We start from the raw sequence: 278,838 nt of genomic DNA, 5'->3' as shown, positions 1-278,838 counted from the left end.
GCCAAAAAGTAATGCAACTACCGGAAGGAAAAGCCTTTTTTACACAAAAGCTTCCCAAAGAGCAACAGCTGGCCAATTTTATAAAAAGCCCGCGAAATCCGAATCGGTTAACCTTTTCCAAAAGCTTATGTTTTCAACAAGCTTTCTTTCATTTCAGTTAAATTGGGCGTTGCCACCTATTTCTATATTTGAACAAAAATATATAAATTTGTATGACTCGTATAATATTATTTTCAGAATCATTGTGTTTACGTAAAGTCTGTTTGGCTATTTTTATTATTTATATAATACTTTTTGAATATTCATTATATTTATTTATAATGAATTGCAATTCTTGTCGTTATCTATTCAAATATTTGTATTGTTTCTTTTCCCTGTTTTGCCAAAATTTGATTGTGGTAAAAAAGAAAATATTACTAATAATATTCGAACTTCGTTGAACTTTGATTAAAGCTTATTTTAGAAGTGATATAGCTAATGAACTTTAAATACAAATAAGAGAAAAGACCAATGAATAATCACATTTAATTCTGTCCGTGGACTTGACAATGGTTTTGAAAGTACTTAGTACTTATTCGACCTTATCTTCACATTTTTGCAAATAATCGTCAGAACTAAATTATAATCTCTTCCCCTACATATTTCTAGACTAATTTGATAACACTAGGCAATTATTTAAATATTCTTGTCGAAGAAAGATTCGCGTTTTTTCCAAAAATGTACGCAATCACGCACACTTAGAATGATAACCTCTAATAGCTGAATTATATTCTGCCTTTTATTAGCAATGCTATTCTCAGGCTTTTTCTAACCCCCAAAAGATATTTAATATGGATACATCTAGTCCATGTAAACCTCAAAGTCAAAGTCAAATGTTTTAGCCCAGTTAAAGAGCTCGATCAGTTGCGACTTTGAATATTTTTGCGGTTATAAGTCATTACTTAACGTGATGATGCTGATCTTAACACTGAGTTGCTAGCATATTAGATTACCAAATCTTGTAAAAACCACACATCAAACTTGAACTCAATTGGAAATTATAAATGATCAATAACAATTGAATCGTGACGTCTTAAAAATTATTATTTGAAAATGTTTTCTTGTTGTTTTTACTTGAATAATATTTATGTTTTATACTGCGTAATTTCAACTATTTCCTCAGCTTTGCAATATTTTCTATTTATACAATACAATGTACAGAATTAGTGAACTGCGTTCTGTCTGGAATTCAATAAATGGGAAATTAAATAGTCTGAATAATTTCATCAGACCTTTAGTTTTGTAATAATTATTGATTAAACGTACTCACTACATGTAAAATTAAAATCATTCCCATGGTTCAAATAGTTCAAAAGCGTGGCATCATTTTCAAATCCATTCCAATTTCAAGTTCAAAGTTGTAGTGAGCGATAATATTGAAGTCATTATCTCTGTTCCCATTATACTGCTTCAAGAATTTAGAACAAACGTCAGAGGATTGACACAATTCGTGATTTTTGGCGAACTTAAAACGCATTTAAGTATTAAAAGTAAATAACTCCAGGCTATTAACCCAAAATATATTTTGATTGCCTTAATGACTGGCGATCAAACGGTTCGCGTAGACGTAATTGATTCGCCCGATGCACGTTTGACTTGTGCCAATAAATCAAATGTAATGCTGATAGGCGCGTTAAATGTCTCCCTTTAAATTATTGCTGGCCCATTAAATTTATAAGGTAGCAAGTAATTAGCTCATTGAGCAACCCGATTCACAGAGAAATATATAATTTATGCTCGTCTTTACGAGCATATTCAGAAATTGACTCATATGAGTGCGAGTGACCACAAAACATTATTGCACAATCTCGCAATCTCAGTGCAATGCCTAGCCCTCCCATGAACATATGTAGATGCAAACCAGTTCGGTTGAATATATATATATGTATTTATATATTATATAGAAACCGATCTATAGGAGCTTCGCTTCTCTGGGCCCGAAGTCTTATCACCGTGCTGTCGGCTCCATCGATCGACTCACGTGTTGTCATTTATAAAACGATTACAATCCAAGGCATGAATGACACTCCAGTACCGTTGGCTGCACACGAAAGACACTCAAGACCCCAAGTAAAACTGGAACTGAAGCCGACCAAGCAGAACTCAACTTGATTCGACTCCCGGCTGTCTGAAGTGATCGGGCGGCATTACAAATCGTTGTATCAGATATTAGTCAAAAGTGAAAGTAATTGCATACTTACAACATGTCATCCGCGTTGACGAACCTCTTGCAATCGCTGCGGATTGTGCCCTTGGGACATGGAAAGTCCAGCAACCAAGTGGTCGTTGTGCCGAGCAAAAAGGAACGTTTAAAGCTGGAAGATCTGCCGGAGATCGCTTTGGAGGAGGTGGCCCAGCACGACAGCTTCGACGATTGCTGGGTGGTAATCTACGATAGGGTCTACGATGTGACGCACTTTCTGAGGGATCATCCCGGCGGCGACGACGTCATTATGGATCACGCAGGACGAGATGCCACCATCGCATTCCATGGCACAGGACACTCGGGGGATGCCATCGAAATGATGAAGGATTTCTTGATCGGTCAACTGCCCACCAAGCAGCACATATTTCGCACTGGCAAAAACAAGGTTTTGTCCCTGGGCATACCGGAATAATATAATGCCAGCCGATTTTGCACCGATCGCCTTCGCCGCCGTCCTCCATGTCGTATATGTCTATATATATTTTTTTAGAGTATTCATCGACTAGTTTTCTAGTTGTAATCAGCTAATTTCGAATTCCGCTAAACGGCTTTTGCTTAATCATCAAAAACCATACAGCCAACTATGTATATTTATATTTTATATATTTTTGCCAAGACTTGAAACGGATCTAAGATTATATTATTTTAATTGTGAGTGTGCTCTTTGATGTTTGTTATCTGATGATTATAATTGGTTGGTTGGGTTGGGCGTGTTTGAGTGTTTGAAACGCTTATTTCGTTTGCATGATGATTCTGAAAAATGAAAAAACCATTTTCCAACTACATACTTTCTACTTCAATAATACTTTATTCGGTAATATTCATCTTACACATATTGGTTGACATTAGGTAAATGCATAAATAAGAAATGCTTATGACAAAAATAAATATCACTGAACAGATTTTCACTTGGCTGCTCTGATAAGAGGCTGCTTATCAACCTCCTTTCGTCTGACTAGTACACAAGTATTTGGCATTTTCTTTCCAATTGACTTAAAAGTATTGCTCATAAATGGATTGCTTATCAGTTTAACCATAGTTTATGGTGGCTCGCACTCTTATTTAACTGCTGCTAGTCGGTGGTTCGTTGTGAGGTCCTTGAAGAAGAGCCTGCAACTTGGCTGCCGCCGGAAAAGCACCCAAATCCAATGGCGCTGCTCCCGTGGTGCTTTGTATATAGGCCAGTAGTCTGAAATTATAAACATATATGTTAATATTCTAATTGAGTATAGTTAATGTGTTTCGTTACCTTCTCAACTCCTCGAGTGCATTTTGCTGCATCAGAATGTAGTTCTTAGCCAGCAACAAGGTGGCTATTTTCGACAGCTTTCGCACAGAAGGTGAATGCGCATAAGGAATCACACTTCTCAGCTCATCAAGGGCATCATTCAAATCGTGCATCCTACGTCGTTCCCGGGCATTTATGTTCAGCCTCACTGTCTTTCCTTGACGGTTTTTTTGCTTGCCACTGTTGGAGCCACTTCCGCTGGCGCCACCACTGGACACGGCCACGGTGGTGGTGCCACCACTGATGGCAATGGCTGCGATGGCGGCGGCCGTTGGACTCAATGGCTTTTCCGGAGCACTGGGCCCTGGTTTGTTCTCATCCGTCGGTGGCTGCTGGGTCATGCCCATTCCCTGGGCATAGAAACCACCCAGACCAACCGATCCAAGTGGCGTCCGACGGCCGGGGACGCTTTGTGGTGGACTGGCGGTGGGTGCTGGATGCTGGCCTCCAAGCATATTGGCGGTGGGAGGTATTGGCATGTGTCCGTGGTTGGGGAGTCCGGGAAACCCAAAAGCAAGATTCGAGGGATCCATTTTATTTATTTTATAGGGCTTTTCCAGCTGTGAAAAAAAAGGTTGAAGGGATGTGTAATCTTTTAGGGTAGTCCTTGCGACTCAATGTTATTTTGATGCAGGGTTGCATAAGAAAACGTATAAATAGGGGTGAATATTCTCAGCTGTTCGGTAGCGCCATCTGGCGGAATTTGATGTATGTAATAGGTTATCAAAGCTTTTCATAGGTGGAGCTCCTGTTTTGTGTTTTAACACGAAATGGTTTAACACATTTTAAAAGCCTGTCAGGTATTGCTTAAATTAAACTAAAGCCAAATAATGCTTAAGCCTTTCCAATGCCAACATATTACGCGGTAGTTAGATTAACAAGCTGAATATAAGCTTATCAAAGCTTTTCATAGGTGGCGCTGTGTAATAGACCAATTTTAAGGGATGGTTTATGGCGAATACAATTTTAGCGGTTTTAAATTTATTTAAGAGCTCAGCACTTAAGAAAGCAATAAACTTTAAAATTGTACGTAAATATATATAAATAATAAATTTGGCAATTATTAACCCGACGAAATGGATTATCAAATATGCAAAATCGACGTAGCACTTTATTTAACTTGCAGTTAATTCATGACACACTTAAAGGATTATTAATTTAAATTAACCACAAATCACAAGTTTGCCGGTGTACGAAGGGGACGAAGAGCACAGAGCACGGTGAAAGAAATTGCGGATTTAAACATTTTTAAAAATCGCACGCACCACAAACCAGGCAAAAAATTCAAATGCGGCTGCTGTGTCAGAGGATTCAGATCCTGAATCGCAATCGGAATCGATGCGCGAGTGTGAGGTGCCCGGCAACAACAGAGACGACCGCGATTTTGTGGTGGGTTATAGTAGTCGCATAACGATTTTCCGATTTTTCTCCGCTCGCTCTCTCTCTCTCCCTCCGTCTCTATTTGCCGTCTCTTTTGCTCTGTCAGCGCGGATGATTATAAACTTTTTGCCACCGACGCCACCGTCGCCGTTTGGTGTTAATCTCTTTCTGCACAAGGAATATTATGAGCCACTATACAAAATGTGGGTCGGGTGTCGACGCCGGTGGTTGACGTTTAGTGGTTGGGCTTCGCATAATGCAGCATCCACACCAATACATACAGCACGACTATTACCAATACTCACAAAGGTGAATGAGTCACAGTTTCAGCACTAAGAAAAATAAATGATTACTAAGGCCTTTTTGATATAAATATAACATATAGCACAAGATATACCCTACACAAAACAATAATAATGGGTAACATTTAAAAATTTAATCTGATATTGTAAAATAAACAATTTCATATTTGCATTAAAAAATGTTATAAAATCGTATAAATAATAATCAATTAATTAATTTAATAAATATAAATGTTATGTATATCATAACTTTGTATATTAAATTAAATTCTGCATTTTGAAATTGGTTTAGTAATAATTAACTATAAAGACACTTGCTTGTAACAAAATCCAAAAACCCAAATTTTCATTAAATTGTTGAATATTATTTAGTGCAGTCAAATTTTTTCCAAGTGTATGAAGTTTTTAATGCCTTTGCCCTGCCTGTCCGAAAATTCATTTTTCTTGTTGTTCAGGATTTTTATCGCTTCGCTCCTTTTCAACCCCGATGGCCCATCACCACCCCTCGCACCCTGAGTCCGCCGAGTCCGCTCCTTTGTCTGTGATTTCAATTTCCATTGAAACTGAATCTAATCACATGCTCACTGCCTGCTGATCCTGGGCCGCCTGGCCAGTCCTGGATTCCTGTCCTAGGGGGTTGAACAAGGACCAGGAATACAGCCATAGCCCGTGCATCCTAGTATTTCGCCTATATGCCCATATACAGCATAGCTCAGAGGATGCCGCATCTGCATGGCATTCTCTACGTGAGCGAGTTTGTGCGTTTGCGAGTTGCCTGGAAATTATGGTATCGCATTGTTCAAAGCTAGAACAATGCCATAAATGGCACATGCCAAATATTTTCGTTGGCAAAGGCGCATACGGTAGAAAAAGGTATGGAAAATGATCGGAAGTGCTAGGCAGATCTAGGCCAAATATTTATTTATTTGATTGTATTTATTAGTTTTAAACAATATTTTGTTGGGTATATTTTTATGATTTTTAAATATAAAAAAACACATTTTTCAATTACAAGTATATATGTATAATAAGAGTGTTTTTCAATTGAAATGTTTTTTTAAATATTTAGAAATCCGCTCTTAAAATGAGAACCAGAATTTATGATGTTTAAAATTAAACTTAGATAACTTTTGTTATAATAAAATTTAATCCAAAAATCTCTGCGCATTCATTTCTTTACTTTAAGCAAACATTGCTCTATTGGCTTATAAATTTTGTTGTTAATTAAAAACTTGAAATAATTGTTCGAAAAAGCTACTTTTAAAGCTATAAACTAGGTTCTTTAAAGCAGATGTTTATTATCCAGAGCCAGCATCTCTATCCTCCTGTCAACTGCAATGCCCACTAATGACTTGCCACACTTCAGGCCTCGCAGGACATTAATGTATTAGTGGCGGAGTGTGTGTGCGTGTGGAGCTGCCTGCAGTCGTTTAGTCCTTAGAATAAGTCAAACTACGAGCTCGGGCGACAGACCTAATGACTTCGCGCATGATAAATTTAATAATTTGCGCTGGCAACTTTTCCATTTGGCCTTTGTTTGCGCTTCCCTCGTTTCGTAGGGAAAATTATTGTGTCAGATGTTCGGGGCAGCAGTCACCGTATGCCATTATTTTCAATGAAATCCGGAATCTGGACAGCCCCTCTAGGCAATGCACCATTTGCTGCGTGATTGTGAGAGTTTTTTTTTTTTTCTTTGGGTTTCGGGATCGGGATTGGGATCGGGTATATTTGCAATCGCAGTGCACTCTCCCTTGTTGTAATTGTTCTGGGACTAATTCAGTTTATATATGCAGCATTTACATTGCAATTTACGGCGCTTCAGCTACGGCCAACACAATCATTTCGACTTTTCAACCCCGGGCCAGTCGAAATTTAAATTTTCGGTTTTTTCATTTTATGGCCACATTTTTATCAATCCATATACATATAGATGGGCATTTGTCGCTGGTCCGTATCCGGGTTCCCGGATCCCAGGTCCGGCAGAGGCAATGAGGAATTTCATTATAATTTGCATAATTTATGCGCGACCGTGATTTGCATAATTAAGATTTGTACATTTGTGCATGCCAGTCATCATTAGCTTAGGTTCCGCACTGCGGACCAATTGTAAATGGCCAGCCCAGGGATTTTTTGGCTCGTACCTCGTGATCCGTCAAGGGGTTGTCATGGGTTAATGGATGACCCTCGAACCAAGTCGCCGCGGGCATGGACATAAGTGGCTCTATTCATTTTGTGACGCTGTTAACTAAATTTAGGAAATTATTCAATTTTTTTTTTAACTATCATTAGATCACCCAGTTTAAAATATGAGTGTATATGTTTTAAAACTTTATTTTAAGGTATCTTTCATTCGAGTTGTAGACAACTTACAACGCTGACTTTTTCGTCAGGCAAAATTACAAATGCAAAAGCCCGAAAACCCCAATTTAATGTTCGGGTATGCGCAAATTAGACAAAACCATAGAATCCTTGGTTCTGTGGCGCTTGGCTCGAACTAACGGCACTCCATGGGGCAATGTGAATCAATCATTAGCATTTTATTGTTGAAAACCGAATTGGGCACATTTATGAAGAGGCTTTTCTGCCCTCCGCCCTGGCTAGTCCTCTCTTCGGAGATTCAGTTGATTCCTGGGTACACGAGCATGGCTTCCTAACCTTATTATCGATGTGCTTTCGTTATATTGGCAATATTTATGGCAGCCCATGACGGTTCGCCTAATGATTCCCCAGCGTATCGTTTTCAAGGTAGCACTTCCGATCCCCAGGCCACAGAAACACACACACACACACACGAACGCACTCCTGGCAGTGCCATCTTTTATTTTGTTACTTTTATTGGCAGACGTCAACGAAATACAAAAAATGTGCCAATTGTACGCTCGGGAAATCGCTGCCGACTTGCGTTCAAAATAAGAAGCGAATGAAGATATATTTATCGCTCATTTCCGGCTTGACAGGCTTGATGCGCTTCCGCCATTTGCCAGTTGTTCAAACCAAGATAAACTTGGCCCATTTTAGCTAACAAACGGAAAAAACAAAAAGCATTTGCAAGATTTTTTTATATTGGTTTGTCAGAAAAGAAAGATTTGATGGTGGCTTATTGAGCAAAACAAAATATATGTGTGGAAAAATAGATAACAGTCTTAACAGTCCTTGATTTTTCAACTACAGAGGTAACTTGCTTTAATTTTCATGTTTAATTGTTCATATTGATGCAAGTTAGCCAAAGTTTCTTGATATAGTTAGTACCTATATAAGTACACCGCTTTGAAGTAAGGCCCAAAATACTGTGCGATTCGCTTTGTTTTAATCTAACTCCCGCGAAAGCCATCACACTCTAAATAATTACCGATTTGCACACAAAACGTGGCTCGGAAAAAGGAAACTGTAACGCACAGAATTTGATTTCGCCACTTTGATAGGATTTCTCATCCATTAGCCGAACTGAATGGATTGCGTCGAGCTCTTATTGATTACATCTAATGCCCATCATATGCGCTCTGCGTACAACCAAAATAAAAAAAGCGAAATAATAATAATTTCAGACAAAGGGCGAAGCGTGCAATATTTTATCAAATTATGCGATGTATGCAACTTCCTCCGCTGCGCGAATCCTTAACACCCCGCTGCCCACCCAGGCGTACTTACAATTTATCAGCATCAAATGGAAACCAAACAGCGAGGGTGAACCTGAACCCAGGACTTTTCCAGAGGGGGGATTGGGGTGGTAAGCCAGCTACAAAACAACAATAACAGTGCCGGAGCAATACCAATTCGAATTAAAATGCTGCTGATGCTGGGGCGGAGGACGAGGCTGAGTCTGAGGATTCGGCACCACCCCCAAGGGTGGAAAAGGGGTTGTTTGTCGGTTTCCCTTCGGTTCTTTATTCTGCTCGATTTTTTTTTGTTTCGCGCGCGTTGTTGCAAATGGATATGGAATGTTACACAAACAAAAAGGGAGTAGGGTGGCCGTGTGGAAGTCGAAAAAGAAGAGCTCGAGTCCAAACCGAACACCAAAAGCAGAAACAGGATGGAACAAAAACACAAAAAAAATTGCAGGCCCGGACCACCACGCACAGGACACAGAAAGGACCACGCAACCGGGAACCAGGCGAAAACAAAGGGCACAACTTTGATGCGAGGGCCGAGGGCACAGGACGAAGGACGATGGTCCGTGGGTGGATCAGTAGGAGGAGACGCAGACTGGATGGACCCAACAATGCCCAAGTACAGCTCGATAAATGCCGGCTGAGTCACCTCTGGGTATCTGGACTACACAAATAGAAATCATAAATCATAAACATTAAAAAAAAACAAGTTATATGGGCCTACAAATCCATATTTTTGCGTGTTTTATACAAATTTATACTATTTAATAAAGTTATATGTTATTATATAAGGCTTTAAATAAACTTCGTTTATAAAATAATACATTTTACAAAAAAATGCAATTGCTTTAGAAAATACTTAAAAAATGACTTCTTTAACTTAACAAAAAAGTGTTTATACCAAAGTCACATATGCTATATCAGATTGAAAAGGAATACTATCTATTTCCGATACATTATAACGTGTATCTTCTGTATCGTTTAGTAGCTTCCTTCTTTTGCAAGAAGGACTTCAAGTTCCATTAGATTTATCAATTAATTTGAATTAATTAGCCAGCTGTTTTTCATAGTGTACTAAAGCCGATGTTGCTGATGCCCCTCGGTGCGATTTGGGATTATACGTCGTTCGGCCGAGTGGCGCACACGCATTTTTGATTATGCCCCTAACCAAAAGGCAGCCATGTCCTGCAATCGTAGTCCAGGTAACGGCAGAAGCCATTCGATATAGTACACTTATGTACACCCCCGGCACCATTTCCAACACCCCGTCCTTGGGAGAGTCAACTTTTGTTCGATTCCGTTCCTGTTGCTGATTTTGATGAATTATGCACTCCTCCCGGCTGTTGTCCTTGTTTGCTGGGTGGATGCTCGACTGCGGGATGACAGTCTGCAGCAAATGGCTGGGCCGGCTCTAATGATGTGTCCTTGTTCCTAATGCTTTCAGCACAGCACTGCGATTAGGCCAGACTTCCATTCGAAAGAGGTGTGCATCGCCGGCTGATTTCTGTGCCGAGATATTGAATAATGCACGGCCGGGGGAAATTCGATTCCCAGCTGAATTTCGAGCCTCCTGCTTTCCCATGGGAATATTTTCAAATGAGATCCTGCCGCCGGTCGAAACGTCTAATTGCACTTGAAATAAAAATCTGTCTTGCACTTGACATTGAGCTTAGAAGTCGTCCTTCAAATAACTAATTCAGTGTATATTTAGCTGATTTTATTATTTAAAATAAAAGATTTACGTTGAAATTCATAACCGCACTTGAATATACCGCAGTTAGGAATATATGGGAAGCTGTTCGAATTATAAGACATATTTGGCTGTATTGGTCAAAGCTAAATCTACTCCAAATTGCTTTTCGATACTGGCAGCTTCAATCTTCGATATCCTTTAATCAGGACGCCTGAGCATCAGACTGTGCTACACCCACGACATCCATTAATGGCCAGCGTGCAGCAGAGCGTCGATGTGACAGCGGCTGAGCCAGGGATTCATAACAAATTGTTGCGCTGACGTTGATTAGACGTGGGATGGAACTGGCCGGACGGAAGCTAGTAACCACCAGAGCTACTCAAACTGCCAGTGCCCAGTGGAGTCTTTACACTAAAAAAAATTGGAAAGATCACCAGAATGGTTCGGAATGAAAGTTCATTTAAAAGGATTCGAAGTAGTAAAGGCGCAATACGATTATAAATTAATCTAACATGACTTGAGTACTCAATCCCAAATACGCGTTTTCAAAAGTCAGCATTATTGGTGTCCTAAGTAGCTCAAATTTCATATTTCAGCCAATATTTCCAATAAGGCTGCATTTCCGCTCAGTGCAGCAAGTCCCCTCGGTTGTAGTCCAGCATCAGTCACATCTTCAATTGAATTGAATGTACGTGTGTTCCTGACGGACGGAGCCGCCTCAAATTTTGTTTAGTTTTCGCTTTTCTTTCTTGTTTTCTTGAAAGCGGAGGTGTGAAACACTGTTAATGACTGATTGTGCGTTTCTCGGCGCTTCGCCAAATGGAATTTTGATTGCATCCGCTTACGTGCCGCCTCCCTGGGAGATCATTAAGAGAATCCATCTTGGTCTAGTTAAATGTGTCACGTCAGCAATTATTTGGCCACATGAGGCACACAAGCATTGAGTCGCTTTGGCCCTCCATTTTATTTCATCAAAATAATTTCGGCATAAATGCGCAATTTCTTGGGTTCCATTTTTGCATTTTGAATGATTCTCATTTATTTTATTGTGCAGTCGAGCGCATAAAATGTGCAATAATAAATATAAATGCTGCCTGCCGACCGGCGACGACTTTGTGCTGCTCCTCGAATTTCCACTTCTCCCCGTTCCGCTCGGACTTAAAACTTTATGTGCATATAGCATTCTGTACACCCATACCATCATGCCATATTCGTGTCCCAGGACTCCGGACTTTCGGTCGGTTGGAGAGAGATGGACTTTTGGTCGCTGGCTGGCATCGTTAACATCATCAGTGAAGCAGTCAAATGCTAATAGCTGCCATTTCCTGCAGGTCCGGCATCGGAGAAAAGCCGAGAAAAGCGGAGCCGGGAGCGTTCAGGAAAATTATGCGCACAAGCGAAGTTGGGTTCTTCTCGGGGCTGAGCGTCTACTCTCTAGTCTTCTTTTTTTATGTACATTCTTCATCTGTATGCTTTCCCGGTTCACTCAGTTTGTTTGTAGCCCCTCCACTGATTATGCTTTGGAAAAATAGTAGTTGTAGTAGTGGAAAAAATGAAAGAGAAATAACTGCAGAAGTGGGAAAAAATACAATGAAAATGTTGCATTTCTGTTGTAAGTCCGCCCAACGCCATTTACAATTTAGAATATGCAGCAAATTAAAACAGGAAGCGACTTTAACGAGGGGTAGAATATTTTACAATTTCAAGTGAATTTTAAAATCTGAAGTGGGCTTTAAACGGGCTTAGATTGTACCACTTTCTTAACTTTTGATAGCAAGCCAAAAGTACATCATTTAAGTACATCAACGTTTTAGTCGTTTCAAATGGTTGCCGCCATCAAAAACAATGTCGATAATGACTTTTGCATCTAAGTAAAGCTCCAGTGCAGAAAGTTTTCTTCTATTTTGCATCCGCCAACATTTTGAACTTCATTTTGGCACTTTTTAGTTGGCAGCCAGGATGCGCCCAAATATGGTCCCTGATTTTTAGGGAATCGTCAGCCATGATGAGCATTAACAAGGCGCGCTTTTCCTTGGTCTCATCATCCTCTGTTGCCTGGTGATCGTCCTTGTGGGATTTGGTAACCACATCGCGAAGGATCGTCGAGATGACATTGGCAACCGCAGTCCTCCAGCATTGTCTTCATAGTGCCGGAGAACTTGACGATCTGGATGTCCGTATCAAAGATCTCCTCATTCGAAGACTGCAACTGTTCGGAATTTTCTGCTTGTCTGGTTTGAATTTCCTTACGGTGGTTGATGCCTTCGAATGTTGTCCAACCTTTTTCACAGATGAGGTTTATTAATCGACACGCCAAATCGACAATTCTGCTACAATAGAGTGACCGTATTCAAAAACCACCAAACATAATAATACCAATCTGGCTTTCCATGTAACTGATGGATATAACAAGACACAAAAGCCAAAGAGCCGGCGTGCAAAATATTCGTATAATAAAGAAATTCCACAAATCATTACGACACAACCGCAAAATATGAAAACCCTGTGGAAACTTTTTGACGTTCGAGTAAAAGAAACTCTGGAATGACGACATAATACCAACGTCAGAAAGAGAAAAGAAAAGAAAAATAAGTTTTGCAAAAGGACACCTCCGCGCACTTGAGACCTTTTTCCTTTGTCGCTCTTTGACAGGCCCAGATAAATTGAATCAAATGAGGAACGAGCGAAGATGTCGAGTAACGAAACTTTGCATGCGTCGAAATTCAATTCTAATTAACATAAATTTCCACAAATGAATGTCAACCGCAGGAGGCAGACTCGTGACAGAAAAAAAGAAAAGAATCCAATACTCATTTATGCGAGAAAATTATTCAAAAATAAAAAGGAGAGTTTTTAAAGCTTATTAAATAAAACACCCGCAAATAAAGTACAGTTTACTATAAGCAGCTTTTCAAACATTTTTTCAAATATGTCACTTTACGAACTCATGAATGTCGCTGCATAAACGTAATATCAGATCCACACGTCCTCACGGGCAACTTCTAATTTAATTTATGTAGCGAGGCAACTTTTTCAGCAGTCATAAGTTAAGCCGCCCCTTCAAACTCAAAGTCCCGAAGACTCACGCACAACAGGTGTGGAGTGGGCTGGGATTGGGCGCCCAGGAGAGCGCTTAATGCCAGGTCCCAACTTGATCCCGAGTTGCTCGCACGTGTGGGTGAAGTACAAAGTCTTTCCTGGATATCCTGGGCGTGGCATCTCGCCCACAGCTTCCGGCTGTTCCTTTGCCGCACTTGCACGCCCATAGATTTTAGTTGTCCTGTCTGTTCCTACCAGCTACTAATGAGCTCCACAACAATCGCAAATATTATTTGAGAGGAATTTATGTTTTGGAGCGAAAGGGTGGGGCTTAGTTTGAATGGAATTTTGGGGCGATATTTAGTAGGATTCCCCTGCTTTGAGTACGCCAACTATTTAGACTCCTACGTAAATGGATTAATTCAGTTTATTATTTGTGTATTTTCCAAATATTAATTTAAATGCTTGGGATTACAATAAATATGAAGAACTTAAAAATAATATACAATTAGCACAATTACATATGAACTAACCCATATTCATTGTGTTCATAATAAAAATATAAATTAATTATGTTATTATGCAAATTTAAATGAAAACTTTTTATGAAAGATAATATGTACATGAGCGAGTTTTGTTTAATCTATTCATCGCTATTATTTTAAAAAGCTTCATGTTTAAAAAACTAAATACAATGATATATGTCTATGGTTTTACACATATATTTAATTTACAGTTATATTACATTATAACATTACATTATTAAAAAATACATGTTCTGTCAGAGTATCAAACTCTCGTTTTATAACGTAGTCCCTGTAAAACATTTCTGACTCCGTCTTTGGCTTTGTTCTTGGGGCAAAAGTTACCGGAAACGGAAATGGCATTTTGTGTTCTTCTCCAATTCGAAGCGGGCCGCTGGGGCGCACCAAAAAGTTGACTTAACTTTTCGCTTGAAGTTGCCGAATAAACTTTAAATGAAGCAGTAAGAGCAGAAGGACGCGGTGCAGCGATGCAGATGCACATAGTACGGCGAGTCCTTTCGTAGGGCAACAAATTTCAGTGGAGGCTGTCAGGACGAGGGATGGCCCTTTTCCCAGGGACGTAGATAATGGCACGGCGGCGCATGTCAGGATCAGAATCAGGAAGCGCGGACGATATGCAAATTAGACACAAAATAATAGTGAAAAAATGAACAAGCGAACAAAGTGCCAGGCGAATGTAAATGGAAAACAAAGTAAATTTCTCTCGAATCCCTGCACGTAGCTCGCGGCCAAGGTGGTGCGTTCCATTTCCAATAATAAAGGGTGCATCTGGAGCAGCGGCGGCAGCCGCTCGTCCTTTGGCCATTCGATATGCACAGCGTCATAAATAATGTTCAGCGTTTAATTTCATTTCCATTTTACGATATGATATTTGCAGGCAAAGGACTTCGCCGGCTGCTGTCGCAGCTCTCCGCACAAACTGACAGAATGGAAAGTGTGTAATAAAATTTCCAAATTGTATTTTTCTTTCGCGAAAGTTGTGCCTCGATCGGGCAGCATTTGATTTTATGATTTTCTGACAACAAACAGTTGGCAAGAACTATTGGAGAGAAGTTTCTCCTTTATATTGGTATTAAATTGAAAAAGTTTTCGTAATTGGTAAATTTATATACATAATTGTTGCTGGAGGTTTGAACCACGCACATGTTTCTGACATATCCTTGGAGTAAAAATGCTTTTTTTAACAAATTTTCAGTTGTACATTTTGCCAGAAAAGTTCTACTTTGAAATTTGTTTTAGAGAATTTGCAAAGTCTTTAATCAAGTTAACTTTCGACAACTAGGCAGTTCTTTAAACTGCTGTAATAAACTTTGCTTATCTAAATAAACTCAGAAGAAATTGCTTTTGTTCTGCCTCTCAGAATTTGCAAATTTAGTTCGGCCAAATCCTATTGAGTCTCGTAACCAAGCAAAATCAATCAGGCTTTGTCCACGCATTCTAAAGCCAAGTTATTAAAAAGGGTATCCTTGCGTAACATACAAACAATGTGCGGCAGCTAAATGTGCCCAATATCCTGACGTCTAAGGCAACTAATTTACCTGAAACGCATTAACAGCAGAGGGATAAAATTGAGAAGTCCATCTAGCTGAGAGGCTTAGCCTTAATGCCATTTTACAATTGCCAACTTGGAGCAAAGCCTGTACAGCCTGAGGATTTGCATGTCTATGCTCGCATTTATTTATTGATTGATGTGGACGTGTGCGAGGATGTTCGCATACGAAGGACACAGCAGTTGGCCAAAAGCCGAGGAGGTGGCCACTACCGACCACACCTTCGCCTTGGCAATAAACGCAGCAAAAGCCTCGAGCTTAGCAGCAGTCACTCAACAAAGAGGACCGCCCATCTATCCATGAGCCGCATATGTATATCTTCCATCTTCTCAGTTGCCATGACGGCGATTTGGCTTTGAGTATGTAGCGTGCACTGGGAAAAAATGCAACTACTTTTGTTAATAATCTGCTTCCTATATTCTTGAAGTACAAGCAAAAACTGCTGAATATTGCAGTAACTAAATAAGGCAATAAGGCATTGTTTCATCAATTCGTATGTCTTTTTTTCTAAAAGGTTTAACTCTCCTTTTTTTAAATGCTCTTTTGTTGTGGGTGTGCGTAGAAGTAGTTGCTTAGCCATTGGTGATTTATGTCGCAGTACGGACTGCTGATGAAATGTGCCCTACCACCACCTATGTGTGTGCCACCTACCTGCTGTCAGTCTGTCCATCTATCCTGTGTATTTGTCTGTCGCTTTGGAATGCCTGCCATGGTAGCTCAAATTATTATTGCCAAGTGCACTCGGGCGTATACGCAATGCTTTTTTCCACTTGAGCATGCCAGTTGCAAAAACAATAACAATGCATGTCTATCAGTGAATAACTTCAATAGGGTATGGTGGTATTTTTGAAGCAGAATGCCAGATGGACAAATAGAGTAGCAATTGCTTCAAAATTCAATAAATTCTTAAATAAATATTAATACGCATTTCCAACCCATTGAATAAGATATCAATTGCAAATTTTTTCATTTAAGTACACATTAATTACGTAGATTCAAGTTCTTCTCAGAAGTTCTTCAAAGAATTTCTACGTTCTCTTCCAACTTTTAGAGTATTTTCATTTTCGACTTGTTTTTGCTCAACTCATGCAGATTCATTTCTTGACTGGCTGCAAGCAACAATAGCAATTTGTGCTCCGACACACAATTGTGGATTATTCATTTGCAAAGTTTTTCTCGACACATCCCACATATATTTCCCCAGCCATTGTTCTTGTTGTCGCTGTTGTCAACGTAGATGTTGCTGCTGCACCAGCAACAGTAGCAACAGCAGCAACAGCAGCAGCAGCAGCAGCAGCAGCAATAGCAGCAGATGATGATGATGGCGATGTGCCGATGCTGCAGATGGGATTCCTGGTCTTCGGGCTGTTGTGATTCAGCTCTGCCATTTTCTGCGAATTAAGCCAATTTATATGCAGTCAGAGTACAAAGCATCATTGAGAAACGATAGCCAAAAAAGAAGCAAAAGCAAGCTATGGAAATTAATAATTGTTTATGAAAATATTCTTTTTTAATTGCTGGGCTGAAATATTGGCGTATTGAAGGGGCGGCAGCCGCACTTCATTAGCGCGCAAAATTCGCAATGTTCGGAAATTGTTTTCCATTAGTAAAGGATGCAGCATGTGGGGTAAAAACTCCCGGCCGCTAAGCCTTTATGCATTTGATGGCTTTGTGACGTTGGGACGGCAGCCTTGCCACATGTGGGCTGGCTTATGGGCAAAACTTTTGGCCCGCACCAACTCGTTAGACAAATTGAAAATGTTGCCGTCAATTGGCGCTTTTAGTTCAGCACAAAAGTTTTTCGTGTTAAAGAGAGAACGTTTTCTAATTAGGTTCTGACTAGAGCTGCCAGATTCTCATTTTTCTGTATGAGTCCATAGCACTTTCAAGAGAATTATATAAAGTTATATAACGAGTGCTCAAAAATATACCATTGTCGAAATAGTTTGATATGTTATTGGTTATACATTAAAGAACTAAAGTAAAAATAGTTTGTTTCCATGAACAAGATAATTGCTTTTGGGGTATAATATTGAAGCTTTAATATATACCTTCACAATGCCCAACTACTAAGCCATTCTCTTTTTTCCCCCGTCGCATAAATCCTCAGAGCAAGCAAATTTGATATTCCTTGTATCTTTGCATCTCACAAACGCCAGCTGTCCGAGTCCTGCCTTGTTGCTCATAATTCAATATTTATTTGCGCATATTAAAAATACTTCTGCCATATAGTTCAAACGGCAAACAGCGAGCCAACAAATATACAGCCAACAGTAACTTACTGAATAAATATTTTTGCAATAAAGAGCATAAACTTACACAGCTGTGTGCGTGTTTGCATGTCCAATAAGGAGGGAAAAGTAGTCTGAGACTAGAACTCACTGCATGCACATGTCAGGGGAAAGATGTACTGGATGGAATCTTTTGTATTCTTGACCAGGCTTATTTATTCTGTTGCATGTTTGCCCTGCTTAAGCAAAGCACAAACAAATGAATCTCAATTTTAAAATAGATTCTATTTGCAGAGCCATTCAAGTGAAAATTGCACAGTGCAAATAAGCGCTTTCATGCTGTCGATTTAAATATTGGCTAAGCCACTCGAAGCTTTGGTAACCAGCTAACCTACAAAATTGTTACCTGACCGCATCTTGGCACCCAAGAAAATCTAATAAGCAAATGCCTGTCAACGGGCCTCCTATTCACGTACATACATAATGCTGATATATACTAAGCACATAAGAAGCCATCCCGCGGCAAAGAAAACTTTTTGGGCCCCAAAAAAATAAAAGGATGACAGGCACAAGCAAGCCAACCAGCCAGCAGAGCACTCATCGATCCATTAAAACCCAAAGTCTGCACACGAAAACGAAAAATGGCAAATGGCAGCAGGAGCAGCAGGAGCAACATCAGCGTCAGCAAAAGCATCCCAAAAAGGACTCAAGGACTCGTAGGTGGATGCGGCATATTTGCAGCTGCGACCGCAGACCGGAGCGACTGATGAGGTTAAGCTGCCGGGGCATGAGCACCAGGTAGTCAAGGTTGCCATGCCAACGAGAGCATTTGTGTGCGTTGCCCATACGCCATGTTGTGCGCAGACCGACAAGTGGGGTTTGGGCCGTGGCTGTGAGGGCTATAAAAGCCGTTGCCATGTACAGCCCGCCGCAGAGATGTCTCGCCGTTGCCGTTGCCAGGTACACCTCTACATCCAATCCTATACTATCCTATCCTTTCCATTATCCTGTCATGGGTCCTGGGCGACTCTCAAGTGGTTGCCGGCTTCAACATTGTTTGCCCTGCCCCGTGCAAGTTGGCAAAACTGTTGGAAAAAGTAACATTTTAGTCGACCTGGGAACTGGAGAGCTCAAGTGCCAAACAAGATTTAAAGTTTGATTAGTTGTAAAATAGAAGAAGAGGGATTGAAGAATTCTGATAAGACGAGTTTTATATAAATGTATATATGAAATAAAATGTATATTTTACTATTTATTCTCTTTATGAACGTATACAAGCATAAGGGAAAAATTAAATGTTTTATACATTAAAATATTTGTGGATGTAGTTTAAATTTTATTTTTGAATAAAAAATTAAGTTTATCTACTAGTGTTCATATTATAAAAATAATACAAATTTTATGATAAATGGAATTGGAAACTGAAATTACATTACATATCAATATACTACAAAGCACTTCTTAAAATTTCTGCCAGTGTATGCAATGGCGCCTGCGCCATTTGCCTTGCTGGAAAAAACATGGCTGCGCTCACGGCCAACGGACACACACACACACAGGCACTGGTGCAGGTCCCTCAGCACACCCACACATCCACACACCCGCACACACCAGCTGAAGACAGACAAAGGCCATTTCCCCTTAACAAATGAGCAAATACAGGCATACACTCACCCACACACACGTACACAGCGAGAGAGTAATTTCTTCTCCGACGTGTTTTGCTCACAGTCGTGCAAACGATTTTCAACACATTTACAATTATTGTAAATGTGTGCAAAATTTCCGACCCTACACACCCATACATCCACGGCGTCCTCTGTGAGTGAGCTTACATACATACATTGTGTGGGAGTGAGCCATTAGGGACTGGGTATCTGTGTGTCTGTGTGCAAAGTGAACATTCGATTTTACCGGTTGTTGCTTTTTGCCGGTTTTTTGCTACCACTGGGGAGTGGCGGGGGATGTGAATGCCAAAAAAAAAATGTGGGTCGGGGTGGCACAATGGAGGGGCAGCGAACCCCAGGGGTTTTGGGGTTCATACACCGCTCTCTGAGTGTTTCTTCTCGTCGTTTTGGGCATTTGAATTCTCTTCCTTTTTGGTTTTTATTTTTTTTTTTTCCACTTTTGCCTGATGTTTGCCTCTTGTCCTGTTTCGATTTCTCGGCAAAGCCACTTGGTCAAGTCGAACCATTGTTTGGACCGTTTCCACTCCAGAACTGCGATGGTCCATCACAGCCATCTATCTAACTGATGGTCAGGTCCGGGACATCCCCACGGAAATACGTTTGCAGCATGCTGATGCCGAGCGATTTATTATGGCCAAGATAATGATGCTTCTGCCAGCATGTTTCATTGCTGGTAAAAAAGAGCGAACACCAGTGTAAAAGTTGCAGTAAAGGGCTGTTGATTTTCTTTAAGTGTTAGCAACTATAAGATTATTAAATGAGGTCAAAGTAAAATTCAGCTAAATTGTTAAATCAGTAAATTTTTTGATTTCCATTTGTCGTGGAGCTTTAATTGCAATTCATCACCTTGCTATGTTTTTCATATTACGCTGCATATTTATTTGGGCAATCTATGAATGAGTAATAAAGTGAAGAATTATTTTCATGAATTTCGTAGTGTTGAAATCAGTAACACGCAGATTAGCTGTCTGTATATTTTCGTTGGAAATACAAAAAATGGAATATATATGTAATCAGATGGATTGATTCCCGATGAGCAATTAATAATTTAGAAGCATTCCGATTTATTTATAAATAATTTTCCACAGACATGTTGCTCCGCCAATCGATCTGTATCTCTGCCTATGTGTGTGTGTGTACCGTGGCTGTGAAGGTGTGAGACCCCCGCTCGATGTGGTCGTTGTTTCTGGCATACTAATGGCCGGCCAGACGCCATTGGAAACACCAACACAAAGGCACTTAAATCGCAACGCGATGGCCGCCATTGTTGTGGCCATTGCGCGTAACGTTTTCGCGTTGGTGTGGCGCGAAAACAAGAAAAGCGACGAAAAACAAGAAACAAATCTATACACTTTAAAAAAAAACCTCAGCCCAAAACACATATTAAATTCTATAGAACTAAAAAACATATTTATTACAAAATATTCGTTAGCAATGATTTATTTCTGCGCTATATGATTATTTTTTATATTTAATAATTCATCCCAAATTCTGAAAATGATACTCTTGAAGTAATAGCATCCATTTCTACAGTGTAGAATGCACATATAGTACGGCAAACAACAAATACTCAGACAGCCGAATGCAACGACAAAAAGCTGCATTGAGTCGACTAAATGAAATGAAATCAACAGGGCCACCACCCCAAGGATACGAAAATGGAAATGCAACGTTGCCAATTTTTCGCAGGAAAATTCGTTTTGCTTTTCAGCTGCTGTGCCTGCCATGTGATATTGGTAGTGAATCCATTCCAACAGCCTCATTAAGCTTCACTGAATTTAATTGCCATGTCTCTGTCTCTTTTTTTAATGATTTGTAAATGAAAAATAAATGTTTCATTGTTCACTCTTTAAATGCCATTTTCGTATGGTTTTATTGCTGGGCTTGGCCCTTTCATTAAATTAAATTATTTTTCCAATGGCTTTGCGTGTTTTTGAAAGGCAATTAATAAAATTGAAATTGTTGAATTTCCGCCGCAGCACTTTTAGAAAAAACGCAGCCTAGTTGTGGCAGTTAGTTGGCCAATTTTAATAAATTAAATTGTTGCCTGCAGAGCCAATTCTACAACTTTTGTTCAATTTATGGTTGTTGTAAAAGTTTTTCCTGAAATTTTGTGCTGCGCTCTCTGGCAAATTGATTGGAAAATATTTATGCGACGGGTAAGAGAACTTTAAAACAATTGTGTTCACTATTATAAAGCAAATTAGTTCGCCAACAGAGAACATAAACGAGGTACTTATTACTATAATGATGACAAATCCAACGAAGACAGAAATGAAGCTCGCTTTAAGTATTGATAATTGAGACTTAGTAGAAGTTCAAAATTATGTAAAGCTAATGAGTTTTCTGTTTCGGCACTAGCAATGATTGTATTTTGCAAAATCAATGAAGATGGCCAGTCTAGGTAATAAGAAAATTAACGTATTCATTAAATGATAATCATTATAACCATAAAGCTTTTCTGAACGAACATATGCATGTTTATAAATAAAACAATGATAAGCTATATGCCTTTTAAAATAACTTTTCTAAAAATTCAGTTGTTAACCTTTAAAAATGCACCGAAATTTACAGGTTTTGAATAACTTCATACTAAGCTAAAGAGTAGAGGAAATAAATGGCAAATTTTTGAAAAAAAAAACTTTTTGGTTATACTTCACTTACACATGCGGTCTATCAGTTTTTTATTTTTCCCAACGGACTTCCGCTGATAATAAAATAAAAATATATTTCGGTATGAACTTTAGAGCGCCCAAACCGAGGGAGCCAGTCACATGTGAAAGACGATGTCGGCGTTGGCGTCATTTCTTTAATTTATAGTAAAACTGTGAAAAATATTTCCACACTCCTCGGACTTTTCTTTTTCTATATATATTTTTAGCAGTCCGTGGCCAAGGCGTTGCCAACATTTTCTAGTATTTGCGCGCTCCAAAAACCACTTTTCATGCCCGTCAGTTGCAGCTGTTACTATAAAAGCGAACCGAGAGCCGACAGCCGGGGCCAATTCTTTTTGGCCCCCTTTTCAGCATTTTAGCCCCATTCGCTTTTCTCCGTGGCTGTCTTTCTATTTCCACTGAGTGGTAAAGAGGAAAATTTCCAACACCAAACTAAAGGCATTTTTCCAGTGGCTGCCTTTGTCTAGCAAGCATTGGATAGAATTTTGTGCCGAAAGAGGGAAAAGCTTGTTATCACTCGGTGCCCACATCTGTCACCTTCTATAAATCAGCCAAGCAAGCACACATCCACTGGCATATATAGACATTTTTATATGGAAGAAGAGCGAAGAAGCATCCTTTATTGGGTGTGTGCACGTTGTGGCATTCAAAGACTGTGTCCTGGCGGCTTTTATTATTTTGCAACTAATTCCCTTAATGGAAACTTGCACAATCGTGTTAAGAAGGAATTGTTGTTGCAAATAAAAGGAGTGGCATATGTGGCATACATACAGGAAATACTCCCATTGGGTTTTTAAAGAAGTTCTAGACTAGAAAGAAGGCAATACATAATCAAGCCACTGCTCTTAAGAATTAAGTTTGTTTTTATGATATTTAGGTACGACAAGTATATCTTATAATATACACAATAATTTTGTATTATATGACATCCGTCACGAATCAGGATCTCTAATGAAGCAGAAGCTGTAACAAATACTTATAAGTTCTAAATCTAAGTTATAAATTTGAAAGAATTGACTAAAAATAGCTCAAATTTGAACGTTTACATGCATATCCGCCTTGAGTATTTTGTTTTCCCGGAACCGCGTGGTTTTAATATGCAAATGTTAATGGATTGCAAATCCACAAGCAATCCAATGGAGAAGTAAAACAAGACGAATCTTGGGAAGAGTATGCCCGAGTGTTCCACATCCATTCGCTTATGGATGGAGAGCTGGCCGCGTCTGAATTGCTCTTACGCATAAAATATTAGATGCTGCATTGCAATTGTTGCCTTTCCATGTTGCGGGCGTTGCATTGTCAGCCTATATATTCCCAGCATTTTCCTATATTTTCCGCCATTGTAAGCCAGCCACCCGAAACCCATGCCAACACCGCCCGCCTGTTGTTCGTGCTGTCGCATTATTCTTCCGCATTTGCTGCCACTTTTCTTTATCTCTACGGCAGCAGGAGCAGCTCAGAGAGTCCTCTTTGCCCTTTGGCCCCCACTGCAGGATTCAATATCTCGTGTTACATTTCATTGCATGCGCAGATTTATTGTAGCGTAATGGGAAACGCAGCTTGTTACTCGGAAGATCTGTGCGAAATTCCTCTTATGCCCCCGTGTTATTAGATTTTTGCGAGGGGTTACTAGATACATTTTGGTGTTGCTTGTCTGACATTGGGCAGAACAAAGTCGTAAGCCTTTTTAGCTTAGCTTGCAGTTCTGCTTTTATTCGACTACTTTTAATGGCCAGGACGGAACTTTTATGATTTATTTTTCGGCAGGGGCTTTGCTGGGTTTATTGTTTTGAGCCGCACATGCCACACATGCATGGGGCTTAAATTTTGATTCGGCTTTCCTCTCAATTTGATTGCCTTGAATATATCTTATCCATTTATCCACGGCAGAATTCAATTAGTTTTAATTGGAATATCTACTTAGCCAAGAGCCATGAAAATTTATATTAATATGCCAAATTACTTTCTTTGAAGCTGCACATATACTTACATATGTGTTAAATTCACTCATCGCTTAATGGATGAAATTCAATCGTGTGTCAGAGACAGGCGGAAAATGGTAATTTTCTCTTATGCAAATATGCGATTTATTCTGTAAGGAAATTATTGAGCTACATCAAAGAAATCCACCCATTGCAATTTCCATTTTCATTTGATGCACGCTCTTTGGATTCAATAGAGAATTTATTTCAAAAATTCTTCATTATTCGGGCTGGGCTTGGCAGACATATCAAAAGGAATATCCGGCCGCTCCCACTCACTTGTAAGCCATCTTAATTATAGGCACGTCGAAATGGTATATTTTTCACAGCCAGAAAATGCAATATCCAGTGGCCTTTATGCGCCTGTGTGCAAAATTTATATATTTTCAATTTCCGCTCATATGAGTGTGCATTTTCATGCATGGCCAAATCAAATGGTCTCGGTATTCATAAACGGCAATAACTATGTGTACAGGGATACCAGGACTATGCAAACACTGCACACAGCACCACATATGCTCCAAAATGCCATTGGTTAGGGCACTCCAACCGCCGTGGAGGAAGTCAGATCCTAACCCATTTGGGGCCGCAATGGAAATGCATTGAACTGCTTATGCAAATGCCAATCAAAATGTGGTTGCCTTGGGGTGTGGGTGGGTTAAAGCATACATAACCAGCAGGCAGTAGGGAAAATTGGTTGGGAAATCCACCTCCATAGTTAGCTGTCGAAAATTTTCCATGAGTGCAACTTGCAAAGTTTGTGTGGAACAACTTATCGACGTGCAATTGTTCGCAATGTGATTTGACGCAACCAGAAGCCTTTCATTAAGATAAAGGAGAAAGGCTTCAAATTTCGTACGAAACTAGAGTTAAGCTAAAGGGTTTCAATAAAAATACAAATGTTTAAGGGAATTTAATCTCTCTATATGTATTCAAAACTAGGCGAATTCTTAATTTATTCTAGAATAATCTTTTTTTTTTACTTCCATTCGTTTCGATCGATGCCAGTATTTGAACTTATCTTGCATCGGGGATCCAGCGAGTAATCTACATTGAACGGTTATTACGTTTCCATAAACCAATAAAAAAAGAGAGCAACCCATGTGGATCAGCATAAGCTAAAGCTGCCACTGGATCCCAGAGACACAAAGGAGCCAGTCGAGTTGCCCGGGGCCAAAAAACAAACAGAAAACTCTGCAAACCCCCAAATGCTGGAGCATTTTATGCATATGCGAAATGGAACGCATACGCCCGAGTGCTCAGCGAGTCGTCCTGCCTCTGAAAAGGAGCGGAAGGAGCCAGGACTGGAATCTGTAAACTGAGAACTAAACCGGAGACCGGGGAGCCGAGAAGTGAAATACGAGTCAGCCTTCATTTCCATGCAAACAAATTTGCATGCCAAAGCGGTAGGGCCCAAGGAAAAGCAAAAACAGCAACGACTACTGCATAAATCCCTCAGGCAAGCAGTCACACACACACACATGTACACCTATTTTTGTGTGTTGCAGCATCTGTGTGGGTGGAAACACAAACACTACGAGAAATTCTTTAAGCTAAACCAGCAGACCAAATCCAAATTAATAATTTACAAATTTATGTGGCCAAATCCTAAACCTAAGTTTTCCAAGAAGAAAAAAGTACGAATTTAAATATATTTTTCAAAATAATTAATGTTGTAGTCTTGGGATTTCGAACCAATTTAAGCTCGGCTCATTATTTAAGCTCTTAAATTGTCTTATATATTTTCCTTTTTATAATTTTTGCCAGGTGTAATGCAACATTTGCAATTATAAATATTGTAGCTTAACTACAAAGAGAACCTTCTTTAATACCGAATTCCTTTATAAGTTAATCAAAATCGTGCCAAGACTGCGTTGTTGTATCAGTGTATTTAAGGAAGTATATGCGAATCTGAGAAGCGCGTAGAAAAGCGCAAGGAATGGAACAAATTGCACTGATGCGTGTGTGTGCATTAGTATCTATGCGTGTGGGTGTGGCCTCATATGTGTAACTAAGTAAAACTTTTGCAAGGCTCCCAATCCCATTTCACCTATCACTTCCTAATTCAGAGCACTTTAGATTGTTGTTTTTACTTTTTATACGCGTAACTCGTGAAGTAAAAGGGTATACCAGATTCGTTATAAAGTATGTAGCAGGTATAATGAAGTTTTCACTCTATAAAGTACATAATCTTGATCCGAAAAGCACTGATTTCTTTTTTATTAGTTTTATTATCTGTCTTGTTCGTTTCTATCGCTATGACAATACTTATTTCTATGAATATGAATCACTTGGTCTCTCCCATTCTTCACTTCCACCTTTCACTAGGTTATTAACGGGTATCCGATAGTCGATTACCTCCAATATTATTATCTCTATTTTTTAATCAGTTTTTTGCCGTGCTTTGAATTATTAACAAGAATTTTTATATTAAATATTTGTAGCGCTTTGTTGTTTGCACTTTAAGTACGAAACGCCGTGAAAGTTTGAAGAGCCCTTCCTACTTACCAACTGTGCTGCTCCTTCTTAGCTGCTCATTCCTTTGACAACTTAGAAGCTTGACAGCGTCATTCGTTCACTTTATGGGTGGCAGGTGGGCGCGAAAAAGAGCGGATGTGCCACGCCCTCTCCCACCTGGGGTTGTCCTTGCACGGTCGTAGATTCTCATCCCATCTCGTCGTCCTGCCAGCTGCACTAAGCCCCGTCTAATGCATATTTGTGCGACGGATTTTGCATGTAGCTGACGTTAAATTAATTTCCGCTAAAGAAATTTTAATTTCGCTTCGCTCGCTTGCTTGGCTGAGCTTACTCGAATTTTTTAGACGCCATCCTCTAAGTTATGCCAGCGATTTAATAATAAATCTACGGCAAGAAAAGCTCTTACCTTGGATGGGGCGTTTGGGATTTTAAGCCATCTAATTTATAACAACTGGAGTAGGAAAAAGGAAAAGTTATCCTTCTCCGTACTTTTATGGTTCGTATTTACATTATTTCTTATACTTAACTAACTTGTGACTTTCAGCAAAATCACCTTATGAAAGTTAATTCTGTTTTTAACCGACTGTTCATTAAAAATCTAACATTTATAAGTTAATAGCTATATTTTGTATTTTTTAATATTTTTAATATTTGTTAGCGTAATATTTGTTACGTAGTTTTTGAAAGCTTTTACATATTACATATTCTATCTATTACAAAAATATGTATTTTATGTTACAATGATTCCACATTACTAATTCTTCACACTTCTGGCAAATTTCTTTATTATTTTTAATTTGGCTATTATGATTTCGGGCTGTTAAACACTTTCGGTGTATCATTGGGTATGAGTAATTTGTAGAACTGCGTTCGCTCTTGGCATTCACCGCGTGCCTTATGGTGGAAATACATATAGGCCTACAGTGGATACCAGGAGAAAAACGTACCAAATGAAGAAGGACACTTGGGCTTTACTCATTGCATAACGTCGAAGCTCACTGAAGTTGCGGTAATATCCAATGGCGAGAATATCCTTGACCGAATCGAAACCGCATGAGGTCACCGAACGAAAGTGAAACCGAGAACGGAACCGGTTTGAACTCTCACGATCTACTGAGTTTATTGTCTTCCTTTTAAATGTTTTTTCTTTTCTTCTTTTATTTCAAACTTTAACATTTTAAATCACCCAGAATGGTGATCCGTGCGGCACCAAAGTCGCGATCGAACTGCCCGGATTGGCGAATGCGCTGCGATACAAGAACCCCGATACCGGCCATGTCCTTAAGTACTCACGTTCGGGATGGAAAGTGCCGGGCACATTTAGGGGATGAACGGTAACAGGATCACGCTCGCGATCCTTTTCCAGGGAGATCACAGGCTCACGTTCGCTCTCTTTCTCTCTCTGAGTTTAGGCCAGAAATCCGGTTTTGGCTCAGTTTGGGTTCTCGTCCTGGCGGGCCAGCTGCCAGTTTCATTCACCGATTGCCTGGCATATTTGTTATCCTTGCTGATTTTACGATTATGTTCATCTGTATGCGTATCTGAATGGGAGTCGTGTGTATCCTTTTGCGTTCTGTTTTTTCTTTTTATAGCGCTGCCAATGCACTTTTTATATCCTGTTTATGCGCCCGTCTCCTCATCGAATGCGAACCGTGATTTACCCCTCGCCACCAATGGTGGCAGCTGTACAGCGGCAGAGGTGATTGAGCCCGCGGATGCCGCGATGTCGTTATGTTTACAGTCTCATATTGTTGGGCTGCCGTTAAGTTGGTTTTGAGCTGATTGTGATACCTTGATAAAGCTAAATTGTTGGGTTGGATATTAAACAAAATATAAGCTTACTCTATTTTCTATCTCCTATGGTATATTCAGATAGTCCTTATGATAAGATAAGAAAATAACTTCTTTTAGTAATTTATAATAAAAATTAATATATAAATGTTCTAATGTAATATCATTGCCTAATAATTTAATATCTGCATCGAAATTCATTACTATACATTTAATGTAGTATATACATCTTTTATAGATGAAAGTTTGAGAATGAGTTTTGTGATCGCTAAAAAAAATGTATATACCCAGTTCTATCCTATCCCACTCCTTTTAAATATGAGTCCTTTAAAAATACTACTGTTTTTCTATTCTCAAACATTTTGCTGACATAATATATTTAGTTATTCAGACTTATTAGTCACATTTGTGAATAATTAATCAGCTATAAATCAAAGTGTAATCGCTTTTCCGATCGATATCCCTTTTTCAAACGCTCTCACACACACCGAAACGGCGAATCAGTCACACAGGCCGAAAGAAATCCCGGTTGCATCTGGAAAATGCACAACAGAGGAAAATCGCACAGGGGACCGAGGGCGGCTGGAGAGGAAAATGGGAATGGGGATGGAAAATAAAGCGGCATTGTGTGCATTGTTGTCTTGCAGCAGCTGATCGGCAAACAGCAAGCTGAATAGGCCGTAAAGAAAACGGTGGACCCCGTGGCCCGTGACACACATTCACATTGAAGGGACAATAGGGTTGAGGGAAAATCTGCCCCTGAGCGTTTTTCCTGCATCGCATTTGGCGCCCAAAGCGGCGACAATGAAAATTGCATGCAATCAGCTGTGGAAAGTGTCAGCCAGCTGCCTTCGTGGCGATGAATGGAAATTAAAACAGCTGACAAACTCCCAGCAGCCTTGGCTTCAAAGATTTTACCCTATGTCCTCGCTGTAGCTATTTAAGTTATTCGCTTCGTCTGTCAGCGGCATTTCATACTTTTTTGATGGCATTTATCGATTGCCAGCCGCCCTAGAATTCGCTTCATTGGGCAAGATACAAAAGATACAAAAATAAAATATGCATATGTAATATCCCAGCGACGCGAACGATGAGATCGTAGATTTCTCACAAGGGGTTTTTTATAGATTTATGCTATGTAAGAATTATACATTTATACGTATATTAATTTTATAAACCAGCTTAAAGTTATTATTAAATATTAACTAATAAATATTAATAAATATTAACTAAGCTATTTTATTTTTTAAATATTTTATAACTCGAAACATTTTAAAATTATTATCTAAGGTAGGTTCTGTTTTGACTTAAAAAATATAAAACCACGTTTCATTAATATTCCAAAAAAAAAAATCTATATGTTGAAGTTGGAATTCTGATTTACTCTTAATATTCGTTAGTGAAATATTAAAATAATTTTAAAAATACACATCCTTGAATATCTTGCTCTAAAAGTGTGTGTTCTATGTTTACTTTTTTAAACGTTGGCATAGAAAGGACTATTCTCTCAATGAGCTTTTATGACATTTTTTAAAGCGACCCCCCTTTCTCTTTCACTGTCTGCCCCACTGTCACTTTATTTCAATGCCTCGCAATTAGCCCCCTTTGTTGTAGTTCCTGGTGGCATCATCACTGTCGCATTGCCGCCATATGAGCACTTATGCATGATTTTAATGTCAATGGTTTCGCTTCTGCTTTGCGTCCTCTTCTGGCTTTTATTGCCTCAGACAGGCAGCAGGGCACCCAGAGGAGCAATGTCTAAAAGGAAAGGATGTTCACATGCCAGCCAGCTTGTTTGCCGAGCGAAAGGATGAAAGTGGTTAGAGGTCAAAGCGCTTTTCTTATGGATTTTTTCTTGGCCTTATTTTAGGCAATTCATTATATGTAAATATTTTCACGATTAATTTAATGATGCACAATCAGAGCTACTTTTTAAAAACGGTGATCGATTTTGTGAAAAAAGGTAAGGAAAACACAAATGGGCACAAAAGCAAATTTAGCGACTACTTAAGGTAAGACTTTTCTTATTATAGCCAAATTATTTGGAATATATTTATTAAGTAGTGATTTTATTATAACAAATATTCAATCTGAAATGTTAAAAAAACTAGAAATACTTTACAAGTTAGTTTTAAATACAAAATATTGTATGTATGTACCCAAAACTAATTTAGATCTTGTCATATTTTTTCAAACCGTATATTTTTTCACGTCTTTAAGCTTACAAAAATCCAAAACATGGAAGGACTTGAAAAACTTTTTGCTCAAAGCGAACTGAATAGAACTATTTTCCACCTGACAAAAAGTGCATGAAAGCCATTTGCTGTACACGCACAAAGCTAAGTCCTAACAAGTGCAGACAACCAAAAACGAATTGGACAAAAAAGCAGCGCGAATGAACCCGTGATGGCCAGGCACTCGTAAAAAAAAGCTTTCCCAGAAGAGTCGGAAAAACGAGCAAAAAAAGCAGATAGAACATATTTGTACGCAAGCCGAGCGTAAGAGATAACGAAGAGCCGGCTGAATAAAGTGTGCGCAGGATAATAAAACACGGGAATCTCGCATTTTATTCACTCTTATGTTTTTATGGAAAGAACAAAATTCCTTGGCTTCGCAGACGAAGGCTGTTAGACACATTAAAATGTTGTTTCCTTCCGCTAACTAACGTAACTTACCGAATAATACTCGCATATGCACTACAAAAATCGGGAATGTCCTTTCAAATTATTGACAGTAACTAGTCCTCCATATATAGTTAAAACCATTATTTAATTGACAGTAACTAGTTCTTCATATATAGTTAAAAACATGTAATTAAAATAGTTTTAGCATATCCTTGAAAAACACCAAGCATTGAAAAATTTCTTCAGAAACATTTGTTTAATGTAGAAATCTCTAAAAAATGATTTCTTTGTGGAACATAATTGTTGCTTCTTCGTCATAATATATTGCTAAAAATGATTGCACAATATAATTTTCTATTAATGAAGCTGTCTAAATCTTATATATGAAATCTTAAATAAAAATAATCAATTAATCACTTTCCTTTCATATTGAAATTCACAGAATTAGCCCACTTCCCATTTTGATAACTGCGTGTATATGAAGTTATATGTTTGAATACTTTTGAAAATCTGGAACCTTTCGACTTTGAACCTCAATTTCGCTCAGTGCACACTTCGCGAAAGGAGAAGCTGCTCCTACAAATCATCGGCAGTGGCGGCACCCAAAACCCATCCATCCGTCCATCAGAGCTCAGAGCTCGTCAGAAATTCGCGTTGCGAGAAAAAAGTTTTTTGGGTGCGGTCCTTGACATCGCGTACGACGCATGACACTCGCTTCAGTGTGTTGGTGTGTGAGTCGGTCTGTTGGTGTATGTGGGTGTGCTTGTGTGTGTGTGTGTGAGTGTTTGCAAGGATAGCCAGCATCCTGCGAGTGCTTGAGATTCGCAGGGTTGCCTGCCGTTTGTGGCTTCTCGTTTCGAATTCACGATGAACTCGATTTTACGACATGCTGCCCGCTCCCCACTGGCAACCTTTCATACCCTCGAAGCAGAAGGACTCGGCGTTGCCGATGTCCTGTGTACTGTGCGCTGTCCTTGCTGGCCCTGCTGTTGCCGTAGTTTCAACACACGCCCACACAGGCCCCGGCTAAGGAATATTTGATGAGTTGTACAAATTCAGCTCGTTGAAACTTTTCTGTTTGCACTTTTCCGTTTCTGGCTGTTTTCCCTTGGTTTTCCCTTGGACGTATACTTGATTTCTTTCCCAGCCGCTTGGACAACATTTGATTTGTAATTCCAGCAGCAAATTGCATTTGATCAAGAAACTTTTTTCTTTGGGTCATTAGAGATCTCCATTCCCAGAACCCTTATTATTATTACATAAGAATTATCTGAAGGTAGCTAAGTGACTACAAACAATACGAACGGTTAGATAATCTTGTTAGACCTTTGCGGAAACTTATTTTTATCACAAATATCGTGGGCTTTAAGACGAATAATAAATTGAGATTCATTTACAATTGAAATTAAGATTTAGTTAGTCAATAAAACTAAAACCTCTTAAAATTAAACTTAAAAACTTATCTTCTAGAACTTAAAAATAGTATAATTGTAATTGGCTTAAATAAAATATGGTTCATACTCACTCAATATCATCATTACTCTTTATCGTGGTCAAAGGCTCTGATATTTTTGTTGTTTTGCTTCGGACAATATTTAACAACGACAATAACGAAAATAACAACGACATTGACATCAAAGGACACATCAAAAATTTGCATTACATAGAAGACGTATATTCCATTACAACATCAAGTACATACCCATGGAAATATTTTATATAACGCGCACATTTTCGAAAAACGCATTAAAATCAATTACTGATTTAGTTATTTAGCAGAGCTCTTGGCCATTTCCATATTTTGGCATTGGGCCTCGACACTTTTATATCAATTTATTTTGAATTTTTGGCACACCATTATCACTTTTTGTATCGTTGAATTCTATAGATTATGTTAGGATCTTTTAAAAAATAGTGTGGCTGTCGAAATGCAAGTCTGTCACTTGAGAAATATGTATTTAATGGTCTTTGTTTAAATTAAGCTTTACTGGTGAGTGTGGGTCTCGACGTTTGGGTGTTAGTTGGTCGTTGTCGCCGTCGTCGTTGTTTAGTGGTGTAGGAGATCCTGGCAGGACTCAGTCTCAGCCTGGTCCTCTGAAGATTCAAATTCAGCGTTCTCCTCAGCAGAGCGTGCTTTACGTGTAAGCGCAGCACCAAGCGCACTAGTTGACGCCTAAACGTCTACTACGAAATGCGTTTGTTGTAGCGAACCCCAATTTCGAAAAATTCCAAATGGCGGCACACTCGCACTCACACCATTACCCACACGCACACACACAGATGTATCCTGTGAGCAGAGCAGAGCAGCAGCTGCGCAGCAGCATCCTGGCGTTCTCAGTCCGCAGCTCGCAGCCTCAGTTCGCTGCTGGTGATTTATGTACAAAATGGCAAAAGGCAAAAACAAAATAATACAAAATACGCTCACAGCATCCTGTTCACTCACACACACTCAAGCCCAAACTCACACACACACACACAAGCCCAGTGTACCGCTGCCGCCGTCGACTTAATCCCAATAGTGTCCTGTTTTCCGGAGGGGTGGTGGCACTGGCAAGCTCTGCCATCCTGGGCCTCATCCTGGGCCTGGTCCTCTTTATTACATAGATACTTATGTACTCCTCCTGATGCTGGCCAATGCTGTGTGTGTGTGTGCGTCTGTATCTGTGTGAGACGTGCATGTACATACACAAGCAGACTGTTGCTGCCGGCTTTCGATTTGAGTGGAAGCTTCCTTCAATCGAGACTGACTCAAATATTTCGAGTGTGTTATTTTAAAGGGAACTCGACAGAAGGGCACTTTTATAGTTTTTTTACGATTTTTGATAGTCGAATAAAATAGATTTATTGGGTTTTCGGGATACTGGCGAAATGGAAAAAAGCTTAATGGAATTCTAACAGACTTGTAGGATGAAGGGATTGCCCATTTTACGATCGAAAGTCATTTTTTCATAAATCATAATAAATGTGTAGGGGTTTCGATAATTTTAAAATTTTAAATTTTTTTTAACAATATTTAGGCTAGCTAATGTCTTTTTCTTTTTTTTATAAATTAATCTCACAAACATAACGATAAAACTTTCACACCCTTTACCTTTTATAATTTATTTTAAAAATCCCACTAAAGTGTATTTCAGCCTCTTCAAAAACCGCAGCTTAAACAACAAACTTAAACCAAACAAGCACTCAAAAAGTAGCGCTTTAACTATATGCACACATACTATACATACATACACTCGTGCGAAGCTGAAGGAAAGTTTCTCTGGTATCTCTGGCTTTTACCTACAAACACCAAGGTGAGAGAAAACTCTGCCAACAGAGATAACAGCAGCGGCAGCAGCAGCAAGAGCAACAGAAAAGCAAAAGCAAAAGCTACGGCAGCAGCATAATAAAAATCCCTTTTTATAGTCCCGACAGAAGCTGCGGCTGTGCCTCTGGGACGTACCACAGGAAAACCAACCCCACTTCTGGAAGCACAAAAAAATAAAACTGATTTTCTGGGAGGACGAAATGGAAGGGGGTGGGGTTTACGGGGTGGTGCTGTTGTTGCTTCAGCTGTGTGTGTGGTGGTTGTTCCCGAAAATGTATGAAAATTCACTGGCCTGTTAGCTTAGCTGTTGTTGTTGCTGCTGATGTCGCCGGCGTAGTTGTTGCTTTACATTGCTGACGTTGCTTCTGTTGCAGCTGTTATTGCTGCTGGTGTTCTTGCAAAAGTTGTAGCTGTTAAGAATTCTTAATTTCGATGTAGTTGCTGTATCAAATGTTTCTACTGATATAGCTTGTTTTTGGTTTTTCCAAAGATTTCCATTGAATTTCCTCTTTTGTCGCTCTTTTTCAGTAGTTTTTGCTGTTCTCTCTGATGTTTGCTTCGCTGTTATTGTCGCTGTTGTTTGTGTTGCTGCTAACATTGATGTTGTTGATGCTGCTTTTGGTATCTTCTTGTTGTTGATATTTGTTTATGATCATATAACATTCTATGCTGACGCTTTAGCTTTCTCTAATGTTACTTCGATGTTATTGCGGCTGCTAGCATTCATTGCTGTTATGCCTGCTGCTCTTGTTAAAGTTGTTGTTGATTTATTAAAGATTTGACTACTACTTCCTCTTTGTTGCACTTTGTCCGTTATTGTTGCTGCAGTTGCTGCTTTCCCCAAATGTTGCTCCGCTGTTGTTCCTGTTGCTGCTGCCACAGCTGTTGTTGCTGTTCCCGCTGTGCTTTTGATGTTGCTTTTGACGTTGCTGCTGCCGCTTCTGCTGCAGAGCGGCATTGAGTGAGCGCGTGGAATGTTGCCATATGCCGCCATCGCCATCTGTATGTATTGCACGTCTGTACATACCAAACTCTCTGCTCTCGGCGTCTGTGTGAGTGTTGTTTGCGTACTACGTTTGGTACAGTCGCTGCCAGCAGCAACAACCTCGAATGCTGCTACTGCGCCAACTGCGACAGCGACTGCGGCAGCGACGCGAGCAGCAGCAATAATGTCCGTCCAATCTGTCCAGACGAGCAGACTTTTGACTGTGCGGGGTAACCACTTTTTTGTGCTTCACATTGTTGTTGCTGCTGCTGCTGTTGTTGTTGGTGTTGCTGCTGCCCTTGTTTGATTGCTAGAAAACAGGGTGTTTTTCAGGCAGCACAAACATAAAAAAGGAAACCTTATAATTCAATGTATGGCTTTAAATTTATTAAACTTTTCATTTTAAAAAATACTAAGAATCAATACAACATATCGTATATATATTTATTATATTATTGTATAGAATAGAATATAGAATGTAGAATAATTTTAAGAAAATGTTTTATTACAATTAAAAATGGTTGCCTTGTAAAATGTTGAGTTGAAGAATGTTCGATGGATAACTGGGACACCCTGCACTAGGCTATATTTAAGTTGAACAAGTGTGTAAGCACATAAACAGAGAAATGGAATTAAGTTTGCATAGCAAAAGAAAATAAACTGCTAAAATTATAATAACACGACGAGCGGTGGACGGGCGACGACAAAAAATGGAAACTAGTGTAGAACGGCAACAACAGAAACAGCAACAATAACACACCAAATTACACACACCCACTAAACTCACACACACACGGATAGGCGACGAGGCCGAAAGAATAAAAAAAAAACAGTATAAAAAAGAGAAAACTTGGTATGTAATTTATAATATCCTTTGTCCTCAGCCGGCTTTTGTACACTACGTTTTGTGAAAAGTGAAAATGTGTCTGCGTATGTGTGAGTAGCTTCTGTAGTTCAATGTGTGTGTGTGTGTGTGAGCGAGCTTTGTTTGTGTGTGTCAAATACTTTGGCCCGAAACACACAGGCACAGTTACAGATGCAACGACATTGCTTTACTTTTGGCGTAGCTTTTTCGCCGTTTGTCCCGGGCAAATAGTTAAAACTAAAATAAATTTAGTTGTTGTTGTGAGCGTGAGCCAACGCACACAAAGACGCTCTCGCCAAAGAAGACGGACAAAAGATAGCGGGCGACGCCATCTTTGCGCTGCTGCCTGCGCTGATAAGTATGCTATGCTTTTCACCACTGCGAGAAATCGTTTATTATGCATTTTGTTCTGTTGTTGTACGATTTTATCAACTTAAAAATCAATTATCTTTAGAACGATAATTGAAATATGCTCATTAAATTATTGCATATTCATATAAATAAGTGTATTAAATTTTTAGCTTAAAACGAAATAAATAAATACAAATTAAATATAATTATCAATATTAATCACAATGATGCTTCTCTTTTTCACCGTTTTACCAATATTTTATAAAGTTTACATTTGTACTTCTTGCCTCTATAAACTATTTAAATTTGCTTATTTTATTTTTGCGAGTGCTATTTGGCTGCTGCTCTAGCCGGTGCACGAAATCTCATTATATTTGTTTTATTTTATTTGCTGCCACGTCTTCGTCGTTTGCAGCAGCTTCTTGGTACTTGTGCTGCTTCGTTTTGGCTTTTATGTCTATTTCCTACGTTTTTGGGCAAAAGCACTTTTGTGCGCACGTAACTAACTTCTTTGGCCATTCGGCCCAATCCTGTTTTACTCATCTTGCGCCAGAGTGAGCCACCCAGCCCACCACCAACTTGATGTTGTTGGTTCCAGGGCATTGTCATCTACTTACTTACTACTTAATGCGTGCTTAGTTATTGTTTTAGTGTGGCCTTTTGTCTTCAAAATTATTAACAATGGACGTTGCCAAGTGAAAGGTGCTTCTGCCTTTGAGGCGGAATGGGTTGGGAAGAGGAGCAGCGGTAATAGCATTTAATGCACCTGCCCAAACACATACACTCACACATACACACACAGCTGCATTTAAGTTGCTTTGTTCGGTCCGGGCATTGTCTTTACTCACACATACCCAAACCCACCCACACTACAACCACCAGAAGCACAAACACTTCAGAGACACCATCACCATCACCATCATCATCACCATCATCATCACCATCATCATCATCACCATCAGGATCATTATGTTGATTGTAAGCGGCTTTATAAATGCTTTATTTTGCGTGTGTTTGTTCATTGTTTATTTACTTTTAGTAGCGCTTAATTTTCACTCTCTGCCTGGACTCTTTACCATACTTCCATCTTTCTTTCTCTCCCCAGACTACTAAGCTAATGATCTAATTTCATATTTATATGCAGCTTAGTTCCATTAAAATAATGGCGCTTTTATATATTAAATTTTACATTACCACAATTCATAATTAATTTCCGACTTCAGCTGTTGATTTGATTTTTTGTAGGAAAATTGTTCGTTTAGTATAAGCAGTATATGTACTGAGTAAATTGTATTATTTATTCGTTATGTATATCTTTATCGACGGTAGAGATGGTCCAAATTCACTCAGATAGTAGCAAATATTTACACATTTAACAATGGTTGGGAATATATCTTTTTACCTGTTACTTAAATATTAAAGGGTATAATATATTTGAAACATATGTAGAACGAAGCGTTTCTTACCGTATACAATATATTATTCTTGCTCAGGATATAGCCGAGTAGGTCTATCCATGTGCGTCGGTCCATCCGTTTCTCTGTCCGTGTGAACATCGTGATCTCCGAAAAGTGGAGACTAAGCTGCAGATTGTAGATTCTTCAATGGTCAGAATGTTGTCATGCCCACTAATGTCATAGTCATCATTTGTAATGCCAACACTTTAAAAAAATGTTTTGATTTAATTATTTTCTGCCAAGCTGTATTCTTTCTCTCCTTATTTTTTTGTACTTTTATAAGTGTAGCTTTTACTATTTAGTCAGAGTGGCTGGATAAAATATCGAAGAGCAAATCTTGTCCAAGGCAGTAAAGTCACAAAATGCCTTAAATGTCAAAATCGTAGTACAGTTTTCAAAGAAAATTAATAAACATAAGTAAAAGTCAAGTCTCACAGGGCACAAAAGATACTTCAGAGAAGACATTGAGGCGAGAATCCGAAAGCCATAACAATGGCAAAACAAGAAACAACAAATGGGAAAGTTCGTAATGCATCTCTTCATCTGGAGAAGCTGTTGATCGGAGGAAAATATCGGCTGGTAAAGCCCATTGGGTCCGGGTCCTTCGGCGATATATATCTCGGAGTGAGCATCATGGATGGATCCGAGGTGGCCATCAAGGTGGAGAAGAACGATGCCAAGTATCCGCAGCTGATATACGAGGCGAAAGTGTACGAACAGCTGGCCCGCTGTCCGGGATTCCCTACTCTACTTCATTATGGATGCGAGAAGAACTACAATGCCATGGTTATGGACCTATTAGGTCCCTCGCTGGAGGAACTTTTTAACCTCTGCAAGCGCCGATTCTCCCTGAAGACCGTACTCATGTTGACAGACCAGCTTCTAATGCGAATAGAGTGTGTCCACGAACGTGGGTTCATCCATCGTGACATTAAACCAGATAACTTCCTAATGGGTCTGGAGCGCCAATGCAATAAGCTGTATCTCATCGATTTTGGCCTGTCCAAGAGATACAAGGACATCGAGTCGGAGATTCATATACCATACCGCACGGATCGGAATCTAACTGGTACTGTTCGCTATGCCTCTATAAATGCCCAGATAGGCGTCGAGCAATCCCGTCGGGATGACATGGAGTCCATGTCCTATTGCTTGATGTACTTCAATCTGGGAAAGTTACCCTGGCAGGGTATTACGGCCGCCAACAAGAAGCAAAAGTACGAGAAGATATTGGAGAAAAAGACAAGCGTCACCATCCCTCAGCTATGCAAAGGATTTCCCTCCGAGTTTTGCCTGCTTATGACCTATGTCAGGAATCTTGGTTTCAAGGAGCCGCCGGATCACACTTATCTTCGCCAGATATTCCGCATACTTTTCCGCTCCATGAATCATCATTACGACTATATATACGACTGGACTACCTTGCAGCAGCAAAAGGATCAAATCTGTCGCAGCAGAGAACAGGTTCAGGAACCGGAACGAGATGAGGTCCGCAAACGGGATGGAGAACGGGGTTATGAACCTCAGCGGGAAAAGGAGCGAAAAAAGGATTTGGAGCTGAATCGACTGCACAAGACTTCAACCCAACAGGCACATTGCTCTAATGGACATCTAACAAACCGATATGATCGCATTGGCGATGGAGGTATTAGCAAGCGAAAGTAACATATAACAAAATTATTTCCATTTTAAAGTTTACTACTTCACGTTGGAGTGGTTTTATTTCGCAAATAAATCTTTTAAAAACCGCACTTGTACTGGTTTTATTTTGGTTTATTTAAAACTCCTCTCCATTTCGGGTATTTTTTTAATAAATTACGATTACGTATTGAATGGGACTAACAATTTATATTTTTCACGACCAAACTTTTTTATTTCGTTACATGATTTGGCTTTTCCCAGATATAAAAATAGTCTTGCAGGTAAAAACCAATCAAGGAACACAAAGTTTTACAATCGCGCAACAATTTGCGACACTCCACTTATGGATTTTACTCTTGAACGTAATTATGTGGCAATCAACGCTCTACAAAATACTCCTTAGACACTCGAGTCAATTGAATAGTTTATGGCTTAGTTCGGTGACCTGGGAAAGCTCCACTCCATTCTAAGTTTTCCATTAGGAGAGAAAACCCTACCCTTTACCGCTGACAAGACTCTGGAAACTTAATAAACTGTCAAATTGTCATGTAAACGGGACAAAGCTGCCAACCGAAAGTTTTTTACCTCTCGAGAAAAGCTGGTCCAAAAGGAGGTGGGTTTATTTACGCTACTTATTTATTGAGTGGCGGACAGAAAAGTGGGGAAAAACATGCTCGAGTTATGCGAAAACAAAATAAATTTTATAGTAGTGGAAACCGCAAAGAAAAAAAAACATTTTATTAGTTTCCTCTCTTGTCCGTTTTTGTGGCAGCAAAAATAAGTGGAAAAGTTTCGTTTTATTTTCTATATATTCTTGCTACGATGGCTTTGCTTAAAGACGGGGTCGCGACTTGGCACCTGCTGCAAATTAAATTCCCAGCTGCAGGACTGAGACAGAGATGGAGATAGAGGAAACGAAAGAGAAGGCAGCTGGAAATGAAGAGGGACGGAAATATAACTACATGGCTATGACAGACTGGCAACTTCAATAATTTATGATGCAGCAGCCAAAGGAGAAAACAGCGCCGGAATCATTTTGCCATTTGGAGTAATTTTTCTTTTTGCTCTCATCCTCCGATTTTCTCATGTTGCGAAACTTTTCACAGAAACAGAAAACATAATTAAGTGTTGTCTTGAGTTGGGTGCATAGTTGACATGACAAACAGTAGATAAGAGAAAAATGGAAAGTTGCAAATACCAATGGGCAAAATAGTTGAAAATCCCGGACAACGTGGCTAATAAAGCCATTCGACAAGTGGCGAGTGGAGGACAAAATGCCAGACATTGTGGCTGGTTCCTTGACTATCCTCCGTCTCATTTCCGATACCTTTCGCGTATTCTGACAGTGACAGTTAAAATGTCAGCATATGATAAATTGCTTCACCGACAGGTGAAGCGAATGTTATGGAAATTTCAAAGCCAGGACCAGGCAGCTGCCACCCCTTTCCAGGACAAAACGATACTCCTAGTCGGTAATGTAATTGCACATTTCGTTGTGTGAATGCTAAAAGAGGTGTTTATTTAATTTGCCGAGTGAATGTGTCTACGTGAATGCCATTCGCCTGCTCAAAGTTTGTCCAATTCGATGTGACAATTTCCAGCGTTTTGCACTTGAAAGGCAAATAGTTGGGAATGGTATGCCGTCTATGGAATATAAATTGCCTTGACTCGAATGTAAATTGCCATAGTCATGCGAAATGTGAGCTGAAATGTTGGACACTGTAATGTGCCACTCTTTTCCTTGCTTCTCCTGAGTAAGAACTTAACATAGTCTCGGAGCTATTCTCTGATGATCCTCGTTTTCCTTCAAAAATCAGATGGCCAAACAGCCTGTTTCGTTAGAAATGTCCGTCTCGGTGAGCTAGAGGCAATATAGGAAATTCTTGCCTAATATTTTTTGTCCAAAACGTAAAAAATTCATGTTTAATTATTCGACTCGAATATGGTCAAATCCCGACGTCTGGCTTACGATTCTAAATGACCCTTTTGATAATTAAAAGCATTATAAGAGATATGTCCTTAGCCCGGTTTGCGAATACTTACGATAGCTGTCAAAATTCCAACTACCTCCCAACGTGGTAAGAATTAGGGTACGATTAAGGTAACCGCCAGTTGGGCGCTTAGTGAGATTACTTACGTTTTTACTGTATTAAGGTTACAAGACGATTTTTTGTAAATTTTGGCAGTCACAAGCAAATATAGGCAGCCTTTCACAAAATAGATTTTGACCAAAAAAAATGGGTCAATTTCCCCTAGTTAACCGGTCTCTACAATACATGCAAAAATCCAAGCTCCAATTCAATCCGTTGCATTATCAACAATTTAATAAACGTGGATACAGCAAACAAATTCAGCAAAATTAAATTGACTTCCATCCAAATACAAATTTAAAATCACAACATATTTAAGGAATAACCATTAATTTTACTTTATTGCTAGTCGCTTAATAAATATTTGACACCCCCACAAACGAGCTTATCAAGCCCGCAAAAATCCCCTTTAATATATATGCGAATTATGTCCGTTGTCGGTGAATGTCCATTAGAAATCAGTTGCTCGGCCATCATGGATGGCCTTGCCTCCCATGCCACTTAATCCGTCCAAAGTGTTGAGCTGAAAAATTGCAGCAACTAATCCATTTGACAAAGCCTCCGTCAACCGCATCCGCAAAGGTAAGCCATTAGCATCACCAGTGAACTGGTTAAATGCAAAGCCGTTGCTGTGCCAGCCCTACTTTAGCAGCACTTACTCCTATATTCAGCATTAACTAAATACACGAAACGCAACGAGAGATAATGCCTAGCCAAAAGTAAGCCAGTTGTTGGAGATGCTCTTAACTTTCAGCGGTAGCCCCGAAGTTTCCACTCAAATAATTGCTTTTACTGGCACTAATAGATGGCGATTTCAAAAAAGTGGGCGAAACTCCCACTCAGCCTGCCCCAAAAATGCTGCAGCATAATCCATTTGGCCTGATAAGTCCCAAGCACGAACCGAACTTCTGCGAATCAGGTTCTTTGTTGGGGATCTGAACTTACTGTGTTTCCTGTTTTTAGTTTCACATGCGCTCTGAATTATTTATCGGGTATTTTGCGAGCAAAAGCAAAGTAATTATGTGTAACGCGGCGTATGCGCAATGTTAAGACGTGGCCAAGACAAGAAAATTAATTGGTTTACCCATAGCGATTGTGTCGTTCTGTACTCAGGAGGTATTTGGGATATAATCGATTTCCGGGCTCACCTGCACACTGAAAACAAAAACTAGGTAAATTAGTTTTATAAATAAATACTCGTATTTATATTTATAAAGACCCTAGGTATACTCATTACTTTTGTCAATTTTGTATGCCAAATTATATCTAATGATATCCGTATCAGCTTAAAATACCTTGCTCCCCTCGATATTCAATACTGTTTCGCACTGAGCTACCCCCACGCAAAAACACCACTTGGCGTGCACCTTAAGCAGATTTCACCGTTGACTGGTCGAAAATTGTGCGAAATTAAACGAAAAGCCCATCAAAGTGGTCGTAAAGCAAAGGGGATTCCGAAACAGTCTCATGCTGTCTAAACAAAGAGCAGACTCAGCATGGTACACACGAATCGAATGTCATTAAACGATGGCCCAGGGAGATGAGGATGCGAATGCGGATGACTGACTGACTGTCTGTCTGAAAAATATAGAGACGTTGCGCCGAAGGGGGCATCATGTTGAGAGCTCATTAAAACGAATACGAATTTAATGGTACTTAAAGCGGAAATTGCCTGGCAAGTTTCCGCCACGACGAGCACACAAGCATGGTGAGCCGCCTCGCACAGATACTGATTCCGGATTCAGGAGCAGTGAGAAAACTAAACGGCAAAGCAAAGCCAAGCCGATTTCAGTTGCTAGCCAACTTAGATCGAAGTGCCGGGCCAAGACACAGCAGCAACAATGTTTTACGAGCTGCACAACTATTAGTGGCAGCTGCAACAACAGAAGGTAAACACTTTCCCATATGCACACAGAAAGGAAAATTCGTTGAATTCTTTCTTTTTCGAGGTAATACTTTTGAAAGCACAAGTTATATATTTAAGAAAAGTATATATTCTTTGATCATCATAAATGAATTTAGGTATAGTATGTACTGAGCCCAGTTTCTGGAAAGTATTTAGTATTATTAATCATTTACATTTATATTTTCATGATAAAAATGTTTAATTTGTATACCTACATTTTTAAGCTCCATTAGATTTTTTTTATAATTATACTTAATTATTTTACATTTTCTAAGTGCACAAAACACAAGATAATGCGCAAACGAACCCGACAAAGTCCTCACCTATGAGTGAGTATCCTATAATGCCCTACCGAATAAAAACTTATAGCTAATTCGAAACTAGAAAAACTCGTGTAGTATACTGGCACCGTTTCTTTCAAGGACTTACTTAAAATATTAAATAAACCAAAGCAAAGAAATGATAATTATTTTATGCACGAGCTGACATTGGGCTCTGAGCTTATCCATATCTTTTAAACTGGTTTTATAAGTTCTTCGCAGTAGTAAAATCGAAATATCAATTTGGTCATTCTATGCCAGTCAATATTATTTGCTTAGAATAATAGAATAAAAGAGTTACTACAAAACGTGAATTTATAGCGAGCGAGTTGTCTGTATAAAGCAAAGCGTGCACTATGGAACCAAAAGGCACATTCGCTGGTCGAAATGTTAATCAAAAATGTTATTTTAGAAGTTGTTAACAAAAGACCAGACCAAGGTTACAGGAACTATGGACAGGATATCAGTCGTTTTAAATTTGAACGTTTGGACTGCAGATTTAAAATAAATTTTATTTTCAAACCTATATTGATTTATAGACTATTCAATTTGTATTCAATTGTATGTTGGCAGAATTAAAAGAACTTAAAAAATGAAAAAAACAACTGCGGCTTGATTGACTTAATAATAATCACATTCTCACCTTATGAATCAGTAGTACATAGTAATTCCTACAGAATAATTTACAATTTTCGTTATAGTAGTAAATACTTAAGAAATATATTAAAAAGACCAAATTTGATAAGTTTATTCTGTATATTTTTGAAGCTGAGCTTGTTTATAATGTTGGCCAACGAAAGTGGTAGTTGTTTCCATGGTGCAGCGTGAAAAGCTGCGACGCCATTTTGTGGCGTTCAAAAGTATGCTTTAATTGAATGTTTGCTTGCCAGCCGAATATGGCATCCTTCTACTGCTCCGCTCTCCTCGCAAACGGGCAACAAAATGTTTGAACATTTTCCGCACATATGCATGTCAGTGGCGCCCATAATGGCAATACCATTCCATGTACTTTGAGTTTTCAATTTCAGCTTTTTGCCAGTCGAATAGCCGAAGGAGTGGGCGGTGGAAAACACACACAAATGGGGGCGATAGCAAATGGAGACCATGTCCTACGAGCTTTCTGTTCCCATCTGCCTGCACTTCTCGTGCAAACACACAGAGTATTTTTTGACAATTTGATGACCATATTGCACACGGGAAAGGAACAGGTGACTTCCAATTTACAAAGCCACAGAAACATTCCAAAAAAGTTAAAGACCTTTTACCTATATTTAAAATGAATATGTATAGAATTTCTAATAACATTTTTGTAATTTCCTAATTTACTTGAAATATTTAAGAATGTTATGACAGAAACAAAATATAAATTTCGTTAAAAATATTAAATTGTCATATGACAGTAAGGAAGTGATGTACCCTCTAATCTATAGATGAGTACCGAAACCGAAGCAAAGCAATCATCTGCCTTTTCAGTGAGCATTACATTTGAGGTTACCTGATGACTCAGGTAACTTTCTGCATAAGTCAGCCAAAAAGTTTCATCGATATGAGGCACGATTTTGGTTTTTGCAGCAGTAACGTTTTGCTTATGTAAGCATCTTTAAATGCCAGATGAACGTTATGAAATTTTTCGCTTGCCAAAGATTGATGGGAATAAAAACCAAAATTCATCACCCGTTAGCTTGATAGCTATTCCAATTTCATATTTTCGTTTCTAAAAGCAGATCACTTGCGTATTTAAAAAATATATACAATTTACCATTCTTTTGGCCAACCAAGAAACCAAAACACAAAGCTGTCGGCCCAAGGAGACGAAGTACACATGGCAACAGCCAGTTGGAAAAGTACCCACACACATACCCAGCAAAACAACCGACTTTCAAGTGCACTTGGTTGCCAAAAAGTTAATAAAAATAAGTGCCTCTTGGCCATTGCATAAGGGCCCTGGAGGAGATGAAGATGAAGATGGCGACCCAAACTCCGGCCGTTCCATATGAAGTGCCCAACCGACTTCGCTAGTTAGTGGCGTTAGTAATTTAGATTGCTGCCGAATAACTTTTGCCATTCCCGTCCAGCAGCAAGCATTTCGTCCCTCACTTTTGGGCCAGGATAAGAAAATACCACAAGCTGGTATGGAAGTAATAACAGCTACGAAACGGAAGCCCTCGAAGGCAGTCGAGTGGAAATTTTTTATGCTACGCAGGATGTTGGCCAGCCATTGACAATAATTGTTGTTGACTGTAAATATGGCAAAGAATTAACAGAAAAGTTGAAACTAGCCAAATGCGATGAAAAATCTCGTTAAAGTATGCAAATAAACATGAGTTTTAGACTAGGCTTGCGAACCCATTTGGGGAGCAGTTTCTTCGGGGCACATATTTTCACACTTAATAGTAGTTGGGCGGTACAATATGGTCAGTTAGAAAATGACAACATAAAATTAAAACAAAGAAAGAAAGCTAACTTTTGAATGTCCAATCATAGGATAGACTTTGCTGTAACAAACTATGCGCCGATCCTCTATATCTGTGGTTTTACGTATGGTACCACGGTTTTCGGGCTTCCATTCATATTTAATGGCATTGGATACCATTTTGGCAGAACATTCAAGGGTTTTTTGAATGTCCTTATATGTTTTTCCTTCCTTTCTAAGCTTAAAAATTAACATTCTTTTCTCCTGGGAGCAGTGGTGTCCTCTACCCACTAAAATAAAATTTTTTGAATTTTTTTTTAATTTATTGCCCTTTAAAATATACGAATTATCTTAACCAAACTCACTTTTTAGAAAATATTGATCATTTCGAGACTTTACGATGGACAAAACCAGAGACTGCTATTCTTATGAACAGCCTAAAAGTGGTGAATTTGCTCAAGAATGTAAATAAAAAAAGGATAACATGAAAAACTGACGGGATTTTCTTTTTTTCTATATCTATACATTCCATTTTACAAAAATAAGTGGAATAAAAAGTGGATTCCAAAAAGGGACATGGAGAAATACATTTGTGTTTCTTAGTTTCCATCGCACTGCTATTTTTTTGAACACAGCTGTATATACCCTTGAAATAATTATTTATTAAAAACAATAAATGTAAGTCTATGAAATAATAAAACTATTTATCATAGTAAAACAACGAAACTTTGATCGCTTTTCTATTATTTTCAATTATTTTTCCAACTGATACTTTGTCAGTTATATGTTTTAGATTTTCTGTTTTTAAATTAAAGTCAATTTTCTCTTGAAAAGTATTATTATATGAAAATATGCTTAAATACAAAGAACTTTATTATTTATAGATATAAGCTATTTTTGTTTCAAGTTTAACTGTTTTAAAAATGTTTAGCTTGCAACCTTATACTCTCTGGCTCAACTTTCTCAGTCAAAATAATGAAAACGTATTTATTTGTATATCGTCGTTAAATGCTAAACATAATAAACGGCTACTGCCAAACTTCTTGGCCCACAAAATTTATGTGCCCCAAATGGGGCGCAAGAATTTAATTTACTTAGAAAAAAAAGTGGCAACCGGGAAAGAGTGCAGAAGTCAGCTAAGACCCGGTAATCGCATTTCTAATTAAGTGCGAATTTCTAGCACACGCAGCACCCTCGTCTCGTTGGAAATTGTGTTGTCGCCTAGTTTATTTCTTTCTGCCCCACCGCTAATTCTATTTTTTTTTTTTTTTTGTCCTTCGCCAGCTGAATTTAATTAAATTTTCACACTTCAAAGCGCTGGCAATGTGTAAAATGTCCTCAAACCAGACCCAAAAACGAAATCGAGAAAAGCCAACTTAAGGAAGAAATAGAAACGCTATGCGTGCGAAGATGGAAATGGGGGCAACGGCAAAAATGGTTATAATAAAAAGGAAATCTTAATTTTTCGTCCTTCTAGTCAGTTTCCTTCAGGTTACAATTTGGTTGAAGCTTTCTGTGATTTTTTTCTATTTGTGGGTCCTTTGCTTGCTTTGTCGGTTTGCTTCAGCTTCTCTTACTAATTAATTTCGATTCATTGAGCACTTTTACAAGAAATTGCACAGCCACTAGAGGCGTCAATAGGTGGGTTGGGCATGCTGGCTGTACAGTAAAAAAACAGGCTATATTGATTTTAAAAATTCCTAAAAAATCCTACAATTAGAATATGTTAACAATTAGTCGGAAATAAAAAGGATTTGACCAAACACTTTATATTACATTTTTTAAAAATTCTTTTCTTTGTAATTCAACATTAGAAATTTGTCATTATTAAATAGTATTTATTATACAATTTTTTTTTCAGTGAGCAGCAATGTATTTGCTACGTGACTCATTCCGTTACACTTCCCACATCCAAACCCACACCCATTCGCATTCCGATTCCGATTGCCATTGCATTACGTTTCACTACGGCACGGCAGGTTCAGTTCTTCCATTTTCCATTTTCCCTTTTCCTTAGCTTTTCCCTGCTTTCACTTGCAGCAGCTTCAAAGGAGGTCTCTGAATGCCTCAGCAAATGAGCGTTTCAAATTGTTGGCAACAAATTTGCTGCCATTGAAGAAATTGCTTTCAACTTCCAGGAAAAATAGGATAAGAAGCAGGGAGCGCCGTCGATGTTAACAATGGTCCGCTGTAGGTGTTACTTGCCGCTTTTCTATATCGTCACGCCCCCATCGATGTGTCAATTAAATGGTTTTAATGTAATGCATGTGCTAGATGCTGGCATTAAGCTGAAAGTGTACATATCGCTAGCTGACAGCAATCTAACGAGCTTAGCACAATCGAGCGAGACATTCCCTATTCCTATTCCAGGCTGACATTTCAAAAGAAAAATGGAAAATTCAGGCGCCAATTGACAGGCAGATGAGAAATCGAACAAAAGAGCCGTGTAAATCAATTTAAGGCATGTGAAAAATCGTAGGAGTCATTTACAACTTAATTTTCTTGCATTTCGAGAGCTACAAATTTGAGGAGTACTTTATAATTAAATAACCTAATCTAACGAGCAAGTTTTAAGGGACTTAATTAAATTGACAATATATACCTACAACACTTACCTAACTACCTAATTCAGCTTTTCAAACTGAACACACTTTTACAATTAAATCTTCAAATATTTTCACTGAACTCCACGCACCTATCATCATTTTAAGTCACCTACAATTTCTGCTGCTAGTTTCATTAGCTGGATTCGTATTTGCAGTGTCAGAGACTCCAAACGAGTTACCCTAATATAATTACCATAAAGTTTACTCTTCTCCTCACAGAATATATAATTATGTTCGCCCCTGAAACACGCCCAATTCATATTTCCACACATTGTTTAATTCAAGTTTCTCGTGCAGACTTTAGTTTTTGGGGAATACCGGGCAAAAGAATATATATTTAAATAACTGACATGCCAGCGAACGAAAATTGCTGGGCCAAAACTTTACATTAACCAGAAACCCCAAAAACCTCGGTACCGAATCCACGCAGGCATCCATAGGAAAGTATGCAGGCAATACGAGAATGTAATAAAAATGCAAAACCCGAAAATACAAATTAAAATAAAGTAACACATCGCAATACTCGATCGTTAAATACCCTAGCTATAATAGTTTGTATATTAAGTGGTTTATTAGCCATGCTTTGTTTTTGGTTACAATAAAAAACGCAACGCTATAAGTTAGCATGTATTTTACTTTAGGCAAACGTATTGACTATTCCAGCATCCCTCAACTACCCTTTAGAATGTGAAGAAAGTGTAGCGGAACAGACGCCGCCTGTGCGAAAATGTATTAAATTTTTAGCATGCTCATTAAAAAAATATTAAATAAAATTTCTATGGTTACCGCTCCTCGAGCTCACACACACACACCCACTCGAAACCTGCTCTAGCGCACTCATAATGCCCACATGTATTGTAAAAAAAAGTGAAAAATAAAACGAAATAAAATGAAGTAAAATGTGAAATTGTCTGCCTGATGGCAAAAACATGAGTTGGCCGAGCCCCCGTCAGTTTTTGGACTGCGAAGGGTGAGCCCGAACCCGAGACCACATTAAAATTGGCATCACACAAACATCAGACACACATACACGCCCATATGCGCAGGCCCACACACACAAATGCAGCGGCATGTGCACATTAAAACAACGCTATGTTGTGCCACCACCACCACCCACAAAAAGGATATCACAAGGGTGCAGAGCGGGCTGAAGGTTGAAGGCTGAGGCAACGATATGTGAATATCAAGATTTAATTTAAAGTTAACTAAGTAAGATTAAGCCCTACCAACGCACACACACGCACACACACACAGCGACTGTGGCACAAACAGACAGCCATTTGCAGGGTGCAAATGTGTAAGAAGAGGCGGGCAGCTGACGGGCTGGCAAGGGGGGTAGCTGGGTGGATTTTGGGGTGGGGACGGGTTCCTTGTATCAAGTAGAGCAGAAACTCTTAATAAAGCAATTGCCTCTGGCAGTCAAAAAGTAAACGTCGACGTTGTGCAGCAACGTGATTACAGCGGAAGGAGCAGCGGGGGTGACTGAGTTGGAGGGTTGGGGGTTGTGGGTGGTGCTGGGCAGCGGGTGGCACCTTGCTTTCGGTCCAGGGCCACGACCCCCAGCAGGATGTGTGTGGGTGTGCCAGCCTGCATTTCCACTCGCTCCGTTAGCACGGCAAAAAATTATCTCAGCTTACTTTCAGGCAATACTTTCTCACAATGTTTGCAGTTCGTTGTTAAGTAAAAATGTATTAATAAATATAATCTGACAAAAAATGAGTTAAAGGAAACAAGAAACTACACTTTCTTAGCATTCAGAACTTCAGAAATTCGTACAATCAAATTTTGTGTTTATAAATTCTGAAAAAATATATATTTTATATAGAGTAAAAGGGTTTACTAGATTCTTTAAAAAAGGACACCCGGCGGGACAAGGCGGTACACAGTGGGACATAACGGAAATCGGCAGGACACGGATGGACATCCAGGGACACGACGGTACATGGAGATACGGCGGGAATAGCGTTCTCTCTAGTTATCTCTATGTTACTTTATTCAACAGCATGATTATAAGTGTGGCCTGCATGATTATAAGTGTGGCATACCTTTTAAAAATGTTCCATTTTCCTGCGCTTTTCCTCGCCATGACGAAGCCAGCTGAAGACCAAAGAGGACGGGATTGTGAGTTGGGTGCAGCAGCTGCATATGCAGCTTACTCACGCCCTGAAATATTAACTAACCAGAATACAAAATAATATATTGAATAGAGGAAAAGCACTAGAAGAAATATGAAACGACAGGCGAGGCGAAGCATAACGAGACTGTGAACTGAATTTAATTAGGTTTTGGAGTGTGGATTGCAGTCTACAGTGGCAAAAAAAACAACAGCTTTTTAAATGTATAATTACTATTTTTAAAATTTTCAAAATCACCTTGTGCCGACCAACTTGGAGGCTATATTAAATACTGTTTTACTTTTATAAATATAAGGTTTACTCAGAAATACTTATTGTACCCATTCGATCCATTATATCCGCCATTTGTTCCACTGTAAACAGAATCTCTGCAGCTAAAGGCAAATTACACAGCGAGCAGCATCATCGGAATCACCATATTATTTACAGCACCCAACCGGGACCACAAGTTGAGCATATAAAGCGTGTGGCACAGCACCATTATAACTACCCGGGTAACTTCGGGGCATTAAAGGGCCAGTCTTGGCCGTCGAAAAAAAAAACAAAAATTTAAATCCCGCTTTTGTTATTATCTCGAGCCGAGGGGGACTTAAATTTAAACATAAACATAAAAGCAAGTTTTCCAAATCTAGTTTTGCATTTCATAATCTGGCGGGGGTTGTGCAACCAGCACGGGTTGATAGACAACGAAAAAATCAAAAAGGGGTTGATGATGCTACTTTGGTTGGCAGGGGGTGGCGATGGCACGAATCGAACTGGTGACAGTTGTCAGATACATACATATAGTCGGTCACATCGCCGTGGGCCTTAATAGGGCTTGGATTACTCGATTGGGTCCGGGGATCAGGCTCATTCCTCGATTCTCTTCCGCAGCCCCTGGCCTTTTGTGCCGCGTCAAAGGGACACTTTTTATATGCATGTCAATGCTGCGCGCTTCATAAAACAGTTTCCTTGGAAACTGGGCAATTGGACATGGTCAAAGCTTTAAGAAGGGATATAATTTTTTTTTGTGTTCCAAGCTTTCCCCACCGCGCTGGCCTTTGATTAATGTGTCGCACAAAAGAATGATGAAAAGTCAATGTTGGTGGTGCCCAAAAAATTTACACGACAAAGTTATTTCATTGAAAGTTTTTGCATAAATTTAGATACAAACCTGGCACACAAAAAAAGAAGAATAAAGAGCACTACTTATGAAATAACAAAATTAATCATAATATTTTATATTTTTCTGTTACTATTTATATTTTTCTTTTTGAAAAGATTAAATGTATTTATAGCTGGTAACATTTATAGAACATCGTTAAATGAATACGCCGCAGAATTCAAACTCGTCGTTTTTTTTTTTGTACACCTACCATACGTAAAATATATTTTTAATGCTCTTGACTCAAATGTCTTTCCGCTTGCGTAGGCAAATCAAACTTCGCAAATGATTGCCGACATTATGGATAATATGTTTATGCATGGATGCACCCGAGTATTGGATAACTTTTAGGAAATGCAACGGAATGAATATTTAATCAAAATAAATTGCATTAATTTTCATATTTAATGAAGCAACACTTCATTTAAGCCAGTTCTTCGATGGCCGGATGGCTGGGCGGTGAAAATGCCCTTCTTAATCGGAGTGTGAGCGCAGTGCTCATTAATGCTGCATGGCAACCGGCTCATTATGAGTCCGAAATAAAAACACAAAGTACAAATCCAACAGCAACGAAACCAATTAAAAATAAAAATAAATTCGCTGAAAGCATAACACACGAATAAAATCCATATACGCCCGGGAGCAATAAACGCTTACGCAATTTAATTGCGCACAAAATGGCTGCCAGGACATGCCATACAAATGTGCATGAAATAAAAATAAAACACCAAAAATCCCGTCTTTCAATAAAGCGATAATTAATATAAAATAAAGTCCGGATGCTCGAAAATGGCGGGAAATGCTGGAAATGAGTGCGTACAGATCCAAATTGCATGTAATTGTTATGTTAAATTTCCCCGCATGGCTTTAAGGTCATCCTTAAGGTCTCTTGTTTCCGTTTCCGGCTGCCATATTTAGATAATCCTGTGCAAATTTAATATTCCCGCCTGGTCACCATGATACATGAGTCAACATTAAATTGGGGGGGCCCCGGCACAGATTTCAATTAAATAAATGCCTGGACTATTTAGTGCGCTCAATTCGCTTTTACAGGCGGCATTAGTCAGTGGCCCCAGGCTTTCGGATTATTAGGACATATCTTTCGCCGAGACCAGGACCTTTTTGTGCTGGAGGCCCGCGGCACCAGTGTGCACTGCTTTTCCTCATTTTCATATTGCTCTTTGCAGGCTCATCATAATATTGCCCCAGCCAGGAGTGGGAGCAGGAGGAGCCGGAGTCCCCCAAAGGCCATTCCTCAGTGTCAAATCCTTGGAACACCCTCGCCACACTGAGGGGCATACACTTTTAATGCGTGTCGCTCACATTTTATGAGCTGTCACAAAGCACAAGCAACCTGGGGAGGAAAGAAAAAAGCGGGGCGAAAAGGGCAAAAAATATTACCAAGGAAGTGCGCACTCACGCAGCTGTGACCAGCATGGCAAATAAATGAAAAAAGTTGAGCAAATAAACAAAAAGGGCCAACATGCTCCAAAATGTAGGTGGAAAAGTTATGCACTTACTCTTCCCGCGGCACCTCAAAATCTATATATATATATATTTGTATGTATATCCTCAATTCAACAGAACCAACTGCGATCCTTATTTAATTAAATGTCAAATGCTGGCCGACAGTCCGTTTGATTTGAACAGCATTCGGCGGCTCTGGTCGAGTGGACGATGGTCCATGGACATATTTGATTTATTCCATTTCGTTTGTCTGCTGGCATTAGAAACGAGCGAGGCATAGCTAAAAATTTTCATTTAATTTGATTTCATCCGTTGGTGTGAGGGCTTAATGGCCATGGTGAGCGGCTACAAATGGGTTCAATAGGTGGGAACCGAAACATATGACTTAATTTTCGGCATTTTCGGTTGACTACGTCAAGCGAATTAAATTCGATTTTTCCATCTATTCCATTTGGCTGCGCAATTTCATGCGTTGGAAAAACCACTAATCGAAATAGCTTAGTATTTAAACATAACTTTCATTTAACCGCCATAGGAATTAAGCCATTATGGCATTATTAGTTCGCAAATTGCTTGCTTAATTAGTAAATAATAATAAAAACTTACAACTTCTTTTAACTTCTTTGAACATAGCTATTATTGACATTCGATAGTGAGATAAGTTTATAAATTTGTTGTGCTTGTCAACATTTAAAACATTTCGGCACACTTATCACGCATACGCATCGTTGGCCACGAAAGCGTTTATTTTCAGTTCTAGTTTCGGTCGAATGTGTTGGTCAGGCACGGATTTAATTACCAACTAATTAATTTGGGCGCCGCTAACCATTGTTCATCCCGGCTAAATATTTCGCGAATTAGATTTCAATTTGTAATACATGTTCAACGACCACGCCCTCGGGCAAAAAGTACTCATATTCCGTACTGTCAGTAATTCATTTTGAAATGTGCGCAATTATCCCTTCCCCGTATTGAATTTTACGCTCCAACGCATCCACAATGTCCTTTGGAATGGCAAGCATTGAAATGCTTATGTTTTTCATTAATTTCATAAGTTTGAACAGAAGTATTTTTTCTGCGGGTATCTGTCACACTTTGTTTTCGCTGATATGAACTGTTTTAAATAATCCTGGTAACATGTGCGTACATTTAATTAACCACATTTGTCAAAGAACATTCCGCAAACATCAAAGACAAGCTGCAGAGACCCGCCCCCACAATTACGATCCCACATCCCCACATCCGCTAATTAGACATGCCTTGACATTCGGCAAATTATCAATAATGCACAGAAGCTCTGGTTCTCTTGGCTTTTCGGTTGATTAAACATGGGGCAAACTGGCGCCAAATGTTGCTTTAATTAACACTAAACACCAAAGTCACATTCGATCGGATCAAATCAATTCGATAGTTAACACAGCACTGTATGCTTGTCCTTTATTTCGCCATTTCGAGTCCTGTAATTAGTGTAATGCACTGGTGGAAATGTTGGAAATGTTGTTCTAAGGAATTTCATTCTGGCTAATAAGTTTAGTCAGTTTGGATGCACTTTGCTGGGGAGGAAACATGTGCTTTTCCAAAATTAATTTGAGCACATTAAAGGCATATCAAATTGGTATGTTTAATTAAATATATTTAATCACTAACAGAAACTAGTCCTTTCAGAAATTGTTCTATTCAATTTGCTCGAAGAAGCCAAAGCTTGTAATTATTTTGGTAATGGAATAGATCTGTAAAGTTGCAGAAACATTTATATGAACAGACTATAGCGTACCAATTGAAGTAGTAGTTGAAAGCGGCAATCAACTGTGAAAATGTAAAGCCAACTTTCATTTAATTGTTGAGTAAATAAAACTGTTTTTGCCGTTCCAAGGAAAAGCGCCTGTAATTGCATGGTATTTGTGTAACAGCTTTGACCACCAAAGAAAAACCCAGCAAGATGTTGCCTAGGCCTGCGGTGGTCAAAACAATTTTCCAAACTAATACCCCGCTGGGAAAAACCTGAGATCTGGTCGGAAAAGCGATGGAAAGGGCATACAGAAAGCAACGAACGAAGCGAAGCATGGCAAAAAACCGAAATCCCAAAAATCCCTTGATTTATTTCTAATACTTATACACACATGTACACATGGGGTGGTCAGAAAGGAAATGTCCTGGTAAATAGAGCAAGTGAAAAGTTCTCTTGCCCAAATGGAGAAAAACGAAACGCAACAGCAGGGGGAAAACTTCAGCTTTTCCCTGAGGAACTAAATTGTGCCACCGGCGGTTTGTTTGCTTCCTTTCAACTCCGCAACTTCACATCTCCACATCCTGCCGCCTTTGCCAAAAAGGCCTCCGAACCACTCAAGGATATGCGGCAATGAACCGACCATGCAAAGTGAAGCTAAACGAAAGTGCCTCAATTTAAGTTGTAAGCTGATTTGCTAGGGCGTGCACAGCCGCAAAAGCCCTATATATATATACATACATATATATGAACATATATGTTCATCCAGGATATTCGCAAATATGTGTGTGCCGCTTTTTCTGCCTTCGCTCATTGAAGTGGAAAAACTTTCTGGCTGGAGTAGCAACAGCAAATGCTTAAAATTAAGCCAAAACTTTGCCATGAAAATTCCCTTTTTCGGCGATGCCATTAGCGAGGGTCTCATACATTTCAAATGAAGTTGGATGAGTTGGCGAAAATAAGGAGAACGAACATGTTTTTTGTTGAAGCATTGATTAAAGGTTATTGCGACCTGGGAAAATCATCGTTAAAATCATCAGCTTAGTACAAATAATGCAGTTTAAAACAAGCCTTACTTAACAACACAAGATTTCCCAAATTAACTTACTATAGTTTTTAATACAACACAGCACTTTAGAAGTGAAGATTGGCAATCGAAAGTCAACAGCACGTTCTTACTTAAGTGTGTTAACAACTACTTTGTCAAATTATAAATTTCATTGGGACTATTACAATCTCAGGGGTATTTCAGTCCACTCTAAAATCTGCCAAGCCTCAAGAAGGGAATAGCGACTTCATCATAAATCCATGGGCACTCTTTTCTTATAGACAGCACTCCGGATAAGCGGAGTGAAGGCTTCTTGTCTTTGAGCTGGCTGTTTTGGTCTGATTTTGACACAAATCCCTTTGGTGCTAAAGCAATTTATGTGGTTTTCAGCCTTTGGGGTTGGGAAGTTGCCGCCAACTATTCTCCCCGGCCGAAAAACACACAAATACCCAACCAGCCAACCAACCAACCAAGCAACTCAAGATGTGCGCTCCGAATGCGAGAATAGTTTTTCTGCAAAAAGGACGAAAAAGGATCTGGGATTAGGGGGAGCAGCCCACATGCACTTGGCTGGGCTTTGGTTATGGCTGGTTGGTTATGGTTAGATTGGTTGCTTCGCTGCTGCTGCTGCTGCCTGCATGAGTGCAATTTTATGTTTGGCCCCAAAAAGTTGCCTGCGAAGCGAAGTAGTTGATAAATGGCACACCGACAATATGGCCGATGGAATACTCAAATCCAAATCCCTTCTATACCCAAAACAATTCAGAACAGCAGCACGAGCATAAAAAATGCAAATTTCTCTGCATAAATCTAAACAAATTTTCATATATAAATATGGTCGCTGTTTTTTATGCCCGTCCCATATCGGGAGTAAAATGCAAGAAAGGGGCTGGCCCCACCCACCAGATGCCACGCCTAACGAGACGCCCACCTTGCCGCAGATAAACCGCCCGAAAGTAATGCCAAAACATTTTGAGTCATAAATTTTACGACATACGCGCGAAGGGCAAAATACCACAAAAGCCAACATCCCAAAAAACCACAATATAAGGCAATATCTAGGGATTAACCGGATATGGGTCGAATATTGTATACCCTTAAGTTTGAATCACTTTCCTGGGATAACATAAAATGTGTTGTTTCAGAGTTTGACATTCAAACTTAGAACTAATTATGATATTATTTATTATAACATTTTCTTGCACATTTAAGTTCTTGGAATTTTCGTTTCTGTTTAATACAGCTTTTAATCGAAATACCCATTAAGCTGGGGGCATACACAAGCAACGGGCATTACAATAAATATTGATTTACAATTTTTTGCGCTAACATTAATTTAGGCAAAAACAGGGGTGTAGTCAGAACAAGTTTTACATTTTACCGTGCAAAAAGCTCGAATTAAATTGAAATTAATGAAGCTAAAACAGGATTCCAATCAATGCGCTGCAGGACTTTCATAAACATATACTAATCCACATCTAAGATCAGAAGTACCGCAGTAATTTTGATTGATATTTAAACTCCCATTGTTGCGCTTCTGATAAGAGGACCTTAGCAAAAGGAAATATATTGATATTTAGTCTTTTAAGGGCAGGCCGTTGAGCTATAAATTAATTTAAGTGCCTGAAAATATTTTTGATAACATAAAATGAAGCCAAGCGAATCCCTGAGATCCCTTTTCTTGTTGTTATTTCCCGACGAGGCCTGTAAATTTAAACGGCCTGGCCATTAAGCGAAACGAGTTGGATATAGTTTAATGGCTTCATTTTTTGGAAGGAGTTCACTGTTTCCTTGGTTCTGACTGGCGGTGGTGGTGGTTTCTGCCAGCATTTCCCAATATTCAGCCGCACTTTGGCCAATTCTATTTGTCTTCTGCCCGAAGATTTAATTAAAAAAGTCGAAAGCATGCAAACGAAGTTTTTTAAGGGAAAGCAAAATGTGGCTGGCATTAGCCCGAACTTTCCGGAGCCGCCACAAAGGATGCGCCAAAAGGAGGAGACGCCACAAACTTGGCAAACTTTAGCGGAGCATCTCGTTATCATCGCCCATCATCAGCGTCAGGATACGAAAATAACAGAAACAACAAAAAACAAAGTCGATGCCAAGCCACTCGTCTTCGATTCCTTCGTTAGCAATACTTTTAAAGTAAATTGCGGCAGACCCAGCAGCAAGGACACTGTGGGTGTGAGGGTGTGGGTGTGGGTGTGGCTGTGGCTGTGAGTGCGAGTGGTGGGTTGGAATTTTCCAGGATCCCGGAAAAGTGCGGCTCTCTGCACACGTTACGGCACTTTGCCCTCGCTCCATGCTTCGTTTGGTTTTGATTTTTCACTGCTCGCTCGTCATGGTTTATGACGGCTGGTGGGCATCCTGCTTATGCTGCTGCCGTCGAGGATGGGAAAATTAATTGCATGCAAATATTGACACAGCAAGAGTAAATATAATTTCATTGTTTACTCATAAATACGCATTATTTGGAAAATGAAAATAGAAAAGCTTCTCCTTTCCAGAAGCGAGCGAAAATGGAGTAAAGCAAGCGTAGAACTAATTTTAGTTAGCAAGAGATTGCAGGGTTTCTTTCCTCTTCGATTTTAATGAACTTTGAAAAAAAGTTTGACTAGCAAACGCTTCTAGCCAACAAAGGAAAGCGATGATAGACTGCTGCTCCTTGCATCAAAGGACCTGCAGATTAATTTTCAATAAGAAGAGTACTTCAAAGTGTAAGATATACGCATCATAAATATATCTTATACTTTACTAAAAATATAGCTTTCTCATTTTATAAAATTACCAAATAAATATCAGTATCAAATCAAAATGTCTTATCGTGTAACACGAAAGGATGGCTGGCAGATTCAAACATTTTCACTAATCGGCTCAAGTGTTTGCCGAAAAAGCTGATGTTGCCTAATTAGGATCATTACTTTTGATGGGGTCACGCAGGCGACGAAGAACGCCGTGATACCCTTTACCGAGCAGCAAAATCAGGACGTAGTCGAGTCTGATAAATGGGCCAAATGCTTAGTAAAGGTAATTAATGGCGAAGTGCAGGCGGACGGAGGACGAGGCCTTCTAGTCATAATAAATGTGCCTGCTAAGCTCGAACATGAGTTCGCAATTGCACCGCTGAGCGAACATCGGTTCCGAAGTTGATAAAAATTGATGCCAATTAAAAGTTGGCAATCTGCGAAGCTGTCAAAATGGGTCAAGTTTTCAATCGATTCCTCCCAAATATGTGCCTTTCAAGAAACTTTCGGCAAAACAAGAATACTCCTAAATTGCCCACAAAAGAACCCTCAATGTTTAAAGCCCTCGAGCTGGGACTAAAAAAACAGCAATTTACGCCTCACAACTTGCTCGAGTGTTGCGCTTAATCGTCAAAAGCACTTCTTATCGAAAAGCATTTTCTTCTACCCGAGCCCCGAGCAAACTTCGCTCATAAATTATTACACAAAATTAGTTGCGCCCTTGCCGGGGGAAAATCAGGCGATTCAAGAACCATTTTCAGTGACTTAAAAAATTTAAAGCCCGCAAAGAAAATGAGTTATAGCCGGGCCAAGACAAAAAGCTAAATAATCACAGACATGTCGGATAATAAATGATTAACGTCCTGTCGAGGTGGTGGGTCAGATTTTAAGGAAGGCAACCCATTTGGGGTCATTTGTATAAATCTCACCATTGCCCTCGCTTTCTAACCCGGAATATTTCTTCAGAACGAGGGGAAATTTTCGGACCATTTCAATGACTCAAATTGATATTGATGAGTTAATCCCATTAAGGAATAAGGCGAAATAAAATAAATAATTATATAGATTTCATAGCAATGACTTAATTTCTAACGAGACCTTTATCCAAGTAAGAAATTATGTTTATTTTATTGAACTGTTTAGCTTAAACACACATTTTAAAAATGTTTCATTTATAAAAGTTCCTTAAATAATACTTAAAAAAATTACAAGAATGCTCAAGAAGAACTAAGCATTCAAATTTTCAAATTAGCCACAGTATCACTCTTAATTTAAATTAACTAAACGAAGTATATTGACTGTGAGCAACAGTAGGCTATACAAACTACTCCTAAATGAAAAATCAATTTCGGATACTCAACTTTCAACAGAATATGCACTTTGAAAATGCGAAAACGCAAGCTGAGTAAAAAAAAGATAGCGGAGGAACGAACGGAAAGGATACTTAAGTTTCTTCAAGAAAATCGAGAATGCCAGCCTGTTGAAGTCCCAAAGAAAAAAACTCCTGCGATTCAAAAGAAACCTCCTCAAATTGAGACAGGATATACGAAAAAGAATCTCAAATCATGTATAATTGCAACTTCTTTGCAGGATCAGCGATTGCCAGCCGGTGAGTGGCTGTTGTTTTTAGTAACATTTATTTTATTTAAGCTGGAAAATTTGTATTTTTTAAGGCGAGAATAACCCTGTTGTCCGAAGAACTGGAAAGCAGCCACGCGACGATGAAGAATGCCAATTCAATGCACCGGGTGTATTTTTTCTAAAAGGACGAAATCTAAACATCAGCTGCCAGGAAGTTTTTCTAAAACCCACCAAGCCGAAAAGATTAGAATTGAAGAATAAATGCGATTACTTTCCGAAATATGTGGATCCGTCGCCATTCAAGGATGAAGCCACTCAGACGCTATATAGGTAAACATATTGAAGTATATATATAGGCGGGTATTACTCAAAGCTATCCCTAGAGAATCTTCCGCGCAGACCTTAGCCTATTTGCCAGAAATCTATGATGATGATGAAGTCCGTACCCTAGAATTGTTCACCCTGCCCTCGGTTCTGCCGGGCGATAAGCCTCCGGGTCTGTACGAGGCGGAAGTTTTCGAGCGAGCTCGTAGGCGTCATAAATTCTTGGATGCCCTGAAGTTGCAGATTAAACAGCAACGGCGTCATGGCCAGAAGCTTGACTTTAATCGGTACAAGATGATGGCGGAAGCTTTCGAATGGGAGCACTGGATGGAGCGGGAGGAGAGGATACAGGAGTGCCAGATGATGCGGCTTGAGATCGTGATCAAGATGTTCGATAAGAGGGAGAGGGAAATGCATGCCGCCTCCAAAACGCGCATTGAACAAGGATGCGAAAAGATCGAGAAGCGGCGTAAGGAGGCATTGCGTAAGAATGAAATCGAGTACCAGCGTGGCATGCGCCGCATTACCAAACAGTGGGCCAAAACCTCGATAAGGTGGCAGAAGCAGACACCCATGTACTCCCTGGGATCGCCTTGCTCCGATTTCTACGCGCCACCACTGAGATACGGAGTGGATCCAGAACGTCGAAACTTCAACTCGGTCACTAATACACGCGCTTTCAACATGAGAATTGACGAGCTAGAGAAGCAAATTAATATGCAAATAATGAAGTGTCCATTTGCCAAATTGAAGCAATGGTCGCAGCCCAAGCAACGGATCGCTGAGGTTGAGAATCGTTTCTGCAAGGAGGAGCATCTGAATGAGCTCTACCATTTGCTGAAGACACTAAGAGTCGGCGATGGAGGCCATCAGCCCAAGCCCGATTGTCTTAAGTTACTATTTAAACATACACAAAACCTACGTAGCAAGATGTCACTGATCCAACTTAAAAGCTATACCAATCTCTATGAGCGTAATGTGTACACCGCACGGCCAACGGAAAGGAACACACAAAAGAGAGCTGTTCACGAACATCTCAAGAGGCAGAAAGATCAGCTAAGTTCCGAGTACGCCCAAAAACTTGCCAGAGATGTGCAAAAGAACGACCTGAAAGGCATGATTTTGGCCTACGAAGGCAGTATGATTGGATACATGATGCAGTTCCTCACCGATGAAATGGATCGCCTGAAGGAGCAACGCCGCCTGCACTTCTTCTCCCTATTGGCGAATAAAAAACGCTGGCAACTTGAAGCAGCCGAGGCGGGCCTGAGGCAGAAGGAGAACAGCATTAGGCTGCTCTACGAGGAGATGTTCCAGTATACTAATGCGGTCAGCACCGATGTCAGTGATCAGTATGTGCACAGCATTCTGACCGACGATCTGGGTTATATGGCTGCCAACGAGGCGGCTGAAGCAGTCACGGAAATGGCCAAGCAAATTGATATGGACATCGAACGATGGCTCGAGAGTTTCAAGCTGATACAAAATCCCCTCAACTATATTCCACTTCGACTGATGCTGCACGACATGGTCTGTCCGGATCTGAATGCTGCTCTGGAGCGTCATGAGACCAGCATGATTGTGCAGTACATAGTGGAAGATGTGATCTTTGATAGAATTTGGAAGGCACTCGAACCCTTTGATATATCCAGCACACTGACTAGCGATCTAATCGATCGCCTCATCGACAACGATCTGTATCTATTCTCATCGGATAGTGAAGGTGAAACGCCACAAAAAACTGGCTGGTACGAAGTTCATGCGATAATTCGAAAACTTATTCGACAATCGGTGCCCGGCAGACGTTGGAAAGAAGAAACCGAACGCATAGTTTATGAAAACTACATTGATCTGCTGGACACTGTGTTTGATGAAATTTTGCAAAAATTCGAAGAGCCAGCAATAATCGAGCCAGTCGCGGTGCATCGAGCATATTCGCATGAAAACCTTACAAGCAGCGCCAATTTTCGATTGGAAAAAGGTGTTTTGCAAAAATTACCGCAAACTGAATCTGATTTCAGTAATGATCCCAGTACGAAGATAATTAAAAGACAATTGTTAAGCCTTGAAAGAAAAAATAGTAATAGCACAATTAGGGGTTTCTACACAGATGAAATCTACAAAGGAAGTCCACAAAATTCTTTGGCATCGAAGTTCATCGGAACGGAAACCGATGCCGAAGACGATCCTTGGCCATGGCTTCCAGAATGTAAGAGTAAAAGTTCATCACAGGAACAACTTGTGGACAACATGAAATATTCTGAATTTTAGAGAAGAAGCAAAGGAAAATAACGCACTGTAGCTTGCAATAAGAACTTTTATTTTTTGAAATTTGTATTAAAGCTATCTACTTTATGTATATTTTTAATAAATATCGCTGTCCAGACGTGCATCTTAGATTTAATTAGGGTTTTGATTCGATTTCCGATTTTGCAACTAGTTCTTATGAGCCGCCTATCGATTGGCCAACAAACAAAGTGGCTCCCTAGCAGCAAATTGGTTGCCTGGCGAATAATATTTGCTCCCGATGACCGACTTACCCACAATCCAATAGAGCAAGCTGGTTAGTTGCAAAGTTAACATAGCAAGCTACTTATATAACTGAAAAACTAAGCACTCTTCTTACAAAAACCCTAGGAACACCAAAAAAAAATATACAAAAAGATATTAAAGAGGTATTCAAACACAATATAAGGTAAAAATGCCCTCGGCAAAGGAAAAACGATTGCGCAGGGAAAGAATACTACAGTTCATACGCGAAAACAGGGAGCTCATGCCCATTAGTTCGACGACAGTACTAAAGCCACTTACGGTTAAAAAAGAGGACACTTTAAAGCAAAAAAAACGTGTCACATTTAACCATGGCAAACAGCGGAGTGTTGGGGAGTCGACCAGAAACAAGGATAGCGAGCAGAATATTGGTCAGGGCCTAACGTCCTGCTTGATCACCAGGTCCTCGGATACCCGATTAGCCAGCGGTAGGTACACCCGGATATAAAGTGGTGGTTTATTAGGCTTCAAAAATTGGTCTTTCGTTTTTCCAGGAGCCAACAACCCAACAGAGAATACGGCGGAAAAACTCCATCGAACAGACAGCAAATGCCATTTGAAGTCGTCATGCACAAAATGCCAAGATTCACGATTATCGGCTGGTGGGTTTATCCTGAATAAGATTATCTTTTTATTAGTAAATACGATTATATTTAAAAAATGTCCAGGTACCAATAATCCAGCGGAGCGAGATGTTGGCAAATTACCCCGAACCGACAGCGAGTGCAAGTTCAACGAGCCCGGAATCTTTTTTCTGCAGAAACCCCATTCAGATTTTACCACCCAGGAAGTCAAGCTGAACGCGAAGCCTCTAAGAAAGGAGTTGAAGAACAAGTGCGACTTCTTTCCGAAATATGTGGAAAATCGACCATTCAAGGATGAGGCCACACAAACCCTCTATAGGTAGCACAAAGAATGGAATGATCACTGAACCCATCTAACATCAACTTGTCGTATTTAGGGAATCATCTGCGCAGACGTTGGCCTTTTTACCTGAAATACTGAACAACGACAAGTCGGAAAGTCTGGAGCTTTATACTCTGGCCAAGTTGCTGCCAGGCGACAAGCCACCGGGATTGCATGAAGTGGAGTTTCTGGAGCGGGCCCGTAGACGATGGAAATTCAGCAAGGCCCTGGAGGATAACTTTAAACATCTTCTTTGTGAGGCAAGGGAGCTGTCTATCAAAACGCAGTACAAGGAGGTTCTGGAAGCCTTCGAATGGGAGCAGTGGATACAGCGCGAGGAGGACATACAGCAGTGCCAGATGATGCGACTGGAGATCGTGATCAAGATGTTTGACAAAAGAGAGAAGGCAATGCACAACGCCTCCAAGGCTCGAATTGAAAAGTCCGTACAGCAAATAGAAAAGCGGCGGCAGGATGGTCTGCGCAAGAATGAAATTGAGTATCAGCGTGGAATGCGACGCAACAACATTCAGTTGGCCAAAACCGCTCGAAAGTGGGAGAAACAGAGTCCCATGCAGGCTCTTGGATCACCGTGCTCCGAGTTCTACGGCCCACTGATAAGGCATGGTGTTGACCCAGCCCGAAGATGCTTCGAATCCAACACTGGACGCAAAGCATTCGACATGAGGATCGATGAACTGGAAAAGCGGGTGAACATGCGCAATGTGCAGTGCCCCTTCAGCAAACTGAAGGAGTGGTCCAAGCCGAAGGAGTACGATAGAGAGTATGAGCGCAACTTCTGCAATGATGGCAATCTCCAGAGGCTGTACGAGTCCTTGAAGACACTGAGAACGCAGGCAGACATGGCAAAGGAGCCACCGCAGTGCCTGAAAACACGATTGCGAATTGAGCATCGAACATCTAGTTCCAGTTCCGATTCATATCGCAACTACAATTGGCAAGCTCGCAAATCACGCTATGTGGAACTTTCCGAGGGATTGCGTAGCACCAAGACCATCAAAAAAATGGCCCCACCAAGGGCTGAGAAGGTTGTGAGGGGCTCTGTCATTAGGCGCGAGTGTTTGGAGACACTCATATGCTCATACGAAGGCAGTTATGTTGGCACCATCATGCAGTTCCTGGCGGACGAAATGCAACGATTGAAGGAGCAGCGCAAGCTGCACTTCTTCTGCATTCTGGCCCAAAAGGAACGCTGGCGCCGTGAGGCAGCGGAAGCGGGATTAAGGCAGAAGGAGAACTGCATGAGGATGCTCTACGAGGAGATGTTCCAGTTTACGAATTCAGTACACAGTGAGATTGCTGAGAAATATGCCGACACCATATTGACCACCGATGTGGGCAACATGGTGGAGGAGGAGACGGCCGAAACTATTACCGAGCTAGCTAAGCAAATTGATGCGGACATAGAGCGGTGGCTGGAGTCCTTCAAACTGATCCAGAATCCACTCAATTTCACACCACTGCGCCTCATGCTGCAGGACATGGTCTCGCCGGATATGGGCGCTACGCTACGGCGCTACGAGACATCCCTGATTGTCCAGTACATTGTAGAGGACGTGATCTTCTACAATATGTGGCAGGAACTCGAGCCATTCGATATTGCCAGCACTTTGACCAGTGATCTGATCGATCGCCTTATTGACAACGATCTGTTTTTGTTCTCATCGGACAGCGAAAGCGAGTCTGGACATGGAACCTCCTGGACAGAGTCCCATGCCATCATACGAAAGCTCATTCGCCAAGCCGTTCCGGGTAGACGCTGGAAGGAGGAAAACGAGAGGATTGTCAGCGAAACCTTTAGCAGCCTCTTCGACGAGGTGTTTGCCAATATCCTGTTTGGCATCGAAAATCCAGAACCAGTTCGGGGCACGGATCTTCTGCACCTTTGTGCAAGTAAATCGTTTGCCTTCTTCGCTCACGAGATTCCAAGTAGAGTGCCTGTGGAAAAGATGGAGTCGTCTCAATCGGAGTCATTGGAGAATACTAATATTCTACGAATGCAATTCCTATCTCTCATTAAAAAAATTAAAGAGGATAAGATAACCAAAAAGTTGGAGAGAACTGGGGAGAAAGTGAAGATGTCTGCAAATGAATACGAATTATTTGACGACTATATCAAAAACGAAGTGCTCCAAAACGCGGAATTCCTAAACAGTGCATCTCCGGTGCCAGAGCCTGAATTATATTCCATCATTAGTACTGTTGATATTGCCGAGTACGACCATAATCTAAAAGATCTGCGGGGTTCTTCGTTAATCCAGCGTACGCCTTCAGCGGAAGAGGAGGCCTTTGAAAGTAGAGACGAAGAAGTTAGATCGGACAATTTCGAGCAGGAAAAAGAACCCATTGACGTAGACCAGGAAAAAGTGGAGGAGGCAGAACCAGAACAAGAGAATGTATCTGAAAAATACGCAGGGGAGTCTGATGACCTAGAACCCATAATTGGCGAGGAATTTGAGGAAGAGCATACCGATGTGGGGGAAGAGGTCGTGGTTTACTCCACCAAAGAATCGCAGGTCTTTAAATTCAGATAAATTTTCAAATTCCATCTTTCAATTTCCTGGGCAACGGAGCTTTTCGTTACTTTCATACATACAAAAAAAAAATTATTATTGAAAATAATACGAAATAATAATAGTGGTAAAATATATTTATTTAGCTCGCATGTTTTTGCGGAACTGATTTTCAAGTGACACCTCTTCAAAATATTTCTTACTTAATGAGCCTCAAGCAGACCTTAAAAAATATATGTAGTTCAATCGAATAAATGTACAATCCCTAGAAACTCAGCTGGCACAACAAAGCCGTGCCGCGAATAATCCAGTGCGAGACTGGAGTATTCGGATTGCAGAGTAGCAACATGGCCACCACAAAGTTGGTACTATGACCAGTGGTGGACAATACTCCGCGACGTTCGGCAGTCTTGTACATGGGACACAGATAGTTATGACGCTCGGGTAGATCGACGCGCTTGAGCGGTTTCAGCCAAATCAATGGCATCGTATCAAACAGTTCCCTTGGCCGGGACTCGGCTAGATACTTTCCAGTGCGATCCCATCGTGCTCCCTCTAGGAATATGCCATACACAAAGACACCATCCTCGGGGCCCGATAATCCCTGCCTTTGCGTCTCTTCCACCGTGAGCACTTCGTAGTCGAAGGCCAAAAGATCTATGGATATGACATACTTTCGCGCGTAGTTCTGCTGGGCACCCGTTAAAAAGGCCTGAGTGAAAAAAAATCCAGATAGCCAAAAGGTGGCAGGAGCTCCATGATCATACCAGTGCTACAATACAAGTTAAAAACATATAATTTTGTATCGCTGCATAATTTCCATGTAACTCACCTGCAGAAACTCAAGGCGGCGCAAAAAATCGCTCACATAACTGCCCAGTGGCTTTAGACTTGGGTACGATTTTCCAGCCCACATCGCAGGTATTTTGGCAATCAGGACGGACTTGTAAACGGCCTCAACAGCGGGAGACATTACAACCAAACCTGTTGGTGAAAAGTTAATTTTTTAATAATACACAAAAATATAATAAACGTTCATACTAATACTAAATATGAATAAGTTAACTTAGTAGCCCATTAAAATTATAATTCAAAATTAATTAAATATGAAACCCATTTGCTGACACAATACTCATAAAAACCCACATAAAAACTACACTTATACAAAATATAAAAACCAAAAAAAAACACAATGTCCAAACACAATACACGACTCGATAGGCAGGTTAAGTTTAGGGTTCTTCAGGAGGACAGGTTACAATCACCGAGACAAAACGAGGACAATATCAAGCGGAAAAAGAGCACTTCCAAATCTAAAAATCTGACTGAACGTGGCCTATCATCTTGTCTGATCAACAGCTCGTTCGATCTGCGAATTACAGGAGGTAAATAGTGTTAAAAAATAAGTATTTCTTAAAAAGGTATAAAGCAAGTATTACTTTCAATAATTTTATGTTCCATTTTCCAGGTGAGAATGACCCAGCACAGCGCACTGCTGGAAAATTGCCTCGCACCGACAGCGAGTGTCAGTTCAAAGCTCCGGGATATCGATTTCTAACCGAACAAGATACTGCAGTGAACACCCATGAGGTCAAGATGAGTCCCAGGGTAGTGACGAAAAAGGATTTAAGGCACAAATGTGATTTCTTTGCCAAGAACAAGGACGCACGACCGTTTAAGAATAAAATCACGCAAACGCTTTACAGGTAAACTGCAAGACAATTAAATTTATAACTAATATATAATTTATTATGATTAAACGTATTTGTTAGGGAATCCTCTGCGCAGACAATGGCTTATTTGCCGGAGATTTTTGAAGCAAACAGCGTTGAAACCTTGGAACTGTTTTCCTTGCCATCTATATTCCCAGTAGCCAATCGACCAGGACTCCATGAAGTTGAGATTCTGGAACGCGCCAGGAAACGATGGGCCTTTAGTGATGCCCTAAAGGTTCACTTCAAAAACCTACTTCAAGACGCCAGGAAAGTGGCCATAAAAACCGAGCTCAAGGAGATTTTGGAAGCCATTGAGTGGGAGCAGTGGATACAGCGTGAGGAGGACATTCAAGAGTGCCAGATGATGCGTCTGCAGATCGTGATTAAAATGTTTGACAAGCGGGAGAAGGAGATACACGCCGCCTCAAAGACACGAATCGAAACCGCATGCGAGCGAATCGAGCAGCGACGTCAGGCGGGTCTGCGAAAGAACGAGATCGAGTTCCAACGGGGAATGCGTCGACTGGAGTTCCAACTAACGAAGAATCCGCGAAGATGGGAGAAACAAAGACCCATGTACGCGTTGGGATCTCCCTGCTCCGAGTTCTACGCTCCGCTTTCAAGATACGGCGTTGATCCGGCGCGTCGCAACTTTGTGTCAAAAACAGCACAGAAAGCCTTCGATATGAGAATCGATGACTTAGAGAAGCGCATCAACAATACCGACTTCAAGTGTCCGTTTAGAAAGCTTAAGGATTGGTCAAAACCCAAAAAGTATGACAAGGAGTACGAGCGGAACTTCTGCAAGGAAGACAATCTACAAAAGCTCTTCGAATGTCTGAAGGGCCTAAGAACACAGGCCAATGCGGAGAGAGAAGAACCAAAATGTCTAGTAAGGCGAAGAAAACCCGAATTGGGTAGAGCGGCATCCCAAATGACCCTGGCCTATCTAACTGACCTGTACGAAAGGTCCGGTTCTAATGAGGAAAATCGCAAATCCCGACCTTTCGGATCCTTTTTACCACACTCGAAGCCGGGGTTGAACAAAATCTCAGAGACCACGCTATTGCATTTGAAGAACGACAGGAAGCGCGAAGAAATGGAGCACATGTTGAACATTTATGAGGGCACCTACGTGGGATGGGTGATGCAGTTCCTCTCGGAGGAGATGACTCGTCTCTCGGAGCTGCGAAGGCTACACTTCTTCTCGATTATGGCCCAAAAGGAGCGCTGGAGACGCGAGGCCGCCGAAGCTGGCCTGCGGCAGAAGGAGAACGAATTGAGATTGTTGTACGAGGAGCTGTTCCAACATTGCAATGTGGTCAACAATGAGATCTCCAATAAGTATTTCGCCAACATTCTGAGCACTGATATGTACGGTATGGCCGATGGCCTTGCTGGCGAGACAGTGAGTGAATTGGCCAAGAAGATCGATGCGGATATATTGCGATGGCTAGAGAGCTTCAAGCTGATCCAGAACCCCCTCACCTATGTGCCACTGCGAATGATGCTGAATGACATGATTTCACCAAATATGAACGATGCTCTGCAGCGCTACGAGAAATCCCTGATCGCCCAGTACGTATTGGAGGATGTGATTTTCCCCAAGGTGTGGAATGAACTAGACCCGTTTGATATAGGAGGCACTTTAACGAGCGATCTTATAGATCGCCTAATCGACAACGATTTGTGTCTGATGTCCACTGACAGCGAAAGTGAAACGCCACAAAAAACTTCCTGGCGCGAAGCTCATGCCATCATAAGAAAGCTCATCCGACAGGCAGTTCCCGGCGATCGTTGGCTTCAAGAAAATGAGCGTGTTGTTCACGAAAACTATAACGATCTATTTGACGACGTGTTCGCAAACATATTTGACAAGTTGGAAAATCCTCCAGCCGTGAGGCCCTCACAATTAATCGAACTCTGCCACACTGTCTCTCACAATTACATCCAATATACGGACAATATACGCGAGATGGAAGACTTTCATATGGAAAATGCTACCTCACAGCCAGGATCAGAATTTGAAAAAAAACAGTTGTTGAACATATTAAGAAAACGCAAAGAAGACAATATCACAAGAAATTTACAAAACTTTGATAATCCCCTGGCGGGTGAAATGGCATCTGTCAGCGATATATTTCTAAGATCTCAAATATTCAATCCTATGCCTCTGCCAACGGCCACACCAAGTGATTTGTTCAGTCTTAGGAGCACTCTTGATGTTTCGCATGCCTCAAAATTGGGATCCTTTGTGGGCAGGGGCTACAGAGTAATGCTTCCCAATGAGCAAGAAAAAAATTCGAACATGGATGTATCAAACCTACCGATAGAAAATGACAAGGAAGACAAATTTGAATTGCCAGCTCCAGAGCTTTCTGAAATTACAGCGACTGATGTTGACTCGCCGAGGGCATCATTTCATAAAATTCTGTCGACAATGGAATTAAGGACGAGGATTTCAACAGCATCTGAATCGCAAGATAAGCAGTCGGAAGAAGACCATTCGAAACAATTGGATTCATCTCCATTAAAATTAGATAGCTTAACCAACCCACCTCCTGGTGATGCGAAAACTAGAGACTCCACTCTAGTTGAATTAAAGCCCGTTACTGAATTAGCTTCGGAGAATGTGATACCCATTTCCTTGGGTACTAGTAGTATAATAACCAACGATACAAACACCACAAACGGTTTAGACCAAGAAAAGGAAATGCGCTCGGTAGTCGAGTTCAATCTTGAGCCCATAAAGACACCAGATGCCGGACTTGATGCCGAACTCGGACCGGATCTCGATGACGAACCGGAATCCGAAATTCTGCTCTGGCCAGAACCGGATTCCTTTATCCCACCCGTACGTTCTTCGGGGGTCAGAAATTCAACAGTCGAACCGATGAAATCTGAGAAAGGATCGCATTCTTCTAAGAGGCCTAGGAATAAAACAATAACCGATCAATATGAAGTTGAGGAAAGGTATATTGGCTCCTTGGCCAAGGACCATACGCCAGTTAATGACAAAACCGCGGAGAACGTAGATAATATTGTACCAGAATCTGAATAAAAACTAAACATATGTGCTGCTAAAAAGAGAATCCTAGAAGTGAACCATGTAATAAACAAATTGGGAAAATAAATGTATATTTCGATTTATTTCGGTGTAATTGTATAATGATTATGTGAAATGGATAGGTAGCAAAGTGTTTAAGAAAATAAAAACAAGAAAACGCTATAGTCGAGTTCCTCGACTATCAGATACCTATTATATATTTTTGGCATATCGATAGAAAATGGCTTTTAAAAATCATTAAGGTATCTGCAAGGGTATCTTACTTACCCTTGATTCCCTTTCGCAGCGTGATAAGGCTGGTTCGGATCGTGTTCAGCAGGACATTAAAGCGCACCATCTCCTGGACGAGCACCGTGTTCATGCTTTGGTGGTAGAGAGTGGGATACTTGAGCAGGGCCGCATCTCGGTCGAATAGCTTTGGCAACTTGTCCAGAATATCGGTTGCCACATTTGTGACAACCTCTTCGGGGGTTAGTGCCTTGGAACCACCACTTTCATCTGAGGAGGCACTAGTATCCTTCAAGGACATTTGGTAGAGGGCAAGGAAGGGAGGACAGGTGGGATAAGTGGGTAGGGAAAGGTTTTCTGGAAAGCGTCTACTAAGCGTTTCTACATAGACCCTTTGTTTTTTCTCCAATTTCTAAAGCGCAGCGTGTCAAAACAAGAGGATATTAAAGTAGCTGTTCGAAATGTTAAAGCATTTAGGACTAGCCAGCACTTACGCGTCGATCATAGAGGTCCTGGGCAAAGTTTAACAACAAAAGCGTACCGATTATTCTATGTATTTCGTTTAAGACAACTCTAAAATGACTTACCCAACGTTCCTTTTAAAGCGAAGCAGGCAAATACAAAGCAAGAATATTCAACATTCAGAATAACAATTTGCAAAACTCTACACAAGCCAAAATTCTTTTTCTCCACCACCAAAATTGTTGTACTCACCTGCGTGAGCAGAGTGTGCGATAGTAACATGTCTGTCTCCTTTTGGTCCTTCATGATGTCCGCGTTGGCATGGAATCCGAAAATGGCAGGAGCCGAGATCTGTGGCAGGTCTCTCGTGAAGTTTAGATACAAGTCCACCTCCTTGAACACCGGCACATAGTACAGACCCGTTTCATCCAGATAGTAAGGTGTCTCTAAATCTATAACAGCGGGACAATAAAACTTATCTAGAATGGTTTTCAGAGTGCGTCGATCCCAGTCATCCGTAACTCGTCCTCCGTAATTGCACTCGCCCGTCAAATATCGCAACGCATCATAGTTAACAGTCTCGTATTGGTTGAGGAACATCCTCAGTTGCATCAGGGATATCCTGAGATCAGTTTCGTTAAACTCGTAGGGAATGTTCCAGCCGATCGGTCCAAAGTATCTCCTCTCCTGAATAACCGCATGGAAGAAGCACAGCGAGTAGATCAGCTGCTTGAAGATCCTTGGCTGTGTGCAGGACTCATACCACTCCGGATCGCTGATCGGATCACTAATCATCGAGCGCAGAATGTTGGATCGCAAGCCCTTTGGCGGTTCATTGGTCATCTTAATGCCATTCTGCAGGACCACAACCGGAAAATGATCCGCCGGATAAGAGGTGAGCCACAGCCTGAAGTCTGGATGCGTTGCATCTGGCAAGAGGTTCTCGCAGATCTTCTCCAGCAAGGGCATGAAACTAGCTGCCAGATGGCAATTTTGCAACACCACCCAATTACCCATTTTGACGCCTTCGTCTATCATCTTCATGGCAATGGGACCCTGACCCTGACCCAAGGACAGCGAGAACAATCGGTTCGTGCCGAAGCCCTGATCCTCGGCGAACTTTAGAAGTGTGGCCGTCGGATCCGAGCCAGGGGTCAATATAAATATCAAGGGCACACAGCAATGGGAGTCAGCAAACGAAGCCATCAAATCGAACTGAGGCGGGTCCACAAATCGCTCACCCAGTTCTCCACTTACAAAATTTAACACAGCCGGAACCAGCTTATCCGGCCGAAAGACGCGGAGTAGCAAAAGTTTCTGAAATACGCTCACTCGGTTCTCCCAGGACTTTGGTATGTCCTTATTATCCTGCGGCGACTTCGAATCAAAGAATGGTTTCCACTGAGCCGAATTGTCATTGAAGTCCTCGCGTAGGCCCTTAAAATTGGCCAAATTGGTCAGGCGACAGAGCTCATCCCAATTCTGGACGCCCAGCCAGGTGGTTGGATTCTTATACGGATTCTCCAAGCCAACGCCTCCAGTCAGCAGAAACATCCATTCGGCATTGTCAATCCGATTGTCGTGCTTCATCATGTTGATGTTCAATATGAGCGAAAACAGCAGCTTATCCTGTTCAAAGTGGAAAACATTTCGTTACACTCGGAAATTATTATTTTAATAATAACTAACTAATAATATTTCTATTGAAAGGAATGGAATTTCAAGGAAGTCAGAAGTACTAATAGTTTTCTCTGAATGTATAATTGGGTAAGGGACAAAAAGCGTTGTAATGTGATTGGGATCTTTCAGGGTCAGGGCTTAGAGGCTCAATTTCACATTAAATCGGTTACACGGAAAGGTTGCCCGCCAAAATCAAAGCATTTCCGGGACCAAGCTGCTGCGATGGCAATTCACTTGGTTTTTATTTTGTGCGCAAGAAAATTAAAAGCTGGGGATCAAAGGTTACCTGATGGAAGGTTCGCCACAGGAGGCGAGGGCAAAGGCTAAGGGGCGGGCAAAGGCCATGGCATAATTGACTGAAAACAGCATAAAGCTAGCTAGAACTTGTTTGGATTACTATTTCCCTTTGCCCTAGCTTCCTTTGGCTAGGCACATCCTTTGATTGCACCAGCAATGTAATAACATTATTCAAGCAGCTGCACAGTGGCCTTAAACGAATCGAAAAGAAACGTACACACATTGAAAACTGGTAATATCACTAGACAAAATTCCCACTCGATTCAATTTGATAGTGATAATTATTCATAAATATGTATATGTTCATATGTTTAAATATTTTTCCCTGAAAATTTTATGAAGGCTATACACAGTAACCACTCAGTTTTCAGCTACGACAACTACTTCAACTGCATTGTCCGCTCAAGTGGCATCTCAGTACCGTGTAGTTGTGGAGCAGTAATGCTTAAATATTATTTAAAAGCAGTCAAGTCAAGCCAAGTCAAGCTGAGCAGGATGCTCAGCCACAAAGCAAATGAAACGCAAAGGACCACGCTTCAAATGTCACATTATCAGATTATGCGCAATTACGGAACTAACGAGGCTAAAGGTCCAGGTAACTGGACAGCGGATGAATAATCGGACCTTCGTTTGCCGATAATTGCGTTAATCCAATGGGCACTCACACGCTCGAAGAGACTGCGACAAATGTTGACATAGAGGCTGTAGGTGAAGTGATTTCGCAGATCCAACAGGCGCGCCGCTATGTCGTCCACTTTCTCCGTATTATCGATGGATGACATGTACAGGTTGACGAACCAAACCAGACTGTACTGGTACATGGGATCGATGTTGGCCAGTTCCACTGTGAAAAAATATGGTTGAAATATATAAAATAAATAAATAAATAAAATGTCTCACCTATAGTAAAGAACAATATAGTTGAGTGCTCGGCTATAGGCACGTAACTCAATCGTGCTATATCGATCTGCTTTTCGGTGGCCTCTGTGATGACCTGCTTCTCACTAATATCATTCGCCAATGCCTTGGCTGAGCTCAGAATCTGAACGGCAGTCTCGTCCTCCAGAATATTCTCAGCCGATGAGAGCACTTCCAGAATCTGGTCTTCAGTCTCCTTCAGCATCCGTTTGTTATCGGCACCCTGGACTATGAGGTTGTTTTTCTCCGCCTCCAAATCAGGTCGTTCCCTGGCCACCGTGATGCCCAACAATTGATCCTGTAATCCCTGAGTGGTGATCATAAAGTTCAGCAGGGTAACCTTAACGGCCACCTCGGGCAGATAGTGTGGATTTCTCAGTTTAGTTGTCATGTAGAATCTGTAACAAGGCAATTTACTCGGGTAAAATTCTCAATTTCTTTCAACTAAGAATGGTACTGACCTAAAGCTATGATTATACTCAATAACAGAGTCGCCCAGTTTTATGCAGAGCGCTCCGCCCTGCTTGAAAAGCGTCTTTTGGAGCACCGACTCCAAGACGGGATCCAATTCCTCGCCAATGTTTTCCAAGAGCACGGGCAGACCAAACTGTATGGCATTCTCCATGACACGCGTGTAATCCGCTTGATTGAGCCGAATCACGCAGAGTTTGTTGTTCTTCTCATAGTTCTTAATCCATTTGTTGGCCTGTCCTTGTGGGTCAATCATCAGGGGCCAACGTCGAGCGTTTCTGCAAATCATTTCAATAAACTTGCTTATCATTCGAACTTTAAGCGACACAAAGCAAACAATTTGTCAGCAACGGGCCACCGCAACAAGCTCATCAGTTAGTTGGAGTTGGAATATTAAAAAAATAAAATACCGCAGAAATACACATTCAATATTTACGTCAATAATTCATAAGCGTAAATAATGCTAAAGAAATATGCATATATATTTTCTGCACGCATTACTCGGTAGTATATATGCGCTTTGTGGGTTTGAAATGGGAGCAAAACCTCTGGCTTCAATCATGCCAATACATCATGCAAACGTTAAGCCACAAACAGAACTATATCACAAAAGGACTTTGGGCAGAGTCCCTGGCAAAAGGGATCTCCTCTTTTCCACTTCTAAGGAAAATGTTATTTAAGCCAAAATGCTAAAATGCAAAATAATATTGTTGAATGGAGGAATTCACCTTCTAGCTCTAAAGATTTCAATAAGGGTTTCATATAAAGTGCATAAATTTCGCTGACTAAGCCCCTGTTTCATAAATATACATTTATGTATACTTCGATTGCGGCTGTTGGGTGTGCCGGTTACATACATATATATTTAACTGATGCGATAACTCACAGCCAGAGTGGAAAAATACATGGAAGTGGAAATCGGGACACAAGGAAAAATAGAGAAGAAGCGGGAAAAACAGGAAAAAGTTGCAGCAGGAGCAGCCAACACATGACAAATTCACACCGAATACAAATTGCTCGTGCGAATGAATGAACATTTTTGTAAATTGAAAACTTGATGAATGAAAAATATTTGATGGAAAAACAAAAGACCAATATGCCTGCGCCGTCGCCACAGTCGGCACATGTATCCAAAAATCCAAAAGCAAAAATAAAAGCCGCATTCCACGCGAAAACCCTGTGCGATGTGCCAGCCAGGACACGGAATACAATAGAAACGCCATGGAGTCTGGGAACTCGGTGGTAGTCGGTGGTAGTCCATGTGAATACCCGGTTAAAGTTCAAAGCGCATCGCCGGGGAGGAATAAAGAGCTGGGATTGGAACAGATACAAGTTTCTGTCCCAAAATAAAAGCGAAAATTTCCCGGCAAATAGTTGGAAAACTGTTAAAAATGCAACACAACTTGCATTGTAAGCCGGTTGAGAGTCTGGTGAATTGAGTTTGGGGATTTGGATAGATAGTTGGTGACAAAATGAAAAGCGCAAATCTTTTAGAGATCAACTGAATCGTTTATATGGTCTTATATTCATTCGTTTTCAGGCTGAAACCACTTATTATTAAGCTCAATTCGATTCATCTTATTTGCAACTATTTAACGTAAAACCTGACCGCCCCCAACTCCTTGCCACTACTTAAAATTCAAACCCCCAAAGGGGCTCAAAATGGACGTTCTACAAATGGTTTTGCCTTTTTCAAATTAACATTATTTAATCAAAGGCACGGCCCTCAAGTTTCACAGCATCCTAAAAACCCGCTGGCCAAAATGGAAAACATGCCTGATACACCTGATACCCAATATCCACAGCGCCATCGCATTTTACGATGCTGGAAAGGAGCGAGTATGGAGTATGGAGGTCACCATATGTGCTACGTGTCACCCGAAATATTAGGCAAATGAATGTTAATAGTAAGGACAACAGGATATTCCAGCCAGCAGGGTGGCTCTCCGGATATTTGCCAAGTGCAAATACAAATTCGTCTATATAGACAGACGGATAGACAAAGGCCCAGAAACTTAGAGAGCAAATCCCCAAGGATGTGCAATCGTTGAAAGCATCGTAGCTACCCCTCCGGCTGTATAGAAATTAAACCTAATCCGCTCTGGGCGCACATTAATCAATTGCTTATACAGGGCGATTCTAGATTCCAGATTCTGGATGCTGAATGCTGGAGTTACCCTCCTTACTGCCCGCATATGCCACTCCCTTCGAGAAAGGGACCCAGGGACCCTCAGGTATTTTCGGGCATGCTCCAAATTACTTTGAACACTTTCGTGGATAGCGGCCGGGAATTTCCTTTATTAAATCGACTTGGAGTGGCATGGAGCGTCGTGGAGTGGCATGTGGCCCGTTCCCTGACCTCCGAGAAACCCACCAGATGCGTAATACACGCATCAAACATGAAAATTCTGCCTGCCAGCCTCCCTGCCCCCTCTCCGCTGTACACGGAGAAAAAAACTATTAAAAACCAGATTTTGGAAATAAAAATAAGTACTAAATAAAGCCATTATAAAAGATAATTAAAGCTACAAATTATAAAAGTTAAGTTTTTGCCCTAATGTAATAAAATGAAAATAAATACGCATCTAGTACTTAAATGCTTCGTGTTTTGCAGTGCATTCCATCTCGGTTTATTGTGCCCTTTGTACCTTTGGCTGGCACAGCAGCCACCACCACCGAGATGGCGTGTCCTGGCAACGAGTCCTTTTAGCCACATGCGGGTACGCTGCTTAATGCGCGCATGCATCCCTCCCCCTTTTCCACCTAAACACCTACCCCCAGCTACTGTTTTCATACCCATTCCCGAATCCTCCACTCCCGAATCTCTCCCCCACACCCGATTCCGTTCCAGTTCGCGGTCCCGTGCAGCATCCGGTGCCGTTCTCACATCCTCCACCCGCGTCCGCACGAGGCGTATCTTTAATTTTCCTAATACGCGTGAATTCTAACGTTTCATGTTTTGTAATTAGAAAACGAAAAAGAAACACAGAAGCCGTTCGTGGACTCGGAACTTCCGTGTCGCTGACGGGCACGGGGGATTTTCCAAGGGGCCCCTGCCAGCTGTTGCCATAGCTTGTGGTTAAAGTGGCACTTGGATACAAATTTAGCTAAATATATATCCTAAAACCAAGCTCACCTTGAAAGTTAAGCCTTGTGATTGATGAGTGCAAATAAAAAGCTTTAAATTTAAATTATAAAAATTTGTATACTCACTTCATCATAATCGCACTCTCGATGGAGAACGCATCCGTCGGCAGACCGCATATGTTCCAGAATCGTATTTCGACAGGTTCGCCGAGGACGACGGCCAATTGGAAATCAGGTGTGCACGTTACGCCGAAATTAAGGCACTTGGTCACCCACTTGCGAATCTGATTCACCCGAAAGTCGATGGTGAAGGGTCCCAGATAGGAAACCACGCCAGATGAGATGAGAACGTCGCCGGTTACGCTCTTAAAGCTGGCCTGCAGCATTTTGGCCGTCTCAGACCATCGGGTCCTTTCGCCACCCAAGCCAGAGATGAGCTCCTGTGCGCGCTGGAGCTTTTTGGTGCAAGCCTCGTGCTCCGCCAGCAAAATGCTACAAGGAGTAGGTTAACCAGGGGCTTACACATAACTAGCATAACTAAATCCATGTTAGACTCACCCATATTGCCGCAGCTGCTCGTCGAGAATCTTCTGGATGGCGGCCAGGTTGGCCTCCACTTTGGCCAACATGGCCAGTTTTTCGTTGAGCGTCTTCATGGCCGCATTATAGGTGGCCTCGGCCTCGGCCAAAGCCAATTTCTTGGGCGCCACAATCTTGGCCACCACATCGTACTTGGTCAGCGCAATAACCCAACGGCACAGACCTTCGCAAGCCGTGGACGCGCTCTTAATCTTATCGGGATCGAAGGCCTCATTGCTGAGTATGCGTTGCGACAACTTCTTCATCACTTCGACCGGAATGTTATCCTTGTCGAAATTGAGCAGACTGTCCAGGAACTTCATGTCGCTGAGAACACGCTTCGAGGGACCCCAGTAATCCTCCACGGTGCCCAAGCCACTTGGATTCGGCACCTTATCGGGCTTCACGTCCTTTAGGATGCAAACCGCCTCCATGACAATCCTTACACCAATTGGTGGACTCTTCATGGTCTTGACCACCGCAATATCCGCTGTGGTTAGAGTATTTAAAGCGGCCAAAGCGGATTCCAGAATGGGCAGCGCTTCTCCCAGCTTGGCGTCGCATTCATCCTTGATCTCTTGGGCTACAGCCGCCTGCTCCTTGGCTGCGCTCTCATCGAGCTTCACGATTTCCCGCTGCTCCTCCGCCAGCTTGCTATCGGCCGTCACCTTGGCCACCTGTTCAGCCACGATCTCTGAGGCTTCCTTCAGTTTGGGCTCCAAGGCGATCAGTTGCTCCTGCATCACAGCCACTTGCTGGGCAGCAATGTCTAGCTGGGAAATGCCGGTCAAGTATCGATTCCGATTATTTGTAATGTTGCTAAAGTAAATAAAAATGTTATGAATAATATAAGATAAAACCCCTCCTCCACATTCGCACTCACTTTCTCTTTTGGCCGAGCAGTGCCTTAAAGGTCTGGATCAACTCCAGATACGAAGTGGGGGTCACGTAGTTGTACCGATGCAGCCTTGAGAAAAACTTTGCGGATAGCTCCTGAGTTGACGTATGGAATTCCATGCACATGTCAATGGCTGTGCGACGCTCCAGAGCGGTGAGATCCTCGCTGGCTAGGAAGCGTGTCGAGACGGCCAGAAGTGCATCCTCCGGCCAGGACTGGAACCAATCAATAGTACAGCAATTGACGATGGAGGGAAATTTTCGTATGCGGTTTCGCAACGCATCTCCAATGGGGGACATGGCCAATACAATATGTAGCTGATCCTTACAAGTCTGTATTAGCAGGGAAAATGATAACTTATTAGTCAATGTGAGTCACTATGTGAAAGAAGTGCGCAGTGAATATAACAAGCTACTTAATATTATGTTAGTTTTTGTTGCACCAATAAAGTATAACTTATTTTTGATAAAATAAGTAATGGGTGGAATAGAAAGGTTATGTAGATTTTGTCAGAGGACCCCACCGTGACAAAAAAGTTAAACAGGGCCACTGGACTGCCATCCGTCTGTACGGCCTTATCTCTCTGCTTGTCGATTTGGGCCATCTTCTCCTGCACCTCGATCTTCTCCTCGTTGGTGAAGAGATTGGGCACCTCACCGGAGTTCAGTAGATTGCTAATGTCCTCCAGGAAGGATTCGTCTTTGATCTGCAAGAGTCTAAAAGAGTTAGCGAGACCAAGGAAAGCCCAGGACACAGTCGGATTTGCCAATTGCGGTTCCCCACCTGAACGTCCGTAAAGAGGAAAACGCCGTGCATCTCGGATGCCCCAATTTTGCGTAGGATCGCCTTGATGTCCTCGTGGTACTCGTACGGCCCATACAATCGCGTGATTTCCACCTGGAACAGCTCATAGTCGCATATATGCGAAGCCAATCGAGTCAAGCTCTGGCGCCCGGAGCCACCAACCCCGATGAGTAGAGCATGACTCCTCGGCTGCTTTATGATGCGGCATATGCGCGACAAATGCTCGATGGCGAAACGGAAAAGCACCAGATTCATGGGCTTCTTCGACATGTTGTTGTACTCCACCAGATATGCCTCCACCACACGGCGCAACTCCTCCAGGTCCTGCACCTCCACATAGTTCTTGGTGTCCGCCTTGGGATTGGTAAAGTCACAGTAGATCAACTGACGGAAGTCGGACTCCTGCAGGGATTTGTCCTTCTCCACAAGACGACCGAAGAGGCGGGAGGGGTCCGTATTGAAGGACGATTTCACTGTGCTGCAGATATTCTCAAACAGCCAGGTGCGATCGGCATCTTCAACCAATCGATCCCCGTACACCCTCAACACCTCGTGCACCCACAGTCGCCTCATGGAGTTGACATCTTCAGTTGCCTCGGGAACGGACAGCAGGACACCCTGTATCACCCTCGAGAAGTCGCGCAGATTGAAGAGATAGTGGGATTTGGCCGGTGTGGGGAGCAGATTCAGTTTGGCGTCATTGTATATGGTCAGGGTGGCGCCTACGATCTCGTCAATACAAGGATCGAACTCCTTGGAAAAGCCCCTGGGTTGTTTGAGTTGAGGGAAAATGGATTAAAGGATATATTTTGAAACGAGAACTTCGGAGACCGAAGTTTGAAATTCATTTATCGGACAGACAATTGTTGTTCATACACCCATCTTACCTCGTGTCCAGATGCCACAGCACAATCTTACTGAAGATGGTATTCAATATATCATTGTTAAAATCATCAATGGATATCACGTTGAAGAAGCGTTGGAAACGAGGTGTCACCGTGTTTCCGGTCGATGGAGGTCCCATAGCCACGATCATCTGCAAGTCGATTAGCTTCATGGGCACGATGTTCTTGCGATCGTACCACATCATGTGATCGAGCATCATTCGCAGGAGTTCAATTGGTGGCTGGGCTCCGTAGTTCTCCTTTAGCGGCATCGACACATCGTCCACGAAGATCACAAAACGGCTGTTGAGAGGTGGACCAAAGACGCCTTTGCGACGCTTGTCCAGCTTGGACATGATGATGTCCTGCGTTTGATTAGCGGATGTCTGGGCAGAAAAGCTGATCAGCAGGGGTTTGTAAAAGGATAAGTCCATCTTCTTGAGCATATAATCGATCACATAGACACTTTTGCCAGTTCCGGTTGGACCCACCAACATAATGGGCTTTCCATGACGATTAAGCAAATCTAAAACAGCTCCGATGCGGACACTTTCGTTGGTCTGGATGATAATCTGATTGACAGGTATATCTCGAGGAATTGGTGGAGCGGAGTTAACATCATCCTGCCAGGGTTTCCATTTGCCTTTTCCCTCTTTTATGTACCTATAATCGAACACGGATCCTTGTTTGGGAATTGGGAATATAAATGGCTTTGCCAAGGACTCCACATAAAGATCCTCGGGTACTCCATACGTGTCGTATAGACTTTGTGGGAATGTCTTCTCCATCAATGCCCTAAATATTATATTGAACTTCTCCCTGCTGTCCGCATCCAATGAACCGCCGAGCGACCAAATACAAGAGAAAAGGAATATTCCCTCCGTTTGGGCTCGAAAATCCAAGTCGGAAACATTAGCCACATACTTCTCATCCCGAAAGTCATCTATAAAGCACTCAAAAAAGTTCATTAAGCTGACCATCAGATTAGCATCCGAGGTGGGCGCAATTTCCTTTAGACTTTTGCGCAGAATAAACAAGAGAATTGGGCAAAACCGAGAGATGAGCATCGATATCAGTTGCTTGCTGACCGTGTGGAAGGCAGCGGGAAGAGTATTCTTCCAAGAGGCCACCAAGGGCTCCCAGCCCAACGAACTGGGCTCCAGATAGATCATTCCACAGCGAGAGACCGTAGCTGGTGAGGCCACCTCCAAGTCCATGGGCTCAAACACCAAGTTTGTGGTATTCGATAGCTGGATAATCTCACCGGACATCAGACACAATTTCTTATTGTCATCCAGCACGGTATTCATGTTCTCGATCCAAATCGCGTCAACTGGACCATCGAAAATGAGCCACTTGCGATCTGGTGAATCTGATATAGCAAAGATACGATAGTTTACCGCCAGGATTCCGTCACTCCACTCGTGGGACACTGCATCAAATTGCCCGTACAGCTGACCCATTGTAATGGCCTTTGGGTTAATCACCGTGAAAATGGCTTTGTTTTCGGAACCATCCTTGTGACAGAAATGGAATTAATAAAGTTAATATTTCTCCAAATCAAATGTGAAGTACCAACGAACCGTTTTCTCCATACACTCCAAGGCCTCCGCTAGGACGCGATATGTGGTTGTCTTGCCCCCAAATGGATAACCCACCAACATAAGACCATGCCGCACTACTATCATCTCATACAACTTAAGGGATAACACCGATATAAGATATTAGATCATTAAAGTATAGCCAATGGACGGAACTACTCACCTGTTGCACCTTCTCCAGCACAAATGGAGTGCACTGCTTATTTTGCCTGTCACAAGCCATCTGTGTACATTTATTGAACAGTACGTAGTCCGCTTCCGGCAGAACTGTTCCAGGAAACAGATCAGAGGTGATGCCCTGGAACAGTGGAATGTCCTGGTTAAGAAACTTGGGCAAATTTACATCCTTGATGGAGCGCAAAACCAGGATATCCTCGTTCTCATCCCGATAGCGAAGTTTCAGGGCACCGGCTGCTTTCAGCACCGACTTTACGGCTCGCATGCCATAATCGTAGTGACACTGGGTGCTCAACTGCTCGGAACACAAGCGATAAGTGGCCACAATCTTAACGGACAGCGGTTTGGCGGTCAGGAAACCATAAGAGTACAGCTCAATCTCCGAGATCAGGGCATAATCCGGCACCATCATGGCAACCGAACGGAAGAGTGCCTAGAGTGCCACAATATGTTATTTATATAAAAGTGATAAGTTCAAATTTAAAGTCTTACCTTGAGGTTATCAGGCAACTCAGAGCGTCCGGCGTAACCAGGATTCATGGTAATGAACACAGCACAAGTAGGATCCAGTGTCAAAGTAGTGCCCTCGAAGACCAACGTGGGGCTGCCCGAGTTGATGCCACGCTGAATGGTCAGGATCTGCTGTGCCACCACCGAGAGCACCTCCAGATCGATTCGGTTGAACTCATCGAAGCAGGACCAAGCACCGCAAGAAGCCAATCCCTTAAAGAACTTACCCAAAGCGAGGTAATCTAAACCATCCGAACAATTAAATACCACACATTGTTTGGCAACAGCCTTGGCCAGATCCTTGGTGGTCTCCGTTTTGCCCGTGCCGGCAGGGCCTTCAGGAGCACCACCCAAATGCAGATTCAAGGCAGCGAACAGGGTACGATAGCAACGATCTGTGAGTGGAGTAACCACCAGACGCGTGGTGTTTCCCAAGTATTCATAGCCATACGGCAAGGAGCAGTTTATCATCCTCGTGTCCAGATTATTATCCTCCCAATAGTAGCGCAATTGGCATAGCCACTGGAAATCTTGCAGATCTTCCACTTGATTAGCCACAATTTCGGCCAGGACGTCACGAGCATGGACATCCAGCACCACCAGGGCGCCTAATGTGATACGATTCTGGGTATTAAGGTCGCCACGCACCAAATCCACAATCTTGTTGATCTGCAATACGCATTTCTGCAGATACTTGGCCAGATTCTCCTTAGGCTCCTCGCTCTCGAAACACTCCGTGATTTCCAGAGTCCAGTACGTAAGCGAGATGGACTGGACGCACTGGCCCGGCCAGGTCAGCACCCAAACATGCCGCAACATCTTCAAGTAGCTGTAGAAGGCTTCTGCCACCTTGTGGTGAACGCTCTTCTTCATATCGATCTCTAGCTCCAGCAGCCACTTCTCCACTTGTCCGCGCGCCTTGGAGGTCGAGATAACGTCCACCAAAGTGACTTCCTCACGCTCGGAAGATCTCATCGCAGTCACATCCAGCTCCTCGGTGAAGTTCAGCGTGGCAATGCCTTCGAAACACTTCTTCAAGTGTATTTGCACACGTGTCGGATCCTTTGTCTCCGACAGGATCTCCAGCAGTTCGTCGTTGGAGAGGAAGAAGAATCTTGGGAAGTAGAGACGTTTCTTCTCCAGGTAGGCGTTCAGACCCTTCTGGATGACCTCCAGCAGACTGTACGCCTTCTTCAGCTTGTCATTCATCTTGTCGATTTGCACCACAACCATAACTTTGGGATCCTGCGACACTTGCTTCATTAGTTCTTTCCAAATCTGTAAAATAAAGGGATGGTATTATTGCTTAAATATTATAATCTAACGAAAACAAAATTTAAAATTCACTCCTTCCCTTTTAAAGCAATGTCAAAGGATGTGAGTTGGGCAAACTCACCTTATCCACGGCACTGAATCGCCGGCCCTCCTCTGGCATCTGCTGCTGTATGTCAGGACTGCTGAAGATGGGCTCCAGATACATCCAGGTGGCCTGCACGCGCAGCCACTCGTCCAGGATCTCCTGGAGCAGCATGAGCTTGGCCTCCCACTTGCTGCAAAAGGACAACAAAGATTAGCGACGTGTGGCTCGTCTGCCGCTGACACTGACAGCCCAACAAAGAGGTAAAGAAAAAATACGTAACAAGACGAATCCTTATTACTCTACATGGTAAAAAAATGAATTTGAAGTCGTTTTTTGAGGAATAGCAAATATGAGTGAAAGGCAAATTTTGCTCTCTACCAGTTCTGAAAACGCATTGGACAAAAAAAGTATATAAACTTTCCTGGAACCCGTCAAAGCCTAGCATTCGGATGACTAACCAAATCGATTCACTTACATAATGTCCGCCTCGAACGGTTTGATGTAGGGTGAGCTCTTCATCGTCTGCGTCTTGATGATTTGATCGTCCAGCAGTATTTGGATGTCATCCACGGCAGCCAGCTTGAATGTGCCGGAATCCCTGCGGGAGGCATTTCAATTATAGGCCGTATTCCCCACCTGACGGAAAGGTGAATGCTACTCACCTGTATGGCGAAATGGAGAACTCTACACCTTCCCACTCGTTGACCATCTTGGCCATTGCCCTCTCCAAATTGTTCTCCTTGGTGGCGCTCTCCGAGATGGCCTCGAACTTGGGCACATACTCGTCCAGCTGGTACTCGATAATCTTCTCCAGCGTCAGTTCGGGCGACACTTTAATGGGGAAGCCAATAATCTCGGAGACCAGCTCCCAATGACGTGCCTTCATGCCAGGATTGCCCAGCGTATTTATTATGGGCATGTGCTCGCGGAAGGCTTCGATTTGGGCCTTGACATCCTGAATTAGCTGCATCGTAATGGGATGATCGCCCATCTGCTTATCTAGTTTCTGGATGACGCGATAGAAGTTGGACACATCGCCATCGATCTCATCGGGATCGAAGGAGCCCACTTGAGAATGCATCCACAGGTCCCACTTGTCCATGAAGTCCTGTCCTGCATCGAAAAGTGTTTTATACGGCTTCAGCTGGTCATGGGCTTTCTTTCTCATGGGATACTGGGATAGATCCCAGCCGTAGGACGTCTCCTCTTCATTAATTTGATCAATCGTTTCCATGGCCTGCACTAGTCTCTGATCCAGCACCCCAGCCCGCTTCTTGTACCTAGAAAGCTGCTTGATGTCGCCCCACGTGTCGTAGGTTTGCACTTGTTCGTAGTAGTTTTGCAGTTCGCGGCGGAAGAGCTCGATGCGTTTCTTGAGCAGCTCCTGGTACTCGATCACCTTCTCGGCAATAATCGCGCGATGTTGCTCGAAAATGGACGGAAGCTTCAGGTACCACTGGAAGGAGTTACTGTTGTTCTTGATCTCCAAGGGGGAGTACAAAGTATGATCCATTAGCCAGAGAATCTCGCTCATATTCACTTTCAATCTCGCCTCCATCTCGGGCACTAGATTCTCTTCGGCATGGACCACATAGGCCTTCAGTTGCATCAATTCGGCCGTGTCCTTGGGCACAGTTAGGGCCTTCTTGGCAATGGCATCGTACTCTTTGCCCAATCGAGTGATCCTAGCCTGCTGATCGGTCACCATCCGAGCCAGCAAATCCAACTGCAACTGCCTGCACAAGCTCTCCAGATGCGTGATAAACTTATCCCTGTGAAACTCGTAGAAACCCATCCGGATGACCGCCCACACCTCCCTGGCAATGCGATCCTCCTTTTCCTTGTACTCGTACACCATATCCGCATACTGTTCGAAGGTGGCATCACTTTCCATGAAGTTGCCCACCCGCTCTGCATCGCTTCCATTGATTAGATCAATGAAGGGATCAAAGTCCTGCAGTCGCAGCTCTGGACCGATGCGCTGCTCCTCCAGCATGGCGCATATCCGGTTCTTCGTCTCCTGAACAATGCTTTCGGGCACTGTGGGTGTGAGGAAGATCTTCTTCGAGACGACTAGATCGGTGTATAGCTTGCTCTCGATGCGGGGCAGCATTTGTATGCTCAGCATGATCGAATCTATGACACGGAGAAGTTCGCTCTGGACTTTCGAGAAGCTGGGATTGAACTGGATTGTGTCTTCGTCGGCCAGCATTACAGAAATCTCAAATCCGGGATTTGAGTGCTAGTAAAGATATTTCGATTATTATTTAACTTCTTAGTGTTTACCATTCACAATTCTCACCCCATAATCGCATATAAAGTCGGCATACTCCTTTAGACTCCTGATGCATATGTCCTCCAGTTGTTGAGTCATCAAAGCGGCCACGCAGTTGAAGAATCGTTTAACCAGAGTAAAACGCCGAATGTCCGGCAGCTGTCCTCGTTTGCTGGCCTTCAGCAAGGAGGAGTGAATCTCACCGTACCAGCTCTCCTCCAGCAGAGTCTTGCCATTATCGATATGGGAACCACACAGGTACTGATAAGGAGTAAAATACGCAGATATATAAAATATATTAATAACCGGAGAATTACTGGATAATCCCAACAAAATCATCTTACCACAAAGGTGAATAATGAAAAGGGGGTCTCGACTTTGGCCAACTCCTTGCCGTCGATGAGGGACTTATCCTTATATTTCATGCTCCACAGCTCCAAGATGCTGGCCACACTTCGATGTATGCAAAAGAGCGTCTTCATCAGGACATTGCGGTTCTCGTCGTAGCTGCGGGATAAATTGGATGCCATGGGTATGGGTGTGGGTATAAAGATGGAGATGAGGCGATGAGGCGATGGCGACCACAGATAGTACCGTCTTTTTATGCAAATTATCTCGAGACCAAGGGAAACTTTTCACTCCAGCTATTCCGTCACAGCCCATTAAACAGTGCAGGCAACCGCAACCGCCCAGCCACAGGAGCACCCAGCGGGCAACCACCCAGCCACCCAACCACCGAATCCCAGAATCACAAAAAGCATCCAAAGGCCCTTCTTAATGATGCCAAATGCTCGAAGGCAATAAATTAGCAAACCTCACGCGGACCTGTACATCGATGGTACTTCGACCCAGTTTGGAACCAAAAAAAAGTTGGTTTTCGGGATGAAGAAGGAAGATTGAAATAAGCCCCCCTTAAACTAAAACATTTTCAAAATGCGAACAGGAACGTATTCATTCCAATTAAGTTAATCATACTATAAAGTGATAACTTCCGTGATAAATTGGAGATCAATCATGCCCGCTAATGGGTCCATTGTTCAACTTTCCAGCAGGCAAGCTGATAACCCAAGTTGTTGGATGTTTCCACAATAGACATAGGAAGCTATCGCTGATGATGGCCCAACCCCTTGTTGCTGCCACAAACAAGTACAATTCATTTTTAAGCATATCCTTTTTGCAATTTATGTCGAGCCCCGCTGAATCTCCTCCAGCTGCTGGAGACGCTGTTGCTCATCAAATGTCAAACCAATACACAGGAGGACTTAACTTTCTGCAGCTTCCATTCCCACACAGCCTTTTCCACTTTTCCATTTCCGCGGCATTGTAGTTGAAAAAGTGCGGTTAAAAAGTTTTTGGCACGCCGCAAAGCGATTTCTCGCGTTTTCCCCCAATCGCAAGAAGCTTTTAATAATGTCGCACGACTTGCGTTATTTTCCTTATTTTCCCAACGCCTTTCGCAAGGCAACTTTGTCAGTTATTTTCATAAGATTTCGCGGCAATTCATTTCGTTTTTAATCCGCAATAAAGCCAAGGCATCCGTGAATATGAAAGTCCATATGTGTGTGGGGGCGTGATCCAGTTTGGTTGGGCGTAATTGCATGTCAATTGCACGCTTTTTTGCGCCAAATGCGATGCTGGCGGTTACAGGCAAGTTACACACAACACTCGCATTCAATTATGGCAACTTTTTCTTTTACCCATTTTTTTGCCTGCCTGCCTGCCTCCCTTTTTACAATGCGCACAATTTACTTGGCACTTGGTGCGGGTGTAATTTATTTTAATTAAAAAATTTGAATTTCCCACACGCCGGGAAGTTTCTAACTTTAAATTCGCCCCTCGCTTGCATTGGGTTTTTCAACTTTGTCGAACCAAACAACGCATGCATTTCAATATCAATTACGCTACTCAAAATCCATTTAGCTTAAGAGAAGTTTCAATTTCATCTGCATTGCAGTTTTTCTTTTTTTTTTGCATAGAAAAAGCTAACGAAAAATTTGAAAAATGTTTCTATATTCTGCCTAAATCATCAATTTTTTGAATAAAAATTGAAACCTTGTATAGAATCTGACTTTAGCTTAATAGAGACTCACCGATAGCGCCAAAAGTTCGTCATGGATTGCACCTCCCGCCGCTCGGCGGTGTCGAACTTGCCACCCACGCCCTCCTTGGTCAGGCGATCGAGGACCGTGTGCCGCAGGACGAAGTCCACCACGGCCTTCTTCATGGCGAACACGTAGTCCGCCCGGACTTCGGCTATGTTTTCATTGAGTGCCGTCTGCCACTTGTAGAGCAGCGGCGGCACAAGATCGGTTATCCTGCCAACGGAAAGAGGTTAGAAATAAAGCAGATGCATATTTGAAAGTGATCAGTGGCACGCACCTCTTGAGGATCTTCTTGCTCAACGGCGACACGTGAATGGTGTCAATGCCGTGCTTGATGTAGTAGTAGTATCGCAGTATTTCGCGCTCCTCCTGGTCGGGAAAGGGCACGGCGCACTGGGCGGCCAGCTCGGGATCCTGGTCGTCGTCCATGTGCAGAATGAGCTCCACCAGCTTGCGGCGGAAGTGCTCCCGCTCCAGTCGCATGGTCATGTAGTTGGCCTTGGCCACGCCGCTCTCCCGCTTCTTCTGGCGATTCTTCTGCTGTTTCTTTGCGCAGAGTATGTTGTCCGGCAGGTCGGATTTCATCTTGCCGTCCAGCAGGGAGCTGGCGCACTCCGGCATGTTCAGTTCGTACCACAGGCGACGCGACTTGTACTCCGGATTCGCCTTCGACTGCAGGATGCTCTGCAGCACATCCGGCTTGGGTCGCGTGTACAGCATCTTGGACTTCTCGCATAGGCGGCGACCGCCGCATATGGACGTGAAGCTGGGGATGCTGAACTCCCGATTCGGATTCTGTCTGCCCTGCATGTTGAAGCCTGCAATCGGTTCAACGTTCAAATCAAAATGTGACTACAGAAAACGAAAATTGTTTTCGATAATTGATTTTGAAACAAAATACGATTGTATCCTGCCCAAATATTAATCAAAGTACTATTTAAAGTAAAAAACAAACTATAATAATAATTAAGAAAAAAACTATCTTCGCCAGAATTTAAAAAAAAAAACAATTTATTCCGTTTAAGTTTTAAATATTTGGTTTCAATCCGTTTGAATCGGTTATAACCGGTAATAGGTTGTAGCATCCACTAAACGTCATCTGGCTACCGATAGCTTTGCTACTATCGATAGTCGCGTCGCAACAGCTGTTCTCCACACACGCGCCCTACCGGCTTATTTGCCATCCCTAACAGCCGAATTGTGCAACACGGAAAATTGTCAAAATTCTCAGTTTCCAAATAATTTTTGGAATTAAGCACACACAAATCCCGGAAATTAAACTAAACGACACTTACCAGTCGTTCACCTATCGAGGTAGCACACTCGGTTTGGATTAATTCGCGCCGCAACGCGATTAATTAAACTGATCCGAAGCGAACATACGAAGGAGTTGAAAACAAATGCAAATTCCACACAGGCTTTTCCGTTGTTTAGAATGAATTGATTTTCCGGGCAACTACTACATAGCGACAGGTCGGAAAACGGAAAAACAAACAAGCCGGCGAGTTGCCCTTGACAGCAGGCAAAGAGCAACAATTCAATTCGCACACAAATCTGTATAGAAACCCAAATCATTTTGGCCTCCCAGTAAATTTCGGTTGGAAAAATGCTGTTCCAAAGGATTTTCACACGTGCGCTTCACTCCACGCGGCAGCTTTATGCCGGCTCTGGCGGATCCGGTGGCCTGGAGAAGAGTGCCCTGGCGGCCCTGAGGAAGAAGACCGGATACACCTTCGCCAATTGCAAGAAGGCGCTGGAGAAGCACAACAATGACGTCGGATTGGTGGGTAGTTGGCTCATAGTTCTATTGTAAGCGGTGCAGCGAGACTTTCATTCCAAAGAGCACATAATAGGGATCTCTAATCTTGAAAAACTGCTGTTTGTCTATATTATTATGTAATATATAGCTGCACCGCATGCAAACTCCTTTGTACTAATCACTTTACCTTGCCAAATTCTCGCTCTTGCAGGCTGAGAAGTGGCTGCACGAGCAGGCCCAGACGCTCGGCTGGTCCAAGGCCACCAAAGTCGCAGATCGAGCCACTGCCCAAGGTCTGATTGGAGTGCTCATCCGCGGTAATCGGGGCGCCATGGTCGAGCTGAATTGCGAGACGGATTTCGTAGCCAGGAACGATACCTTCAAGCGGTTCGTTGACCACGTCGCCCGCATGTGTCTGCACTACACGGACTTGACGGACTTCGATGGAGATCTGTGGAAGGTGAGCGATCCGTTTACCTGGATCAGAACCGGTTATGCATGCATTCCTAAAGAAATGAACTTGCTAATGAACGAATTTGCATATCCTTGCAGCTTGGCTTCGATTCGGACGCCCTCAGAAACTTGCGCACGGAAGAGGGACGCACGCTGGGCGACCACCTGGCCCTGCTGATCGGCGCCATCGGGGAGAATGCCACCATCCGGCGGGCATTGTGCTTTAAGGCTAACAACGACCTGAGGCTGGTGGGCTACGCCCATCCGGCACCCACCAATGTGGGCTCCACGGAAGGCATCACCCAGGTGGGCAAGTACGGAGCAATCGTCGCCTACCGATCCACGCACACCCTGCTGGACTTTGAGTTTCACAAGAGCATTTGCCAGCAAATCGTTGGCATGAAGCCGACGAAGATCGGCGAGTATGACAAGGACAAGCCGGCGGAGAACAAGGACGATGAGACGTGCCTGATTCACCAGGAGTATCTGCTCGATGCGGACAAGACGGTGGGCGAGGTTTTGCAGGAGTACAACTGCGAGATCGTCGACTACCATCGCTTCGAGTGCGGAGAGCAGACGGAGCGCAGCCTGGAGGCGATCATTCGCTCCCAGCACCAGAGCAGCAATTAACTAGCCATTAAGCAGAGTCTAGATCACTAAATTGTTATTAGCACACCCGCTGAAAGATTGTTAAAACCGACATTCTGGACAATGTTCTGGTCAAAATTTGCATGTGAAACAAGTAAAACAACCACTACGATCAGATCTCCACCTCTGTTATTTGAATACTCCATGAGTCATGGCAAAAAATTGGGGTGACCAAGGAGAATGCGCCTGCGCAGAACGGGAAGCACGCTTGAGCGGCTTCCGGTGGCTGAAGCAGTGGAACCCGCGGGAAGAACGGGCGAATGGACAACGCCAGCAGAATGAACTGTTTACAAACGTGTTTTTTTGTTCTGCTGCCGGTAATTACCCACTTGGTCATGCGATAGCCCAAAAGAAAGAGCAAAAAGAAAGGTTTTAAGTGGGGGCAAAGGCAAAACGAGCATCAAAATACCAAGTGAGGGTACCCAGTACTCCTCTTACGCCTCTACCACCGGCTAAATGACTTAACCGAGCCACTTGCTTGGTGCTCAAGTTAAGGAAATAGAATCAGATTTGGCCAGGGAAGAAAATCAAAACAAAAGATTATTTTCCATCCCTAAAAAAGTTAGCAGCACTGAGCTGTCATGAAATATTAGCTACTAAGTAGGCCTGTCACAGAAATCCCTTTCATTATCAACCTTCGATCGTCGTGAGAGTTTCAAACGCCAACATGGACTACCTGGACATTGAATCCTTTCGCTCCAAGTACAGCGATATAACCGTCACGGCGGTGCCATCGCGCCCTAAGCCGAACGAGCAGTCAGCAATGGACACCGACCAGGAGCTGGCAATCAAGTCGCATGTGCCACAAGTGGAGATAACGCGGGTGAATGCAGCTGCTGCTCCTGCTGGCAGTAGCTCCACTGCGAATGCAGCGGTGATGCTGCGCAACAGGCAGCAGACAAACAGCGCCGCAATTGCCTACGCCACCGAGTACAAGGAGGTGATGGCCAAACTGGAGTACACCAAGTACATGCAGGCCCAGCTGCAAATGATGTCCGCGGCAAGCGGAGGAGGAGGCGGTTTTGGCATCGACTGCGATCTGTTTGGCACATCTATGAGTAAGGAAATTGCTCGATTACTAATTGTAACAAGTTCTATTCTTAAGATCCCACACTTTGCAGGTCTCGATGAGAACGCCAACATAGTGGACAAGTACTCCGATCTACTCAATGTCCTGGTGGAAATGCGCACCAATGTGCCGACCACGATGGTGGGTTTGAGGGCACCCAAGGAGCGCATGCAGCGCGACATAGCCCAAGCCAGGCTGAAGGTGCGCCAGTGTCTTCAGCTCCTGCAGCAGGCAGAGGAGGAGAGCGATCACACTGCCTTCCAGGGCGCCCCAGGCCAAGAGTGACGTCATGTACGTACGTACATCTCCAGCATTGTTAACGACACCTCTCCGGGATTGCGAGTGCCACGACAATAAAAGACTAGAATAACAAAAGCCATCGGGGAGTTCTGGGAAGCCTCGCTGTTTATGGGTACGACTATGATGGTGGGGCTATGGTTTTGGAATAGCCAAATACTATGGCCATGTGACGGCGATAGTAGCCGGCATTCTGACACAAGTGAGCAGCGGAGCGCGAAACTTGTCCACATGGATGTTGGGAATGCTAACCAACTGTTGATATCCTGTAATTGGATTATTCAATTATTGAACTCGCATACGAAGCGGGGTACTTACGAATGATTTGATGCACATTAGTACATCACTTTTTTGAATATCTATGTTCCTTCACTACATTGTATGTATGTAGATTTACTATGAAGTATTCTTATTGTTTTGTATTATAAGGTAATGAATGTGTTATACACACAAGTAAGTTAAAATTTTTTTTTTAATTTCAGTTGATTATTGAAATTCCTACCAATTCAAACCTATTATTTAGCGTTTATTATTTTACAGACATGCACTTTCCACATCTTGAATTTGCAACTAATGCCTGGCAACTGTAATTATCCAACTCTTTCTCATTCAGTTGGTGTACAAACACTTGTAATTGTTACCTACATATTTATCATTAAGCCGACCCAATGGTCGAGCATACCCTTTCAAAAGTTGGCCATGGTCAAAGTGGAACTCGAAAGGGTCACATTCACCGACGTCGGCAGAGCAGCATACAAACATAGCAAGTACATATACATGTGTATGTATGTATGTAACTGCGATCGGAGCGCTTCAATTGAAGTTTTTCACGTTCAGTCGCCAGTCGACTTTTCACGGGTTAAGTTACACGTTAATGCCACCGATCAGCGAGCGGATCGCACGACTATATCCTTTTGTTTGACTTCCGCTTGGCGTTAATTCGGGTTAATTTGTTTGGAAAGTGCGCAAAAAAAAGTTGCAGTGCCAAAAAACGCGTTATCACTTGTGTGACGCTCTCTTTTTTCCCACTAACGGTAAACTGTGCGAAGAAGCGCACGAAAGCGAATTGCAAAAAAAGGCGGCCAAACAAAGCGAATGCCAAAAAGGTGACAGCCATAAACACAACAAATAGTCCGCGAAGTGCGAAAAACTTAATTAGATTGTTTGGTTTTGGAGTTGCAACAACAATTACACCTGCCCCATTCGGTCTTTCCGCAAAAAGAAAAGCGAATACTCTAATTTGCATTGCAGCGCAGCCGCAAATTGGACCACAAAATGCCGCCGTTTAATTTCATCAAGCAGGTGAGTGCGAATTAATTAAATAGGTGTTGCCACATTTTATGGCGTGAAATAATTAATTAAGCGATTTGCGGCAAGAAATCTGCGCCGTCGAGATGCATACATATGTATGTATGTATGCAGCTAACGTTGAAATCGATAAAAGAGATAAGTTGGGTAATCGAATCTACATATGTATGTGCGAACTTGAAGTACAGTGGTAACTCAAAGGGCAAACCAGGATAAGAAAGGGAAATTTAAGCAAATTTGATAGCTTTATCGTGCTCAAATGAATTTATCCTTAAATCACTATCATTCGACAACCCATTACGCATAAAATTCGTCATAATTAGTGGTATGATTTTTCTTGAAAGTATAGTTGAGATCACCTAATTTCTTAGCATCAACATGCCACAAATGTTATCATGTCTATCAAGGTAGTGTCTCTGATAAGAGCTCAGCACTCCCGACCTTACATCTTCGAATCAATTAATTGCAGTATCGCTACTGTTCCAAGAATAAAAGTGAGCTGGGACAAACAGATGATTCAGAGCACACGATGTATCTTCACTTTCCGTTCAATCCGAGACGATCGATATTGGATACCAATTTACCATGTCTTCGGAAGACAAGCGGCGCACAAGAGACGTGTCTAAACGTCGGACTCCAAGCAAAGAAAATGTTATACGGGAAATGGTAAACCAATTTCAAATGGATTCGGACCACAACTAATGAAATGCACAACGAAAATGGATTCATCCGTGGCGCCCAGCTGGAGACCCCGAGCTGTGGTGACCCCAAAAGAGATTATGCGTAATTAAGCGGGCTTCTGGCGATGCTTGAAGATAGCTTCCGGTGATCAAATGTCAGAACAGAAACGAGATCTTGGGAGAACTACGCATTAGCACGAAACCGAAGAAGCAGCATCTACATATAAAGCCAAACAACCCATAAAGGTGGGAAGAATTTCTACGCAAGTGTTGGCCCAACCCGTCCGCAGCTTTCTTTATGTTTTTTATGGCTTTTCCCCCACTAATTTTGTTTGGATCTTGCTCTTGGCCGATGGACAGTGGTTCAGTGCTACAGATTATGATTATAGCCCGGCTATCTTTTAAGGGCCTGCCTAATGAATTTCCATGCAAACGCTTTTCCCAGTCGTCGTGTGATAATTAAGACGAATGACCCCTTAGTTAGAAAGTTATTGCAGCACATCTGCTGTGTTTGGGTTTCTGTTTCTTTGTGTGTTTTTTAATAGATTTTCTCAGCGCAGCTGAACCCGAACCGAATCTGGTTATATTTGCATTATTCAGTTTTTAACTGCGGGTTAATTGCATGTTAAGTAACAGTTAAGTAACCGTTAGGCCGGATTTATCTGCTTATGGCTCCCAAATGCTCAGCTTCCAGCGCAATTGTTGTCCAACTTTTCACTTCCTACGATTTCAATGAAGAAATTATTTTTGAACACTTCGTGCTTAATTCACCCACACTTTAACTTCTCGTTTTTTCTTTATTTTTTCTTTATTTATTATTTTTTTTTTTGGCGTGGGAAGCCTACAATACCAAATTGCGGCTTCGAGTGGCAAACTAAAAGGGGGGAAGCAAAAACGACAGATAAAACTGGAAAACAACATTTGCGGTAGCTACTTCGTGAAAAGCGCAGCATATCGAATGCGGCTGAGGAAAATCCAATTCGATTTTCAATCCAAAGATCGAACGCCTTTCAAAACCATTATGATTTGTGGTCTCCAGCTCTGTTCCCGCCTATCGCGGCTAATTAACCATTTATTAATGCTAAATCAAAAGCACTGCCAGCCAAAACACCTGTTATTGTTATTGATATTCGGATTTTGCCATAAAAGGCTACAGGTGGCAAGAAGTCCAATTAAAAGAGCGTTGTTGCAACGATTTTCTTTTTCTGGAAATATAAATCCTTAGGATTGCTAAACTTTAATTAAGTATATCTTTGCTTAAACATCTCGATTTACTTGTCTTTTATGTAGATAATATGCTAATATGTTTCAAAAATATTTTTAAAAATATATATTTTTTTAATCTTGTTAGAAATCTGTAATCATAATCATGTAATCATTTTATAGAGATAAAGAAATTCAAAGTTATGTATGGTTAATACAAGTTATTACTCTTAAGCTTCACTACAAGTATCTATTAAAATACAGAAAATGAATGCTGTAACTTGTATAGATACAACTTTAAATTGTTCAGCTGCAAGCAATCCCGTTATGTGTAAGTTATGTTAAGTTATACCGACAAAATATTTAAGTGTTTTATGTCTTTATCATCTGTCGGTTGGGTATATGTTTAAATGTCATGTAAAAATGGGTTTTCGTCAGTGATATATGGCATACTATTTCAAACCCACCTCTACTTAACAATACATCGATCATGGCTCCAACTGCCAGTGGAGCTTCCCATTGAGAGGAGTCAGTCTGGGACCTGAATCTAGACCAGAATCTGGATCTGGAGCAGCTGGCAATTAATGTGGTGGTCTGCTTTTAGCCCGAAGATCGAGTGGCCACTGACAGGCGGCGTGCTTGCCATTCCTTGGCCATCTTCAGAATTGGCTAATGAAAAGGCTGGAAAAGAGCAAAGATCCATTGGCACAATCACCGCTAGAGGAAAACAATGAGTGAAAAAAATAAGATTCAAAAGCGGTACTTTGCCGGCTGGCCGTTTCCCGTTGGCAGTTGCGGAAAATGAAAATGCCACAAGTCGATGTTGCATTATTGTGGCGCTTTTCAGACGCTTTTCCAGACTTTACGTAAATGTCGCGTGTGGCCACAAAATGGTCTTAATGTGTTTTTCCTCAACAATGAGAGGGGCATACAACAATCAAATGGTTTGCTGACTTTTTTTCGGCTTAAAAGGAAAAGTCAATTGGCCCGGTCGTTTGTCTTGTTGCGGGTTGACGTGTGTAATTATCATAAATCGTAAATTGCATTTTTCATCATCATGCTAAAAGTCGCACATTTTCAGCTGGATACAAAACAAAAATGCTTTGCATTTACAATTTACATTTTCATATACAATTGCTTTCATTTTTTAGTTATGTTTCTCGCCATTTCCCCAGTTCACGCCTCAACCGCAACGGTTGATTGAACTTGTCAGAGTTTTGAGTTGGCCAGAGTTGGGGAAAAACATCATGGAAACATGAAACAGGCTGGCAAAGAGAGTTGTGTTTTTGGTTTTTTGAAAGGCATCGCATTGTCTTGCCAAGATGCGGATACGTGGATACGCAGATACGCAGATACGAAGATACACAGATACACGGTTCTCTGGGCCAGACCCATTAGTGTCTTTCACGCTTTGGAACACACTGGAAAACCATTTCGACTCATTACCGAGTCATACACAAGACATTTTCGACTTAATTGAGTCGAAGCCCGGCTCTGAATTGCCAAACAAATCGCTGCCAAATTGTTCCCCCGAAATAATTTAACCACATTTCTCCAACGCAGTTGGTTCACCCCATCCTCGATGCCCAAAATCACCCTCCAGTCGTGTTAATGATGGCCATTAAATGCCCGTCTGCCAATCTCCAAACATAAATCATAAAAGTGAGTAGGACTCAAGCCAGTCGAGCGCGTCAGCTCGGTTGACAAAAGCCGTAGGAAACCCGAGAGATGCAAATCGATGGAGTGTACAACACCGATGTGGACATAAGCACCTTCCCCGCGAGCTTCACTGTTTGTGCTTGATTGCCTGCGGAGAATGTTGGTGCAGCAGAAAGTGTGGAGTCAACGGGGAACAAGTCGGTTTCTGGATGCAAAACGATGAAGTGGAGTCCATCGGGTAGAAGAATCAATGCTCTATTGATGGGGAACTGAACGTTACTAGGTCTAAATAGGTTTTTGACGCATTTAGTGCATATCTACAGATTGTTTAATACACTTTTTTTAAGTTTCCTTAAAGAACTTTAATGCTATAGTTTAAGCTTTAAAAGATGCCAACAAAAAAAGCCTTTAAATGCATGAATTGGCATTTTCACCTATGAGTTTTCAACACATTTCTGAATTGCCAAAAAAAAATATACCCTTTGATATCAAACTCCTGCAGTTAGCTGATGGAACCAGCGAAACTCCCTCACACAAGCAAATGTTAACCTGCAGAGAGCTAATAGAAGGAATTAGCAAACACCGCGTAAGAATTTGTTTAGACACTGTTGCCAGCACTTCCCCTTAGCCCTTAGCCCAGAGTTTCGTTGGCCCAAGACCAAGAGCATAAGCCAGGCCAAGTTAAAGAAACGGCCAAGAAACCGCAACAAAGTGCGCTGCGCTTTCTGCTTTTCTCAGCCCGTTCGGTTGGAAACTGAAAGGTTGTGGAGAGGAAAACCGACAATCTAACTGATAATTTTCATTCATTTCTGAGTCACACAGTCGCTGCTGGTGCTTCCCACTTGCTCTTTTGGCTCGGAGCCGTTGGTTGGCTCGATATACAGCGACACAGCGCTACTCCAAAGCTGGCCTGGCCATAAACTTGGAGCGCGGCATTTCGAGGCGGCCAGTCTGCAGTTGGCTTTCCGCTGGCAAAGACGCTTCGCAAGAGACTCGGGAAAATCTGCTGGTGAAGAAAAAAAGAACGCGAATCGCGAGTGTCTGGCAAATCGAAAACGAATCGAATTGAATCGAATCCAGGCTAGCATTTGGCTTAACTTTCAGTTTCGCCTCTATTTTGGCTACGTTTTTTGGGATATCAACACGCCCATTCAAAATCTTATGTATCGTGATTTTTTGATCCATCGGTTTGCTCTCAATCCGCGGCTGCGTGTGTGTTTGAAGTGACATTCGCTTTTCAAAAGCGCTGGGAAAACGAAAACTCGCAAGGATTTCACTTTGAGCCGCGCTGCTGCCGGCTTCCAACGGAATTTCCATCGGTTTTGAGGGAAAGAGAGAAAAATCATCAAAACTAGTTCAAGGCAGCTGTGCTGTATCTTTCAGATACAGATACATCCGCGCACATGGAGCTATCGCTGTCAGCAAAAGAAACGGTAACTACAGGCTTTTCATTATGCATATTTCGCGTCTCGAATCTCTCCCATCAGCACTCCTATATTCACCAGCCTCTTGGCCCGATATCGCCCGATACAAGTTTATTTAGCAAGTTTCAGCTGTTAATTACGAGCTGGCCATTATTTGTTTATCAATTACAATCAATTTTAGCGCCTGACGATGGTGTTTGCCCAGGTCTTGTAAGAGATTTGTTGACACCATTATTAGGGGGGAAATTAATAAAGTTTTTCGCAAGGAAATTGACAGTCTTTTATTTGATCAAATCAGCTGGGCAAATCACCTGCTGCAATTGAAAATTAATATATATTTCCTTGTAATCAATCCTTCTTACTCAAGTTAAGAAAAAAGGTTAGATTTCCATTTAAACTTTCAAATTTTCGTACCTTGTGCAGTAAAAGTAAGTGTGGTCCAAATTCTTTAAACGTTTAAAGCCATCGATGGCCAGCAATTAAACTTTTGGCCATCATCCATCAAGTTAATAGCTTTACCGCAAGGAAAGTAAAAATTTAACTCAATAGCTGTCTTTACTTAAGATAAATGGGTATCTGAAATTATTTTTAACATTCTATTCAGAACATTTTGGCGATCAGCTTTCGCTTAGATAAATATTCCTAATTGGCGGCTGTGAAAGTCTCAGCTAAAAAAATGTTATAATTTGCCAAGCACTTGTCAGAGAAAATTGACATTTTTCATACTTTTTGTGAGCATGACAAATGTAGTTTAGCTGTCGGCAGCGAAGATCAATCAATCATGGAGCCAGAGAGCTGGAAAACCTGGTTAACCCAAGCGCCCAGTTAAAGTAATCCGAGTTATTTCACCATTCGCGCAGGCGACAATTAAAATGCTTTTATGTTATGTGGTGTGTGGAGCGCATTTTATGCATTGCTTATTTATGAGCAGGCCCAGTAAAAGGCAGTCATTATTAGCATTGTGATTTCCATGAAATGTCATTTGGTGGGAGTAGCAAACGCTGCCAGGCGAAGCATGAACTCGTCTTTGGTCACTGAGCACGCCACCATGTAATCACAAATGAAACGCGGCACCAGACTCCGAAAGTCAAAACATTAATTAGCCAAAGAGGCAGCCTGCCTGCCTATTGACCCCAAACCGCTAGCCGAGATCACGATCGAAATGAAGATGAAGATGCAGTGCGTCTGTGTCTATTGTATGCGTATATGCAACCACTTTCCACTTTGCTGCGTTCCATAAATAAATAAAAACCTAATGTTCGACAAAAACTGGCTGCACCACCAACGTGATGTGGTTGGATGTGGTTCACAGCCCGCCCCTGTTCACTCTTGGTTTTCACTATCACTTGCGCCGGCTCCAATCGGATGCAGAGCACTTCTGCAGACGGGTTCGGGTTCGGGGTTTCTGGTTTTCATTTTTCTTTTGCTAGTTTTGAGCAATTTCTTTATCCTTGGGCTTGTGTCTCAAGTGTCTCATGACAGCAACAATTGGCGATCGTTTGAAAGGTGTTCAATGTCGTGGCAAGTGCTGTTGAAGCAACCTGATTGTGGCATTGTCACCAACTGGCAGAGAAAACGGGAGCACTGAATGGTAATTGCACATGAAATTTCGTTAAATAAACCTGACTTATTCGATTGGTTTCGAGTTGCGTGGCTTAGAGTATAATCTCAGGAAATTGGAGAAAAGTAGCCAAGAAAAGGAGTGTCTTTTTCAATGTTATTTTTAACTCAATTTTCGGACTAAATTAGTAAATTAAATCATCGTACATCTGTGTTCCCTGCATAACATTTTAAATAACACCATAAAATACCATTAAATAGCATTCAATCGAACGAACTGAAATCTTAAATATTTACTCATTTAAGGAGATCCGTCCCAACACCATTCCGGACCTCAAGGTGGATGCCACATTTCGGAAGGTGGCTAAACATGCGATTACCTTTGCGATTTGGAAGATAGACGAGGATCGGCTGGAGGCAGTACCAAGATCACATTATGGCACCTTCTACGACAGCTGCGCATACATTATCTATGCAGCAAGTTTGTCGGGGCATTATGCCAATCACGAAACCATCGTAAGTAGTTTAATTGGTTTGTGTGTTTCAGCAAGGTTTAAACAAATATTCATATTTACAGACACGCGAACAAAAGCCGAATGTGAGTCTTGAGCGATATATCCACTACTGGCTGGGCAAGAATGTCAGCGAGCAGAATCGATCCAATGTTGTTCATAAAATCCAGGAGCTGGACTCGTATCTGGGAAACATATCCTCTATTTACCGAGAGACACAGAATCTGGAGAGTGCGAGATTCCTTTCGTATTTCAAGAAGGGTTACGAGTGAGTTCAAGTTCTCTGTCCGCTGGGAATAGAAATAATACAGATTCCGTTTCAGTGTTCGATCGGGAGCACTAATAAGCGCGCCCAAGAGGCCACGCCTTTTTCAATTGTACGCCCGCAAATGGTTGCGATCCATTGAGGTGGCCACCATCGATTGGTCGCACTTTAACTCGGATTACGTAATGGTCCTGCAAACGGATACACTTACCTACGTATGGATAGGCCGCTCCAGTTCGGGAATCGAACGACGAAGTGCTCTCGACTGGGTCCAAAAGCACTGCAGCGGATCGCCAATCACTACAGTCGATGATGGATATGAGCAGGCCATGTCCCAGGAGCAGAAGGAGCTGTGGAACACCCTGCTGCCGCTCAAGAAACGCATGGTCTGCCAGGCCAGTCAGTTGGTCAGCGAATACGCCGACTACAACAGCAATAAATTCCGCATCTATAAGTGCAATCAACGGGGAAGGCTGCATCTGGATCAATTGGATGTGGGGATGCCAGCTAAAGATGATCTAAGCGATGCCCATGGAGTCTATTTACTGGACAACTACGGCCAGAGTATTTGGTTGTGGGTAGGAGCCCAGGCACCTCAGGCAGATGCCCTTTCTGCCATGGGAAATGGAAGAGCTTTTGTGAAAAAGAAGAAATATCCGGATAATACGTTGGTGGTGCGAGTCCTCGAGGGTCACGAGCCCGTGGAGTTTAAGCGTCTCTTTGCCAACTGGTTAAATGTTTGGCAGGAGAACACCAGGGGACATAAGCCAGTGTCCACAAAGTTTGGAAAGCTAGATGCCCATTCCCTATGCGAACGCCCTAAAATGGCTGCAGATACACAGCTCGTTGATGATGGCAGGGGTGAAAGAGTAATCTATCGTGTCTTGGGAGATCAGGTGCAAGAGGTGCCCATCTCAAAAACGGTTGTGTTCACCACCAATGCCAGTTTCGTGGTCAAGTACAGCGTGCAGGTAGGCTTATGAGCTTAAGTTCTGTGTACAATCCTTTAATTTACGTTTTATCTTCAGTGCGCCACTGTTGTTCCCGCGGATCTGGCCTCCGTTGGCATTAAAACAATCATCTACCAGTGGAATGGTTCGGAGGCCTCTGCGGATTCCATTTCCCGGGCGGACAAGTTCGCCAAGGCCAGTTTTGATGCGCTCAAGGAGCCTGGAATGTTTGTACAGCTCTATGAGTTCGATGAGCCGCCGCACTTCCTTCAGATCTTCGAGGGAAAACTTATTATCAGGCGAGGTCAGCGTAGCGAGATGCCTTACAACGGCAGCTCGGATGCATTGCTGGATACCTTTCTGCTGAAAGTTTACGGCGATGCTAGCTACAATGCCAAGGCTGTGGAGGAGACGCATCTGTCATCGATCAGCTCCAAAGATTGCTATGTGATCAAAACGAATCATGTTTGGGTGTGGTGCGGGCAAAGTAGCACGGGAGATGCCCGCGAGATGGCCAAAGCAGTGGGAGCTCTGATGGGGGAAAACTCTCTGGTCCTCGAAGGCAAGGAAAGCAAGGAGTTCTGGCAATCGGTGGCCATGTACTTCAACCAAACTCTAGTGATCAACGGAAATGGGAACTCGTGTTCCAGCAGCACCAGCAGCAGCAGTGGCGCCGGCAGCATGTGCAATGGAAGCTCCAATGGTGGTAACATTTCACCCACTCTCAGCAACAATTGTTACCTAAACACCAGTGTTCCGAGTAAACCGAGACCCCCTGTTCAACTATTTCTGGTCTGGTGGCAACAGAGTGCGCTGAGATACGAGGAGATTCTCGGATTCGATCAGCAGGATCTCAGTTCGGATTGCACCTATATTCTGGACACTGGCAGCCTCACCTACGTCTGGCTGGGATCGCAGGCACCAAACCAGGAACGCTACACATCTATTGCCCAAAGTTATGTCCAAAATGCTCCATTCGGACGCAGATCAGCGACAGCGTTGGCCGTGGTCAGGCAGTTTCAGGAGCCGAATGTTTTCAAGGGATTCTTCGAGTCCTGGCAGAATGATTACGGCAAGGTAAACCATAACAAAAGGTCTCCAAGATTTCAAATGTTAACCTACTTATTTTGTATAACTTTAGAACTTCCATTCCTACGAGGAAATGCGCAAGGATCTGGGCAATAAAGTGCCCAGCAATTGTAGCCTCGCAAGCGAAGGATCAGCTCTGATCCTTAACAACAGACAGAAGGACTTTGATGGTCACAAAAAGTATCCGCTAACCGTGCTCATCCAGGAAATGGACATGCTGCCACCAGAAATTAATCCGCTCAAGAGGGAGGTGGGTTCAACTAAGCATAAATGCGAATATCTGTTTCTTTTTTAAACGCTGTTTTCCAACCGCAGGTTCATCTCACACACGATGATTTTGTGTCCGTGTTTAATATGTCCTTTTATGAATTTGACGAGCTGCCGAAATGGAAGAAAATGGAGCTGAAAAAGCAATTCAAGCTTTTTTAGACTTTGAACTTGTTGAAATGCGTGTAACGAGTGCGCACTGTACATATCCTCACTTACTTTACAATGAATACTACGAAGAGTAGCTGTTGAAGCTATTTATGTTAAACATACACATTTTACGTAGATGTAATAAAGCAAAAACATGAAAGATAAATATATTAACTTATATGTAGACCCATCAAGTGGTTTCGACCTCCTCGGAGTCTGGCTCATCCCCACTACCGGAACCTGGTAACAAAAATAGGTAAACCATAGAAATTTATATGGAGTGACTACGAAACTTACTAGGAAACAAGAGCCCGAAAATAAACTCAAAAATTCCACCGAGCAGATCCCAAAACATTTTCGATCCGGTGCTGTCAGCGTTTTGTAACGAAGTACAATGGCATTACCGCTCGAGATCGGTTTTGACCCAGACCCCTTTAATGAGCCGTGACCAAAAACGCTCAACCAATTCGGACTTAATTCGAATCAGAAATGATTGCATGATCTGGGTCAGAAATACGGCAAATATGCGAGTGTGCACATGTGTATTGAAAAGCTTTTAAAGGTAAATGCTCATATCAAATTTATTTGCTCACGATCGCTGGTCTATTTCAATTGTAATTGTCGTAATAATCGCCAAAGTACTCCTCATCAGCTTAACAAACAAACAAATAATAATATGATTAAAAAGCCCTGCCTTTGACAGCATTACAAATTCATTACTTATGTCCGAGAAGAAGAGGTCGTTGAGGAAGCTCAAAAATATTTCCGGCAGCTCACAGCAGTCCATGTTGTTGGTTGTATACTTTGGTAGTTTCACAATTTTCGTTTTGTATTTATAGCTTTATTTCGAAGGTAATTGTACTTTGTATGGTTTATTTGGATTAATCCATTTGATTACTTCTATTAGGTTCGCGGATTATAATAATAATCTAGGTGCTCGACTCATCGTAGTCATCATCTGATGAGGAGGTATCACCTGCAATAATAGATTTTGAAGTGAGTTCCCTTTATTTATATCGATAAATTGGCTATAATGTCCGCTTTTTTTTACTACTTATCCAGCTCCACTTCTCCCATGTCCTCCCACTTACTGCCAAACAGCATATCCCCAATGATTTCGAATATCATTCCAATTATCTCACAATCCTCCATGACTTTGCTCCTGCTGCTCTTGCAACTTAAACTAAAAGCATCAGTCTTAACAGCCTGTTTTATATACGTTTCAGCTGCTGGGTATATAGTACTAATTGAATTTATCTTATGAACTTGGTACATTTCATGGCTAATCGTACATAATTTAATAAATAACCAAGCGATTAGATTTAAATATAAAACCGTATGGCCGTGTGACATTCAAAATGTCCAAAGCTTAAAACATAGTTTTATTAAACATTTCGTAGGTACTTAAAAAAGAGAAGGCATATATAAAACAATTTAATACACATCATAGCCATACATGGGTGCCTCCATGTATGCCTTCTGCTGGTCTGTGGAATTGCGCCGGATTCTCCGGCCAATGGGCTCCAAGTCGGCATAGCATTTGGGGAAGACCCGTTCCACAGCAGCGACGGCATCTGCTTTGCTGACATTGCGAACAGCGAGCACGGAAGCCAGGGCTTTGGACTTGACGCAGTTCTAAAAAATAGTCAAGTTAGATTCAGTTTCCTAAGCATTTTGTGATTATAAATTTATAAGAAAGCCACCTGATGCGCTTCCTTGACATTGAAAGGCGAGGCATCTCCTTGGAACATGGCGCTCAAAAAGGAGCAATGCGCCAGGTTTGCCGCCCTGATCTCCGTGCAGGCCAGATGGTCCACGTTGCGGAAGTCCATGTCGTTATTGCAGTAGTCGAACATGTGAATCATCTCGTGCGTGAGCACTCCATGGACCATGCTCTTGTTCTTGGCCATATTCTGGCAGACCACGATCTGGTTGAGCTTGGGATCGTAACCGCCGGTGACCGTGGGGTCGCACACCTCGCAGGAGATGTGTCGGCGCAGATCGATGGGACAACCGGAACTTTTCAGGGCTCCCATCATCAGTTTGACCAGCGGACCATTTTTGACACACCAGTACACATTCTCCTCGCACTTGAAGCGATCAATGTTCTCTTGCCCCTCCAATCCGAACAAGACTCGTGTCCATTTGGGCTTGAAGGTTTCGCCCCTTCGCTCCGGATAAAGGTCATAGCCCCAATCCTTTTGTGCAGTGGTGGTTTCTTCGGCGGGTTCCTTACTGGCTGACGCCTTTTCAGTCTTTGGTTTTGGTTTTTCCTGCGCTGCGCCGGTGATGGCTTCTATTGCCTCGGGCGCAGTTGCCTCTTTGGCCCACACTTTAGTCAGGAATTCCATTGTTTTATGGGCTATTTGATCCTCCACTTTTGTTAAATAACAAACCGGCAGCTGATTTGGCAGCGTTGCCACACTGCTGAAAAGACAGTAGCTTAGCCTAAGACATTAGAAATATTCTATCTTCAGATCAACAGTGGTGCTAAAAACCCGCTCGAAAGAAATTCTGCATCATACCATAATACATGAAAATTAAAAGGAATTTAGTTAAATTAAAATAAATAAACCAATTCACACCTGTGACGATCCCACAAACGAAATCCCTTCGGCCATTTCAAATCCCGCCACTGCCCGTTGGTATCGATAGTTGTCTCTGTTGCCATCGATAGTGCTGCACCGGCATTTTACGATTCGTAAAAAACCATAGCAAATTCCACGTAAGATTTACAGCACTCGGGAGGCAACTCAAATTAGGAAAGTAATTGGGAGTAGTACTGAGCCATAGCCAAAATGCAAAGCTTGCAACTCAGGCAAATGGTGCTAATGCCGCTCCTGCTGGCCCTGGTGGCCCCGAACGCAGGCGCCGCCAGCGAAGTTCCACGTCCGCTGGGTGTTCCGCTGGCCAAGGCTTCACTGTACCAACCACGGGCGGGCGAAAACAGTTGGACCTGCTTGGATGGCAGCCGCACCATACCCTTCTCCCACATCAACGACGATTACTGCGACTGTGCGGATGGTAGCGATGAACCGGGCACTGCTGCCTGTCCGCAGGGCCAGTTCCATTGTGTGAACAAGGGCCACCAGCCGGTGAATATACCCAGTTCGCAGGTGCAGGACGGCATCTGTGACTGCTGCGATGGCAGCGACGAGTCGGAGACGGTCGGTTGCCCGAATACCTGCTTGGAGCTCGGAGCAGCGGCGGCTGTCCAAAGGCGGAATGCAGCCGAGCTGCACAAGCGTGGAGCTGAGCGGCGACAGGAGATGATTTCCCGTGGCAAGCAGATGAAGGCCGAGCGAGAGGCGCGTCGCCTTGAGCTAGATCAACGACGCAAGGAACAGGAACTGCTGCGCGCCGAAAAGGAGCAGCTCAAGCAAAACGCTGAGGCTCTGGAGGCAGAAGCTATTGAAATCTTTAAGGAGCAACAGCGCGAGGTGGATGCTGACACCGCTCAGGCGGAACTGGAGCCGCAACAGATGCGCCAAGAGGCCTCGCTCACCTTCGTGCGCTACGACACCAACAAAGATGGCTTCGTCGAAGTTACCGAACTGATGGTCGACATGAATCTGGACAGAGATCGCAACGGCGTGGTAACTGTGGAGGAGGCCAAGTACTTCCTGGACGAGCGCGAACGAGTGGATCTGGATGCTTTCGTAACGCTGGCCTGGCCACGTATTAAGTCTCTGCAAATGCTGGCCGAGGGTTTGTTCCAGCCGCCGCAGCCGGAGGAAGTTACCCAGCAGGCAGAGGTCACCACCGAGGCGATCCAGCCCACTCCACCAAAGCTAAGCGAAGGTAATGATAATAAGAATACTATTTCCAACTCTTTGAGTTATAATTTCTTTTTTAACTATTCCAGAACAAGCTGAACTCGCCGGCGATGATGATATTGAAGCCGACGAAGAGGGTGAGGAGGATCAGTACGACGATGAGGAGCCCGATGTGGGAGTTGGAGAAGCCTCTCCGGATGTGGAAGATGCCACGCCACCTAACTACGATCCGGAGACGCAGCGTTTGATCCAGCAGGCCAATGAGGCGCGAAATGCTCTCGAGGAGGTGGAGCGCAGCCTGCGCGAGATCCAGCAGGAGGTTAACGAGATAGACGAACAGAACAACAAGGGCTACGGCCTGACCGAGGAGTGGGCGGTGCACGATGGCCAGTGCTACAATTTTGAGGATCGGGAGTATGTGTACACCCTCTGTCCCTTCGATCGGGCTTCGCAGAAGTCGAGGAGCGGTGGGCCTGAAACCACGCTGGGTCGCTGGGACAAATGGAGTGGAGAGCCCAAGCAATATTCCCAGCAAAAGTACACCAATGGAGCTGCCTGCTGGAATGGTCCAAACCGTTCGGCCATCATCAACATTAGTTGTGCCCTGGAACCCAAAGTCACTGCCGTCAGCGAGCCCAACCGCTGTGAATACTACTTTGAATTCGAAACTCCCGCCGCCTGCGACAGCGAAGCTTACCAGTCCGAGTCGGAGAATCTGCACGACGAACTCTGAAAAGGAGGATGAGGATGAGCCGCAGAGAAATGTGAATGCTTGGCATGTGTAGACCAGAGATTTGGGGATTGTATTTTAGTTTTAAAGGAGAATATCAATTTTGTCGAGATCATTCCCAAACTGCAGCAGGAAAACCATCAAGAATTGTAGCTAATTAACTCAGTATATGCATTTAAGCAAAAAGTACATCAAGTTTCATTCTGAATAAAGTGTAAACTCCTAGTATTTTTAAAACAGATAACATCACTGAATGAAAATGTTGGTTTAAATTCGGTTTCCTTGAGCTCAAACATATAAATATTTTACTTTCGTGATACTTGAGCACAGACGATTTCAAGGTGTAGTGAAAAGTATATTATAATTGAGAAACTATACGATGGAATTTAATTGAATGTACACATTTAGGCAATACGAATATTTCATTTTAAATAAAGTGTCTGAAATTTGCATAATTGCTATTGTTACCAAAACGGAGGACTCGGAATTTTGTTCATCTTTGAGATCACCCTTCGCAGGATATGAAATGAATTCCCGGAATTGTTTGAGATTTGAAAAAACTCATTCGGTTCTCAGTAAAGTATGTATAAACATTTAGTAAATATTAAAAATATGCATATTACAGTGTAGACTAACTTTAGGCCTCGGTGACAGCCTGTTTAATGTCCTCCAAATAGCCATCGACCTGGTGCTCCAGTGCGAGAATGTGTCCCGTGTTACAGTTCTCCGCGCCCACAAAGGTCAGGATGAGCGGCAGCTTGTTCATCTGGACCACCTGGTAATTGGAGTACATGGAGATGATGGTCTTGTTCCTGCCCAATCCCAGTTTGCTGGCCTGATCGCAGGCGGTGGTGAATGTGGGTATGAACGAGGGCATCAGGGCGAAGTCCACGTTCTTCTCCTGGCTAACCCGCAGGAGGGGCACTCCGTCGCGATCCGTAATCTGAATAACGTACAGCCCGCTGACCCTTTTGTGAAAATCGCGGAGTGGGGGAAAAATGATAAGTTAATCGTATCGGGAAGAGCCTTTCCAGTGGGATATTCACTTTTGCAGCAGGCCGTCTAAATACTTCTTGATGTCGTCCGACATGGAAAATGTGTTAAAGCGGAAGACTAGAGAACTTATGGCAATAATAATAAGTTTTTCTCCGCATCCAATTATTTACACAAAACAAAGTGAGCAACAGCTGACCCAAGTTATCGATAAGTTCATGTTCCAGGGGCGTAGTCGAAAACCTATATTAAATATTTGCAACAATAGTTTTAATTAAAAGAATGTGGTGAGTTTTTAAAATGTTTATTTAAACATAATATTATTAAGCTATCAATTCCTTACATATTTTTGTAAGAAATCCCTTCAACAAATTTTAAGCCCGTCCAATTGGAAATTTATCGATTACAGGCCGTTTCTGGTTGCGTGGAAAAACAGTTTGTTTGCAATACATAAAATTGTAATAGCAGCTATTAATTCGTATTACCATAGATAAAACCACCCTGTATCATGGTGACTGGCGACCCGGTAGCAACAAAGTCCCCAAACGCAGCGGCTTCGGATGATAACGACTACACCGCATCCATGTCGCACCTGACCATTGGCCAGCAAATCCAGGAGCTGTCCAAGCAACTGCAGAACACCAAGGAGGAGCTGCATCAACAGGTGCGCGACAAGCACGGAGCTCTACTGCAGCAGGCCACCCACGCTGGGCGCTTCGATGCGGCTTTAAACGCGCTAGCCGAGGATGTGCAGCGGGTCAGGGAAACGGGACACCGGCTGAAGAACCAGGTGGACACGCAGTACCAGCAGGTGGAGAACCAAACGCAAGTGCTAGGGCGTTTGCACGATGTCAGTCACCTACTCCGCTCGGCTGGAACATTACTGAGCCTCACGGCCAAACTAAAAGCGACCAAGGATGTCCTACGCCTGGCCGAAATCCACTTTGAGTTGGGCCAACTCATCGAAGACAAGGAGCTAAAGGACATTGATTTTATCCAGCAGGAGCGAGCTTATGTGATCAGCTCGGCTCAGAAGATAAGGAACCTCACGCAGATGCAGTTGGTCACTGGGCTCCAGGAGCGCAATGAAAACCAAGTGGTTAATGCCTTGAAGGTGGATATACCAAATATTTTTCTAGCATATACCTCACAGTTCTTATTCCTTAGATCTTTATGAATTTCAATACTCTGGAAAAATCCCTGGATAACCTATTGGCCACCTTTATTGCCGACATGGAGCAATCGCTGAAGGAGTGCTTTGCTGGCAACGATATATCTGTGCTGAACAAGTCCCCGACGCACAATGTGAGCAAACCAGGTCCCTCGAGAGGACCGGGAAAAACTCCCCAGTTGACAACCACTCAAAACTTCCGTGCCAAGTTCTGGAAGTCTCTTCACTGGCTGCTCTATGATGAACTCTTTGAGACTTGCACGCAAATCAAGCTGCTCAAAACGGCTCTCGAGCAGATCAACCAGTTTGGCTATACATCAGAATCATCGGATCAGTGCATTCCGCAGCGTTTTTGGCAGCAGGTGCAGCAGCTTCTGCGAAAATCCTTCGACGAATGCCCCCAGCACGTTACGCAGACGCTTCAGGAGGGACTCTCAAAGCTCCTGACCTCCGCTCGTGGCCTGGAGCAGCGTCTGCATGGCGAGTTTCAGTTTGACAACGAGCTATTTGCTCCCCTCGAAGTGGGTTACGTTAGCAAGTGTGCTGCCAACTTTAAGGCCTGTCTAGCGGGAGTCGATTTACCCGGCAACGAAACGGTGGACAACTTTATTCGTGTGGCATCAACGGAGCTCAGTGCTGCTTTGATCGATTCCCGTCTCACGAATGCCATAGCAAATGTTTTTGCGGCCTGCGGAAAAGAATTGTGCACAAAACTAGAGGCACAAATCAAGCTGGGAGCTGATTCCAAGCAGGTCGTGGATCTGCCCAATCTGCAGCAGCAGCAAAACACTCAGCTGGCGAATGTTCTGTTCTACTATAAGGATTCAGTGCGTCGCATGCTCAGTGATCTTCATGTGCAATTTGAAAAGACACCGGGAACAGCTAGGGAAATTATATCCCGATCCTTGGAACAGGCTGATTTACTGATCGGCACCATTCTACAGCAGATAATGGAGTCGATCATCACGACCATTAGCATTATTGTATTGAGTATGCACAGGGAGCCGGGATTGAACTCGGAGAGGATGTCTACCACAGGTCCGTCGATGTACATGAAGGAACTGCAGGTGAGTGGGATTTTTAATCAAGTACTGTGCTAGTCATGTATCTCAATCGATCTATTAGGAGTTTGTCAACCGATCCTGGTCGCATCACATTGCCCTGTTCGATGACAAGCAGATGACGAAAAAGTGCGGCCACGAGCTGGCCAAACGATGCATTGAGCTCTTCCTGCACAACGTGTGCATTCTGCGACCTTTGAGCTCCTGCGGAAGGCAGCGTTTGAAGCAAGACTGCCAGCACATGGAACAGGCTTTGAAACCTCTTTGCCCAAATCTCGCCGAGCTGGGGAAGCCGTCGCGTCTGCTAAGAGCCATGTCCCTGCTGATCGTCCAAACGGCCGAGGAGCTGGTGAAGCAGACAATCGGCGAGGATTCTCTAGTGCCCAGTTATATAGTGCTGCTGCTGCTCTTCGGGCACGCTGGAGCAGATCTGCAGTCGCCACACACGACGGCCAACTGGTCCAACGAGCGGCTGATCGAATGGCTGGATGGGCACACGGCTGAACGGGAGAAACTAGAGCTGATCTCGGGAGCACTGCAACGGTATCGGGACAATGCCAGGCGAAAGAACATTCAGCAGTACGACGAAGTTTACCCCATGATGGTAGAGTATTTTGAACAGGCCTTAAAGGCACTTCCATAAATGTCTAATGTATTATGTATCTAGAACTATGTATGTAAGAGCACGAATATGTTTGTAATAAACATCTGAACGTCCTTCACAACAGGCTGTTAAATCATTGTACTCATTTTCTCTAAATGAAGCAAATGAGTTTCTTTGAATAATATATTGTGTGAAATAATGATAGCAGTGAGAATTGTAGGCTAAAGGCTCAAAATTTAAATTATGCGAGGTTTGGTCATATGGTAATTAAATTAGTTTTAATAGGCAGTTTTTCTGACGCAATATGAATATATGGAACTCCAGAGATAACATATATAATACTGGTACTTCTTAAATGTTATGTGGATAAAATTAATTTCGTATTAAAATAATAATTCTTACTTATTCGTCATTAAAATTAAGGGGATTTCAAATAAAAATAGTTCCTTCGGAATATCGGTAGTTATACATTTTTCAAATTTATATCGATTAGATGTAGGGATTCAAAATTTTTTAACTATCGATCTGTATTCAGAATAACGTTAGTAAAAACTTTTCAACTATCGATCTGTATTCGGAATAACGGTAGTGCTAATTTTTCCAAACGGTATATCGATATCCATCAGCGTTTTTACTGTCTCGAGCTCTGGTCACACCCCGCGTGCTCTCCATTTTGTTTGCAACGTGAAAAACTAAATGAAAAACGCTCTCACGCAGTTTGACTAAAACGAAAACTGTGTAAAGTAAACTAGAGACGCTTGAAACCTCTGCAAATATAGTGCGTACCACCGGCCAAGAAGATGGACAACATAGAGCGACTGTACAAATGCTACGAGATTCTGTCCGAGGCGGGCGATAAAATATCCGAGGTATGCCGCCATTGCAAAACGTGCCGCAAAAGAACGGTATATGATACATGGTCTATATATATATATGCATGTTTTTTTCGCCTTGCAGCATGTGGATGAATATAAGGAGATACTCAAGGCCGTGAAGGGCACGTCGAAGGAGAAGCGCCTGGCATCGCAGTTCATTGGTAACTTCTTCAAACACTTTCCGGATTTGGCCGACACAGCCATCGACGCGCAGTTTGATTTGTGCGAGGATGACGACACACAGGTGAGTGGGAGCGCTAGTAAAGCCATAAAGTTACCTAAATGATACAATGGATTCGGAATATTTGGCCTGTATGCAACTGATGTGTGTAAATAAACCGACATCCTCTGTAGTCCTGCCCCGTATCTGTATCTATTACTGTATTCTCTGCCATAAGAAATTCCACATATCCCACTAAATATCTTTATCATCCCTGTAGATCCGCCGACAGGCCATCAAGGATCTTCCGAAACTGTGCCAGGGAAACGCAGATGCTACCATCCGAGTGGGTGATACTTTGGCCCAGCTGTTAATCCTGGACGATCCCACAGAACTGCAGCAGGTCAACAACTCACTGCTGGCCATCATAAAACTGGACACCAAGAGCTCCATCGCCGGATTGTTTCAGCAAATCTCCACTGGGGATGAAACCACAAGGGAGCGCTGCCTCAAGTTCATTGCCACCAAGCTGCTGACCATGGGTCCCACAGTTATCACCAAGGAAATCGAGGACATTATTGTGGAGGAGATCAAAAAGGCATTGCAGGATGTCACCGCGGATGAGTTCCATCTGTGCATGACAATTCTGGGAGCCACCAAACTGGGAAGCACCATCACAGGACACGCGGAGCTCGTCAAGCTGGCCACGGAGCAGGCGGAGCTTAATAACACAGACGCGGACATCATAGCCGTAGACGACGAGGTGGTGGAGCGATTCATTCAGTGCGCCTCTGCTGCGGCTCCTTACTTTTCGGTAAGTTTCCAATAGCTGCACATGAATTCGAACTCCTGGAGAGCATTTAAATCGAATCTCTTGCCATTCATATAGAAAACCATCAAATCCACGGCCTTCGTGGCTCACGTTTGCGATAAACTGCTGCCCATCAAGACATGGAACATGATCGCCACTGCAGTGTCGCAAGATCAAATCCAACTTAGATTACTAAAGGTATTCGCCGAGATGATAACCAACACAGACAAGCTGGACAATGCCAGCGAACGCATTAATGCAGTCTACCATGTATTGCTGGTAAGTGTACTTGGTACAAGCGAAAACGAGGAAATTACATGTAAACATTTTCCAGGAATACATGCCCTTGCCGAAGCTGAGCGACGAGGATCTGGGAGATACGCCGCCCTCGTTTCAGTTCTCGCACGCCGAGTGCTTACTGTACGCATTGCACACCCTTGGAAAGAATCATCCAAATAGTTTAAGTTTCGTCGAGGATGCGGAGAAGCTAAAAGACTTTCGAGCTAGATTGCAATATCTAGCAAGGGGAACACAGGGGTAGGTTCCTGCAAAATGGAATTCAGTATGCATCATTTATTTTATAATACTACTTGCCTTACAGTTATATTAAGAAGCTGGAGGAGTCGCTCAAGGGCAAGACTGGAGAGGAGCTCAAGACGGAGGAGAACCAACTGAAGCAGACGGCACTGAAGACGACTTCAAACATCAACGTTCTGATCCGGGATCTATTCCATTCGCCGCCCATATTCAAACATGACATTGTGCTTTCCTGGATTGTGCCAAAAAATGTAAGCACATAAGTTATGTCTTCCACCTGAAATATTTATAATCAAAGGGAATATTCTTGTGCGTTCAGAACAAGCTGGGCAAGCGCCATGCACCCATCACGTTTGGAGAGAAAGCCGCTGCGAACGGCAAGGATAAGGAACAGGAGCCAGAGAAGAAAGCGCGGTCATCCAACGATCAGAGGTTCTACTCACCGCCATCCGGAAAATACTCGAACAAGGTCAACCAGAGCTACGGGAACAACAATCGCACGAGACAACGAGGCGGCGGCAGCGGTGGAGGCTACAGAAACAGGCGATTCAACAAGTACTAAGTAAACAATCGTGAGGCAGAAGAGCAGCAAAGAACACTTCACTTGAATGGTTTGTCCCTAGTCCGTAGACATACATACAAAAAAAAAGAGAAAAAACAAAACTAGCAGATATTGGATGCGTGCTGAATACACACAACTGATGCGATGCTGCAGCCAAGCAATTTTAAAGGATATTTCAAAAAGGAAACAAAACGAAAGTGGTGAGTATTCCATGCAATTTTCATCTAACTTTCTCCCCTTTGTCTCCTTTCAGCGCAACTTATTTTCATGGAAAGTAAATGCAACATTTTTACATCCATTTAACTCATACACTCACGCATTGCTTTTATTATTTTCGTGAACAAATGTGTTTGCTAAAGTACTTGTTCAATTTTCCAAAACACGCCACGCCTTCTTTTCATACATCGCCCAAAGAAAGGCGCTGGCATTGTTTGAAATTTTTATATCCCGCTCCTGTTTTTACCTTCAATTCTGTCAAACGCATAAATATAAGATTATACAGTTTAACCAAGTGAACGAATATCAATATATAAAACATACTTTCAAGTTGAACGCTTTGAAGATCATGATTTTCAAGCGACAAATCGGCATTTGTTTCAAACCCATTAGTTTTTATTTAACATGTAATATCAAATTAACAATTGTACCACTTAGAGATGCAAATCAGCAAAAAACCACATAGCATACATTTCTTGAATTCAATAAAAGCAGCATTAAATTACATGCACTTGTTTAATTTACCTAACCACGGGCAACTAGAAAAATATATGCGGAATTATAATATATATATTTAATATTGATTGAAAATTCGATTGGAACAGCGACAATTTGCACGGTCATTTATTTATTTCCATTGATAAAAATTTATGTGTATGTATGTATATATGCGTAATAGAAGCCATTTAAACATTATAAATACATTTATAGTTTCAGCTTAAAAACTTAATCGGTGTGCCGCCGATCCAGGCCGGGATCGGGGCTGCCCCACCCACTTCTAGGTGCTCGGTGGAGGCTGATTACCCGGCTGCTGTTCATTGCCGGGATTGGCGTTCGGATTGGGAACCATGCCCGCCAAATGGCTGGCAATGTTGTGGACCATCTGCACCATGTCGTTGGGCAGGTTCGGCACATTGCCGCCGGCGAACTGCTGGCCAATGGTGTTCATGACCATTGGATTCTGAATCATCGACTGCAGCTGCTCCACGTCGATCTCGGCGTTGTTGAACAAATTCCTAACCATTGGCTGGGACAGCATGGTGGTTAGGTCATCCCTTAATCGCGACATTTGGGGCGGCTGGTTCCTGGCGTTTCTGGCCGCTTCCAGGTTGCTCTTGTACACCTCGTTGTCCGGTTCCAGTTCGATGGCCTTGGCGTAGGCCTGTTCCGCCTTCTCGAAATTGCCCATGTTGGAGTACGCCACGCCCAGGCGGCAGTACGCCTTGCTGTAGTTGTTGTTGTACACCAGGGCGGACTTGCAATCGGTTACGGCGCGTTCGTTCTCACCCAGCCGAATGTGGGCCGCAGCCCGGTTGCAGTAGAAGATCGGATTCTTGGGATCGAAGGCGATGGCCCGATTGTACTGCAGCAGTGCCTCATTGTACTTGTTCTCCTTCATCAGCCGGTTGCCCTCGTTCTTGATGGATTCGGCCAAGGCCAGGGATTCCGGATTGCGTTCGGTATACAGCGACTGGAAGAGCTCGAACATGTCAATGTTATTGGGAACGGCGGCGACGGCGCCGGCGCTTCCGCTGGCCACCGCATCATCGTCAGGTGCGCTCGCACTGCTGCTGCTCTGTGTGGTGGCCTGCTCCTGGGCAGCCGCATCCGGCGCCGCCTCCACATCATCGCCCAAGTCAAAGGCCGCCTGCAGGCACTGGATCGCCACCTCGATGCTTTCGCTCTGGTCCGGCGACATCACGTCCACCTGCTTCTTCAGGTAGTCAATGAAGCTACGCACGAAACTCTGCTGCACTGCGTCCGGCATGTTGGCTCTGCTTGTTAGATTTCTGCTCGTTTAATATCGAGCGACAGACAAGTTGAAAAGTAAATGTGATTAGGCGAAATGTGAATGTAGAATCGAGTATCGATGTGCTACGGAGCCCGATAACTTTTGAAACGTATATCGAACATTCTGATAGTATGGGAAATGGTCAGGCAGTTTGCAATTTTTACTTTTAAATTATATTTAAGTTATATTATCATTAAAAAAATATATTATTATTCAACGCTTTAAAATAAAATCATGCTCTTGGTAGTGGAAACACGCTTATTATTTGGTTCGAGTGCGAGGTTTGGGTCCAAGCTAAGCGCATTCCTAACGCTTTTCTCCACACCTCTCCGCATTATCGAAAGTTTCGCCTGCGGTCGCACTGAAATTCCGTCACAAACATTGCCAAGAATCGACGTGATTGCGGACAAAATTTTGTTTTTGCACTTGCTTGAAAATTTCGCCTCCATCGACGAGCGCAGCGATTGGGCCTGATATATACCGCATATAGCCGTCTACGCCGCAATTGTGCAACGGATAACGAGAATACGCGAAGAGCAGGCGTGCGAACGGGGAAAGCGCAGGGAAAATGGGAAAAACTCCCACTTCGCCAGCGAACGAAAGGAAAGGGGAAATTGTGTGATGTCATTTCGGCTGTTTCTTTTCGAGTTAATTGAAACAACTTCCTGCGCTGCGTTTTCAGTTTCTGCTGCCAACTGTTTTATACGCGCCTATGTGTGCGTGCGGCAGTGCGCTGGTGTGTGTGTGTGACTTACATACGTATATAAATATAGTGCAGAATTATTTGCCGTTAAAAGCCCACGGTTAATTGGTCATTAAGCGCTGTTTAATTTACTAATTTAGCGCGGTGAGAGAAGAGAGGAGAAAACCCGCAGCAATATCATTCCGCACACACACACACGTTCGCATTCACACGGAAAAGAGAAAAGGTGAAACGCACGCACACACACGCAAAAAGCACACCGCGAGTGGAGTTGTGTGAGTGTGGGGTTTCGATAAAAATAATAAATAAGAAAAAGCACTGAAGTACAACACAACAGTGCGGCATAAACAAATCGACTTCTATCGATTTCCCTCCAAAACATAAAATTGTATCGAAAAGATTCCGCCCAGGATAGAAGCAACAACAGCAACAACGAGGAGATTCACCTGCCACGCCCACGGGCAGCTGTACCGTCCACCTACACCTACAACACCACCACCACCACCACCCCTTCCCCGACCACTAAGGACACCATCCATCCATCATCATGTCCAGCGGCAGCAACACGGACAACGGCCCATCGGCGGGCCAATCTGTGCAGGATCTGCAAATGGAGGTGGAGCGCCTCACGCGCGAACTGGACCAGGTGTCCTCCGCCAGCGCCCAGTCCGCCCAATACGGACTGTCCCTGCTGGAGGAGAAGTCCGCCCTGCAGCAGAAGTGCGAGGAACTGGAGACGCTCTACGACAACACGCGCCACGAGCTGGACATCACACAGGAGGTGAGTTTGCCTGCGAGGATTGACGTTTAATAGACGTTTAATTCGTCGCAGTTTTTAAATGCTCCAATGGGTTATATTGTAACCCGCCAATTTGGCTCCGCTGTTGCTAGGTTTTCTGATCTGTTTCCAAGCAGTCGCCGCTTATCGCCCAGCTGGCCCACTCACACACCTTCGGGCACACACACCTACATAGGCAGAGAAAACCTTTCCACAACGGCCATCAATTTGTCTTGCTGGCAAACTAACTCGCTCACCTGTTGGCCAGTTTGGCTCTCTTTCGGCGAGTCTATCGCTCTGCAAAGTCCATTGTCTGGTCTAGCAGAAATAATTGGGATTCGCTCTCTGATCATGAAATCGGAAACTGGCTTGGCCATATGGTCACGTGCTGTTTTGTATACCTTCACATATAGTGGAACGCCTTACGTCGATTGAAGATACTATTCAGTCCGCTAAACAAATTAATGAATTAATTTGAAAACTATAAACACAAGTTAACAGCTGGAAGGAAGTCTTTACGATCTTTTAGATCATAATCGCTAGCCAAGCGGAGATGGGCATAAAAGTCCGTCTGTCATGTCCTTCTGTCCATTCGTATAAAGGCCAAAAATGCCATGCGATGCGATGATTCTAGTGATGCCTACGAACCGCGAGATTGAGCCAAATATGTATTGTTTAAATCATAAAGCGATAGGTAACAGGTATCTTATAGTTTATAGTTTTGTTTGAAAACATTTAAAATACATTTAGGTGGCAGAATTATTTATGCTTTCAAAGTTCTGTTTTATTTGTTTTTTCAATCTTTCTTGCCTCCACTGATCTCGTATATTGTTTTAGCCCAAAAATCCCCTCAGCTTTTACTTGGCCAATTGCAGCACGGCCAATCTACTCTTGCCATTTCATTTTGCACCTTTATTTAGTGCCCACTACCTCCACTTCCACATCCAACTCCTCCTTTTCTTTTAACCAGCACCCTTCCTTTCCAATTAGTCCTCGCCATCGCCTGGCATTTCCTCTGGAATTTCCGCAGGCCGTGGATTGTCGGGACCTGAACTGCATTACCAGACGGCAGGAAAAGTTGTGTCCTTTCCTCGGTTGAAATCAAATGGGGGAAGCGAAGTAGTCTATATTCATTCAGCCGTCTATTATCATTTCGTGCTTTGGCTTTTTCCGACTGTTGCCCCAACAAGCTTCTTGTTGCTTTGTTTTGCTTGTTGCCAAAAGAAAAAGTTGGTTTAGGCCGATATCGTTCGAGAAGGGTAATTAAAACTGGGGATTGAAATCTTTTCAATGAAAGCGTACAGTAAATACAACTGCTTAAATAAAGATCAGAACAATTATACACATGTTTACGGTATTACGCCATTTAAAAAAATCATCTGTTATTTATAGATGTTTTTTTTTCATATTCTTTTAGTATCCCCAATTAGCAGTGCAAAAAAGCAGTGCAATTAAAGTTCCATAAACCATGTGGCTAAAAGTTAGTTGGAATTAAAAAACGGGGGCGTTAACACCTGCACACACACACACACAATGCAGGTGGTAACACCTTTCTACAAATGGGAATATGTATGTGCGTAATACGTATATGCGCATGCATTTTTATGCGCTCCGAACAAAAAGCCTGCCAATTAATTGTTGGACAGGTGGCGGTGCACTTGTACGCAGCTTGATAGTTTCCAGCTTGTTGGATTTGAACTCAACTGAACTTTTACGAGAACACAAACAAAAAATGAGTGCGAGGCCAAAAGAACCCTCCACACACCCACACACACACACATTTATAATGGATGCTTAAAAATTATGAAAAATATTCGCAACGTCGACGACCACGTCACTGCGGGCATTTTCTGCGTCCCCACAAAAAGTATAAAAAGGGGTGGTGGTGGAGGGGAATGAGGTCTAAAGGAAGCTATGTGGAGAACGGGGGACATATTTCCACTTGCAATCAAGATATCTGCCGTGGGCGACCCCAGCATAAAGTGACATAAATCAGCGGACAGACGGCAGCGGAGGAGGGCCAAGTTTCCGTCTTGGGTCTTGGAAATTAGCTTACTGAAATTAACTGGGTATTTTCCAAAGAGCCCCAGGCGCGAAAAATTTTCCCATCGACTGCGTTTTAATGCAATTGAATTTCGATTAAATTGAAGTGAGCATTAGAGGGTTAATTGCAAAAATGCTCTGGCATAGGTAGCTAGGAAGATGGAATCTTAAGATATGGTTAGGAAATTGGTTCAGAAAATGAGATATTGGAGATATCCCTTAAAAGTTAGTCGATCTTATGTTAATGTTAGTCGATCTTTACTTTTAATAAAATATCATATATTTGCATTGGATATCCTGGATTTTCAAATCCGAATAACGTAATTTTTGCAATCTACTGATAAGTCCAATTAAGGAAGTGCTAATTTCGGTGCCATCACTGTGACTGCAAATTGGCAAATGCAATTGCAGGACCGCAATACAAATATTTACCCAGTTTTCTGGTCTTCGGACGGTCGAAACTGTCAGCCGCATTTGGCAATTTATTCAGTTAGCTGAATCAGAGAGTTAGTGCCACAATGCCATTCGGATGTGGATGTGGATGTGGTTGGGGCGGGAAAACACGTTGTTGTTCGGGCGATTGTAACTGCGGCAATTAAAAGGCTCCGAAACAAGGGCCATAAAACGAGCGACGAACGACGCAGTGGAAACAACACATGTACGCCACGTAATATGGACGATGTGTCCTGTTTTGTGGGCACATGCGAGTGGGTTTTTGGGTGCGGGTGGTGGCCATATATCATGGCTCACATGGCGCCACCGCCAAGGACATCCCGTCGTCCGTTGGTCACATTCCAGAGCGCAGCGTAGTTTGGCATTCTGCTGCGGCTGGCCCGACTTGGCTACTTTCCGCCCCAAAAAGTTTGTTAACACAAATTTAATAATTAATGGCATTATTTGTTCAGGTTTTTGCTTTGCGGCTGAACCGAGTTTTGGACAAAATTTGTTAAAGTTTGCTGAATGCTCTTAAAAATGTATGAATTCTTTCGGAAGATTATTATTAATTTAATCAGTTGGAAACGGCAGTAAATAGCAGACAACCGTTTACCTTTTGCATCATGATAATCAAAGGAGTAATCTAAATCGTCCAACACTTTGCCCAAATGCCCTCCTAATTTACGCTCCTGTGAGTCCTGCCAAATGTCCTTTATCCTTTCCAAATCCAAGCCAGACAATAACAATTAGAATAGCAGCAGCAACATGAAAGCCAGCGCCCAGAGGAAACGAAGTGGGAATGAGCAAGAAAAAAAAAGAAAATATGTACAATGATTTGACACTGATGCTCTGTTCTTTTGGCGCAAATTGCAATTCTATGGCAATCAAACTGGCAGTCGGCGGCGGAGGAGGAGGAGCGGCAACTCCCGGACAGGAGCAACTGCAACAGCGTGGATGGGGCTGGCAAGGGTTAAATGCGCCGCTTGAGCACTGACATAACATGTTTCCGTCGCTGTCGTCTGGCCCGGCTGAAGGGAAATGAGTGGGGAAAAAAGTGTTGTATTTCCCGCCAACTGAGGCCATCTCCGCCCGCTTTTCCGCAATGGCTACTCCTCCTGCTCCTCATCCGATTTTCCCCAATGAATTGCCAGCAATGAAAATGTAAATGCACACACAGACTTGTACTTTTCTGACGACGACGTCGTCGAGGACGACGACGATGATGATGATGATGATGATGAGCGAAAATCTGGGCACGGATGCAAGGGTAAAACTGTTGTGACAATTGCAGTTTTCCATGCGCAGTCTTCTCGTCCTGCTGCATAATGACGCTGCAATTTATTTGCGTAAACTTTTTGGCCCCAGCCAAAGGCTCTCCGGGGAATTGGAGCACTGCCAGATGCAATGAGCTCGCAAAAAGGATGAACCGCCGCCATCAACACGTCGTGGAAAGCTCTGCACTGACTATTGGCTCTTAAATGCGCTTGAGATATTTGCCCGGGATATATGTACACTGTATATTGTGCAAGGACACAGGCACAGATACTCGCAGCAGGAGCAAATGGTTATTATGCCTTTTTATAGTTCCGCGCTTTCAAGGATTTCCCATGGCCCGCTGCGTCCATTTCGCATTTCCTGATGCTTTTCGAAGCACGTTATTATGTAGTCAGTCTACTTTTTGTGGAATATTTCAGCCGGTTACTTCCGAATCTTGCTTATTTTTGCTCAGAATCTCAAAGTATACCCACAAGTCTATCCTTTTACGTTTATTTTTGAATACCTATGCTTTTTACTTAATGATATTTATTGATTAAATAATATAAACACACGATTTGTGGAACTTGGAATTGTAGCTTTAAATTTCTATACCACCTTCTTAACAACGATTTAAAAAACCTCGTTTCAAAATTCAGTTTCATTGTTAGCACACTCGCGCGTTGCTTTTAACTAGATTTTTTTATGCATCTTGTTAGTGCGAAATTCAAAAGGGTATTCTTTGCAGCTCTCTTTGTTTTTTACCCCTTAAAAACCGGCATATTCGGGCCTTTCCATTTCGTTAAGAGCGTAATTTGAGTCCCCTTGGCTGCAAAATTTCCGCAGCATCAGCATTTGCACGCACACAGGTTTTCCCATTTTCCGCCTGCAGTTTTCGCCGTTTTCCTGGCCGCCGTTTCTTTGTCGATTTAGGCGACATTTCAAATTCAGACCGAGTGTCAAGCTCGTGCATTGACATGATGGCCACAAATGCGACGTTCTCACATTTTCCATTTTCCATTTCCCATTCTCTATTTATTTTGGCTCTCATTGTTTGCATGTGCGTTGAGTTTAAAACTGCGCACAGCCTACAAAAAGGGGTGCACTGCGAAAAAATAGGACACTGTAGGTTGTTAGTTTAAATAAATATTTGTGCAGCGAAGGCTTTTGCATATTTAAATTGATTTTCATCATCATTGATACTTAGATATTCGATGAACCATATTGTTGGTTAATCCAGCTTTTGTCCGCTGTGCAACTCGGTTATTACTGCATTTGCAGGCTGTTTCGCATTTAAATTCGCCTGCGTTCCATGGGAGTGAAGCTGCCATTTAACGAACTGGGCGTGGTGTCGCCTTCCATCCCGCCCCCGCTCGACACAATCTGTTCAGTCATTCATGGCATACTTTATCAGCATTGGGGAGTGAACAGCGGGAATCCAGACCGAGCCACCCACATTTGTGACCAGGAGGAAATTGTTATAGTCTCGCCCCTCGACGTCGTTGATGCTGTTGTTGTGTGTACTGTGGTCCTGCCACCTAAGTGCTCTCACTCACTACACACAGCAGCACACACCACACACACATTGCGCTCCAAAATTCAGCTCATCGGCGCCATAATGTGGGCAATCTGCTCTATTTTTAGTGCTCCCGACCAGGAGGAGTTTCATTGCAGTCATCCGGAGAACTGATGGCAACAGCTGCTTTTGCTGCTGCGAGGTGGCCATCTGTATCCGCACATGCACTGGAAAAAACGTACCCGTGCTAATTGTTGGTAAATGCTTTGGATGTTTATGTAATCTGTAGAGACGGATGTTATATGGGTATATGTTTTTCAATGAATAGTTACGATTTATTCAAAAATTCTTGAGTTTTCCTTTTTTAACATTCTAAAGAGTGTTTCAGTGTTTGAACGGACACTCCTCTTTCATTCTAATCGCTACCACAGCCCCACTGTGCAGCAATCCACCAGATACAAAGTGGGGTTGGGTGCTCAGATGGGCGGATGACTGAGAGAGGAGGTGGAGGGCAGGAGGAGCAGACCCGGTGTCTGGCCTATGCCAAGTGGCGTGCGGTTGCTCTGCTCTTGTCTGGCCTCTGTGAACTGTGTTAATATTTACGCAAGTTAATTAAAAATCTTTTCTAATTTGCATAAAGTTTATGCCGTCATTTGTTTGCGGCCCGTGCCCGATAGATGGCGTCAATAGGTAAACTATGGCACTGTAAGAAATTTAGCAGAACTATATATCAACATAATCGCTAGCAATATCTTTTAAATATAGTGTACAGGGCAAATAAAGTAAAATGTTTGATTTATTAAAAGTATGAACAAACTTTTAAACAATCAAAATATGAATATGAACTCATTGGATTGAAAATTAATCCATAGCAAAATTAGACCACCAAGTCGTACTAAAACATAATAGTTTAGATAAGAGATCTGGGATAAGCCGCCTCTAGTGTAGAACCTTTGTTTCAAGATTATCACACGCTGCACTGCATCTCTTCTCCGGTCTCTCTCTTAGCCTTCTTGCCCGTCTCTTTCTAATTTAAGAGGCGCCTTTGCAATTTAGTTGCATGAATGTGTGACAGCTTTAGGCAGCTGAAATTCCATCCGAGGCTTTGTACCCGCCTTGGCCTTTTGTTTGCTTTCTCTGGTAGAACAGCCCATCCGCTTCCCAATCCCCACCCCGCACTCTTCTTCGTCGGATTACACTAATTAACGAAATGCACTTGGCTCAAAGTGGGTTGAATGCGGGGTTTTTGGGTTTACTTTGTGGGTGTGTGATTGTCAAATTGAGATTGCAAAAACAACAAGAACGGCGACTGACGTCGCACAACGATAATTATATGGCTAGAACCGAAAAGAGTGAAGGGGCAATGGAAGGGAATGGTGGTGGATGGGAAGGGGGGAGATGAGAACTGGGAACTCGGTAGCTTATCAAGGGGTTAAGGATGCGGCGTGGAAACTGAGACTCATTTGTTTGCCGCCTGCTAATTACACGGCATTTAGAGAGTTACGCCAAAAGAAAGTTTCCCAGGACTTGGACTTGATGCAGTTTCCGTTTGGCGAAATCCGTGAATCGTGGTCATTCCACTCGTGCCACTTGAGACTTTCGTTTGGGCACAGTTTTGATGACGATGATGATGATGATGTTGGAACTTGCGAAGCACGTACTCCAAATGGACGCCATTCAAAATAAAATCCGGACGAGCGGCGGCATCGTTAGGGGTTGAGATTTCAATTAAAGCCGCCACAGGATTATATACACCCACGAACCACTTCACCACGCCCGACTGTCCATATGGACAGGGTCTCCAGCGCCCAGTTAAGGGCTTGGTCCGACGGCCCCATAAACATTCTGTATTCGTGTTTACCTTCGCTGGCTCTTAATCCTGGGTGTGTCCCTGGTCGCCGTTAGCCTTTATGTGCTCCTGGGCGGTTATAACACGACCAACAGCGAGACAGTCGCAATTAACAAAAACCAATAATTGCGGACTAAGGCATCTCCTATTCCCAGTGGGGCATCTGGACTACTAAGAAAGGATAAATAACGAAATATGAATATGAAAATGATATTTCATTCCATTATTAAAAAAGAAATTAATTTATATTACATTAGTTGGGAGTTTCTTCTCAGCTCGGTCATACCTTTTGCCAGAGCATCTCAGATAGGGAATTTAATAAAGAGTAACAAAACGTAGTGAAATGCAGAGCAGGCGGACTGGTGCGCTTCCCCAGTGGCCAACGCCCCCAAATTTCTACCCTTGTGTTGTGGGACATGCAAATGACTGCAATAAAATCGCCGGCATTCGGTGGGCAGGCAGGAAGCTTTTATGATTACTTTGCTTTCCGCACAGTTACTCAAATAGACCTCCTTCTGTTTTTTTTGTGATTTTTCCAGGCGCTGACCAAGTTTCAAACCTCACAGAAAGTGACCAACAAGACGGGCATCGAGCAGGAGGACGCTCTGCTGAACGAATCCGCAGCTAGGGAGACATCGCTCAACCTCCAAATCTTCGATCTGGAGAACGAGCTTAAGCAACTGCGCCATGAGTTGGAAAGGGTTCGCAACGAGCGCGATAGGATGCTGCAGGAGAACTCGGATTTTGGGCGGGACAAGAGCGACAGCGAGGCGGATCGCCTGCGCCTCAAGTCCGAGCTGAAAGATCTTAAGTTTCGGGAGACGCGTATGCTCAGCGAATACTCGGAGCTGGAGGAGGAGAACATATCGCTGCAAAAGCAGGTATCCAGCCTGCGCAGCTCACAGGTACAGTCTGAACACAACAGTTGCTTCAAAGTTTCCTATGACAATTTGCCTACACTTTCCAGGTGGAGTTTGAAGGTGCCAAACACGAGATCCGTCGTCTCACTGAGGAAGTTGAGCTGTTGAATCAACAGGTCGACGAGCTCGCAAATCTTAAGAAGATTGCCGAGAAGCAAATGGAGGAAGCGCTAGAGGCCTTGCAGGTAAATATACTTCCATATAAATAGATAAATAATATATTTCACCTTGTAAAAATTCTCTGAAATATTCAATTTGATTATGTAATAGGGTGAACGTGAGGCGAAATATGCATTGAAGAAGGAGCTGGATGGCCACTTGAACCGTGAGTCTATGTACCACATCAGCAACCTCGCCTACAGCATACGCAGCAACATGGAAGACAACGCCAGCAACAACTCGGACGGTGAGGAGGAAAATCTGGCTCTAAAGCGTCTGGAGGCTGACCTGAGCACCGAACTTAAATCTCCTGACGGCACCAAATGTGATCTCTTCTCGGAGATTCACCTGAACGAACTAAAGAAACTGGAGAAGCAGTTGGAAAGCATGGAAAGCGAGAAGACTCATCTGACGGCGAATTTAAGGGAAGCTCAGACGAGTCTGGACAAGTCACAAAACGAGCTGCAGAACTTTATGTCTCGTCTGGCTCTTCTTGCGGCCCATGTCGATGCTCTAGTCCAGCTAAAGAAGCAGATCGATGTGAAAGAGCAGGGCAAGGAAGGTGACCAGAAGAAGGATGAACTGGAGCAGCAGCTGCGGGCGTTAATCTCGCAGTACGCCAACTGGTTTACGCTCTCCGCCAAGGAGATCGATGGCCTTAAGACTGACATTGCTGAACTTCAGAAGGGACTCAACTACACGGACGCCACCACTACGCTGCGCAACGAGGTGACCAACCTTAAGAACAAGCTTCTTGCTACGGAGCAAAAGTCACTGGACCTGCAGAGCGATGTTCAAACTCTGACGCACATCTCGCAAAACGCTGGCCAAAGTCTGGGCTCAGCTCGCAGTACTTTGGTGGCCTTAAGCGACGATCTGGCGCAGCTGTATCACCTAGTTTGCACAGTCAACGGAGAGACACCAACGCGTGTTCTGCTCGATCATAAGACCGATGACATGAGGCAAGTGAAATGGATATAAAATCTTTGTAACTTTTAATATTACTTATTGTTGAACCTAACCATTTCAGCTTTGAAAACGATTCTTTGACTGCCATCCAGTCGCAATTCAAATCGGATGTCTTTATTGCCAAGCCCCAGATCGTCGAGGATCTGCAAGGCTTGGCGGATTCCGTGGAAATTAAGAAGTACGTGGATACAGTCAGTGATCAGATCAAGTATCTGAAGACGGCTGTTGAGCATACCATTGATTTGAATAAACACAAAATCCGCTCCGAGGGTGGCGATGGTAAGTGCTTGCTTTGAAGCCACCGAAATGTTTATTAAATTCGATATATTTTAGCCCTGGAGAAGGTTAACACAGAGGAGATGGAGGAACTGCAGGAGCAGATAGTCAAGTTGAAGAGCCTGCTGTCCGTGAAGCGCGAACAGATTGGAACTCTGCGCAACGTGCTCAAGTCAAACAAGCAAACCGCTGAGGTGGCACTGACCAATCTCAAGTCCAAGTACGAGAACGAGAAGATCATTGTCAGCGACACCATGTCCAAGCTGCGTAATGAGCTCAGGCTTCTTAAGGAGGATGCAGCCACATTCTCAAGTAAGTATCTGGAAGACAGTTTGGCCACAACTGTCTTCTATGCGAAATGATATATATTCGAGTGTACTTACAATGATCCTAAATTTTTGTAGGCCTGCGTGCCATGTTCGCCGCTCGATGCGAGGAGTATGTGACCCAGGTGGACGATCTCAACCGCCAATTGGAGGCAGCAGAGGAGGAGAAAAAGACCCTAAATCAGCTGTTGCGCTTGGCAGTCCAGCAGAAGCTGGCACTCACTCAGCGACTCGAGGAGATGGAAATGGACCGGTGGGTGCACTTGGGTCGTTAAACGTCAGCTGCATCAACACTCGCAGTCACAAGCAAAAACACATACATCCTTTTATTGATTAGGGCTCCCAATATCCTTGTTTTCCCCTGAAACTTCCTTAAGAATCCAGCAATTGGTAAGCCCCTGCAAGTGGCAGAAATTTTGTTGCATGCACGCCCGCCTGCTAACCTGCTGCTGGAATCCGCCTAACCCCATGAGAAACCGTTGTGCGCTGATTAATATTTAAATTTGATCCTGCTTAAATTATTAAATGTATGTTTCCACTTAACAACTAACAAATATCCTGTATTCACTCCCAACAGCGAAATGCGCCACGTCCGTCGGCCGATGCCTGCCCAGCGTGGCACGAGCGGCAAGTCCTCCTTCAGCACGAGGCCTTCGAGCAGGAATCCAGCAAGCAGTAACGCCAATCCATTCTAACATAAGATCAGCGTGCAGCGTAAACTTCTAGCTTTGGTTTATACTTTGCTTAAGTTGTAAAGTCGTTGGAGTTCCTGCGGAAATGAGAGATTCCCAAAATCACATGATATACTGCGAACGTATTCGAGAACGAAGCTATATCCCAGCTCTATCCAACTACTATAACTATGTTTGTTTGTATTGTACTTGTATTTATTGAAAGTTTAGTTAGATGAAAGTTTTGTGTTAGGCAAGGGAGCAACAAACGGTTATTAACGGTTAGTTACTTAAACGTCCATTTAATTTAATTAAAAACAAAAAAGGAAAACTTTAAGGAAGATTAAACAATAACGTAACGCATTGTATTTTTCTACACACCAATGGCGTACTTGTCCTAAAGACGTCTGATTGGTTTGATCTGAATTTTGTTAACTGTCGCGATGATTTTTTGATTTTTGTTAACAACGCTGTGCGCAAGCGAATAAATTGACAAACTAATAAGATACACAAATTGATGTTGAACAGAAGGTATTGATATTGGCAACTGAAACATGCATTAATTGGCCAACCCGATAACTAAAAGTATTTTTCCATGGTCCAGTTTAAGCTTATTGGCCAACAGAGATGTACGTAATGTATATTACCCGCATGGCTTGCAGCCATTGAACCTAAAGTAGCACCAGGCTACGTCTCAAAGACGATTCAGAAAGATGATGAAGATTTTTGTATTTATTGAGCGGCATTTGGTCGCCATGAAATGAAGAAATTGTAGGTAATTAATTATAATTTGCAATTGAGAAAAACTGAGTTTTTGTGGCTTATGTAGCATTAATTGCAAACATAACTTATGATTTGTGCATTATTATTTAATACAATTAATAAATTCCAACACAACAAAACTAAGCAAGAAAACACTTTAGTTTCTTTTTATTTTTATAATTTAAGGGCGGATTCCCGTTCATTTTTTACACTTACATTTAACATTACATTACATTTAACCCGCAGAATAACCATTATTTTTGCTTAATTCAAACAGCGTTGAATTGATGATATGTTTAAACCAGAAATAAATAACTATGGTGATTACCAGCAGCTTAACCAACATAAGAATAGCAAGAATAGCGTTAAAGTTTAAAGGATATTATTATAGTAGCTAATTGAACATAAAAGGTAGAGATATCAGCCAGAGCACTTTCTGTAGCAAAAAACCTGGTTGCTTCTTTTTGGGTTCTTGATGTTTTCGTTGTCAATCGGAAAAGATCGATATTATTCTACATGAAATTTATATATACAAGATCGTATATTGTGTAAATTACCGAGCCATTAAATTGAATTTATATTTAAATAAACACTGAGACACACATACTGATACACACAACGTCCATTCATGCATTCACATATTAACTCTTTGGAGTTGCCTATACAAATTATGCAACGTGCCAGGACAGCGAGGAGATGCCCTCTAATTAATTGTAAATATATTTATATACACATTGAAGTCAGTAGATATTTCGAATGAGAAGCAAGCGAACAAAACAAGTTGCATACATATTTCAAATGATTTTATTGTAATTTTTACCGTCCCTTTTTGCGAACAAATAAAAAAATACAAAGTCTATTTACGCAACTCACTGAACCAATAACGAACGAAAGAAACAACTCACTTTAAGTTTCGTGTCCAAGCAAAAGTCCGAGATCACATTTAACTCATACATCGATCCAACAAGCCAAAGTATTGATAGCCAATATGCGTACTACATAAATCATAAAATTAACTCGAGACTAGAGTACTTCAATTACAGATTATGGATAGCCAGAAACGAAGTGAAGTGAAAGCAAAGCAAATAGTTTTCTATTTCCCGAACGATGGATTACGAAAGAATGTAATAGTGAAGCAATTGAATTTAAGATTTGAGGGATATTTAATGTAAGTTTTATGATAAAATGCCGGCAAACTGCAATAACTTTGCATGTGGTAACAGTGGACATATGAAAAATGCAACCGAGTGTGCAAGGGATAGCCCAGAAATAAATATAAATTATACAAAATACTCATTGCAAAATATGTGAAAATAAACAAACTAGCAAATATGAGCTTAGATTGTTTTAATGTTATTTTTAGAAACTTTAATCCGCATTATATATAAAATCAAACAAAAACTCTTGTTAAAGAGTTAAAAAAGAAACAAGTCCAAAGTGAATACAAAAGTTCTGATATCCACTTTTTTGAAGAATTATAGAAACTATAATTTACTTATTCGGTACTTTTTATCATAATTATAATTTCATCCGGTCTTTTTATAACAAAAGGCTTGTCGATTATATAATTTTATAAATGTATATATTTTATAAATTATATAAATGTATATGTATATTTTTCGATTCGTATGATTGGACCATCAAAGCAGATTTTCAATTTTTCGTGTTTGTAGTCGCCTTCGCTCACTCCTGCTGCGCTTCGTCACTACGTCGACTGCCGTTCTCTTATGTATATGTATAGTAGGTGTGCTTTTAGGTCACCAACTATTTTATTTAACAATAAGAGTATAAAATATCCAAGTGTATTCCTAGAATATTCTAGAGTAGCCTACCCACGCTCACTAGAACGCCCACAAACGACCCTATACCTGTTTTTTTTTTGTGTAATCGACGTTCCAAAAGTATCTTATGCCAAATTTTAAGAAACCTAACAAAAAGGCATTGATAACGTATTGAATTTCTGTTTGTTATAGCACTCGCACTTTCATTAGGTAAGTAAAAGGTATCTTTCAGTCGACTTAATTTATGACTTGTAAAATTCTAGCTGATTTCCTTTATGTAGAACCTTTAAGATCCAATTGGTCAAACACTACAACCTACTTTATTATTACGCTGAAAAAAAGATAAGCAAGTTAACAATAGTCATTTGCAAATTAACATAGGCATAACGACTGCGGGATTCAATTAATGTGGTAACTGAAAATATTTTTATGGAAAGATTATTTAATTAGGTTTAGTTTTGACGATATTTGAGAGGCATTCCAGGCAGCAGATACAAAGCAAACAAATATATCGCGTTAAAGGAATAGCGTCGAAGTTTGATCCAGATATGGTTTCCTTGAAAAGGCGCAAACACATGGTCTTGAAGGCGTCCGAGTCCGAGACGACTACAGGAATCACCGAAGACACCGTTGCGATTTCGGTTGACCTCCTGGCGCAGCTCCGATATTTCGTTCGACATTTGTTGAGCACTCTCACGCAATTGTTGCAATTCTCTAGTTTGCCTTGAGTAGGAAAGTGAAAAAGAATTAGATTAGCCAGTATACAATGTGAGATTTCATATTATTTAAACAAAACGAAAATAAAACAAGAGAGAATGCTATATTTGAGTTCCCCGACTGTCAGATACCCTGTGAACAAAAATTTAAACATTGTTCCAGAGTGTGGGCGTTACCGTTTCGGCATTTTTAGGGCGTTAGAGTGGGCGTGCCAACATGGGTCAACAAACTTGCGCTGAGTTTTTATCTCTAGAATCATACGTACAGTTCGATTCGGCTATTGATCCTGATCAAGAATATATATACTTTATATAGTTTGCCCTTGCACTCTACGAGTAAACGGGAATAGAAATTCCATTTCACATGTTGTTATTTTTTTTTTTTAAACTGATAAGCAACATAAAGTGTACAAAAGAATTGAAAGGCCTCCTCCATCTCTCAGTCAATTTAATCATCCCGAGCAAACATGGGATCGATCGTGGCCACAGCAGCTATTCTTTTAGTCTGCGTACTTTTGGGCGAAGCCTGTAGGTATTGTGTTCCTCAGGAGCAGTGCCTAGTAGGAGGATGGAATCAAAATGTGTGCCTATTAAATTTCGTCTGTTGTGACGTTCTCAATGTATATATATTTTGATGAGAATCTCTCTGTACGCAGACTTCGACTTAATATTTGATTATTCGCAGACTAATGATAGCCGGAGCGAACCGAATGTGGAATCCAATTCTGAGTCTGCAGTATGCTAACAATTTGTAATTGTAATTGAATCTGTTTAATATTACATTTTCAATTTTTCACAGTCACCTTCTTCAGCAGAGGAATACATACCAATCCAACCACCAGTCTCAAGTGTGCCCCAAAACAATGTTCCGACGGAACCTGATGTACCCATTACTTATTGGCCACCCAAAATATCGGTTCCGCAAACAAATGATGGTGCGAACGATGAGCAGCCAAAACCAACTAAGCGGACTCCGCCAGGCGACAGGAAAGACACGGCTAGTCTATTTCCCTGGGTGGTAGCCCTATTTTACGAAGGAGCTTACTTGACCGGCGGAACACTGATTGACCCAAAAGTGATCCTAACAGGAGCCCACGGCATAATGCGCAACATGATTGAATATAAAATTGAGGTTAGGGCCGGCGAGTTTGTCATGAACACATCAAATGAAACGCGTTCGTATGAGAAGCGTGTTGTGGAAAGGATTGTGAGACATGAAGGATTCATTGAATGGAGGCGTATCAATAACGTGGCACTTATTTTCGTTAAAACGCCGTTCGTGCTAAGCGATCGCATTGGAGTTTTGGCGTTGCCAAGACCAGAAGCGTCGTTCGTGGGACGTCTCTGCACGGTTGCCGGTTGGAAAATGGTGAGCTCCCAGGATCAAAGCCCTACGAGAGTTATGACGAACTTTGAGTTACCCGTGGTGGACAGAAAGACATGCGAGACTCAGTTTAGAAGTATAAATTCGAACTGGAATCTTGATTCGAGTCTGATTTGCGCCGGAGGTGAAATAAAACGGGATATTTGCTTTGGCGGTGAAGGTTTCGCATTGTTCTGCTCCCTCGGAGAGGGGAATACACATGTCTACGAGCAGGTTGGGATCGCGGCCTGGTGCATGGGGAGTGGGTTGAAGGCCCTCCCGGGGCTCTATACCAATGTGACAATGTTCCGAAGTTGGATTGATGATAGGATAGCATCATATGGCTAACGCTCAACGATTATTACATCAATTTTTCATTAAGATTGATTATGCATTATTGTATAAAAATAAAAGATAAATAATTTTTTAATCAAAATCTAAAATTTCTTCAATCAAAAAGATTATTATTTATTATTTATTTATTATTTATTATTATTATTATATATCCATAACTTGTTCGCACTTTCCTTGGCTAAATAATGCGCATAAGTTATATAGCTCTAAATATTTCAGAAAAATAGTAAAATTAAATAGGCTTTAAGTCCACAGTGGCTCGGAATATCCCAAATTAAAAAAAAAATGGGCATTTGACTCGGCGATAAGCCATGCACATATGTACATATATAAATGTGTACATACATATTTCAGGTGATAATTCCTTTGTATTTCCTCTTTATGTACATATGCATGCACGTATGAAAGAAAAACGGTTCTGATATAATGCAACATTATTAAGTGTTATACAAGTCACGTTACTTTGAAGTGTAAAGGGTAGATAGATAAATAGATTAGTTAAAAGGTATGTAACAGCTAGAAGAAAGCGTATCAAATCCTGTAAGATATATGTATGGTCCTGGGAATGATCATCACTAGTTTAATTAATCAGGACATGCCCGTTCATCTGTCCGTATGCACGGAGTGATGAAATAAAATTAGGCATGCAGATGCATGTGTATTTTCGAACGTTTAAAAATGTTTTGAAATTTTTAATTTTATTATTTATTTTTTGGCCACGCCCACTAACACACAATCTTATTTCATATTTTTCTTGCAAATTTGTAATCAATATTTGCAAAGAATTTCTCCTGACTTAAACGTTCTCTGTGGATTCATTGGAAATGAACACCATGTATGTACATATGTACTTCGAATTCATCTTTGTCAGCTGATAAGCTTTGGAGCTGCTGAGCAAAGAAATATAATAATACCCACGGCCGGCCGTTCACTCAGTTTTCCAAAGCAAACATGAAGCATTGTTGGGCAATCGGAACTCTACTCTTAGCAAGTGTCCTTATGGGCAATGCCTGTAGACATACTTGCGTTTCTCGGAATCTTTGTTTGTATGAGGAGCCATCATTTGATTACCGCCACGGTACTTGTGGCAATAACAAAATTTGCTGTGCAATTCTCCGAAAGGTAAGCTAATACAATTGTTCTAGGAGATTTATTGTTAGCTTGACTATGTGCAAATTTTCTATGACGGATACAAGCCTGTAGGTGAGATTTCAATTAAACCAAATGGCCCCGAAGATAAAAAGGTTGGAGTAAACGGAATAAATGTACAACCATCGCCTACACGCGGACCCACAAGGGATCGTAACGAATTCGATTTGAATGCTTGGTATTCAATACCAAACGGTGGGAATCCAACAACCATCGTTGGGCATCCAACAAACAACGGAGGGAACCCAACAAGCAACGTAGGGAATCCAACAAACAACGGAGGGAACCCAACAAGCAACGGAGGGAATCCAACAAGCAACGAAGGGAATCCAAAAAACAACGGAGGGAATCCATTGTCTTTCGGGGGGCGCCCAACAAACAACCTTGGGTATCCCACAACCAACGGAGGGAACCCAAAAATCAACGGAGGGAACCCAACAAGCAACGAAGGGAATCCAACAAACAACGGAGGGAATCCAACGTCTTTCGGGGGGCGCCCAACAAACAACCTTGGGTATCCAACAAACAACGGTAGGCACCCAACATCCAATGTTGGAAGCTTAGATCCTTTTTCACCAGGTTGCGGCATGAGCAACGCAAATGGCTTGCTAATGATAGAAGGAATCACCACGGATCAAGCACGACCAGCTCAGTATCCCTGGGTTGTTGCACTTGTCCACAATGGAATGTACTTGGGTGGCGGATCCCTGATTCAACCAAATGTCGTTCTAACAGCAGCTCACCGGTTAAGTTCAGTCGAAAGCGGTCTTGCGGTCAGGGCCGGCGATTGGGACTTGGCATCCGATCTGGAGACATTTTCATCTGAGTTGCGCGAAGTGACAAGGGTGGTAATCCATGAAGGATTTAACTTCACATTGGGTGCCAACAACTTGGCGTTACTTTTCCTCAAATCGCCCTTCAAACTGAGTGACCACATTAGAACTATCTGTTTGCCTACACAAAATAAGTCGTTCGAAGGACGTCGTTGCACGGTGGCCGGTTGGGGCAAAATGAGATTTGAGGATCAAAGATACTCCACCGTTATGAAAAAAGTTGAGTTGCCCGTGGTAAACCGGACTGTATGCGAGAATCTCTTGAGGTCGACCAGGATGGGCGTAAACTATCAGCTGCCCGAGAACATCATTTGTGCCGGAGGCGAGATGAGACGCGATGCCTGCACCGGGGATGGAGGATCGGCCCTGTTCTGTTCAATCGGAGGGGAGAACTCTGGTGTCTACGAGCAGGCTGGAATAGTAAGCTGGGGCATTGGATGCGGCCAGCAGAGCATTCCGGCCACATATACGGAGGTGTCGAAGTTCACAAATTGGATTGCCGAGAAGGTACTGCCATTTGATTACAGGCGTAGGCCAGTCATAGAATACTAAATGATTCAATAAATGATAAAAGCGCTTTAAAGTTTGTATTTTGTAATAATGCTGTGTAATTTGAGAGGCTTTATATGCTACGTTATATAGCTGGGAAAGTATAACGATAATAAACAATCTTACCCATTTTTGTCAAGCAGTTCCTCCTCCACCATAGCCAATCTCCTCCCCAGGTTGTAAAGGCACTGATCCTTTTCGTGCAGTAGATGCTGGTACCATTCCCTCACCTGGCGGTGCTTGTTATCTCTTCTCTCCGCCAGTATCACTTCCTGGATGAGCTGGTTCTTTTCCGCCTGCAGTCTCTGCGTCGTACGCTGCTCCCCGGCTAGTTGCTTTTGCAGGTATGATTGCTCCATGTAGGCGTCGAAGAGCAGCCGATTGGTTTTGTCAGATACTTGCTCCAGCTCATTGTACTGCAAATTAAGATACATTTTTATCAATTTTCTATAATAAAGATATAGATAATATAATTAGGATGAAGTATGGATATTAAGTATAGTATTATTCTAAATAATCCTACTAACCTCCTGTGAGCGCTGTTCCAAATCGGTTTCCAATCGCTTTTTCTCTGTTGTGAGGTCACGGATCGAGTTAGTGAGCGATTCGCAGGAGGATCTTGCTTCGTCAATGCTCATCGTCGATAGTTTAAGCTTTGTTTGAAGTTCCCTGTTCCTTTTTTCCTCCACGCGCACCAAAGTACCACATACGTGCAGCTCGTTTTTGGTCTTCATGGACTGGAAGAAAGTGGGTAAGAAAATCCTTATATATGTAATTCGCATAAACAAATACTAACGCTATCCTGGAGGTGTTGCACCATCTCTTTGAGTTCACGAACCTCCTTTCGGCGTTGGCGCCACGAGTGCAACACCACCATGGTGAATAACTTCATGCTGGTAACGGATTTCCTCTGGGTGCACTGTTGTGGCGTCGATAGCACCATCCGTTGCTCATCCGTTGACCCATAGCTATTATGAACACCTTGTCCATCCATTAATTCAGCCGTGTATTAAAGTGTTAAAAAAAAACTTAAATTTTCTTGTATAGCTTTCGCGTTTGCTATACCAAATTAAAAAATATACGAAAATTGGCCTTACATTCCCTACTGAATAGTTTGCCACTTGGAAAAAAAGGTGGAAATATAATGAAGTTTTTATCAACGCTACCTCTGTGTATAAAAGTTAAATCTTTAGCTTTCCTTGCTTTTTATTTCGCAACAAATACGTGGAATCGGCCAAGGACATCAGGGGTTAACTGGCGATTTGCACGCACACTCGAATGGTTCTCAAGGATTTTCAGGTTGCCCTACTGTGTCGAATGCAACACTGTTCTTGAACTACCCTCACATTTACTAAGTACCCTAATTCTTATTTATTTATAAAAAATAAATTACTTGAAATTTTGCTACTTTTATAGTTTATGTAGAAATATCAATTAATGTAGAAAGTAGGTATTAAGAGTTTAATAAAATGTAAATAAATGCAGAGGTTACATAGATTAAACAAGAGTTTTTAATGGAGTATTTCAGATTTCCTGGAACTGCGTCTTTATCAATAAATTTTTAATGAGGAAAAATATATTGTGTTTTATATGCTTGCTATAGGTTTTTTTTCCAATTATGTAGATCTTGCTTACACATATATGTACATAGTATGTATTACATAACATTTCTGTTTACATTTAGACTTGTTTTGTACAAACAATTTTAAATAATTATTTTTTACCAACTTCTGTGAACCGGTGATGGCTCTTTTAAAATCGTCGATTTGCTTATGCAACTCATTGACTGAAATACCAGACGAACTGGCTGCCACAACTTGAGCAAGGACCTTGGGCCAGGGGCGTGGTTAGTTGTACACTGAAAGGAATTTTAGTGACTTTGCATGTGGCTATGGGTGTGAGTAGCAACTTCGCTCTCACCTTCACATTGAATGGGACACCGACAACATTGTCGGGTTAGTTGCCCCACCGCTGTCAAGGACACGTGCCACAGGAAGTTCAAAGAGTTTAAGGCGAAAGTCCGACAGCCGGAAAAATCAATACTGTCGTATACACGGGGTGCAAATGTACATATGTACAGGAAAATGACTGCCTCAGCACGTGTCAGCTTATAAGGGGGCAGGATCCATTAAAAATTACCTCGCAGGACTGGACGAATATCGCGTGATTTTCGTGGAAAACCCGCTGCAATTGGTTGCTGGCCTTGCGGGAGTGGGAGCTTCTCCATTCACCATTGTTTGATCGATGTCTGGACTCCATTAACCGGGTTGTTGTTCTGCGTTCGTGCCATCAAGACATTGCGAGTTGACTTAGTCCCGCGATTCCCACTCCAATTCCACGGGTGGCGATGGCAATTGATGTGGAATTTCAATACTAACATTTGACATAATTCCTATTTATTTGTGCTTAGCTCACGTGCACTTATGTATGTTTACCAGGTGGCATGACCTTCGTGCCAGTGTGGTTTTGATAACGATTTACGATAATGGCGGAAAGTCCTTTTTTTTATGCATAAGTAGTATTCGGATGAACTTATTGAGCATGTGGATTTTGTTTCCATCGACCATCCAACTTTAAATAATATTATTTTAATTCTTATTTGCTTATACATTTTGTTCAGTAGTTCAGTAGTAGTTTTGTTGTAGTTTGGTCTTGAAATTAGAAAAATACTTCTACTGATAATATTTCGTTTTCCAAGGAATGGTATTTTATATTTATTGTTCATCGTTAATATTTATTAAATTGGTTTAATTACCAGAAAAAACCCAAGCATAGAAATCCTTATCTTTTGTGCGACCACTTTTTTAATGATACATTTCAATTATCAACTGTACTGACCCCCATTTCCGAAGAAAGTGAATCAGCAACATTATCAAATCTTGAATGTCAGAGGTCCTCCAGCCGGAAAGTGAAAGCTGCTCCGGAATGCTGAGCACGAAGCAAGTGAGTCACGGCATTGAGACCCTGCCGCAGTGAAAATTAATGCCACAACAAATGCCGGCGCAGGATATTATCCTTTTTCCAGGAATCGTACGCTGATTCAGGCCCCCCAACCTCGTGGGTGGGAGTGGGGTCAACAGTGGATGGGTCGCAGCCACACACACAGATAGTAAGTGCTCCGTGCTGTTTCATTCATAAAAGCTGAAAAAGCTTTTCGGATTCAGTCGCTCGTGGAGATGAGTCATATGTGAGAGACACTGAGATAAATGACGGAAGTTAGTTTTTCTATAAATTTTTTACTTTTCGTACATTTGCAGAAATAGTTTAAAAAAAAAAAACTATGTATGTATATTTGATAACTTAAACGGATCCTATTTTGCAATTCGAATTCTAAAGTTGAATTCTCAATAATTAAGAACAGTTAAAACTAATATTTTTCAGCTTCTTTTGGTATGCCATAAACAAGCTACTATGAAAAAGTGATGTATTTTCAAATAATTAGATATTTCTTCAATATAGCAGATACTACTCTACATTGAAAAGGTGACACATTTTAAAAGCTTTTGATGGAAACAACTGGCCTGCATTCCTACAAAACGATATCAGTGAGATAAAAACATTTATATAATATGTACATATATAATGTTTCGTCTTAATGGAATCATCGCGTATTCCTCGAAACTCAGATTTGTGGAAGAAGTGGACATCTGTAAGCTATAAGTCGCGCGTGGAAAACTTCGATCGTACGTGACTCAGCACATGCTGATCTCGCGCTCTTGGCCAAGCTTGACTCTTCGGATTGTCTCTCTTCTGAGCTTAGGTCGAGACTGCGAAGAGCAGAGCTTGGGGCCGAGTACTTAACTCCGTTGAAAGCTCTGCGATCTGCAAGTTTTGCGGTATTTTTCAGTGGCGCATACTGTATTGAAAGTTTGGCTCGTCTGTTTCTTCTTGGAGGGCAGTTTTTTCAGTTAGTGTTCAAATCGCGGGCGTCGAGATCGGTTGGTAGTGCGTGTGTTACGGGTATTTTATCTCCACCTCCAACTGTGCCTTATTTACCTTTTTCGCTGTGCTTTAAGCTTCCGCTCTCTTTCGCTCTTCTGGAGCTCAAAGGCAGGTTGAAATACCAGTAGATAAAAATAAAACGAAAAGTAAAAGAGCTGCATAAAAACGCATAAATTCAATTGAGCTCTAAGCAAGTTTCACTTGCCTTTTCGTATTACGAGTGACAAAAAAGAGGCCCACCAATATAACGGAGGAAATAACAAAAAAGACTCGGCGCACGTATTGATAATTTCGATTAAAACTGAACGTTTTACCGATTAGATTACACGGCACATCGACACTTTAACCACAGACATCGCAAGAATATCACCAAAGAAAATGGGGGGCCAGAGCGCGATAACAAATTACCTAAAATTATAAATCGAATAAATCGAAAAACAAAAACAAAAGGTAGTCGTCAGTCGATGATCGCATAAGCATAAAGCCCGGAATTCCCTAGAAGAAATCGACGTCACGCGCGCTCTCGCGCTCTTTGCCCACTCTCTCTTTCTTCGGTCTTCGATTTCTTAACTTTTCATTAGTTTCTGTTCGAACTGTTCTCCCCCATCCGTTGTTTTTGTCGTTATTATCGATATTATCGCACCCGCTTTGTGCGCGCGCAAAAGTTAAAAAAGAATAAAATAAGAAGAATCAGAAAGAGAGACAGAGTGAGTGGAAAAGGGAGGGAAGAAAAATTATTTATATATAAAAAATAATAAATAAACCGGTTCCTGCCCGTGCGTGTTTGTGTGTGTGTGTGCGTGTTAACATTAACATGAAAAAAGCGCCATATTTCTCAACTATAAATAAATGGCTTATTTAGCTCGCTGTGCAACGGACTAATTTTCCAATTACCACAATAAAAAACTAAACAAATAATGCACATAAAAGTGTACTAATTGCTTCGCGTTGAATTTCAGGTGTCCGATTTACTTAGCAAGCCCAGTGATATCAATGCATATAAGCAAGATTTCAGATCACTCCTTGACTTAGGTGAGTCCCCTTTCAGAGCCTAGCTTAATTTATTGATTCTGAACTTTGATAGCACGGATTAATTAAGTGCGGTGGAAAATCCTAATGGCTGCGTTCTTCGAGAAGGGTCTTGATATTTGTATTTTTAATAAATATGTACACTATTGCTTCCAAAGACGCAAAATGTCATTGCAAAGAAATGCATCTTGTATTAAATATATTACAAATATAACCTTATTGAGTCATTGGACGCATTATCGTTTCGGAACAATGTTTACAGCAATAACATCGTGATTTATCAACCATTATTCACACTATTAAGGTTTGATAAACCAAGACTGGTCACTTTGCTCGCTTAATAATATTTTTACATTCTAAATAGTTTTTACATTTTGACAATGTTTGAAATTCCTGGAAGCCAAGATTTGGGTTTTTTTTTTAAAGTCGGCTCATATTGTAATAGCTCACCATTCCTGCTTGACAAATAATAGTTTAGATTTACCAAAAAACTAATAGAACATGTTCAATCCTTTGCAGTGTAACCGCATTTGTTGTTGTGTTTTTTGGGTGGCAATTATCCACCTGCGTATTAAATAATCTACGGTGAATGCAAACGATAAACTTAAATAATACAACCGAAACACCTGTGTACATGGCAGCGCAGTCGCAGTGGCTTTTCGACGTCGCCATAAATGAAAGTTTCTTACGGGCACGTGGGCAGGGTGAGGGGGGTTTGGGGCCCGAGGGGTTGGGGCTCGTGGAAAAGCTTTTGCCCCTTGTATTTATTTATTTTTTGCTGCCAGTCAAATACGCCGGAGAGGTTTTCAATTGTTTCATTCTAAGATCGACTCGATGCGCCTGCGGTCGTGTTAGCGCTAAAATTCTCTTATTTTTATTTAAATATTTTTGAAATTCCCTTACGGTTCGATATTATTTTTAACTACTCGATTGAAAAGTACCATTTTTAAAGAACAAACTGCGGTTATTGTGCGTTTTGTGGCCCAAATAAAAGCAAAAAAGTGAAGCCGAATTCGTCATGAGTGTTCACTTTTCCTTGTTTTGAATCGCAGGTAATTATGAAGAATGCAGAAAGGCTTTTAGCTAATGCGGTGTTAACTCAAAAAGTGCAGCCAAGTTAAATGCAAACCGGGTGCTGACTCATAATTTCAGACTCTCGTCTCCGGGCCCAAAGAAAATCAAAGCGCTAAAATCGCTAAAGTCGTTTCCCGCAAGTCATCGGCGCGATTTACAAGGCTCGAGTAGAGGTGTGTGTGCTAACAGAGATCTAAGGCCAAGTCAATAGATGATATTGGTTATATCTACTGGTAGTTTCCCCGCATGCTAAATCCGAGTCATGATTGATACGATCTGGCTGTGGGTAAGGCCCTCCTCCGCTATGCAAATCATCAATCAATAGGGATTCTATTTTAGGCGAATATCATTTAAACCACTCGATAAGAAAGAGCGTGGCCGTTATAATTGGAGATACGGATAAGATATCTGCACTTTTTTTTGCCGGAAGTCACATGTGCACAATAATCCCTGATCGGCTAATTTAACAAACATTGTTTGGTGTGCAAAATAAGGATAATGGACTTGTATTCATAAGATACATAACATAGCTTTGGGCAACTAGTTCCATCGATTTGTCAGCATATCGGTTATTTATTTTTATTTGAGCTGTAAATTGCTTGACGCCAACGATCGTTAAAAAACATTTGTCTGTCTGGAGTTAGTTTTTTGTATACATTTTTTTTTTTTGCGGAACCCGTTTCACTGAGGAATTTTTGGCTGCTTCTGATGCTTTGATGTTGATCTTAATCTTAATTTGTGGTGCTGGCGCCAAAAGAACTTTTTTCTGTGTGTCTTTGCTATTGGAAATTGCATAAAATTAGCATGTTAAATGATCGAAACGAAATGTTTTCGTTTTATTTTGTTTACTTACCTTTTTTTTATTTTTCGCAAAAGTAGTTATCGCCGAACGAGTAGAACGTTATTTTATTAATTCATTTTATGGCTTAAAAGCAAAGACTTTTTTCTTTTGAATTTATCGTGTGGATTTTTGCAAGACACGGTGAAAATTAATAGCTAATCAAATAAATTATTTATTGTTTTGAGCAAACGGAAGGCAAAACCATCGGAAATTCCAAAATAACCCCCCTGCAAAACACTTAAACCAACTATCGATACATTCTCAGGCCATCGTCATTTAGATTTATTATTGTATTCTTATCTTATTTTTGGTTATCTTTGAGTTTTTTTTTCGGATTTTCTACGCTCAACACCTGAGCACTATCAGTCTGAATACCGCAGGTTCTATCTGACGGGAATAAACGGTGGCAAATTTGTTTGGTTGCAAATGGTTCTAATCTCAATACACCTGCGGATGAAACCATCATAAATAGTGTACTGCAATTAAATTCGGTGGCAGAGTAATTCTTGTTAGCCTTTGAAACAATTGGTTAATCGATTGGTTAATCGATTGCAACTATGGGGATTTCCAGTATTTTGATATCCTCATATCCTATAAGACTTAATTTTCAGGGTAACTGACCTATTCTCGTTCAGTTCCATACGTTGTTCTCAATGGGAAAGTCACGTAGTTAGTGAATGATTTTTGCCAACAGTGGGTGGCACACGAGCGAATTCCTTGCATATTTCAATATATTTCAATATACAAACATAGCGAGAAATTTGCTTCGTGACTCATTGTGTTTCGTGGAAATTCGTACCCAGTCAAAATCGAGATATTTTGTTTTCAAAAATCTCTGGGTACGAATATAATGCAACCATTCATTCTGGCAGAGGCATATCTTCATATGTACATATATCCTATATATCCTCTGCCCAGCATAGATCGTATAATTGGGTTTTACAAACTCATTAGAGAGCTTTCTGAACTGGCGCCAAGTGCTCAAGGCAGATTGAACTGTGACAAGTGGCGAATTTTCGTTTTTGCCGTGGATATTGAAACGGAAATGCCAAAGCCTAAAACCAAATGCCCACTATATATGTATATATACGCACATACAGTCGATACACAAACAAATGTACTTGAATAATGTGTTTATATTCACTGCAAAAACAAACAATCCTCAGCTAATGCAGTTTATGTTAATTTTTAGCATCTTTTGATTAGATTGGGCGCATTTTGTGGGATTCGTTTATTTCCCCTCAATGAAATGACTCATTTTCTTGGGGCCGGCCAACACATAGTAAATTGGAAAAAGTGACACAAACATTCACAATGTTATGTTCTAGGGAATTGCTTATCCGATTTTGGTTAGCTTTTTGTTTTAAATTTGAATAGCAACCGGCATATATAAGCAGCATTGTACATATTTCACATTGTAGTACAAAGTAGCAACCTTTTATTAACATTAGATTCAATTGCCTACGAATCAATAAAACTCTCAATAATTTCAATTTGTTTACACAATTGCCAGCTAAAGTTTATTGACATCGGAAATTAAGTTTGAATTTCCATTTTCTTGCGACGCGCTACGTTTTTTTTTGCTCAAAAATGGGGACAACTTGCTCGTCGAAAGAGAAAATTCCTTGCAAGCAAAAGCAATAAATTCATGACATGAGATACAAATCACACATCCATACACAAGCAAAACAAAAATGTTAAGAAAATACATTTTTAAAATATTAGTGAAAATAAAAATAGCAGAAAGCTCGACGACAAAACTTTTGCCAGGCAGGCGTGCATGAAGAATTGTGTGTTTCTTCTCAAAAACATTTTCTCAGTTCAGTGTTCAGACATTTGGCGAGTACTCAAGACGTTTTCCGCGTGTTTTCGATCGGTTCTACAAGAACATTTCTCTCGGTAGCACCTATAGATACAAATATATATACATAGCTGCTCAGTTTGAAAAGCAAAGCTACCAACTAAAATATAGTTATAAACTATAAATTATAAACAGCTCATAAATCAATCAACTCGTCCTGTCAACATTATAATTAATAAATAATAAAACCTATTGGATAACCGAAAATTCTGCGCTTTTATCTGTGTCGTGAAGTTTTTTCCATCAAAGTTTGGCCGTGATAACTGAAAGGTGATCAATCGCTCAATTCTCATAAATGAAATAACGATAAATACGCATGTGTAATTTGTATCTGAACTGAATTGCATTTGTATTACATTTGCTGGCTTCTGTCCAACTAGCTTTTCATATTCGCCAAAACTTAAATTATTTCATGACGTAATTCTTCCCCAATATTTTGTGCACGCTGATTGGATTTTGTCCTCAACAATTGATGTTCAAGGCAAAGCTTATTTCTGAAATAAGCAGCGCGTGGGAAATGTCTTGCTTTCGTATACTATATCTTCTATAAAGGTTATCGGTTTGCTGTGTCCATTGAATATGTAGTTTTGACCACTGTCCCATTGGACTTGATTTATAAGGAAAATATGTATTTCTAGTTGACGCACCAAAAGCCTTTGGCAGCTGCAAAACTTCGATTGGTAGACCAAATTCCTCTAGAAATAAAACAGATGTGAATGGAATACGTATATATTTTGATAAGCTAAAACAAATGTAAAGGAAAGTAAGACGGAGTCGTATGAAAAACTACTATCTTTCTATCTAAGCTAAATAAACTATCTTTTTAAAGGGGTATAAGTTACATATACATATGAGCACATTAACCTTACTCGAGGTAGAAACGAAGTGATATTTATTCAATGAATCACTGCTATCGACTCTTTTTTTTTCTTTAAATTTATGTGTGTATTTATTTGAAAGATTAAACTGCTAGTGCTGCTATTCTTTTACTCTTGATGAGGATCTTGTTAATGGAACATAAACGAAATCTTTTTTATGGTCACAATCTTCGGTCATTTCTTTTCGTGTAAGGCATGTAATTTTCTTAAATATCCATATATCATGTCACTTGTATGTATCAACAGAATTGGCACACGTTTCCTGGCTTCCGCTCCTTTTACCCCGACAAATCAGCCAAGTTTGGATAGGACCAATGCACGGGCATTAGTTTTATTTTTTTTTTTAGCCATTGACGTCTTTTGCCCACGGCAGACCAATGTCTAGACACGATCAGAGAACAAACTCTGAGGTCACACAGCCACTTAGTCTTCATATATATATCTAGTAGAACTCAGTTGCGTATTGGAATGATCGACCCGACTGAACGGACTACTCGTTTCGTTGACAATTCGACGCGGCATCATTGATAAAATGTTTTGTTTGAATTGCTCCAATCTCGCGAAAAAATAAAACAAAATATAATGCTATCCCAGCTCCGGGGAGGCCAGTCTGCTAGGCGATCTATGTATATGTATATATAATATATATACACCTATATATACCACCTGATATATGGGAGGCAGAGTTTTTGTCGCTTTGTGGCCGCGTTACGCAAAATGTTATTTTTAAACAAGGCGTCCGGAGCTTTAGCCGGACTACACCGGACCAGACCGGGGTCCGGACCCGGCCAAAATGAAAAACAGATTGCAAAAACGCACCCACTGCAAAAATGCATCACATGCCGATGAGAATTATGAAAATATACAATTTTCCTAATGACCCCTAAAATATTGTAATTAATGCCGTCTATCGCAGACGGTAATAACGACCACCCACGCAGCAAAGACGGGTCTGCGGGAGAGTTTTCCACCTTTTCCGCTTGCTGCCAGACATTTTACGGTTCGGTTCGTCATAGCCGGTGGTCAGGAGAATCTTACTTATATAGCAGATCACACTGCACGAGTCTTGGAGGCGTTATTTTCGATCGGCGTCGTCATCGTTTGTCGTGTCTGGGGGCCTTCGATTTGCTGCTTGCCAAGGGCCTAACTTTAAATCAGAGGGCACAAAGAGTCATTCTAGTGCATTACATCAAGTCAAAAGCAATATGCATTAATTCGCAAAAATTAATTTAAAAAAAAATTAAAAGACATTGGTAGTTCCTGAGATATGAACATTTATAAAAGCGGACAAACAAACATGGCATAGCTATTTCAATTTGGCAATTGATCCTTATTAAGAATATATGTACTTATAGAATAAAGAATAAACTTATAGAATCTTACAGAATCGGAAACACTCTCTTTTACATTTTACATTGAACTTATCTATCTATAATTTATAAAGATATTAAATTTCTAACATATGTTACTTTTTTTTATCTATTAGATAATATTTTGGCCACGTAATGTTTCCGAGCCAGAACAACGGAGCCGCTCCTGGGCAGGGTCCAGCGGCTGATGGCCAACAGAGCCTCAACTACAACGGCCTGCCCGCCCAGCAGCAGCAGCAAATGGCACAGTCCACGAAAAATGTGCGAAAGAAACCCTACGTTAAGATCACCGAGCAACCGGCGGGAAAGGCGCTGCGGTTTCGCTACGAGTGCGAGGGACGCTCGGCGGGATCCATTCCGGGCGTGAACTCCACGCCGGAGAACAAGACCTATCCGACCATCGAGATTGTGGGCTACAAGGGACGCGCCGTGGTGGTCGTCTCCTGCGTCACAAAGGATACGCCATATCGGTGAGTTGAGAATATACATATGTATATAGTATAAAATAATAAAATAATTGTGCTTCCCTTTCCCATTTCAGTCCCCATCCCCACAATTTAGTTGGCAAGGAGGGCTGCAAGAAGGGCGTCTGTACACTGGAGATCAACAGTGAGACAATGCGAGCCGTGTTCAGTAACTTGGGTATCCAGTGTGTCAAAAAGAAGGACATTGATGCGGCGCTTAAGGCGCGCGAGGAGATCCGTGTGGATCCGTTTAAGAGTAGGTCTTGTAGAGCATAATTTATTTGGCCTTAAAGTATAACCCATTCCCATTTGCTTCCTTCAGCTGGCTTTTCGCATCGTTTCCAGCCCTCGAGCATAGATCTGAATTCGGTGCGATTGTGCTTTCAAGTATTCATGGAGAGCGAGCAGAAGGGTCGATTCACCTCGCCACTGCCGCCGGTGGTTTCGGAGCCCATCTTCGATAAGAAGGCCATGTCCGACTTGGTCATCTGCCGGCTTTGCAGCTGCTCCGCCACCGTCTTTGGCAATACCCAGATCATCCTGCTCTGCGAGAAGGTGGCCAAGGAGGACATCTCTGTGCGATTCTTCGAGGAGAAGAATGGCCAGAGCGTTTGGGAGGCCTTTGGTGACTTCCAGCACACGGATGTCCACAAGCAGACTGCCATTACCTTTAAGACGCCGCGCTATCATACCCTGGACATCACAGAGCCCGCCAAGGTGCGTTAAAGCTTATCAAGAAGGGATCCTCAGCTCTTACAAGAAACTATGTTCCATTAGGTTTTTATCCAACTGCGACGTCCCTCGGATGGAGTTACCAGCGAGGCCCTGCCCTTCGAGTACGTGCCAATGGACTCAGGTAAACATACATTCTGGAATCTTCATCGGCACCTCAAGCGGAAGCCGGACGAAGATCTCTTTCAGCAGATCCTCAGGTTGGACGCCAAACGGGAAGTGCAGCCGCCAACGATTGAGGTTATCGATTTGGATACACCGAAAATAGAGATGCAACGTGAGATACCTTCGGAAATGGACTTTAATCAAGAGGAATCTCAGCAATCAGAGCCAGCTCTTGAGCAAGAGCCGTCAGTGCATCAGGAGCAATACACTCAAGAGCCACCATTGCAACAGGAGCAATATACTCAAGATCAATCATTGCAACAGGAGCCATATACACAAGAGCAATCATTACAGCAGGATCAATATTTACAACAAGTAGAACAGGAGCAATCTTTTCAGCTGGTAGAACCGATGCAGCAGGATCTGGAACTACCAGCGCAGCATTCTTTCGATCAGGCTTTAGATCACACCTCTGATCATATTCCCGAGGACATGGAGGCGGCGGATGCCCATGCAGAAGCCGAGGCCCATCGCCTGCGATCCGAGCAGGAAAAAGAGATTGACACCATTATCGATGAAAAAGTACGAGAACTGGAGCAACTGGATCTGGGTCAGCATTTGGAGCCACGTCCTTTGACGGCCAACGATAAGATCACCGAGTGGATGAAGTCCAGTGAGATTGAACAGCAAGTCCATGAACCCAGTCCCACTGCTGAGGCAGATGTTTCGGACTCCGCCCTTGAGATAACCAAGGCAGATAAGACCCTCGATGAACTCCTTGAGACCGTGGCGGAATTGGATGAGATATACACGGACTTCAAAGTTCAAAGGGATACGTACAAGAATACCATACAAAATGAGTTGGCGGGACTTCAGGGTCGTGCTCCGCTGCAGGTGGAGGATAGCTTCGATGACGCTGCCACCTACACAAGCTTACAGATCGCCTTCAAGAATCCCGTCCTCATACCCATGGATGATATAATGCCTCCAACTCCGCCCATGTCGCAATGCGCTCCCGAAGATGCCCATCAGCATTACGATCCCGTCGAGGTGAATTCGCAGGCCCGTAAGCCGGAGACTCCGTTGCGACCAGTTCCTCCAGTCCCGCCGGCAATTCTAACAGTTCAATATCCACCAGAAGAGGAGAAGTTGCCCCCATTGCCACCGAAAAGAATTCGAAAGCAGGACAGCAATGCTGAGAATCGGTCAATCGAGGCCAATACGGTTCAGACCAAGCCATCTACAGGCGAGTCTCCTCTAAACAAAAGACTCCCACCCGCTCCAAAGAACCCGAACTTTAATACTCTGCCCAGGCAGAAGAAGCCGGGATTCTTTTCGAAACTTTTTTCGCGCCGCAAGAGCAAACCGGATTTGGCCCAGGGGCAGGAGAACAGCTCTATATTGGATTCCAAGGCAAATAGCAGGGAGCCGAGTATAGGTCACTTTAACATGCAAGACCCGATGAGGGCATCGCTGCGCTCCTCCAAGTCAGCCGCCCCGTTCATCTCGAATCAAGCGCCTGCAAAATCCAGTCCTGTCAAGGCCAAGAAACCAGGATCAAAGCTGGCCAAGCCCGTGGGCAGGAGTGTGAGCAGTGTTTCTGGAAAGAGACCCGCCTACCTGAATGCTGATGTGGTGCACATACCGCTGAAAGGTGACAGTGCCAATAGCTTGCCACAGCAGCAGCGAACCGAGGGCTACTCCCAATCCAGCACGATTTCGGTGGGAGCAGGATTGGATAGACGCACTGCATCTGCACTACAGCTCGCTGACATACCAATTAGTGAGGGCGGAATGGAACTAGTTGCCATTGCCGATCGACAAAGTCTGCACAATTTGGTCAGCTCCATCGAGGGTCACTTCAATGTCCAACTGGACCCCAATCTGGACCTGACCGAGGCCGAGCACTTTGCCCTGTACACGAGTATTCCGCCACTTGCGGCGGCCAGTGAATTTGACGAGACCTCCGCCTACTATGCTCCCGTGGATGCTGGCGAGATCCTAACGCCGGATGAGGTGGCCAAGCGATTGGCTGCCGCCAATGGCATCTAGATTTGTTGATTTGATTGTTTATATTCTTTATAGGCAAACGAACCGAGGAAAATCCTCTAACGAAACCCAATAACGAAGCAAGTTGGCTTCAAGCCAGTGGAAATTGCATTGTATTTCCCGGAATCTATTTCCATTAACTCTGGCGCCACAAATTGTCCACTTGTTGTAAGGCCGGCTGGAGCGTAATGTCTTCGGAACCTTAATGAATTTGTATTTGTTTTATAATTGATAATTGTGCTAAAAGTATCCCCAAATAATTTGTAAGTGATACCAGGCAAAAGACCCAAAAGAAATGGGTCAAACCCAATGAATTGTTTGTTGTCCAGGTGGCCCATTTGAAGGGGCCCACCTAACTATTGTATTTAAGCGAAATCACTCAATTTTCAGAGTAGCGTAAGATTTCCCAATGGAATCGAGTATATTGTTTAAATTGAAACCGAAAACCCGATCATATGTACCTACAACACGGTGTGTATATTTTGTCTTATAGATCCAGCGCACTTGAGGCGGAAACGTCAGAAGACTGGCGGTGATCCCATGCACCTGCTGCTCCAGCAGCAGCAGAAACAGCAATTGCAGAATGACCACCAGGATGGCAGTAAGTTGACTGTTCAGATTTTTCCCAAGCTGGTGTCGGTCTTCTCTATCCTCTATTGTGTCTGTCGCGACTTTGAGTCGACTTTTTCCCATGTGCTTGGATCCACTTGGGTACACATACTTTGTTTTGAGATGCTAGACATCTAACTGAATCCTACCTAGTCCAATAGCATCATATATATTTGATGTTTTTTTCGGTATACCAAAGACTACTTAACAAATCATCGCCTCAGATGACGTATTACTCGAATAGACTCTTAGAAACTATTAGAAAGCACTCAATCAATGCACAAATCCACTCAGAACACCATGAAATCTACGTAAAAGGGGTAAATGTCCCCACTATATTTATATATTGATTTACATGAATAGTCGAAATTATAGTCAAGAAAATGAGAAATTGATTCGAAATCAATATGCAATTTTTGTCGCTTTTCTACTCGTTTACATGCGAAGAATATTTGATATTTTTATATACGAAAAATTAAGAGTTTGGTAAAAATATTTTGTATAAAATATAGTAGCTTAATAAAAGAAAAAAAAATCAAGAAAAATTAAAAAAAAAACTAAAGGTTATTTTATTAAAAAGGAACTGTTTATAGGTTGAAGTAAGTTTTGCTCTAGGATTTCCTACTTCCAAGAAGAGTTTAAAGTTCTGAGTAAGTTTTTATCAGAGTTCGAAACAGTTCATTTCAGTATTTAGCCTTTTTTGTTTTATTTCGAAAAATTATATGCATGTTAGTTATTATTTAGCTTATTTAGTTTTTAGAATGACAGCGAGATTTTTAATTTTTTCCTTTTGCCCGGCAGAGTTTTTAATCTGTATGCCGCACTAACGAATCTTTTATGTTTTCCTTTCAATCTTTGGTTTTTATACGTTTTGCATAATATTGTTTGCTTTACACGTCCTGCTTGATTTTATCTTTATTTTTTATTTTGCTTTTTGTTAACCTTTTATTTTTGAATGCGTGTTTTTTTGTAGGACAAACTAACATGAATTGCTGGAATACACAAAACATACCGCCCATTAAAACGGAACCAAGAGGTGAGTTTTATACACTAAAACTACAAAAAAATAACTAGTTTAAACTTCCATAATCATAATATGGCATGCTTTAAACTTGTAACTAGAATTTCGACTGCTTATTATATATATTATATAACACGGCTCGCTTCGCTTTCTAGATACCTCGCCACAACCCTTTGGGCTTTCTTATCGGGCGCCTCCTGAGCTCACCCCCTCGCCACAGCCGCTGTCGCCATCGAGCAACTACAACCACAACAGCACGCCCTCGCCCTACAACATGGCCTCCGCGGTGACGCCCACCAATGGCCAGCAGCAACTGATGTCGCCCAACCACCCACAGCAGCAACAGCAACAGCAGCCATATGGAGCAACTGATCTGGGCGGCAACTACAATCCGTTTGCCCAGCAGGTCCTTGCCCAGCAGCAGCAGCATCAGCAGCAGCAGCATCAGCATCAGCACCAGCAGCAACACCAACAGCAGCAGCAGCAACAGTCCTTGCAATTTCATGCCAATCCCTTTGGCCATCCTGGCGGCAATAGCTGGGAAAGTAAATTCTCGGCGGCAGCTGTTGCAGCAGCGGCAGCAACTGCAGCAGGAGCAGCACCTGCCAACGGCAACGGCAATAATCTCAGTAATCTCAACAATGCCTTCAACATGCAAAATCTGCTGACATCGGGCGGAGGTCCTGGCAACGCCAACAATCTGCAGTGGAACCTGACCCCAAATCATCTGGTGGGTTAAGCAAGATATCAATTTTGAAATACTTGGAACATTAAACCTTCCATATTGCAGCACAATCAGCATACGCTCCATCAGCAGCAGCAGCTTCAGCAGCAGCAGCAGCAGCAGTACGACAATACTGCGCCCAGCAACAACAACAATCCCAACAACGGCAATGCCAACCTGAATAACAATAATAATACCGCTGGCAACCAAGCGGATAATAATGGGCCAACGATCAGCAATCTGCTTAGCTTCGATAGCGGGCAGTTGGTGCACATAAACTCAGAGGATCAGCAGATACTGCGCCTCAACTCGGAAGATCTGCAGATATCGAACCTGTCCATATCCACGTAAAACCTTTTTCCACAACGAACCCAATGCGAACGGAGGAGCAGAGCAAGAACGGAGGAGGCAGTAGGATGATGATATGATAATGTTGTAGAATTAAAACACCTAACCGACCTGGTCGTCGTCTAAATGATTGTTTAGTGCTGTAATAACTAGTCCTAAGGCGAAATGTAATGTGTTTTTGTAGGAAGTAAGATTTTTTAAATATGAATAAATTAATCGTTTTAGCAGAAAGTACAACAATTAATCGGGCTTGTTGCAAATTAATTTTTTTTTAATACTTATTGAAATCTGTTCATAATGATGCCACGCAGATTATTGAATTTTAATTAGCCTTTGGGATAATGAGTAGTTAATGGCTTTGAGCAAAGTATTAAGTTTCAGTTCTACCTAAAGCTTGTATCGACGCCGTTGTGAAATCTGAATTCTAAGCTAGGATGAACTTCCAGTGTAGTATGATGATAACAGGTGTTATATATTTAATGTTTTTTCCAATGCATTCGGTAAGCGCAATTATCAGTGCACAAAAGCTTGCCTAATTGTTTTGTTTTTAAGGTGAAAAGTAGTCGTATCGATTTCACCAATATAAAATGTACTTCAGTGAACAAAGAATTCAGTGATTTTGAATATTGCTTTCTAAAGGCTACGAATCGCACTTACAAATACCTATCGCTCAAGGTTCGGCTTTATAAGATACCAATACATCAGTTTACGGTGCGGTATAGACATTTTGTATGCCTAACATTTTATAAATAAATGAGTACCACTTTTAGGTGAATCTGGGATTGCACAAGCGATCAAACGGTCTAATGCCCTTTAGCCAAAATGTCACCTTTGATGGCTGCAAGATGGTCGCAGATGTCGGAAACCCCTTGGTCTCATTTCTCTTTGCCTTATTTAAGCCTTACTCAAACATCAACCATTCTTGTCCCTATACGGTAAGCATTTTAATATGTAAGTAATATTGATCTTGATAAATTTCTGAGATATTTTTCAGCATGACATTATCGTGGATAAGCTGCCCACCCACTTTGTAAACCAACAGTTTACTAAATATGTACGATTTCCCGAGGGCGATTATGTATTTAATAGCAACTGGCTTACAAATGGCAAAAATCGAGCCACTGTTAGGGTCCACTTTTCGTTTACTTAATGTAATAAAATAAACGGTATGAATTGTGTTTTTAATCTTGGGAAAAATGAGGGTGATCTATTATATATATAAAATAAGGATTAATTTTTATTTATTTCATATATAGAACAATGCAGTCAACAATGATTTAAGGATCAATATAAATCACAAAAAAACATTGCAAGTCTTAAAAAAAAATTTTTTAACAATAAACAGCAAAATTAAAGGAAATTTTAGTTGAATTTTTCCTGATCTTGGCCTTTATCGACCTCCTTCAGATCTTCAATGTTCACTTCATTTTGCGAGCCCCGTACAAAAAAGCCCTTCAGCCTGTTAACCGCTCCTGGAAGCGAAGGTCCTGGAGGCGGAGTACCTGGTAGCATATAGTGGGCTACAAAGTGCAGCATGCGATAGGTGGCATGCTGATAGGCCTGACTTTGGGCGAAGCATTGGCGAATCCTTTGGCCCAAGGTGGCGGCCAAGCAATTCTGGAGGGTAACCAGTTGCTCCTCCTTTTCCGCTATCGCTTGCTCCAGTTTTAACGTTTGTTCAAGCAATTTGCTAATGGATTTCGATTCTTAGGTAATTATGAAACCCCAAATTGGATATAGGCTTTTCTCACCTGAACTGCTCATCGGATCCCCGCTTGAGATCCTGCACTTTGGCCAAGCTGTCGCGTAACTGGTCAACAAAGTCACTCTTAACGGCCAGTTCGATTCGGAGCCGATTCAGTTGGCAGAGCAGTTCATCCTGAGTGGATTGGCTCTCCTGGTACTCGCGCTGCAAGCGGGTCAACTCCTCAAGCTGCTGACCCTGTTGACTATGCACCTGAAAGAGTTCGCTCTTCAGTTGCTGCTGCATTTCCTGGAGATTCTCAATATCCCGATCCTTGGTCACCAGCTCTTCGGCAAGCTTCTCCTTTTCGTTTCTGACCTGCACAAGCACCACACTAAGTTCTTCGTAGGAGAGTTTCGTCTGAGCACTTTCGCGATAGGACTGCCTAAGCTGATCATTTAAGGTTTCGTTGCGACGTTTCTCCACGGAGAAGAGCGAATTGTAGACGTGCAATTGGTTGCGATTTTTAACCAACTGCAGGATTAGGATTTAAGTAAAGAGATTTTCAATTTAAAAACATTAATTATCATACACTTTTCTTGTAGTCCTCCACCTGATCGGTCAGCTGACGAACCTCCTCTCGCCTCCTGCGCCAAGCGTGTAGCATGATGGTGTTAAAGATTCTCAGGCTGGCCACTCGGGCATCCTGATCTGGACCAACCACGAAGCTCACCTCACCTTCAATTAGTGCATTGTCCTGCAGCAGCAACTTGGCCATATTGGCCTCCATTCCCAAATCGCCGTCGACTTTCTGCGATATTTGCTGAACAGACTTCCGGGGCGATCCCACATGGGCCACCAACTGATAGTTTCCCGTGCGACGTGCCTCCTTGAAATCCATTTGAGAAAGCGATTTGCGCACCCGAAAATTAATCAATGTCGAGGTCTGCTGACGCTTGAGGGTCAAATAGGGGGTCAAGGAGGTGGGCGCTCGGATCAAACTGGTCTTTGCCATAGCCGAATAGCTAGATTGGCCAGAGCTAGACCCTGTGGTGGTCAAGGAGTTGTCCGAGGAAGAGGGCGTCAGTAGGCCCGTCTCGGGTATTTTTTGCAACTGCTGCTTGTTTTTGTCTACAGAGCTAATAGCGATTTACACAATGATAAACGCTAAAAAGAGAAAAAAATTAAAAATTTGTTTACTTACGCATTATCCTTCTTCAAGTTCCGCTGTCCCAAAATGCGGCGCTTCTTTGCCTGTGCAGAAAGAAGTGATTTGGAGTAAAGGGTTTTGGGCGAACCCTTCTGGGGGATTCTGGTCAAACCATTCTGGCTGACCTGGCGAATTCGTGGACTTTTCGGCAACATACTGAATTAAAATAATTTTTAAACTTATAAGGAAACAATGAAGTTGACAAGAACTTTTGTATATTGCTCAAGACGAATAGAAGTCAATAGGAAAACTGAATTGAAGCTATAGAAGCACTCGAAGCATCTAATGAAGGCAATAGAGGTGCCTACTTAAAGTTTGTGAACATATTTTTTGATATGTTTGCTTAGAAAACATATTAAAATAAATTTCTTAATAATATAATATAATAATAATAATAATAATCATCTATATTTTCTTAATACATTAAGCAAAATAATAGGCAAAGATTTTCTTAAAAAATATAAGCATTCATCTGTAACGTCATAGCGGAAATTTCGGTCCAGCAAGTAAGCATTGGCTTCAAAGGCAAACGATATCCTGCTGCGTGGTCCCCCGACCACTAAGTCAGCACATCCGGTTTGGTTCTCACACATTGTAAGGAAAATGATGCGGTAGCGGCTTCCGCCTTCTCATTTTGCGGCTCATTTTCCCTGGGTCCGCAGTTTCCGCTACGTTGCGCGCCAAATGTGCGTTCGAACCGAGTTCACCACAAAAAGCTTTTTTTAAACTCACCACTGAGCGGCGTGTGCGCAGGCAGAAAAAGCTTTCGGCCCTACGACAACTTGGAACGCTGTTGTTTTTGGCTTTTGGGGGTGGCTGGGTGGTTCGATGGTGGTAATGCGGGGGGTGGTGGGCGAAAGGCTACTCTGCGTGGTGGCCAAGGCGTCGGCGGCTTCATTAACTGTTCGTCGCTGCTGGCAAACGGTTCTTCGCCTCCTCAAAAAATTCACCTCGAAAAAACTCGAACAAAAAATACGATTTCGAAAAAGTAACGTCCAATTAAAAGCGAAATACAAAACCATTGAATAATTAATCTAAATAAATTCAACTGAAAAATATCATTAAAAGTGCTCAAAGTGTATCTGTGTGAACGTGTATGTGTATGACTGCGAAATATTCCAAACGAACATACAAATTCGAAAGTCTCAAGTAAATATCGAAAGTCAAACAAGGCATATTGAATTATTGCCACGGCTGGAAATTCTGATTTAGGTGAGTTTTGGCTATAAATAATCTAGCGCTAGTTCGATTACAAAATTCCGTTTTGTTTATAAATAATTAAGAGCGTATTCGCCTAAGCCAGAACATCAATGAAATGGGGTTTATCCCAGCCGACCCATTAAAGCCCAAACAGGTCTCCCGGGATCTTACTCACTTTTGATCTCGCTTCCCAGGTGCTTACGTCTTGGGGAAAAAGTTACTTGATTACAAATATTAAATCATCATTCGATCGTTTACCAAATCAGCGTCATTCACCGGTGACCTGTTTTGCGGTTTAGTCTGGCACACTATTAAAGCCAATATTAAGAAACTGACGTGTTAACTGGAATCAATTTTATCGAATCGGCGCGCGTCTCTGTTTCCGAGAATTCTCCTTGTCCGATTCTAGGAAAGTAAATGCATTATTAAGGGTTAAAAAGTAAAACGTTTCAGTTGCCAATTTAACATTTTAAATCCGATTATCCTATAAATAGATAATACTACCTTGTATGCAGTGCATTTTTTATGTTCTAGCGTTAAATTAAATCACGGAAAAAAACATTTAACATTTGAATATTTTAAAATATGAGGTTGTATATACTATTATTGTTTTATTTTATGTTGAACATTTAAAAATGATAAAGTAAACGACTGTTTCTTGTTAGCTGTTTCTGATTGAAAGTGTTCTACCATGTTATTGCATCAATGTCATTTTTGCTATCTAGCATGGAATTTAATTTTTTGATAAATGAAGGGCATTTAAAAATTGTCTATTCAAACGCATTCGAAGTAAACAAACGACTTTAGCCACAAAGCTGACCTTTGAACAATAAATTCACATTCCTGGACCGGAAAAAGTGAGCAGCCATGCACAGCAGCAAATTCCATAAGACTTAGCAATTGCAGTTGCAATTGAGGATTCGGTTTCAGTTTCTGATCCAGTGAAAATGTCAATATGTTTTAATACACATCCAGACCAAGCGACACATTAATTAATTAACAGTGGTTGCAGATGGTGTTGTTCTTTATGCCTTAAAAGAGTAAAACAACAAATAAGTGGGTGTCTCTCGCCATTTGTGTTTGCGTTACCTTAACTTGTGAAATGATGGAGTTCGAGACTTGGGATCAGACAACCTTGATATGGTCACAAAAATGATACGTGCACTGGGAGAAATTTTTTAAGCCACACCATTTCACTAAATGCTAAGAAAGAGATATGATTCTCTATAAAAATGTATTTAATAATATTTGAACTTAAAAAATGACTAGGAGCATTGTTAAGCACATATTAACAACAAAATTATATATTTTTATTTATTATTATTTTTTTTTTTTTTACAATTTTTGTTTACAAATTTACTTAACGTCTCTTGCACCTGCAAGTAACAGCATACCCCTGATTGGTAACAAAATCTGCACATTGCATGCGGAACTCCATCGCCTTGTAAACAACTCCTCCTGCAGTTACCAATTACGTAATGCGGTGAGGCAGAGTGAGTGGACTGAAAACTGGAATGGCAAACCAAAAATTTCCCACTCTCCGGAGCTGATGATCTCGCTGGAGCTCTCCCAGCGCTTTCCTCTCAGCAGATTTCCGCATGGGCAAACAACCAAACACACACGCAAGCCACCGATATAAGGCCCCAATTGAAAGTGATTGTGTGCGAGGAACGGCACAATTGTGTTTGGTGAGCCGCAGAAATTACGTATACGTATGTATAAAGGTGAGGTGATGATTCATCAGCGATTCGGGGAATCCAAAAGCCAATCAAGTGCTGCAAAGCCAAAAGCCAAAGACAAGGCAGACGGACAGGTTTTTGTAATATCTTAACGTTTTCTTCGTCTTGTCGTATGCCCCGCTAAAAGTTTTGCCAATTCGTAGAGTGATTTCTTTCGGCCAAGCTTTTCAAAATAATTACTTTGAGAAAAGGAAATTACACTTTAATTAATTGCCTTAAATGCCATTTATTATTTTGGAAGTGGTGATAATATAAAAGGCGTTTGTCTATCAAAACCGTAGATAATTAATTGACATTATCTATTAATGAAATGTTAAGATTATTCCTAGCTATTAAATTTTTAGCTGTTTTTACATTTCTAGATTTTTTCTATATCGCAATAATTTAGCCAGAAATATTCGTTGTTCATTAAATATATATGAAAGTACTTTATCAAATTTACCGCACATGCCATTATAGAATTAAGTCCAATTTAGCAGGTATCGATTCCACCTGGGACTATAGTGGCTGCAGAAGAGCATTTGAATTCGGTGAACTAGGCTGAGTCATTTTTTTTTATCATGGCTTTTCTGCTACTCAAACATTTCGAGTTCGTTGGTAATTTTGCTGTTCGTGTTATTGATACGCCTCCCCTTCATCCGCTTCCTTTGCTTATCACCATTATTCCTCGGCCGAATGTCTTGAATGTTAATGCACTACGCGCTTTGTTTCTTTGCCTCTTTTGAGGGCGGCGGAGACCTTTCGACTTAAATCAATCACTGCAAGAAACTGTAGACTCGGTTAAATTTAAACATCAAAAAATCCAAGTTTACTATTTTTCACTTTTTTGACGCTTTAAACACTACCTTATAATACATTGTTTTATAGATATGTAAAAAAATGTTAAAATTAATATTTTAATAAAATACTTAACCAACAAATGCAAAAAAATCCACTTTAGATATTATTTGTCACTTAATTTGATAGGCCATTTAATATACAGTATTTTTTTAGGATATAAGTGCTATTTGTTTCTCTCAGTGCATATTTGGTGGCCTTAAACTGGCGCTGCCTGAAGAGGAGCAATAAAAGCGGCAGCAACAACAAGTGGTTGCTCAACTATGCGCTCCGCCGTCAAGCCCCCTTCGCCCCCTTCCATCAACCGATTTCTTTGGGGCTTGGCTTTGTTTTTCTGCATTCTCTCTTCCTCACGCTCTCTTCCTCTCGTTCCCGCTCTCACGCGTGACCTTGAATCGCACATGTGCCAGAATTGCAGGGGGAGTTGTTTGGGCGGGGGTAGAGTCTTTCACTTCTCCCTCTTTTTTTCTTCTCTTCTTCTTTGGGAAGCTTAATAAAGAGTTGGAGATTTCTGTGACGTGTGATATGTTTACTGAAAGTGGCTACTACGTCATGGGATATTTGTCGTACATGTATGGCTAAAAGCCCAAACGCAACATAAATCCTTCTACAGTGATCCCTAGCTAAAAAGGGCAAGAAAGTAAACCCGCGTTATACTTTTGTTAAAAAACAAACCTGTTTGCAAAATAATAGAAATACAGTATGGAACAATTGTAAATTTGATAATAACACGTTCAACAAGTAATACACACTTTCGTAGTATATTTTAAGCTATATCGAAATTCCTAATAGCTAATATTATTTATTTATTTTCCCAACTTAAAATCTCGCAAACCCCACTGCTGAAATAGTTTAGTCTCTTGCCTATTGATTGCATTTTTATTTTTGCAAGTCCTGCGGTGTTCTTGGTTTTATTGCAATCCTATATAGATGTAAATTGCGGCCGGGAAATTGGCTCCAAAAATGCATTTTGTCCGCAGACCAGCCCACGCTGCATGAAAACTGTGTTTTTAGTTCGAAAATTCGTGGGCTAGCTGAAATAAATTATACTATTTTCATTCATGCACAACAATAATGAAATATTTCCAGCCGATTGGCAATGTTAACTGCAAATATTTTTCCCCTACGTGTTTGCTCTGCACTTGTGTTTATTCAAATGACTAAAATCTGTCTATGGTACAGAAGCCAAAAATTGAGTTAATAACTCAGTTCGACCTTAGACGTTGGCGAATCTTTTTTTGGTCTCATTTGGGAATTTTGCTTGCGTTAATTAGCAACGTTGTATGGATTTTATAATTTACATTTGCCGAGGGTCGAACTCGTTTTAGGTCTGTCAATTCCTGGGAAAATCAATAAAAACATTCAGCTGTCATACCAATATTAAATAAATAGATCTATTGTTATGCATCTGGCTAATAGTAGTCGATTTTTTTCGACTTTTCCTTCCAGAATGGCGAAAAAACTTTTCCTCCTACCTGATCTTTTAATAAGCCTTTGATCTTGATTTGTCCAGAAACCTGTGCACTATTTAAGCGAATTTTTAACGAGAAAAGAGTTCATGTGAAATAACAACTCAGGGATCCTACATTTTTATGGTATTTCCAAACCATTCATAACAATAAAGTTTCATTCCCAGCAAAAAGTACACATTTTTTTGTAAGGGAATCAATGTTTATTTATAGCCGAAAATCGAAATTGGAACACCTGCAGAGCGTTATAAAAATCTCATCACTTTTCCAAATCCACTTAAAAATCTATAACCATTTTTTTCTGCTCGATGGCGTCATAGGAACGCACTGGAACACAAATATAAGAGAGAACGCAACGTTGAGTACGCACAACGGAAATGAAAATAAATAAAGGAAAAGTCGAAAATAAAAGTAGCTATTGGCACCCACCATCACTTGCGATCAGCAACTATCATATCAGCAGCGGTAACTGTTTATCAAGTATACGTATCAAGTATACGTACCGAGTGCAGGCGATCGCAGAGAGCGAACAGCTGAGAACGGAGCCATTTCGAAGCTCTCTTGCAACCGAGTGTGAAGCGAAGCGCTCAGTTTCAATCTGAACTTGGCCGGCGACGGACGTGAAGCGCCGACTTGAGCACACATTGATACACATACGTATATATGTACATATAACGCATATTGTGCAAGTCGCACGCGACTATATAGCTGCCAGTGTATTGGTTAATTATACGAAGCACGACAACTACAACGTGAACTACAGATGTGTGTATAAAGCAATGTCCGCTCTAAACAGGCGGCTGCAGCAGTGTCAATAACAATAATTAAACAAAACTCAAAAGCAAAATACATGAGCGGAGCAACTTTTGTTTTTGTTTTCAATCTCTTTTTCACTTTTTGGCGCGCCTTTTGTGAGTCGCGCGCGATAAGTCCGACAAACAAACCGAAAACCAGTCGTCAATCATAAAAGACAACTTTAATCAATTACACGTGTCACACACAACAAAGAGCTAATTCGATTTCTGTCTGACCCAGTGCATTCGGAGGATCAAGAATCCAAATTTAATCAAGCATTTAAAGCAGCATACCTGCTACACCATAAAAGGTTAGCTATAATACATTTTCTGAAAGTTAAACTTAAGGCGTAGTTTGAAAAGTCGTCATTAGAAACTTAGGTACAGACAGCTTCCCGTATCAGGTTCGATTGCAATGACACTGCAAAAAACTACCTGCCAGCGAATTCATAAATGTTAATCCCAGATACATAAATAAATACACAATTTTCAATGCGGGCAATTACTTATCTAATGCCACGTGCAATGAAATTTGTATTTATTAATAATGAAGTGAAATAAGAATATATGATCGGGTTCGCTGGACTGCCTAATCGCAAATAAAAAACGAAAAAAAACTTTTTTATTTTTTAGTGTTTCTTGGAAATTATTTAAATAATTTTGTGACTTTTTAATCTACTTCCTGTTTGATTTGAACCTAAACACCCGAAAGATTATCTATATATATATTAAATATAGACTTTGTGCAATACTTCGTAAATGTTTATTTCAATATTGTATGTTTTTGCTTATCAGCAAATATATATTTCTGCTAGTGTAACTGCAGTTTTCCAACTCAACAGGCGTATAATATATGCAAATCAAAACAATAAAAGCGGTTGACTGCGATTTATTAAAAAAGAATAACACTCAGTACGGCATTTACTAGTTATCCCACTGTTTCTTTCTTGTTTTATTGGTCGACAATGAAAAGTTATTAACATACTGGCTCAGATTTGTACATATGCACATAAGATATGCCGGAACTGCACCCTAGAGTAGACATTTCCTCCTAAGAGCAATTATTTATGCAATTAAAAAACATTATAACTCTTATCGCAAAACATATTTCATATTTCAAGCTGTTGTATTGACAATTATTAAAGCGTTGAAATAAAAAATTGTGAGAATACGCCTACTCAGTTTGTTTTTAATTAATTTTCAAAATGTGAAAATCTGCTCAAGAGGAGCCCGAAAAGAAGAGGAATTCAATGGTCGAAAAAAAAAATCGAGGCAAATGCAAATATTTATATTAACAAAATGTAAATATTTTTACAACTGAAATCGGCACGGAAAAAGTTTATAAAAATTTGCGGTGGCATCTGGAAGATTTCGTTTATTTCATTTGTAATCAAAGGAATATACAACCTGAACGTGGAACTGCAATCGAAAGACACGAAATGCCATAAAGTCTTTAAGACTTTTGCCTTATCCGCACGCAAAACATTCGGCCATTTGGCCGTTTCGGAATCCATAAAAATAGAATGAAATGGAACAGTCATGGTCAAAACTTACTTAAATATCGATTTATCTGCTCCCAGCCAGCAGCTATCTAACTTGTATTGGCCGATGAACCGATGATGCCAACGGCAGCGGAATTGTTTTCGGCAAATGTTGGAAACAAAACACAAACAAAGTCCGCACTTTTCACACCTTTTGGTCCATGTGTGTGCGATTGCTTACATACAATATAAAGTCGCAGTCTTGCTATAACTTTGCCAATTGTATTAAGCAGACTTGTTGCCAATTGAAAGTTATGGTAAATTAAATGCCAGCGGCAGAAGGAAGGTCACAGATTGTACACACATTTGTGTGTAGGGTGTGAGATATTGAGAGATATGTATATGTTGCAAAGAATGATCAGATACCTTTAAATTAAATAATTAAATTTATAAACAATTGAGAAAGATAATAGAAATATGATATAAATAAATAATCAAATTTACAAACAATTGAGAAATGGTCAAAAGGGAAGTCTTTTTATAGCGTGGTTATTATTTAAATCAAAATTTGTATAATACACATTGAAAAGCTTCATTTTAGCTTATAGTATTGCAAGTAATCAATTCCAAACTTTTATTACTTAAAAGCCATATAACAAACCTATCCTTATTATGCTTGATTTTAAGAGTTATGTCAGCTTGATCCGTTTATTGAATACTTGTACACTTTTTCGAAAAACCCAAGAGAGCAACTGCAATTGCATTGAACTTATTTCAATTAACTGATAAGGCGTGAACTTTAATCAGCAAGTAGAAATTCCCAGCGCGGCTTTATATTCTAGTCTCACTGATAACCCGGCATAAGAATGAGTACTTATACCTTCTTATATATATTTTTTTTTCCATTTTCCGCATGAACAAAAACCAACTAAACTTTAAAATGATCTGTCATTCACATTTAGATTCCCAAGTTCTAAAAACAATTCACGCCACCACCCAAAAAAAAAATATAGCTGAATCCCATTACGCATACGCCATGTTGTACCGAATCTGAATTGATTGAATCGTGAAAAGTTTTATAGCAAAATAATTAAATGCTGCGGTTTCTTCCAATTTTCGGCCATCGCGTGTCGGTCGTTTTTCTTGGCTGAAAGCGAATGTACGTACGAACGATTTGTCTTGGCCATTAGAATGGAAATGGCTCCAACGCTTGGCTAAATGAGGCCTGGTGCGATGTGGTCTGGCTCGGCGTTCTGGGAATGTTTTCTTGGGTGCTCGGGCATTATTTACTTGACTGCAAAAATGTTTCCTTTGATTTGCTTGAAAGGCAATGAAAATCGATTGGCTGTACAATTTAACTTTTGACTGCAAATGGGTGGTGGTGATGAGCGAAGCCAAGCTAGATGTAACCGAATTAATTACCTTTTAATTAGTTTTATACATTAACATTGTTCAAGTAACACGGCACATAAAATAAAAATAGCAAAAAATTCATGCAAACATTCACAATTGCCCTAATAAAACTGGACATCGTCGGAAATTATATATTATTTCGTGTTTATCGTTTCAGTCGCTGTACTATTTACTCATTTTGTTCAGAATTGCTGTCAAATGTGACAAATATAGTTCTATCTCCATTCAAAGCTTTGAACTCTTAGCTTCTAACTTAGTCGAATTTGGTTCATAATTAGCTGGGGATTACTTATTGATAAGCTTATCAGCAGAAGAAGCTTAGCCATTGGTGCGCGTGCCTTCGTTAAACTGGAAGCCGTTTAAGCTGCTGACTGTACATACTAAAACAATTTTTGTATAAAAAATTTAGTGAGCTATCAGAATAAGAACAATAATTTCTTAGTATTCAATTCTGTTCAGTCGAAAAATTATAAGTATACGATAGGAACTAGCCAAATATTCCGAAAAATCATATAAAATTACAAAACATATAAATTTCTTAAGTGCGCCAAAGTGTTTTACAGGACATAAAGAACTTAGACAAACTGGGTGTTAAATTCCTGATTTATATCAAATAAGATTTGCATAGTTTGCAGTAAATATTGTTTTACACCTGAGCGAGTGCCATATAAATAGCATAGCCAACCCAAATGTTGCTTGCGTTAGCAACAAATTCAATCGATTGTGACCTCAGCAAACTTCGGATCTGGGAGTAAACAAACATTAGTTATTTATATATGCCGTGCATATAGAAAGCCAAATGGATTTCCTGCAAATGACAGCGGGGGCATGGCCCAGTGAAGGACACTGTCAAAGAACTAGAGGAAAATCATAATTTCCAGCGCTTATTGATTTTCCGGGTCTGGGAGACGTTTTCTTATTTCTTATTTCTTCTTTCCTTTTTTTCATTTTCGACGACAGGCGAAATTGGTGCTGAGGAAAAACTTTTTATTTGAATTTAATTTTTTGTGCACATAGCGAATATAATGCAAGGCACTCAGGACAACGGCAGGACCAGGCAGGCGGCACACATGTCAGCCTGCGTACTTGAGGTGCCAAATGGATGGAATATGGGTATGGATTGGGGCCAGTTGTCTGTGTTTGATGTTGAATTTTGTGTGTGCGACTGGGTGTGATTAGGCCATCCATCGGTGGGTGAATTCGGTGTGTGCGAGTTTTGGGATTCTAGCCATCCCATCTCATCATATTCCAGCAAGAACACTCCCCCAGCGCCGCCCATTCCATTATATTCTCCTATTTAGCTGTGTGTTTATTTTCGGTTCAGAACGCGATTTTCCAATCGATTGGGCACGTGACAAGGTTCTAGCTACTGAAATATGTCCATGTGTGTGTGCCATCATTACTTTACAGATAGATAGACGACGATCCAGCGATTCTATCGTAACTCAAAACCGACATCTTCATTCCCGATGCCGTCTATTTTTGACAACATTTAATTAACATTTTTCTTTTACCTTGCTCACTTTTTATTCGGCTGGCGACATCCTTTCTTGTTTGCTTTATTTATGCATCAATTTGTAGCTCTGATTTATGCCACCAGAATTTTTCCAACCCTCAACGTTCAGCCTAAATGCGAATTAAATTTGTGCGTGGGAGTTTTTTTTCTTTTTCTCGTTGAGAGTTGGCTGTCTTAAAGTATTATTCAGCTTAAGATTTGCCCAAATTGAAGAAGTAACTTGGGGCTAGACGAGCGAAATGGTGGGCGAAGGTCCTGTGGAGATGAACCAAGCAATTAGGCGCTTTAGAAAGCTTTTTGCGCTCGTGCCACTTAATGAAATCTAAAAAACAAATCCAAAGAGCAGGGCAAAAACGCTTTTAGAATATTGATGTCTGAAACATTTAAATTTTCGGAAGATTGATTGAATAAATATATGTGCTAGAAAAGTTTAAAATATAATTCCTTTTCAATCAAAGATAATGTTATCTATACCATCTTTTCAATATAATAGAGCCCATATAATCAGCTATGCAAACCGCTTTTGACAAAATCTTTGTTTAAAGGACTAATTGACATACCTAAAATTCTATATTTATTTCCTTTGCGCCGGATCTAAGTCAATTAGCTTCCCCATTAGCCTGTTTTGCTATTTTAGGAGCTCTTTACCCTCAGGCCACTAATGACTGTCAGGATTAAGTTTTGGTAAGGGCTTTAATGAATAAATTGCTCCTGATTGTTACTTCTTACTTTACTATATGCCCTATATTTAATGAATTTAAAAGTTACTTGGGTAAGTCAATTTTTCGTTCAAATCGCGTGTGTCACACTTGAGTTCCTTGATTATTTATGCCCATAAGCAGGACAATCGATATGGTTTAACTTTTTGCCACCCCTTTGCATAAAAATTTAAACGGTGCCGCTGAAATGACCCCCTCCACCCCTTCACGACAGGACATCCTTAATGCTCGTCCTTTTGCCCCTTTGTATGGTGGTGTGTGTAATGCTGTGTGTAAGAGAGATTAGCGAGTTGGGGAAAAGCGATGCTGCTGCTGTCAGTGGCAGTTAAGCCGCAGCTAGCGCCAAATACTTAAAAGTTTCCTGATGTCATTTGCCCCACGTCGTCGGCTACACTGAACGAAAAATCTGCGATACCCAATTTAAAAAATATATTAAAAAAGGAGTTTTAATACAATTCACCACTCTAGAGGTTTGTTTTTGTAACAAAGTAAATCCTAACTTCCTAACTTGTTCTTAAGGGCTTAAGCATATGAGAAATCCTCTTCAGATTATATAGAAAAGTGTGTTAACCTAATCTTTATTTAAAACGCTTAATATTACTTTTTTGTGGCCGGATTTGAAGGGAGGTTGGTCGTCCTGGGGGCGAGGAAGTGGTATTTTTTTCAGGTGTTCGAGAGGGTGGACCTATAAAGCGTCATGCGGTTCGTAAACAAATCCGGAGGACATGACCTCCAGTGTGGAAGTGTGAGTGTAAGCGAGTGGTGTGAATTGCAAAAGAACCAAAACAGAAAAAAAAACACAATGACAGCAACAACAAAGGCAAATCCAGTGGCGGACAAATTGTTTTTGCAAGGCTATAAATGTAAACAAAATTAACATATGCAAATTTTTCAAGCCCCCACGTGTGTGCGAATGTCTTTGTGGGCGGTTGTATAGGTGCTGAAAATAACTGAGTGGTCAAAACAATGAACATAAAGTATTTAAAAATTTTCTTAATAAAAACTTGATGATTACAAACTAGTAAGATTTATGTTTTACCTAATATTATTTCTAATTAAAATATTTTAATCTTTAGAATTTTTTTAAATATTAAATCCTTTAAAATTTTCTGTAAGCCATTTCAAAGTTTTTTTATGTTGTTTTTGTGTGCTTGATTTAATTTAATATTTTTAATATTTAATAAATTAAATTCCTTAAAATCGTATGTACAATTTACTCCTTTTCATGTGCTTGATTTAATTTTTAATTCTTTATAAATTAAATTCTTTAAAATCTGCACAATTTGCGCCTTTTCAAAGTTTTTTCGCGCAGTGTTTTCTTATGCTTGTTTGCTCGACGCCAACGTTTGGCATTCAGACAAATAGGCTGTCTGAGGCGATGACTTCTTGCTGGATTTTATCTCTCAGTGCTCGAAAGTGTGTGTTCTTCTTTTGTTGAAGAGTTGAGTTATGTGCAAAAAATGCAAAATACTTACGGCATATGTTGACTGCAGTGCCGGAAAGTAGAGCGAAATTGGGGAAAATGTGTCTCACAGAATGACTTGTTTGGCCTTTTTATAGTCTACGGCTATTAAATACACATTACACCGACATTGTTATTATCCCCAACCCATATCCTTGATCGATGCGACAGTATCTATTTGAACACATACCTACATGAACAAAGGACGAAGGCTAAGGGAAATCGTTAGTGGTAAAGCCATATGTTTGACTTTATTATAAGCCAAGGACTCTGAGCTTACAAGCTCCATACAACTGATTATATAAGCTTATCCTCTTAAGTGAAGAGGATAAATAATACAAATAAAGTTTTTTGTTAAAGTAAAAATAGAATTTTTAAAGAAGGGTATTTATTGTGGTAATAATTCCTAAATAACTTAACTAAAAGCATTTGTTAAATCAAATCGAAAACAAAATCAGCTAAATTGATAACCGGAACACAAGGCCTAGATGGCTCTATTAATTTTCCTGGAAGTAAACTTAGTTATATAGGTAATACTATTGATAACCCTATCACCAATAAGCAACCCAAAGGTAAACTGAGAGATTCCCAGTAACACCTTTAGTAGATTATCACCAAGCCGCCACAGATTTTCTTATCGGTCACAATTTGGTAAAGAAAAAATCAGACCGATAATAACTTGGCCGATGGAAATGGGGTTTTTCTGCTCAATAAATCAGATCAAGGATGGATTTTGAAAATACCCAGTGTACTTTGAGTTCTTGCGAAAGTTTTGGGCGTTCGCCCAACTCAATAAACTATAAGTACCTACTTAATACAAGTGGAATGAACGGAACTAAGATTAGCAGCATAATCTAGGTGGCGTCACAAGTGAAGTTCTCCTACTTTAAGGTGGAATCAATTAAAATGATTGAAGAGATGATTATACCTTTAGTACGCTTTTCAGTAAATAATGATTTATGCCTCACATATGTGATAGCTAAAATATGGTGCTGTCTATATATTTTGAAAATGCAAGGGATGTTTGTAATCCATTGTAAAACATAGACGATGATTGAATATGTCAAATTGAAAAGTCCATCAGAATATATTGTACATATTGCTATGTTTGTACATATGTACGCTAATATAATCTATCATTGTTCAACAGCTTAATGCAAAAGTTAATGACAATCTATCATTGCTTTATTTTTCAGGCAATCAACTGTGTAATCCAATGTTTGAGGACGCTTTCGGCGATATACGTATGTACAAACACCCATAAATTGATATCACATACTAACCCTAATTAATATTACCCTAGCCCCATCTAGAGCCCCCCCTTAATGCCCATCATGGGTTAAAAAACAAAAAAATAGAGCAAGAGCTCGGGATAATGAATAATCTGTGGGCATAAGTCAATCGACAATGCGCCTAATTAGCCCATCCAGAAAGCATCAGATTTGTGGGGAATTTTTAGTGGCTAATTGCACATTGTTATTGCTCTGGGCCTGGCTATATAGACTTTGGTGTTGCTGTTGCCATCAGCATAAAACGCCAGCAGCAGCAACAACAAATATTGGAAAAAGTGGCATAATAAGTCTGGGAAATAGCTGCGCAAGTTTTGACGTCAGACCTCGTCATCGCATAGTCGACATCTGGCAAAAACAAAGTTGAATCGAAATGGAAGAAGGAAGCCTTCGAGCCATCACCCTTCCGCAAATGAACAATGGCAACCTAATGCCCCTCATACATGCGTATCTGATGGATACAAATTATCCGCAATTCCACTTTTCTATTTCGATTCAGCAGGGTGAAGTATGTTTTCTCGGTCAGACGAATAAAAACTTGTAATAGTTTTGGTAGCACTTTAAGAATATTTACTATTCATATTACTTTCTTGGCAAAAAGCAGTCATAAACTTTACTAACTTGTAGTAAATATGACATAAAGTGAATTTTAAAGTCTTAAATATATTACAACATCATATTTAACATCATATTTAATATGTTAACATCAAATTGTACTTTCCTGAGAAGGGTGGTTACCTGGTTGTCTGAGCAAATTGGTATGCACGGGCACTCTATTTAATCTTGGAGGGCGTTTGGAGCTTTCTTTTCCCTAGTTCTCTTCCTTTAGCCTAAGCTAAATTGTTTCTGGCACGCTGACTTATTGATTTCTGCTTAATACTTACCTTCCTCAGAGGAAATTATCAATGCCAGCATGGAGTTGAATGGTGGCGCCACCGGCGGAGGCACGGTGGCAGGAGCTGTTGGCGGAGGCGGTGGTGCACATCACATATTATCGCAGTCGACTTCCCTGCCGGTAATGCCGTCGCACATTCCGCTCCACCTACAGAATCAGAATATGAATCAAAATCTGCCCGAGCCAAGTGCTAGAAGTGGTCCCCACCTGCGCATCGTGGAGGAGCCGACGAGCAATATAATCCGCTTTCGCTACAAGTGCGAGGGTCGCACCGCCGGTTCGATTCCGGGCATGAACTCCAGCTCGGAAACGGGCAAGACCTTTCCCACCATCGAAGTGTGCAACTTCGACGGACCCGTCATCATCGTGGTCTCCTGTGTGACGAGCGACGAGCCCTTCCGCCAACATCCGCACTGGCTGGTCAGCAAGGAGGAGGCGGATGCCTGTAAGTCGGGCATCTACCAAAAGAAATTGCCGCCAGAGGAGCGGCGGCTGGTGCTCCAAAAAGTGGGCATACAGTGCGCCAAGAAGCTGGAGATGCGCGACTCGCTGGTGGAGAGGGAGAAGAGGAACATCGATCCCTTCAATGGTGAGTCAGATCCCTAACAAAGTATAATAGTTCCTACTGATATTTTCATTAATAACCCTTTTATTAACTCTGCTTTTCTTGCAGCCAAATTCGATCACAAGGACCAGATCGACAAGATCAATCGGTATGAGTTGCGACTCTGCTACCAGGCCTTCATCACAGTGGGCAACTCAAAAGTGCCCCTGGATCCCATCGTGTCCTCCCCGATTTACGGCAAGAGCAGCGAGCTGACCATCACCCGGCTGTGCAGTTGCGCGGCCAGTGCGAACGGCGGGAACGAGATCATCATGCTGTGCGAGAAGATTGCCAAGGACGACATCGAGGTGAGATTCTATGAGACGGACAAGGATGGACGGGAGACGTGGTACGCCAACGCCGAGTTCCAACCCACGGACGTGTTCAAACAGATGGCCATAGCATTCAAGACGCCGCGCTACAGGAACACCGAGATCACGCAAAGTGTTAATGTGAGTTGAGCTTATAAATAACAAATTTCAATACTTTATTTAAACTTATCTCTGTTATCTTAAAATGAATTGACATGTGCATGTCGAGCGGCAATTTGAAATGTGCAATTAATAAATAAAATAGAGCACTCTCGATGTTGCACACAACGGATTTTCCATATATCAATGTTTATAATAAAAAACAAATTTAATCACGTAAAATTAACTAAAAATAGCATTAATAATTAATACTTGTACTCCCAAAACATTAAAGTTCCGAGTTTGAATTTTTTGCACGGATGAAATGTTGCTAACTCCACCTTTTCCCCTTTCAGGTGGAGCTGAAACTAGTGAGACCCTCGGATGGAGCGACGAGTGCCCCACTGCCGTTCGAGTACTACCCGAATCCAGGTACAGTAACCTTTGCCCGGCTACAGCGAAAGTTGAAACGCCGCCAGGAGCTGGACGTGTTCCAGCAGATCCTATCCCTCGACAGCGAAACGACGGCCACGAAATACTCGTGCCCACCGATGGATCTGGAGGAGGATAATAACACGGTTTCATCCGACGACCAACAGAGTTCGGGAACTCTCAACGAATTCGAGATAGCCGTCAAGAAGATGCAAATGCGTCAGAGGGGTGAATCACACGAAATGGATGGCGGCACTGTCACCGAGTACACGGATAACGATAACGAACCGGACATGGAAATAGAGCTGGAGGTGCCGCAATTGTTGCCCCAACTGGCCGACGACTGCACCCAGACTTCCACGCCCATGGAGGAGATTCTGCAGCATCCGCAGCTGCAATCGCGACCTCTGTCCAATGTGGAAACAATCACCGAGTGGATGAAGAGCAGCGAGTTCGAGAGAACGGATAGCCTGACGGTGGAGAACGGGGACACGCAATCCCTGTCGAATAGCACGGCCCAAACAGCTTTTACCAATGTCAGCAGCTTGACTGCCAATACGACCATAACGAACCAGTTGGACGAGGAAGCCCTCGGTCTTTTGGCCAATGGTTCCCGCAGGGATACCCTCGAGAATCCCGCCGTGAAAGAGCTACCGGAAAGTGAAAAGGAACCGGAAATGGTTTCAGCCAGTGCCCAGGCCTCTATGGATTTGGATGAAAACTTCGACGAGACAGCCACATATACGAGCCTACAAATAGCCTTTAATAATCCCATAGACATAGGATTGCCCAAAGAAAGCAAACAGGCAGCACCCATTTATCCACCCACCAATCCGTTTGGTCAGCTAGATGATGCCGAATTGGTGGTCCTGACAAATCCACCAGCTCCCAGGATCAAAGTGAATGCTGCTCAGACACCAGCCACGCCCCCAGCCTCACCGCCCCTGCCGTTGCCACCTCGAACTCCTTCCCCCGTTTCAGATCAGAGATTACCTCCCTTGCCACCGAAACCGCAGAGAAACTCCCAGGATCTGAGTGCTGTCAGTGATTCTATTTCTGCGAGCCGCTCGCGAAACGGCAGCCTAAGCTCCACTAGAACTACACCTTCGCCCATAATTATTATGCGAACCCCTGATCAAAGTCCCACCAAAAGGCAACCGACGCCAAGTGCTTCGCCAAAGAAGCGCCAGGGATTCTTCTCGAGATTCTTTTCCCGCCGAAGGAGCAAGGCGGATGACGAGGAATCTCTGACTCCAGGTGGCAGTCCCAATAAACAGCTAACAGGCGGATCGAAAGCCACAACACCCACCGGCAGTAGGGAACCCAGTGTTGCGCACTTTTCCCTGGGAGATCCCAATCGCAGCTCCACGAGATCGATGCAGCCACTGGGAAAAAGCGAAGGTCGAAATGGCAAGCCAGTCGGTCGCAGTTCGAGCAGTGTATCGGGCAAAAGACCTGCCCACCTGGATGCGGATGTTATCCACATACCGCTGAAGGGCGGCGATAGCGAGAACAGTTTGCTGCGACCGGAGAGCTACTCGAATGCCAGCACCCTTAGCTACGGGCGACCGCTGGACAGGAAGACCCTGAGCACTCTGCAACTGGCGGATATTCCCATAAGTGACGGCAATATGGAATTGATTGCCATCGCCGACCGGCAGAGCATCAAGAATCTGTGCGAGGGAGCATACGGTGTGGTGCTGGATCCCAGTGTGGATCTCTCCGAGGCGGAACACTTTGCGCTGTACACCAGCAAAAGTCCGGAGCCACCATTTGGCGGCGAGTGCGCCGAAGGTGGAGCAGCAGGTGGTGCAGCCACCGGCGGAGTGGATACAACCGATTTTTTGAGTGCGGATGAAATAGCACGGCGGCTGGCGGAGGCAAATGGCTTGGAGTAGATGAATTGGGTTACGGATAACTGATTTGAAGACCAAATATAATCAAATTTATAATCAAATCAGTTAACCAAAACCCTAGCATTAGTTAGTGCTAAACAGCAAAACACACAACTGCACCAACAAATTAAACTTTTCTAGTCGTCTTTTTGTTTCAGTATTAATTACAAATACATTATAATGCTTACACAACTTTCTAGATAAGAGAACCCCTGAGATCGCTCAACAAATTCAATTGTATATGTATCTTTTTTTAATCGACCTAAAATTTAAATATCTTTGTAGAACTCCTTACCAAACACAACCGCCGTGTTGCCCAAAAAACAGTTGAAAGCCTAAAGCGCAGTCTCATGAGCACCAACTTACATCCATCCAAGCAGGTTAAAACCTCCAGTAAGTGTTCACGAATTTTTCGCATTTATACTGGTGCCGGGACTGGGTTTCCTCATAGAAGCATTTCATCTGTGCAGTTCCTAGAAAAACTCATTAACCACACAAAAATACACAAACTCATCACTCGATGGTGTTGATTAGCAAAAATATTTGCTGAAAATTCACTATTGATAGTACAGGATTGAATACCTTGTGGACCAATGGATAAAGTTGTTGTCCGTCCCAGAATTATTGGGAAATGTTACGTTGTAGTTGAAGGAACATTTATTAATATATAGGCCGTTCGAATAGAAAAATGTTTGTTTCACCCGTTCTTATTGTATTCAATATTAATGAATAAAAGATTTTCGTAAAAGTCGTGGCGTTGAACTATTTTGCAATTTGTTAAAATTTTTAAATGCCCTTGCCTGTAAAGAAATCAAAAAATAAAGTTATTCTTTAATGTTTAAATAGCGATTATATTCGTCCGCTAACAATATTTTATATTTTATAATATTTATATTACTTTATATTATCTAATCTTTGAAAAACTTTAGCTGCGACTTCAATTTATTATTAACTAAAAGATATTAGATCATTAATTTCTAAATAAGTTTAATAAAATAAGCAAAAGGTTTGAATATGGCAAGGGTATCTTTAAGTATTCGGACAACCGAAAGTGTGTCTACCCTTCCAATTTTTGTCTAGTTTCCATCAAACTCCATTTTTGCCACCAAAGTTGGACATCAAATAATGTAAGTTGATACTGCCGAGGTATGTTGATGTTGTGGCTTGCTGTTGTCCCTTTTGAGTTCTCGCAAATTGCTTTAGTTTCACCTCAGTTTTACCTTAATTATGCTAATGCTTTTACGTTTCGCTTTTCTCATTCATACTGGAAACACACGGCTAAAAACTTTGTATTTATTTTCTAGGCCAGTATACGATATTTCCCACGCCACAAATTGCGACCACAGCACCGCAAACACAGTTGTCGCCTGGTATACCTTTGATGTTTCCGGGTGGAAGTCCCAATTTTGTGCAGGATATCAAGATGGAGAATGGATTCATGGATGTGGATAGCCGGAGTAGCCAGTGTCCATCGGTGGAACGCAATTTTGCATCGCCTCGATCCAACTGCAGTACAGTGGATAGTATTCCGCCGATGCAACTCGGACAAAATCAAACGCATCTTTATTTGCCAGATGCCACAAGCTTCGCTTTTAATGGGAATTTCGCATCGCCTCAATCCAATTGTAGTACAGTGGATAGCGTTCCGCCGTTTCAAATCGGACAGAGGAATAACCATTTGTATCTGCCGGAGAACTCAAACTTTCCGGTTAACGGCTGTAGTCCTACCCATTTCAGTGGTGGCACCATGACTCCAATCCATAATAACAACAATGTACTAATTAATAACAATAATAATGACTTTTTAAGTCAGAAAATGAGTGCCATAAGCATACCGCCACAAGGAGATTTTGGCATTAAACAGGGATACCAACAGGCTCAGCAGTTCCTGCCGCAATCGCAGCCAGAGTCCATTCCGTTTCTGGCCCAATCCCATCCAGAACAGTCGCAGTACCAACAGCAACAGCAGCAACCTCCGGCAGATGAACCCATCCAATCGTTCAGTGATCTGATTTCCAGCGTGGCGACCATGCCCATTGACAACAGCGAACTTATCCAGGACATTGAGGCAGAACTCAACAGCTTGGGAATTCAGCCATTCAAATGAACAACAACTTTGCTAAATACTAGTGTACATATATTCATATAATATACCGGAAATTAACCAATTAGAGCTAAATGTAAAAAGGTCTCAATCCAAGATGAACTTCAACAGAAAGCCTGTCTTATATAATTCTATTTCACCGCAATGTACATAAATTTAATGAGGGAAATGCGAATCTCATCGCCCGATGCCTTGTTACGACTTCTCGTTATTGACAAAAGTGAATTGAAAATGATTATTGTTTAAATAAAAAATAACTTTAGAATTTACATGACATATGTATGCTTCGCTTTCATGGGGGAATGTGGGTAATACTAGAGTAATGTAGAGTGCTAACTGTTTAGCGACAGAAATAGGGCTGACCCAGGTTGGCATTGTTCTCATTGCGCATGCCGGCAAAGAACCGATTGATATCCTCCTCGGTCACTACCTTCTTGCTGGCGGCGAATGCCTGCAGGTATTCCTTTAGCTTGTCCTTCATGCGGTTGTACTCGGTAATCGCATCGATTTGCTGTGTCCGGTCAATGGAGGCCAGTGCCCGGATTCCTTGCTCATAACTGGAATTCTCTTCAGCCCGCTTCATGCCGCGCTCCTCGTACGTCTTAGCCGAGTCCTCGACGTCCAGCAGAAACTCGACGGCAAGTTCCTTGTAAAGCGACAGGCATTCGGAGCACTGGCAGAGTGATTTTCGCCAGTCATTAGTCCAGAAAGCAGCTCCTTGAAAGAGAAAGGATAGAGATGATTAAATTGGGGAAATTGTCATTTCAAAGAGTTTGTGCTGATTTATGCATGCCATGTAATTAAAAATCCATTCGCCTAACAGTTTTTTAAAGGGTTCTGACTTATCTTTCAAATAATTCTAGTCCTTAAATCCATCTTTATTTCAACACTTCACATATAAATTGCTAAGATACATTCGTCATGAATCTGGAGTTCTTCACCGAGGGCCTCGACTGCCTGATGTACTGCGGCATGAAGCTGTCGCCGGAGCAGCGCATCTTGATCGAGAACTCGCTGATCGCTTTACAAAATGACAACCGCTTTACGGGCATGTATCTTTGGGGTCGCATTACGGCCACCAAGAACGATTACTACATTGCCTTTGGCTACACTAATGACTGTCTGAAGGATCGCAAGTATTTCTACAGTCTGGACCAGTTCCAATGGCAGTTGCTGCCGTTCGTGCAGAGCCCCAAGATCTTTCAGGCGACTATATTGGCAAGGGAGCCATTTATAGGAGATCCCGGCCTGATGACCTACGTTAAGCTGGTGAGTTGATGGTACATAAATATGGTGGTGATGTTTGTTTTTCTGATATTGTACGCACACAGGACCCTACTTTTGACATTGTAGGCAATCAGGTGGCTGGTATCAGCCGCCCTGAAGTGGTCAAGCTTAAGGAGGAGGAACGGCTGGCCGCCATTGTGTTTATTATTACAGAGGAGTGTGCCATTTGTCCACGCGGAGCCTTTTACAAGATGACCGATGGCCGTGTTATACCCAACCAGATGTTTCGCGGACTGAATGACTTGCAGATCGACAACCAATCATATTACCAGCTCTATCGCCTGCCCCGCAATGATCTCAAAGTCAATTTGGCCAAAAGGAGCGACTATAACTATGCTATTGACTTTCTGGACACCATTGACTGCGTAATACCACTGTGTCAGGCTTTTGCCCTGAATATGCAACGGAACGAGGGTCTGGTGATAATCAAGTCGTGCATTTGGTTGGGCATGACATTCTTTCACAAAATCAACTCCCACAAGCATGGTTTCCTTTACTTGGGCGATGGCAAGAAGAACTTTGACTTGCTGTTCATGTATTAAGGTTGCTTTTGCATTAATATTTGTTGTTTGAGCATACGCATGTATATGTATTTTAATTTACTCACCCTCGTGTTCCTTGTTTGGTTTGGGCCGACGACAATCGTCCAGTTTGGCGCGCTTCTGGCTGGGTTCGCCTTCGTCTGGCTGAGATTCACCTTCAGGAACATTCATGATATCGCAGATGCTGCGGTCCAACTCGTTCTTCAGCTGGCTATCCTCAGCCTCCGGCTTGTCGTCCTTTGCATCTTCCACCACAGGCTGCAGAGCTAGTCCAGTGTAGTCCTTTAGGAAGGGTTTAGCATCCATGCAGCCATCGCAAATCATTTCGCTGCAGACATCCAGCCACTTGTCGCTGGCGCCGGGCGCTTTCATGTGCGGCAAGTGGAACCAGTCCTCGCAGATGGCACACTGCAGCATTACCTCCTCAACGGTGCGATCGGGATCGGGATAGGGTCGCTTGCACTTGCAGTACAGCCCCTGGAAGTTCTGGTTATACAGATTGCCCACGTTACGTGGTTGAACGCCCTCGACTTGTGGGTTCAGGGAGCACTTGCCCAGACGCTGGGTTGGGCAATCGCAGCGGAAATTCCGCTTGGTATAGAGCTCCACCAGTTCGTGGTGCTCGTGACAGCGATAGGAGCAGGCCAAGCAGACTCCTGCGGCCTTGTCCAGATCCTCGCGCGCCTCGGGGCAACAAGTGAGGCACGAGTACAGGGCCTGTCGGCCGATGGGGCCCTTGGCGTAGGTGCACGACTTCTCATCGGAGGCGCCCAGCACAGCGGCGTACTCGTCCTCCAGCTCCTTTTCCTGTTCCAGGACATCCAGCATCGTGATGGTCGACTGCTCCAGCGGATTGGCCTCCTCGACCTCGTGGGCACCATCTGTGGCATTCGACTCGCTCATGTCAGCAGTTTAACAATGTATTTTTAGCTTGGTTTCGTGTCAGTTTCTCGAAAGTGGTGGAATGCGCAGCGTTTGGCGCGGTTTGGATGAAAATTTGCAAATAATTCAACCACCGAAACCTAGGGATGGCCCACATCAGCTTGTCTATGCGATAGCTATCGGCTGGCAGTGTTGGTTGCAAGAAGTCATTGAGCTATTTATTTAATGGCCAAAAAACATAAGCATATTCAATTATTTTCAATTTCAATTTCAAAGCACAAGTTTTAATTAACTTATATGCTTATAGTCAAAATGATTTATAAAATAAGAAAATATATTAGCGGGGCGTTCTAGCTACTTTTAGCTATATATAGCTAGTTTAGCGTTTCTTGCACTTGGACGTTGTTCAACACTATACCGGAGAATTTTGCTGAGCGTGCTGCTGATTTTAATAAACAATTTATATATTTTGCAGTAACTAACGAAAAGTAAGACATCAAAATGAACGCACCACCGACCTTTGAGTCATTTCTGCTCTATGAAGGCGAGAAAAAGTGAGTAAAGAAAACAGACTACTCCGAATGACCACCTGTAACCCGTTTTTGTGTTTGTTATGGCGCGGCTGCAGAATCATCAAGGAACTGGACACCAAAGTGACCAATGCGGCAATATTCACCATAAACAAAGAGGATCACACGCTGGGCAACATGATCCGCAAGTATGTTGGTCAACAAGCCCGTCTGATTACGCATTAAATTTGCCTTCTTGCCTGCAGCCAACTGCTGAAGGATCCCAATGTTCTGTTTGCCGGCTACAAGGTTCCGCATCCTCTGGAGCACAAGTTCGTTATCCGCATCCAGACTACGGCCGATTATTCTCCGCAGGAAGCCTTCATGAATGCCATAACCGATCTTCTAGCGGAATTATCCCTCTTCGAAGAGCGTTTTAAAGTATTACTTGCATGAAACGTCCTGGAAACATTCCTTTAATATTCATATTTCTCTGATTTCAGGACGCCATCAAGGAGAAGAAGGAGGGCGGCGATTAATCATATCATTACCAATAAATTCCTTAGTCTTATGAAAACCCAATAAAAACTAATGAACGCTTCTTCTTCCACGTTCTTGATTTTATTTTTTACACTATGTTTACACTCAAAAATTACGAAAACAACCGATTGTGTGTTTGCCACGAATCGCATTCAATAAATAAAAACAATTTAAAATAGACTACTATCCATGGATGTGTGCATAACGCAAGATCACAATTTGAAGTAGAGAAATTTTGTGTGATTGAGTGAAGCTCTGCTGAGGTAAAAGTATCTCATCTGATAGATCTCGCAATATGGTTATGCTATGGAGTCAAAAACAAAGTAAAATGGAAATAATAGGATTTTTTAACTAGAGCTAATAGGTTTCATCATCGGCACATTCGCTCGTATCGTGGCCAAAAACTGCAATTGGAAAGAATATTGTTAAATGTCAGTTAAATTGGTTATTTAGTTTTACTCACCCTCGCAGGAATCACAGTATTTCCTGGGTGCCGGCAGCTTCCGCTCCTTATCGTTGTTATTCGACTCGGATGACGGTGTGGTATAGTCTTGATCCTCGCTACCCTGGATTGGACAATCCTCCGTATCGTGCCGATCAAACTCATCGCAGATGTCGCAGAAAAGTCTGGGAGCCGGTTTCCGCCTTGTCAGGGCATCGAAGGCATGAGGTCTTAAAAATAGCACAAGTATAGAAAATCTAAATTTAAGTCACATTGAAATAAACTCACTTGGTGAAATCCATTGGCAAGGTTTCAAGGGTCTGCACCTTCGCCTTGAGTGCATCATTCTTCTGCTGCATGTCAGCAATAATCGAGTTCAGGAAGTTGATCTTGGCAAGACTGGTTTCGGTGTCCAGTGACTGGAAGTTGACAAGGCCCATTGTTTGCAAAATATATAATATTAACTTGAGAGATAGAAACCCACCTCCACTTCATCTCCCTGTCCGATCCTACTGCTTGCACCATTCATCTGAGCCTTAAGGCTGAGAACCTCCCTAGACTTCTCCAGTTCCAGCGATTCCAGCTGACGCCTCAGTTCCTTAGCCTCCAGATAAGCAGTCTTTTGGGCATCGTTGGCTTGACGGAGTGCGGCCTCCAGTTCCGCAACTCTATTTTGTAGCTGTTCCAGCAGCTTGGATTTAACGGAAGCCGCATCGTCCATCTCATCAATGACTTTCTGATATTCTGCCAGCTGGGTGTCGAATTCATTACCCTTTTCCAAAAGTAGCTGCTTTTGCTGAAGTGATTTCTGGAGCTCCTCATTAACCTGCTTTAATTGGCTCAGTTGCTCCGCCAACTTGGCCGTTTCCTCTTGAAGAGTCCTCTCCTTTTGCTGGGCCTGTTCTAACTTATCCTGAATTTCGTTGTGGCTCTTCTTTTGACTTTCTAATAAAGTATTACTTTCCTCAAGTTTACCCTCAAGTTCTTTAAGGCCATTCTCTTTTTGGCACAGAGCCTCCTTAAGCTCCCCATTGGCTTGCTCCAGTTGATGTAGTTTCTCTGTGACTGCCAGAGATTCTCCTTGCAGATTTCCCTCGTTTTCTTGAGACTTAACCAGTAACTCATGGAGTTTCTTATTTGTGGCTTGTTGGGACTCCAACTGGGAGGTGGCTGCTTGGAGTTTTTCTTCCAACACCTTTACTAGTTCCTCAACCTTTACTAGGGAATCCTTTATGTCTCCATTGGCCTCTTGTACTTGCTGCAGCTCACCGGATAGTTTGGCAGCCTCTTCCTGCAATTTCTTCTCCTTCTTCTGTGACTCTAGCAATTGATCTTGGGTTTCCTTTAAACAAGAAGTTTGGTTTTCCAGCTGAACATTGCTTTCATTTAATTTCGTGTTCTGGCCTTCTATGATGGAACTGCTTTCCCTAACCTTTTCTTCCAAGCTCTGGACAAGTTCTTCCTTTTGCTTTACAGAATCTTGAAGTTCTTGCAAGGATTGGTGTAATTCCGTAAGTTGCTCCTTGGAAGTCTGAGACTCCTGTTGCACTTTTTGTTCACTTTGCTGAGTTTGCTTCAATTTCTCCTCCAGCTCCTCGATCTTTTTCTGTCGCTCATCCAGTTGCAGATGGGTTTCCTTTAGTTCCTCCTTAATCCCAGTCACTTTTTCGATCAACCGCTCTGAATTCATGTCAGCTTCCATTTCAAAGAGCTCGAAGATGTGATTCGTTTCACTCTTCTCCGCCTGAAGAACTTCCAATACAGTGGAGAGCTCCGCATTTGTAGCTGATATATTGGCATTAGCCACCTGGATGGCTTCCACCAGGGTCTTAAGGTCAGCAATCTTCTGCGCATCTTCGGTTGCCATTTTTTCCTTGTGCTGGAGCTCAGCATTGGTGATTTCCAGTCGCTCCTGCAGGTCCTTTATGGTCGTCTGTGTGCCAGTGCTTAGCTCTAGATTCTCCGTCTTGGCCTTAGTGACTTCTTCCTGAAGATTCTTTATAGATTCCTCGAAAGACTTTTCTTTCCGCTCTCCCTCTGCTTTCAGCTTTGTTTGAGAGTCTTGACTATCATGAAGTTGCTGTCGCAGCTCCTGTAGTTCCTTCTCTTTTTGCAGCATCTCCTTGCTCCAGGCATCAGCTTTGCTGGTCAGTTCCTTGTGGCCGGTAGCTATTTCATCCGAGAACTTGGACAGCTTAGTGTGGAGAGCGCTGGAGGACGATCGTTCAGCTTGAAGCTCAGCATGTAGCGTATCGGTGATCTCCTTCACCTTATCTTGCAGATCAGAAGCCTCCGCTCGGGATTCCGCGTATTCCTGTTTAATTAAAGGATTAGAACAACTAAATCTTCGTTTATTTCACCGACTTACCTTGTTGACCTTCTCCAGAGCTGCATTTGCGGCTTCAAGTTGCTTAGTTTTGGATTCCACATCCGTATGACATGAACTGAGAGCTGCCTGCGTCTCCTCTACTTCTGATTTAAGTTTGGTAATCTGTTCCTGCAGATGGCCTGACTTCTTGGCTTCCTCTTCTAGGCTGCCATTTGCTGCCTCCAATTGTTTGGTTTTGTCTTCCAAGTTCGATTGGGTGGATTTTAACTCGGACTGAGTTTCTTCAGCCTGGGACTTAAGCTGACTAATCTCATCGTGCAATTTGGCCACAGTTTTGCAACCCTCTTCTCCAGATGCGGCTGCCTGTTGCTGGAGTTGCTCTAGTTGTACTTGTACGGCCTTGAAAGCACTTTCGGATTCAGCTGACTTGCTTTGGAGCTGTTGGAGCTCCTGCTCCTTTTGCTTTATGATCGTTTCCTTTTCTTTCTTTAGTTCTTCCAAAGCAGCGTGCTGTTTTTCATGGCCTAGAGTTTTCTCCTCTAATTGCTGTTGCAGTTTTTTAAGGGACTCACCAGATTCAACTAATTCTAAATCCTTCTGCGTATTCTGAGCTCTGATTTCTTGAAGATGAACTGCCGATTCTGACTGTTTGTTTTGGAAGTCTTCAAGTTCGTTTTGTTTTAAAGCCAATTGCTGTTCTATGGATTCTTTATCTAGTTGTATTTGATTGATTGCATTTTCAGTCTTTTCCCTGACTAGTTTTTCCTGTTCCGCCAATTGCTTTAAGTCTGATATCTGTTTTTCAAGTTGTTCCTTTTCCTGTCGAGTTTTCGCAGCTTCTTCTTTGATTTGAGCTAGCTCCTTGTCGGTTTTCTCTAAAAGAGTCGATTTTTCTTCAGTACCTTCCTTTTGCAATCGAAGCATATCATCCAGTGCAGAACTATCCGCTTTTTGTACATTTAGTTGTGTGGTAACCTCATCGAGTTGTTGGGTTAGCTCTCTGATTTGCTCATCCCGCATTCGGACTTCGGTTTGAAGAATTTCACATTCGTCCGTTTTGTTAACCCTTTCGCTTTCCAGAGAACCGGATGCTGTTTTCAAGCTCTGCAATTCAGAGCTTAATCTTACCATCTCTACGGATTTTTCGGCTAGTTTTCGGGTGAACTCAGCCTGAGCCTCCTGAGCTTGCTTTTCGTTCTCCTCCTTGAGAAGTGCGAGTTCCCTTCGGAGATTCTCGATGCCACACTCCGAGAGGGAGAATTTCTCCAGGGCCTCATCTTTGGACACCAACTCGGACTGTAGAGTGGCGATTTGCTCATTGAGGTACTTCACATTTTCCCTCAACCGCTGCTCCTCCTCCAGCTGTTCCGCAATCCGAGATTCAACCTCCTTCTGCTGAATGGTCATCTTTTCCTGCAGCTGGGCAATTTCCTCGTGCAAAACACCATCGTCTGAAGGTAGATCGGGTGGTAGTATACTTTGTAGACTTGGCGTGGCTAAGGAGGATGGTACCAAGTTATTTTAAGCAATTTTACTTGGAATTTTGATTGTTATTCCTTACCGGACACCAGTTTTGTGATTTTTGACTCCAGATCATGGATCTTTTCCTTGTAAACCTGGGACTGAGCCTATTATATAGGAAATATAATATTAATATAGGGGGCCTAGTTATAATCTCAGTGTATGGAAATGTACATTGACTTGCTCTATTCATTTATTTCCTTGAAGATATATGCGTTTTCCATTTAATAACAGTAATATATTATATTTTTATTGGGATATTAAATAATTTATTGTCTAGTTTGTCATATTTTATTTTATATAATATTTACGAACTTCTAGGGCATGACGTAATACTGAGCCGCATCTAATCATTTTTACCTAGGAGAGTTTGTTTTTCCCTTACAGCAGCTAATATTTATATAGCATACTTTTGGATCCAGCAAATGCAGTAAGCTTTAAAAACGTATAAAAATAAACGATAAGCTTAGTTTGCAGCTTATACAAAAATGAGAACGATTTTTTTTCTTGTTGATTATACAACTGATTTAAGGATTCACAATATTAACAAATATATGAAGTTAAACTTTAATAAGACCAAATATAGTAAACTAAAAATGCTATCGAAAAACAAATTTTTTAACCCCACAAAGCTGTTATTAAACATTCAAGAGAGCAATGTACATTTCCAGACACGACTTCTGTTTTTCCTTACATTCATTTCATCGCCACAGAACTGGGCTTCGTCTATGGAGCACTGCAATTCTTCAGTTTTCTTTCGTTCATCACCCAGTGCCGACTCCAATTCAACGATTCTTGCTTTCAGCTGAGGATCGAGGGGGCAAAGAAATAGGAAAGGAGATTAGCACGCAAGTTAAAACCATAAATAAAACAACATTGGGAGATTCTAAAAATGTTTTGCATATTGTTAGTGTATTTTTCTTCATATATATAGTATTTAAGTGTATATCGTAATAACTAAACCAACAGCAAGAAAAATTCGCTTTTGTCAAAGGAATCGAAAATTGTCAGTCAACTTTTCCATTAACCGTTTTTTTTTATCTTTTAAATTTCGTTTTTGATATGTTTATGCCAATCAAACCATTTAAGTTAACTTTATTCGTTTTGGTTTTTCGCTTGGCTTTCGTTTTTTTTAGGGTTTCCTTTTTTTCCATTATTTTAAAGATCTTTAATTCTTTATTTGGTTGTATCAGCTTAAAACGCTGTGCAGACTTCAACTTTGTCTTCAGTGGTTCCTTTCTCGGTGCGAAGAAATGTAATTCAAAAATCGTCGAATCGAATAGTTTTGAGCACTATGGTCGCCCATGCCTCTCATCCGGATTTCTACTTGATGCGCAGCGGTGTGAGGACACTGTGCAGGATGCAGTGACTCTCGTGTTTTCCGGACCAGCCGCGGAACTCGCGTCGCAGATCGGATACCTTTATGCTGTGTCTCGCTATCAGGCGTCTCCAGCGATCCGCTTCGATCAGTATTTGCTATAAGAATCATACAAAAATAGTCTTGTGCAAACAGAATTTCAAAGCTTAAGGACCAGCCTAATTTTGTTCAAATTGGTAGTCAGATTATCGTTTTGGTTTTGCGTTAAAAAGGATGGATAGGTGGATCAGTGGATGAGGAAAACATGGATTTGGTGTGGCTGGGACCGGGAATTTCAGGTGATAATTTTGTTGCTAATTTAAAACTCAAACTCAAAGTGCGCGCTCGACAAATAGAAAAGTCTAACACGTATCCGCATATAAATATAAACACAAACAATTTATTGAAAACAAAACCAAACAGAAAGCACAAAACTCAATCATCCCAGACGACAGTCGTCTTCTAGAAAAGCCCCAAAAGCGGTTGCGAAAAGCACATAAAAGTGAACAGTCCCTTCTTCAAATGTAGGAAACAATAATAGGGTATAATTGTGTGCTAGATTTTTTTCTCCAAACGCAAACAGTGCAAAAGTGCTAACGTACAATGCAAATAATTAACAATAGGTTTTTTTTTTCGTTTTTCTTGCTGTAATAATTTAAGTGTAAAAATCTGTGTATCTGAACTGAGATGAACCCATGAAAGCTTATTTTGTTATCTTATGCACATTCAATCTTCGCAGATGCAAGTTATTATTAAATAAAAAATTTTGCGCCAGCACAAAATGCAAGAAGAATACTAATTATTATAAAATGTATGTATACAAGTTGATGTAAAATCAATTTAGTTTGTATACATTTCAGCAATAACCTTAACCCATTGTTAGCAGAATTTTGACCGAGTTAAATGCTGTTGAACCCCCAAAAACCTTTCATGCCTAGTTAAACTTATAAAATTTGTACTCTTCTCAGCGTTTCAAGTTAATTTTATGAATCAATTTGGGAAAATGACTGGCAATTGGGAATGAGTCGAGTGTCTTCACTGTGGTTAAAGAACAAAACATAAAACATAAGGTGCCAAAAATTAGATGAGTTTGAGTTAAATCAACAACAAATCAAACACAAGACAATGATGGGTGGTAAAATCATAAAAAACAGCTGTGTGAAAAGGGGAAAATGGTTGTGTGTGTTTGTTTGTTTTGTAAACAGCCAGAGCGCGGGTGCAATGCAAAAATAAAATCAAACGAAAACAAAACACAATTATTCGAAACCGAAACTGCACAAATGACTGAGCAAACATTGCAAACTGTGCCCGCGAAGTTAGCCAACTGGAAAGAGTTTCTTTTTATCGCAAAACCAAACTTTCTTTGGCTTGGCCAGCTGCTGCTGATGCAGATGCGGCTGTTGCTGCTGCTGCTGCAGTGGCTGTCTGTTGCATGCTGCTGCTGTTGCTGCTATGGTTGGTCTAGTACTGGTACTGGTGGTAATGCTGCTGCTCAGGGTGGTGGGCACCCAGATGTGTTGTTGCTGTGGAACCTTAACCCTCGACTTCTTGCCGGGTCGATAGGGTCGCGATCTGTCCGCATAGGGCAGCGGTGCGTACATGGTGTCGGTGAAGATAATTACCTCGTTGATGTTCTTCTGCAGCTGCAGCGCCTGGTTCTGGGCATCCTCGCGGTCCAGGTCGCGCTCCACCATCAGCTTCTCCACATGCTGTTGCTTCTCGCGCAGCAGATCCTACAATGTCGATAGATCGACCAAAAAATAAACAGAGCACAGAGAGGACAAAGCAAGCTTTTATGAGATGCCTGGGCACACGAATAACGATACACAAGAAGTAGAGATATAGGAGGATATAGATTCAGATACATATAGTGTGGGTGTTTGTACAGGTGTATAGGGTGCGGGGCTCATTACTTTATTGTTGCGTTACCTTTTACCGGCGACAGCGAACACACACACACATGCAAATAGAAGCAAATTTAACAAAAACATTGAACAATCAACACTTGAACAGCGAAAGCGTGCAGGAAGTATTTAAATATTTTTATTGTACATTGTGATATATATAAACCAACTCAAACACATGGCATAAAATGCATTGAGACTTAATAGGCATACATTTATTATTAATTTACATAGTTTGTTTTGGTGGGAGTTTTTTTGTTTTTTGTTTTTGGGGTGTGTCTTTTGTGTGGGTTAGTGTGTCTTATGTTAGTTATATGCTTACGAACTAAGGGTTAAACCACATTTATACAGAAGAGGGCACAGATCCATTAACGTCAAAATCTTTATACATTTTTGAAAAATCTTAAGCTCAATAGCCAAACCATTAATTCTACGTACAATATTTCAAAACATTTTAACGTTAATGGATTGAGTTTGCTAACAGCGACTACAGCTCGGCAAACTAATAGTTTTTAAGAGCGAAAAGGAAAAACCAACAGCGAATACCATACAATTTATTTGTGGATCTTGTAGATGAATTAGCATACCTGCATGGAAAATTGGCTTTTCGGCGTCGCTAAAATTGGCTTAACGGGCGTGCTCGACTTGCGCTGCTAGGAACGGAAGGGATTTGCGATTAGATGTGGAACGCGTTAGTATAAGGGCTCAAAAAAATTTAACAAGTAGGTTGTTAATGGGTAAAATATAAAAATTAACAAAGAACAGAACCAGAACTTTAAACGGCATTTGTGTTTTTAAGGTACTGTGGGTGAACTGGGTGGTGGGTGTGATCCTTTCGAGGTCACCGCTTATACCTGAGCATTCATGCGCATGCGCGACGTGGCCGTGGTGGCGATGCTGTTCATGGTGCCAATCGAGGTGAGCGACTCCCTTGATCCGGTCCGGGAAAGACGCGTTTTCTTGGACGACGGCGACAGTGAAACCTTCGCAATAGGTACAAACACACCGTACTTGGGCTTGCACTCAAAGTATCTGCAATTAGGGTGGATCAGCGCACTTGGATCTCATACATTTTCATGGGCATACCTGATATCATCCACAGTTCCATCGTTTTTGCCGCTAGGCTCATCCAATTCGACACCGCACCAGTTTCCAGGAGCAAACTGTGTCTCTCCCAAATAGCGTAAGATACCAGGACGACTGCCAAATCCAGAGGAGACAATCACACGATCGCCCACAGCCATTCCATTCTCTAGAGATAGGAAAGTTTTCGTAAAGATTCTGCGCTTCATCCATTTCGTAGATCCAATAACTTACTGCCTCCAATGCCGGGACTGCGAAGCATAGAGCTGCGAATACTCGCAGTTGGGGAAACCGTGCGCGATCTGTCTGGGGAGTTTTTGGCCAATGGAGAGGTCGGCGTCTGGGCACCGGCCATGGGATATGTGGTAAGACGTGTGAGGCGTGAGAAAATGCCTCGTTTCGGCTCGCACTGGAAGTACCTTTTGCCCGACACACAGCCATCGTTTTTACCTAGTAAAGGCATAGACTTTTAATAGGGCTCTTAAGAGAGAGTATTGACCATTCTTACCATTGGGCTCGTCCAGGACAACACCAGCCCATTCGCCGGCAGCAAAGTGTGTGTCTCCAATGAAGGCAATCTGTCCGGGACGAGTGCCACCCAGCCAAACCCGCTGGCCAATGATGAACTGCTCTGTGTTTGCTGTCAGAACGGCGCTGCTGTTATCTGTCCGATGGGAAAGCAATAATATCAAGTTGGGGGGTCCCATTAGTATCAACCGTTAGGTCATCAATCATAATATTGTCTAAAAAATAAATCCTAAAATTGGCTAGACTGCGTTTTCATTTATCTCTCCAATACAGTTCATTTTTTATGTGTGTTCCACTTGGGTATGATGTCATTTGGCATATTTGCATATCGCCTGCTCAATGGAAAACCATTGAGAGCGATCCCCCGCATAATGAATATAAATTATTTCGATTGTAAACTTGACATTTGCAAGTTGTTCAATATTCCACTTCTATGCTATAAGTGGCAATGAATTCTCTACGATTTCACTTTTAAATACTCATTTATTTTTACTGTGTCTGGGGGAAAAACCATTAAGTGGAAAATTACAGGAAACAAGCGGATTAAAAAGCTAAATAAAAATTGCATGCAGCTCAGTGAAGTCATAACAACATTTTGCCAAGTTTGGCTGTCGTGTCAGTTAATTTAATTTTGCTGTTGACTGCATCCACCCACATCTATTAGATATGGCAACTTGCTCACAATTTTCGCATTGCCGTTGCTGAAAATGAACTCAAACTGCATTTCAGTGACATTACACTTCAGTTCGTGTAAAATATATTGGTATTTTATTTTAAAATGTGAATTCAATACTAAAAAACATATTGCATATCATGTTTAAAATTTAAAATGAACAACAAAACAACTGGGTGTTACAAAACCATTATATTCATTTTTACTTTATACATAAATTATTTATTTTATCTTAATATACCTCTCCCTAAACAAATCCCTTCACTAAAATTAACATAAGCCCAAAAACTAATAAGCTACGCAAATCTTGTTTAAAATGTTTCCCATTTACTTAAATAATTTTTCATATTTTTCATGGATTACGTTTCCTCATCAATTTGATTAACACTAAAAACCGTTACTATCTTGCCCCAAATTCACTAATCCACAAACTTGGCCAATTTAATTTGGCAACCATTAGACAAAATGCGCATAGTTAACCCTATAAAGACCTTGACTTGATACATTAATTCAGTGTAAATATTGTCACAGCAATGGCTCATTAGAGGCGCAATTACGCCCACAGTGAGAGGTAAAATGAAACACGTTTGCAGTGGCTCATTAGGCCTTGTTGGTTTGACAATACTTGGAGCTACCGAAGATGCCGAGATATATGCCAACTGCATGGGAATTATTTCGACAGTTTGGCCATAAATTTGCGCTCCCAACGTTTCTGCACAATGACCATTTAAGGAGCGAGCAACTGGCCTAGATGCATAAACGCCAGCCACCTGCGCAAATGGCTAGAACCAGACACGCTCTGCAGATACAAGACACAGCAAAGATATTTTCAGTACTCGTAAACAAAAAAAAGAATAAATTAGTTATAAAACATGATTTGCCACAAAGCTCCCCCATTAAAAATCCTGTGCGTTGCATTTATGTTCACCCACAATCGTAGCGAATGCTTACCTGAGCTGCGACGCCGCCCAGTGGCTTCTAGATAATAATCATCTTGGCGTTGGAAAACAACAAGCAGTAACGAAGGCAAAACAAACAAACAGAAAAGATACAGATACAGATACGAAATACCATTTAAAGATACATGCGGCTGGCACAATGGCGATGGCGGGCAAATAACTTACAAGATGCGCGACTTCCAGCCTCCGATTTTAGCGAGCGTCTAGCGGGCGAAAAGCGATCCCAGTCGGATGTGGGTGAGAGCGAAGATCGCGTAAAGCGCCTGACAGTCTCTTGATAGAGATCTATAGACAGGACGGGTTTGTAGATATACAATGTATATATATATACACGAAGTCGCCCCGAATTTCCATAAAATGCATTGCAATTGTTTAGCATTTCGCTGTGTTTTGTGGGTGTTAACTGAGCAAGCCGTGCAGCAAGTTTTCCTGACATTTCCCCTTTTGTTATATATGTATATTAAGTATATATATATATAGATATATATATATATATTGGTTAAAAATTAGCGCATTTGTGTTAAGCCCAATTTGCTGTTTCGGGTTGTGAAAGTTTTTTTTGGCAGCTTGTGTGCTAGGGTTTCTTGTCTTTAATAAGATCTTGGCCGCAAGCAGTTGTGGTAAAGGTTAGATGCCAGCACAAAAAATAGCGAACGGTAATCTGAGATGTTATTAAGCTCGAAATATATGTATCTATAAGTATGTCTTGGGTAGAGAGAAAGAGTTTGGCGTGTGCTTGCTATGATGTTAATAAAATACGCTTATAAAATTTCTCCAAATAAAAAGTTACCTCAATTTACCTTTTTTTTTTTAAATTACGAGAAAAAAACCCAACATGACATGCTATAAATTCATTTTATGAATAAATAAACCATTGTAACATGGTAAAAATCGCTTTTTTTAAAAATCCCTTTGTATCTTTCGCTAAATTGTGTGTGTCCAATTCTTTATTGATATTGATGTGTAACTTATTGTGCCTCTTTTAACTGCAACTTTCAAAATCAATTCATACTTTTGCCAAAACTCCACGAGAAAGAGCTATAAAAGCATAAATCAATTAAATTGTCGACAGTTTGGTAACGTTTTCAAAACCATTGAATGACAGACAGCAGCGGATTTAAAAACACAATTGCAGCGGACAAAAGAAATGCTGCCGAAAAGGAAGGAGATCGAGAAAAGATTTCAATTTATCAATTGCACGAATTCGGTTTCCGCTTACTTTTTAATGCACTGGAAAAAACAACTGGCAAACTAATAACATTTACTATTTTATGTCTACATAGTAAGGTATTTTACTATATTTCAATCAATAATTTCTTAGATTGTGTTGTTCATTTTTTTAATATATCTTTATAATTCCAATTTTTTTTTCCTGTGCACTAACGCCATCTTCAGTTGTGCGCCATGAAAACCCCAGCGTGTCTACGTCATGTAGTTAATTGTATTTTTGCCAGTTGAAATTGCGTTTATTTTCCCCTTTTCTTTTTTTTTTTTTTTAATTTTTTCTTCATTTGTAATCTACGCCAGACATGCTCTGCTTGAGTACGAGGAGTGTGTTGAAGATGCCTTCGACTTTTGGCTAATCAACCGACTGCGTTGGCCCAGCCGTGACATGACATGAGTTGGCCAGAGCAGCCGGCTTCGCTTCAAGGTTCAATTGTGAGTATATTGTATCTGGCAGATATACGCTGGCATTCGCTACCGTTCGCCGATCGTGCAAGACAATTTGTTATTATTTGCTATTATACATCATGACGGTAGCAATTTATTTTGTGTATCCTACATGCTCGTAACCACTTTTTTTAATTATCACAATTGGGCGTTGTAACAGTTTGTTGTTGTGTATTTTTGTGAGTGGTTCCCTTTTTTTTTTGGTTAGCAATTATTTTCAAAACTTTCACTTAACACTGGCTTTGATGTTCTGTGCTCGTATTTTATGCAATGGCTGGCAAAACAGCAGTCAATGCCAGGCAATAAATCAGACTTGACTTTACCTTCGCTAATTGAAACACCTTTCCCCCCGCCGCACTTAATTTGCAACATTTAACTGTGAAAAGTCGTCATTCTAAAAATACGCACGCACCTAGATGACAAACAATTTCCTTGCAGTTGACATTCAGTGTCAGTGCTGCTAATGAACTCATGTATCTGACAGATGAATCATCAAAGAGCACCGCTCACCCGGCCAACGCCAAGTGGAGTGTGTGGCGCCGCCAATAGTTGACTTGACTTGGCCAAAAGGCAACCCGGGGCCCGGCTGCGACCCACTTTGCTCACGATTCTGGCCAAAATGAAGCAGCCAGGGAGATACGATACGAAATCGAAAACAAATATTTCGCCAGCCATTTATGGCGGATCGATCGCGCGCTGACCGGCTATAAATCAGCCAACAGAGCCAACAGTGCCGGTCATGTCAATAGCACATTATCTTCGGAGATGATTAAACAACATTTAATTAAACTAAACTGTGCAGCTCCGTGCACCGCCATCCCGATCTCCACCTCATCGATACTAGCCCCCTGTGTAGGTTGCAATGCAGTTCTGAGCGATTCGTACTTAAGTGGCTGTAATGTGGGTATCTTACACCGCAAAAAAGTTTGCTGCTCACATTGAAAATTTTAAGGTAAAAGCCTGTGTGCTTTTGACGCTGTTTATTGCCTATCCCAACTAAGTATATTTTTTATACATATTTTACTGCCTTTTATACCAATTTCTGTCAGTTTTCCTGCAGCTTTGGCTACCCACATGTCGAGTAGTTTTTCACAACCCCACAACTCGGACTGCGCAACTCGGACTTACATGACTTTTCGGCATGTTAGATGCAAATCCATCTGCGAGTCTCTGTGGAAAATGCCGACGAAAACTGATTATTAGCTGCTGATTGGCGATCTCTAAGTCCTGATCACTGTGGGCTGAACTACCATTTCAACTGAACTGCACGGGTGGTTACAGTGAAGCTTATACTGACGGAAACAATCTGTGTAAATATAGCACGTTTATAAATACAACATTTATTCAGGGGTGTGTCTGAAAGTAATTTACTTAAAAGCCCTGATTTTATCTTTGCATTTCCTGGCATCTTAAATTAGCTTATTCCAATTGTTATACATTCGCCTTAAGACATGGCCACTGTGCCTGTTCTAGCATTTTTTATCTCAATTGATTTAATTTTGCTCATTGTTCTGGGCACACAATAATTGCATCGACAACGCATATATCTGAATATTTATTTGCCATTACTTTAAATGCTAAATGTTTTCAACAGGGATCTTTGTGCGACAAACTAGAATTTCGCCAAATAGAAAACTGGTTTTCCAGATGAAGATGCTTACGTGAGCTGATCGCTTAAAGGCGTGTCCCATATATTATTAATTATATATGTATACTATATAGTAAATACCCAAAAAAAAAAAATCCGGTTGAGTCGCGTATTTCGCATTACAATTAAAATTTGTTTAAGTTTAGAACGTGTTTCGAATGCGAAACAATAAAAACACATGTGGCAGAAGGGCAGACAGTTGAATGAACATTCCAATGAGCCCAGCAACTATAAACACGATTTTAGCCTAATGAAGTTGGCCTACGGCTATGGTAAGAAACTATTAAAATTATGACTGATTACGATTGACTTTGATGGGTCTTTGATTGGTAAATAGATACTATCTGTGAGCTGTCGGAGATCGTGAGACTTGACTTGACATTTTCACTATCTGAGGGAAGATGTTGCATACACAAGTAGATAAGGCAATGAAATATGCCTGGTGTTCGTTGGGAGATCACTGAACCAAAAGTGATGGCAGGAAGGAACAGTGTGTTTTTCAGGGTTAACACAAATTACATTGAGGTATTCGAATTGTCAATTAAATGGAAATGATTACTAGGTCGATATAAATAAACACGTCTGATAAGATACAATATGTCTAGAGGTATACAGTTCCATTTCTAAAGTGTGCTTCAACTAGGTTATTGATATAATATAATATCTCCAGTTCGTTTTAGCTTAAAAGTAGAACTCGTACATAGTTACTTTTTGCAGAGCACTGTATTCTCGTATTTTTCATGTGTTTTAATTTGTTTAGTTTATATAAAATATAAAATTCATCGATATTGTTATGATGTTGTTAAGCCTAATTCCGAAACGATTAATGTTATGCCCAAAAAGGTGTTAACACAGATGTGTTAATTTCGCCCCCACATCAGCAAGCAATTAATTGAATATTAATTGTAAATTAAAAATGTCATGGGTAGAGATTAAATGAAACGCATTGAGCAGTAGCCAAGTTAAAATAACAAATGAATGCATACGTAAAAACATAAGTGAAACATAAAAAACATATTTACCTGTATAAGCCGAATTGATCGAACTTAAATTGTCATCGCTTTCACGACTCATGCTGGCGGCTTCTAAAAATAAAATGATAAACATAAAAAAAGAAAAAACAAGGAAAGCGCAAAGTGAGCATGGCAAATTAAACAGCACACAACATATTAACTTAAAATTAAATCATAATTACAGCTAAGGGCTAAACCGAGCGAATTCAGGCCATGGTAACGGGCAAGAAAGCTCAGCTCAGACAACAAAATATGTTTTCAAATAAAAGGCAAAAGAAAATGTAAAGTGCAAAGTGGCAATTAGCTATGGGTCGCTCTGGCAGATCAACCTCCCCACCCCAAAACGAGTCTTATTTCATTTTAAAGAGATTAGATAACTGGGAGAGTGTTCGGTGAAGGTTTTCTTGGAATGGCTACGAAAAAATACAACTTATAGGCAGCTTTGCAAACCGTTTCCGCAGACTCAAATGTCTGCAGTTATCTACAACATTTCTAACTATTTTGTGGTATTTTTGACGAATTAAAAATTCGTTTAGCTTGGCATGAACGAGACATAGATATATATTGGCTTTAAACGTCTATATAAATAAAGATATCATCAAAATAGTCAAGTTTAACGCACAGTCCCTGATCCACAATACTCAATGAAATTGATCTTATAGAAGAAGAAGACGTTTCAGCAACATAAATTTGCATATACCAAAAGCAATCCATCAATATTATGCAAAATCTGAAAGAAACAAGTTCCTTTAAGAGAACGAAACTAGACACCACCACTTAATGACCTACAAAAAAAGCGAAAGAAAACAGAATTTCAAACTCGAGAATTGACATTTGACTTTTCCACCTGCAATCAATATTTATTTACCATACCCATAATTAACAACCTAACGAGGTAAGTTAGGCAAATAAGCAACTTGAGAGTTCTTATGTTTTATTTGTGAATAATAATTAATATTCCAACGGACGCGTGTGTTGTCGATCTTGAGATAAGCAGCAAAAACAACTTAATTATTGTTTGTTTGCTTTTTTTAAAATTATAAAAGAGACTCTTCAGAAACTTATGGCTAAAGAGCGAAGAATGCTGAAAGTAATTTGGTTTGTATTTGGTCAGTTGCCATAAAATATTGCGGTTGTGCAACCCACGCATAATTCCGATTGGAATTTATTTCGATGGATCGCTCGATCGCAAACCTAAAACAAGTGGGCGTGTCGCAATTCATAACTGTATTTAAAAGTTCAAAATGGACATTAATGTCATAATTAAAGAAGAGCCCATCATCCATCATCTCAATTGGGAATCACTATAGTTTTGGCTATCGGAGTTGGTATTGATTTATGTTTACTTTAGTTAGTATTTGTTTAAGCTTTCGGGATAGAAAAACGTGTTCTCCTAATTCTCCATACCTCATTCATACAATTTTTTAGCCCCTTGAGCGATAATCGTTAAATTGTTTACTGCAAAAAAATATATTACCATAAAGTACGCATTTCTGTTGAACATTTTAACTTAGCACTTGAGGCTATTCCAAGCGAGACTTAAGTGTGCGGTCCGAGAATTGTGTAAGTGACGTGTTAATTTATTTGACTTTTGCTTTTGCTGTTCTTTTATTGCAAACGAAATAATTAAAAGCACTGAAGTGTAAGCAAAACAATGGGCAAAAATGGCTAACACAGAAAATAACCACAAAAATGAGGAAAAGTGATTAAAATTGTTGTTTAATTTTTATTTGTTAAGCATTTGAGCTGAACTGCGCTGCTATTTGATCAAACCAGGAATATAAAAGAGGAAAATGTTAAAACATGTATTTCTTAGTTTGTTAAAATTGTAATTCCTTTAAAAAAAAAACTAATTACGTTCTATAGTCCATTCACATTTCTTAATGAACACTGCCATTAAGCTTACGAAAATATTGTAGTCCGTAAATTCATTAGACGCAGAAAAGTATCTCAACAAAGAAAACAAACAAATATGCTGGCCAAAACTAAGCTAACGAAAAAAAAGGAGCGAAACAGAAATGAAGGCAATAATGGGTTTGTTTACACGAAAAGCCACAGAAAGACTTCGGTTCACTCAGTTGTGACAATAAATCATTTGAAAAGATTTTCAAGCAAAACAGGTGCAAACTGAAATATCATTTCATAATCGGAAAAAGAAACCGGGTGCGGACCATAAAAATTAATTAACCAAAGGTGGTTACACCTTTTTCAATTTTTTCCTCTTTTCATTACCGATTTGTGTTTAGTCAAAGAAACGGTAATTTAATTGCCGGGGAAGTCAGTGAAAAAAAAAGTAAAAGGCGCCGTCGGCGGAAAAGCAAAGAAAACCGGCGAAACAATAAATAAAAAATCATTTTCGAGGCGTGTGAAACGCAATTAGGCGGGGAAAATTTACCACAATTAAATGCTCCTAAATGCGTGTCATACAAAGTGAAATGCAAATTAGCTGGGCGCAAAGGTACGTATACGTGATCAAACAGCATCGCGCATTACTCATACGCCACATATGCCACCCACGAAAGGTTGCCAATAGTTCTAGAACAAATACCAAGCTGAGCTCATTGGGGAGCTTCAAAAACATATATATATATATATAGAAATATAAATCAAATATAACAAACGCCAACGGCAACAATAAAATTGTGTAAACAAACCGACTAAATTGAGTGGAATGACGACAGATCATTATTGCCGGTGGCGGGATCCACAGCAAATATATAAAAGTATATAGAATGTGTTCGGAAGTTAGTGTGAAATATATATAAAGGTATGGGTATGTATTCCAGTTGGACAGATGGGATGATCAGTCTGTCAAGGTGATGCCTTCAAAAGGCTTTGTGACATCGCTCCCACACGCCCACAAGTTTTTACAGGTGGATTGTGTAATCTTAATGTGAATATATGGTTCTAAATACAAAGTCTCCATATTTTCATTCCATTTGTGTAAGCAGCAGTCGCTAAACTTTTTTAAAATTTCCTATTAATCAGCTTTTACGTTTTATCAATATTTACGTAAAATTGCAGAGTTATAAAAATATGCAGCTATATACAAATTTTTACAGATGAATATGAAATAGAAATATTGAATGTAAAAAATATATACTGCAAAATTTAGTATGTATATACATATTTTTACAAGTGTAGATACTTATTTTCAAGCTCTAATCATTCCAAAATAATATGGTAAGCTCACTCAAATTCTCTATTTGTTTATCAGATTTTAGCACAAATTCCTTTATTATCAAGTACATATTCCAGAAAGATAACTGTTATTCTGGTTTTCTGTTATTTTGGAAACAAAATCAGCATCCAGTATGAGTAACATTTTCACTACCTAGCGAAACAATGTGGCAATCTCATCGGTCAGTTCTAATTCATAGATAGCGTGGCAACAGCAAAAGCTGAAGAGTTTTGTGCTCGCAATGTCGCAGTGGAAGTGAGAATGGAACCCAAAATAAAAATGTGTTCTCCTTATCAAAAAAACCGCTCCATTTCTGCGCCGGTTTCAACAAAACCAAAATAATAATAACAGCTGATAAAATACCAGTTAGCAATAACAATGCCAAGGCAAATGACGGCAAGCCACTTGGCCTGGTCCAAAATGCTCAGACAATTGAGCGACAAAATGTGCGTTATGCGAACGGAACGTGGCGGTGAAAAGAAAGCCGCAAAACGGAAAGAAAGTTAGCTGCAGACAACTAAATACAAAAATTGAAATTTGCATATGGTGTTGGCCGTCAGTAGATTTGGCAATAAGACGTCAACGGCGAGCCCCAAAACCACAAACAAATAAAAAAAAAACAGCAAATTGCACTAAAAATCAAAGTCTTAGGCAATATGCAAATATTGCCGCTGTGAAAGTCATTCCATTTCGCATATATATATGTATATGTACGTATTTTTAGACCGATCAGCGTTTGTGTCTCTTTCAGTCAAAATACGAGTCAGCAATAGCAAATTTGTATATCTAATTAGCGGTTAACCGCAAATTTTCAATACAATCCGCAACCGAACTTTGTTATTGCTGTTTCGGCAAATAAACTTTTGTTGTCGCTTAGAGTTTATCGTAGATATCGGAGATATAGAATGCCTTAAGGTTATCTCGGCGATTTAGCCGACATTTCAATGAGAGAGAGAGGTTGAAGACACGTGCCCATTTACAAGTTTTTGTGCGTCAATTTACTTATGTAAGTGCTTGCAAACAAGAAAATGCGGATGCCAGCGGAAAATCCGTAATTAGCTACGTTCTCAGTAAACCGACTTCCACCGGCTAATGGAAAGGCCCAAAAGTACATATGAGTACAAATGCCAAGGGCCAAAGCCAGCCTTTCATATCATTTCTTCTGATAATTATCAAGTTTTGCTTTTATGCGCTTCAAATGCACCTAAAAAAACAAGGCTTTGTGGCAAAGTCTGTTCCAAAACAGGAATAAAACTATTCATTCACCGAAATATCGCTGCCATTAAATTGAGTAGTCATAAATGGGCCAAGCCCAACAAAATCGGCTAAGTGATAAGCACCAAACCATGTTATAATTTAAAGGAGAGATATCAACTAGCGCTGTATCTTATCTTCAAACTCAATAAAACCAAATTAAACAAAAAAATTGGAAAATTTCTAGGTTTGCCTAAGACACGAAATTAAATAAATACTTATGAGGCCACAGTGTTGAAAACCAAAGCAAAGTTTCACATAGGAACAAAAGAATAAATTTGTTTAACAATTGGTTATCAACCAGACCAAACCAAGGTCAAAGGCTGTCGCCAGAAATATGAAAAACGAAAAGTTTCCAAAAATATCTGGCACTGCAGTAAACTCGAATCCTTTTACGGAGTCGACAAGGACGTTGAAAAAGGTTCACAAAACTTATGACTTTACAGTTCTTTTTAAAAGCCTTATATTTTAATTGGAGTTTTCCAATTTAAATAACGACATTTGTAGTTTGCTGTCGCACCAAATCACCTTTTGTGAGTTTTATAACAATAAGTGAGGGTCTCTGTTAAAGCTGGCTTCTATTTTGGATTTTCAATTTCGTTTGCGTGTTCACTATATAAGCTATAGTATAGAGCCGATCAAGTTCAATTGGTTGCCATCTGAGCCGCAATTCCGCGTCTGAAACACGTCCGCCTCGCGAAAAGTCGTTCAAGTAACTGAACGTCGAGAGCCAATCGCGAAGCGAAGCCAGCGCAAACTTTGAGATACTTTTTTTTCGCAGCGAGAGAGCGGCGAAGCCGATTGCCAATCCGGTGCCGAAGCTTTGTTGGCCAGTGTTTAATAGCAGACACTGTGGCAATAGCTCCGCACTCTCGGTGTTTTTATTGAATAAACGTCGCGTAAAATAAGAGCCGTAAAAAAAATGTTTTTATTTTCGACTTTTGCACGGACGCGCAAACTGAGTTAATCCGACAAACAAAGAAGTGCCACATGGCTGCAATTGTATTTTCCCTTTTTTCGATACCATATTGATCGATCGCCCAATGGTTTTTAGCACTTTATCCAATAGTGCAGTAAAAGCATACAAATAATCAAGCAGATAAGTCAAGAGTTCGAAAAAATAGGATTTCCCTTGTTGGGTTTTTTTTTTAACAATCCATATGGGCTTTGAAAACTTAAAAAAAAAAACACGTTTTTGTTTTATTAAATAATTACCATCTATATCTATTTTGAATTTCGACTTTTTAGAAATCTTATGTGACCCTATATATTTAAAAAAATGATATAATATTTAAATATTTATAAACTGTGTTATTTTAATTTTGAAATTTGTATACAAGAAGTATGTAAGTTTTAGAAAATTATTATTTTTCTTTAAAGATTTTTGAAGTTACTTTTGAATGATTCGATAAAGTTTTTAAGCACGATATGATGCGTCTAATCATATATAAAGTTCTCACGTAGAAAAACAGATTAAGAATTGCTTGCCGAGATTGTAATACTGAATTCCAGATACTAAATGCCAGTTAATCAGAATCAATTATTTTTAGATTCATCTATGAATCAGCTTTTAAGAAAATGCACAAAAAAGCGCATTGAAATGCAGAAGAAAAGCGATATAGAAAAAGCGTTAAAGCACGTATTTAATAGAATTTTCTAAATTATAACAAATTCATAACTACATATGTATAAATTCCTTTTAAGAGAAGATACTTTTGTCTGTTGGCTGAAACTCGAGACGTTTTCGGCTTAAATATGCAACACGTGTCTTCAATTATAAAGACTTCAACGACTTAATGATGTGAAGTCAAATAAGTGAGACAAAAAGTGGTTAATCATAACATCAATATTGACTCTCCCACTAAGTCGGTGATGTAAACAGAACTGGGCTCAATCTAGAATCGAATGGAGTAATCCCCCGCCAGACGATGCTCATCCATTAGACGTCAATCCCCGAACACGATTTCGATTCAATCTTAATGCGAAGACAAATGAGCTTTCTGTTTTTATGGGTGGGAGAGAGGCTCACTCCACTTTTGTTTCCGATCGAAACCAATAAAAGTGACATAAGCTCATCCACGAGCACCACGACCGCAATCCTCATATCAGATCGACTGAGAACGGAACCCGGCATCAAATGCGCAGCGCAAAAACACCTCAAAAGATCTGAACTCACGGGCAAGCTAGAAGATACGTTTTGAGTATGTTTTCTGTGTCAGCGCCAGAACAAATTCAATTAGGAAACGACGACGTAGAGATAGATTGCCGGCCGGTCGCCAGGTTTTCTCAGACTCATTCGAGCTGAGTAGATTTTCGCAGACTTTTGGCATTGAGTATGGCGGGGCAAATGACGGGTCTCTTGGCAGATAGTCAAACAGTCCGTTCCAGAATGCTAGGAGAGATTTTAGAAAGCTGATCTGGGCAGCGGATCAAGGCGCTTGGATCGGATTTGGCTTTAAGCAGCGCGTCGAATAAACTACTAATTGACCAAAGTAGTCCAACTATTTGGGACATCTGGTGTATCATATCACTTCGTTTTCGTTAATAATTGCCAAAATGCGGAATAATCTTTTTAATATGCGGATCAACACTGACGTATTTAAAACAAATCAGCGAAGAAATTCAAATATACTAAAACTCACACTTGGAAAATAAATCTTGGTAATAAAAAGCGAAGCTATCAAAACGAACTAGACTTTCATTAAGCTAAGCAAACAGCTTAATTTCTTAATAAACGCTAAATAAACAACCAATAAACGATTTTAAAAATGTATAAATGGGCAACTTGGTAATTATATAACATACTAGTTACAAAACCAATCTAATGCAAAGTGATAATCCAAATTATCACAGTGCTCACAGCGCCGTGTAAACTATTTCTATGGGTGCAAATGAAATACACCTCGTGACTCAGTTTTATCTGTAACACACACACTCATTACACATTTTTGTGTTTTTGGGTAAATTTGCAGGGATGCTTTCTACGATTTTGCGGTTGCATTGCGACTGTCAATCGGATATGGAACGTGTGTGCCGGCGAAATAGAAAACCCGTCAATCGATCCATGGATCGTTTGGCAGATCGTTTGCTATATGGGCCAGTGGGTCGTCGTATGTTGACGGCTGCGGTGCGGTTACGTGCCTGAAATGAGCCACATTGGGCGGATCAATTAAATGGTAGCAGCACTTGCCTAATTGGCCATAATTCTCCTTACCAAAAAAAATAAACACTTTTCGGGGCAGCTCTATAATTATGATCGAGAGTTGAGAGTGGGCGGCAATTTGTTTTGTTTATTTTTGACTTGTGCGTTGGTGTTTCAAAACGATTAAATAATTGAGTGAAGTAAAGGCATTTGTTTACCAAACCAAACAGTTGACGGTGGGAATTATTAATGGTTTCTCTTTAGAAAGAATTTACACTATCTGTGCGAGTTCTCGCCGAATAATTGCAAGTTCAATGTAGTGCAAAAAGTGCACTCAAATGGGGTGGGGTCAGCGTATATGTATGTATATTTTTAGCAAGTGAGTGGGTCTGTCATCGTTTCCATTAGATCATTGCATTCGCTTATAGTATACAACAATCTTGTGGGTGCAGATGCATGTAGGCGGATGCTTGACTTGTTTGAGCCAAAGAAGCAAACACAAAAGTAGTCAAATCTCGGGTATTGAGGGTGGAGAGTAAGTAAACTTGATGTAATAACAATGTCAAACTCAAAAGTGCATTTTTTAAACTCACCATTCTTTTTGGGTTTCTGTTTTCCCACTTGAATGTGGGCACGTATTTTAATATTACCCTTCATGACTACTTGGTGATAGTATAGTGGGTTATTGAAACTATTGAAACATATTTTACTGCGTTGTTTTCCGGGAGCAATTCAATTTCCAGACTTCTTCCAACGGTTTTATAAGTGAAGAACTCGCGTATAAAAGTGGAAATCGGTAAAAACCCCTTTTCTTGAATTGTGAAATTAATGTTCTTTGTTGAGATGTTAATATGTATGTGACAATGCACTGACAATGTTTTCAAAGGGGATCTGGTTGAATTCCCATTGGTGTCCGGATGTGTTATATTTCTATCTTGCTTTAAATTCTAGCTTGTAAAGTGGATGATAATTAAACCCAGGGGTAATTTAGACCTTTAACTACTTTCGAAAATACTGCTCTTAGTCACATACTTGCTTTGAGCAATCATACTAACTGGTTTGCGATGTTGCACAATGCGATTTGGACTTACCTCTTGGTGGTGGACCGGATTTGGGCGTTGTGTGATTGCAGCACGGTCTTCCGATTTTGGAAACAGAACCCGTCGATCCAAAACTCGATGGCGCCTTCATTTTGCTGGGCTGCGGGATTCCGGTACCAGAAGTTGCGGGCGTGGGAATATTGGATCTGATGGGACCCGGTAATTTGGAGGCAGTGGCTCCTGGTTCCGGGTCCGCAGTAACTGGCGATGGAAAAGGGGCACTTGCCCCGCCCACAGCGCTAGTATCATCACTCATTTTTCACTTTATTCTTAATACTCTTCACTTATTCGGACACACGCGTATTAAAAGTAAACGATTTAAAAAACTTGGGGGAAAAACAAGTGTAAAGGAATAATTTTTGGTCGAATAAATTGAATGCTGAGCACTTACCTTAACAAATATATGTATAATTCGCTTAATTTTCCTTTATTTTATATTTTTGCTACAAAAATAAATGGTTTTTCTTTAAATTTTAGCTAGGTTTTGAACCACTGTTCCACTTTTGTTGCTGCTTTATTTTGGCGCGCAGGCAGCTATCTCACTCGCACTTAGGCGGCTGCTTTAAAACAGCTGATTGAGACCAGATTTCTTTTCTTCTTTTTTTCGTTGAGCTTGAAAAACAAACAAAACCGCTTTTTGTTGCTGCTCTCGTAGGCCAGAACTTCGTTATATTTTCAAAAAATGCGGAACACAAATATGTATTGAATTAATTTTATGCGACTAACAAAATCACTCAAGGGTATTCTATTTATATGAATTCGTAATTTTTTATTTATAATTTTGTGTTTGTCTGCTTGCGCTGATTTTCATCAGATTTAAACAAGATTAAATTGAATCAAATTGCTTATCAATTTGTGCATTTCACACACACACACGCACGCTGTAGCTCTGTTCTATATTTTATTGTTGCTGCTGATTTGACACAGTTATAGAAGAGGAACCATTAGAAGAGGGTGGGAAAAGGGACGCGAAAACGCACTCTTATTGGTGTGTGTTTACCGCACACACACAGTACTCAGATAAACTGGAGTGTTTTACATACTGTGCAGAGCGAATACGATTTAGAAATATACGCGATTAGGATCTATTTTACGATTTTACACAAATTTTACGTTTTTTTTTGCACTTAGTTAGCGTTGCGTTGGAATTTTGTTGTTGCACTGAGTTAGCGATGGGAGCACAGCTCCAGTGCAGCGCGCCAATCGATAGTTGCGGCGATATTTCGCCGTGGTATTTTCAGCCTAATGCGGTCCCACAAAAATACCTTTTAGGAAATTGGCGAATACCTTAAAGGTAAATGTAGAATATGAAATTATGTCACCAATAATGGAGGCGTCGCTGAGTTTATTCTGTTTTGTGTTTCGAGCCCACACAATTAACAAAGAAATGCATTTAAAATGTAGTCTAACATGGTTTTTTCATTAGTAGCTTTAAAATATATTTATTTCCTTAAATTTCAGCTTATTTATGTCTGGGTTCCAATACTGTGTTACCTGGTAATTTTTTCTTTTTCTAGTGCGTATAATTATAACTTAGTAATCTAATAAATATCCTAAACTTAAAGCAGCAAATGCTTAAACGGTAAGTCATACTGAATAAACAAAAAACTTCTCTTATAAAAAGTAAAATTGTTGACAATTCGAATTGCGATAGAAACGGAGCGCACGTATCATCGGCGCACTGTGGTATTGTATCGATAGTACTCAAAGACACGCCGATTTCAAACTAACAGCAACGTTTCCAGCGCTGCCCAAGTAGCATCGCATAAACCGATTCAGTTGTTTTTCGATTTTCGTTGTGCACTGTCGCTCGTCCGCGGCGTGAGTTTGTGCGTGTGTGAGTGCGCGTGTGTGCGAGGAGGCAAAGAAGAGGAAGCAAGAAGGAAGCCGCAAAAGGAAAATCCAATTCCGAGAAATCTTATCAATGAGCCAAGAAGACGTACACTAAATGGAAAATAATCGAGATGCGTGCGTTTCAATAGAGCAAATTTAGTTTCGAGTTTCGGTTTCTTTCGGCACTTCACTCCGTTTCCTTATCGGTGTGATAGTTCAGCGCGTGCGTGTGTGTGTGTGTGCAAGTGTGTGGAAGTGTCGCCACGCCTACACGGGAAATGGCAGCAACGGTTTACCAACGCCTACATAGCGTCGCAGTCGGCGTCGGCAGCGCCGCTGGCAGCGCTATCGGCAGCGGGTCGGCTTCGCTTCCAGGATCTGGAACAGGATCGAGATCTGGAATAGGCAACGCTGGAAACACCTCCTCCTCCACCTCGTCCGCCCTGCTCAGTCACTCCCAGCTGACGCGCTCCCTGGAAAGAATCCTGGAAGAAGCGCACTTCAGCGGCGAACTGATCCTGACCAATCGCAAGCTGAAGGACTTTCCCAGGACTGGAACGAAGTACTCACTTACCGACACCGTCATCGCAGGTGCGTACCGCTTTTGTATATACAGTGTATACTTTTGTATACAGTGTATATTTCGTAAGGGAGAACAAAGGAAAGGTGTTTTTCAATCAGGTTTCGTAGCTCCGGCAAAAAAATTTGGGTTTTTATTACTTCCTAAATATAAATTATTTCTTAATAATATTTAATGCACAAATCTAATCACATTTTATTGGAAAGAGCATACATTTTTATGTTACAATGTTAAAGGGTATTAAAGTTGTTTAGAAAATTGTTAGTTATTAAGTTTTCTTTTGACAGAAAAAGTAAAAGTTGAGTTTACATATGTACAAGTACTGATAAAGCAATTAAATTAGTTGCTTATCGCAAATGTTTGGCGTATGTGTATACCTTTAGGGCGCGGCATTTGAGAAAAGGAGGTTTGTTGCCGGTGAGCTAACGAAGTTTTTCCATCTCCGTTGCAGTGGCGAATTTTCCTTTTGTTGCTTGAAAATCAATAATTTGCAGCAGCCGTCGGAGGTTCATCCTTTTCCTCCTTTTCTGTCCTCCCATCAGCTGCTCTTTCTCTCTGCGGCTCTCCCATTCTCTCCCTTTTCGGACCGCGCTCAAGGACAATAATTACCGCCGTTTTTCGCTCTTCGCCACTTTGCACTATTCGTGTTATCCTTACTTATTTTTGTTTCGCCGCAGCCGGCACGAAAATTTTGTCGAAGTTCAACCAACTTTCGTTTTTGTTAGGACCAAAAAATATGCACCAGCGGAGAAATAGTAAATGGGAAATACCCACCCAGAAAATTCACCGCCCTCTCGCAGGACCCCGCCCCCTCTCACAGCTGCTGCTACCCTCGAACAGATGTTCTCACAACGGGACATGTCTCTCATCGATTTTTACTTGTGTTTGTTGTATACACATACAGTAAACGCTCTGAAAGGCGAAAGGACACGTAGATAAGGTTAGCTGTCATTCTAATCGCTGAAAAAAGCAGGATATGACAATTTATCTATATTCTACCATCTAACAATACTTCACAGATCGAAGATTATGTTCATTGATATGAGAAAGATTATAAACTAAAAATTTATTTTAGTTTTTTTCTTTTAATTACTTTTACGAAGTAAATTCCAACTACGAGATCTTATTATTAATATTGGGACTTATTATGAACAATGAATGTCACCTTTCAGAGGACGCACTGTATTTTCGGTGGAAATGTCTGGAATAGAAGGGATCTTTTTATTTTTGGACTGCGAAGATTAATTGCCGTGGAAGAGAGATAAAAATAAATTGTGTCATAAATTGAAAACTAATTTGGTAAAAGAACAGGAAAAGAATTCAATAAAAATTCCACTTAGCCTGTGCCTCTGATGATGGATAGTACCGGAATTGAAAAACAACAAAAAGAAACAAAATTTTCAGTTTGTCTAGCATTAATTCAATTAAAATTGCATTTTTATAAAGCAAATATAAATTGATTAATTAATGAAACTGAATTGAATGATGCAGTTCGATATTGAAAAGAGTACGTAACAAATTTAAGAAGGTTTCAATTAACATTAGGATACAAGAAGTGTTTAATTTGTTTAAAATAAAGAGATAAAACTTACTTCCCCCCTAACCTAGGAAATATATTTTTAATTTCCTTCCAATCCACTCCGCTCCCCGTTTTCCGCCTACGTGACTTGGTTTTCGAATTAAGCTGTGACAATCCGTGACTTATGGTCACGCGCTATCTGCTCGAAATGGGGAAACGATCCCTTCTTCTTTGGAAAACCCTTCCCCACATGGAGAGCCAACGAGCTTCCGGTTTTTCGTTCATTTTCGAATAAGTTTCATGCGTTTTCTCACCAGCAATTGAGTCATCGACTGCGAAGGCGTGACTAATTACTAATTAAAATGCTGGATTTTTGGTGTGAATGGACATGTGGAAAATGGAAAACAGGGGGAAATCGAGATACGTTGAACCTCTCGTTAAGGGTTAATCTTTGGGGAAAATATTTGTAAATACACCCTAGCGAAGAACCTCTACAAATTGCCTCTTCGAGAACAATGAAGCCACCCTCGGCGAAGGGTTTTCGCAAGTGGGGGCGGTGGACTTTAAGAGGTGGCAACGGCTCTTAGCCTTAATGGCTTGCAACCACAAGGGTTTCGAGTTTCCAAGAAATCGATGATTCTAAAGCAAAAGAAAGTCAAAGAAACAGAAACAGAAAAAACGAGGGGATACACCGACCATTTTTCTTTTTTCTTTATTTGCACGCATGCCATTTGCAACCCCCGAAATGGCATGAAATTAAGGGGAATGGGCAGGCGCCTGTCAGCATTTCCTAAAATCATTTGTTGTTGCGGCCACCCCACCCACACTTTTTTGCAGTGCATTCCTTTGGGGCGTTTAATTAACACGCGTGTCACGTAAATCAAACAGAACCATAAACAAAACCTAGACAAAGGCCGGCACAAGAAAGAGTCAATCGAGTGGAGCGGAAAATCAACAGCAGGAAATTGTTTAAAGTAATTGCATCGAGAAGGAAAAAGCGCCAAACGGGTACAAAATTGCAGCTGGCCTCAGCAGAAATTGTGAGAAGAGAAGCCCAAGCAAATGCAAGAAGGTAGCAACAGCAGCAGCAACATGCAGCAGCAACTTCAACTCGCAGCAGCAACAGCAGCTGCGCAGACCGCAAAGTTGGCGCCGGCTTAGGAATCAGCAGCTGACGAAAGTGCTGTCCATTTTAACTTTTTATAGCTATAAATAGGGAGTTTAGCGAAAACTGTTTGAGAATATAACAAACTCACTCAAAATAAATATGTATGTATGGAAATGTAACAGCAATGATCGCGTGGTGTCCTTCGTCACTGAGCGGTTTAACGGTGATGCCCACTTGGATACTTGTAGCCATAAACAGGGAGTTTAGGGTTTACTCTTTCACTATAATAAAAACTCTGTATAACAATTTTTCGATTTTGTCACAAAATTATTATAAAAATGTAAATGTAAATGTAACACACACCTTCGTTACTAAGTGGATCCACAGTGATGCCACTTTGGCTTTTTATAGCCTCAAACAGGGAGCTTAGTGTAATAGAGTGCTTTTATACAATTACCGAAAACGTATCTCCTGTGTCCATCGTTACTAAGTGGATCCAAAATGACATACTATATTATACTATACAATACTATAACAAAGCAGTTTCGTTTCCTTACTTGACCATTTAGCTTAGACTTGTTTAGAAATACCGATAAACACTATTAAGTTCGATGTTTTATTAATATTTGTTTATTTAATTAAAAAATTGTCAAAATTGAGAGGTTCGTACCGTACGTCTAAACTATAATTCATATCATTACTAGCAAGCAGGTTTTCATAAGCTTTTTTAGTAGACACTTGGGGCGGATTTTCTTATAGTCACAATACTTTTTTCCAGACTGAATAAAACTTCTGCCAAGTGACCGAGAACAAGAAATCTTTTCTGTTTGGGGAAGTCAAAGTACCGGCAAACAAAACAACAGCAAACTTATAGAGCGAGGGGAAACGCTTTTGTCGTGTGTATCCGACGCGTATATTTGTTGTTTGCATTGTAAATATGATGGGGCATAAAAAGACAGCTAGTCTGGTTTTTTGTACTTTTATTGCTATTTATTCTCCGTCTGCAGCGGACAAAAGAGGAAATGCGACCGCCGCAGCACGTCGCTTATCTCCAGTGGCTGTCAAACTGCACGGTTCATGGCTTGCATGCACAATGCAGAAAGGAAAACATAAAAAAATCATTGGACTTAGCGATGGTATCATGATAAAGTACTTCCCAGAAAGTCGATTGTGAAATAAATACCCAAGAAATTGATATGTTAATGAAAATGTATTACAGACTATTGATCAAAAAACACTATCTTCCACAGAAATATTTTGTATTTTAGGTAATAGGTTAGGTTAGATACTGGGAATATTTTGGAATGGACTTTCCCACACTAGTATTATGCCTTGTTGAAAGCCTCTTGGCAAACAAATTATTCAATGAGCAGAAACTACATGTGTACACACCGAATTTACTGGCCATTGCATATGGATCGCGACATACCCCTTATATTATATCCATTTCTAAATGCACCCTCATTCTGCTTATTGCGGGTTTAAAAATAACATTATTATTTCAGCGATAAATGCAATTTGCTTGTCTCCTCGCTTGCTTATCTGCAGTTGAACGACTTATGTAGATGTACGTATATGTTCGTATTTATTAATATGTATGTATGTATCTATGTACATATCTTAGCCAATTGAGGGCAGTACAAACTTGACACAGATAACCGCGAATTATGCATTGAGTCATTTCCATTAATTTATAAATGTAAGCATTATTTAACAGGCGACGGGCCAACGTTTCTAGTTTCTTAATTGCTGTGCACAGCACGCGCTCATAAAAGAGAATCTAAGAGAACAAAAGATAGATCTGATTACAAGCATTGCTTACAGTGGGCACGCGCTGTAATGGACTGATAGCTAATACCTATGGGGAATATTTTATCATATCTAGAATGATAAATGGGCTCAATCATAATAGTTATATTTTGTTTAAAAAATAAAATGTCAAAATATCAAGAGTCTTTTATGTACGAGGTATTACTGTGAGGAAAACCTTTTATTCCGCTGTTTGTTTTTGCTTTGGAAATATGTGACTTAGAAAATCACAGCTGTTACACTTTGAATTTGGAAGAAAAACATTAATCAGCAGCAGCGAGAAAAACAACGAATTCATAGCTGCTTCCAAATATTTGTTAAATATTTGTTTTCTTGGTTGTTTACACTTGGCCAACACAGATTTCCAATGTTTGCTCTGTGATTAAACGGGCATAAAGAACAGACCGGCGATGAAGAAGAAATGCTGCGCGAAAGTGCAGTGTCTAAAATAAACAAAGTGGAACAGAACAGACTTTTCTAGGGAAGTGGGCGTGTGTGTTTGTGTTGGGAATTAAAATCGGTATCTATCTACACACACATGTGTGTGTATCTGTGTTTTGAGTGCTTCCAGCTTGCAATATCAAAAAGTAATCAATCGATGGGGCAAGAGCCCACTGCGATTTTCCATATTATTTATTTTGATTAGTTAGATGTGCGCACATATGTATGTACATACGTAGTTGGGACATTGCCCTATATATGAGAGTGCTTCTCAAGTGGTTTTCAATACAATTCCACAGAGTGTAATATAAATAAACAAAACTTTATTGCTAAGTGGCTCGTTTGGGGTTTCTGAAGAGAGAATTGCCTATGTTTTGATTCTGGGAAAATGTTATGCGATAAAAAATAGTTTAAGGAATGTGAATATTGGTTTAGTGGCTTATCAGCATGTATGTGTGGTCCCCATTTATGTAAATATATTTAGTTTGCTTCCTGTTTGCAAAGCACCCATTAACTTTCCCGTGCCCTATGCATAATGATTCATATTCCCATCGCCCCACTTAAGACCCACCAATTTAGCAATAACACTCAGACAAATTAATTTCAATAAATCCATCAATAGAATCCACTGTGCCCGTATGTGTGCCCCTTCGTTTTCTTAATGGTCAGTCAATATCAATGTACAGACATGCAGAGGCTTCCACATCCATATACACATTCATGTTCGGCAAAGTCAAAATAGAATACCACGCGAGCCAAATAAAGTAGCGACGGTATGGGTAACGTGTTCCAGCTCCATTCTGGGCTGGTGGAGATTCCGCCGCCCACATGGCTAGACTCGAAAGTTACCAAAAACGAAACAGCTGAGGGCAACGATACAAAGCTCCATTTGCCAATACAGTTGGAGCGCCATCAATTTAATTTTTTGCTTCTTCCGGTTTGGGCCCACGCCCTTCAAAATGGAAATGCCACTCAATGTCTGCCACATGCGCCTTTTTTTTGTGGTATAAACTTTTTGACCAGCAGCAAGGTATGTGTGGATATGTTGAATGATTGAGTAGTAAGAAATTAAATTTATATTTATTTCGTATAACTTATTTTTAGAAATCCACACTCATCGATCCTCTTGATGGTTGATGATTGGTTTTTGGAATATGACTTAACAAAGCTTATCAAAGTAGTGTCCTTATCAAACTGATACCAACTTCATGCGCATATCTATCATTTTATGGCCTAATCTCTTCAATCATAAAACTGTAAATATATTGCAATAATCAGCTGCTCCGTATGTATGAAACATATGGGTGGTCTGAACAAAAAAAATTACTAAATCGACGTTGCTGTCATATACCTTTAAGTTCCACGCACCTTTTTTTTTAGAGGAATTTATGCAAATGCAATTGTTTGAATCCCCATTACCTCCAAGGAGCGTCATAACCGAGACGTTCCCTGCTCCACTTACATCATCAAATTGCTCCATTGCCATGCGAGCGCCCGTTGGCAAAGTTGACTTTGGGCGTTGCTCGAGTCCATGTTTGTTCCAAATCCCCAGGCGCACCCTGTTTTTTCGGCTGGATGAAATGCCTGCGTGGTCCGAGGACAATTTCTGCAGTATTTATGACATTATGGTTTGGTGGGCCTCAGGCGGGCAAATAAAAATGAAAATTAAAAAGTAACGCGAGTATTAAAAGAGGAAAACAAAACAATGATGGCACTTTGCATTTTTTCGGCGTGTCAAACAATTTGATTTATTTTGCGAGACGTAAAAAACACATTTTCGCCTGTCGCATTGCGTTGAAGTTGGCCAAAAGCCAGCTGGGGCCAGAAAAAAGGGGGGAATGAGCGGGGAAATAGAGTGGAAACTCTTGGAAAACTGCCAGTGAAAGCAGAATTGAGCAGGTGTCGCTAGAGATAAAAAATATCTTCGTCACGGGTCTGCAGGTTCAAAGTACAAAGTCGCTCCTGGTCCCAGTTTGTCCTAAATTGATGCCTCCGCATCAGGGAAATCCAATTTCCGCATCCTCGAACAACTTTTCAAACCAAGCCATCCCATCCCGACGTCATTGGCCGGCAAGGGTTTATTCAACTTAACAGGATGCAACACAAAAAAGGATAATGCACTCGTAGAAAAAATGTGGCAAGAAGGGGCAGTGCAACTTCTTTCTAGATATAACTTTCTAACTATCTATATATGTTATAGTTTTTAATTTAGTGCTGCAAATCTACATTGTTTTCTTAGTCGAGAATCAGTATTAAATCTTTTAAAAGACACACCTAAGTTTACCTTTTCTGTTAGTGTAGAATTGTTGCCGGTTCTTAGCGTTGCATCACTGTAAGCTCATATTGTATGCAACAGCAGTAGGAGCTCTCCATGTGGCAGGTTAATGTCTAGATGCTACCGAAGTCAAGTTCCCATTCATTCAGCGCCTTTGTTCGCAGGAAGATATATGTGCATAGTCTACAATGTCTAGTCTCAGTGACTCCCCCCGTGCGTAAATCAGTTCGCAGCTGTCGCCAGTCCCGCAGTCAGTTATTCAGTCAGTCAATCATTCAGTCACTTATTCACTTTAGCCAGTTTTAGTTGTCCCAGCAGCAATTGCTCATTTCTGGTTTCCACTGTGTTTTTGGCAAGTTGCGTAAAATGCGCCTGAAGGAAGGTGAGGAGGTAATGGCAGACTGGTCCGCGGGTCGTTAATTTTTACGATATGGCTATTAAAATTCACCAACTTCATACGCACTGTTTGCCAAGTACTTTAACTACTTGAAAAAGGTGAAGTGTAGACCAGCAAACAGACCGCATTATTCAAATTTTACATACTGAATTTCTACCATTTGAGTATTGTAGTTGTATGCGGAATTTTAATTGAAAGTAATATCAAAAATTGTAGTTTTTAGATAACTGTATGGTGCTATTTACCAGAAGGCCTCTGATTTATTTGACCAATCTCCTCCGCTGCCTTCTAGTTTTGTCTAATGGATGCCATGCCATCCTGGGCCAGCTGGCATGGAATAGAAGCACACATCCAAGTCCACAACATCCGCTGATCGAAATTAGTTTCTATATATTTGATCTCCTATCGAACCAACTCCTATCGAAACCAACTTTACCACCAGGGTTGCCATCCATGTAGAAAGCCAAATATAAGAATTATCCTTGAGATCTATTTGTTTCAAATAGAAGATATGTGTATTGCATGGTTTTATACGATACATTTATACCGATCTGCCCAATTTTTTATTTCTTTGCTCACAATTAAACGTTGTCTTTTAAAATATTAAATTCCAATTTGTGTTAGTACTATTGCTACACAATCGTCATTTGAAGTACAAATAATACGAATGTAAAATGTAAATTCAATAAAATATTAACACATATATTTCACCTCCTGCCAGTCCGCCGCAGTATTTTTCATTTTCCTTATTTTTTGGTTGATTTATACATAACCGCTCCCCCACAAAGTCGCAGTTTTCGTGCTGTTTGCGCTCATTTTGCATGCAAATTCATTTAGTAAATTAATTGCCCACTCCGGAGGCACTTGCCCACTTTTTGAAATTCTCTCCGGTATGCCAAAGGGTATGCTGGGATATCCAAATCTTCGACATTCCCCCAGGACAACAACATATACGTTTTTCAAAACAAATCTCTGCAATGCGTTCTTTTGATTAGTTATTATATGATTTAATTCCATAAAACAATATAAATAAAACGAATCCACCAGAGGGCATTCGAAAGTCGAGTAACTCGGCCTTATTAGCATTACTCTTCCTGTTGGCTGGAATGGGGCGAATCAAATTGCCGGCAGATTGAGGTCAGGCGCTCCACTGTGGCGTGGAGTGCAAATGGAAATGGAAGTGCGAGTCAAATGGAACAAGGGTTCGGGTTCACTCAACATCCCCCAACTGGATCCAAATTAATATGTGCCCTCTGCTTCTTCCATTTACAGATCTTTCCCGGAATAGATTCGCCGAGCTGCCTGAGGAAGTGACTACGTTCGCCTTCCTAGAGACCCTGCTACTGTATCACAACACGATTCGCAGCATTCCGGAATCGGTGAAGCAGCTATCATCGCTGACCTATTTGGATCTGCGCAGCAATCAGTTGTCCTCGCTGCCCCGCGAGATTTGTTTCCTGCCTCTTCAGGTTCTGCTGGTTTCCAACAATCGATTGTCTTCGCTACCAGATGAACTGGGTCGATTGGATCAGACACTGACCGATCTGGATGCTTCGTATAATCAGTTGGCCAATCTACCCGCTCGTCTGGGTGAGCTGAGATCCCTGCGTTCGCTCTCGTTGAGAAGCAATCTCTTGCTGTATCTGCCCAGGGAGCTTACCTGCTTGAGTTTGATATCATTGGACGTGAGCAACAACAAGATCGCTAGCCTGCCTCTCGAGATTCGTCACATGAGCACTTTGGTAGAGCTGCAGCTAGAGAACAATCCTCTGACCTCGCCTCCAGCTAGCGTATGTTTATATAATCATTGTTATGCATACAATACATATTTTAAATTACCTTTGCTTTAAATCTTATAGCTATGCATGCGCGGTCTTGTGCACGTGTTCAAGTTTTTGGAAACGCAGGCCACCAAGGACGAGAAGGGATCCCGGTCGGGTGGCAACTACGATGGGTACACCACATTGCGAAGAGCTCCTCGACATAATTCCAGCGGCAATGTTCTTGAAGCTAGCACCACTGGCAGCACTAACAACCAGCGAAGGCATCAAGTCGACTCGGGATATAACACCAGCGATGGCTTGGACAAGCGCTGGTCGCACGACGCTCCTGCTAAATCGAAAACGGATTCACCGCTGCACTGTGTTTCCAATTCGGCAGCAGCCACTTTGCCCAGGACGCTGCCAAGTGCGGTTCATTCGCAAGCGGATCTGATGGACGCATCCCTTACCTCCAGCACTAGCACCATTGTGGATGAGAGTCTCACTTTGAGTCCCACATCATCGCCCTGCAAGTTGAGCTATGCACACTCGAATAGCTCCAGTAATGGATCGTCGCCGGATCAGGACGACGACATAATGCTGGACCACCAGGAGCGCACTGTTCACCACGCCAATGGAAAATCCGGAAAAGGTCTTGGCAATATTCAGACATACAAGTAAGAACACTGCAATTATGCCCATTCATTTTTAATTTACGAATTTTCTTACGAAAAACAGGGAGTACAAGGAGGCCCTTAAGCAGCAGCGCAACCAGGAGATCAGCGTCTATAAGCAAAAGCATCCGAATGCCAACCACAGTCCCAATGACGACGAGGATCTTTCTCCGTCACCGCCGGGCATTTCAAACGGATCTTCCTCGAACACACTGCCAAAGTCTATTATGAAACAGAATAGCAACCAAATTGGTTACAATGGGAATGGAAATGGAAGCGCGAACGGAAATGGAGTCGATGATGTTGTTATACCAAAGAAACCCATCCAGAAAGTGATTCCCTCTCGGATTACAGAAATAAAGCCAGCATCCACATCCGGCATTCCCTCCGCAAATTCATCGGATTGTTTGGGCTACGTTAAGCCACAGAGTCCCATGAAGAATGGCACAAGCAAATTTAATACGTCCAATGGTGGAGGAGTCCAACCAACAGTGGGAGTAGTCAGTAGCACCACCATTAAATCACCAGTCAGCTCAACCACCAAACTTGGCACAGTAAAGACGCATCGTTCGGTGACCTGGAACCATGACATCCCCGCGGAGAAGCTGAGCTTCACCATGCGCCGGGAGTTTGATCGCCAAAGGGAGGAGACTGAGTTGATGTCGCAGCTGAGAACTGTAAGTGTGAGCAGAATTTTTGAAATTCAGGAAGCTAACTTTACATATTTTTTATATAGATCATTGAAACGCGTCTGAAGATGACGTTGCCTGTGGATATTGCCTCTGCTCTGACGGATGGTGTTATACTGTGCCATTTGGCCAACTATGTGCGTCCGCGATCAGTGGCCAGCATTCATGTGCCATCTCCCGGTGTCGTAAGTGTTATCGGATTTCCTTTAAAGTTTTCATTTTAATATATATTTCATTTTCTGCATTTCAGAATAAGTTGACAATGGCCAGGTGCCGGCGGAATGTGGATAACTTCCTGGAGGCGTGTCGACGCATTGGCGTAGATGAGGTGCGTAGAAAATTTTTGTTCTTTGTCATAGAAGTGTAGTGCATTTTGAAACGGGAAAAGTGAAAGGAAATTCTTAAAATATATCGGTAGGGGGTTAAAATCATTATTATTAAAAAATACTTTTATACCCGCGAACTAGTCTCTTAGTTTTGCATTCGATTTTCTATTGAAGGTAGAATATAGGTTAGAACGAGTGTGATCGTATCACTATATCATATAGCTGCCAAAAGAATTAATCGAAAAGTAAATGTAAAAAAATTTACTTTCGATGTTTGCGATCAGATTGTTTTCTATTTCATGCAAATTTAAGGATTAATTAAAATAATAGCCTCAGATCATTCAATGTTTCTATTCGACTAGCCTTGTCTTTTTCTTGTTATAAACAATTTATTGAAATACCCGTGTTGAAATTGACTGAAATTAAAGTAAATTTTTTTTCAATTTACTCAAAATGCACTGTTCTCTAAATTTGTTTGTTCTGTAGTTCAAGTTATGGTTTAGCTTCATGGTTCAAGGTGGCGTTGGTTGCTTGGAATGCTTTATTATCCTGAGTGCTTTCCATTCGCTTTTTGTCCTAGACAATTTTAGTTTAGATTTAAGTGTAATTGAACCCCAACACACACAAAAACACACACACAAACACATACACTCACATAAAATACCCAAGAATACAAACAAGAAACTGATGCATCTGTTATTGGTGTTGGTTGCAGGAGTTGATTTGCTCCTGCGAAGATGTTGTGCCACAAATTGAACCGCAACAACCACAATTGCCACGTGCTGACGATGACTATGATGCTGATGTTTATGTCCAAGATGATGGCAGCATCAGCCGCAGCAATGACAGCAGCCACCTGCAATGCAGCGACGAATGCAACAGCAGCAGCAACCATATTAATAGAGTGCCCAATGCATTGGCCCTACTGCGCACAGTGTCCGCTCTGATTGCCATGGATGAAAATCCGTATCATCAGCAGCTTCATCATCATCTTCAGCTTCAGCTGGAGCAGCACCACTTCGAGCAAGAGCAATTCAGTGAGCCAACTACCTGCAGCCAACAGCAAGAACAGATGTTGCTGTTGCAGCAGCAACAGCAGCAGCTAGAGCACGTTTTGTATGAGAATGGCCAGCCGAGGGCTGAAAATGATGATGGGGTTGAGGATCGTGATGATGATATAGGCAAGCGGCAGCAGCAACTAGCGACAGTGGGTCAAATGCTGCTGAAGGCGAAGCAAAAAACATATGAAAAAATAAAACACAATCTGCTAAGTGACCATGGTCAGCATAACTTCCAGGGCAATAATAACAATAGAATGTTGCACACGATTGTGGAGAATGAGCACGATGTGGCCGCCGCAGGACCGGCGGGCCATTATCAGATAATAGACGAAAAGCAAGAGGAGGAACCGTACCAGCCAAAATCAGAGGACCTGAAGGATGCAGCCGCACTGGGCAACGCGACCAAGGAAGCCATCAGCAAGCGTATCGAGTTCTTCGAGCAGCAGAAGAGTGGAAAACCAAAGCTGGAGGTCTTCAGCATCTATTTGCCCAAGGAGAAAACCAAGGAACTCGAGCTGGAGCAGAAAATAAAAGCAAAAACCAACGAAGCTGGATCTTCGATATTAAAGCACGATTCCCATACATTGACAGTGATCCTGTCATGCGTTTTCATCGCCACCTTCCTCTGGCTGGTATTTTTCCCGCTGCCTGGCTAGTCTATATAGTACAGCTTGATTTTATTATCGCCTTGGTTTGCCAGTAGAGTTAAGATCTAAAAACAATAGAGTTAAAGCTGCTTTTGCGCTTTTCCACTGGGTAGTGAGTTCTTGAGGCTGCTTTTGTTTACTGCTTAGGATTACGTCCCATATTTATGAAACATTCTATACCTAATTTTAAGCCTAAGAAATTGAAATTTCCCAAAAGACAAGCAGAATACATTGAGGCATTTAATGAGAGGAAACGCAAAGACTTTAAATCAATATTTGGCTCCTATTTCTGTATGATTATTTAAGGGTGTGCACAATCATATACAAAATATATTTTTATTGAGTAGTTCAAATATAAGTTCCAGAAATTACAAATGCTCCTTTTGCGTTTCAACCTAAAGTTCCTTTCAAAAAACCTTTTATATATTTATGTTTTCTAATTTAAAACTATTTTAATGAAAATAAGTAACATTCACAAATACTTTATGACAACTAATAATGACTGTTCTAATTTATTAGATTTTATAATAATCTCCAGACTAAATATTAATAAATATATCATATTTATATTATTTATATGTATACTACAACTTGAACTATAATTAGCATTTCATAAGTACATATTTATTTATATATCACCTACATATAACTCGACTATAAGCAAAGCTACCTTTCAACGACTTCGATTGTGCATACCCGTGGAAAATAATTGAAATAGAGCCGTTTTATAAATACCCCCCCGAGTAACCACATATTCCTAGTTCATGTACAAGCTATTGAACTCTAAATTGGATTTAGAATTAAAGAAACAAATTCGAAATTTACATTTGCTTTTAACCACGCCTCAAGTCGTGCTGAACTGAAAACAAAAACATTTCATTGCGCTTCATTTCACTAAATTTGTGCAAACCATTCAAAGTATAATTGACCTAAGTTACAACGAAACTAAATCGATTTAAGTTCTATTCATAAAGAAAATGAATTATGGTAGAAATGGAAAAGATACAATATACATGTACCAGTTCGAAGATTAGGATGAAGAGCAGGAAAGAGACTTGTTACAATTTGATGGACAGCTAACTCTTGTAGTAAGTGTGAGATGGAGCTACTGGAGGAAGGTGAAGCTGTGTGGTTTTACTTGAAGCAGGGACACTCAAAATAGTTGTAGCAGTTATATATGAAGACATAAAACTATAGCCAACCAATGTAGCCGTTTCAAAAGGATCCGTTTGACCAGAGAGAAGTTAGAGAAAAGTCTATTGTGTCAAGTGCATTACAGCATTGTTTCTAAATAATTTTTTTTATTATATTACAAAATAATTGTGTCAAAATACAGAAATATCTGAATATTTTAACAGTGCATCACCAAACATACCTTTCTTTTCTGATTCAAATTAAATGCGCACACTTTCATGTAGAAACGACCACTTAAATATAAATAATAATCACAAAACAGTGCCTTTGAATGAAGAGCGGCGACAGTCTGGTCGGCCCAAATGATCTATTACAATCTCTCCTTCTAAAAAGCAATAATTTTTCAAATAAAACGACGCTTTTCTCTATCAATTTAATTTGCAACCAAGCTCACACGACCCAACATCAAAATGTGCTAACAACATTCCTAACATTATTAATAGTTTATTTATTTAGGCATACTATTGTACTTAAACGATGAAAAATGAAATCTAATCAAATTTCTAAAAGAAACACAATCTCCAACACTCAGAAGTAAAAGATAAACATATATATTTATCTAGCGTCTAAAATCAGAAATATATATTTTGTCTAACAAAATTATTGAAGGGAAGACAAAGCATTGAGGCAGCTGTAATCAGTCATACATTTTTATGAAAATCAACACGTATTTAACACGCATATATACCTAAAAATATATAAGAAATCTCCAAAATGCAAATTAAAGCCAAAACTTTTTGTCAACATCTGTCAGTGGAATATTCCATACGCATACTTCCAAACCAAATGAAAATGAACCCCGTTGCATTTAAATTTAAGCACAAAATGTCAAATAAGCGCTATATATACAAGTGAAATCAAAGAGCAAAATATACGACAAATATACCAAAAACTAAACGTTTACAGTTTTACAACAATTGTGTCGGAGCTAAGACTCAAACCAACTGATTATTTGTCCGAAACCTTATCCAGTTGCTTACAAACTGTGGAGTACTGGGAATTTAGGAAACTTCATTTTCAAATTTTACGAAATAAATTGAAACTTTAAAATACGGTTGGATTTATATTAATGCAAAGTTATATTAAATTAATAACTGTAATTTTCTTAATTTGTTTATTTTTTTTTATTGCCAATTTATAATAGTTTCCAAATCAGTTACATCAAAGATACTTAAATACTTTCAAAGATTGTATTGATATAAATATCTGACTTCCGTATAAGTGAAATAATAACACTTTCTTCCTTAAACGCTTGCTCCAAAAATACAAAGGATTTCAAAAATTTGCTCAACCTCACAATGAAAACTTAATGTATTTGTGTAAATCTTATTTTTGTAGAATCTAATTTGCTGCGCTGCCGACGTGCTGGAGGGAAAAGGTGCCGTCCAAGTGGCCATTACGGTGGGTGAGCTTTTCCGGCTTCATGGAAATGGTGGCTGCGGCAGTGGCAACAGCAGTGGGGCCGCCACGCCCACCAAGTCGCCCACCAGAACGACACGTGCCACAATGTCGCCAACGCCATTGGCCTAAAATCGGTGGAAACAGGACACGGATGTTGAATCGGAACTCTAGGATATTCCGCTTATATCTGGATGAGTTGGCGAAATGGGTTTCCTTATGGCCGCCATATACACACTTACATAAAATACATGCCAAATGTATGATTTGTTGATACTGATATCTCACTCATTTTTCTAGGTTCGTAGTTCATTTATGTAAATACACAACAACACTCACAAGGAACACTTAAAGAAACCAAAATGCAAAGATCACAAAACAATCGAACATATATCGAATCAAATCACACAAGTCACAAGTTATTTATGCGAGTTTTTGTTTTGTGCAATTGTTTAGATTTAATTATGTATGTGCTACAATCGTCAGCTAGTTTTTTTGTTACACTTTCCCCATCACACCCATACGAGCGAAATATCGGGCCAAAATTACGACTAGCGATTAGTTGCATATTGAATACTGTTTTAAGTATGAATCACATATGAACATCCAAATATTTAGATATTTATCGAATTATTATTATGGCATATTTATTATGTAGCTTAGATGTAGATCTACGATTAACTGTGGTAAACATTTTCTACCGGCGCTGCATCATTTCTACGAATCGAATTGTACTAGACCCCTAAGTCTTGGAATATACAAATACTATATACACATATATCAAATAAAGCGGAGGAAAATTGTCATACGTAAGAACTATTTTCTTTTAATCTGGGGAAATATTTTTGCTTGCCTGCTCACCGAAAATTGGCAGAAAATGTCAACAGCTGTGGCCCAACAAAAAAATGGCGTAAAAATCCTGAAAGTTTTCTTTTGTAGTTTCATAATTTGCATAATGCGCCAAACAAACAATTGACTTTTTGGGGGTTGGGAGCTGTAAGCGGAACCAAAGCTGCTCAAGCGAAAATTAAAAACACTCGACACATCCGCCAGTTTTGTTTAGCAGCTGCTCCAATGGCAGTCATTTTGGTAAGTGAAATGTTGGCAAAGTTAACTGCAGAACAATATTTGGAAAAATTCACTTTGATAAAGTAGTTTTTAAATAATAGTAACACGTTATTTAGTAATGGTTAGATAGCTTAATGTCTTTGTGTATGTAAGTATGTATCTGAAACTTTCAGATATTTGTGTCTCATCAATTAGTCAGGACATAACCTAAGCAGCACCTATTACTAATTTACGCCTACGGCAAGGAACAAGGACACAGGACAAATAAAAGGACCTGGGCCGTAGAGAAAGTGGGTGAATCGAGTCATTTATCACTGTGAAATTTATTAAAATGATTATCTCGTATCTACATTTCGCACGGAATGCCTAATTTTTTCCAGGACAAAACAACACGCGCCTTCTTCCGAACTTCAGTTGGTTCAGGACTTTTTTTTGTGGTTTCCTATTAGGGGCACTCCGGCAGTTTTTGCCATTTTGAGCCACTGATAAGGCAAAGGAACAAAGCGTCCCAAAAGTGAGGCGGTGCACTTAGCAAAAACTGTACTTTTTGTAGGCCTTAAATATCAATCAATAGCTTCAATAAAAAATAAAAGCAATTAACTTCAATTGGTGTTTCTGGTAATTTCAACCTTTAATTTATGATAATATACATGTGGCTCTTATTACGAACATTATGATATGCAAATATATAAATTAAGGTTTACGAACTTATTCGTTTTAAAAGTTATTATTTTAAAAATTTCTTTCAGTGTCATGGGCGGAATTTTTGGTGTCCCTCGGCTGGGGCCATAGTTTAATTGTGACATCTGAACAACTCCACAACCCCTCCGCTGGAATAACGCCTCAGGAGAGGGCAATTAGTTGAACTGCGCCCTGGGGAATTGAGATAATTAAAATGACTACCACTGCTGCTGCTACATGCGGAAATATTTTTTAGCCAACTAATCTGATTGCTCCTATATCAACTCTGTCAGCTGACTGTGTTCTTCTGCGTTTGCTCACAGCCCTTTTGAGTAACGAAACAGAATCAACATTTGCATTCAATTCGATGGCAAAAAGCACTTTAATTTATTTACCCCCATTGAAAGTCATTTCGTTCTAATCCTATTAATTCAAATTCAAACACTTTTACCACCGCATCAAATAGAATTGCTTTTTGAAAGACCAAGACGAGTAGGGTAGAAATGTTTGGCTGTTCTTTTTGTGGGCGAAAAAAATTGCATTTCATTGTTTTTAGCAATCAGAAAATATTTTACCTTGGCCAAGGGATGGATAGCTTTTCGACTATTGTGTTCCCGAAAACGATTTCATTTTGACCAGGAATTCAGTAGCACCACGAATTGAACTTGGATTCCATCAAAAGTAAACTAGAAAACGCAATCACGACGACAGCTTTTGCCAAATGACAATTTAGAGTGTTTGATGTGGAATCTTTCGATTCGAAATGATTTTAGGAAATTAGGTTAAAGAAAACCAACTTAAGAAAGATGCATTTATAAATCCACAATATATTATTAATATTAATTTAGTTGCCAGAAAATATTACAATGGAACGTTGAAAATCCCAGCCCTTTTAGTATTTAAGCTATATTGATTTACACTAAATATACTTTTGCAATGTATTCAGCTATAATTTAATTATTCGAAATCACTGCGAAAAACAGAAATCCTTTAATTTTATTCATACCAAAAGTGTATAACAATTTTAATTTGTTTGTGGCTTAATAGCCGCCGAATTATCCACTTGGCTATGCCCTATTTAAATGCATTCCAATCCACTCCATCCCCACCAGGCATTATAATGAAGATGAATTTTTGTAGATTGTGTATTTATCCGGTTCGTGTAGCAATTTCATGCTAAAATTTGTTTGGCCAAAGTTCCAACTCAGTTGATTTTCCGGCTTTCATTACGCCTTGGGCCAGAGTGTAGACAAAATTTAAATAATACAAAAAATAATATATATATACATATATAAAGTATATATAGGTTTGTGTGTAAGAGGGGGTCTTTAAAATGCCTTTTTGTGGGGGGATACGGACGCCATTAAATATGCAGCAGACGCTCCTAAAACACGTATCATCCTCTGATGCCGACGCAGTTTCGCACTTTCGTTGCGCTAAATGAGTTTCAGCTGCAAAATTAAAAACTTTATCAGAAGCAGCAGGCAGAGGTGTGTGTGTGTGTGTGTGGCAAAAAAACTTGAAACTTTTTCATGAAGTTAAAGCAAAGTAAAATCAAATTATTGTGGTTGCTCGCAGGCTGGCAAAAGGATTACGCGATGGTGGATCTCCGCCTTACCGCTCTTCTGCAACCAGGACTACCCCCCTCCGCACCATTTTCCACACCACTTTCCACCCCTTTTTCCGCCCACTGCCGCACCCACCTGTAATAAAACATGCCGCCACTGCATTTTGGGAAGGTTGCCAGACAGAGGGACGCCGTCTCCGTAGCCAGACAGTTAGACTCGCCTGGCTGCCTGTTCACATGAAGTTGGCGCATTCTAATTGAATTTTCACTTTTTTTCCCCCGCCGCTCCTCCTCATCCCCCCCCCTCTCAGCCCACCTGGGCGACTACGTGACGATGGCCTGGCACAGAAATTGAAATAATTATTTTTAATCTTAAGTACGACTTGCGCGTAATGAGATTTGGATTATCCCGGCGCCCTTTTTTTCCAACTCCCCTAGACTTGTGGAAAAAGCAACTGATTGCTGTGAGACGCATAAAAAGTATCTGAAAGATAGGAATTTCTGTTCCGAATGTGTAGCAACACTTTTGGCTGGCTCAAGAATATAATTGTGTAAGTCAGTTACTTTGTAGGGTAAAGCTTTATATTTGTTATAAACTTATAAATTTAGAAATTCGACTTCTACGGTTACAGCATTCCTTTCATGGCATATCAAGGTCTTCAATTTCCTTATCGATATCTTTTACGTCTTGCCATAAGGACAGCCGAAGGACGTCTGCCACAATTTCTGCATCGTGATCGGCAATCCCTGCAGAGACCAATGAAATCCCTGGGTGTGTGATCATACCGCATAGCCTGCAATCGACGAGTGCTTCTTTTTACTGAACGATGTAAGGATTTAGAATCCAAGGAACATTCGCTATCACTGTCATCATATTTTCCCTCAAGGATATCCAGTAATTCCAAGGCAGTTCGCAGACGACATTGTTTTCCCTTTTTGATAGTTATGGTTCGGAATTCACCATCCTGCTTTCGGAAAACTCCAGCCTGCGGGAATTTGTTCCATTTTTTTCCCGGATTACTTGATAACCTTTGTTTCTGTGGTATCGCTGCAATTTTAAAAGTTCTTATTGGATCTTCACTAGCTTTTGACATTTTCGGTTTACTATTCTCTGACGTTTTCCTAGATCTCACTTCTGGCTGAAAATATGTCTTCTTTCTGGTGGATGCACACTGCCTGGCAGCTGCATCCATATCCGAATCCACTTTGTCCGTTTCATTCTGGCTAGAAGTAAGGAAGTACTGTCCATCGTTCGAACTATTTTTTTCCGCCATAATCAAGAGAATTTGCCTTTTTTTCGCCTTTTGAAAATCTTACTACACTTCCGATTTTGATTGTGTATGGAATAAATCAGGGACACTGAACAGTGAAACTTGATTTCTTTTTGATTTTCTTGACTTGGCCTACGTTGGTGCATAAATTGCCAGCAGGCAGGAAAAGTTTGGCCACCCACAACCCTCGCAAATATTGCATTTTCATTAAGTTAAAGTTTGGTTTTTAGTTTAATTTTTTCGTACGCCCTTTACGCCTTTCCTCCCTCCGTTTACTTAAAAACTTTTTGCGGCAAGTTTTTTGGCCCAAAGTTTGCATGTATTTATCTGTCAGTGTGTGTGTGGGTATAAACGGTGTGTATGTGTATGTGGGTGAAAGAGTGTGTATGAGCGCGTGTAATAATCATGTGCGCAGTCAAAGCAAAATGACGACAGCATTGACGCTCCGCCTAAAAACTTTTGACGGGCCAAGTTGCTTTGGGCCAAGTTTCAAGCTGCCAACTACAGCATTGCCTCTCTATATACCAATTTCCTCGAATTCTCTGTCTGCCAATAAGAAGCTTATTTAGTTAGTAAGGCTGATTAGGAGGAGTGTTTAGGACAAAATTAACTTAAAAGCAGTTGAGAAAGTATATTTTGCTTAATTGATCCGATTAATCTATGGCCATCAATATTCGGGTATGTGTTCATATGAAGCTATTTTATATATGTTATAAAGACAAATTAAAGACTACAAACATATTGATTTTTGTTGTATTAGTTAGTTCTAAGTACTCTATAATCCATCATGGCCCCTTTTCAATAACTAAATCATTTGATTCATAAGATTTTTTTAATATCCAATCTAAAATCATTTTTCCATTTCGCAGTCATTTCATTTTCAGCTTCAGCCGGTTTCTTTAATTATCAATGGAAAATATCTAAAATTTCTGTTATCGCACTCGTTCGCTTGCCAAACTTCGACGTTTCATAACAATAGTGAAATGCGACGGGCAAGAAATTTTAATAAACTGAAAGTCGAACTAAACCATTTTCACACTTGGCCGATCGTTTACAATAACTAAAAATTGAACAATTCTTTCTATCACCGCACTTTTCACAGTTTATGTCAAAATGAAATGAATAAAATATTGGCTGGCCACCCGGCGACACTCAGAAAGGGGGATTGCCATCATCCTTTTTTTTAATAAACTTCGCCCAGTTTATAGGAAATTTTTTGAATATCAATGTGCGAGGCGAATATTGTCTATTAAAAGAAATGGATTTTTTTGGGTGTATAATAATGGTAGGTCCATTGCAGATTCCGCTAAAATATTCTTTAGTGTTTTTTCAGCTTTGATTTTTTCTGGTTTTGCTGCAGTGGGGCGACTGCATATTGTGGGGTCATTATATCCGTTACTCGTAGAGTAAAAGGGTGTACTAGATTTGTTGAAAAGTATGTAACAGGAGGAAGTAACAGAAGGAAGCGTTTCCGACTTTATAAAGAATATATGTTCTTGATCAGGATCAATACCGAGTCGATCTGGTCATGTCCGTCTGTCCGTATGAACGTCGAGATCGAGAGGAACTATAAAACTATAAAAGGGTTGAGATATTAGCATACAAATTCTGGAGATATACACGCAGCACCTATGTTGCCACGCCCATTCTAACACCATAAAACCGCCCAAAACTTTCACGCCCACGAATTTGAAATTTTTTTGGATATTTTTTCATAATTTAATAAGTCGTGTAAATTTCTGTCGATTTGCAGAAAACATTTTGGTACGACCACGCATTTGCACTAGCTATATAACGGGAGCACTAGCTATATAGTCGGGACACTTGACTATAGCGTTATCTAATGTTTTATATTCAATTGCTAAAGTGTTGAACTAATTTAAACTTTATGAAGCAGTGCATTACAATAACAGAGCAGTTGAACTGAAGCTAAGCTTTTAAATTAATTTTTTCCTTCAATAGGATGGGTAATCTTAATTAACCTGCATTTGAACTGAAACCGTACGCTCTTTAAATTTGTTTAATAACGCCAGGTATATATCATTGCTTTAAAGGTGTACAAATATGAGTTATATTCTGAATAAGTGTGTTTACTTTGCACTATAACATACATATATGTAGTTCAAATGCACATCATCTATCCTTGCTCACCTTTAGTTCTTGCCCCATTTTTATTGCTTTTGTGTACTCCAGATGTGAGCTCCAACTTGTTGACCCAAATATTGGCACAGGTCCTTGAGCACTCAACAACTTGTTGGGTCATCGTCATCCCTTCTGCCCAATGAGCAAATCATTTTCACTGGGCAATGGGCAGGGAACTGGCAACCGGGCAGCTGCACTCTACTTGTGCTAAGCACATCATTATGTTGGCTCAACTTTCCGATCATTTTTAATTACCCACCCAAGCCCTCTTTTCGATTTTCTCGCCAGGTTCTGCTGGCAGCACCCTTATTTTTTGTTTCGCCATTAATTTCTTTTATGGAATGCTGCATTAATAAAAAATACGTTATGAGCGCATAATAGAAATAAAAGCTAATGTAATTACATGCCGCACTTGTTTCGCCTTGTTGCAGTGCAAAAGGACGAGAATTTCCCACTCCCAGTCTGCAAACGAAAATCCTAAAAATTTAATTCCAACAGTTAGAGCCAGTTGAGCGATAAAAGGTGAAAAGAAGCGGGTATATGGGCATTATAAAAAGCCGTACAGAAGTATTAGCCATGTATATGTAGTGATAAAATAAATGGGGCACCAACTTACTATTACGCTTAATGAAGTGAACTGAACTAAAAACAAATACGCTTAAACTACAATGTATATAAGTACGTATAAGCTTCTTATTGTTAATAAGCACTATTTTTCATAATTTTGATTGTATTTTTAGTCAACTAGTATTAGTTGCCACCTTCAACTATAAACTCGTTATAAACCAATTCAAGGGTATGGAAAACTTTGAGTTTCGCCGCATGACGTTTGCATTTCTTGCACTAGTTTTTCCTATTTTTCCTTTATTTATTTTTGTATTTTATTTGCCATGCTGTTGTAGTTGTTGACTGCTGTTGGGTGCTTAAAAGCTTTGCATTAACTATTAAACGCAACTTGAATCGCATAACGCCACTTGGCACACAAAGAGGGCGAATTCAGAGGGTGACGGGTAAAAAAAGAAATAGAAATTCGTGTCAGAAAAAGTGGCCGCAGGTCTAAAACAATAGAAGCCAAATTATGGCTAAAAGCGGAAAAACTGACAAGCGAATTGTTACGCGATTTGTGCCTATAAATTCGAAGTCCGCCGATGACAGGTGAGTAAATATACATTTCAAATAAACACAAAAGCATGTGGCAATTCGGATAATGGATTAAAATACAATTGGTTTAAGTCTGGGTAATTTAGCTTGGTATTAACTTTTAAAGATTATTATTCAATAAGTAAAATATCACAAATATTTAAGTTTAATTTGATATGCCATTTATATGCGATATTCAAATAAACTGTTCAATTTCAAAGCTGGGTCATACATTAAATGCATTGGTATTTCTCGAATTTCTTAAGTTAAATATGGAAGTGTCATCGAATTTTACTATACATGTGATTAATTTTATTTTTAGTCAAGTGTACCGAAACTGCAGGTTTTACGCTAAATAAACTTTTATTTATTTTACTGCCTGACCCGCCTGGTCTTTCGACTCTTCTTTTTTTTTGCTCCTTCAGCTCGAGCGCAGCACGCGAGGGGTGCTAAAAAATTCATAGAGCACGGCTGGCGATACTGGCCAAAAAGAAGGGGGGATCGGGTGTTGTGTTGTGTAGCTGAAAATTCCTGGGCCAAAGGAGTCGAGAGTTTGAAGCTGTTAGCCTGACAGGTTGCAATGCTATAAAATGCAATCAGCTGCAAAGAAAATAGGTTTTGCTTCACCAAACAGACAAACTGAGGATGGTTTTGAGGGGAAAAAGGAGAAAAAACTGGTGGAAAACAGTAGAGTGCATCCACAGGAGCTGTTTCTACTGCTGCTGGATGGCATAAATTAAAGCGCAACAAGAGCAAACAGACGCAGGGCATATTTGCCAGCACACACACACACTGCTGTTGGGTATGAGTGGGGGAAAATGTTCATGGAGTTTCCCGAATGGATGCGAAAAGCGGAGTATCATCAGGTATATATAGACAAACAGATTGTGGGCTGACTGCGGACATTCAATGGAATTGCCACAGGAGAAGACAAGGCACGATGATAATGCTTCAAAGCTCTGACAACTTTCCGCTAAACAATCCTCTCCATTTTACTTGGTACATTTTCATTTTGCTTCTACGTCTGGGGCTCGGACACGTTTAATTGCCGGCTGTCGCTCAGCTAGACAATTGCAAATTACCTAAGCGAAACGGTTGCGAGCCAGTTAAAATAAAACCGCATAATTACATATTCAACAGAAATTGTTAACCTATTTTGGATAAAATCAATTAGGTCATAACCTTTGGTGTAACAGTTTGACGTGCTACTAAATAAATAGTTATCCGAATGGTTTACTATCAGCACACCGAACGTATAAATGTGAACAAGTGGCGCCCAACGTGGGGCGTTTTTGGCTTAAAGGTAATAGGTAGAAATAAGAGTTGTCAACCCAATGACGCAAGAATATATGCTGAACGATCTGGTCGTGCTGTTATTCTTTCTATTTATGAAATTTACAGCTTACTATTAAAAAAAAAAATTTTAGAAGTTAATGTTAAGTTGTTTGGATTTTATCGCAACTTATTTTATGAATTTCTTTCGGAATTTTGTATTTCTTAACTATGCTTGCTACTTTAACTCAATCAATCAATAAAGTAATTTATTAGAAGCTGTTCTTTACGAAAAACCAAACTGCTTTCCAAAAACCCCGGACAGCTATTCAATTTCAGCTCCGTCAGTGGCTTTGATGGACCAAAAATTGTGGAGGAAGTTAGTAAGCCAAAACCCCAGCCACGCCCACACTCCGCCACGCCGCCGAATTACAACGCCCACGTTCGCCCCTCGAAAATTCCGTTGCAATGTGAATTTGAATTGCAATTGCGAATGGCCGCGTGCTGGAAATTAAATAAAACACTCGCAACGAAAGGACGTTAGGATGGGAGCATCCGCAGATACAAACTTTGTCATAGGGAAAAGTTTTTCGCTGCACACTGAACCAAAATGAAAACGTAGCCGAGCGTGATGAACCATGGCAGGATGCAAAAGGGGTGGAATCTCGGCAACGAGAGGAGCGACACCGGGATGTCCTGACATCTGCACCCAGAACAATCAACCAAAAAAAAAAATAACCTGATATAAACCGGGGCTCTGATGCTGGATCAAGCTCAATTTAATTGCGTCTGACCAAAAGTAATCTACGGCAAAATGTAAACAGCGATCCATCGCTTCAAGCACCATAAATCATAGAGCTCACTCATTTGTGCACTGCACTTTCATATTTGATTTATCCCATGGCTGAAAACCATCACCAACTGTCGAATCAATTGCATTTTTCGGTTAGCAGCTGTATGCGATTTTTGATGGAACACCGTACAGCAACCACTTAGACCTGTTATTAGCCATCATAATTCTTGTGTAGACAACGAGCAGCTGCCACTTTCGGGTCCTCGAAACGGACGGACAGCACATCTATCAATTTGCTACCGCCGACCCACATGTATTTCTCACCCTTCTTTGTATCCTGTGCCATTCCGTCTATCACTTTTTGTACGAGGGCCTGCATAAGAAATTTAAATAATTTTTGGAGAAAAAAAACGTACATAAAATGTGGACGAATGTTGTAAATAAGGATCAAACTTATGATACTCTGTGTTTGTACCTTTATCTAATGATTTGTTTTAAAAATAATCAAGCAAGAAACAGTCAATCAAAATACGTTTTCTAAAATAAAGTAAGTGGTCAAATAATAATAACAATTATTCATAACTATTAGTTTTAGGGTACTTAAACAAATATCTGCCTATCTTCTAATACTATTATTTCCACCTTTTTTTATGCCAGTTAGCGGATTTGGCAAACCATCATGGAGAAACTTTAGTGGGTATCCATTGAAGAAAAGAAATCACATCAACACGTTGATAGGTGGGCAGGACGAAGGATGAAGTTGCGGCCATTTATCAGAGTCATGGACCCATAAATAAAACAAATAATATGAAAATATGCAAAATAAAGAAAATAAAAACATTGAGGAAGAGCAAAAGAAGAGAAAAAATTGTGAAAACGGACCCAGGATACATTTTCTCTAATAGATGGACTGAATGAAATGGGCCTGAGCCCTGGGGCTGTAGCCACTTAACCACCAGAACACCCTTTCTTCCCTTTCTTCGCATGTGGATAGCGTTAAACAAATGGCCGATGACCCATAATAAAAATTATTATGAATGAAACAAGAGCAAGAAAAACCCATTGGGCCATTGCCAGCCCCCTCGGCTTTCCATCGTCCCCTCGCTCCGCCCAATAAATTGGGATGCGTGTGGCATGGAGAAAGTACCCTGTATCCTTTGGGACCGGGGATGCCGAGAATGCGATGCCATCGCAATGTCCGCCCCGGAATTATATTTGGGCTCTGTGCCAGGGCACGTGCATCAAGATTCAATTGAGAGTTCTAAACACAAAAATGGAAGCTGCTCTACAATGTTGTTGCACGCTCACACTCTTACTTTCTGCTCAATCTTTTTCTTTGAGTGTGTGCGTGAGCGCGGCATTTCCGTTTTTCTAGCACACTTTGTTGCATCCAAAGAGAAAGATTTTAAACTTTAGATTTTTATTATATTGTGGGAATTGTTGGAAAAGGATTTAAAAACAAAATTTTTAATAATTTCATTTAAATTATACACTTCTGCCATTTACAGGCTATCAATAATTATATATGTGATTAAAATATATATGGTTTAAATGTAATATAATAAATAAAATTAAAAAAAAACATTGAAAAATCTAGATAAAACCTAGTTTTATATGTATAAAATATTATTTTTTGAATTTATTAGAATAGAAAATATGCATATTGCGTATACGACTGTTTGGCTAGGCGACAGGCCTGATGATGGGATATTCTCTGGCTGATCCACACTTTGTAACTTAATAATTTGTGATGATGTAAAATAGGAATGTGTAAGCGTATAAGTTAATTCTAAAAGTTTTTGAATGCCCTACGAAATTGCCTATAGCGCATCGAGTGGCACGAAAGGGACACAGCTTGATCCTGTCTCTCGACTCTGGCTAAGTGTAAAATATGAAAAATATACAAAAGAGGAAAAATCACAAAAAAAAAAAATGGAAACTCCCTCTAAACACATTTCGTACGCTTCGTTGTGCCTTCACCTCTCTTAGTTCCCTTATCGGTGTTAGGGACAGACGAATGCAAATAGGGAGTGTGAGTTAATAAATAATAGAAATATTTCCCTCTCAGCTATTTTACATATTTCCCATGACCATTTCACTAGAGTTTACAGGGCGGTGAGGTGTGATTTTAGGGGAAGCCGTTGAACCGCTCTACGGATATGTGAATTGAAATGTTGTTTGGTATTGTTTACTTTGCCGTTTCGAGTACTTGGACTGTAAGTGAAAATAAATACATAAATATAAGACCAAAAAAAAGAAAAAGTACATACATAAATACAATATCTCTCTGTATCTGGAGGGAGTGGAACTGAAATCCATTAGCCGCCGAGTCTCAAGAGCAATGATAAAGGGCGCAGCAGCGGCGCAGAAAGCGAACCTAATAGCCTCGACTCGACGTGTTGTCCCTTTCAATTATATAAGAGGCGACCAGCTCCTCCCAGGACACCCTACCGCCCACTACACCCCACCCCACCTCCTGACCTTTTCGAGGACCCTGCGGTTTTCTTTTCTCTCCCCTGTTGCCGGCTACTTGAGAGAATTTTTCAATTTTACACGTTGGCCAAAAGAAAAGGCGTTTCCACAACAGCAACCGAGAATCGAAGCCAGCTCATTGTTATTGTTCGTAGGAGCTGGCCGAGAGTCGGGGGAATATGCACTGAGAAAAATAGTTCTGAAATTATGAGCCTAAGAGAACTTTAGTTTTCGTAAGATGATGGTCTAAGGCATTGACGGCACGTGACGTGACGTCACGTTAAATATTTACTAATTTAATATGTTTACAATTAGAAATAAACAATGTTATAATGGCTTCATTAAACTAATTGCTTTTTAATCTCTCAAAATTGAGTCGGTTTTTTTTTAATGTCATTTTATTTCCTTTAATCAAAATTAAAACAATAATTATATCTTTCGAATCCAGTATGTATAACTATTATTCTCACTACCATTTCGCAATGCCGGACGATGAAATCCCGTGGGTGGAAAAGACCCCCGAAAAGTAGTATCCAACAAGCATGGGGGACTGGAATCCAATCCTCATCTATTTGCCTTGTGAAATTTATTGGCAGCAGAATAATGCGAGGCACGTTCATTTGATTACATTAAAACGAAAGTGGCTAAAAAGGTTGGACCACAAAGAGAGCCCTGAATAGAGGGGCTAGCGATGCGGAGACTAGGCGGAAATTTTTAAATAAATAAATAATAAACGCAGAACGAATTGGAGTGGGTTGCTGCTTATTATGCTGCAGATAAGGTTGATACCTTGAACAAGGGCAATTGCCCATTGTCTATATTTGCTCAACAATGGACATAATGCCCTTTTGTGGTAGTGTGTGTTTGGCGTTAAAACAACAGACTCTGATTAATAAAGCCACATACTGGAATTCAAATTCAATTGCAAATCGATAGTAGTCGTATAACTATGAGCTAATTTCAAAAATGTACGTGTCTTTTTAAGACATTTGTACATTTTTAAAGAGTTAACTTAAGCAAAATATTTTAAAATTAATTTTTTAAAAGTTCAACCATATAATTATTAAATTGGAAACACTTTGCGGTCCTCAATTACATTATGAAACTGCTCAATTTGTTCATCGTGCCATGTATAAATACTATAGCCCTGGTATTTGTTTTCCATTCGTGCTTCAAGTGTGCATAAGCTCGTTTTTAACTATTAAAAAAATGTGGTCTATTAAGAGGTCCTCTTTTCTTCTTAGCACTGTCGCAATATTTTTAATCATTGCAAGCCAGTGTACTTTTCCTCTTATTTGTCTACAAAAAAAGGCTTAACTTTGCGAGGTCTCTTTTTTAATTAATTTTCTTCCAATACTAACTTTTTTTAATATTAATGTTTTTTAGCCTTCTTTTAAATGGCTGTCTAACATAATTTAGGATCACAATGAGAAACTGTTAAATATAAACAATAAATGAGTTTACTGCTTTCTTTTGGCAATTTCTTTTCACTTTGCTGCTCTTGAGTATTTGAATATCGCTACTTTACTAAAATGTTCTATACCGATTCCCTTCGTTCCAGACACGTTTAAGTTTTGAAATACTTAAGCTATAGGTCAAGCGAAATTAATCGTTCCGATTAGATATGCTAAATTTCAAAATTGCATTTGAATACGAAGAACACTTTTTTTTATAAATTGTAGTATCTTTTTAAAAAATCAGTTCTATATTAGGTTTACAAATATGGAGACCCACCTAAGTTTTTTTTTAATGCTAGCAATACTAGCAAGCATTTCGTGTGATCCACGTTGTGCCGGGTTTGGAGATTGCTGCCCATAACACTTGTCGTCATTTAATATTTATTTCCTGTCTGTTGGTTCTTTGTATGAAAGTACGCATAATTTGTAATGTGAAGTAAACAATAAATCAAGAAATATATTTTAATTCGACTACCTAGTCAACCCTAGTGAATTAATAAACACTAATTTAAACCAAGCTCGGTCAAGATATTATAACAGCTATCTCAATCGCGATATATATTCACAATTCGTTTCACCTTTGCATAAACAAACGTATCAATTCAGAATAAAATGCCACAACTATTTGGCCACAAACATCACGTCAGAGTTCACTGAACCAATTAAATCAACATTTTAACTGCAATTTGAGGCCAGAAAAATGAGTATCAATGCACATCACGCCGTTAATTACTGCGCTTTAAGCTAAGCCAAATAAAACGGCAATTAAAATGCATATTTATTTATAACATAATTTGATATATAAATGTTGTTATTTCTATAAAAAATGCAGTTAGTAACAAATCAAGCACTGCAGTTAATTGAATTTAAAATTAATTAGCATTAAATGCTTACAAATTTTGTGGCATAACGCAGGATTGGTAAAATACAGGGGATTAAAAGTTGAAAGTGTGCAGAAATGATACATATATATGCATATAAATAAATCAATATAAATTCACCTAATTTGTATTTCATTTAATGCTTTGCTCATATTTTATTTTATTTATTGAATGACCGAGCCGGAAAACCACAGTCAGGCTGTAGATTAGCGTATATTGATGGGCAATAAAATATAATATACAATCCTATATAGAATAATTTTGTTTGTATCGTTGTTGTATATACTGTACTCCGCGTTTCTAGAATTTCCCCGCTTTTTATAGTAGATACAAAAAGTTGCTTACCTATTTTATTTAAATTTAAAACCTCGCAGAGTGAATTGATAGTTTAGTTTGATGTACATAAGTGTTTTAGCTCTTAATATATCGTTTTCTTTTTGCCTGTGTGCAGCGGGTTGTCCATTCGTGTAAATGGCAATGATTTATGTTTTGCTATTCCCTTCTTCATAGCACCATTAAAGTTATTAAACAAAGTGCATAAATTAACATCCTTTATATGGCGAAAAGTGAACCAACACTCGGATTAATTTACATGGCTCGTCTCTGCATAAATAATAAATAAATAATTTCGCTGGCTCATTACAATAGTAGCAAACGCCACAAAAAATGCAAACGAACAGTTAATTTATCTATCGACTGGACTATAAAATGCAAACGAGTAGTAAATTTAATAAATTCATTATCAGCTCATTAACAGCGGACACACGGGGCGTATGCGCAACGAGCAATTTGCAATTAAAGTGTTTGCCTGGGCAAAAAGTATATAGAGGAAAACATCGACTGCGAAATGAGTAATGCCAGTCGGCCGAAAGCCTTAAAGCCAATAAATGGCAACTTCCTTTTGGATTTCCCTGCATCTTCTTTTTTTGGTTTTTTGCTTTTCTGTTAAGCCAAAAGTATATGGGCGTTGCTTTGACGCGAAGATTCTTAATTGCAAAATAATACAGACACAGAGCCGATGCTGGAATTTTGGCTAGGCCTTTCATCAATGCCACGCACACATACATACATACATACATGTGCACATTTCAGGACACGCACTAACACTTGCTCATGTGGGCGGAACAAAGGGAAGTGGCAAAGTAAGGCGTAACTACAAGGAGCGCATGTTTCGGTTAATTAGTAAACATCGGAAAAAAGTATTGCCCAGCAGATGCCAAGAGTAAAGTAGAAGGGAAAATGAACAAGCATAAAGTAGTACACGGGATAAATATTGGTTGGGAAAAGTAGTAGTCATCTTAAAGCTTCCATTTTGTAAAATATAGATATAATAGTATCCTTATTAAGAAATATGAATAGACTTTACATAAAATCGGAATAATATATTTAAAAAATGCAAAGATAATAAGTAGTTTAGAAACTGATGATTTCTGTATAATATTAAAAGAAATATATTAATCCTCCTCTTATTATTCGCATAATGCAGTACATTTTCTTTGCAAAAATTATGTTGGAAAAACTATGTGGCATACTTTTCGCCTGCTGGGTATTGGATGGCCACTGGAAATACTGTTGGCCAAGTAAAATGTAACTTTGGCAGGTGGTTGCGGGCCGGAGTTGGACAAGAAGAACTCAGTCGAGTGGTTGGGGTGTTAAGCCCGACCGGTGCTTAAAGTGCTGCTGCATGTGCCGCTGGCCGTGCTTCATGTGCTCCATTTCGCTGTCCCTTTCTTTAGTCCAGCATCCATCTCTTTCGCAGGACACTGTAGTTGTAGCGGTAGTCAATGCTTAATTTGTTGGCGTAGCCAGAGGATCTCCTTCCGCCTGCTGGCAATTGAATATCTAACATGTGTGCGAATATGTAAGCCCATGAGGCATTTTATTAAAGCATTAAGCTTTGTATTTTATGCCAGCCATTTCTGTCTTTATGCCTGGCTGGGGGAATATTTTGTGGAACAGCTTCATCTACAATAGCATTGAACTAGTTGGCTGTCCAATGTTAATTTGTGCTCAGCAACTTGTTAAGGCAAATGTTTTCGTTGCTCGGAAGTCACTATTGTTTCTAAATGATAATTAATGACAAGGAAAATCTATTAAAATAAACAAAATGTTAATATAAGTGGCTGTTTTTGAGCTGTTAAAATATTATTTCATGTGTACCGATAAAAAGATATGTTTTGTGAGTTATGTATTGACTGGCCGAAGGAAATGGAATGCAATCAAAAATTCTTAGTTAAAGACCATTATATAGGTATGTTTCATTATAATACTTGCAAAACGCACCGTAGATCACGCCATCAAATTTGTTGCCATAGAACAGAGTTTAGAGTTCGCATCTCAGTCAGTCATCAGTTTTGCGAAGGACTGGCCAATGCACTTAGGGCAAAACTTTCTTTCCGGCGAGTATTAAGCAAATGTATGAGATTCTGTTGGTGTGCGTTGATGTAACGAGTGTGTGCGGGTGTGAGTGTGTGTTTATGTGGTTATATGTAAGTGAATGTCTGAATAAATTGCGAGCAACGTGGCGTATACACAACGCTCACCGCAAACTAACACAGGCACACACGTATTTCTCGCCTTATGAATTCGTATTTCATATGAAATTTTTTCATTCTGGAAGGACGAAGGGATGCTAGATGTTGTTGCCGTTTTGCAAAATGCAACACACCAATGCATAAAAATGCCATATTTCAGAATGCAAATATATTCTTTTAGCTTTTTTGATAAATGACAACGCGGTGTGCGCGCTGCGCTGATGAAAATACTGCAGGGTAAGGGCTCGGGTGGCAAAAGGAGAGCTCGTCCTTCGTCCTTTGCTTCAATAGAAGCGAAGCGAAGCGCGTGAGCAATATGAAGCGTGCCGCGGCTACTATTGCCACTCCTACTGCCATTTTCAGTACTGCTCCTCTATTTTTTTTTCATACCCATCTGCTGGCCAAACCAGTAACCACACTCGCACACTCACTCACATATCAAATAAAAACAGCAAAAAACTAACAAGAAATACATTTCTTTTGCCAGCATTTTGCGCGCTGGCATTTTAATTTAATTTGCACACACTGAAATTCCTCATTGATGGAACGTTTGGTCTGGCCATTCTTGTTTTTATCTCTATCTCAATTTATTTGTTTCTTTTTTCTGCGATTATCATGTAACAATTTAATTTATTTAACCCGATACCAAACGCAAAAATGTCAACTGCAGAGTTTTGCTTTGCGAAAACCAGAATTATAGCAGAATTAAATTGGCATTTTCGTGGAGATTTATTTTGAATTTTTGTAATATATACATATGTACATAAGTGAGTGATAGAATTCGCAGTTTGAGTCGTTTACAGCTACAATAAATTGTTTTAAAAAAGTTTACAATTGATTTGAAATTGACTCCAAAAACTAGTTTAAAGACTCTTAAATTCTGAAATTAATTTTTTATAAATCTATTACGAATGGAAAGCAATAAAAATAATATTAACATATGTGAAGTATCAAAAGAACTTTTTTGGGTCTTTTATTGTTATAAATAAATATTTATATAGATAAATATGCCCAAGTAACGTAACAAATTAACGAGATTTGCATCCGACCTGCACAGGATTTTAAGTCCTCCGGCTTAAAGCGTCAACAGGAAGATTTGACACTCTGTAAAAGTGTTTAAATGCCTGATGAAATATAAATACAATTTTTTCGCCTGCGTCCGCAGGGTGTTTTATAATTTTTAATTTTTCATTCTGGTGGCTGCTCATTTTTGTGTTTTATTAAATTTCACCATTTACTGTTGACATTTGAGTGCTGACTTCAGCCACCCATGGTGCAACGTATGCGTAACATTTATGAAAAAAACATTAAAACAAGAGAGATTGGCTCACGTGACGTATGAGCAATTTTTTAATTACCAGCCGCAGCAGCAACATCAGCGTTAATAATATTTCATGACGCGTGTGTCGGCGTATTTACGGGCTTCATTAAATGTACATTTTATACGGTTGAAAACAAGTATGAGTGGGAAATCTCCGAGCGTTTGGCGTTTCATTTGCATGCCAAAAGTCACACAAAGCCTTGCTTGACATTCTTGCAATTGCAGCACGTAACCGAGGAGGAAAATTGGCTGTCTTTAAAATCCGCAAAGGATTTGCCCCTCACTGTCGTCTCAGTGTCTCTCGGTGTCTTTGTCGGCCAAATGATGCAGATGATGATTCATGGCCAACCATTTCTTTGCCAAGACCAACCGCAAGCCACAAATGCAAAACAGCCACAGCGTAAAAGCCAACAAAAATAGCACGGGAGCTGCGAGAAACAAAAGCACAAATACAAATTCATGCAAAATGACATAAGTCACCGCAAAGTAATTTTTCACTAATGAGCTTGCCAGGTCGCAGTGGAAAATTGTGGAAACAGGAAAAAGAGGAACTGTATCGCTGGTATATAAAACTTACAGGTAAGTCTCCCTCCTCTGATAATGATTAAATATCTTAAATAGTTAAGAATTGGTCTTAACAATTATGTGGATCATATAAGTGTTAAGAAAACCAATTTAATTTAATATCGAAATAGAAAATTCAAAAAAATAGAAGTGACAATAATAAGAAAATATAATTTATTGAATATAATTTGGGAAAAATCTTATATTAGTTAACTTTAGAAATTATTAATAAATATTTCAAGATTTGTTTCTAGTGAACCACTGTGCGGAAAAGCTAATCTCCTCCCCCTTGTGATTTTTCGAGCCAACCTCTTTGTGTCTTCCTTTTCCCGCCTGTCTTCATTTCGTGGTATCTTTTGCGTTTAATCTAATGATGTATCTCAGGTGTTTGTTTGTGAAATTTATCGTGAAAACTTTTATGCTTTTATTCTTTGGCTTAAGGCGGTGCGCGCTGCCAGATTTATAACCAGCTATTAGTTTGGATATAAATATATACACCTTCCAAAAAAAAAAGGAACATCCAAAAGTGCCTTGAAGCTATGGGAAGCATCGTGGGATGGCGGAAGTAGGAGTTTAATCGGATGAGTTTCGGCGGTTTGCCGGTATTTGTATTTGCATTGCCTATAATTAGCTTACAATCTGACGCATCCAATTACATGCACTGTATGCCCATCTCCCTCTCCTATTGCATACTCTCCCTCTCTCGATCCCACCCGATATCCGGCAAACATTAGCACCTAATTACCACAGCTGCAATACCAACAGCTAGTACTACAAAAACACCTAAGCTAACACTTATGCACAAATTGCAGAATGAATATTCATATTTCGAGTGGTGGGAGCATAGATTCGGCTGAAACTGGAGCTGCAACTCCGAAAACTTATCGTAAATATGGGGAAAAGTGCGGATTCGTCGCCACAGCTTATTGCAAATGAAAACCGGTAGTTTTTCATTAGTTTTCCGAGGCTATCGCCTCTTGCTATTAGCTGCTTGTTTGGTTCAAAAGTTGTGTGTCGATTTTAAATCGAAATTTTACTTTTTGCTTGCTATTTTAATAGTGAGTTAATTAATTTAATAAAATTATAAATAAACACACACATAACTGAGTGCATTATAAAACCGATATACATGTTCACAGAAAATGATATTATAGTGCTCAAATGAATAATGATAATAACTAAATATGTTAATTTTGCACTTCATTGTTTTAAATAATTTCAAAAACAAAATATAGCTGAAGTATGTATTAAATATTTGTGGTAGTCCATTTTTAATTGACACTCCAGTGGGAATATTATTTAGATGTGGTTGATTGCTTCAAAATCCTTTTCTTGGCATTACAACTTAATATTTTTCCTAGGGTATTTGTCCTTCGCCGGAACATTTTTTTTATGCATGCGTTTTTTTGTTGCCGTCAGTCCTTTTAGCCGTTTGTTTGTCCTGCCAGCGAACACCTGCACTCAACTGAGCTGCTGCAATTGCCCTTTGCATGGCTTTGGCTTCGGCGCTTAACAATGAAATTTGCGCATAACCACATGCAAATTGCCAACCCGCAACGGCAATAACACAAACAACAACAACTACAGCGCACACAAATAACCTGCACACACACACACACACACACAAACACACACCACTTGCATTGGTAAATGTACAAATAATAATCTACGAGTTTTGCATCGAAAAAAAAGGTGGGAAAGTGGGTTTGGGGCAAGAGAGATGTCAAAACGAAAATTGCTGCAAAAACCGCAGAAAGTACACAAAACAGAAACAGGAAAATGTTTTTAGGTGATCGAAATACCTTTTCCCTTTAAATGTAGGTTTATTTTAAATCTAGGAATTTAAAATAGTTATAGCACTTAGTAACTCTTTATTAAAACCAGAAACTTTCTGTACAAAGATAACATTTCATTTACTTTAAATAAGGCGAATTCAACATTAACAAATAAATTTATTTATCATGCTTAACATTTACAATTTTCGATATTCTAAAATTTCACATAAAAACAACTAAATAAAGGATATTTGCATTTTAATTTGATCCACATAATGACTTCGCAGCATGTATACAAAATCATTAAAAATCTAAAGTGACCTTTTCCCGCTTATCGATTGCTTGCCAAGCAAAAAAAAATTATGTTGGTCAAACATAAATTTGCCATGAAAACCGCTTGTCGGTCGGAGGAGGGGAATGTGGGAGGGGAGCATATGGAAAATTATTACATGACTATGCCATTTTCGATTGCGGAAAACGGGGGCGCAGACAACTTTTTGTTTATCAGTTAATTAGAATTTCGGCGGATTGAAGTTTTCGCCAATTGAAGTTCGAGCGGAAAAAGGTTGAAAGTTATTGCCATTATTTTTTCGCAACATCCGTTTCGATTTAACTTTTCGGAGCCACTGAAAACTCTGGACATGCAAACATTGGTTACACTGACTTTTTCCCCTGTTTTTATTTTATTATACTACGTTTTTTTTTGGTTGCTGTTAAAAGTCCACACAAGCTCATAAATTTAAAAAATGTAATATCCCTCTTACGGAAATGACAATTTATTGGTGGTTTTTACTATTCGCAATTTATTTTAACTCCGCAAGGAAATGCATTGCGGATGTAACACCCCGTCGGCACCCACTGTCCATCTCTCCACCCATCCGTAGTAAAAGTTGCCAGTAAACAGAGAAAGCGACAGACGAGCAGACAAACAAACAAACAAACAAGCAAGCGCTGTCCAGTGTAAATACAACAAAAAGGGTGGACTGGCCCATGGGAGGAGCCGGGGAGTAAAGAAAATAAAATAAATATAAATATCGGCTGCAAAGTGGCCAGCAGCCGTAACCGTTACAGTAACGGTGGCCGATCAAGATACATTCCGCGTTAAGGCAAAGAAATACCCTGTAATATAAGGTAGAATAGCTAATTTATATATTATTCCCTAACAGTTTGAATAAGAAATTTTTGAATAAATTGTATTATACTGTAGTACAAAACAAGTTTGGTAATTTATTATTCTACATACGAAAAATCAAAATAATATTTATAAATTTACTGGTTAAATATCATGAGATGCTCTGAATATAACCTAAGCTGAGCTGTTACCAATTCCGCATTCACCCTAAACACTCTGCTGACCTTTTGGCCAACCTCAGCTGGCGATGAGTCCTGCAAAGGCGAACAGAAATGTCGGGGGAAATGGGCGAGCAGCGACTGAGATTGAAAATCCGTTAAGTCATCGCCACTGCTAACCGCTGTGGCCATGGCGGGATATCGGGTTTTCCGACCAACCACCAACCACCCACCTGCTACCCAGCGGGTCACCTTTTTCGCGATATTCCTTTCGGTGTGCCTGTCAATGCTCTGTGTTTGTATTGTTGCTTTGCTGCCGCTACGGTTTTCCCCCTTTTTCTATATTTTCGCCGCTTTTCCTGCCACTCCGCTTTTGGTCGCTGCTTGGCTGGCCGGCCAAATCCTATGACAAATAAACGCTTCTCCTGCAATTTGTACTCGCAGTCGAGTCTGACTTTGCTTTTAATTTAAGCAAAGCCGGTTCCGAAAGCTCGGGGAATTGAATTGCACGAAGAGATTTGGCCAGACTCATCCACGTCCCTTATTTGCCACTGGTCATTTCCGTTTGTGGTGGTAACAAGGCAATGACAGGCAAACATTCATTTCCCGCTCGTGCTGAACGGGGAATAGATATATTTTCTATGGATCTAAATTAATCTAAGTTGAATACAAAACTTGAACAATTTACGCATATCCAAAAATCATCATCAACTAACATTAGAGCTTCGAATGGTTTGAGTTGAAGCTTTATTCAAAAATAATTATTATAATTTTTAAATACCTTCTGCCATGTCCTCTTTTGTTCAACTGACTTCCACTTTGCTTATAATTTTAATTATCTAGCTCTCAACTAGTACCGCTGAAACTAACCAGCGACTACGTTTTAAACAAATAGTATTTGAAATGTAATTAAGGTCTTATCATATTCCTCAATCATCTCCACTGCTTTTTCACATGCTTTACGCGCTGAACAAACATACGTCAATCGTCTGGATCTACAACATGCATCCTTTCCATCATATTTACCCAACTAAATTGCATTTTCCATTTGACTTGAAAACGAGGAAGAGCAATATAAATTGAAGGATGGCAACCCTGACGAATGCGATTAATTAGACGATGAACTAATTGAATTAGAATAACTTAAATTAGGTAAACAGACTGAGTGGTGGAGTTGATCTGAGTGCAAGGAATGCTAATGTTGTTGACAAACTCCAGCAAGAGCAAAAAAAAAAATATTTTTCAAATCCAATTTGAACTGGCAAACGTTGCTGTCTCCTTCGCACTCCACTTCTCTGTCTCTCTCCAGCGCACAGGGAATTAATTAAGTGCATTAAAACTTATTGAACTGCATGATGGGTGGGAGGATTATTCCTGGCAAAAGGGGCTTCTCGATGTGGATGCAAATTACTTAACTAGAGCATGGGCGACCAATCCCCCCCGTGGGATGGGGTTTCATCCCCACCCCTGCTCGCTTGACTGGCTGCAGTCAAATACTAAATGCCGCCAAAGTGTAGAGAAAAGGAGCGCAGTCTCGTCCTTCAGAGGCGTAGATGGGGATGGGGGCAAGTGCGGAAAAATTGGCATACATGATGGAAATATTCCCTTTTGGCTAAAGTCTTAAAAAATTCGTTGATTATTTATTAATGTTTATTATAAATGCAAAGTATTTGACAAAAAATTCTGAAATTATATAAGAATTTGTTTTTAAATCCATTTATTTTGTTAGTTATCTGTGAACTTTAATATACTCTTTTTCTTTAACTAAGCATTTATTTATAGTGTTAAATTTGCATTCAATTGCGAATTTGTCCTAGTTTATTATGATAAAACCAAAGAAATCTATTCCCCAGTAATCCTTGGGAAACACTTTATGGTCATGACCATGACCTGCGATCGTCCTCACGTATCCGTCGAAAAACGGGACGTGGATATGGCCACTAGGGACATGCACATATATCTCTATATCTGCATACAAATGTAAACGTTGGATTGGTATGTGAGTGGGTATGAGTATGTTGGTGGAATGCGTGATGGAAAAGTTGCTGCTGGCGCGTGATTCCAATCGAGTTATTACAGAAATTAATCATGTTGAACATGCATGGGAATTGCACTCTCACACACACACAACCCAGCACAACACATGCAGCAACAGCATATTTACATCAGCATATGCACACATATACATATATGCACAGGGAGTCCAAGGACGCACAGGGGCCACCGAAAAGATTATATCATTGTAAGCATTCTTTGAGTGAGTGATTAAAATGCAAAACTGTGCGAGTTGTGATGGAGAATTATCACAGGAAGTGCAGTCGACCACCAAAATTGAGCAATTTGTTAGAACTCAAAATATTTACATTTGTAAGTTTATAATTAATTAACAATTATATAACTTAAATATTTTTGCTTTTTAAATCCACAATATTCTTCAAAAATTATTATTTTTAAGTTTTAAGAAATTTGAAAACTTTTAAACTGTTTTACCGATTTAATCGTACTTTTATTATGAGTTCCTTGAGTTACAACATAATTACAGCCCAGTATCATCTCGTTAAGCCGCCAGCTACCCGTAGAAGCCTGTGTTAAGCATCGATGGACGACACAAAGCTGGTAAGGAGAAAATGCAAAGGCGGCCTGAGCATTGGCAAGTGTAATTTGCATTGATTTATGGCCGGCAGATGGAGCGGGCACAGCAGCAACATGCAACATGCACAGCGGCAACCAGCAACCTGCAGCGGGCAACCTGCACTGCAGCGACAATGGAACGATGTCAAGGTGGGTCAGACACACTGCCACTGTTAATGTGTCTACGGCGGCATTCCATTCGATGCCGATCCATTCAGGGCTCGTGCCGTGTCACGTACATTCAATTAAACGCCCTTGAGTGCCGCCGCACAACCACGCCCCCCGCCTCCATTTGGACACCATGGACCCCGTCTCTTTAGGTCCTGTTTATTGGCATCGGAGTGCCTGCGACGGCAACGATGGCCTCGAGAGCAATGGGCTGCAGATAAATAACAAGCCGTATAACGCATACGCACTGTGTGTCGCAGGATCCAGCATGCAGGACTTCGATTGCCTTTGCCTTTTGCCGAAAAGGAAGCGCATTTGGGCGGTTAAGGTTAAGCTTGGCAGTGCGAAAATTAAAGCATTCGGATAAACATAGTTTTTATTAAATTTTCATTTACTTTTAAGAGGATATTACTGCCTTGATAGCTAATATTTATTAGATTTGTTAACAACCTTCATTAAAAGCAATAGCCAAATACTAACTATTGTATTTAAACAAGGTATATTTGGTTTAATAAATTTTTAATTTTTGTTGGTTTTTCTGTAAAGTTATCACTGTAGAACCTTCGGTCTCGGTGTGTTTTTGGAAAAGTCCGGACACTCGCAAACAAGCTCGATGCCAGCAGCGACTATAAGGGGATACCTCCACCCCTCGTCGCTCTCTACAGTTTCGTGCGCTCCAGGGGACGGAAAGCCGTTCTATTTCCCTCAGTGTATGACTAGCTCTCGGGCGTTGATTTCCACAACTGCCAAACGCTTGTCTTTTGATCTTCAGCGAACCCCAAAACCCGAAATCCAACAGTCCGCCTCGATGGCACACAGCAAACGCAATTTCAATTAAATTTTAAATATTTATGCAAGAGCAACAGTACACCCAACAGACTGAGCGAGATAGAGAGGGAAGGGCTGACCAGAAAGAGACAGATACAAAAGCCGATGCAGACCAAAACAATTACAGCATGGTTTAATCCTTTTTTACTGTTGTTTCCGTATTTCGCCCCCCATTCAATTGCATTTTCCGCTGTCCAATACGCACATGTGCATACATATGTGTTGCAATGGTTTAGTGGCTGTGTTGGGCATTTGCACTTGATCAACACACATTTTTTTTGTGGGATTTACATCTGGGATGTTCCTTTGTCGGAGCCGCTTGCATTCGGGGAGAATTATTTGCATAGATGCGAGCGGAAGTCAAGGAATTTGAAGCTTAGCTGGGAATAGTATTCAAGTTACCAAAATTTTAGGTTAAGAAAAATTGATCAGTTTACAAGGCTTAAAATTCATAAAAAATTCGACGTTAGCTATTGTAAAATATTGTCCAACACTGCTGCTTTTTAAAAAATAACAAACGTCACGAATTAAACTAATATTTTCGAGTTTTGCTGATAAATACATTTAACGGAAAGTATTAAATAGTTAAAGTCTTCTGCGGTTAATTCCTTATAAAGACATTTAAGAGAAAGTATTAAATAGTTAAAGTCTTCTTTGGTTAATGCCCATACTCTTTTGTTTACACCTCTCTTTTCCGCCCACCACCCGCCACGCCCACAAAAGAATGTCACCGCCACCGGCAGTCATAATTCACTGTCTCATAAGCGTTGTTGGTCGCAGTCGGAGCGCGTAAATCATTTCCCGGCTCCCCAATAGCCAGCGAACACACGCCGTCCCTTTCGCGCCCTGTCTCCCCTCTCTTTCGCCCAGCACGCCTATTATTTGGTCTCTCTCTCTCGTTTTGCCCCAAACACTATATGTATATCCCTGTGGGAGTTACTTAAAACAGTGCAAAGCGGAAAAAAGCCAGCGCTCACACATGCACAGGTATTTGTGAAAGCCACAAATAAATCTAATAAGGCCGCATAATTTGCATAATTTTCGTATTTAATAGAGAGGTGGAAAGAGTGAGAGGGCTGCGCCTACAGGCAAAGGGAGATAGCACGACGGTGAGATAAGCTCAGGTAGCAATTGAAGCCAGCAAGCTCTGCTGCAACATAAAACACTCAAAGGATATGCTGACAATGAGGCTTAACTCTCGCATACAAATACAAAACAGGCGCACACACACAGTGCCAAAGGGAGAGCGGGGGAAAGAGATAGCTGGAGAGAGTGAGAGCGAGACAGGGAGCTTAAAAGAGCCTTGCCCGCTGGTGCGCCTAAAAGCGCGCTTAAATAAATTCAATTTAACGTGACTAATACCATTTTATCGCATTGTTTAAAGCATGAAAGCCTTGCACACAGGATCTTGCTTCTGCCAGTCAACCCGCCCCCCCACTGCCCCTTTTACTTCGCCCACAGACTGTGTCTGTCTTCCTTACCTGCGCGGATGTTGCCTTTTGTATGCCAACAATATTGTCAAATTTCATAAATACAGCTGAGGTGAATTCGGTGGAAAAAGATTGGAATGTTTGATATATTATATTTTTAAGTTATGCTAACTTACAGCGGATTTTTCGAAATTTTCGTCTTATAAAATAATAAAAGTACTTAATATAATTACATAAAACCAAGTCAAGTAACTTATATTTTGACCCCAGCTGTGCATGTGTGCGCTACTCTGTTAGCCGCATTCCCCCCGATTTAACGTCTCGGTTGCTTAACTGTTCCGATTTACGGACCAACTCCACCGACGTCATCACCAAATGCAATGAGGAAATAATAAATACAGCATTTTGAGGAAATTGAATTGTATGTGCTTATACCTATCTGTGTGTGTGAGTGTGGCGCATGTGTGTGGGTATGTATGCGCAAGTATTTGATTGTCGTTCATGCGTTGGATAGTCGTACAGGCAACAAAAGGTGGCAAACACATATTTAATATATTGTATCACAATATTTTGTTAATAAACGGTTTAATGACAATTAATTATAATGACAAATATGTCCGAGCTTAAACAATTTCTTTTCTTTTGGAATAAAATAAATGTATCTTTGTGATAATCTCGCATCTAGATCTTTTTAATCAAGTCAAGAGGCATGCTACTTTTAAACCATGAAACTTTTGTCACCTGAACGAGTTCCAGTTCGAGTGCCTGCTTCTGTTGGCTGATGTGCTTTTAGGCCACTTTGTTTCCTGCCGTTTGTTGTATTGCCGGAGGTTCTCCGTCCGCCTCGGTTCCTCTCCAGATTTTCCACCCACTCAAAACTCCCACTACGAATGTGTTTGTATGGAAGCTAATAAACCCGCCTTTTATGGAGGCTATTGTTGCCTTTTGTTGCTGCTGCTCAATATGTTTTCATGGCCGTTTGAGCGTCTGAGCGTATGCAGCAATCAAATTAAATGTTATGTAAGCTTTTAAACAAAAGCTGTGCGATTATCGAATGTACTTACAACTGGCTGCCGCCGGCGAAATCAAAAATTCCACTCACTTCGCTCTTATGAACGAAAAAGGGACGATAATGAAAATGATAATCCAATCATTATCTTCGTTCGACTTTTCTTTTTCGATTTCGACGTCTTCCTTTCGAGCGATTTGCATTTAAACTAATTGAGTTTGCCTCAAGCTAATCGCGATATAGAATACATAATTTGCTAAAATATTCCACTCCACGATTTGCATAATATGTTTTTTTTTGTCAGAAAAAGCAAACTTAAATTAGCGAATTTCGCACGAAATGCGGTTGGCAATCCAGGAAATATTACCAACCTACAACAAGAAAAAAACCCAAACCACATTTGTCAATTTTATTTATGGTCACGTAGAGTTCGCTTTGGATTTTAACTGCACTGGAAATAAAAATGTATCAAAGCTATGAAAACTAAATTAAATAAGCTTAAGAAGTTTTCATTATTAAATTTGAAAAATATACTTTGAATAACTCTCATGCGAGAAGTATTAAAATACTTCTTACTAATATTTTTAAAGCATAAAAAATATGCTTACATTTTTTATTAAGAATTAACCTCGCTTTGTGTTTAGGTGCAGCACTAATGGCTGCTACAAACAGGACAGAAGCTACAGAGGACATGACACAGACAACAACTGCAACAATGTTGCACCTGCAACAAGCAGCATCAGCAGGTGTTTAAGGCCACTTAAGTGCTGAAAAATGTAAGAGTGTGTGCGCAATAGGAGTGGGCGGTGCCCCTGGCCGTCCGTTTGGCGTAATTACGTCGCCTTCTCTATACAAACACACACACAGAAAGGGAAAAAGGTGAAAACTTCCAAGGTGTCCAAAGGAGTCTGCTAAGTCCAAGGGTTAATGCACAAACAAGGACGAAAGTGGAAAGACGAGAGAGAGAGTAGGTGGAGAATTCAGGGCTTAAGTTTGAAGGATAGTCTAGACCAGCGTATTATTTCAGCTGCGTTTATCACGGGGAAATGTTTAAGTATTTAATGGTAGAATAAATATAGCTTTGTATATAGTTTTATTTTCATAGTTAGGCAAATCAATAGTAAGATAATCCATATGATTAAATCCTTTCTTTTAAGGAGATACTATATTTCTCATCTAATCCATATCTGTAAACTAACTGCTTTCTTTATGAAAATGGCTTAAGGAACACTTTTAAAGGACTAAATTAAAAAAAAGGTAGTTATATCCTTTTTACACATTTAGTTATTGATATCCGGCAATATAAGTCTTTAAATACTTTATTTTAAGCACAATATAACTAACAACTTCTTAAGCTGTGTTGCAAATTTTATTCATATTTTTCCTTGCCATGAAATTTGCATGTGTTTGGCATTCGGACAATTGGAATTTCTTTGCATTCTTTCTCAACACTTTTGAGTGCAAAAATGTCGTTTGATATTTGCACCGACCGATGCAACAATCAACAGTATTTGGAGAATCAGGGAAACCACTTGGGCGACTGTGTGTGTGGCCGAGAGTTATGCCTTGTTAAAAATGCCCGTAATTTGGGACGTTGGAAAAGGCTGACAAGTGGAAAATGCATGGGCGTGGCGCAGCATCATCATCTTTTTCATCACCGCCCAAATCATCAGCATCGTCATCGTGTTAACAAAAGAGCATACTCAAGTTACATACGAAACGCAATTCCACTTTGACGCACTTTGTGTCAACATTTTGCACGTAAATCTTTGTGTAAGACTACGCCAAACGCTTACGTCCTGGAACCAGAGGTGTTCCAACTACTTTTTTGATTTATTTATTACTGTCTGATATTCAATTAAAAAATGTTGAATTGCTTTTAATACATATACCATTTATTGCACTATTAATAGGTTATATTTACAACAATGTTAATTTAAATACAATTCATTTAAAATAAGTTTAAAAGTATACTAACAATTTATTTAATGGAATTTCAATTTAACTTAAATCAACCAAAACGAATAGTCTGACAATCATAACAAAGATATTTTCTCTCTGTGTATGCTGAAGTGCTTGAATTTTCAGCAGGCTTTTTTCTGTTGCCCGGAAAAGAGTGGCATAGTCAAGGGGCGAGGAAAGCGGAGAAAGGGGGGTGAATCCAAACTGGACAGCCAAGCCCTGGGCATCCTTTGAATCCCCTTGCCACACTTTCGTTTATGCCCAGCAAAGCTCAAATGCAGAAATCACGCTCATATGCTCAGTTGCACGCAAAGTCAAAAGTCCTTTGAGTGCAGACACACACAAACACATTTAAATGCAACTCGTGTGTGTTGGTGTGAGCTCCTCCATTTTTTTATTCGGAATGTCCTGCATTTACACACTTTCTCTCTCGCTTCGGCTCTACGCTTTTCTCCGTTTGCTGTTTGCACTGGTAAGAAATTTGATATGCGTATTTGTGTTGCGCTTTTCTTTTGGCTGCCGTCCAAAAAAAAAGGAAAATCTTGCATACTCCTCTTCTCTAGTTTTCCCGTTTGCTCGCCTTGAAACGAACTGTTTGGGCGATGCAAATAAACAAGCCTACACTACTATCAAATCACGAAATATTGTACGATTGCTAAGCTGCAGAGCATTGTTGTTTAGTGGGGCTAAAATATGGTTCCATATGTGTACCTTTTCTAAAGAAAAATATATCTCAGTAGGTTAATAAAACACAATAATTGTATATTTAGTTTTGTGTTCCTCCTTTTTTTTTACTGTAACGATGTAAGTTCCAGCAACTGGATCCTCACTTGTGCCTTTCTTTGGTGTTCGTTGGTGTTTTTAGTTCCCCATGAAAAATTTGGCGCTTGTAGCGTTTCTCACTTTGTGGCTGACAAACGGCGGTCCTTTGGCAAACGGGGCGTCTGTGAAAAATCCAACAAGTAATCGTTGGTAAGTTGGGAAACTCTATTGGAGGTGCTAACGGTAAGCAAGCCTGCGGCTTTTGATCAACTTTTCTAACATTTCTTGATTCAGTTGATTGCCGACTTGGGCTCAAAAAAGGGTTTTCAGTTGCACATCTATACTTTTTCTTTATTAAACTTCATTTCATTTAATAGGTAATTAAAAATATATTCTTATGAATAAAACGCAAGTCCTAGACTTCTGGGAGCTAAGCTGCCGTTACTTTGCCGACGCCAATTTAATTTGGTTTTTAATTAGTTATATGCATTTACAAGGAATTCAAATCATAGTTAACGATTTTCACGGAAAATAAGCGACTACGTTACTCTGTAATTTATTTTAGCTGGATCAACTCGATAATTAGGCAACAAACCTGTTCATTCCCAGCAGAAAATTTCCCGAACTCATCAAGTCTAAAAGAAATGCCCCTCGTTCTCGTCCTGGTTGCTAGCTTGCATCAGACATTCCCTCAATTGGAAGCGCATTGCAGGAGGATCACGTTTTAAGCTCTTGGGAACTTAATATAACATCCCTTTCTCCATGCCTTTGATATTTTCAGGTATGCAGACGCTGGTGTGTGGCCAAAGTGGGTGGTAAAAATAAAAGAGGCAGTGAGTGGTAATATACTGGTAACTGTTATTGACATGACATCATATTGAAAATATGAACATGGTTTTTAGCCACTTTTTCGCTGCTACATTTTGTGTCGGGTTCCCGAAACTTTTCCGACTCCGTTGGAAGTTCGGTTTGTGTAAATAAACGCGACACATACTCGAAACGATATAACAAAAGTGCAACGGCAGCGTTGGTTGAATATTTTATACTCCTGTCGGCACTTGCTAAGTGTGCGTGTGCAAATTTGCGTGTGTGGGTGTCTGTGCCACGCCCACGTCAAAAGCGGGAAAAGGCAAAAAAGCGATATCATCATGTTACACAGATAAACGCCTTAGGCATCCGCCTGTCACACGCAGAGCATCGGAAAATTCGTTTAAAAGAATACCGTCGTTGGGGTTACACTGCACAAAATATTGGGTAAAGACCTAAGCAAAATTTGATACATTTATTTGGTATTTATAATGGTATTTGGATATATTTAAAGGATTTTTCATCGCTTGGCAAATTATAATCATATCAATTTTAATAAAATCTATTGTCAATATACTTTCAGTGTATGTGTTGACAGCTTTTGATTTTGTAATTAAATGATGGAATAAGGAAGAGCAATGGACATGGGGAAGGTAAGCAACTCAAAAGCAAGTCAGCCGATATCAAAAACCAATACAGTCGTGTGCTATCTTTAAACCACAAGCCGGAATCCAAATGGCCGGTAATGTTCGGCACCAGATACAGATTATTTAATATTATGATGATAGAGCGAGCTTTGGTCAATCAATCAATCATGAGCTGGTAAATTTATGGTCGCCAATGCCAAAGATTCCGGCTGCATATTTGGTCGTTTTCTAATTAAAATCCATTAATCTTCCAAATGCGCCCGCAATTATGCAGCATATTTGTAAGGAACGCAAACGCACACAAGTGCACTTCCATAAGCAGAAGTAACAGCAAACTGAAGACATCCTGTTTATGTGTCAACGTGTGTGTGCAGTGCAACCGTGTGTGTCAACTTCATTTCAATATTACATTGATTAGGTGTAAATTGACTCACTTCGATGTCAATGTGTGTAGATGACATACAAATGCACTTGTGTTATTGTTTCCTTTTAAAGAAGCAGACGTAATTAGTGATAAGTCCCAAAATTGACACTCAACATGTCGCTGGAAACTGGCACATTTGGTTAATTAACAAGCAATAATTTAATTAGAAACTTATTCATCACTCTATGGCTAAGCAAACTTTCAGAAATTGCTCAATATGGTCAATACGTTTTTCTTGTTAGCACTGCTTTTGCATATATTACGTATACTCAATGTTTAAATTCATCCGGCTTAAATTATACCCACATTGCACAAAAATGTGAACTGGAAACTGCAAACTCTAGTCCTTGGTGGCTGGAGACCTGGCCCCACAGCTGAATTCTGATTCATGCCGACTAGTAACCGCTTCTGGGCTAACCATAAATCCTCTACTGACCCTCACCAAAAAAAAAAGGAAAAAAAAGGAAAAGTGGAATGAAAATTGTTGTATTGTTAACCCCTTTTTACAGTCCTGCCCGGGGACATGCTGACTGCATAATTTGCCTTGACGTTGTCGTCGTTGTCTCGGCTCTGAAAAATTTTCGTTTTAATTTTCGTGTCTCTGGACTACCCGAAAAGGGAGCGGAGGCGGGGGCGGACGGGTGCTGTCAAATAAATTATTACAATGTCGTGTAAGAGCCGCAGAGATTAAGCAATTATGTGCCACTTAATGTTGCACTCGGCCTGGGTTTATTTTCCCCTCTTCTCGTTAGTCCTGCACCGCATGGAAGGCATTTTCATTCCCTGATTTGGCTCGCCTGCATTTTCGTTCGGCTGTTCAGTCTTTAACCACCAATTGAATTGGGAAAGCCTGCGGTTCAGAGTGGCCAACTCCGAAAGTTTGGTTAAAAGTTTTCTGTTGGTGTTTCAGAATAATGGCTAAAACCTCAAATGCAATTGCTGCCCCTAATGCAGCCGGTGTGCAGAATGTTGCTGACGTTCAGGTGCAACGTGAAATTATAGATCAGAGAATCGTATCTACATATAATATTATATACGGCAATACACAGAATAATAATATAATATTATAGAATATAATCTAGAAAATCTATTAACAAAAAGTATCCATTCTACATTTGTTTCGATGCATTTCATTTTATTTTATGAGTACAACAAATGGCTACCCTCGTTGCCAATGATTACCGAACATAATGAACATTTCCTAGTAACTAAGCTGGCAACTTTCGAAGAGAGAAAGTTGCCGATGTTGTTTGCTGCTAGTAACTGGCTTTGGTGTGGGTCTTGTTGGTCCTTTTGCGATTGGTGGTGCTGCCTGTTTTCACAAAAGTTCTGTGCGTGCGCGAAACCATAAAAACCAACGATGTGGCAAGAGCCCTATTTACAACCCCGCCCCGTAGCTCTTGCCACAAAATCGTTTTTTAATAATTTCCCCGGCTGATAGTGTGAAGGCAAACGGGTTTGGGGTGTCTATTGAATTTACTGGCTAAACTGCAAACAATTTAATCAATTTTATTCCCATTTTTCTCTCATATCTTGTCCAAGTTAAATTCCATTGAAATTGCTTGGCAAATGCAAATTTCGCCTTTCTTTTACGGCTTCGCTTGTTTCTTGTTGCTTAAAATAACTTGAGTGAAAAATGAATAAAATGAAATGAAAACATTTTCAGGCGGCAATGGAAAGCATGTGAATTTAAATTTTCTAATTTCAATGTTGGTCAAGGGATGCGGGAAGTGTGCTGGAATAACAACAAGCGGACCACAGCAAAAAAGGAGTAATTAAATGAACAATGAAATTGAGGCCAAACTGTTTTGTATTCAAAGAAATTTTCAAAAGGAACCTAAATAAATGTACATATAAATTTATTAAATATGATTACAATATTGTTTGCTTACAATATATTCTTTTATGTTTTTTACTAACATAAAATTGTCGAAATTTTAATGAATTAAATAAGTTTCTTGTAGGTTTCAATTCTATGTGGAAAGCTTAATCTTTTTAATGACATAAAATACTTACAAATGAGATTGTTTGCAAAGAGACATAATGCTTAAAGCAATATTTCAGCCACTAAAAAGGTGTTATATCATAAATTTTTTCTGAGTGTATCAGCATTAGCAACTGCAACATGGGAGCAGCAACAACGTCAGGGAAAACATCAACATTAGCAGCAGCAACAGCAGCAACTAGCAACTGTCGCCTGCAAATCAATCTCAGCTGTCTTCCTCTAGACAATTTATGCATACTGTCACAGGACCGCACTCACACACATGCAGGATGCAGGACAAGACATCTTCAAAACTGGCTGCTGCTGTTGTTGTTGTCTCTTATGTTTCATTACATTTTTTTGCGGGTTGAGGGAAGGTTATTCATCTATGCATATGGAAGCAGGAAAGAGCAATGCAAGCAATGACGAAGAGAAAGATGGGAGAATCTGTGCAGAACGTTTTAACACTGAGAAAAACATAAAAATATTTAAAAAGGAAAATCAAATATTTATTTTTTACTAATTTTTGTATATTCCACATAAGAAATTTGTTTTTAAATAATACGAAATAATGATTATTACTTACAGTGTAATCTGGGCTCTAATAGAGAAGCAGAGACAGCTCATGTCATTTGTCATTGAAAACTTGGACCGAAAGAGACAAAAAGATAGAGGAGCGCACAGAGCGACAGAGAGGATGAACGGCCGGCAGAAAGAGAGGGAAGACAGAGGATCAGGCGAGCCATGACCAGGACTAAGACAGCAAACAGCTGTTGACAATGGAGCCAAGCTTTCGGTTAACATGGCATATGCGCAATATGTGTTTGCTCACCACCCTTTTGCACATTTTGAACAACGCCCCCGCTCTATAACGATTTTCATTCTCCCCCTGCTGAGATTTTTACTGTCTCCTTCACAGTCTGTGTGTTTGCCTTGGGAAACCATAAGTAAAGATTTTAAGCGCATTTTCCCTGCAAAATTCAACATCAACAAAGCTGCTGCAACCAGCAAAGGCAACAAAAGCCGTCTGGCCAAATGGAGAAAAAGGAAGCACAAATGTTATTACAACAAACACGTTTTAGTTGCATCATTGTTGCTGGATTCTTGTAGTTCCCTTAGCATAGTTCAAGGATCAAAGTTAACAGTTTAAAATGCAAACACAAAACGGAAGAGCACAATTTTCAAATACTTTATTTCGCTTCTGTAAATACGAAAATGGCCGGAGCAATTTTAATTCACTTAACCACAGCAATTATTTACTCAAAAGTAAGGCAAAATCACAGACTTACACAGGGCTAAGAAAGATTCGAAAAATGCATGCATAAACAAATGCTTCAACTGAAATAAAAGTGACTATTAACATTGACCAGATGAAAGGACTTTGTTCAAGACCACTAAAAAATGAAAAAAAGGGACCGAAAAGAATATAAGCTTAGGTTTATGTATGTATTTTACACTCGATGGCTATAAATTATTGCATATCCATTTAGTTCTTTCAGTTACTTTTAATAGCATTCCCTTGCAAACATTTTATATGTATTTATAGTTTGCCTGGTTAGTGTGTAGACTACAAATTGTCAACAACTGGTTCAGGTCAAGTCATAAAGTACGCACTTGATATTGTTATTATTGTTGCAGCTGTTGTAGCCTTTTCAACTGCAACATTTTGTAGTAGCTGCAGGTCATTGAGTTGGTCAATATATGCAGAATGCCAGAGTATAAAATTTCAAAAATTCAATAATAGCAGGGCTTGGTGTTTGAGTGCATTCGCAGCTAATAAAAAAGTTTCTTGAGATTGGTTTAATATGGCTGCCAATTACAAACTCACCAGACTTATAAAACACTTTCCAAAATGGCCTACTTTCATATTCGAAAACCAATTACCCAAGGCGACAGCTTTTGTCATTAATACGATAAACATAAGTGAGAAGACATTTTTGCCAAAAAATATGCTTAGCACTTCGCATTTGTTCCAATACACTTTGCCATATTGAATTTGTGATTAGGCAAATAAACTCGATGGAATTACACGTGTTGTACAAGTGGCATGTTTATTCGGCTGGGCGGGCTTGTAAACACAAATCTGCATACAAAAAGCATCGTATAAGGCGCTTAAGTAAATATTCATTGGCCTTACTTCGGCTTGAATAGAGCCAAGAGCGGCGACAAACGAGAAATCATCAAATTTTAAGTTTGCTTTGTGCAAGTGTCAAAGGAAGGGAGTTTCGGCCTGGCTGGAGGGGTGAAATAATATTGTAAATTTTCACTGCACCAAATTGGAGATGCCTGCCAGTGGCAGCAGAGTGCGTGGGATGATAAGGACTGGGACTAGGAAGCGTTGCCAATGCCATTGTGTCGCCCGTCTATGCTTTCATAATAAATTCATCAATTCAATTTATTTTTCAATCAAAATAAATATGCCCTCGCCTTCATTGTTCGGCGTGCATAGAAACATGGCTGTGAAATGAACTTGACACAGAATAATGCCAAATAAAATCAAAACCAAACAGGCGAATAACCAAACTTATCGAAAGTTATTCCGGTGCGTTTCAAGTTCTGCAGCCTTTTAAATGGTGTTTTTAAACAACATTTATTTATAATATCAATTCACTTTACAATTGGTTAATAGAATCACAAATTAATCGGAAATTAATTACTAAAAAACTACCAGAAATAATTGCAAGTTTAACTATTGTTAATATTCAATACAAAGTAAATATTATTTGTATTCATAAAGCTGATTTAATATGCTCAATGAATCATTTTAGAATAAGTTACTAATTTATTCAAATCCATACCAGATGCCTAGTGTCACCTTACCAAGCAAGTGGAATCCCATATATGAGATGTTTGCGAAGGGTGATGATCATCCGGACAATCCGTACACTTAGATAATTAATGATAAGGACCAGTGCACAATGAGGCAGTTCCACGTGTAAGCCGCAAAAATCTCGCAGCTGGAAAATGTTGAACTAATTAAAATAAGTGAAATCATTGCATGGAGACGGAATCCTCTGACACGCCCGCATAAAAGAGCCGCCCACGGAGAAGGTGAAAAATGCACAGCTTCTTCTTCCGACGTCCTGCCGAGAATGCTCCGCCCAACATAAATTATGCGCAAAAATGGCGAGCACAGTGTTTTATCTTGTCTATCAAGAGTGTTTAGCAAGTTTTTGAAACAGCACAGCCATTATGCAAATATGGATACGGCAGCGGGTGGTCCACCCTTGGTAGGATGCCCCTCATGACGCTCCACCTTCCCCATCTGTTTTTCCTGATCCGTTTGGGGTTTCTGTGCGTAACACACACGTACCCACCTTCATTGCCGACTTTTCGTATAATTTTTAAATGCATTTCCGCTAGCAGTGGCTTATACCACTATGGTCTATTGTATATGTTATACTTTTATTATCCTGGTTTTTTGGGGAAAGAGCAAAGCATTTAAATGCAGTCTAAAAAAGAACATTTTTCAGTTCATTTTAATTAATTAAATAAAATTAGCGCAAATAAGGGTGTCTATTGTTGTGAGTTTAATATTGATTTAATTACAAAGTGTACAAAAATGTTGTCCGCTAAATAAAGGGTAATATTTCATTGTTGCTAGATTGCTTAAATTCAAGAATGGATATATTGAAAAAATGTTTATTATTTATTTTGAATACGAAGTACAAAAAATAACGAGGAAACTGTTTTGGTAGGGAAATGGAGCTTAAAGGTCAACAGAATGGCATTTCATGAAGAGATGCAACATAATTTTAACATCTGCTAAATTAACAGAAGGACGACTAACATAAGCCTGATGGAGAGGAGAAGCAATGACAACATTCCCTGTTATCTTACAGCCTGAACAACCCCTGTGTTGTTCACAGGCTGAACAAAATGAACTCTTCTTAGGGGTACGACATTCCAGGCAATGTTACCTGCAACAGAAATGTTAATCCAGCACTCATGTGAAACCCCAATCTATGTTAAATTCTGGAGCTCTTGTGAGGCCCGAACCAATGTCAAATTCCTCGGTGACAAACAGAATAAATGAAGTTTCAGCAGCTTTTAGCTATCAAAGAACTGCAGTAAGCTCTCTGGCATATAATTTAAAATGCGGATGACGATGGGAAAAAAACGACTCCCATAATGCAAAATAAAATCAACAATTTGGCTTCACTTTGCGCACGGGTAATTATGGGGAAAATGTCAACAAGACTTTGCTTGTTATTGAAGGTTAAGCGGGCACTGAGACTTTCCACTTTCCACTGGGCCTTGGCCACTGTTGGTTTTTAATTTCAAGCTAAGGTGAGGATGGATGGCTTAGGGGCTGCCGGGATAGGGACGGCGGGCGTCGCATGGGTACGCAGGAAGCCGCTCAAAGGATATACGAGTGTGCACTCAAAGCTGCGACTTTTTCCATAGCTCTTGCTGCTGTACACAGAGCTAAAACTCACTCATATTGGTTGCCAATTTCTTCATACGAAGACAAATGCTGTTATTGCAGAAAAGCGTTTTGCGCAACTGATTTCAGTTAACTTGAAATTGAACCTGGACTTTTCGCTTCTAAACTAAAGAAAGTGTGCTTCAACTGACTACGTTCATTTTTTGTTAACATAACATGTTCAAACCCTAAGATTGGTATCGAAGTTATGATTCACTAAATATCTCTTTTGGCTTTAGAGACATACAAATTATATTCAACTTAATTAGAAACTAAGTAGGTTGGTACTTTTTCTCTGTGTGCATTTTTCGCTTTCGCTTGTGCTGCTGTTGTTGTTGTTGTTGCTGTGACACCAGTAATTACCATAACACAAAAGCCAGTCCGTTCTTTGAAGTGTTTTGCTCTCTTCGCTGCCCGCTTCCGGCCAACGCCTCCTCAACCCCCCTTCCCCCTCCTACCCTCACCCACCCTTTGCACTTAACAGTGATTAAAGTAAATTTACCTGAAACTCTTGAGCCTCCTGTGTGCCTGAGTGTGGGTGTTTTGTGTTTGCAGCTGTGAGTGTTGTACCTGTCTCAGGTTAGCCAAGGAAGAGCAGATTCTGCGGTTCCGCGACGGGGTGTCCTTGCAATGGGAGGAGCATTGGCGCCATGGGGCTGCGGCGTAGCTACCCTTTGGCAATGTCTTTGGGGTCAGATTGCGCAGGCCAAACGAAACTACACTGTGCAGCAAAGTATCCGAGTGTCAGGTGAATGGGAGCACTGACAAAAATGTTGGGGTATTTTGTTACTACGACGACACCAGTAAAGTCGCGTAACCATATAGTTAGGTATGGGCACTTAGGTTTGATCATAAGTATCACCTTTATATAAACCAGTTTTGAATTACATTCTGTCAGCTTCTCCTTCTTAACATGGTGAATATTTCTATCCCCACTAATTTTACGTCTCAGTTCATTTTGGGCAGTGTCCTTTGACGCCAGGTTGGTTTGGGTATGCTTTTGGCATGCAAGTTGCATTGGTGTCCTTGTCCGCTGCACTGTTTGTCATTTCCGCTTGTCTCGCTCAACTTTCCAAGCCCCTCGCCTCGATTACCTTGAGTGCAACAGTTTAGCGACATCTTCAGCGGTATTTGGCAATGCATCAGCATCAATATTGACAGAGCGATGGAGGGGATATATATGGCAAGCGGTTCGATTATGCCGAAATGAGATTGAGTATAGGGGAGTGATGGCAAGGTGGCATGTTTGCCATCGTTACGAGGGCCAGAAGATACAAACTAAACGAGATTGCCATTTCGAAGTTTGTACTTCTCTTAAAGTCCTTGAGCAGCTTGAGAGGGCTCTTGCAAAAGTTAAACAAAAGTTACGAAATTTATGCGATATCAGCTTTTACCTTGTTCGGAAATCTGGCCAATATTTACTCGACAAATACGAAATATTTATCAATGTATTGACCCAAAAGTTAAAAATGAGCTAAATTCACTGCAAGATATACAACTTTCTATGTCCTTTTTTTTCAATGAATTGCAGCTTACGACTGCTTGTTTGCCTTTTTCCAATCTTCTTGTCCTGGGAAAAACAATTTCATATTTCATACGTTAGATACCAAATGCATTTGACATTTTTAGGTCTTTAAAGTTTTTTATTGGTTTTATGTGTGTTTCATTGATTTAAATCTCATACCTTGGGAAAACGATTCCAGTGAAATGGCCGACGAAAAGGACACTTCAGGGTGCTTACAGCAGCTTCAAAGTGAATGATTCGCCCTTTGTTTTTGATCCTTGAATCTGTGCAAAAGGTTTTTAAGGGTGTGCGTGGAGAAGTGTGTAACTGAAAGCCTCTAAAGTCTGCTCGAAAATATTGAAATGGTGCGTAAAAAATGGTGGTATTGCCTTTCAAGCACTTCGGCATATATTCACTTGGAGCATTTCCTTTATGATTCTTTTACAAGGCAATTTGTTGAAAGGCAGAAAATGTTGTGCTTGCTTAATATAAAGATTTTTTTATAATAGACTTTGGCTTAATGCCTCTAAGAAGAATCCTACAATAATTTTTTTTAAATTAATACAAGATAAAACATATATTATTAACAGCAATTGAAAGTGGATTTTGATATTCGATTCTTTCATATTGCTTTTGACTCTCAGCGTTTACGCCTTAAAATGATTTTGGACCCACTCGTAAATCTCATCCTGTTTTCTTGATCTATTTTTTACGATTAACCTGCTTTCGCCTTGAACCTGTTCAGCCATTTGGCTTATTTGGCTGCAATTTTCGGTGGATGGTTGGCAAATGGCCCGCTGCAAGGTAAAAGAAACCACTAGCGCACAACTCAAGTCATGCAGAAGCACATTACGCATACGTCACGTTGAGCACGTGCGCGACACCGAGAAGAGAAATGCTAGGAGAATCGGAGAAGCGATAGAGAGGCAGACTCACGAAAGTAAGATAATTCCGGGCGATGCCACAACAATGTGGGACTTTTTAATGGATTTTCATTAAGTTTAAAGCCAGATAGGGGCGAAGGACAATGGCGGAGTAAGTGAGTGAGAGAAAGAGGTAGAAGGGAAAAGCTCTTAAGAAGTTCATTACAGCGATAGCAGTGCCAAAAAGTTTATTTGACCATTTAGTGGCAAATGCCAAGCCGAAAGATGTTCTACTCAAGAAACTGAACTGGAGAGGAAAAAGACCCGGCGAAATGGAGTGTTGAATGGGGGCGAACACCGAGTAGTCTCGGTCTGCTGTGGCAAAGTCAGCATTTATCTATCATGTTTGTAATCACTTTTCATTAGGTTTCTGTGGCGGACTTTTCGTTTTTGCCCACCCCTTCTCTCTTTCTCTGACTGTTGCCTTATGCCGAATGCAATTCGCATAAAAGATTTTCGCACATGCTCGAAAATTTTCAAGTGTAGGAAAAAAGTTTTTTAATTGGAAAACACATTTAAGTGGATTCCACTAAGAGAAAGAGAGCGAGCCAGTGACTGAACTAGAATGGAAACTTTTTAATACTGTTTATTCTGCCGCCCCCTTTTTACTACGTCTATTGAAAGTATCGCAATATCCATTGGGGTTAAGGGAAAACTTTCCTGTTGTTTGGCAATTTTCATTTGCCTTTGAAACGGGCAATTATGAAAAATGCTCGGAAAATGCACAATCCCCGAGCATAACTAACTCATTTCATTAGTTCCCACTACCCTCGGAGAGTAGTGAAAAAACATTTTAATGTTTCTGCATATTTTATAACTACGTAGTGCATTGTTTCCCGCCCGGGTGCCTCATATCGGGCGGATTAAAAGTTGGCCAGGTCAAATCTCGGACCAGGACTCATTTAAACTTGGCCAACAGACCTCAGCCAAAAGACTTTCACTCGGTCTCAAATGGACTATTTTCACATTACGAAAATAATATTGTTCATACTTCTTTGCCAGCTTTCGGCTAGTCTGGTATAGTTTAAACAATATTTGGGTGCATATGTATTATATCTGCTTCAGTTGAGCTAATCGTATCCATTTGAAGGTACTCTCTCACATAAAACTGATATAATGCACTGTGTTTGAATTACATAGAATCCTCCACAAGCACTCATAAACGTTGAAGCAGGAGTATGTGTACGTGTTGGCCGTTTGTTTGTGTTGAAGGATGCATGAGGACCTTAACTGCATTAGCTCGGCCATGTCCAAAGCTGATGTGTAAAATATTTTTCAAACTTTATTCACATTCGTGGCATGTGCCGCTGAAGGGTGGTGAGCGAGCAAAAAGGCCGTGGAACGGGGTGGGAGTGGGCGTTGAAAAGGCAAGGTTGAGTTCATTGTGGCCACATATCATGCCAACGATCATACGTCACGTTGTCTGGCTCTGAACTTTTCCACCACGCATCAACGAGCGCAGGAAAATTTAACTGAGCAGTTTAAATAATGTAAGGAAATATTTATCTTTAACTGAAATACTGCCTCAGTATAACTGACGCTTTCAATTACTTAAGCCGTTTTTAAATATTTCAGTATGCATTAAAATATTATCCCAGTAATTACGAAACTAAAGATAAAAACGAAGAATCAACAAATGGGCATAAAAAATGATGGAGCCTCGTGACTGAATATCAAACAGCAAAAGAAGCTGAAAAACGCTGCAGACAAAGAAAGATGGGGATAAACTTAACACACACACTCTGACAGAGGGATAAATATTTTTCAACCCCCCCACCATTTCCACCCCCTTCTTTTTCAGGGTCTTGCTCTCAGTCAAGTCATTTGTCTGCAAAGGGAGCTCCCGAAAAAGGGATAAGAGGGATAACACATATAGTTATTTATCAAGTTATAAGTTATGATGTCAGCATGCTGGCATTATGTGACTGATAAACCCGAACACAAACACAAGTGAGCACACACACACACATGTCTTCGTCTTACGGCTGCTCTAAATGAGATGAAAAATCGAGGTGAGAAAATTTTGACATTGCCGTCATTTGTTGTGGCGCTCACTTAGGCGCCAGCTTTGGTTACCCTTCTAAGAGGTATAATAGCTAGAAAATTTTTTTTAATAAAATGTTTATAAATGCAATTGAAATAGAATTTTACTTTTTTAAATATAGCTAGATTTATATACATAGCTTTAGGATTTTTAAGTTAGAGTCTGTCATGATAACTTAAACGCTAGTTTTAATAATACAAAATCATGCTTTCAAATTTTAGAGTATACCTTCAAGTCGACTATTACCAATAAGTCGTTCGTCTACATTTTTTCGGTAGCTCTCTCCTTAAATTATGATGATATGAAAAAAAGGCAAGCGAGAGCAACTCGATGTCTTGCCTGCGCAAACATTTGCATAATAAATTAAATCAACGGAGAAAAAAGGAGGGAAAAAGAAAGAGGCGCAGCTGTAAATTAAAAGTTCATGCGACGGCAAGGACATGCTCTGTTCAACTCGTCCTCTCATTTCAGACCAATCCCTTGCCTCAATGACACACTTAACATGGATCCCCCGAGCTCCTTACCGCACCGCAAAGCACCCAAAACACCCTTCCCATAGGGTTTTCACTTGCGAGGCCGACTTCACCGCTAAGTTTAAGTGGAAGTGAGGCCCAGAAGCCATCGCCAAGTCACTGCAGTCAAGTCCAAGTCATCGTCATCATCATCAGCATCAGCATGAGGACACTGCAAGGACATTTCAACTCGGATAAATCTTAAGTCCACACAGTAATGTAGGATCTAGCAATATGCTTAATATATGACTTCATGTCTTAAAACTGAAATTGTGGATTGGCACCTAGTTCACAAGTTCGAATTATTTTTGTAACTATTTGTATCGTGCCTTGTCGAAAAGATATTTCTATATAATGATTATGATAATGATATTCCGAAGTGAAAATTAACCATTAGCTTGAAAGCATTCTTATTTACTTTCCTTGGCGGTCTTCTGCTATTCAGTTTTACGGATTCCCTTATTGAATTGGTCTTGGTAATGCTAATTTATTTCCAGCTTGGGAACTATTCCACTTTCAAAACTGCAATTTATTTTGCAGTTACCCAACTCCCTGTTCATATTTGTTTTGCTCTTTTACCAGCTTCAGTCGAGCTTAATCTAACGCACTCGCAAACACGTCAAGCCACAAAAGTTGACTCTAGACTGTGTTTACAATTGGCAAGTGGGGTAAACATGGAAAGTGTAGGGGTTCGGCGGGGTGGAGTGCAGTGGAAACTTAGAACCATAACAATGTCAGCCGGAAAATAATGCTTTTGATGTCTGTTGACGCATGTTGTAAGCCGAGCATTAATTAAGCGTTAGATGCAATTTCCTCAAGTCCATAATGAGCTTTACGGCAACAGAATCCTCCAGGAGTCGTGTGTTGTAGCCACATTCTGTGTGAGGGAGTGTGTGTGTGTGTGAGCAGCATCTTGTGGTCAGCTTGGTGTTGCATAAAAATCCCATTTAACACAAGGACATACCACCCCATTGCGGTTTTCCTCACCCACACATTGCTCACATTTCCCAAGTGCAAATTAGTATTTTTCTCGGTTGCAACGCTTGAACATAAATTTATATTAAGACACATGAGTCCTTTGAATAATTGCAACCAAATTGCGGAACTTTGCCTCGAATTGAATGCCTGGCATTTCTCCTCAGTTTCGTGGCGGGTTTCGCATTTCAATTAGGAGCAATTATGGCAGGCTGAGAAGTGCAACATGTGACGCCGAATTTGGCAACGACTTTCCAATGTCGTCTTTCTGTGTAAAATCTGTGGGGTATATGATTTTTACGCACGTTTGAAAATAAATGTAAAAGGATGACATAAGTTAAAATATATGGTTATCTTTTTTTCGATGTGCTTTGCAATTTTTCTTTGCCGCATATATAAATATATTTAATTTTCACTTTATATTTAATTAATGTTAATATTTAAATATGTTAGATATTACTGAGTAATTAAGGGTCGAGCTAAGTTTGCCAATTTTCTCTTTTTGCTCCCTTTGAAATTGTTGCCAATTTGTACACAATTAAAAAACTTTACGTGTCTCGAAATTAAGCGAACAAATTGTTTTAAAATGTCCTTGGTAGAATGGGGAAACCCCAAAGAGAAGCTGTGAAAATGTGGCAAGGAAATGGGAGGGATGGTAAGGCAGCGACTGCCAAAACTGATTTCAATCGCACACATGTGTTGCCTTTTCTTCGAAATCCCACCTTACAGCAACCTCCTTTCGCCACATTTTGCCTCCTTCGAGGAAAACAAACTTTTGTTTCAAAATTTTGTACATAAATTCAATTAGTAAGCAATGCCACAAAAGTAAATATTGGACTCAAATACGGGGGATACAAGGAGATGGTCCTGCGAGCCTACAATTCGGGACACGTGAGGCAATGGCTGCTCCTGTGGCAACCGAAAACCGTTTGAAATTCTCACGCATTGCGCCAAAAGCGTTTAAGCTTTGAAACCGTATTTGATTGCACCTGACACATGTCATGTGTAACTAAGGAGTCGCCACCAACCAGCAATAGCAATGGCAAAAGCAATAGCAATAGCAATAGCAGCTACAACAATAACAGCAACAGCAAAAGTGGTTCCTGCCACACACAAGCAACAAAAACAACAACAACGGTAAGAGACCGGAATGGAGGGGAAATCACCTGGAGAGCAACAAGCGGAAACTGCGGTCTGATGAATATCCCGCAGTGAAATGCACTGAAATTGTCTCCCAAAATGGGTGAAAATTAAATGCATCTGAGGGTGAGAGAGTTTTGCAGTGAGTGCGCTATTAATTCAATTAATTGCGGACTATAAGCGTTTAATGATTGCACAAATTACAGGAATAAGATTAGAAATTATAAGCTACTACGACACACTTGATGCTAACGAGGAAGATCAGTCAATACAAAATAGTAGGTTAGTAAAGTCAAATAAAGCCATTGATAAATTTTTATTTAGCATAACAAAAATCAATATATATCGTTGAATTTAGAAGTTCTTTCTTCTTAATGCAATCAATTGAACTAAAATTCAACCGTTTTGTATTTAAAGTCCCCCAAAGCCTATTGAAAACATTTATTTTTCCAGCTGAATTTACAATCCTTTCTTAGCTTAACCCACACCGAGGCAATCGAAATTGCCAGCCATGTAATACGCAATTGTTAACTGAATTTTGGGGCAAATGGCAAAATGGCATAGAGCCCGAAACAGAAACTAAGACAACTTCAAGTGTCCTTAGCTGCAAGAACAATGTCCTGCCAGTCTATGCAAATGCAATGGTTGCTGTTTCAGCAACGAAATAAGACCAGAAACAAGAGCTGAGTTTACTCTATCGAGTCAACAATGAATTGAATGCCGGTCTGGCGGCTTCGAAATGAGCATCAGTCGTGGGCAGGACAATGGCAGGACACTGTTGATACAAGTGTCCAGGCAAATGTAATTTAAAAGAAAATTAATTAAGTGTTCTCCTGCAGGCAAAAGTAAAAAATAGACGAGAAATTGGTGAAAGCAGGCTTGCCTCTGGGTCCATTCTTATTCCGTCGGTGCATTTCTAATTACTCTGCTGCAGGATTGAGAAAGTGCTCATTTTGTGGCAACCTTTCGGTAATTTGCATGATTATAGCCGGAGCAGAAAAGGCAGCACTTATGTATACCCGTCGTCTATTCTATAGTCCCTCCTCGTTTGTCTCAATAAGGCAGTGCGTCAACTTTCATTTGTCATTGTGGGTGCGTTGCTGCAGCCGAGCAAACAAAATGCATTACCGCAGACACGAGGACACCGAAGACAGGAGCGAAAGGACAAGGACTCGACACAGTTCCTTAGTAGCTGACCCGAAAAAAATCAACCCTTACGGGGTGGCAAAGGGGCACTACTACTGATGCCAACACACCCACGCAACACACCGAGGAAAATAGCCACCGTTAAAAAGAATATCATATTTATTAACATCATGATTTTCAACTTGTTTTCCATATTACATTTGTAAATACAAGAATGATACTTATTTGAAAAAGGATTTTATGTTAATCTATTTAATAATTAGTTTTAGTTGGTTGTACAGTTAGTTAAATATCTTCAAGTTGAAATAAAAAAAATTAATTGATATTTTTGTATTCGTGTAATTGCGTTATATTTTAAAAGAGAAGAACAAAAGAATTCAACTTATAATCTAATTTTAAAAATAATTCTTTCCTTATTTAACTTAACAATGCTCTTCACAAATACAGTTTTTTCTTTCAGTATGCAGCTACTACTACTGCAGCCCGACTGCCTTCTATGCGAAATCCATTAGCAACTAAAGTGAAATTCATTGTTGCAAAAGTACATGTTGAAATAAATTGAGTTGTGGCAGCATCAACAGCAAAAGCAGCAGCAGTCGAGACGGCAACAAAACTCAGTTTCTATCTCCTCTCCATCTTCTGCTGTTCACACTGCACCTGTTACGCACACAGAGAGACAGACAGGACGAAGGATGCAAGGATGTGGCCGAAGAGCAAACTTGTTTGTCTTTCGCTTGTGGCACGTTGCGTATGCGCAACATTTCAATGCAATTTATTAGCAATTTTTCCTCCACTTCCCAGCCAGGGCAGAAGACCAAAAATATTTTCATTGGATACCAAACATTGTTTTATATTTAATACAATATCAGAGTCATGTGCAAAATTTTAATTTCGTAACAGTTTTGTAAACCGAAAAGCAAATAAAAGAGTACAAGTTTTATGCTCGAAAAGGTTGCGCTATTTTCATTTTTATCACAACTATTTTCATTGTTAATCCGAACTGTTATTTTAATTAGAGAATATATTTAAATAAATTGTGTAATTTATAAAATTAAATATTACAAAACATTTCGTAGAAAAATGTTTTCTATTTTTGCCTTTATATCTACATTTTTCGAAAATTTGGGAACTCAAAATGTGTTGGCACTTTCAGTTATTTTTCTCCACTTTTCCCAACGATGTAGCGCTCTGCATTACAAGTTGGACAAGTCCCCGGAAAATGTTATGTAATTGCCTATACGACACGTGTGCCATGCAGCATGCCGCTTGCAACGTGCAACGTCATTAGCCATAAAAGTTCAATTCATTTTGCGGCGACAAGTTGCAAGTCCCAAACACACACGCAAAAATTATTTTGTTGGTCAGACTAAGCCCGAAAGAACCGACCAAATAAAAATGGGACAGAAATTTTATTTTAATTTGCCAGGACATGGGCAGCCTACTTCATTGCGGCGGTAGATAGGTGGCTGAAACGAGGGGAGGGACAAAGTGAGAAGGGGAAGAGGATTAACATGCACTCTAGAGTTGACCACGTGAGCGAAGACTCCCGACATAAAATAATACTCGTGATTGTGATTAATGTTTCCAATATTTTCAGTTTTATAAAGTAAATAAACATGAATGCTTTTTCAATTACTCTTGGATTTTTTGTACAATAGTTAATGCCACATGCTCATCTCTGATACGAAAAATACATGCCCAAGCCAAAGCACTTTAGTGGAACCCAAAATTGTGTCATCTTTTGGTTTTGCGCACACAAATTTCGGTTTCCGCTCCATTCGTGTCATTTCCCGCCTCCCTCCGCCCTTTTATCACCGACTCCATGTATGTATCCCTTCTCCGTCCAGTAAATGTGTCCTGTTCAACTGGGCCTAAACAATTTGTGGCTAATTACACGGCATGGCCATCAATTGCGACCAGATACAGAGATACAGAGTGCAGTAACAATGCCACTTGTTATTCCTGTCCAGCCTGTTGGCCCAAACAAAAAAACATGTCTAAAAGTTATTTTATAATTAAAAAAAAATATCATTGAAAAATGTTCTTTTGTGCATTCAATTTGTTTGAACCTTGCTATTTAAATGGCATACAAATTAAACAATTTTCCACTACAAAGTTGCACTTGCTAAAAATACAATTTAATTTTCCTTTTTTCCGAAAAAGTTATAGTCTTTTGCCCCAGGTATTCGTGTTGCCCACCGGCATAAATTTATGTCTGCAATTAAGTCAACCGCATGCAGTTTTTCTTCCATCTTGTCTTGCACTTCAGTGAAGTGAAGTAGCAAAGTTTAATCAGACGGATGGGGAAAAGTTTTGGATACAAAATAAAAGAAGTGCAGGATGAAAAGTCACTTGAAAGGTCTTCCTGATAAAATTATAAAATAAGATAAAATAATTAAGATAAAAGATTAAATAAATAATTAAGATAAAGATTAAAAAGATTAAGATTAAGATTAAATAATTATAAGATAAAATTAATTTGTGAACACGTTCAAGCATTTATTTTTATCTGCACAAAAATGAAAATGTTATTAAGATTTGTTCGTTAAAAAGCCTTTTCAAAATGCTGAACCTAGGCTTGATTTTAATGAAGAGCGAAGAAAGTGCCTATAATATCTAGCTTGTACGAAATAATTGGGATTTCACTTAGCGTAACCCTTAAATTTCTTGTAGCTTTGTCTTACATTTTTTATTTTCTACATAAGAAACATTTTAAATCATTTTTGAGATATCGGGTAAAATTTTTATTCTAAATATGTATTATAGGTTGGACAGATAACTTAGTTAAACGAATGTTTGCCCTGCACTTGATAAAGATTGCTCATACGCCATGTATGACGTGGGACATTTTTAATCAAACCTTATCGACGTGACACGGCTTCGTTGGAACTTGCGCTCTTGGCTGGCTATTATTTTTTTAGGTACCTTTTAATGTCTGCCCTTTTGTGGCTTGTAATAAAATCAGCACGAAATTGCCAAATTATTTAGATTTGGCATCAAAAAAGGCGAGCCCTGGGTGCAGCCATATTGTCGAATGAGCAATAAAAAGTGTCTTTTATGACCCATATGACAGACGCACTTTTCGGTTGCGCCATAGATATTTGCATAACTCAGGTGGGCGATTGGCGGGAAACGGGAATTTTAGTCGCAGATCAGGCGAACCTGGTTTTATAAATTGCTTTTTTATTGAAATAAACAAAAGCCTGAAGACAACTTAAAGCCAGTATGTTCACCTTAAATTTTGAGCAGAAGCGAACATACTTTTCTGGAGATTACATGCCGATTTTCCACATTTTCATATATGCGCAGTACATATGTATGTATCTAAGCTGACATAAATTTTGGGGAGAATGGAATTATATTTTGTTACGCTGTCTTGAGACGTCGCCAAAGAAGTTTGCCGCATTCAGGTGCTTGTTGATAAATAAATATGACAACAAAATGTTTGCACAAGATAAATGTGTAAGCAAGCTGACAACAAGCTAAGGTAAAAAGGCATGGAAGGTGCGTTTCATATGCGTAGGGCTAAAGAAGCTAAACAATAGCAATACAATTTACGTAAATTGTATTATTATAGTTACATTTCTTGGAAGCACTGCACGTTAGTTAGATAAATATTTGATCATTTTTAAGTGACCATTACATGCATTTATGGCTATGGGCTACATTTTATCCAAGCAAAGAAGGCAAAACACTCGAAATCGCATTCTAAACTTGGCATATTTGCATACAGAAGCAACTGCACTTTGCTCCCTGACACCAAAGCATAAACAACGAGCTCGCCGTGGGGCAGGTAAAAAACCGAACCACTGCTGCATGAGTGCAATCCATATTTGGTATTACTTCTTATTTTACATGCATGTGTACATAATTATAATGCAGCCGCAATACAAGATGTCTAAGTACGTGCAAAACCCGCACAAATTCCGATATTCCAGGGCCATTGCTTAAAAGGAATTGTTAAAAACGTTTGATACCTAAAATTGAATAATATATGTTTGAATAATTTAAATGATATTTAGAGAGCCTGACTTCCGCTAACTTATTAGCTCTACATGCAGTTCAAAATTGTATTTTGCAGAAAAAGAATGCAAACATTCGGTGCTCGATGGGAGGCGCAATCACCAGGGTATTATGTTCGAAACAACAATCAACTGCAATCAAAATAGAAAAGCCGCACAATTTTCCAGGCATGCGGCACATGATGCAACATTTCCATAATTGTCCCTCTGACCCAACAGCACGTTTTTCATCTCGCTTCGCATTGTTGTTGTAGATGTTTTACATGCCAAATTATGCAAAAGTACAATTCACCATACATATTCAAATATTTTCGCCGAGTTCCACAAAATACACACGGACACTGATCCTACAGTGTTCGCCCTCCCAATCGCATCGATTTGGAATATTTGAATTTTGGAATTTGCCTGTCAAAGTCCCAATAATGACATGTCACGCTGTGTTTTATTTTTTGCCCTATCTCTCGATTTATTTGTGCTGTTATTGTGTGGAATTTTCACTGGTTTTCAGTTTTATGCTGATTTGCATGGGGCGCAAGGTCAACGATGTTGCACGCAGCTGATGCGTATTTCATGGGAATTAAGTTTGATTTGATAAAGGTCATGTTTCCTGTGTGCCAGCGTCTGTGTTTATTCGTGATGATCTGATAACGGAATTTGCAATTATGACAAAACGTAAATGGTTTAAAGTGCTTTTTGAGTGATGGAAATGGGGAAAGTGTCGGCGGGAAAATCGGATAAATTGATTGGTCTGTTTTGGCATTGATAGATTTGCCGACATGTGTTTTTGTTCACCATTTAACTTGGTTGAATGCCTAATGCACTTATTTTGAATGGTATTATGGCAGTGTTTCAGAAACGAATACCATTTTTGAAGTGTTTGTTATGTGTATAGTATCAATTAATTATCAATAAATTAATTAATGGGATTGTTGTATCTCAAATGTAAAATTTAAATCGATGGAACAACGTTTATACTTAAATAAATTTGTATTTGCTTTCAAGGGTATCTACTTATAAATTGGTTCTCCCAACAAAAGCGAGTTAGACTTTGAAATTATACTAGGCAATCAGAAAACGTATCTTTATGGGCTTGCCAAATCGCATCCTTGTATTTCTGACCTCATCTCAAACTGCAAGCTTTCAGTTTGATTCCTGGTTATTATTCAGCAAATAATCAGACAGTCAAACAGTTGGCATATGTAGAACAGTTTTGGGTGCCCAACCGCACGGTATCACCTGGTCAACCGATTTCAACGACAATTCATTCAAATGTCGACCATTCTGATGGGCCTTCGGTTCCTGGGCTTTTGTCCGGGATCCTATATGCCGGATCTCCTATTCGCTTTGGCTGGCCGAAAGACCATTAAAGCTATTTTTTCTGCCCATTCAGCATTCAATAGAAATTTACATCACGTCGAAAATTTTTACATACGCATGTGTGTATATGTCCTGTGCTAAAAGGACATTTTGTGATGGCCAGAACGATGGGACTGGGATGGGGGATGTGGTTATGTGGTGGCGAAAGTCGCGTTGAGCATACTAACACTTTTTTGTATGTTTGCTTAGCTTAGGTTTTTACCTGGCAAAAAAGCAGCAGGGGTTGGGCATCGGATTGTGGCAGCCTCGAAGTAACAATAATAAAAGCCGGGCGGAGGGAAACAAAATTGATGCTCCCTGCTACAGTATGTACACACATATATGGCAGGAAACTATATTGCCACATAGGCAATTTCATTGTGCGATATACATATATTCTGGCAGATATGTTAGGGACCCTGAGCAAATTGGTTTACCCGGCTTACCCTTTTCACACAACTTTAGTTGAACTCCCCCACTACACATTTGAAAATAAAATGTAGTTTAAGAAGCTAGTTTACTTATAATATATGGAATATGTGAAGAAATAATAATAAGTCAATTACAAAGGTTTTTTGAATGTAATTTTCGTAATTCGTAGCTTACTTTTAAACATAAAAACTTCCAAGACCTTGCCCCTTTTAGTTAAATTTCTAATTAAATGTTGCAATGCAGCTTAACATATACACTTTCACTCAAACTTTGTACTTAAATTTGGTAGCTTACTTTTAAACATAAAAACTTCCAAGACCTTGCCCCTTTTAGTTAAATTTCTAATTAAATGTTGCAATGCAGTTTAACATATACACTTTCACTCAAACTTTGTACTTCAATTTTGTTGCCTTCCAGGTAAAAGAGGAAAAAGGGGGCGTGGACCTTGAGAGAGTTGCACAATTTGCTAATTACCGCAATCAAAGTTTTCTTGTTGGGCAGCCAAAACAGCTTCAAAAGCACAAAACTGATAAATTATAAATTAAAGGGAATCTCAGGAAAGTTGGCTCTTTCCCTATCTTTAGTTTACACAGCGAACTGTTGTAAGTATTCCCTCGTTTTTTTTATGCTTGGATTCGAGTGCATAATTTACGAGTTGAGCTCGCTGCCAATATTTCAATTACTCTACGGCATTTCGAGCAGTCTTCCTTCTTGCCTCCCCATCCCAGAAGCAATTTCAATTGAGCTTAGTGCTTACTCGGAGTACTCTTTTCGGTAGGCGGTTTTGTCTCAGGGCGAAATTAGTGGCCAAAACTGCGGCAGATTACAGGCCAGGCCAAGAGCGAACTTCAAACAATTATTTGGCCAGCTGGGCTGGGAAGCTGGCTTTTAATTTGCTTAGCCCCTGCCCATGAATAATGCAATACGAGAAAGAAACGAGACCGAGAAGAATTTTTGTATAATTGCAGGGCGCACAAAATTTCGCTTAGAATCTCCTCGGGCCACATAATTGCTGAGTGGAAATGGGCGGCAGAAAGTTAAATGTAAATTAAATATTTCCCTCGTCTTTTCTTTAGCAAAACGCAAGTTTTATTCGGCTCTTAAGTCAAATATTCACCTGCTACAGGAAGGCAGGTGAATTAAAATGAAAAGAATGGACTACAGGTGAAATCTTTTTTACAAAGAATTTGCGGTGTCCTGCGAATACAATGGTAACTAAAATAATTATTTTAGGAAGCTCTTTTATAATTTCCCAAAATATCATGTTAGCTCGATTTTTGTGGTTTTTTATGAAAACAATTTAAGTATATTTAACAGATCGTTTTTATTTCCAGTGCGCATAATAAACCCCATTTCAACTGCTATTTGGAGGCACGATTGCATCGATTAATTATGGCTGTCATCGTGTAAATTGTGCTAAATTATTATTATCAATGTTGTTGGCCTGACGACAAACATTCAATATCGCGAATGTGTCGATGTCGACGGACACCCAGGATACAGATACACAGGACGACCCGTTGAAGCGTAGCGACCAAATTGCAATTGTGATATTGACAATAATGCAATCAAATAATCAATCAATTAATGTCTGCTTGAATTAATGTCGAATATTTTGTGCTATCGTCAATGCCATCATTAGCACTAAATTCAATTACGTTGCAGGCATATCCTGTTGCCC

At 40.7% G+C, this 278,838-nt stretch overlaps 32 protein-coding genes and 2 long non-coding RNA genes across 61 annotated transcripts in view; 22 read left to right on the top strand and 12 right to left on the bottom strand.

The window, feature by feature from the left end:
• The window catches only part of LOC117150794 (synaptotagmin-5), an 11,195-nt gene extending 9,872 nt beyond the window's left edge, over window positions 1-1,323 (bottom strand). The window contains exon 1 of the mRNA XM_033317847.1: window positions 1,306-1,323. The gene's annotated coding sequence lies outside the window, so the exon portion shown is untranslated. The remainder of the gene's footprint in view (window positions 1-1,305) is intronic.
• A 756-nt stretch (window positions 1,324-2,079) lies between these two features.
• On the top strand, window positions 2,080-2,900 carry LOC117150626 (cytochrome b5). Its single transcript, XM_033317596.1, has one exon. It carries the CDS (start codon window positions 2,244-2,246, stop codon window positions 2,655-2,657), a length of 414 nt encoding a protein of 137 aa, XP_033173487.1. The 5' UTR covers window positions 2,080-2,243; the 3' UTR covers window positions 2,658-2,900.
• Window positions 2,901-3,033: 133 nt separating this feature from the next.
• Window positions 3,034-5,064, bottom strand: LOC117150625 (class E basic helix-loop-helix protein 22). Its single transcript, XM_033317595.1, has 3 exons — window positions 4,799-5,064; window positions 3,495-4,093; window positions 3,034-3,434 (listed from the first exon to the last, which is right to left on the bottom strand). The coding sequence occupies exons 2-3, from the start codon at window positions 4,064-4,066 to the stop codon at window positions 3,308-3,310; spliced, it is 699 nt and encodes a 232-aa protein (XP_033173486.1). The 5' UTR covers window positions 4,067-4,093; window positions 4,799-5,064; the 3' UTR covers window positions 3,034-3,307.
• Window positions 5,065-38,397: 33,333 nt separating this feature from the next.
• Window positions 38,398-39,829, top strand: LOC117141177 (casein kinase I). The gene has a single exon (XM_033304518.1). It carries the CDS (start codon window positions 38,577-38,579, stop codon window positions 39,747-39,749), a length of 1,173 nt encoding a protein of 390 aa, XP_033160409.1. The 5' UTR covers window positions 38,398-38,576; the 3' UTR covers window positions 39,750-39,829.
• Window positions 39,830-60,638: 20,809 nt separating this feature from the next.
• Window positions 60,639-63,560, top strand: LOC117150818 (cilia- and flagella-associated protein 91). The gene is made up of 3 exons (XM_033317878.1): window positions 60,639-60,933; window positions 60,998-61,235; window positions 61,289-63,560. Exons 1-3 carry the CDS (start codon window positions 60,711-60,713, stop codon window positions 63,498-63,500), a joined length of 2,673 nt encoding a protein of 890 aa, XP_033173769.1. The 5' UTR covers window positions 60,639-60,710; the 3' UTR covers window positions 63,501-63,560.
• A 293-nt stretch (window positions 63,561-63,853) lies between these two features.
• On the top strand, window positions 63,854-67,399 carry LOC117141248. Its single transcript, XM_033304619.1, has 4 exons — window positions 63,854-64,207; window positions 64,274-64,381; window positions 64,448-64,682; window positions 64,741-67,399. Exons 1-4 carry the CDS (start codon window positions 63,931-63,933, stop codon window positions 67,238-67,240), a joined length of 3,120 nt encoding a protein of 1,039 aa, XP_033160510.1. The 5' UTR covers window positions 63,854-63,930; the 3' UTR covers window positions 67,241-67,399.
• Window positions 67,342-91,147, bottom strand: LOC117141225 (dynein heavy chain 7, axonemal). Of its 2 annotated transcripts, XM_033304587.1 has the most exons (25): window positions 90,612-91,147; window positions 90,323-90,547; window positions 88,577-88,739; window positions 88,260-88,493; window positions 86,620-88,199; window positions 86,433-86,555; window positions 85,994-86,147; window positions 84,580-85,875; window positions 84,074-84,520; window positions 83,893-84,006; window positions 82,313-83,826; window positions 81,405-82,191; window positions 81,145-81,327; window positions 80,607-80,953; window positions 79,703-80,542; window positions 79,271-79,636; window positions 76,048-76,335; window positions 75,569-75,984; window positions 75,334-75,512; window positions 72,944-74,320; window positions 72,817-72,825; window positions 72,724-72,741; window positions 72,269-72,641; window positions 68,052-68,203; window positions 67,342-67,991 (listed from the first exon to the last, which is right to left on the bottom strand). In XM_033304587.1, exons 1-25 carry the CDS (start codon window positions 91,142-91,144, stop codon window positions 67,485-67,487), a joined length of 12,225 nt encoding a protein of 4,074 aa, XP_033160478.1. In that variant the 5' UTR covers window positions 91,145-91,147; the 3' UTR covers window positions 67,342-67,484. The 2 variants fall into 2 exon arrangements, with proteins under 2 accessions (XP_033160478.1, XP_033160486.1); XM_033304595.1 differs by lacking the exons at window positions 72,724-72,741; window positions 72,817-72,825 and having other exon boundaries at window positions 72,269-72,518.
• Window positions 68,318-72,093, top strand: LOC117141240. Its single transcript, XM_033304607.1, has 3 exons — window positions 68,318-68,604; window positions 68,688-68,925; window positions 68,992-72,093. The coding sequence occupies exons 1-3, from the start codon at window positions 68,412-68,414 to the stop codon at window positions 71,993-71,995; spliced, it is 3,435 nt and encodes a 1,144-aa protein (XP_033160498.1). The 5' UTR covers window positions 68,318-68,411; the 3' UTR covers window positions 71,996-72,093.
• A 359-nt stretch (window positions 91,148-91,506) lies between the features above and the next one.
• Window positions 91,507-93,311, top strand: LOC117148901 (elongation factor Ts, mitochondrial). The gene is made up of 3 exons (XM_033316612.1): window positions 91,507-92,117; window positions 92,305-92,553; window positions 92,646-93,311. Exons 1-3 carry the CDS (start codon window positions 91,941-91,943, stop codon window positions 93,174-93,176), a joined length of 957 nt encoding a protein of 318 aa, XP_033172503.1. The 5' UTR covers window positions 91,507-91,940; the 3' UTR covers window positions 93,177-93,311.
• Window positions 93,312-93,519: 208 nt separating this feature from the next.
• On the top strand, window positions 93,520-94,802 carry LOC117148910. The gene is made up of 2 exons (XM_033316626.1): window positions 93,520-94,252; window positions 94,316-94,802. The coding sequence occupies exons 1-2, from the start codon at window positions 93,862-93,864 to the stop codon at window positions 94,546-94,548; spliced, it is 624 nt and encodes a 207-aa protein (XP_033172517.1). The 5' UTR covers window positions 93,520-93,861; the 3' UTR covers window positions 94,549-94,802.
• Window positions 94,803-95,393: 591 nt separating this feature from the next.
• LOC117150958 (villin-like protein quail) lies at window positions 95,394-105,793 on the top strand. Of its 2 annotated transcripts, none has more exons than XM_033318138.1 (7): window positions 95,394-95,862; window positions 102,701-102,910; window positions 102,972-103,174; window positions 103,230-104,142; window positions 104,200-105,198; window positions 105,263-105,460; window positions 105,526-105,793. In XM_033318138.1, the coding sequence occupies exons 1-7, from the start codon at window positions 95,836-95,838 to the stop codon at window positions 105,637-105,639; spliced, it is 2,664 nt and encodes an 887-aa protein (XP_033174029.1). In that variant the 5' UTR covers window positions 95,394-95,835; the 3' UTR covers window positions 105,640-105,793. The 2 variants fall into 2 exon arrangements, with proteins under 2 accessions (XP_033174029.1, XP_033174028.1); XM_033318137.1 differs by lacking the exon at window positions 95,394-95,862 and adding an exon at window positions 100,354-100,843.
• A 1,150-nt stretch (window positions 105,794-106,943) lies between these two features.
• Window positions 106,944-108,080, bottom strand: LOC117150961 (mitochondrial inner membrane protease ATP23 homolog). Its single transcript, XM_033318140.1, has 2 exons — window positions 107,331-108,080; window positions 106,944-107,262 (listed from the first exon to the last, which is right to left on the bottom strand). Exons 1-2 carry the CDS (start codon window positions 107,976-107,978, stop codon window positions 107,062-107,064), a joined length of 849 nt encoding a protein of 282 aa, XP_033174031.1. The 5' UTR covers window positions 107,979-108,080; the 3' UTR covers window positions 106,944-107,061.
• A 130-nt stretch (window positions 108,081-108,210) lies between these two features.
• LOC117150960 (glucosidase 2 subunit beta) lies at window positions 108,211-110,374 on the top strand. Its single transcript, XM_033318139.1, has 2 exons — window positions 108,211-109,428; window positions 109,493-110,374. Exons 1-2 carry the CDS (start codon window positions 108,426-108,428, stop codon window positions 110,134-110,136), a joined length of 1,647 nt encoding a protein of 548 aa, XP_033174030.1. The 5' UTR covers window positions 108,211-108,425; the 3' UTR covers window positions 110,137-110,374.
• Window positions 110,375-110,702: 328 nt separating this feature from the next.
• Window positions 110,703-111,335, bottom strand: LOC117150962 (ragulator complex protein LAMTOR3 homolog). Its single transcript, XM_033318142.1, has 2 exons — window positions 111,180-111,335; window positions 110,703-111,101 (listed from the first exon to the last, which is right to left on the bottom strand). The coding sequence occupies exons 1-2, from the start codon at window positions 111,221-111,223 to the stop codon at window positions 110,771-110,773; spliced, it is 375 nt and encodes a 124-aa protein (XP_033174033.1). The 5' UTR covers window positions 111,224-111,335; the 3' UTR covers window positions 110,703-110,770.
• A 147-nt stretch (window positions 111,336-111,482) lies between these two features.
• On the top strand, window positions 111,483-114,098 carry LOC117150957 (conserved oligomeric Golgi complex subunit 5). Its single transcript, XM_033318136.1, has 4 exons — window positions 111,483-111,561; window positions 111,617-112,240; window positions 112,294-113,364; window positions 113,423-114,098. The coding sequence occupies exons 2-4, from the start codon at window positions 111,635-111,637 to the stop codon at window positions 113,999-114,001; spliced, it is 2,256 nt and encodes a 751-aa protein (XP_033174027.1). The 5' UTR covers window positions 111,483-111,561; window positions 111,617-111,634; the 3' UTR covers window positions 114,002-114,098.
• Window positions 114,099-114,609: 511 nt separating this feature from the next.
• On the top strand, window positions 114,610-117,453 carry LOC117139866 (apoptosis inhibitor 5 homolog). Of its 2 annotated transcripts, XM_033302534.1 has the most exons (8): window positions 114,610-114,831; window positions 114,920-115,081; window positions 115,278-115,811; window positions 115,887-116,087; window positions 116,143-116,345; window positions 116,410-116,596; window positions 116,665-116,907; window positions 116,969-117,453. In XM_033302534.1, exons 1-7 carry the CDS (start codon window positions 114,763-114,765, stop codon window positions 116,905-116,907), a joined length of 1,599 nt encoding a protein of 532 aa, XP_033158425.1. In that variant the 5' UTR covers window positions 114,610-114,762; the 3' UTR covers window positions 116,969-117,453. The 2 variants fall into 2 exon arrangements, with proteins under 2 accessions (XP_033158425.1, XP_033158417.1); XM_033302526.1 differs by having other exon boundaries at window positions 116,665-117,453.
• Window positions 117,454-117,734: 281 nt separating this feature from the next.
• On the bottom strand, window positions 117,735-118,997 carry LOC117139880 (small glutamine-rich tetratricopeptide repeat-containing protein beta). The gene has a single exon (XM_033302547.1). The coding sequence runs from the start codon at window positions 118,889-118,891 to the stop codon at window positions 117,902-117,904; it is 990 nt and encodes a 329-aa protein (XP_033158438.1). The 5' UTR covers window positions 118,892-118,997; the 3' UTR covers window positions 117,735-117,901.
• A 271-nt stretch (window positions 118,998-119,268) lies between these two features.
• LOC117135415 (protein bicaudal D) lies at window positions 119,269-130,921 on the top strand. Of its 2 annotated transcripts, none has more exons than XR_004459025.1 (8): window positions 119,269-120,399; window positions 128,033-128,398; window positions 128,461-128,598; window positions 128,684-129,534; window positions 129,603-129,820; window positions 129,875-130,129; window positions 130,222-130,533; window positions 130,721-130,813. XR_004459025.1 is itself a non-coding variant. In XM_033295571.1 (8 exons), exons 1-8 carry the CDS (start codon window positions 120,166-120,168, stop codon window positions 130,836-130,838), a joined length of 2,355 nt encoding a protein of 784 aa, XP_033151462.1. In that variant the 5' UTR covers window positions 119,269-120,165; the 3' UTR covers window positions 130,839-130,921. The 2 variants fall into 2 exon arrangements, 1 of the variants encoding a protein (XP_033151462.1); XM_033295571.1 differs by having other exon boundaries at window positions 130,222-130,396; window positions 130,721-130,921.
• A 2,842-nt stretch (window positions 130,922-133,763) lies between these two features.
• Window positions 133,764-139,473, bottom strand: LOC117135438 (golgin subfamily A member 5). The gene is made up of 4 exons (XM_033295612.1): window positions 139,118-139,473; window positions 138,849-139,058; window positions 138,448-138,737; window positions 133,764-134,080 (listed from the first exon to the last, which is right to left on the bottom strand). The coding sequence occupies exons 1-4, from the start codon at window positions 139,313-139,315 to the stop codon at window positions 133,810-133,812; spliced, it is 969 nt and encodes a 322-aa protein (XP_033151503.1). The 5' UTR covers window positions 139,316-139,473; the 3' UTR covers window positions 133,764-133,809.
• LOC117135432 (phenoloxidase-activating factor 2) lies at window positions 134,526-135,804 on the top strand. Its single transcript, XM_033295598.1, has 3 exons — window positions 134,526-134,693; window positions 134,759-134,809; window positions 134,873-135,804. Exons 1-3 carry the CDS (start codon window positions 134,541-134,543, stop codon window positions 135,782-135,784), a joined length of 1,116 nt encoding a protein of 371 aa, XP_033151489.1. The 5' UTR covers window positions 134,526-134,540; the 3' UTR covers window positions 135,785-135,804.
• LOC117135426 (phenoloxidase-activating factor 2) lies at window positions 136,738-138,355 on the top strand. The gene is made up of 2 exons (XM_033295585.1): window positions 136,738-136,912; window positions 136,987-138,355. Exons 1-2 carry the CDS (start codon window positions 136,742-136,744, stop codon window positions 138,322-138,324), a joined length of 1,509 nt encoding a protein of 502 aa, XP_033151476.1. The 5' UTR covers window positions 136,738-136,741; the 3' UTR covers window positions 138,325-138,355.
• Window positions 139,474-142,207: 2,734 nt separating the features above from the next.
• On the top strand, window positions 142,208-155,595 carry LOC117138273 (embryonic polarity protein dorsal). 3 transcript variants are annotated; one of them, XM_033300260.1, is made up of 10 exons: window positions 142,263-142,281; window positions 143,223-143,295; window positions 149,433-149,786; window positions 149,858-150,036; window positions 150,103-150,497; window positions 150,558-150,636; window positions 153,160-153,267; window positions 154,249-154,311; window positions 154,452-155,026; window positions 155,087-155,595. In XM_033300260.1, exons 3-10 carry the CDS (start codon window positions 149,452-149,454, stop codon window positions 155,369-155,371), a joined length of 2,019 nt encoding a protein of 672 aa, XP_033156151.1. In that variant the 5' UTR covers window positions 142,263-142,281; window positions 143,223-143,295; window positions 149,433-149,451; the 3' UTR covers window positions 155,372-155,595. The 3 variants fall into 3 exon arrangements, with proteins under 3 accessions (XP_033156135.1, XP_033156151.1, XP_033156143.1); XM_033300244.1 differs by lacking the exons at window positions 154,249-154,311; window positions 154,452-155,026; window positions 155,087-155,595 and having other exon boundaries at window positions 142,208-142,281; window positions 150,558-153,211; XM_033300252.1 differs by lacking the exons at window positions 142,263-142,281; window positions 143,223-143,295; window positions 154,249-154,311; window positions 154,452-155,026; window positions 155,087-155,595 and adding an exon at window positions 147,060-147,338 and having other exon boundaries at window positions 150,558-153,211.
• Window positions 155,596-155,802: 207 nt separating this feature from the next.
• Window positions 155,803-156,518, top strand: LOC117150929. The gene is made up of 4 exons (XM_033318091.1): window positions 155,803-155,868; window positions 155,921-156,079; window positions 156,139-156,303; window positions 156,363-156,518. The coding sequence occupies exons 1-4, from the start codon at window positions 155,803-155,805 to the stop codon at window positions 156,516-156,518; spliced, it is 546 nt and encodes a 181-aa protein (XP_033173982.1).
• A 60-nt stretch (window positions 156,519-156,578) lies between these two features.
• Window positions 156,579-158,515, bottom strand: LOC117150894. The gene is made up of 4 exons (XM_033318031.1): window positions 158,257-158,515; window positions 157,645-158,191; window positions 157,120-157,586; window positions 156,579-157,058 (listed from the first exon to the last, which is right to left on the bottom strand). The coding sequence occupies exons 1-4, from the start codon at window positions 158,415-158,417 to the stop codon at window positions 156,731-156,733; spliced, it is 1,503 nt and encodes a 500-aa protein (XP_033173922.1). The 5' UTR covers window positions 158,418-158,515; the 3' UTR covers window positions 156,579-156,730.
• Window positions 158,516-159,164: 649 nt separating this feature from the next.
• LOC117146979 (dorsal-related immunity factor Dif) lies at window positions 159,165-178,790 on the top strand. 3 transcript variants are annotated; one of them, XM_033313667.1, is made up of 7 exons: window positions 164,116-164,612; window positions 172,089-172,136; window positions 173,075-173,665; window positions 173,750-174,132; window positions 174,447-174,522; window positions 176,703-176,810; window positions 177,722-178,790. In XM_033313667.1, exons 2-7 carry the CDS (start codon window positions 172,109-172,111, stop codon window positions 178,522-178,524), a joined length of 1,989 nt encoding a protein of 662 aa, XP_033169558.1. In that variant the 5' UTR covers window positions 164,116-164,612; window positions 172,089-172,108; the 3' UTR covers window positions 178,525-178,790. The 3 variants fall into 3 exon arrangements, with proteins under 3 accessions (XP_033169549.1, XP_033169558.1, XP_033169541.1); XM_033313658.1 differs by lacking the exons at window positions 164,116-164,612; window positions 177,722-178,790 and adding an exon at window positions 159,165-159,474 and having other exon boundaries at window positions 174,447-176,772; XM_033313650.1 differs by lacking the exon at window positions 177,722-178,790 and having other exon boundaries at window positions 174,447-176,772.
• On the bottom strand, window positions 160,145-160,938 carry LOC117147026. The gene is made up of 3 exons (XR_004459826.1): window positions 160,857-160,938; window positions 160,552-160,665; window positions 160,145-160,493 (listed from the first exon to the last, which is right to left on the bottom strand). It is a non-coding gene; the product is annotated as an uncharacterized LOC117147026 (long non-coding RNA).
• On the bottom strand, window positions 178,613-181,407 carry LOC117146997 (putative E3 ubiquitin-protein ligase UBR7). Its single transcript, XM_033313679.1, has 2 exons — window positions 180,416-181,407; window positions 178,613-179,238 (listed from the first exon to the last, which is right to left on the bottom strand). The coding sequence occupies exons 1-2, from the start codon at window positions 181,251-181,253 to the stop codon at window positions 178,862-178,864; spliced, it is 1,215 nt and encodes a 404-aa protein (XP_033169570.1). The 5' UTR covers window positions 181,254-181,407; the 3' UTR covers window positions 178,613-178,861.
• On the top strand, window positions 179,395-180,386 carry LOC117147006 (radial spoke head protein 9 homolog). The gene is made up of 2 exons (XM_033313692.1): window positions 179,395-179,790; window positions 179,853-180,386. Exons 1-2 carry the CDS (start codon window positions 179,443-179,445, stop codon window positions 180,348-180,350), a joined length of 846 nt encoding a protein of 281 aa, XP_033169583.1. The 5' UTR covers window positions 179,395-179,442; the 3' UTR covers window positions 180,351-180,386.
• A 226-nt stretch (window positions 181,408-181,633) lies between the features above and the next one.
• On the top strand, window positions 181,634-182,351 carry LOC117147014 (DNA-directed RNA polymerase II subunit RPB11). Of its 2 annotated transcripts, none has more exons than XM_033313702.1 (4): window positions 181,634-181,786; window positions 181,861-181,950; window positions 182,008-182,182; window positions 182,245-182,351. In XM_033313702.1, the coding sequence occupies exons 1-4, from the start codon at window positions 181,734-181,736 to the stop codon at window positions 182,278-182,280; spliced, it is 354 nt and encodes a 117-aa protein (XP_033169593.1). In that variant the 5' UTR covers window positions 181,634-181,733; the 3' UTR covers window positions 182,281-182,351. The 2 variants fall into 2 exon arrangements, with proteins under 2 accessions (XP_033169593.1, XP_033169602.1); XM_033313711.1 differs by having other exon boundaries at window positions 181,646-181,790.
• LOC117146890 (restin homolog) lies at window positions 182,341-207,243 on the bottom strand. 18 transcript variants are annotated; one of them, XM_033313492.1, is made up of 18 exons: window positions 206,478-207,242; window positions 206,078-206,412; window positions 197,419-197,481; window positions 193,243-193,362; window positions 193,070-193,111; window positions 191,426-191,581; window positions 191,152-191,367; window positions 190,921-191,086; window positions 190,689-190,866; window positions 190,422-190,487; window positions 189,553-189,663; window positions 187,268-187,378; window positions 186,614-186,680; window positions 185,092-186,548; window positions 183,208-185,037; window positions 183,012-183,142; window positions 182,745-182,953; window positions 182,341-182,685 (listed from the first exon to the last, which is right to left on the bottom strand). In XM_033313492.1, exons 2-18 carry the CDS (start codon window positions 206,340-206,342, stop codon window positions 182,639-182,641), a joined length of 5,235 nt encoding a protein of 1,744 aa, XP_033169383.1. In that variant the 5' UTR covers window positions 206,343-206,412; window positions 206,478-207,242; the 3' UTR covers window positions 182,341-182,638. The 18 variants fall into 18 exon arrangements, with proteins under 18 accessions (XP_033169383.1, XP_033169392.1, XP_033169401.1 ...); XM_033313501.1 differs by having other exon boundaries at window positions 190,422-190,484; XM_033313510.1 differs by lacking the exon at window positions 190,422-190,487 and having other exon boundaries at window positions 206,478-207,243.
• A 619-nt stretch (window positions 207,244-207,862) lies between these two features.
• On the top strand, window positions 207,863-224,610 carry LOC117137178 (leucine-rich repeat and calponin homology domain-containing protein). 2 transcript variants are annotated; one of them, XM_033298505.1, is made up of 8 exons: window positions 207,863-208,510; window positions 217,321-217,838; window positions 217,908-218,485; window positions 218,547-219,159; window positions 219,219-219,356; window positions 219,422-219,499; window positions 220,213-221,190; window positions 223,738-224,610. In XM_033298505.1, exons 1-8 carry the CDS (start codon window positions 208,198-208,200, stop codon window positions 223,927-223,929), a joined length of 3,408 nt encoding a protein of 1,135 aa, XP_033154396.1. In that variant the 5' UTR covers window positions 207,863-208,197; the 3' UTR covers window positions 223,930-224,610. The 2 variants fall into 2 exon arrangements, with proteins under 2 accessions (XP_033154396.1, XP_033154388.1); XM_033298497.1 differs by lacking the exon at window positions 220,213-221,190 and having other exon boundaries at window positions 207,866-208,510.
• Window positions 224,611-227,684: 3,074 nt separating this feature from the next.
• LOC117145884 lies at window positions 227,685-228,481 on the bottom strand. The gene is made up of 2 exons (XM_033311721.1): window positions 228,219-228,481; window positions 227,685-228,161 (listed from the first exon to the last, which is right to left on the bottom strand). The coding sequence occupies exons 1-2, from the start codon at window positions 228,385-228,387 to the stop codon at window positions 227,782-227,784; spliced, it is 549 nt and encodes a 182-aa protein (XP_033167612.1). The 5' UTR covers window positions 228,388-228,481; the 3' UTR covers window positions 227,685-227,781.
• Window positions 228,482-237,357: 8,876 nt separating this feature from the next.
• LOC117146719 lies at window positions 237,358-237,683 on the top strand. The gene is made up of 2 exons (XR_004459817.1): window positions 237,358-237,529; window positions 237,590-237,683. It is a non-coding gene; the product is annotated as an uncharacterized LOC117146719 (long non-coding RNA).
• A 32,374-nt stretch (window positions 237,684-270,057) lies between these two features.
• Window positions 270,058-270,276, top strand: LOC117135340 (probable serine/threonine-protein kinase cdc7). Its single transcript, XM_033295539.1, has one exon. It carries the CDS (start codon window positions 270,058-270,060, stop codon window positions 270,274-270,276), a length of 219 nt encoding a protein of 72 aa, XP_033151430.1.
• The last annotated feature ends 8,562 nt before the right edge of the window (window positions 270,277-278,838 follow it).

The sequence above is a fragment of the Drosophila mauritiana genome, chromosome 2L, assembly GCF_004382145.1.
Source record: "Drosophila mauritiana strain mau12 chromosome 2L, ASM438214v1, whole genome shotgun sequence".
In the NCBI taxonomy this organism is placed as follows: Eukaryota; Metazoa; Arthropoda; class Insecta; order Diptera; family Drosophilidae; genus Drosophila; species Drosophila mauritiana.
The sequence above is the reverse complement of the archived record's forward strand: the minus strand, read 5'-3'. Positions and strand labels throughout refer to the sequence as shown.

Excerpts from the sequence above, each read along its gene's own strand:
- LOC117139866 (XM_033302534.1), top strand. The coding sequence starts at position 114,763 with ATGGACAACATAGAGCGACTGTACAAATGCTACGAGATTCTGTCCGAG. Across the intron at positions 116,088-116,142 it reads CAGTCTACCATGTATTGCTG|GAATACATGCCCTTGCCGAA; the intron begins GTAAGTGTACTT and ends AACATTTTCCAG. Across the intron at positions 116,346-116,409 it reads CTAGCAAGGGGAACACAGGG|TTATATTAAGAAGCTGGAGG; the intron begins GTAGGTTCCTGC and ends CTTGCCTTACAG.
- LOC117150625 (XM_033317595.1), bottom strand. The coding sequence starts at position 4,066 with ATGGATCCCTCGAATCTTGCTTTTGGGTTTCCCGGACTCCCCAACCAC. Across the intron at positions 3,435-3,494 it reads GCACTCGAGGAGTTGAGAAG|ACTACTGGCCTATATACAAA; the intron begins GTAACGAAACAC and ends TTATAATTTCAG.
- LOC117141225 (XM_033304587.1), bottom strand. The coding sequence starts at position 91,144 with ATGCAGGGCAGACAGAATCCGAATCGGGAGTTCAGCATCCCCAGCTTC. Across the intron at positions 90,548-90,611 it reads AGCAAGAAGATCCTCAAGAG|GATAACCGATCTTGTGCCGC; the intron begins GTGCGTGCCACT and ends TTCCGTTGGCAG. Across the intron at positions 86,148-86,432 it reads CCGTTCGAGGCGGACATTAT|CAAGTGGGAGGCCAAGCTCA; the intron begins GTAAGTGAATCG and ends GTCCTTTTGCAG.
- LOC117150894 (XM_033318031.1), bottom strand. The coding sequence starts at position 158,417 with ATGTTGCCGAAAAGTCCACGAATTCGCCAGGTCAGCCAGAATGGTTTG. Across the intron at positions 158,192-158,256 it reads AACTTGAAGAAGGATAATGC|CTCTGTAGACAAAAACAAGC; the intron begins GTAAGTAAACAA and ends AATCGCTATTAG. Across the intron at positions 157,587-157,644 it reads TGGAGGACTACAAGAAAAGT|TTGGTTAAAAATCGCAACCA; the intron begins GTATGATAATTA and ends CTAATCCTGCAG.
- LOC117150818 (XM_033317878.1), top strand. The coding sequence starts at position 60,711 with ATGCGAAAACGCAAGCTGAGTAAAAAAAAGATAGCGGAGGAACGAACG. Across the intron at positions 60,934-60,997 it reads GGATCAGCGATTGCCAGCCG|GCGAGAATAACCCTGTTGTC; the intron begins GTGAGTGGCTGT and ends GTATTTTTTAAG. Across the intron at positions 61,236-61,288 it reads GCCACTCAGACGCTATATAG|AGAATCTTCCGCGCAGACCT; the intron begins GTAAACATATTG and ends AGCTATCCCTAG.
- LOC117137178 (XM_033298505.1), top strand. The coding sequence starts at position 208,198 with ATGGCAGCAACGGTTTACCAACGCCTACATAGCGTCGCAGTCGGCGTC. Across the intron at positions 208,511-217,320 it reads TACCGACACCGTCATCGCAG|ATCTTTCCCGGAATAGATTC; the intron begins GTGCGTACCGCT and ends TTCCATTTACAG. Across the intron at positions 219,357-219,421 it reads ATGTGCCATCTCCCGGTGTC|AATAAGTTGACAATGGCCAG; the intron begins GTAAGTGTTATC and ends TCTGCATTTCAG.
- LOC117135438 (XM_033295612.1), bottom strand. The coding sequence starts at position 139,315 with ATGGATGGACAAGGTGTTCATAATAGCTATGGGTCAACGGATGAGCAA. Across the intron at positions 138,738-138,848 it reads TGGAACAGCGCTCACAGGAG|TACAATGAGCTGGAGCAAGT; the intron begins GTTAGTAGGATT and ends CTTAATTTGCAG. Across the intron at positions 134,081-138,447 it reads GAACTGCTTGACAAAAATGG|GCAAACTAGAGAATTGCAAC; the intron begins GTAAGATTGTTT and ends TTCCTACTCAAG.
- LOC117148901 (XM_033316612.1), top strand. The coding sequence starts at position 91,941 with ATGCTGTTCCAAAGGATTTTCACACGTGCGCTTCACTCCACGCGGCAG. Across the intron at positions 92,118-92,304 it reads ACAACAATGACGTCGGATTG|GCTGAGAAGTGGCTGCACGA; the intron begins GTGGGTAGTTGG and ends TCGCTCTTGCAG. Across the intron at positions 92,554-92,645 it reads TCGATGGAGATCTGTGGAAG|CTTGGCTTCGATTCGGACGC; the intron begins GTGAGCGATCCG and ends ATATCCTTGCAG.
- LOC117135340 (XM_033295539.1), top strand. The coding sequence starts at position 270,058 with ATGTCATGTGTAACTAAGGAGTCGCCACCAACCAGCAATAGCAATGGC.
- LOC117141248 (XM_033304619.1), top strand. The coding sequence starts at position 63,931 with ATGCCCTCGGCAAAGGAAAAACGATTGCGCAGGGAAAGAATACTACAG. Across the intron at positions 64,382-64,447 it reads AGATTCACGATTATCGGCTG|GTACCAATAATCCAGCGGAG; the intron begins GTGGGTTTATCC and ends AAAAATGTCCAG. Across the intron at positions 64,683-64,740 it reads GCCACACAAACCCTCTATAG|GGAATCATCTGCGCAGACGT; the intron begins GTAGCACAAAGA and ends TGTCGTATTTAG.
- LOC117147014 (XM_033313702.1), top strand. The coding sequence starts at position 181,734 with ATGAACGCACCACCGACCTTTGAGTCATTTCTGCTCTATGAAGGCGAG. Across the intron at positions 181,787-181,860 it reads CTCTATGAAGGCGAGAAAAA|AATCATCAAGGAACTGGACA; the intron begins GTGAGTAAAGAA and ends GCGCGGCTGCAG. Across the intron at positions 181,951-182,007 it reads CTGGGCAACATGATCCGCAA|CCAACTGCTGAAGGATCCCA; the intron begins GTATGTTGGTCA and ends TCTTGCCTGCAG.
- LOC117147006 (XM_033313692.1), top strand. The coding sequence starts at position 179,443 with ATGAATCTGGAGTTCTTCACCGAGGGCCTCGACTGCCTGATGTACTGC. Across the intron at positions 179,791-179,852 it reads TGATGACCTACGTTAAGCTG|GACCCTACTTTTGACATTGT; the intron begins GTGAGTTGATGG and ends GTACGCACACAG.
- LOC117135432 (XM_033295598.1), top strand. The coding sequence starts at position 134,541 with ATGGGATCGATCGTGGCCACAGCAGCTATTCTTTTAGTCTGCGTACTT. Across the intron at positions 134,694-134,758 it reads TCTGTTGTGACGTTCTCAAT|ACTAATGATAGCCGGAGCGA; the intron begins GTATATATATTT and ends GATTATTCGCAG. Across the intron at positions 134,810-134,872 it reads AATCCAATTCTGAGTCTGCA|TCACCTTCTTCAGCAGAGGA; the intron begins GTATGCTAACAA and ends AATTTTTCACAG.
- LOC117146997 (XM_033313679.1), bottom strand. The coding sequence starts at position 181,253 with ATGAGCGAGTCGAATGCCACAGATGGTGCCCACGAGGTCGAGGAGGCC. Across the intron at positions 179,239-180,415 it reads ACCAAACAAGGAACACGAGG|GAGCTGCTTTCTGGACTAAT; the intron begins GTGAGTAAATTA and ends TTCTCTTTCAAG.
- LOC117150961 (XM_033318140.1), bottom strand. The coding sequence starts at position 107,978 with ATGGAATTCCTGACTAAAGTGTGGGCCAAAGAGGCAACTGCGCCCGAG. Across the intron at positions 107,263-107,330 it reads ATGTCAAGGAAGCGCATCAG|AACTGCGTCAAGTCCAAAGC; the intron begins GTGGCTTTCTTA and ends ACTATTTTTTAG.
- LOC117141240 (XM_033304607.1), top strand. The coding sequence starts at position 68,412 with ATGTCCAAACACAATACACGACTCGATAGGCAGGTTAAGTTTAGGGTT. Across the intron at positions 68,605-68,687 it reads CGATCTGCGAATTACAGGAG|GTGAGAATGACCCAGCACAG; the intron begins GTAAATAGTGTT and ends TCCATTTTCCAG. Across the intron at positions 68,926-68,991 it reads ATCACGCAAACGCTTTACAG|GGAATCCTCTGCGCAGACAA; the intron begins GTAAACTGCAAG and ends CGTATTTGTTAG.
- LOC117150626 (XM_033317596.1), top strand. The coding sequence starts at position 2,244 with ATGTCATCCGCGTTGACGAACCTCTTGCAATCGCTGCGGATTGTGCCC.
- LOC117145884 (XM_033311721.1), bottom strand. The coding sequence starts at position 228,387 with ATGGCGGAAAAAAATAGTTCGAACGATGGACAGTACTTCCTTACTTCT. Across the intron at positions 228,162-228,218 it reads TAGGAAAACGTCAGAGAATA|CGATACCACAGAAACAAAGG; the intron begins GTAAACCGAAAA and ends TTAAAATTGCAG.
- LOC117138273 (XM_033300244.1), top strand. The coding sequence starts at position 149,452 with ATGTTTCCGAGCCAGAACAACGGAGCCGCTCCTGGGCAGGGTCCAGCG. Across the intron at positions 150,037-150,102 it reads CCGTGTGGATCCGTTTAAGA|CTGGCTTTTCGCATCGTTTC; the intron begins GTAGGTCTTGTA and ends TGCTTCCTTCAG. Across the intron at positions 150,498-150,557 it reads ACATCACAGAGCCCGCCAAG|GTTTTTATCCAACTGCGACG; the intron begins GTGCGTTAAAGC and ends ATGTTCCATTAG.
- LOC117150957 (XM_033318136.1), top strand. The coding sequence starts at position 111,635 with ATGGTGACTGGCGACCCGGTAGCAACAAAGTCCCCAAACGCAGCGGCT. Across the intron at positions 112,241-112,293 it reads AAGTGGTTAATGCCTTGAAG|ATCTTTATGAATTTCAATAC; the intron begins GTGGATATACCA and ends CTTATTCCTTAG. Across the intron at positions 113,365-113,422 it reads TGTACATGAAGGAACTGCAG|GAGTTTGTCAACCGATCCTG; the intron begins GTGAGTGGGATT and ends TCGATCTATTAG.
- LOC117146890 (XM_033313492.1), bottom strand. The coding sequence starts at position 206,342 with ATGAGTGATGATACTAGCGCTGTGGGCGGGGCAAGTGCCCCTTTTCCA. Across the intron at positions 186,681-187,267 it reads TCTGTGGCGATGAAATGAAT|GCTCAGTCCCAGGTTTACAA; the intron begins GTAAGGAAAAAC and ends CCTATATAATAG. Across the intron at positions 182,686-182,744 it reads ATACTGTGATTCCTGCGAGG|TTTTTGGCCACGATACGAGC; the intron begins GTGAGTAAAACT and ends TTCCAATTGCAG.
- LOC117146979 (XM_033313658.1), top strand. The coding sequence starts at position 172,109 with ATGTTTGAGGACGCTTTCGGCGATATAC. Across the intron at positions 173,666-173,749 it reads GAACATCGATCCCTTCAATG|CCAAATTCGATCACAAGGAC; the intron begins GTGAGTCAGATC and ends CTTTTCTTGCAG. Across the intron at positions 174,133-174,446 it reads AGATCACGCAAAGTGTTAAT|GTGGAGCTGAAACTAGTGAG; the intron begins GTGAGTTGAGCT and ends TTCCCCTTTCAG.
- LOC117150962 (XM_033318142.1), bottom strand. The coding sequence starts at position 111,223 with ATGTCGGACGACATCAAGAAGTATTTAGACGGCCTGCTGCAAAA. Across the intron at positions 111,102-111,179 it reads TTAGACGGCCTGCTGCAAAA|GGTCAGCGGGCTGTACGTTA; the intron begins GTGAATATCCCA and ends TTTTCACAAAAG.
- LOC117135426 (XM_033295585.1), top strand. The coding sequence starts at position 136,742 with ATGAAGCATTGTTGGGCAATCGGAACTCTACTCTTAGCAAGTGTCCTT. Across the intron at positions 136,913-136,986 it reads GCTGTGCAATTCTCCGAAAG|CCTGTAGGTGAGATTTCAAT; the intron begins GTAAGCTAATAC and ends GACGGATACAAG.
- LOC117150929 (XM_033318091.1), top strand. The coding sequence starts at position 155,803 with ATGAACTTCCAGTGTAGTATGATGATAACAGGTGTTATATATTTAATG. Across the intron at positions 156,080-156,138 it reads TACCAATACATCAGTTTACG|GTGAATCTGGGATTGCACAA; the intron begins GTGCGGTATAGA and ends TACCACTTTTAG. Across the intron at positions 156,304-156,362 it reads ACCATTCTTGTCCCTATACG|CATGACATTATCGTGGATAA; the intron begins GTAAGCATTTTA and ends GATATTTTTCAG.
- LOC117139880 (XM_033302547.1), bottom strand. The coding sequence starts at position 118,891 with ATGCCGGACGCAGTGCAGCAGAGTTTCGTGCGTAGCTTCATTGACTAC.
- LOC117150958 (XM_033318137.1), top strand. The coding sequence starts at position 100,814 with ATGGAGCTATCGCTGTCAGCAAAAGAAACG. Across the intron at positions 103,175-103,229 it reads TATTTCAAGAAGGGTTACGA|TGTTCGATCGGGAGCACTAA; the intron begins GTGAGTTCAAGT and ends ATTCCGTTTCAG. Across the intron at positions 105,199-105,262 it reads GGCAGAATGATTACGGCAAG|AACTTCCATTCCTACGAGGA; the intron begins GTAAACCATAAC and ends GTATAACTTTAG.
- LOC117141177 (XM_033304518.1), top strand. The coding sequence starts at position 38,577 with ATGGCAAAACAAGAAACAACAAATGGGAAAGTTCGTAATGCATCTCTT.
- LOC117135415 (XM_033295571.1), top strand. The coding sequence starts at position 120,166 with ATGTCCAGCGGCAGCAACACGGACAACGGCCCATCGGCGGGCCAATCT. Across the intron at positions 128,599-128,683 it reads AAGCGCTAGAGGCCTTGCAG|GGTGAACGTGAGGCGAAATA; the intron begins GTAAATATACTT and ends ATTATGTAATAG. Across the intron at positions 129,821-129,874 it reads CCGCTCCGAGGGTGGCGATG|CCCTGGAGAAGGTTAACACA; the intron begins GTAAGTGCTTGC and ends GATATATTTTAG.
- LOC117148910 (XM_033316626.1), top strand. The coding sequence starts at position 93,862 with ATGGACTACCTGGACATTGAATCCTTTCGCTCCAAGTACAGCGATATA. Across the intron at positions 94,253-94,315 it reads TCTGTTTGGCACATCTATGA|GTCTCGATGAGAACGCCAAC; the intron begins GTAAGGAAATTG and ends CACACTTTGCAG.
- LOC117150960 (XM_033318139.1), top strand. The coding sequence starts at position 108,426 with ATGCAAAGCTTGCAACTCAGGCAAATGGTGCTAATGCCGCTCCTGCTG. Across the intron at positions 109,429-109,492 it reads TCCACCAAAGCTAAGCGAAG|AACAAGCTGAACTCGCCGGC; the intron begins GTAATGATAATA and ends TAACTATTCCAG.